The sequence below is a fragment of the Phalacrocorax aristotelis genome, chromosome 22 (assembly GCF_949628215.1).
Source record: "Phalacrocorax aristotelis chromosome 22, bGulAri2.1, whole genome shotgun sequence".
Classification (NCBI taxonomy): Eukaryota; Metazoa; Chordata; class Aves; order Suliformes; family Phalacrocoracidae; genus Phalacrocorax; species Phalacrocorax aristotelis.
Genome location: NC_134297.1, coordinates 971,591 through 1,216,284, shown reverse-complemented (window position 1 = coordinate 1,216,284; position 244,694 = coordinate 971,591). Strand labels below are relative to the sequence as shown.

General features: G+C 57.4%; 14 protein-coding genes across 34 annotated transcripts; 8 read left to right on the top strand and 6 right to left on the bottom strand.

Annotated features, from left to right (window-relative positions):
• Positions 1-4,069: 4,069 nt before the first annotated feature.
• CEP164 (centrosomal protein 164) lies at positions 4,070-51,180 on the bottom strand. Of its 8 annotated transcripts, none has more exons than XM_075116281.1 (32): positions 50,999-51,180; positions 48,609-48,727; positions 48,406-48,517; positions 48,007-48,220; positions 43,163-43,321; positions 42,436-42,561; positions 41,972-42,049; positions 39,223-39,333; positions 34,823-34,906; positions 33,420-33,503; positions 30,037-30,122; positions 28,250-28,399; positions 26,089-26,307; positions 24,681-24,812; positions 23,748-23,964; positions 23,090-23,167; positions 22,703-22,834; positions 22,302-22,424; positions 21,588-21,731; positions 21,365-21,448; positions 20,447-20,515; positions 19,943-20,121; positions 19,281-19,407; positions 18,786-18,853; positions 18,397-18,604; positions 17,589-17,696; positions 16,361-16,475; positions 14,758-15,105; positions 14,228-14,294; positions 13,580-13,702; positions 12,531-12,633; positions 4,070-4,175 (listed from the first exon to the last, which is right to left on the bottom strand). In XM_075116281.1, the coding sequence occupies exons 2-31, from the start codon at positions 48,688-48,690 to the stop codon at positions 12,534-12,536; spliced, it is 3,927 nt and encodes a 1,308-aa protein (XP_074972382.1). In that variant the 5' UTR covers positions 48,691-48,727; positions 50,999-51,180; the 3' UTR covers positions 4,070-4,175; positions 12,531-12,533. The 8 variants fall into 8 exon arrangements, with proteins under 8 accessions (XP_074972382.1, XP_074972381.1, XP_074972380.1 ...); XM_075116280.1 differs by lacking the exon at positions 4,070-4,175 and adding an exon at positions 12,256-12,398; XM_075116279.1 differs by lacking the exon at positions 4,070-4,175 and having other exon boundaries at positions 12,256-12,633.
• Positions 51,181-51,522: 342 nt separating this feature from the next.
• BACE1 (beta-secretase 1) lies at positions 51,523-58,329 on the top strand. The gene is made up of 9 exons (XM_075116299.1): positions 51,523-51,814; positions 55,542-55,630; positions 56,143-56,359; positions 56,654-56,791; positions 56,901-57,035; positions 57,167-57,268; positions 57,409-57,558; positions 57,676-57,847; positions 57,942-58,329. The coding sequence occupies exons 1-9, from the start codon at positions 51,566-51,568 to the stop codon at positions 58,181-58,183; spliced, it is 1,494 nt and encodes a 497-aa protein (XP_074972400.1). The 5' UTR covers positions 51,523-51,565; the 3' UTR covers positions 58,184-58,329.
• A 3,023-nt stretch (positions 58,330-61,352) lies between these two features.
• On the bottom strand, positions 61,353-70,346 carry RNF214 (ring finger protein 214). 3 transcript variants are annotated; one of them, XM_075116295.1, is made up of 15 exons: positions 70,146-70,346; positions 69,802-70,021; positions 69,219-69,278; positions 68,699-68,839; positions 67,832-67,971; positions 66,736-66,804; positions 65,809-65,905; positions 65,435-65,523; positions 64,873-64,975; positions 64,556-64,654; positions 63,846-64,222; positions 63,146-63,281; positions 62,786-62,893; positions 62,305-62,400; positions 61,353-61,608 (listed from the first exon to the last, which is right to left on the bottom strand). In XM_075116295.1, the coding sequence occupies exons 1-15, from the start codon at positions 70,223-70,225 to the stop codon at positions 61,543-61,545; spliced, it is 1,881 nt and encodes a 626-aa protein (XP_074972396.1). In that variant the 5' UTR covers positions 70,226-70,346; the 3' UTR covers positions 61,353-61,542. The 3 variants fall into 3 exon arrangements, with proteins under 3 accessions (XP_074972396.1, XP_074972397.1, XP_074972398.1); XM_075116296.1 differs by having other exon boundaries at positions 64,873-64,963; positions 70,146-70,345; XM_075116297.1 differs by lacking the exon at positions 68,699-68,839.
• A 51-nt stretch (positions 70,347-70,397) lies between these two features.
• PCSK7 (proprotein convertase subtilisin/kexin type 7) lies at positions 70,398-89,997 on the top strand. Its single transcript, XM_075116294.1, has 16 exons — positions 70,398-70,488; positions 70,851-71,330; positions 71,804-71,938; positions 72,313-72,478; positions 74,382-74,472; positions 75,257-75,311; positions 77,109-77,247; positions 77,675-77,775; positions 82,611-82,778; positions 83,802-83,909; positions 84,920-85,022; positions 87,276-87,432; positions 87,589-87,683; positions 87,838-87,931; positions 88,258-88,375; positions 88,555-89,997. The coding sequence occupies exons 2-16, from the start codon at positions 70,863-70,865 to the stop codon at positions 88,969-88,971; spliced, it is 2,415 nt and encodes an 804-aa protein (XP_074972395.1). The 5' UTR covers positions 70,398-70,488; positions 70,851-70,862; the 3' UTR covers positions 88,972-89,997.
• A 310-nt stretch (positions 89,998-90,307) lies between these two features.
• On the bottom strand, positions 90,308-93,637 carry TAGLN (transgelin). Its single transcript, XM_075116300.1, has 5 exons — positions 93,553-93,637; positions 91,754-91,953; positions 91,455-91,632; positions 91,261-91,363; positions 90,308-91,016 (listed from the first exon to the last, which is right to left on the bottom strand). Exons 2-5 carry the CDS (start codon positions 91,931-91,933, stop codon positions 90,875-90,877), a joined length of 603 nt encoding a protein of 200 aa, XP_074972401.1. The 5' UTR covers positions 91,934-91,953; positions 93,553-93,637; the 3' UTR covers positions 90,308-90,874.
• Positions 93,638-94,547: 910 nt separating this feature from the next.
• Positions 94,548-102,002, bottom strand: SIDT2 (SID1 transmembrane family member 2). 6 transcript variants are annotated; one of them, XM_075116291.1, is made up of 28 exons: positions 101,471-102,002; positions 101,140-101,261; positions 100,842-101,003; positions 100,693-100,738; positions 100,470-100,571; positions 100,308-100,391; positions 100,056-100,167; positions 99,851-99,916; positions 99,644-99,737; positions 99,436-99,491; positions 99,139-99,150; positions 98,910-98,981; positions 98,757-98,831; positions 98,412-98,474; positions 97,860-97,981; positions 97,694-97,767; positions 97,534-97,600; positions 97,312-97,385; positions 97,069-97,192; positions 96,861-96,978; positions 96,650-96,786; positions 96,459-96,567; positions 96,293-96,369; positions 96,122-96,168; positions 95,720-95,825; positions 95,486-95,596; positions 95,293-95,406; positions 94,548-95,216 (listed from the first exon to the last, which is right to left on the bottom strand). In XM_075116291.1, exons 1-28 carry the CDS (start codon positions 101,669-101,671, stop codon positions 95,154-95,156), a joined length of 2,610 nt encoding a protein of 869 aa, XP_074972392.1. In that variant the 5' UTR covers positions 101,672-102,002; the 3' UTR covers positions 94,548-95,153. The 6 variants fall into 6 exon arrangements, with proteins under 6 accessions (XP_074972392.1, XP_074972390.1, XP_074972388.1 ...); XM_075116289.1 differs by lacking the exon at positions 98,412-98,474 and having other exon boundaries at positions 101,471-101,821; XM_075116287.1 differs by lacking the exon at positions 99,139-99,150 and having other exon boundaries at positions 101,471-101,821.
• A 2,142-nt stretch (positions 102,003-104,144) lies between these two features.
• PAFAH1B2 (platelet activating factor acetylhydrolase 1b catalytic subunit 2) lies at positions 104,145-111,682 on the bottom strand. 2 transcript variants are annotated; one of them, XM_075116512.1, is made up of 6 exons: positions 111,561-111,682; positions 110,754-110,835; positions 110,202-110,291; positions 109,286-109,402; positions 108,217-108,339; positions 104,145-107,617 (listed from the first exon to the last, which is right to left on the bottom strand). In XM_075116512.1, the coding sequence occupies exons 1-6, from the start codon at positions 111,593-111,595 to the stop codon at positions 107,339-107,341; spliced, it is 726 nt and encodes a 241-aa protein (XP_074972613.1). In that variant the 5' UTR covers positions 111,596-111,682; the 3' UTR covers positions 104,145-107,338. The 2 variants fall into 2 exon arrangements, with proteins under 2 accessions (XP_074972613.1, XP_074972612.1); XM_075116511.1 differs by having other exon boundaries at positions 110,754-110,841; positions 111,561-111,679.
• Positions 111,683-112,243: 561 nt separating this feature from the next.
• SIK3 (SIK family kinase 3) lies at positions 112,244-201,707 on the top strand. 2 transcript variants are annotated; one of them, XM_075116502.1, is made up of 25 exons: positions 112,245-112,470; positions 160,157-160,273; positions 163,616-163,679; positions 170,328-170,489; positions 176,450-176,574; positions 177,474-177,597; positions 178,777-178,895; positions 179,274-179,384; positions 179,543-179,686; positions 180,279-180,356; positions 180,468-180,577; positions 181,406-181,559; positions 182,063-182,218; positions 182,728-182,798; positions 186,496-186,639; positions 189,752-189,902; positions 190,679-190,804; positions 191,115-191,200; positions 191,909-192,018; positions 192,523-192,880; positions 193,216-194,090; positions 197,878-198,041; positions 198,806-198,938; positions 199,313-199,480; positions 199,845-201,707. In XM_075116502.1, the coding sequence occupies exons 1-24, from the start codon at positions 112,264-112,266 to the stop codon at positions 199,468-199,470; spliced, it is 4,047 nt and encodes a 1,348-aa protein (XP_074972603.1). In that variant the 5' UTR covers positions 112,245-112,263; the 3' UTR covers positions 199,471-199,480; positions 199,845-201,707. The 2 variants fall into 2 exon arrangements, with proteins under 2 accessions (XP_074972604.1, XP_074972603.1); XM_075116503.1 differs by lacking the exon at positions 186,496-186,639 and having other exon boundaries at positions 112,244-112,470.
• A 1,071-nt stretch (positions 201,708-202,778) lies between these two features.
• On the top strand, positions 202,779-204,458 carry APOA1 (apolipoprotein A1). Its single transcript, XM_075116510.1, has 4 exons — positions 202,779-202,865; positions 203,048-203,103; positions 203,358-203,511; positions 203,601-204,458. Exons 2-4 carry the CDS (start codon positions 203,061-203,063, stop codon positions 204,196-204,198), a joined length of 795 nt encoding a protein of 264 aa, XP_074972611.1. The 5' UTR covers positions 202,779-202,865; positions 203,048-203,060; the 3' UTR covers positions 204,199-204,458.
• Positions 204,459-204,883: 425 nt separating this feature from the next.
• APOC3 (apolipoprotein C3) lies at positions 204,884-205,685 on the bottom strand. Its single transcript, XM_075116513.1, has 4 exons — positions 205,606-205,685; positions 205,425-205,484; positions 205,180-205,306; positions 204,884-205,076 (listed from the first exon to the last, which is right to left on the bottom strand). The coding sequence occupies exons 2-4, from the start codon at positions 205,480-205,482 to the stop codon at positions 204,980-204,982; spliced, it is 282 nt and encodes a 93-aa protein (XP_074972614.1). The 5' UTR covers positions 205,483-205,484; positions 205,606-205,685; the 3' UTR covers positions 204,884-204,979.
• Positions 205,686-206,878: 1,193 nt separating this feature from the next.
• Positions 206,879-208,504, top strand: APOA4 (apolipoprotein A4). The gene is made up of 4 exons (XM_075116507.1): positions 206,879-206,921; positions 207,028-207,094; positions 207,224-207,350; positions 207,460-208,504. The coding sequence occupies exons 2-4, from the start codon at positions 207,046-207,048 to the stop codon at positions 208,385-208,387; spliced, it is 1,104 nt and encodes a 367-aa protein (XP_074972608.1). The 5' UTR covers positions 206,879-206,921; positions 207,028-207,045; the 3' UTR covers positions 208,388-208,504.
• Positions 208,505-210,162: 1,658 nt separating this feature from the next.
• APOA5 (apolipoprotein A5) lies at positions 210,163-212,352 on the top strand. Of its 2 annotated transcripts, none has more exons than XM_075116509.1 (4): positions 210,163-210,272; positions 210,526-210,601; positions 210,727-210,838; positions 211,089-212,352. In XM_075116509.1, exons 2-4 carry the CDS (start codon positions 210,553-210,555, stop codon positions 212,002-212,004), a joined length of 1,077 nt encoding a protein of 358 aa, XP_074972610.1. In that variant the 5' UTR covers positions 210,163-210,272; positions 210,526-210,552; the 3' UTR covers positions 212,005-212,352. The 2 variants fall into 2 exon arrangements, with proteins under 2 accessions (XP_074972610.1, XP_074972609.1); XM_075116508.1 differs by having other exon boundaries at positions 210,172-210,282.
• Positions 212,353-212,692: 340 nt separating this feature from the next.
• Positions 212,693-218,515, top strand: ZPR1 (ZPR1 zinc finger). Of its 3 annotated transcripts, none has more exons than XM_075116504.1 (14): positions 212,707-213,462; positions 213,820-213,981; positions 214,966-215,056; positions 215,251-215,321; positions 215,496-215,582; positions 215,662-215,784; positions 215,955-216,008; positions 216,120-216,186; positions 216,385-216,455; positions 216,923-217,012; positions 217,110-217,220; positions 217,336-217,422; positions 217,699-217,764; positions 218,166-218,515. In XM_075116504.1, exons 1-14 carry the CDS (start codon positions 213,328-213,330, stop codon positions 218,298-218,300), a joined length of 1,350 nt encoding a protein of 449 aa, XP_074972605.1. In that variant the 5' UTR covers positions 212,707-213,327; the 3' UTR covers positions 218,301-218,515. The 3 variants fall into 3 exon arrangements, with proteins under 3 accessions (XP_074972606.1, XP_074972605.1, XP_074972607.1); XM_075116506.1 differs by having other exon boundaries at positions 213,304-213,462; positions 213,846-213,981; XM_075116505.1 differs by lacking the exon at positions 218,166-218,515 and having other exon boundaries at positions 212,693-213,462; positions 217,644-217,724.
• Positions 218,516-218,781: 266 nt separating this feature from the next.
• Positions 218,782-227,071, top strand: BUD13 (BUD13 spliceosome associated protein). 2 transcript variants are annotated; one of them, XM_075116105.1, is made up of 12 exons: positions 218,782-218,952; positions 219,155-219,245; positions 219,796-219,880; positions 220,050-220,107; positions 220,786-221,512; positions 221,552-222,359; positions 222,808-223,115; positions 223,479-223,587; positions 224,072-224,210; positions 224,454-224,638; positions 225,018-225,099; positions 225,569-227,071. In XM_075116105.1, exons 1-12 carry the CDS (start codon positions 218,822-218,824, stop codon positions 225,660-225,662), a joined length of 2,817 nt encoding a protein of 938 aa, XP_074972206.1. In that variant the 5' UTR covers positions 218,782-218,821; the 3' UTR covers positions 225,663-227,071. The 2 variants fall into 2 exon arrangements, with proteins under 2 accessions (XP_074972206.1, XP_074972205.1); XM_075116104.1 differs by having other exon boundaries at positions 220,786-222,359.
• The last annotated feature ends 17,623 nt before the right edge of the window (positions 227,072-244,694 follow it).

Sequence of the window (244,694 nt, the reverse complement as noted above, 5' to 3'; positions counted from 1 at the left end):
GTGAAGCCGGCACCGTGCTGTGCACCCCGGCATCGCTGCTTCCCATCGGGGTGAATCAAGGACAGTGAAACACCGCACGGCTCCCCACGGACACAGGGTGCCACAGCAAACCACCCGCATTTGCTCCTGTTTTCCCTTGGGTTTTATCACCAGCCGTAGCAATTAGCCAGCGAAGCAGGGCAGGTTATACCTTCCCCTTCCATACCTGGCAGTGGAAACAGGAGCAGCTGTAGCCACGGCAAGGAGCCCAGGGCCAGCAACCTTCCCTAGCTGTTCTGCTACCCCAGGAACACAAAACCAGATAATTGGACCTCAAGTAGCTAAGGTTCTTATTAACAGGTGTTGTAATTATCCAGACTAGAATGTCACCTTCCAGAGGAGATTCTGGTGCTAAGGGCACTTTCATTTCCTTGTTTCCTACAATTTTAGGCTTATGTTTTCATCGCTTCTCTGACCATGCTTAGTACCCACTGGTCCCATCTCTTCTTTCCCTAGAATGTAACAATTATGCATAGATTTTTATCAACTGCCAGTATTCTTCCCCTCTTGAAAGAAGTGCTAAGCTTCCTGTTTCACCTTAAAAATGAGAATGGGTGGTTTATGTAAAGAAAAAAAACCAAACCCAACTAAAAACCGACTAGGAGAGGTAATAAAACCATCTCAAACGATGACATACAAATAATCAATTGCTACAGAGGTAACTTTTTAACACAGCAGTTATAAAGTGATTGGTGTTACTGGTGACATTACCTGAAGTTTCCAGCTGGCAGTTCCCGTACCTGCTTGCATTGGCACACTGCTCAGCAGCTCGGCCTTTGCCATCTGGCTCTAACTTCTTAAATCCAGAGGAGCTCAAGGTGCCCTGGCAATAGCCTGGCAGCTGTTCACTCTCGAGGCTCAGGAAACGAGCTGTTATGGCAATTTCTTGGGCCCAGTTTCCATCAGTTTTGGCTATTACGCTGTCACCACTGCTGAGGAGCACCCCGGGTGGAGAGGAGTACGCTCGCAACCAGGCTGGTGGAAAGGCATCAGGGATCATGCCATCAGCACCTTACTACCCTGTCAGGCTTCCCTTCGGGACGGACAGAATTTGCCTCTGGTGATCCAAACCTTTGCCGGACACCGCGCTTCCCTTGCCTGAGCCGCTTGCTTGAGCTGCTCTGCCTCTGCCAGCAGTTTCAGCGAGAGGAGCTGGGTGACGGCCCTGCACCTGGAGCCTTCGGTTTCGATGTGCTGGAATTCGCATCGAGAGCAATCAGCCAGCCCCCAATCCCATGCACGAAATAGGGTGGGGCTGCCTCTGCAGTACTTTGGGTTGGTTGGTTTGTTTTTATTGTGAATTCCAAGACCTGTTTGGAATAGCGTTTACTTCTACGCATGACTTGTCTTACTCATTCAATATTAACAGGCTTTTTTGGCGACAAAACCACGGCAAGTTTCCAATGGAGCACGCGAGGAGTGCGTGGATTTTGTACGGCACTTGGTCACGGATCGTGAGCAAGGCAACAGAATGCTGACGACCGCACTACGCAGCTCTGACAGGGTCTCTCAGGACCACAATGAGCTTGCATAGCTTACCTTCGCAAGTCATCAAGGGAAAATACTAAGGGGTCACGCAGCAACCGCTCACCAGCGACTCAGCCTTTCGCATCATCCGCAGAGTCCTGGGAGCCTCCCGGCCTCACGCCCCCCCGGACCCTCCGGGGCAGGCTGCTGCAGCGTGGCGATGGGCTGACGACCCTCCCGCCGCTCCCGGGGCCCGCACAGCAGGGGCTGCACCTCACAGCCTGCCGCCACCCACCCCAAAGTCAGGTCTGTCCGATGCTGGTCAGTGTTTGCCTTCAACTGAGGGAAACCACTCCTGCCCCTCTGTCTCTCCCTGCGATCAGTGGAAAGCGTAGACAAGCAAACTAGCATTTCTCAAGCATTTTTCCAAGGATTTCACGAGCAGTTCAGTGCACAGTAGACTTCAATATCTTTACACGGTACAGATTTTCAAGAGAGCCAAGTTCCCACCCTCCCCCCAAAGCAGTGTCACAGCTAGGCAACCATGCAGCACCTCCAAAATGCCAAACCCAGGCTTTAAATAGACAAGACAAGAAAAGGCAAGCGTGTTCTCAGCTGCGAGAGGAAGTGAATTAGCAAGATAAGAGGAAGAAGAGGTTAACATCGATTAATACATCTTTATTGTAATTGCCTAGTACAGATTTCCTTCTACATCTTAGCAAGAAGTCCCCACCCAGCAGTGACCAACCCTGGCTTTGCACGGTTTGTTAAGACAGTCCAAATTTCCAGCACTCAACCATGAGACCCCAGCATCCCAGCAAGGCCACTGCCCTTCACCACGGCAGCGGGCTCTCCCTGCCAGCAGACACAGGAGCACAGCACTTCAAGCCACGCCAGCCAAACTCTGGATTTCTGAGCTTGATGAGTTTTGGTTTTTTTGCCCGTTTCCTGGTGAAGGCAAAGAGCTGGTTTGGTTTCGGGTGTGCTTTAGCAGCCGCCTTGCACAGCACTCCAGCCAAACCCCCGGACACCGCGTTACACACCACACACACCCCTGGTGGCGGCCAGCTCAGGCCCAGGAGACCTGCCCGCGGCGGCTCGCAGCATCGCAGCGCGACAGGCGAAGCCATCTCCAGCCCTGCTCTCCTAATGCCCCTTCAGAGGAGGGCTGCGAGCAGCGCTGGGCGCCCGCCACGGGCAGCAGGCAGTAACCGAGCACAAGCAGAAGCCAGACACCAGCACTTACAAGCTGAAGGTAAGCATGGGCAGCCGGGGCTTGGAGCCCTGTAAGAAGGGCTGAGGGCGTTTGTGGCTGGAGAGGACAGAAAGGGCAGCATGCGAGCAGTCAGGGCTCTACAGGCACAGCTCAGCTGCGCCGCACAGAAAATGCGGCATGAGACCCAGCAGAGAGGCCACGGAGACCACACTGCAGCGGTCAGAGCAGCATCGTTCAGGGCCAGCACCTTCTCCATGCCCTGCTCCTTCCCTCAGAGCACCCACCGGGCCACAGCACCCCCTCACCGCCTTCTCGCCCCCTCCCTGCTCACAGCAAACCTCCTCCTGGTTCTCTGCTGGCCAGAGCTCGGTGCTTTCACACCCCCTCTTTTTCAGCATCTCTGCATCCTCCAACAGCCAGCGCTTGAAAATAGGTGCGAAAACCCACGATACCCTTGGGCTCCTGTCCCTGCCAGACGGGGAGCAGGTCTCCGATCAGCCTTGCTGGACCCACAGACCAGGATGGGGTGGCTGGGTGACAGTGGGCACTAGCCCAGATGCCAGAGGTAGCAGAGGGCTGTGTCAGGAAGGAGCCCGACTCCGCAGAGAGCGGGTTCAGCCTCGGCACGTGTAGCCACGGGAGACAGAGGAGTCCCACCCCATCCCTGCTCTGAAACCAGGGCACCCCAAGCGGTTCTCCCCAAGAAAAGTAAGATCAGCTCACGTTCAGCACGCAGCCCGGCTCCCGCTCCCTTCGCTGCCTGCAGCACACCCCCGGGTGACATCCCGCTCCGGGCCAGCTCCTGCACGCAGTGCTCAGCTCCGTGAGCCAGCTGCCCGGAGCCGGGGACAAAGGCAGTTGTGCCACCCTCAGCTCCAGAGGCAGAATGGAGCTAGAAGCAGAGGGAAGGGCTACTGCTGGGCAAAGCACGCCCCAGCTGGGCAGTGAGCAGCCGGCCACAATTGCTATCAGCTGTGGGAGGCCCCCACTGCTCCCACTGACACGGCCGCTGGGTCTTAACCTCGCTGTGACCAGCCGCCACGCAGCTGTGGGTGCTGCCACCAGGAAAGGCTTGCCAATGCTGCATCACGCCCGGGGTGCCGAGGTCCCAAGCCTGCTGTACCCTGGCCCACGAGGCAATGCCGGCTGGGGAAGGACTGACCAGGAACGCGGTCTCACGCCGAGCAGCGACCGACACCGGGAGCAGAGTACCTACAGCTGCGCATGCACCAGAAGCTACGTACTGGGGAGCAGGGTCACAGTCACAACTCTCTCTGGGGTACAGAACAGACAAAAGGAGGGATGGCGCAGGGCACGGGTGGCAGCTGCGTCTACTGCTTCTCCTGCTTCTGCTGCTGGTATCTCCTGAAGTGGGTCTGGATGGTGACAGCTGCCTTCTCGGAAGGATCGCTGAAGACCTTGCTCTCACCACTGGCGTCAGAGGTCATGTTGCCTGCAACAACAACCGAGCATCACCGTGAGCACAGGCGGTGCCCGTGGCCCTGAGGAGGGTCTGCTGAGCGGGGCAGGGCTCTGGCATCGCCCCCAGCACAGGGTGAGGCTGGCCGCCGCGTACCCCAGGCTCCCCGCAGCACACCCACAGGCAGGAGAGCTTCCCTCCATTGCAGAGGTGAAAGATGCTGGCGAGTCTGCAGCATGAAACCACGACTCCACCGGCTCACGGGGCGCATCGCCATGGCAGAGGGAGCCGGAGCAGCGACCAGGAGGCACAGAGAAGCCCAGCCTCCCTGGCAGCGCTAAGCCCTTTATTTACACAGCTTTACTCCCCAAAGACCCCAGCTTCCCCACATTTAATCACCAAGTATGAAACTCACTTACTTTCATACACACAAATAAGATTAGAAAAAAAGCCTGGCACTGTACAGCAATAAAGCTCTCACGCTGACAAATGGGCGCCCTCCCCCCGCCCCACGCTTAATGTGGCGTTAGGGAAGTATTGTGAAATTCAACAGGAACTGAATCAAAGCCACTCAGCAGTGCTCCTTTAAGCAAGTGCATCACTGCTAAGCACCCCCCGAGCAGCGATCAGAAATCCTGGTGCCAGATGCTGCTGTATAAACTCACTACTGTCACCTGAACCCATTTTTATTCACATCCTAAAAGAAATGGCTAAGTAAAAAGATACATAAAAAGAGGCCACACTGGGAATCGGCTCCCTCCTGCCCTGCTTAACAAGAGACACCAGCCATAAATCCTGCCCGCAGCAAAAATCACACAGCAGAGGCTGGGGAGCTGCCAGGCCAGGTACCCCCAAACTTGAGAGGTGAGCTTCATGAGGTTCACAGGGGCCAACAAGGCCAAAGCCAAGGTCCTGCACATGGGTCGGGGCAATCCCAAGCACAAAGACTGGGCAGGTAATGGGGCAGATAATGGCAGACTTGGGGGTGTTGGTTGAGGAGAACCTCAACATGACCCGGCAATGTGCGCTTGCAGCCCAGAAAGCCAACCGTACCCTGGGCTGCACCAAAAGAAGTGTGACCAGCGGGTCGAGGGAGGTGATGGTCCCCCTCTACTCTGCTCTAGTGGCACCCCGCATGGGGTGCTGCATCCAGCTCTGGAGCCCCCAGCGCAAGAAGGACAGGGACCTGTTGAGGCGGGTCCGGAGGAGGGCCACGAAGATGATCCGAGGGCTGGAGCCCCTCTCCTATGAAGATGGGCTGAGAGAGTTGGGGTTGTTCAGCCTGGAGAAGAGAAGGCTCCAGGCAGACCTTTTAGCAGCCTTCCAGTACCTGAATGGGGCCAACAAGAAAGCCGGAGAGGGGCTTTTTACAAGGACATGTAGCGACAGGACAAGGGGTGATGGCTTTAAACGGGAAGAGGGTAGATTCAGATTAGCTGTAAGGAGGAAGTCCTTCACTGTGAGGGCGGTGTGGCGCTGGCACAGGCTGCCCAGAGAGGCTGTGGCTGCCCCATCCCTGGAAGTGTTCAAGGCCAGGTTGGACGGGGCTTTGAGCAACCCGGCCTAGCGGAAGGTGTCCCTGCCCACGGCAGGGGGTTGGAACTAGATGGTTTTTAAGGCCCCTTCCAACACAGCCCATTCTGTGATGTGATGAAGTGCTGTACATTTGCAGGAACACACTCCTGGCCATGCAGCCTGCCAACAGCTCGGCAAGGAATACTCCTGCTGAAGGCGCTCAGCCCCGGCCGGGCCCATCAGTAACACCCTGCCGCTGCACCGACACAGTGCCGCCGGCAGCCCCGGGGACCTGCACTTACTCACGGGGCGGTGAAACCCCGAATCAGTGACCAGGCTGGCCAGAGATACTGCTCCGAGGAGAAGGAACGTCACAGCTGGCACCCTGCCCGCCCTGCCACGGCGGGCGCGCGGCAGCACCCGGCCCAGCGCCGCGCTGCCGGAGCATCGCTTTACCCGCCTTTATCCGCTTGGCACCCGGCTGCACTGAGAATAGAAGTGCGCAAATCCTCTTTGCTGAGCTCTTGACTGCAGCCAAGGGGGCACAGTCTTAGGGACACGAGCAAAGGGGAGGAAAGGGGGACAAATTCAGGGTCATTTTGCCAGGCCAGGGAGAAGAGGAAGGGGCCCTGTTTAGGGGGGGCAGGGACCCGTATGTCTCACTGGGGCAGGTTTCATGGGAAGAGGGAGGCAGGGATTTGCACACACACACACGCTGCTGGATATTCAGCCGTGCAACACTGGGGCCTTCACGTGCTGATACTACAGGTTTTAATGAGCATCTCACCATCCTATCGCTACTCACGTGCCCTCCCCGGGGTGGCAAGAAGGGCACCTTCCACGGGGAGGGGAATTGACTGAAAATACAGTGCAGCCAGCAAGCCATAGGCTGGGCTGGAGAGAAAGCTTTCCAAGAGGGCCTCCCTCCCACAGAGCTGACTTCCAAAATACATCCTAATGTCAGAGACAGATTTTTTTGGAAGACGAAAGAGGCCAAGAAGGGTCCAGGTACTGCAATCCCTGCTCTTCTGTTGTGTCCCACAGCCACAAGCATGAGTTTTGCCCATGACTCGGGCAGGGCTCCCTGCCTGCTCCACACTCACCTTTCTCTCCAGAAATCGAGTAGATGCTGTTGTGCCGAGAGCTCCTGCCTCTCTAGAAAGGTAGAGAACAAAAATATAAGGGAGTTTGTTACGTCTCAGGCAGAGGCAGCGAGAAGAGTTCCTTTCAGGCCAGCTGGGAAGCTCTGAAGGGACAGGGCTAGCTTCTCCAAGCTTTCTGCTATCCATTCCCTTTGGGGAACTTGAAAATACTTACTGTTGTTCCCTTAAAGAGCACTACAGAGCACTGATTAATTATTTTGCATTTGTGACAAGTCCTCCCAGGAGAAGCGGAAAAGAGCTCTGTATCAAAAATCAGATACGTGAGACGTGCTGGTAGCATCTTAGGACGTACATTGGCACAGGCTAGTGTCACTGGAGCTACATTTCAAATCAGCGTGGAGCGAGACTTGCTGGGTTCATTTCCTCAACTCCAGCCCTTACCGCAGCACTGCAGCACCTGGAACGTCAGTTCTGCTAGGGGATATTTTCATTCCTAAAAATAAGCGTGAATTTTTCCACAAGTACATGTCCTACATTTTTTCAGCTTATCCTGCTTCCTGGCATTGCTTTTTTCCATCTTTCAAGGGAAAAAAGCATCTCTCCCCTGTGCCCAAGCCTTCTGCTCCCAGCAGCCCGGTTGGTTAACAGAGGCGTGCTGCCCCTCCGCACCAGGCACTGCCCTCTCCCCCCCGCCGGTCGCCACGGCTGACCACCCGCAGGGAAAGCAGCCCTCACCTCGCTGTCCCGGCTGGTGCGGCGGCTCTGTGTCACGCACTGGATCTGCCAGGGCAGGGGCTGGTACACGAGGTACGGCAGGGGCTCCTCATGGAACAGGCTGGTCCCGAGCTGGGCGCGGGAAGGATTTGCAGCAGGTAAGAGGGTGGGAGGAGAAACACAAAGAGCAGCTCCTCCATGCGCCACCAGCCAGGCTGGTGCCGCCGCAAACATTTCCAGCCCAGCAAACGTTTCCGCTTTCTTTCTTCTCCCCAACAGAGAGCAGCCCTAGTCAGGAGAGAGTTTTCCTTCCTCCCCAACCCAAAGAGCTCTGAGACTCGACGTGCACGTCTGCAGCAGTCGCTTGCCAGACCGGGAAGCCCAAGCACCTGCGCTTGCTTCCTGCGCACGTGGGCACACCAGGAATCTGCCTTCTGCAAGGCTGCTGGTAACCTGCTAACGCTACGGTGACGGAAACTCGACTGTACTCCCAAGCCAACACCACGGGCGACTTGCTGAGGATGAGCACACCCAGCTCACCACCGCAGGGGTTCACGGCACAGCCAGAGCCGTGCTGGAGCAGGAGCCGGGGGCGTCCCCAGCCCACAGGAATGGCCGAGCCCACATCCCCCACTGCTCACCTCCTCCTCTAATACAATAAGCCACACGCTTCTAGAAGCAAAGAGAAAAACATTAAACCCTGCCTGCTGCCAGGCTGGCTCAGACTCACCTGCCCAAATGCTCTCACCACAAAAAACAGCGCTGTCATCAGGGTCGCCAGCATGGCTGGGGCTCCGAGGGGCTCCCTCCGCTCCGGGAAGTCAAAGCTCCGGGAGCGATGCACAGCGGTCCCCAAATAGCCAGGGACTGAACCGCCCCTTCTCCGGCAGGCAGGCTCCAAGCCCCTTAATGAGCTTACAGCTCGCGTTCGTCTTGGCAGAGTAATCGCACACTGTCCTTTTGCTCTTCTAATCGCTGAGTTTCTCCGACATATACAGCACTGGCATTCCAGGAAAAGCAAATCCCCTTCTCCGTGTACATACGCAGGCCGGTGTGCACGGACACGCACACACCCCACGCCTCAGAGCCACGGGCAGGGCAGACCTCCGCTGCTCGGGACTGCTTCTCAGCAGGGTTACAGCAAAGCCTCCCACACCCAGAAGGCACCGACAGGTCAGACAGGACTTTGGCTTCCTCAGAGCTGCCCTGTGCACAGCGGCTCCTTCACGAGGCGGGCAGGGGACCCATCCCCAAAAACTGCCTACCTGGGCAACGTGTGTTGCCATCAGAGACCTCCTCCAGTAGCTCTTACTGCTGCTCTCCAGCAGGCAAAGACACCCAAGTGCAGATCATGCACAGCAAAGACTGGGGTGATTCAAGGTTTGGTGGTGGTTTGTGTTTTTTTTTTTAAGGACGTGCCTCTATGAGCCTCCATTTCTGCATGACCCGCTGATCCACGTATCGTTCTCCCTGTGCCTCAGCAGTCCTCTGGCTCCAACAGCTTTCCTCCCCCAGCACGTACAGCAGCAATTCACGCTCCTTCCTTTCCAGCCCTCCCTCCTCAGGCAGGGCACGACCGCAGGCAGGAGCATCCCAGCCCGTGTCAGCGTGCCTCACACACCCTCTGACCACATTTGGCTGCCAGAGCTCAGAGCCTATCACGATCCCCCAGCATCCCCACTTCCCCATCCACCTGAGCCTAGGATTTCCAGTGAGCGACGTGCTGCGAAGCATCAGAGCTAGAAATATTAGGGCAGGTGTTGAACCTCCCCTCTCGGCACCGCTCCCGTCACTGGCCGCGTTACACATCTGTGGGCGCTCAGCCCTGCAGCGTCCCCAGCCAGGACACGTGCGGCGAATGCCCCATTTGGACAGAGACACCCTTCGCTGCGGTGCTTGGAGGCACAGGGCAAGCTGAGTCTTTCCTGGGAGACTACCTTAGGGGGAAAAAATCCCTACAGAGCAAACATGCACAGCCTGGAAGGGCTGCTGAGGGTGTCCCAGGGCTGTGGGAAGGAGGAGGGAAGGACCAAGCCATGGGAAGAGAGCAGCCTGCTTTCTGGCGAGAGCACCGTTCAGCGATCCCGCCGGCAGGACTCCAGCGAGCACGCTGCTGCAGCACAGCGCCTGGAACACCCCTTGGGGGAACATTCACGGCTGCTCCGAAGGAAATGGAGAAATCAGTAGCAACGGCCAATCTGCAGAGTTAGCTGCTCTCCCGCAACCAGGGAGGTGTTAAAATTGGCTCTGGAGCGAACGAAGCCCTGCTCCCCGCCAGCGCGCCACAGCTCTCCCCGTTTCCCAGGGAGGGCTCCCCGCCTGCTGCAGCGGAGACCTGAGCATCTTTGCCCGTCCCGCAGGCAGCCGCCTCCCGGGCACCCAGCGGAGCTGGCCTGGGACTGCTCCTGCCCACAGCCCATCCTGCAACCTTGGCATAAAGCCCCAGAGCGAGACAACCATTGTAACGCGACTGGATGACCATTTGATGAAAAGGGCAGGATACGGACCCGTGAAAAGCTGCCCTGCTGGCTGAGCACCCCATGAAGAATTGCTTTTGTAGTTTTGTATTTCAGCTTTTATCTGCCCCTTCATTTGCTACCCTGGCCAGCCACTTAATAGAATAATGATAATAGAGCCACAGTGGGCTGAAGTGGTCTTGGAAACTGCCAGGAGTGACCTTGACAAGACAAAACAGAGACAAGCGAGGGTAAGATGTGAAAGGTAAGCACAAGCTGGATATCTAGGGCCACAACAGAACATCTCACCAAGAAAAAGTAGAGCTACAAAGAGCCCCATCATACAAAACAGGCTCATGTTGATTTAATTTGCGTACAAACGCAGAAACAGCTGCTACCGCAGGTTTTACCAGGAAAAAGGAACATGTTTCACACGAAGTTATTGCTAAGAAAGCTAATACACACTTCTCCGAACGCAGACTGGAGCCAGCGATGCGGCCTTGGGCGCAGCATCTGCCAGGCTGACAGCCTCCCCACGCCGTACAAAGCCAGAACCGGAGGGTCCCTTCTAAAATACCTACCTGGCAGCACTGCCATGTGTCCCACCAACAGCCACGGAAGTAAAAGCAAAATCCCTACAGGCAGGGACTGGTGCAACCCACCAGTAGATGGGAAACCTGCCTTTTGATCCACCCCTTCCTACAGAGGGACTCCTCTGGGCAGCTGCCGTCCCTTGTGGGCATCTGAGGTCTTCCCCTTCAGCCAGAGCTGGTAGGAGCAGCGAGGATTTCCTCAGCAAGGACACCAGTAGTGAGACGGTCTCTACTGGCAGTGCCTGCAGAAGGAGTACGCTGCGCTTCGTTAGCAAGCGGAGGGTGGGAGGACATGGGCCTGACCAGAGGATCAGGCTGCCCCAGGGCAAAGGCTGGCCAAGTAAATAAAAAAATCCTAAGAAAATCCAAAAATAATACGTACAGACATGCCTAAGAGTTGCAGGATGACATTCAGCAAAACCGTATTTCTGTTTGTATGCAAACATTCCCCTGCCACGCTGAGTGTGAGCTGTTGCGGTGCTGTGCCAGTACACAACACCCGGGAAGCGAAGCAGGAGGGGGCTCCGCTTTACTCTGCCGCACATCGTTAGCCACGCCGAGGAACACAAACAGCACGAAAGGGTGCAAAGCAGCAGCTTTACCACCCTCCCTGCATCAGCCATCTCGAGAGAGAAGGGCTTTGAGGATGATTTTTCACAGATGGGATCCCTTGAAACACAGACTTCTTCATCAGGCAAAATGGCAAGTGGTTCAGCATTTTTTTAAAGCATAAAATATTTAAAGTCAGCTTGGAGGAAAGACTGACAAAGACAACCAAATACCACATTCCCCACTCAGCAGTACGAAAACCTCGCCCGGCGTCTCCCCGTTGGGTGGAGCAGTACCATCTGCCCGCTAACCACTCCGTGCATCCCAGCGGGGCGGTGACGTGCTCTGGATACAGCCTCTCCAGAGGAGCAGCGCTGCAGCCACCCGCGGTGCAAGCCACGAGCCCGCCGCTCGCAGCTGAGGCCCGGGACCTGCGCGTCCCGACACCTCAGCCAGGCTCTCCAGCCACGCGGAGCCGCCTCACCGCCTCATGAGTCGCGCTCTCCCGGGAGCCCAGCCAAGCTGCTGCGGGAGCAGCAAGGCCAGGCTCCAGGCTGGGCACCAAGGGCTCGGGTCTGCCTCCCCAGCCCTGCCGCGCAGGAGGAGACCCCAGCTGCTGAGCTCCGGCTCCCTCTCCCCGGGGCACGGGAGGACGCAGGTGGAGCTTCGTCTCGACACCCACACTAGGCTACGTTTCGGCACAGCGCCCGCACCAGCAGACTCCGCCCGCACTCCCCTGCCATCCCTGCTCCGCGTTGCCGCCGGCGCGTCGGTAGCGCGGGAGAAGCGCTCCCGTAGCACAAGCTGTGCCGCGCGGCTCTGGCCGGCGGGGCAGCACGGGGCAGCGGGGAGCGCTTGTCCAGGTCTGCCGTGAAAAGCCCCTCCTGGTTTAGTTCCTCTTGCTTCCACGCCAAAAGAGGAACGTTTCCCGAGAGTCAGACTCTGCCATTCCCCGCGTCGGTCCCCAGGCTCTGCAGCCATTTCGCTGCCCGTTCTCCCCTGCGCGCACACATGCCGGAGGGCCAGATGGCTTGGCCCACCTGCAATTAAGCATTTGCTGGGCATCAGTGTGGGCTCATTTCCTGACACATTTCCTCTAGCAGAGCCTCAGCTGGATTCACATCCTCCCCCTTGACCAGTTTTTCGACGCTCTCCATGATTCACAGCCCCGGCTCACAATCGCTGGAATACTAATGAAAGAAGTGTTGATTTATTGAAGCCCTGATAATTCACCACTGGATTAAACAGTCTATAAATTATATTTGGACACATTACAGGATTAGAAGAATCCCCCTGGGAAGTTCACTTCCTCCTTCCTCCACTCTCCTGTAAAGAGACTTCATTTCAAGGGCACAGCACAAAGACACAGCGGAGATGGCTGGGCATCACCGAAGCCCCGCGTATCCTTAGGGAGACCGCACAGGCCCTAGCCACGGTCTCTCCAGAGCCAAGTCCCACCTTTTAGTAATGGTACACTTTAATTTGTCTGTTTTCATCCAGTCCTAGCTGAAGGAGGCTGGGGCTGCTGGCAGGGGGCTTCTGCGTGCCTGGGAAGAGAGGTCTGGCAGCCGGGTGAAGGAAAAGCCTGGCTTACAGGGGGGCTTAGCACGCGTGAGCACAGCCAGCGGCCAGGACAGGGTAGCGAGGGGCAGGAGCCAGCCTTGCGCACACGTGCTGTACTTAGGCCGCTGCACCCAAGTCAAACGGGATTAGAGGGGGATTAGGGAATTCAAAGGAGCACCGTGCTCAGGACAGCACGTGCTAGCGGAGGCCCGAGGGATTTGCGGCTAATACCAGCGTGCACTGCAGAGGAGCTACTGACAGCCCCGGCACAATGCCGTTACAACGCCAGCCTGGAAACATCCCTGCTAATAGCGCTGAGAGGCGTCACTCATTTGATCCAACTGCATGCTACGACATGCCTCAAAACCGAGCCGGAGGCATGGCTCCGCCGGGGAGCCCCGGCCCTCCCTGCCCAGCCACGCGGCCGCCCCACGTGCCAGGTCCACGGGTCTGCAGGCGCCCTGGCCTCACGGAGAGGCTGCTCCCTCACCCCGGGCTGCTCAGCAGGGACTGCCCGTCGTAGCAAAGGCAGCCGTGCGGCCGGGGCTGTACCAACGGCACCAAAAGCAGGCCTCCGACACCCGGCCCCTGCTGCCTCCTCCGTTCTGCACTCTTCGGTTACCTTTTTCAGGGTCTGACATTGCCAGCTCCAACTGCTGCATACCCCAGCGAGCAGCGGCACTAAAGAGCATCGCAGCACACCTGCGGAAAGGGAAGAGACTTTCCCGGCCAGGTACAGCTCAAGGAAGAGCAAAGAGGTCACAGGTGCTCTAACTGCTAAACATCTTACTCCTTTGCAGAACCGGACACGAAAATGGAGGCTAAGGCTTCAAAACTGCTGTTCAATGCTTTAGTGCTCCCGATTCCCTCACCTCCTGCTGTCTCCTCCTGCCTGCCGCAGGAAGCCGGAATATGATTAGAGGCCAGACCCAGGCAAAGGATACACATGTGAATCCCTCTTGAAGTCTTCTAGCCACTTCTTGTTGGTCTCGATCATTCCTTGAATACTCATCTTGTCTGACTCGCAGCTCTGGAACTGGGAGTGCTGGAACAGCCGTATTTGCTCACTGTTGCGTGAGAGAAAGAGACAGTGTGAGTGGGAAAGATCTCGGCAGAAACAATCCTAGCAGTGACCAAGAAAATGACAGGCCACTACAGAAAGAGCCACAGTAACATAAAGCAACTCCTCTTGGCTCCAAGTCCTCTGCCCGCCCACACCAGAGAGGAAAGCCACAGCGGCCCCCTGCTGTCAGGCTGCTGTCCTCCTTTCTGTCTGGATGGCACCAGAAAGGTTTGGGTGGCAGCCCCCACTCCACCCCCCCCCACCAGCATCGCCCGGCACGGCACGGCCCAGCGCCGGCACCCTTGCACCTCATGGGTTATCAGCACAGCTCCGATGGCAGCTTCACTGTGGAAGCTACAGGGCAGCGCCCAGGACGTGGCAGTGCACAACTCCTACCATCTACCTTGGCTACTTAAGTAGGTAACAAAATCATAAGCTACATATTGTTATATGAAACAGGACCTATAAATCACTGCAGAGAAATAAAAGCGGCGCAATGAAGGAACAACTCAAGGAAAAAGACCCTTACTCTGCAGGTACATATCCCAGCTTGCTGTCCGGAGGCTTGGAACTACCACTGAGTGACGGGAACCCACCTGGAAAACGGACATTACATACAGGCCTCAAAAACATCAATAGCCTTTATATCTAGGTGCATTTGCTGTCCTATACTACGGACACGCTGTCCTTTTACGGGCTGAGCCACCTGCCGAGGACATAGCGGTGCCAAGGAGACCGACATGGTGAACCCTATCTGCAATTCACGTGAGGCTTCCAGGGCAGCAGGGCTGTCTCCGCTTTCGCTCCCATCTTTAATAACTGCTGCTTCTTCGGTGTATATTAAAGGCTGCACTGCTCCAGAGGCAGGATGACAAGATCAGCCATATGCTGCCCTTCCTGGAGCGAGGTTCTCGTTCTTTATCTCATTAGCACCCTTCCTGCCAGCAGCACCAGTGGATCCGGCCTTACCAGCATTGGAAGGTGAGCCGGTTAGAGCCTGCGGAGCTCTGACGTCAAAAGTCACGGGCAAGCAAGCAGATGGGTTAATAGCAGACTTACCTGGGAAATACTTGTGCCATTTCTCTGCCAGGATGCTGTCCACTGACTGCCCAGCTGCGAAAGAGCGACTAGAGCTCAGCCCAGTGCTCCAGGCCCACTGGTCTACCAGAGACACCCCGGCGGAGGGCACCAGGGAGCCACCTGCCTGAAGTCCTGCCAAGGAGGCGTACGTAGAAAGAGGGATGCCGTCGCAGGGCGTCGAGGTGAAGAGCGGAGACTGGCGGTTGTTCAGGGAGCCCAAGATGCCGAGGACTCCGTTCAGTTCACTAGTGATACGCTGCAGAGAGTCTGTCAAGTACTGGATCTTGTCCAGCTGGGGGGCAGGCCGTAAATCGGTTCTCAAATCAACTGGCAGAGGAGAGGGGAAGAAAGGGGTCACTGGGAAGGCAAGGGGGGCGCTGCCTCCCTGGTGGGAGACTCACTTCCCACCCTGCTTTGTGCTCCGAGCTGAGTTTGGTCAGCATGTGCCAAGTGGGATAGAGAGGCAAAACCTGGCTTTGCTTGCAGCCAGAGGAGATACCGACTGCCAAGGAGGATTTGTGCCTTGGAGGCTGCCTGGCCACAAGACAGCAAGGACAAGATCCTCCCGTGCTGCAAGAACGGGGCCTGCAGGACAAGCCTGGATATGCATTAGTGCGTGTGTTTCACCTCCCTGCTCCATCTCTGAGTTCTACCGCACCCTGTGCCACGCAACCACCAGCATAATGGTGGTTCCCTGGCAAATGGCAAACCCTTTCAAGAGCTGCACCTCCCGTGCTGGAACCCCCCACCACTGCACCCCGGCTCTCAGACGAGACCCTGGCACAGGCAATCATGCTTTACTTCGGTGGTCCGACCGCCCGCAACCTGAGCAGGAGGCAGAATGGATCGGTTACACCTCACACGCCCGTGAAAAGCAAAGCGCTCCCGCTAGGACCAACAGGACTGTGCTGATGCAAGGGCGCTCATCTTATGGCGAGAGAAAACCCTTAGGTTTCACGTGTGCCTGCAGATATTTTACTGATCAGGGTCAGAGAGACAACCCCACACTGGACAGATTGTCAGTCTGTTGCCATAGGGAGGTTCTCCTCATTTTCTTTAGGCTTCAGCCTTGCCAGCCCTTCTGCAAGCAGCGCAGCCCTCCTGCCTTCCTGGCTGTTCGTGGGGAGCCTTTCTTCCCACCTGCACAACTCCAGTTACAGGCAGCTGAAGGCAAACAACACAGCACAAGCAGCAGACAGAGGGAACTGCGGCAGCCTCTCATGCCAGGGGTGCGAGGAAGAGGAAGCCCGGACACCTGCAGAAGGGCAATGCAGTTCTGCAAGAGCAGAGGGAAGAGCTGAAGCCAGATTTTATAATCCACTCTAAAAACAAAGGAAGAGACTTAAAAGGCAAGTGCGCACAGATTCCATCCTCTCGTCTGCCACTACTGGCAGGAAATAAGTTTTTCACACACAACGTTATACACAGAGCAGCCCCGGTCGCGGATAGCAGGCCCGCCTTAGACACTAATGAGCACAAGTGAGACAACAGAAGGTGCATCAGAGGGGCCAGAGGGAAAGCCAGAATGAGGCCTACAGCATTACAAGTTGGGCGCAGTGTATCCAGCCAGTCAGGCACTCACATTTAGGCGGATGTAGATTTATGCTGGATGTGCTGTTTGTGTCCTCAGAGTTGCTGAGATCAAAAGTCACCATCTTCTTGCATGCAGCACTCCTCAGCGTATCTTCATCTGAAAGCTGGTTAAAAGAAGGAAAACAATGCCAACAACACCTGCTGTTCTGTCCCTGAAACATAAAAGCCACTGGAATACTGCCTACAGCTAGTCTACATGGGCTGGACTGCGCAGACAGGCATAAGCCAAGCAAAGGCAGCCTCATCTCCAGTCCCCGACAGCAAAATCTGCAAGTCAAGAGACTGCTCGCTCTCTGGAAGAAGCACAGGCCGTCACTGGAGGCCAGATCTAACAGCCACGTGAATGGGCCCTTCTAGGCAGAAGTCAAAGTGGTCTGTGCTTTAATGAAGCCTCAAGGCTCTCGCGTGGGCTGGGTTCTGTCTTTGCACCAAGGACAAGCGCTTGACCATCAACGGTCTTGTGCTCTTGCATCTGCTGCTGCTCTGCCTAAGGCCACGTGGTCCCAGGCAGAGCTGAACAGATTCCAAGGCTCGCCTTGGTCAGGAAAGCAGACTCGATCCTAGCTCACATGAGGTGACCTGCCCTTCTTTTCTCTAAGCTCAATTCACGCAGCTTTTCCAGGCTGCTTTCTGTATCTGCCCTGCAGCCACGCACTTAACAGTGAGTCCAGATGTCATCAGCAGAGGGGAGGCAGAATATTTGCCATCTTGACCAAGACATAGACAGTTAATAAGACATCTAACATTCCGTTGTGATGTTTTAGTTTACGTGGTAGGATACTTCAGCATATCGGCACTGACAGAGAATTTGTTTCCACCCTTGTGAGAAACAAGCTTCCCACGAGCCAGTGCACTCAGCAAGCTGCCACCGCGGAAGGAAGCCTCCATCCCAAACCCCAGCCCACATCTGTCCTGTTGGCTGCAGACGTACTGAATCCCGGGGCTCAGAGTTCAAGTAAGGTTGTCGTTCCCTCCACCCTGGAGACTAGCCTTCTCTCACCTACCGTTCTCAGACAGACCCGCCATTCTGCGCTCAGATTATGTTTCTAAAATGCAGCCCCGCTGGCAAACGCCAGTGTCTGGCCCCAGCTACGCAGCCCTCACAGGGACCCAAAGCCCTGCAGAGGCGCCAGCCTAGGGGAGGAGCCAGGAGCTCTGGGCTGGGTGGGAGCGCAGCTGGGCACGCCCAAGCTGCCCAAGGTGATGCTGGTGGTTACCTCTTCCAGCAGCGAGGACTCCAGCTGGCTTAGTTTCTCTTCTTTCTTCTTCAGCAGCACCTGCCCTTTCTGCATAGCCGACTTCATCTTGTCCAACTGCTTTGCTTCCTGCAGCGGATCAACAGCCAAGCCACGGAGGAAAATTAAACGGGAATGGCCGGAAATCATCTACATTAGTGGTCATGGTGACTTTCATTATCTGCAGGACGCGGGAATCCCTCTTTCCCTACCAAATGCTTTCCCCATTTTCTAGGCCCCAAGAGCTCCAACTAGTGACCAAGCCCCTGGAACCTAGCAAGCTGCTGAGCACCGGCTGCACTGCAGCGCCTGCTCCGTGCAGCGTTCCTAGCCCAACGCACGCACAGCGGAACAGAACCGAAACTGTTCGGCCATGCAACGCTCCGTTAGCTGTGGGCTATGCCTGCGCACCCGCGTGCCCTCGGCCGCTCATCTGATGCACGGTAACATGCGCTTCAAAGCCTAAGCTCGGTTCTCATTAAGCCCGTTCCTCAGGCACTGCACTTGCGCTGTGTTCCTGAACAGCCCTCTTCACCCTCCTGAAAAATCTAAGGCCTGGGAGGGGAAGGACCCTAACCCTTGTGTTATGATGAGGAAGACACAAGCAGGGACAAATGCCGCACATCTGACAGCAAAAGGCACGCGCGATGTGATTTCTGGGCGGACCGAACACCCACAGCTGCCGCCTGTCACTGCACCCGCAGAGCCAGGAACCGATCCCAGGGCTGTGGATTCATTGCTGCGGCCACGATGCCCGACATCTGAGCGCCGGCAGTGTCCAGCGACTCACCTCTTCCAGGTTCTTGCGCACACCCTCCAGGAGCTGGGAGCTGTCAGGATCCTGCACCACCTCCTGTGCTTTCCGCATATCTTGGCGCCACTGCTGCTTCGCAGCCTTCAGTGCCGTGTGCCTCTTCCTCATGGAGCGGGTCTGGCGCACCAGGAACTCCTTGGCATTCCTGATGGAGATCCCTTCTGCAGAGATGTAGCTCCTGACACTACGCGAAAGAGAGAGGCATGCTCCTGGCTTTGCGCTGGCTGTGCCATCCTGCAAGCCTCGCGCAGCACCCTCCCCAGACGCGCACCGGCAGCGCAATGCGCGTAACCCCAGCAAAAACATCAGCTTGGAAAACCAAAGCAAAACCAGCTTCCAGAGGCAGCTGGCATACGGATACTCACTGATCGAACTGGAAGTCGCTGTCCTCGTGGCTTGGAGAGGGTGGGGAAGCCGGCTCTCTGGACGAGTGCTGAGGAGTTCAAACATTTCAACGCCTAAGAAATACGTACGGGGAGCAGAACCCCAGGATCCCACACGCATCCAATCAGGAGCAAAAACCCGGAATGGCACCGCCACGGTGTATTGCCCACATCCAAGACCAGTGCCAGGGATGTTCTTTACGGGAATTTTAAAAAGCAACCAGGACATCTCTCTCCCTGACTCAAGCCCTGCTTTTGCCTCCAAGGGCACTCAGGTATCCAACACTCCTTTCCCCCCCAGCATTAACAGACAGAAGCCAACAAATGCTACCGGACATACTGATGTCCCCTGGCAAAGGAAAATGCGCCGCCGCTTCTCAAACACGTTCACGCAGAAGGAACACAAGCCAGGATTTTCAAGGGAGTTACAGCCTCAGATCTCACAAGGCAAACACCTTTACTGTGGGCTTTACTCACAGCTTGAATAGTTTCTCTCAGGTCTTCAACATGGAGCTCAGCTTTCCTTCTCGGAGACTCCACTCTTTCTTCTGCCTCCAGGTCTTTCAAAGTCTCCTGTTTGCTCCTGACAGCTGCCTCCAACTCACTGCCCCAAGAAAAGGCAACAGTGGCGGCACTTGATTAGACCCGTACTCTATCTGCAGCGGTGTCCAAAGTGACCTCCAGTGTCCAGGAGGGAAAGGGCCACAGGCGTGCAAGACACCACTGGTATCACATCTGCGGTGTGAAGTGTAACACGTGGCTGGGCAGGGAACCACGGCTTCACACCCTTACCCAGAAGCTCAGCTACCTTAGGGAAAATCTTTTCCTTGCATTTCAATGCCCCTCTCAAAGCATCTTGTTAATCTCACATGACAGATGTGGAGAGGACAAACAGATTAGCCTGAGAAGCGGAGGCAAAGGGACAGATTTGCACAGCGAGGTATTAGTAGCTCTGGAAACAGACCCCAGGACCTCCAAGCCCTCGACATGTGGTAAAACCACCATTTGGATTCTGAAGGAATATGGCCCAACACACAGGAGGCTCCGAGGTAAGGGAGAGCTCCAGGTTAGGTTAGAGGGGTTTCTGTTAGGGCATAGGGTGGCTTTTTTGCATTAGAGAAAATTTCTAATGCGCACACCTGATGCGTTTCTGCAGCCTCTGGCTTCGGGTCTGCAACAAGTCCACCTGGGCCTCCAGCTCAGCTTTCTGGTCCTGCAGCTCTTCAAAAGACCCGCGCAGTTGCCGGATGGACTCAAGGAGGCTGGCGTGCTCCTTCCTATGCTCCTCTAGGCGGAGCTGAGAAGCTAAAGCAGCTTCCTAGAAGAAAACCAAAAAATCCTTGCACTAACTTCCCCAAACCAACGTGAAAGGCACACAACATGCAAGAGGCTTGCTACTCGCGCAGTTCACGGGAGGTCCCAGAGCTACAAATGCACTAACGCCACGTGCCAGTCCTGGAAGGGCAGGACTATGTCCTCTCTTTGGGAAACAGCTCAGAGCTATTCACGCTCCCAGCAGGATGGCACTCCAGGCTGAGGCAGGGAGGGACTTTCAAGACTCAAAATTTAGAAGCAACAATCTAGCGCGTTCCCCTCGCCCCCAGAAGACAAGCAGCACCTCACCAGAGCTAAAACATACATACATCTCTTTCTAGCTCAGTCCGCCTGTCTTCATCCAGCAGCTGCTGCCTTTTCTTTCTCAGAGACTCCTCCTATGTACAGATGAGGAAGTAGGTGTCAGAGCGAGGAGGCTGCTGATGCTGAGCGGCGCGTGAAGTACAGAGGCCGGGCCTGAGTCTCCAGACCATTTCAAAACACCTGAGAATGGTCGTCAGTTTTGCTTTATTCCCTGCCTCACGCACGCACTCAGGATCCCCTGGCTTTATTTGATTTCAAGTGAGAAGCTGGAACTATTTCCATTCCTATGGGAAGAACCCCCCTTCCTGCTCAGCGGCAAGAGGATTCAAGGCACATGGCCATTTCTGCAGGATCTTTCTTTTGTGAAGCCTCTCGTTGCCTCCAGCTTCTCTCCACCTTTTTACTTCCTCACTCCAGTGCTGCTTGGAAAGGAAGGGCTGACAGAAGCAAGGTTATCCACAGCCCTTGGCACAGGCCAGGGCTTCGAGATCTGGCAGGCAAGAGCATCAGCCAGTGATTTTTGCCAGCTCCACAGGAGGGTTTGGAACACTTCCCTCTCCCACTCTTCTGCCCAAGATCCAGAAACACTCATTCCTTTTTCGCGGCAGCAGGCAAAAGAGGAGGGAAATCGGAAAGGGACTGACTACAATCCGAAGTTACGCTGAGCAGGACATGCTGCCTTGAAAGGCTTTTATGATGTTACAGCTGCCTCCCAAAGCACTGACTTTCCCTGCAAACATCAACGTGAGCCCATACCACGAGGAAGGCGTAGCCCTGCTCTGCCTTGTGATGGAAGATTTACCTGTAACTTGGACGGCAGCAAAATCCCTGGCTGAGCACTTGTGAAGAGTCCCCAGCGAGGAAGCGGCCAGAGGAGCAGCACAGGCTGGGAAACCTCTGCCAGCCCAACAGGGCAGACTCACCTGGCTAAGGAGCTGCACTGATCTGGCTTGGACATTCTTCATGCGCATTTCAAGCTCATTCTCTGAATCCTGGAGTTTTCTTTCCTGCACAGAGATGCTGAGTTAAAGAGAGAATGGTACAAGACTCACCAGGCGAAGCTCTGCCACCAGCAGGAACAATGAAAACTGGCCATCCCCAAGCAGCCAAGCCACAGCAAACTGCTAGGCAAAGCGTCCTCCTCACCTTCTCCCTATGCCTGTGCTGCAACGCCGTAAGCCGCTCATCCAGCTCTGCCCGCAGAGCTTTCACCTCCGCTTCGTGAAGCTGTCGGAGGCGCACCATCTCACTTCGCAGGCCTTCAAACAGCTCCGCTCTTTGCTTTCTCTCCTGTTTGTTGCAAAACACAAATAAGAACAGCGTCTGAGCGAAGCACAGGGTTCTCCAGCAAGCCAACATGAACACCCAGGACGCGCATCCTCTGGAAAGGCAGCCTTCCACGCAGCAGCTCCTGAGTAAACACCAGGTGCAGCACATCAACACCTCCTGCTTACAGGGACCACATTGTTAAGGGAATGGCTCAGGGAAGAAGAAACAACCCATGAAACCAGGGTTTTGTCACACAATGCTGACTGTAGGGTCTGAAATGGGAGGCAGAAGGCTTCCCAGAACGGGCACCTGCAAAAATGTGAACAACCTTCTCTCGTACAGAGGTCCACGAACACACACAGAAGTTGCCTGCACAGAGGATATTTCGACAGCTTATCCTTATAACCCTAGCCGAAATTCACTTCAGATCACGTCAACAATGCCCAGTTCTCCTAGCAGAAAGGAGATTTCCAATTCTAGGAGTGGCTGAGACAGGCAAGCCTGGCAAGCAGCCGTGCCAGCCCAGGTACAGCCCAGCTGAGCGAGCCACGGCAGTCACCTCCCAGATTCACTGCTCTCCCCCAGCAGTACCTCCTCCTCATACTGATCCCGAAGCCGTGCGAGGACCTCCTGGTGCTCCTCTTTCATCCTCTCCATCTTCCTCTCATGGTCTTTTTCCACTTCATGGCGTTTCTCTCTCATAAGCTCGCTGAGCTGCAGGGAGAACATGGAAAGATATTTCCCCAACCTACAGCGCTGCGCTATGGTGGCCTCCCAAGAGATCAGCCTCTCACATGAGCAGAGGGACTGAAGTTCAGAGTACCTTCTAAGTGGGCTCAGGCCGTGGCCTGGGTGGTACAAAGCACCCTGGCGAGGTGAGGTGCTGCAGGGGTGTCCTTTCCCCTAAGGCAGGGGATGTGGCCTCTCCGACCTCACCACGCATCCAAGGAGAGAGGGTGAAGAACCTTCAGCAACCCAAGATGAGTACTTGCCTCGTGTTCGTATTCCGTTACTTGATACGCTTTTTGCTGTACTTTCCGCTCTGCTCTCTGCAAGTCGTCACGCAGCCGAGCCTCCTCGCTCCTCTGTGCCTCTGCTATCTGGGTTTGCAGGCTGGAAATGACCTGCCATGAAAGCCGCCCACAGAGACTTGTCACCCTTCTGACAAGATCCATTTAGTGCCCTCCTACAGACAGCAAGCACCACGCCGGAGACCGGCGTGTGCAGTCTCACCACCCCCTACTTGGAGCATGTCCAAATGCTGAGCTAGACGAGAACCACGTTTAGGAAGTGGAAAAAAAATGACGCCACCCTCCCTGGCCACCTTTGGTGGCAGTGTGGGAAAAAACCATTTCCGTTCTAGGGCCACCATCTTTTACCTTACGATGCTTCTCTTCTGAGGCAGATTTCAGCTGCTGGAGCTCAGTCGCAAACTGTTTCTCTAGCTCTTCTACTGCCTATGGGAACATGCGCAAGACAGACCGCTGGGAAAGCTCTATTTGCGGGGACGGGCTGCACAAGATGCATTCGCAATTCCCATCCATCCAGAAGCATCGAAAAAGCTCAACGGTAAACCCCTCTCCAACTGGATTACCACAAGGTGCCTTTACTCTCTGTGTGCTTTCCCTCCCTCCTCAACAGATCTCAGGGATGCTGTGCTGGAAGGCCTGCAGACTGCCTCCATTCAAGAACTTCAAACTCTCTGGATGACTACAGCAGCAGCCAAAGGGGTATTCTGATCTATAAAATGGCTCACTTTCGCTTGGCCAAGACACACAGTGGCCTGTCTTTTCTTCAGATGCAACGTGGCCATTTAAATAATACTTTAATCACCGCTGAAATAAGTATTGGGGGAGACCTCCTCCCCACCTCAGCCGTGCCTCTAAGAGCACGCCTAACATCTTTCCTTTACGTTTAAGGCAGGCATTATTAAATCACGTGCAGGCATTATTTCATCTCAACACTTCAGCATTGCAAGGCAAGCCAGGTCAGCATGAACAGCCCGGGTCTGGCCCTAGCTGGCAATAAACATCTCACCTTCTTCTTTTCCCCGTCTAATCTCTCCTTAAGCTCACTCAGGAATTGCTCCTTCTCTTGTTCCAGCCCGATCATCTCTTTCTGCTGAGCTTCCTCTATTTCCAGCTTCATTTCCTCCAAAACAAGCTGCTGCTGCTTCTCCAGGCTCTCCTTCTCCATTACCTTCAGGGATTCCCACTCTTCTCTTAGTTTCTGCAGCGCGACCTCTTGCTCCGCCCTGGTAGGTTTGCAACGAGAGCAGAGACAAAAGCAAGTCAGAATTTGGTACCTGACTGCTGGGCCCCACGTGGGAGCCAGAGCTGACAGCGGACGCTGCTGTAGGAGAGGACACGCAAGCCACAAGAAACTGAGAACCACGGCATGCAGATCCACAAGTGGCTCAAGTAAGGCCTTGGCAATATAGAGCGAAGCAGGCAGGTGGAGACGTACCTGTCAGCTACGTAAAAAAGAAATAGCCAAATGTAAGTTTTCCCGCGTCTGCCTTTTCTGCCTCCCCCGTTGTTTTACCAGGCCTTAAGAGCCGTTACACAGAGGCAGCCACTCAAACCAAGGCACGCCGCCGAGTGCAGCTACCCTTGTACATGTCATTCCTTTCACCTACGTGCCCCTGAGTTGCGCCTGGTCCAACCCTACAGCAACACCCCTCTCGGCACACTTCCGTACTACCTGCTTATTTCCCAAAATCTGATCAGCTCTGAGGCAGCGGAGCTGCTACGTTAGGGTCCGTCGGCTTTACCTTCTACCAACAGACGGCTCCCCAGCACGTAGGGCATCACAGTTAGCGCCTCGTACTTCCTGCCGAGGCAGGGTACCGGCTACGGGAGGCTCAGGCAGGCTAGTACCTCCACTTCGAGCGGCTGCTGGTGGCATGCAAATGCTTTCCTGCCAAACCGCAGAGTTTGTGTCCCCAGGGACGGCAGCAACACTTTTTACCTTAACTTCTCCTTCTCTGCCTCAGTCTCCGAGGTGATTTTGGCTCGCAGCTTTGCAAGTCTCTCGGTCTCTTCTTTTCTGACACGCAACTCTTCCTCCTCAGAAACCTTTGCCAAATTTTCTTTTAGCGTCCTGAGACATGAGCAACCGGGGAAAAAAACAAGAGAAAAAAAGAAAAAAAGGAAAAGTTCAGGAGGCTTTAATACCTTCAAACCACTCCCAAGGCCTATAGATCAGCTGCTGCTCCCACTAGCTGTGCCTGCCCGAGTGATGCATTTCCAGGGCTCCAGGCCATTCATTCTCCTCCACACCTTCAGAACCTGGCTGCTGGCTCCGGAGCCACAGCCCCCGAGCACCCAACTTCTGCGCTCCGTTTTTAAAATGCACTATATCATCACAGGTGGCACTTGGGTGTTTTTTTTCCCTGGTAAATGAAATCAACTCCTATCAAATGAAAGCAGGCTCCCGGCCAAGGTACCTGGATGCATTAGTACACCTGTAAGCTGCAGATTTTTGTGTAACACCCTTTTTACTACTGCTTTATTACTGCATAGACATTTTTCCCTTCAGGTGCAATTTCTGCATCTTCCTTTGCACCCAAGACAGCATTCCTGGGACATGTCGTGTCAAGATACAGTTTCTGGCCGGCTCAGTGTGCTAAGAACATAGGCCACCTGAAATGAAATACAAGCCTTGAGAGACCAATCCCCCCAGGGAGAGGACACAGTTCCCAGCGCTGCGCTGCTCCCTGGATTGCTATTAGGTCCTCGTGCACTGGCCGGGTTTCGCACAGACATCCGTGCCCTATTCCTTAAAGGCTTGTTTGGAAGTCCCTCTGTCAAACGTACAGCACCAGAGTTTCAGTGCGCCTCTGGGGTAACCTCATCTCCTCTAATGCTCCAATTTCCCGTCCTGTTACTACCATTTAGCCCCGGATTTGAGTACCTGCCAGGTGGTAAAGCTCCACGCACTGAACTGGAAGCTTTTCCCAGGTTAGCCATAAGAGGCAGGTTCAGAGCTCGGAAAGCTGCATGTGTATTGAACCAGAGCTCGTCTTGCAAGACATGGGAAGATACTCTCTTGCCTGTATTGGAACGCGCTTTCCTGAGGCTCACTGTGCTCTCCACACATCTGCTTTAAGCACTTACAGCACTGATAGCAGACCACTATTCATTTCCAGATGTGCAGACCCTCACGCACAGGATTGTCCCTGCCAGGCAGAGAGTCCCGTACTCCTCCTCCCCAGAAGCCTTGTTCTGGCCTCCTTTGCCCACAACTCCACAAAGCAGCGCCACTTTCAAGGTGGTGGCCTGTAACAGCACAAGCCCGTGGCCACCAGCAATGAAACTGCAGCTAGGAAAGGCTCACAGGAGGAATAGCAGGAAGATGGAGTAAAAGAGGAATGCACCTGAGGGATTTCTCTTTTTGCTGATGAAGCTTCTGAGCTTCCTCCTCCTCCTGCTGCCTCATCTCCTCCTGGAACTGCTGAATTTTCTCCTTTTTTGCTTGCAATAAATGCATTTTCTCTTGCTCGAGTTCCAGCTCCAGCTCCTTGGCTATTCCCTCCAGGGATTCTTCACTAGGCTCATTCAAGGACTGCTCGTGTTTGATCTCCTTCTCAGGTTGCCTACTAAAAAGAGAAAGCTCCTTTGGCAAAAGGGTGACAGAAAACTGAATAACATGAAAGAACAGCAACACCCCGCCAAACGGTGTGAACTCCAAACCAAAAGCCTCAGAGCCACCTACTCTAGAAGCTTCGCTGTCAGCACAGGGGACGGACGTGCAGAATCCCCATGGGACTGCAGCCACCGCAGCGTAGACGGCTGGGGGGCGCAGAGGCAGAAGACAAGCTTGCTACAGGAAAGCACTCTACAAGGCTGTTGGGGAACACGCAGCACATGCTTAAGCTTTTGAGCAGCACGTTTTCTCAGGTAGCAGCTCGGGGATGCCCCCACGCGCTGCTGGTGGGCCCTCTCGTTGACTCCCAGAGAAACTCTGACGAATTATTAACCGCCGCCCCAGCGGCGTTCGGGTCTGGAACAGCCCGTATTTTGGCCCACTAGAGCTCACCTCGCAGGGGCAACACAGTCTCACTTCACGAAGGGTCTAGCAGCTAGGAAACGCTGGCTAGGGCTGCCAGGCACAAAAGCAGATGCAACCGGTACCTGTTTTCAGCCCAGGGACTGGCAGCGCGCTTCTGATGGACCAGATATTTTTCTGCAATTGCAATCTAAAGTGCGCTGGGAGTTTGCCAGCTCTAGGCAACAGAAAACCCCAAGTGCTCCAAAAATTCAAACCCAATCTGTTTCTAATTAAGTTTTTTTCAGACGGAGCAGCAAAATTGTAAGGTCTGAGAGAGGCTGAAGGGGAAGGAGGGGAAAATGAAGATTAGTCTAGGGAAAGACTTTTTATTCTTTGCTAGTGAAAGCCGGAGCAGCAAGGTCTCATCATGCTCTGAGACTGCTAGCATAAGGCAGAAGGGCTTCTGTTTTGCCAGGAATCTGCGAAATAACAGCCTCAGTAACATAGCCTTGAGTCAAAAGGGGAAAAGTCACCTATGCAGCCATTAGTAAAAAGAACAAGACAGAGGAAAGAGCCGTCGGATTCTGGGAAAATCCCGCTTCACTAGTGCTCCCCCGTAACGGTACATGCTCTAGGCCCAGCTGCAGAGACGCCCACAGAAGGTGTCCTTTACCAGGCTGCTCTGCAAAGCAATTCCGCCACTTCCACCTTTTTAATCACGTACTTCCTTTTGCCCCAGTTCTTGCTTCAAAAGGCATCCAGCCAACACACGCACAGTTACACAACTCCATACAATTCCTAATAGAAAAAGGGAGATGCTGCGCTGGTCTCGGCATCAAAGAGCGCTTCTCGACCACTTTGTCCTGGGAGACACACTGCCTGTTTTTTCCAGTTGCATCTGCTGATCTCTCATTTGACACAGAAAGCAAAGTCAGCACAATCGCTTCTACTGAGATCTTCTCTCGCAGTGGAACTGCGGGTACGTATCTGCAAAGACCACCAATTTAGTACCGCAATAGACCACTGGCTTTTGCAGGGAACCTGAGCTCTGCCATCCTGCGCTCTGGCCTTATTATCTCAAAGCAACCGATGTTCCCAGTGACTGTAGAAGAGGGGTGATTGGCTGGGTTTTGTTGTCGTCCCCCCCGACCCCAGCACCTCTCAGCAGGGGAAATCAGGAGCCTGTGTGAGCGCGTTTATCAAAGGAGGGCGAATGCTTGCAGCCTCGTTAGCGACACTGGTAGAAAGGAGGCTTTTCCAAGTACAAAGCAAGCGGCTCTTTCTCTGTACCACGGAGCCCTGCACCACAGACCCCAAGGGCCGAGCTGCTGTTCTCGCCCTCCGCGGTACAGACTGCTCACTTGGCACTCTTGCCAGCGAAACAGCTGCTTGGCTTTGCATATGGAGACGTTCGAGCTCTGCTGTGCCCGCCAAACCGCGTCTCCTAGTGTGCTGACTTCACACGCTAACTTCAAACACCACCAAGGGGAACAAAAGGACAAAAGCTGCTATGCTTACATCACCGGGGACTTAACTGAAGCCCTTACGCTTTCTGCGGGGCAGCAAGCTCCTCCGGATTGATTAGGCTATCCGGCGATCCCTCCTCCGGCTCCTGGGCCACGGCCGCCTCCTGATCGGGATTTTTTAAAGCAAAACACTTCTCTTCTGACGTTTCGCAAGCACTTTGATCCCTCTCACTTTGCAGCACAAAAAAAAAAGGTAACAGAAGACCGGATTAACAGAGATCAGATTCTCGTGGCTGCTGCAGCTACACAAGACAGAGGAAAGACGGGACACGCAGCTGTTGTAGATGGACACCAAGCCATGCCTGCCAACGGGACCCGTTTGTCCAACGTGGCGCTGCCAAAGGCACGGCCAAGCTCCAAACCGTGGTCGCCACCTCAGGCCCTGCCGGGCTAACAGGCAGCTGAGGAGTTAGTGGGTGTCAGCCTCAAAATACCGAACCCCCTCCCTGGGTTACCCCCCTCTCTTTCCAAGTCCTTGGAGAACTTCCCCAAGATACGTCAGCCCTATCAGCAATACTCTCGCTGTTGTCCAAGTCACTGACGGAAGTATTGGCAGGCATGCTTACATCTACAGCCCTACTTCATCTTGAAGGTACAGAGAAGAGAGACAAGGCAAGCACGAGCTAGCTTTACAGGCAGAGAGGAGGAGAGGATGCACAGCTGGGAAGCAGGTACCAAGTGATAAGGAGACAATTCCTGCAGGCAGAACACATTTTCAGGGACCTTCACATGAACAGCTCCTCTGAAAACAAGGCTGCAAATCCCAAGTGCATGCAGCCAGTCATTAGGATGGACTGCAGCGTCTCCTGTTCACGAGTTTCCCTGGCACAGGCAACAGCTTCTTGGTTCCCAGTGCCCCAGAGTAAATGTAACTCTGTGTGGAGGCTGAGAGTTTTGACACGATTCATCTCTAAGCGCTACGTACTGCAGCTCTCAGAGAGTGAGGAAGGGGCTCGAGAGAGCACGGGGCTCACTGCTCAGCACAGTATTTCAACTGTTTTAAACGAGTTGCCACAAACAGACTGAAAATAGCTTCCCTAGACAGTCTAGTCCTCACAGTAACTAAGGGTTTGGAAACCAGCATTGCTCTTGGGGTAACAACTGGTGCACTCGAGCAAGTTGTCCACATACCAGGACGGAAAATAGCTTCATGCTTACACCTGGTCAAGCAGTGACTTGCTCTAGGCCACCTCTATGGGAGGAAGCGGAAGGGAACCGTTCACATTGCAGCGGGACTCCCCTGCCATCAGTAACAGGCACCGGGCTGGCCGCGGGAGCCTTCAGCTCCAGGCTCTGCCCAGTGAAGGGCTGGCAGCCTGCCGGCCCAGCGCTGACCGAGACTGGAGGCTGCCTCAGAACCAGGAGGAAGGTCTGTCATCGGGCGATGGCCAGTGGCTAAGTGGTTAAACGCCACCGAGCACACCACACAACGTTACCAGGTTCAGACCATCTTGGCAAGAGCGTGACTTTAAGAGCCTTAGAGGAAAGTCAGAGAGCTGTAAGGGAAACAGAAGCCAGCTCCACATCTGGGGCAGACTGAGGGAAAAGAAAGGCAGGCAGTTTTGCTGCCTACCCAGCCAGAAGCTGAACCAAAGCTGACATCTGCCCAGACGGTACTAAGGAGGTGGCAGGAGAAGTGAGAGGATTAGTGGGAACGACCCTGCGAGAAGCTGCAGCACCTTGGGGTGCTCTACAGGGGACGCCTGTAGAGGTTACAGTGACCAGAGCAGAGCAGGGGCGGACAAACAGGAAAGTCATCCGGAGCTAGAGCTGTCTACGCCTCCTTTGTTACTCTGTTTGTACCATACCTCTCAGCAGCTTTTGTTCTTTTGCTCTGCTCTTCCTCTATACTGGCTTTGCTTTGGTCTTTTTCCTCTTCTCCCAGCTCCTGGGCCTGCAGGTAAAAGCAAACAGTGTGGAGTTTGCTGGCTCCTTCACCACCAGAGCCTCCCAGGACCTTACAGTGGTTCTGCTGAAGGGCAGTGCCGCTCTGGTCCAGCACATCAGCGCCGAACAAACAGCACCCACAGGCTGCTCCAGAACGCCCAGCTGAATGTGCCAGCCTCCTCTCGTGCAGGTAGACAAGGGGCTCAAAAGGTCAGAGGAACGCCTTGCGGGAATGGTTCCAGCAGCACAAGGGAGAGGCCTGGGAGCTCAGCCCTCCAGGCTCTGCTAGGTTACGGTCCCGGGGCTGCTTTTTCAACAGGGAGGATGAACTCCCTGCCAGCGCTCAGCACTCTGGGCACGGGTTGCATTTTTTCCTGAAGATCATCTTGGATATTACCCAAGTAACACCAAACTCCCTGAAAAGTGTAGGGCAAACAGAAAAGTTTCCTAAAACAAACAGGAACGTCACACACGTGAACGTGAACTAGTGTGCTGCGGCCATGAAGCAAATCGAGAGGCGTATCGGCTGCGACCGGAACGGCAGCAGGACTTGGTCCTGCCTCGCATCCCGGTCCTCAGGCAGGTCGTGACGAGCAGTATACACGCAGTCGCACCTGCCCAGGGGCTTCTGTCTACGCACGGCAGAACACGTCGGTTTGGGTGCTGCTAAGGAAGCCGGCCCCCTCGGTAACATGCTCTAAGCAACTTCAGTTGGCTTATTTATGACATACTAAATACTTGAAATTTGAACAGCAAATACTTGATTACGAACTAGGCAGCTGCTCCTTCTCCCACCTGCCAGCTCCCAGGCGCCTCTGTCCCCGCAGTAGGCACACACAAACATCCACTGCGCAGTTCACCTGGGGAGGAGGAGACCTTCCCTCTTCAAGCTGTCAGTCCTACCTGACAAAGCAGTAAGGGCCCATCCTCCCTGCGGGGCACTCTGGTCCCCAGAAGAGTAGCTCGTTCATAAATTCTTGGGGACCACAGAACCAGCAGGTGAGCTCAGCCCCCGTCGCGCAGGGGCGTATTGTGGAGCAGGGCCAAAATAACACAGAATTAAGCCAGCAGTAATTTACGCAGGCGTTCAGTGGAGCAAACAACAGAAGGATTCCCTGCAAGTGCTGTCACCTTCCATCACATCAGCCTGGTCAGAGCTCTCCCCGGCAGCTCCCCCTCCCAGCCTCCCTCCTGCCCCAGTGTAAATAATGACTTCAATTCCCGAGAACCGAGGAGCTCAGCAAATGTTTCCTGGCTCAAAACGGGCTCTGTCACTGCTGCCTGTGAAAGGAAGGACGCCAGACAAATGGAAAATGAGATCTTGCTGGGAAGAGGGATAGCCAGTCACAGGGCAATGCTGCTGAGCCCACGCATGGCGCCAGTGCTGCGCTCCTGCCCAACGCGCCTTCCCCTCCCCAGAAATCACGGCCTGCAGGAATCCCTGGACACACCTGAGAAGGTGAGGACAGCACCCGCCTGCAGGGAACAAGGGCTCATTTTCAGCCTTATCTGTGAAATTACCCGAGCCTTGCCTCTCCTGTTGCCTCAGCATCCCCAGCAGTCCCAGGACCGCAAGCGGCTTCGTGTTCTGCCCCACCTAAGCGCCAGGCTGCATCCCGTGGAGGCAATCGCGCACTCACAGCACAAAGCCAGTCTTGTGGCCACAGGAAAGCAGGGCGGCAGGTAATCGGCCATCTCCCCCCTCTGCACAGCACAGTTCCCAGGGGACCTCAGCGGGGGGATCTCCGCGATCTCCAGCACGCGTCAGCTGAGATTGCATGCCTGCTTCCAGCTCCTCACCGCTGCTGCCCGCAGCGCAGCAGCAGTGCCAGCAAAGCAGGACGCCAGCACTTTAAACGCCTGTTAAGCGAAGGGTGAAAGGAGCAGCCTCCCCACTGCCAGCAGAGAAGCCGGGTCTAGCAGGAAGCGGCCCCACGGCCTCTGCAAGCTACTGCGGCTCCTGCCAAAACACGCTAACCAAAACCCTCCAATACTTACACAGCTGACAGAGGCGGCCTTTTTTTAAAACAGACTATTTTGCCAATGTATTCAAAGCAAGGCAAGCTCACTACGTGGAAGTAAGGGCTTTCCCACAAGCTAGAGTCTCATTTCAGACCAGCCTCCGCCTGCTGACGCGAAAGAGCAGCCGCAGTCCTGCAGGGAGCACCATTTCAAAGCCACCTCTCTCCTCAAGACAGGGCTGTAATAAACTCCAAACGTGGCTGCTCCGACAAGACATTTGTATGTGCAATGATTGCGCTGCAGCGAGAGGGAGGGGGGGAGAACACAGCAGGCGTATGTTTTGTTTTCCCTTCAGATCTGATTACGCTCATTACTAGGCACAAGAGGACAGGTGTATTCTCCAGACACAACCTTACAAACTGGATTGCTCATCTCTGCTGGACAGGTGGGGAGTTTGCCACTCGAGCTCTCCTCCGGTGCAGCTGATCTACTCACTTACAATCAGAGCAAGGCTGAGTAACGCCAGCTGGAGCCCGGCCCTCCGCCGCACTGCGCGGCACGCTCTTCCAGCCAACGCACCGACGAGCCGAGCTGGTGCGGGAGAGGGGGAGCTGAGAGGGCTCAACAGGAACGCGGGGCTCAGGGAGCCAACTCGGTAACGTGCTGAGAGGGCAAGGGTAAAACCTCAAGACGCACAGTAATCTCCTTCAGGCAGGATCGCCCGATCTCAGCTACATCCTGGGCTAACATGATACAGTAAGCAGGCACGCGCAGGCTTACAAACGCTCCTTCACGTGCCACAGACTCGCTGAAAGGAGCCTATTTCCCCCCCTACATGTAAGCAGGGCAGACAACCAAATGCTTAAAAATAAACTTCCCTATACCAAAGTCTGTCAGAGGGAGTCAACCTCCTTTTCTTCCCGTTTATGCTATTGTGTTCTGTTAAACAAATCCTTTCCATCTGCTGAAGAGAAAGAAAGGACAAATGTACTCACAAAAGAAAAAAGGAAAATAGACTCTGCTTCCCACCATTCCCCAGGAAAGCCATTTATCTTGTATCGGGGCTGGGAAAGCACACACGTGAGTTCGCACACATGCACCCCTCACGCAGAGCGTGTTCTTTGTGTAGCTACCTGCAAGCCATCTCCGCAGCAAAACCAACGCACGAGTAGCGCTGCTCTAATCCCTGCCCCGCCACAGGCCGGGCACTTCACAGGCCACCTCTGCTTGCCTCTGCAAAGCCTTTACGCCAATACCATCTCCCTGTGCTCAGTGCACCGCAATACGGTGTTTCACCCTGCCTACCCACAGAGCAGTCCCTGATCACGTATATAGCACTCACCTTGCACGTGGGGCTGTCCAAAACAGGAGACAGAACCCCCACATCCAGTACCTGCTCGGAAAGCTCATTCGGGAAACCCAAGTCCTGAAGAAGAAAGCAGAAGAGGATCAGCGTCTGACGAGCGCATGCAGGTTTTACCACAGACCCTGACAGATGAGGCCGCAATCCTAACGCAGCCTGGAATCCACACTCACCACCCCACTGACAGCACGCTTTTTGTAGCGCTAGGTATTTGAACCATTGGAAAGCTTTACAGGACATCGGAAATGGCTACAGGAAGACTCGGGCCCGCACGCAAGCACAGGTCACATCTGTTCTGCAGACAGATGGCTCTGTTAGTGGCTTGAGCCGCAGAGGCTTGGGTGTTCTCTCCTTCCCAAGGTGCAGAGGCACAGGCAGGCGAGGAGCTTCGTGCAGAGCTACCTGCTGGGACGATGGCAGACAGGAGCGCTCAGCAAATCAGGAGCCCCTACGGGCTTGGCCACTGGGAACGCGCCACGCAGCAGCTCTCCTCACCGACGGTCCCCGAGGAAACTCTCCCGGTGAGGCCAGGGGATGGCAATGCTACGGAGGGAGGGCATCGTGGGACTGCGGGGCGGTGATCTGCCACCCTACCAGGGCACCTCCCGTGCCACCGGCGGCAGCAGGCAGGGCTGACGCATGGTATATCCAAAGCAAGCAGCACATCTTCCCCAGCCTCTGCTGCTCCCCTTCCTGACACCGCCGCCAATTTCTGGAGATTTTTTCCTACAGGTCAGCTCCGAGTTGCCCACAAGCTACCCACTCTGCAAGATAGCGCTTGGCTGCGCACCACGGAGCGCGTGTGTCCCTGCGCGCGCATGCCAACAAGCAAGCACTACCAAAGATATTGTCTGAGGCGGCAGCCACTTGCCAACACAGGCTTGTACTAACACCGATATATAATGATATTCTCAGTCATTCGCTGGCCGTGCTGCCTCTGCTCCCACTGGCAGATGGCAATGGCATTTTCCTGTGGAGACGAGGAGATGCTGATGGGCATCTCCCCCCGCCATCTCAGGGCTACCCTCCTGCATCTTCTCCCTCTGGGACCTTCAGGAGCCAGGCCTCCCGGCCATAGCGATTCCCCTTAGAAAAAGCTGCCAAGTCCCTTAAAGCATCATTTTCACACTGCTTATTATTTCTCTTTTTGCAATTATCTGAGTACAGCACCAGCTCTAAGTGACCTACTTTCCCAGGGATATTACCTCACCCACAGCCAGAGCCCGCTACGCGCAGGACGATGTTGCTGGGCTGTGCCACAGCTGTGAGGTCATTGCTTAGCCATTAAGGAATCGGGCAGCTGGACAGCACGAGGTGGGCATAGCATGCCCAGGGGAACATGAAGCCCACACCCGAAGGACGAGGAGCTTTTAGCGACTCACCACAGGCTGAATCAGCTCGTGGTCCGAGCGGTTAGAAGCTTGCGAGTCCTCCCCACAGTCGCTGGCCTCGGATGCCTTTGAAAGCTGAGAGGAGATATGCGTTAGAGCCTGTGCGAGTCTTACCCCTGCAGCTTCACCCAGGCGTTTCCAAAAACATGCCAGCTGATACCGGGAAGACAAATCTGGCCTCTCACGTAGGGCAGAAAGGGTGATTGACTGTCACAGGAAAGACACTAACGATGTGACCCACAAGACAAGCACAAAACACCACGTCACAGAAAGGACTGGGGAAGGAGGGCAGGCCACGGGACTGGGGAGGGCAGAGAAGTGCTCTTCGAATATCCCCAACAAAGGGCACTTGCCTACTGTCCTCTGTTCCTTCCGCAAGGATCTCTGCAGCTCTGAGAACCCCCCAGCCCGCCACACAAATGGGTAAAGCCACACAGACCAGTACCACGGTCTTAAAAGGACTTTAGAAGTGCACCCTGCCACACCCAACTGCAGCGAGGACCTCCGTGCTCCCCGCCATCGTGAAACAACACGTAACTGCTCGACGTGAACACCCACGTGGCCCCGCCGACTTCAGTGGAGCTACGCAGATGCGTAAAGCAAGCAGGTAACCGTCTGTAAGAGCAAAGCTTTCACCTTTAAGCTCTTCAGGACACAGCACGTTTTCCAGGCTCGGTTTTATGGCTTATCATTTCTTAAAGGCATCGCACATCAACGGAACTGGAAAAATCATCAAAATGAGCAGGAAGGAAGCTACATTGGAAAGAGGGAGTTTTTTCAGCTCTCAGATTCTAACATTTCTGGAAGACACTGAACCAGAGCGGTTAGTGCGCGCCTGTCTGGCACCCCAGTCGCAGGGGCCAGGCCATTAACCCATCCGCACCCTGTGACACTCCACGGGTCTCCTGCCAGAGACGAACACGGTCGAAGTTGAGCTGACTGCACTCAGCTGTTGGCCAGGCCTCCCCCTCCCAGAGAGCGCTGGGCAGACTGGAAGGTACTAAGCTTGATGGACTCGAGGCACAGCTCTGGAGCCAGCCCCGAGGCACCATCCTTCCCCGCTCTGACCTCGCACCTCCCTGTCGCGTCCTTCCGCGGAGCTGCAGATATCGCAGCTGGCAGCTCGCTTTACGCTTTTGCCCCATCTCTGCATAAGCTGAGAGAAACAACAGAAGGAGAGAAACAAAGCAGCATGGACAGCTGGGCTTGGTGTGAACTTCATTATGAAGCCTGCTTGCTTAGTACAGATGGCAGCACTGAAAGCTGAGACTTATTTCTCCTCCAAGACTCGAAACATGCGTCACAGTTCAGGGTTTTTGCCTGTCGGTTGCTTTGGGCAGCGCTTTGTGCGCGCACAAAAGGACGATTTCCTAGCTCCACACTGAAGACGCCGGTACGGGAATTCAGAGCACTTGTGCCCCCCCCAGGAACACCCTGCTGACTAGGAAAGCTCTTACGCTGACTTAATGCAAACTGAGTAAGTGCTTGAAGAGCTTTCCTGAATCAGGGCCTCACAAAGCAACGGGAACAGCCACAGCAGCTTCCACACCAAACCCAACCCATGCAGGCGGGTCTCTTACTTTGCCAGCATCCAGCCTGCTGTCTGTTTTCAGATCAGCTGCTGCTTCTTCCCTCATTTCATTCACTATCTTTTCATCAACAGACACGGTGTCGACAGTGGCAGCCAGGCTTGCCAGCTGATCTGCCTCAGCAGCTTCAGCAGCTGGAGATGCGGCTCTGGGTTGCCCAGGACCGCTGGGCATGTCTGTCCCTGCTGCGCTCCCTTCCCCTAGAGACTGTGGCAGCTCATCAGCTGCAGAGATGTCACCTTCCACCTCAGCATCTTTCTCGCCCGGTAGTTCATTCTCAGCGAGCTTCCCATCAGATTCCTCCTTGTTCTGGCCAGACAGGCTACTGTCCGCATCTCCAGGAAGGGCTTGAACTGGAGTCGGGGGGCACGCAGCATCAGAATCCAGGGAAGGATCTCGCCCTTCTTCAACGCGTCTTGATTTTAGAGACTCATTCTAGGCAGCAAGTCAAACACAATTATAGCGATGACATTCTCTACCTCCTCTCCGGGAGGATGCAGGGGTCAGAAATAGCATGGGTTCTGCCACAGCAAGAAGCAAAATCGCAAAGCTTTGGGTGACTTCAGGCCAGTCCCTTTCAAAGACAAGGAACGTCATTAAGATAAAACACACTCATTTATTGTGCTCAGACTTTTTAAAATCTGTTGCTTTTTCATTCACAGGGTCTCAGCGGATGAGATTTAGCAGGGGCTGCTGCAGGAGCCATCGGCCCCTGGGAGCACCCTACGTGCTCTGCTGCATGCCCATTTGTGCTTCCACCTCGGACCCGTTCGGAGATGGAAATTTGCAGGAGACTAATACTGGGCATGTAACTTCTGCCTGAAATTATAACCGGAGGAGAGCATGCAGGATGCAGTCATCCCACCTTCCAGAGGGACAAACCTGAGGGCAGGCACTGATTTAAGCCCCCGCTCTGAGCTCAGAACCAGACTGTGGCTAGCTAACAGACCAGACTGCGAAACGGCAGAACCCACGGGCCTTGGGAAGAACCAATCCCAAATTCTAGTGTAGTCACCCAAAGGTTGGACTGACTCTCCCAGCAGCGGGGAGGCCCGCAGAACTCACATTAAAGAGCGCGATAGCCAGGAGGAAGCAGGAAAAGGTTCCCTCATCAGCATGCAAACAAAACTGCTAGCACGCCCTACTTTCTCGCTGTTTTATTAATGCTGTGGTGTCTTGTCAAACATTAGCTGCATCCTGTGTACAGCATGTACCATACACAGACCGCATATTTTAACGATGTATTTTTATCAAAGTGCAACTGGAACGCTGTCAGCTTTAAACCCGGAGCTGCGGCAAGCCCACCGAACGTCTCCTAGCACATCGTTTGTCTGAGAGGCTCCTCAGGGCTGAGAGCGCCATCCATCAGACAAGAGAGGAGGGCAGAGAAATCAATCCACTGGGTACTCTCCAAAAAACTGCCATCCAGAGCCTCACCTGCAATCCGCTGAGTAATAAGTGAAAGCTTATGGCCCCTTTCCAGTTCGGCGCCTGGTTAGCAGAGGTTCACAAACGCGCCACTGAATCATGAGCCAGCCACACACGGCCCTGCAAAGGCCTTGACATCATCCTTATTCCAGAACCCAGACAAACACAGGCAAGTGGCGTTTCTTTAGCGTTACTCCAGGGGAGCAGTGAGTCCTCATTACGCTTCCTTTTGTCTGGGGGTTAGGGCATCTGGAAAGACCGGTCACTAGTTGTGCTCCCTTTTGGCCAGGCTCGTTTCAGAGATCTCCTGAGCACCTCCCTCCAGGACACCTGAGGGTGCCCAAAAACAGATCCGCCAGACGAGACCGGTCCGGACTCATATGCTTCACAACAGCACGCAGGTATTTCCCTTTGAGGAGCACACACACACAACAGAATATAACAACGTATCCAATAATACTGTGCACACCAAAAGATTTCTCTCCAGGCAAGTTTACCTCAGTTACTAGAATATCCCAGACTAATTTCTTCAGCTGGCAGAATCCTATTTTCAGGACAGACACAGATGAAACTTTGTTAACGTTACACCTTGATGACCACAAGCACAACCCTCCCGAAGAGGGAACTCTGCCAGTCAGACACACAGGCGGAGGAGGAGGGAGGTTCTCATGCAAAAGCAGACCATCGATTATCCTGTGGATTTCAGAGCTAGGACAAGCCAGTCAGGTTATCATTGGCTTTAGCTGATCTTTTCACAAGCTGCAACACATTTTACCTGCGGCTGAGTGACACACATTGATGTGAAATTTCTGCCTATCAAATCAGTACTTCCAGTGACCAGTGTGAGCCTGGAGGAAGGCACATCAATACCAATGGGACCAGCTTTTGGAAAGGCATCTGATCGGAGATGAGCAGTCAGCGTGGACAGCAGCCGCCAAACCGGAATCCTACTGATCCCAGGAAACAGGATGACTATGCCACCTCTTTGGACTTAAACAGGTTGAAAGTGAGATATTACAACAGGAACTTTCACATTCTTTCTACCGTTAAAAGGAAAGAAAAGAGGAAAAAAACCCTAAGGCGTACAGCAAGCCTCTGAAAGGTGACGTGCTCCCCTTTTGCTCACTGATTTCAGGCTGCTCTCGGCCACAGAAATACCAAGACAGGATCAGATTTGCCAGACCTCGTCTGGGTAGCATTTGCCCTTGGTTTTTAAGTTTACACCTCTCTCTGTGCACGTAATACTTGAACCAGCAAAAGAAACAAACGAAGCAACTATCGGATCCACACCACAACACTAGAAGCTCGGCTACTGCATGCAAAGCTTCAGTGACATCATGCAAGCAGGACCGTGATGTCAGAGCCACTCATCACCTCTCTCAGGCTGCCAGCTTCCTCTGCAGGACTCCTTCGGTGCTGGAGATCACCTTCAGCGACATCAGCTAGCTGGCTGCCACAGTCTTCCTCCTCTGCTTTGCTGTGCTCCTAGTGGGTGGGGTAACACATCCACTAGCAACGCTCCTCACACTGCCTTTCCGAGCCGGTCGGGTCACCCGCCTGTGACAGGTCACCACCCTGCCTATCACCCACTGCATGCGCCCCTGGAGCAGAAAGCTCTCCAACCTATGCTCAGGAGCTCACAGGCCCAGACTCCCCCAAAACCAGACTGTTTATGCCCTGCATGCCTTACTGCTGCTGCTTTTCCTGCTGCCAGCTCACTGAACTTGCTCTTCCACCAGGCTCTTCCCAGCCCAGGACTCCGATGAGCCGTGGCTCGCTACAGCAGCTCTCAGCCACGCTCCCCCAGCACAGGAGAGCGCAAGGCTATGAACACAGCAGCCATTCCTCCCCTTCCACTAGTCATCCCTGCGCTGCTATTTTGTGGATGTCTCTGTCTCCTGGGAACCAGCAGCGCTGCTTCTGCACACAGATCTCTGCAGTAACGCACAAGCTGTGTTGCGCACTGTTTGTTTACAGAGACGGCTCCCTTTCACACATCTCCATCTGGGAAAGAAGCCTTGCACGGTAATTTCGCACCACACAAAGGGCGCCCTTGACTCCCAGTGTTTACCCAGAGATTGACCTGTAGAGTACTAAACCTCCCAAGCTGCAAGTGCTGCATCAGGGCACCACTTCTGCTGCCACGGGACCCTCTCCCCAGGCATGCAGAGATGCTTCCAGACCTCTTCCTCCTCTTGCCCCTTCCAGCAGATTCCCAAAGCCCTTTCGTATTTTAGAGCAGAGCCCCAGACATCTGCAGCGACTGTGCCATCACAGGAATTCAGAAGACAAGAAAGCTGGGTTCAGGTGAGAGCTAACCCCACAAGTGGCCAAGCAAATGAAGCTGCCCAGAAGTGGCTCTCTTTCCAAGGGTACGTTCCAATTACTATACATCAGCCTCACGCCTCAAGTTTTCCAGCATCTGACCTGGGTTTCATTTCAGTGCCTTTTCCCCAGTTAACTGACTCCAGGAAAGCCCACTGAGGGGAACACCATTTCTCTCCGTCTCCCCTCCCTCTCCCCCAGACGCTCGTGCCTTCTTTGAAGCAGCCTTCGCTCTCACCCAACATCCTTGAGTCTCAGCAAGTCGCCAAAACCACACGCTTATTTTCTTTGAATACAGGTATTCTCCCCCGATCCACAGGCTACACAAAGCCAGGTATTTTTCATCTCTTCACCCCGGTACTGCTTAGATTTCCCCCCCTCTAGGGCTTGCTACACAAACCCTTTCCTCCTCTCTGTTTTGTAAGGAAGCTGGAGAGCGGCTTGGGCTGCAGGCTGAGGCTCGCTCATAGGAACGCTTTTCTACTGCCACCTCATGGAAATACACGTGAATTATATTTTCCAGTGGGGCACTAATATCTTACCAGGACTAAGATATCACCCATCCAGGCTAACAGAGCCTGGCTGTTGGGCAGCAATTGCCATTTCATAATAGATTCCTGAAGCCCTGCTGCAGCACTGAGGTGCCAAGACAGCTCTTTGTTCCTGGACACATTAACATGTCGGTGACGAACTGGGCCCCGACAGGCTGCTGGTTGTCTGGAGATGAGATAGGCAGGCCTCTCTTTTTTGCATCCACGCTAGCATAAGCGTTTGCACTTTCTGCCCAGCACTGTGAATGGGTTATCCAGCAAAGTACTTTACAGCTTAATTTTCGTATGCTGTGAAAAGGATAAAGGAAATATTGTAAAACACTTTAAAAGAAATTAATTTGCCTTTCAGTTACTGGAAGAGAATTTTCAAAGCAGTGAGAAAGGATTAATGTCACCGCCAACAGTCGGGCCAAATCACCCAAGCTGCTTGCAACGAACTCCTCATTGTGCCCTTGTCGTCTTAAGCCTGATCACTGCTAAGGAAGCACAGGCAGAGAGCCCACACCCGCAGGGAAAGCAAAACGTCTGCGCAAGGCCACGCGTGCACCGAACTCGTTGCTGGCCCTCTGTGTCTGAGCCACGGAATTTATCAGCAGTGCAAGAACAAAGCAGGCCTTGGGCTGCCACAGAGAGGTGGCCACGTGTGGTCCGCGTGGAGGCTTCGAAGGTTCTCGTGGAACTGAGCGACAGTGCAAGGATGGCGCTTCCAGACTACGTTCCCCTCTCCTCTCCCCAGCGCCACCACTGCAACCTCAGCTGAGAATGCGCCTTCACACACTTCTACACGCTCTAAAAGGCGATGAGGAAGCAAGCCGTGCCCCTTCCTCAACGAGCCTTCCTCCCACGGCAAGCACAGCGGCACCTCTCCGATCTGAGACCCTCTCCTTTCTGCTGTCCCTTGGAAGAGCTTGCCCATCTCACCCATGTGCCTCTAGGTTTCTCTCTTTGTTCAGAAGGAAGCAGAGCTCCACACTGTGCAAAGATGCTGCCTCCTCAAATCCCACCTACCAAACCGCAAGCATCCTCCTTCAGACACAAACCTGCCTTCGACCCCCACACCACTGTCCCTGGCAGACCGCATCTGGCTTCTCGCACGCTCCCCCCAGCCCTGCTCCATGTTGTTCCCGCCCAGAAACGACACACAAAACTCGTCCCTCGGGCACCCCGCCTGCGCTCTCACCCCCCGGCGCCGGCTGGGCAGTGCCGCAGCTCCTCTCCTGCCCGTCTCGCGTCACCCGCGTTCCTACCTCAGAGTCAAAGCTGCCTCCCAGGGCGCTGACATCCATGTGCAGGTTTTTGAACAGTCTTGCTGTCCCATGGAGACTCTAAAGGCAACAGAAAAGGAGACGGCCGACACTGAGTTCTGACCTCTGCAGTCCTGCAGGCCGTACAGGAGGATCTGGGGGTTCCTAATCGGCGCGGTAAGGCAGCAGAGCCACAGAGATCTGCCAGGGCAATACGCCTACGGCAGCTCATGTTGGAAATACATCACGGCAGGCGCCGATTTAGAGGGAGTACAAGGAGAGACCAGGATTAGATGCTTGTTGGTGACCAAACACAGAGGAAGTGCAGCACCAGTTAAGGCCCAGAGTCAAATGGAACAGCCATGGCCAATCAGGCAGTCCCTGGGGAGCATCAGTTTTTCACTCCCAGAAGTGCCTCGTGCACCACGGTTACCCACATGTGTTAAGAGCCAAGACACACAAACTACCTCATTCCCGCTTTCTTCCTCGTCGTTCCTCCCTTTATCTAGAGACACTGTGTTCAAGGAACTCTTCTCTTCACAGACCAAGCCCAGCAACTTGGTCTGGCTGGTGAGCTTACCGGTCTCTGCAGGCTGTGAAGTCAAAAAGAGAGGGAAGAGTGAAGACAGCCACAGAGGCAGGGGAGATACAAACCCACTGAGGCACCACCCAGCAGCAGGGAGGTGGTTCTTTTATTTTTATTTATTCTCAGCAAACAGCTGAGTGAAAATATTCTTTATGAGGTGACGTTATCTGTACTGCATGTCACGCTTCGTTTGGACACAAATCAAAGTTCTACTCAAATGAACTTAAGGCACTTTTCCCCCCGCAACAGTAATTGAAACAATTCTTTCTGCTAAACGTAGGAGAAGAAACCTCACCAGAAATCTAGCACCGGGCTCCCTCAAACAGCAAAACAAAAGAGATATAGAATCATAGACTGATTAGGGTTGGAAAAGACCTCTAGGACCATCAGGTCCAACCGTCAGCCCAACACCCCAGGGCCTCCTAAACCATGCCCTGAAGAGACACGGAAGACAGAGTAGGGAAGTTGTTTTTTTAACAGATGACAGTGTTCCAAACCCGACGAGAGACCACGACTACTGTCATTTAAGCTTCTAAGCATCACCGTGCCTGTGACCTTTTGCGGAGCGTGCTTTCCAGGGCACGTTCCCAGAGAAGACGGAGCCTTACCTGCGCTCCCCCTTTGGCCACAAGGCTGGAGTCCACCGAGCTCCCCACGTCCGACTTCGGCGACGCGCGGACGATGCCAGCCGGAGACGCCGCAAGGCCGCGCAGCGGAGCGAGGTTCCCCGGGGGCGCCTGGACGGGTGCTAGCAGGGTGCCTGCGGGCTGGAGCGTGCAGAGGGGACTCGCTGACAGGAGAGCACGGGTGCACCCCTGACACTCCGTATTTCATACAGGGAGAAAGCACTCCCCTGTACGAACACGGGCTGCTGATACTGAACCCCCCACGCGCTTGTGCGAGACCCAGCAATCACCAGCACGTGAGACACGCAATAGCCGTTTGATCTACTCACGCATTTTGTCTTCCAAAGACCCCCCTGCATACGGCGATTTCCTTTACATCAGTGAGGTGATCCAGAAAATCGACGGGCATTACCCCAAAACCGAAGCAAGAACACAACAGCAGCCACCCTAGCTCACACGCCTGCACGCAGCCACGCACAGCACCCTCTAGGAGAGGCTCTTACCCAGCATCACACACCCGAGGCAAACCGGGCAGCCTCACCTCTGTTTGCCCTGCTACTCTGCACAGCGTGTAACGAGTCAAGTAGAAAGCACTCCAACGGCAAGAAGCCTCCTACTCTCCACAAGCTGCAACTACCACCTCTTCTTAGACTGAAATCCAGGCTGCTTCCTCACCTGACACCAGTGGAAAAGCAGCGAAAGCAGCTCCGCTGCAGCGCATCCATAAGAAGCTCCCGAGGACACCTCTCCCTTTCAAAGCACTGCAAGAGCCCTGGGAGCCATCCAACAGCCTCACCTCTGAGCCATGCACGCTTGGCCTCTCAAGTTGTCTTCACCCAAGAACAGGATCATTCTGTTTGACTTTGTGGAGCTCCCCACGCGGGTAGTCTCGCCCCGCAACGCGCTGCACAGGCTAAGCTAGAAGCACACGCGTGCCAGGGTTTTCTCTGTAGCACGCCAGCGCGGGCAAGTGCTGTTGCTTCAGCAGAGCATGTGTGTATTCAGAAATCACAGTTCCGCTACTCTGTGTCTATACAAGATTACAGGCTGAAAACAGAGTTAATTCACTTGCACACTTGAGGGATGGGGAGAGGGAGATTGAACATACACTGATCCTTCTTCCACCAAATCACTGCCACATCAACGGTCACAGAATAAACCATGCGTTCTGGGCTTAACTAGGTATTTTCTACAGAAGGCCGTTACCTACATGTATGGAGCAGAGGATGTTCGCTGCCCTTCAGCAGCCTTCCATCGGGCTAATTAAACTTTCAGGATAATCTGCAGTTTATCCGATATTTATAGTCATAGTTCCTACCAGCTAACTGGGAACTACCACACGCTGGTAATTAGAAACCTGAGCGAGCAATTTGGTGGAGCCACAGCTGGGCGCCAGCAACAGCAGATCAAAGCCATTCATTCATGTTACACACCGCGACCTTTCCGTTCAATTTTTCCCTTCAGAACAGGAGATTTGGTATATTCTTATTAAATTGAGGCAATTACTTATAGGCAAAGACTAAACAACCTGGAACTTTCTTCCCAGTGAAGGACAGGGTCCCGCTACAGGCAACGGAGGGAAAAAGTCTGGGCGAAACGGAGCGAAAAGGTCCAGCTATTCGCCAAGGAAGAAGGAGACAATTACATCTATGGATGGGCCCCGTCGCTCCTGTAAGCCATCTTAGTGTCGTAAGACCACAGCAGCAGCAGCCCAAGGACTAAACTGTGCTCGGACAAGTCAGTACCGCACCCACCTGCAAAACAATGGCCTGTAACCACCAGGAGTACTCCTCCTATCTTTGCGAAAGCCAGTTCAAACTCCTCCCTGTTCTTCTTTCATTTATAGAGGGAACAGAGGCCATTTTTCAAGGTACTGGCCATGGATGCAGGAAAGCTGGCTGCAACTTATGGTTTCTGGTATTACCTTTGCCAACTCAGTCACTCTGGGACTTGAGATTCAGCAAGCAAAATTAAGCTAAAAATACCTCAACAAGCTGTTCCCCCTCAATTTAGATCGTGGGACCTCTGGGGGAAAGGCTGACTTTGTAGTGCGCTCACTACAAAGCGTCTTAGAGCCAAAATTAAGGACGATTTTGTATTTGACATTCCCATCCCACTTGATTTATCACCCATCACCCGTTTGAGTTCTGAAAGCACTTTGCGTCCTTGCAAAACTAAAACAAGGTGAAAGTTGTGCAGTGTTTGCCATGCAAGGAACACCACAAAGGCTTTTCCAAACTACCTCCCAAGCTTTAGGAAAACTGCTAAAACTAACGCCACGTCTGCTGACGTGTCCTCCAAAAGGAGGCTTTTGACCATTTTCTCCTGAAAATTAGCTTAGAAGCAAAATTTCACACTCTGTTCCCTAGAAACCTTTGCAATGGAAGGGCCATCACAAAGGACCAAGTCCTACCTCATTCCCGCCTGCTCCTTCACCAACCTCTGTTTTGCTGTAACTCCCTGCAGCTTCTCTGGTTTGGGTCGCCTCCACTTTCACGTGCTGACAGAGACCCTTGCTCCCCTGGCACTCAACCTGCAAGTCTGCTGCGAGCTTCTCTCCCCACGCTCCAGGAGCTTGATCCATCCTTCTGTTTCCTCTCTTCACTCCAGGACCATCAGGCTCCTGGCCAGCGTATTTTCCACAAAAATCCACCATAAGACTGATGGGCCCAGGTGCTGGGCTGGGGCCTTTCGCACATTGCTGCAGCCTGTGGCATAACTTCATCCCCTCGGAGCTACGCCCCCTCTCTGACTTCTGGGCAGGACTTAGTGTCTGAGCCAGGGATGACCCCAGGAGGGGATGAGGCAGCAGAGGCTCTCCTGCAAAGGAGCGCTCATCCTTCTGTCCCCCAGCCTCGTGGCGTGGAGAGAAGCGACGGCTCACTCCCAGTACCTGGGCTGCATTGTCATCATGAGAACTGGCTGAATCGCTCCTATCAGACTCTGATATCAAACCACTTCCTCCATTATTTCTCCAGCCACCTTTAGCAGATGAAAACACATCTTTTGATGTAGGATCCACTGCAGAATGAAGACCCACATCGATTCCTCTCTTTGCATCTACCCCTCGGAAGCAGGGTAGTGTATCTGCGATCTGCTGAGGGACTGCAGAGCGGCTCTCTAGCATACCATTGCTACTGTTGACTTCTGTATCTGCTCCTACTTCCATCAGCTTTAAACCCTTTCTCTCAGGTCTGCTGATGGTCTCAGTGCTCTTGTAGAGACTGATGGCTTGACCCAAAGGCTCATCCCGAACTTTTCTCTTACTTCTACTCTCAGTCACCTTGCTGTTGGATCTCAGCTCTTCTTCAGCATCTGGAACATCAACAGTCTCCTGCAAACTCCAGTCATCTGCGGGACTGGCATCAAAACGAGTCGTTTCATTGATCCTGCGGTAAAAGCTTGCTTTTTCTCTGCCTTGCAATATGCCTGGACTTCTTTCCACATCCCCATCCAGTCCTGTACATTTCTCTCTGACTGAGAAGCGATGATCAGGCTTATGGACATGCTCACCCATCACATCTTCCATCTTCCACTTTTCTTCCAGCTCTTCATCCTCAAAGAGTAGGATTTCATCTTCAAGGGCCTCTAGCAGAGTTTTGACATTCTTAAAGCCTCGTGAATAGGGTTTCTCTGACACACACAAAGGTTGCGCTGGTGGCCTAACTTCTAAATCATCAGACTGCGAGTCAGAGGAGCCAAGACAAAGCTTTTCTCTCATTTCTAAAGGTGTATCTTGGTCCTGGTGGATGTCTACCTCAAAGCTGCTACAATAGGGGCCCTTTTCTAAAACTTTCTCCACATCAGGTAAGGTCTGGCACAGTCTGCTGAACTTGGAGACAAGCAGGGGACACAGTTTGTTTGGCCACGTGCCTGCAAATAGTCTCCTCGAGTCACTTACGTCTGACGGTCTCCCTTTGCCTTCGTCAAGGCAGCCTTCACCTCTAGTCTGGCTATCTGGCTCAGGACTCTCCTGCCCGGGGGGCAGAATGGCAGAGGGCATTTGACAAAAGGATGTTGAAGGAAGAATCCCTGGCTGCATTTCCTAGGTAGATAAATATTAGCAAGTAACTAAGATGTATCACGTATCACTATATGTACCCTTATCCATCTAAAGTAGACATACATACTCATTTTAACAACAATTTATATGTATATAGGTGTGTAAGTTTTTGAGCACTCAAAATGACATGTATACACATAAAAGAAAATGCTCAAATTGAAGGCCTGAGGCTTTCTGAGTCGAAGAGGTCTGTGCCTTGGCCAACACTACCAGCCACCATTTTTCCCCTTGGAGATTTCTCTCATTACTGGCAAACAGAAGGCAGTGATCATTTGCTGTCGCTGGGACATAAAGGGAATTTGGTTACGCTCGCAGATACCAACAACAAAGCAGACTAACCTCACGCATCTAAAGCTGTGCTCACTGCCTGTATATCATAGCAACTGCATGTACACCGTTTGTTGTCCTCTCCAAGGAAGGAAATCTTTCCAGCACTCCAGATATCTGCTGCTATGAACAGCACCAGCACCCTCGGCTGGTGCCATGCGCCTCTCAGCAGCAGCATCACAGGGCTGCGGCACCCCCCGCTCCAGGCACGGCCTTCCATACCAGAACTTCCCGACTTGCGTGGGTCTGCGACCCCCGCTCCTGTTGGATTTTCGTCAAACTCACGACCCTGCTGGGCAGGATCCCTCATCAGGTGATCGCTGTTCCCATCCCACAGCGGCAACATCACGGGATCACCCTCTAATTCACAGCGACTCGTTCACCCTCCACCTCTCGCCCCTCCCCAGAAGCACTGCAAGCAGCAGAGCCTACTCACGGTGGGTTGCTTCAGTGACTGCTTCTCCTTCTTGTCTTTCTTTTCTTTCTTTTCTTTCTTCTTCTTCTTTTCTTTCTTTTTCGAGCCGCCACGTGCCAGCAGCTTCTCTCGCTCCTGAACAACAAGCTCCCTGTAGTGATCATCACAGGGGTGGTCCCACGTGGACTGGCCGTTAGCGAAGTTGAAGTAGTAGATATCACCAGTGATGTCCTGGCTGCGAGGCAAGAACAGCATGAGAAGTGAGAAGAGTGCTCCCCCGGCCACAGAAGCATGGCAGCTGTGGCATTACCCCCCTCGCCGGCCGGTACCCTGCTCTGCTGCCTACGGGGGCAGCGCCCAGCAGGGGAAGGGCCGGGGAGGCCAGGAACCTGACCAGACAGATGCTGAGAGAGCTCTCACCAGGGCTTCCACTCGGGTGGTAGCGGGGCCACGATGCCTTCCCTGGCCAGCCAGATCAGCTCTGGCTCCTTCTCAGGGTCAATCCCAATCTCCCGTGCAAAATCCTGGATTTCTAAGAAAACAGAAGAGGAACAGTCTACCCCAGGGGCTATGCAATAAAGCCAGCCTTCTCAGCCGCTCCTGGGAGGAGAGGCGGTGGTTACCTTGCTCGCTGGGAATGTACGTCTCATCGTAATCTTCTTCCAGGATGAGCTGGTCACCGATGCGCACCATAGCCCCTGCCATTGCTCCCTCCACCTGGCGGCACCCACCTTGCGCGCACCTGGCACAAGGCAGCAACACAAAATCACAACGTCCGAACGCGCCCAGATGGAAATAAAGCTCCCTCATCACACAGCGCGTGGCAGAGCCCCGCAGAAAACGCAGCACCGGGGCTGTGGAGGGGAACGGGGTGCGCTGGGGCTGCCAAGCGTGGGTGCAGATGGGAAGGGCAAGGAGCGAAGGCAGCCAGAACTGACGGATTCTGGTCAAGGCAGGAGGACACAGCTAATGGCGCCGGGCAGTGAGCTGCAGTTCAGAGTGAATTAACAGCAGAAAGGGAGGGGACGAAATATTACGTTACTTACAAGCATGTTTCCCCACCTCCCCAACAAAAGGTAGAGGCTGCTGGAACTCAGTTTTGCTTTAGGGTTTGTTATTTTGGCACCGAGGAGATTGAGCCATCCTGCGCTACTCAGATACACCATGCAGGGCACAGCCTGGAGCTCTCCACTTCACAGTTCGACACCTGCCCTGCGGCCACGGGGCAAGAAGTTGCCCCGGTCCCAACAGCCACAGCCCAAGCCAGCCCGAAGGAAGGAAAACACGCTACAGGGCAGAGCTCTCCGCCCTGCTTACAGGGCTCTTTCACTGCACACAGCAAAACCAAATCAAAGACACGCTTCACAGGGGTTGTTAAAACAGGGAGCAGAGCTGAAGCGGCAAAGAAGTTATAATCAGCCCCCCCAGGCTTTCAGGGTTCTACAGAGGAGATGGGCACTTGCTTCGGGGACTTTTTAAACAGGCAGAAAATAAGCTGAAATGAGAAGGGGAAAAAAGAGAAAGAGAGAAAACAGTTTCCCCAGAGCACAGCACAGCTTTTTGAGAGCAGTCCCTCGGCTGAATCAGCACCGCCTGGGGACCAGGCAGCCTCTCACCACAGCCGGCTTGCCTTGGCCTCTCTCACCTTCCCAGAGGGCATTTCGGAAGCTATAAAGGCTCCTAATTCAATGCGTCCCACCTCTGAAGGATTGCTTTGCTATTTAACCCAAAGACCATAGGCAGCGATTTTGTCCTGCCACCTGCCCTGTCCAACCTCACAACCCATTCTCCACAGGTTTCAGCAGCTGGACGTTCATTTCCACACCCCAAATGCCCCCAGCCATGGCTCCGCACGGCCGCACTTGGCCAGCGTTAGGCTCGCCCAGCCACGTGGGGAGCCAGGGCAGGCTGAGCAGGCTCCCCACAGCTGCCCCAGCGCCCGCACAGGACAGGGGAGGCTGTGAACCCACGGCAGGAGCGAGGACACGACTGTCCCTTCCGCTCCCACTGCTCAAAGGCACAGCGGAACAAGGTCAGACTAGCTTTTACCCTGAAAACCCCAGAATACTCAACGCATAAAGCACACCTCTGCTTTCCTCACGAGATTCAGGGGGTTCCGGTGCCTGCTGGGCATCCAAGCCATGACAGCAATGGGCTGGGCAGCATCAGTGCACTAACAACGACCACCGGGAGCAGGATCACCACACCGCTGCTTGTAAGCAAGCCTTCGCCACCCTCTTCACCTTCCGCTGTCCTCAGCCCGCTCCGTATTTAACACTCTTATGTAAAGCCAGCCTCAGAAGCAGCAACTAATCCTGGCAGTTTCCACGCAGAGGTATTCTCGGGCCACGCCGCAGCAAAACAGCGGCACAGGACTCGTGCCGCTCCCCCCCCCCAAAACGTACCCGATCCAAGCATTTGGACGCAGGCGACTCACTCCACCACAGCACCATTTCAGCCCCTTCCCTCGCCCCCAGCCTCAGCGCTGGGGGGCGAATCGCACCCTCGCCCTCCAGTTTGAAACGCTGCCCCTGCACGCCTGCACAGGCTTGATGCATGTCAGCAAAGCGCTGATGCGTGACGCATGCTTGATGCGTGTCGTCAACGAAGCATTGATGCATGGCGCATGGGACACGCTTGGTGCATGTCAGTGAAGCGCTGATGCGTGATGCATGTCACCAATAAAGCATCGATGCATGCTTGATGCTATATATCGCAGCATCAGGCATGATATAGCACATATCATGCTTGATGCACATCGATAAAGCGCCGATGCACGACGCGTGCTTGATGCGTGCCGGTGGAGGGGACTTTGCAGGTCAGCAAAGCGTTAGCGCAGCCGGAGGCGCGCCAGCCCGGAGCCACACGAGAAGCAAGGTTTGCAGGGAGGAGAAATAGCTGTGATTAACAGGACATAAAACAAAACCCCGCTTTCCACCCCCACCCCGCTTCGCGGCCCCGGAGCACACGCACAGCCCGGAGCCGGCGGATCCCCGCGCCGCTCCCCGCTCACCCCGCGCCCGGGCCCCGCCGGCTCCCCGCCCCGCTCGCCGGGGCGATCCCCGGGCCGGGCCTGCCCCGGGGGTGCCCCGGGGGGAGCAGCCTCCCTCCCGCCCGCCGCGGCCGCGGCCGCCCACGGGTTGCCCGGTGCCGCGCCGCCGCCGCCGCCGCCGCCGCCGCCACTGCTTCCGGGTTACTGTCCCTTAGCAACGGCACCGCCCACCCCGCCTCCCGGCTAAACCCCATTGGGCGGCGGCGCTCCGCCGGGCGCCGGGATTGGCCGGGCCGCCCGACGGCGGCGGCGCGGCGGCGCCTGCCGGGGGCTGTAGTCCGGGAAGGGCGGGTCCCCGCCGCGCGTTGCCATGGCGACGCGTCGGTCAGGTCCCGCCGCCCGCCCCGGCCTCGCCGTTCCCCTAGCGCCGGGGCCGGGGCCGGGACCGGGGGCAGCCGCGCCAGGGGGGCAGGTGCCGGGGCGCTGCGGGCCCGCCGGCCGCCGTCCCGCCCTCCGGCCCGCGGGGAGGAGGGCTTTCCGGGGCGGGGAGCCACCGGTGCGGCGGAGGGGGCGGGCAGGGCTGCGGCGATGGCGGCCGCCTGGCCCTGGCTGCTGCTGTGCGGGCTGGGGGCGGCCGCCCTGCGCCCCCGCCCGGCCCCGCCGCGCATCCGGCTGCCGCTGCGAGGCGGCGGCGCCCCGCCGCCGGGACCCCGGCCCCGCCGGGCGGCGGAGGAGGCCGAGCGGGGCGGCAGCTTCATGGAGATGATCGACAACCTGCGGGGCAAGTCCGGGCAGGGGTACTACGTGGAGATGACGGTGGGCAGCCCTCCGCAGAAGGTAGGGGTCCCGGCGGCGGGTCCGCTCCTCGCCCGCCGGGCTGGGCCCGCAGCGGCCCCGCGCCGCCCCGGGGTGCCGGGGGCTCCGCCGCGGCCCGGTGCGGCTCCCCCCGCCCAGCCCGGCGAGCTCTTCCCGTCCCCCGCAGCCCCGCCGTGCGCGGGGGATGCTTTTGCCATCGCTTCCGAGGAAACCCCGCCTGCAGGTGCGCGCCGAAAGCGGCCCCCGTCCCGCCCGCGGGGCACCCGGGCTGCCGGGGCGCGGCGGGTGGCGCTACCCGCGCCCCTCCGTGCCCCGCACCCTCAGCGGGCCGCGCCGCCCCGGCCCACCCGAGGGTGCCGGCGCGGGGCGTGGGCGGGAGCGCGGCGCGGCGTCGGCGGGAGCGCCGCCGGAGCGGGCACGTGCGGGCGCGGAGGGAGCGCGTGGCCGCCCGCGCCCGACGCCTCGCTCCCAGCGCGGCCCGCGCGTGCCGCTCCCCATCCCGCGCGGACCCTCCCGCTTCTCTCGGGGTCACCGCGCGGGGGTCGGGCACGGCCGCGCGGGAGGGGGCCCCGCGGGGGCGGGCGGAGCGGGAGCCGGTGCCTCGCCGGCCTCTGCACCCGCTCGGTCTTTCTGTCAGCGTCCCTCGTGGCCCGGAGCTGCGCTGCCGCCTCGCGCCCCTGGCACCGTCTGCCCGTGCGCGGGGACACGGTGGGTGCCGAGGGCCGCGCAGCCCCGCGGACCGGCTCCTCCCGCCTTTGTGGCAGAGATTGCGGAGGTTCCCGCCGCCGAAGCCTTTGGCGCCCGCGCGCTCGTACGCACCGCCGTCGGCAGCCCGTCTGGGCCGAGGGGGCCAGCTCGGCGCTCGAGGGACCACGCTCCTTCCAGCGCAGGGCCGGCTTCCCGCACGCCTGCCGCGTGGGCTCGTGCTGCCAAAACACCCATGTGGACCCCGAAATAAAGGCTGGCTTTTCCCCACGGCATGGCTCCGTCCTGGGTGCCCGGCACGGCTCTGCAGACGTGGCGGGAGAGAGCCAGGCGAGCGAGACGTGAACCGTGGATGGGGAGAGATACCACCCTGCAGAAACCGGGTGTCTCAGAGCGGTTTCGTGTTGCCTCTGTGTGCCTGGGATTCGTCGTCTGCTCTGCCGGGGCACGTTTCGGGAAAAAGGGAGGAGATCATTTCTAAAATCTAGTTTTAGATGTGATTTCATCATCTTTTGCCTGGGACCTGCCACGTGTCGCAGCTGCCAGATCATTTCTGTGCGAGCCACCTGTTTCCAGGCACCGGTGCGTTTCTGAACCAGTCACCCTTTTGGGCAGCATCTTCCAGCCTTGGACTCCTTCCAAACGTGAACGTGGTGCGCGTGCGTGCACTGGAGCAAAATCCCTCCAGGCGCTGTAATGGAATTAAAAGATTCACTTGAAAGAATAGGGCTGTGCATTTGCAGGAAATCGGGGAGCGTGTTTATCGGGGGGACGAGCATCCATCTCAAAGGCACGCCAGCTCTCCCCCACCGGCCCATCTGCCTCCTCACCTTTCCTTTCACCTTCCTGGTGCTGGCAGGGAAGTTTCTTTATTCTGTTGTGCTTTAATTTTGGTCTGAGCCGTGCTGCACTGCGAAGTCACCGGCAGCAGTTCGTTGTTCTCACGCTCCCCGTCCCTTGGCACGTTGGTTACGCTCGCGCCAGGCTCCCCAGGACCGGCCGATACATAGATACATGGGGAAGAGGGCGAGAGCCGAGCATCGGGAGCCAGTGCTGCGGGACAGATGGCGAAGGCTTGGTGCCTCTGCCAGCAGGCTGAGGCTCACCGCCCCGGCAGCGGCACGCAGCACTAGGGCAGGCGCCGCGCAGAGTCACAGCTTCTGCTGCGGTGCCCGGAGGGGCCGTCACTTCCAGGGAGCAGCGGACGGGTTTCAGGCAGCGTCTCTGCCACATGTGTCCTGGCCTCGCCGGCTCACGTGCCGTGTCCTGGCCTGAATCGAGGGCTGGGCCAAGCCTCAAGGATGCGGGTCCTCTCCGTGGGGTCCTCTGCATGACCCCACCAGCAGGACGGAGCTGCTGGGGGGTGGGTCCCCGCCACTGCTCCCGCCATATCTCGAGCACGTAATACCTGCCAGCCTGGCAGGGAATGGCCGGGATTGGGGCTGTCCGGCCACCGAGGGGTTGCGTGCTGGGCCTGGGCAGCGGGGGCTTGCCTCGCCTCCCCGGCACAACCGCTGCTCTTGGATGGGCGAGAGCAAAAACCCTCCCTGCCACCTGCGTCCTCTCCCTGCAGCACCAGCTCAGCAGGTCTTTCTCCAGGGAAACCTGTCTCTCCTGGGTACCCTGCGGCTCAGCAGAAACGAGCTGTGTGGAGCAGCTGGTCCCTAATGACTGATCACAGACCCCCGGGAACGGCCCAGGCGCAGCGGCAGAGGCTGCCGGTGCAGGGTCGCCAGGGGAAGGTCGGGCTGCGCAGCGGGAGCCGAGCTGGCCCGGCAGCTCTTGGCGCTTGCCCGAGGGGGGATATTGGAGGGGCAAATGTGCCACTCGGATCTTATCTCGTGGCCCAAAACATTCCCCTTGGCAAGAAGCCGGTCTGTGGTCGGGGGGGGGAGACTTGTCCCCCAGCGCAGCACGGGGCCGTGGGCAGGGCGGCACACTGGGGCAAGGGATGCCTGGGCCATGCTGCCCGCAGCCAGCCTCTCTGAGCGGGCCGTGGAGGAAACCCTGGCAGCTGTAGCGCAGTGCTTTTGCGATTAGCACAAGTGCATTAGCCTCCTTCTCCCCCTGACTCCGCGGATTAAGGGCCAGAGCCCTGGTGCACTGCTGGGTGGGGCCGTGCCAGCAAAGCACCCCACCCCTGAGGTCAGAGCTCACCCCGAGGGGCTGCGGGCAGGGGTCAGCTGGGGGCAGGACCCAGCTAGCCCACTCCCGGCCCCGCTGGTGGAATGTTTGCCAAACTGTGCCTGTGAGCGGGTAATCCAGGGCACAGGCAGAAATGAATCGGGATCAGAGCTCAGCATATGTACGGCCGATTAGCAGACCCAGCAATCTGGTGGCTTGCGTACCATCGGTCCCTCCAACCAGCTTTGCCAGCAAATTAGGTTTCCTGGCAAGGGGAGCCCAGGCACCCCGACTTGCTGCTGCTCTCTCCGGCCCCACAACATCCTTGTGGCCAGGTGCTTGCCGAATCCTGCCTGCAGATTCAGACTCTGGGTGCTGGGGCCGAGGCTGGGCACCGCTAGGAGGAGCGCTCACGCTCTGTTTGCACCGTGCCAGACAATGTTTGCTTTTCGTGCAGCACCCTGATGTCACTGACTCCTGCTCCACCACTGTGTCCTCTCACGCAGCATCTCTGAGCTGTCCCCGGGCACGGCAAAAGAGGGCCCCTGCTTAAGCTCGGGGCTCTGTGCTGCTGCAAGGCATCCCTCCTGCCTCCTGGGGAGGGCAACAGGCACCAGGGCAGCCTCCCTGCCCTGCCTCTGCCCGTCCCCCTGCTGCTGCCAGGGCGAAGGGCCCTTCGTGCCCACACAGAGGGCCAGTGGGGCTGGCAGAGAGCCCAGCTGCCGGGCAGGGGCAGAGCCAGGCTTGCTGCCCAGATGGGGACCCAGAGCTGTGGCTCCCCGCGGTACAGCAGCCACCGCGTGCCGGGCGTGGGGACGGGGAAAGCATCGCTTGCCTGTGGTGCCAGACAGAGCTGGGCGCGTGGTACGGCAGGGTCCTGCTGCAGTTGTGAGCCTCCCTGTCTCTCTTCCCTCTCCAGCTGAATATCCTGGTGGACACAGGGAGCAGTAACTTCGCTGTGGGAGCTGCACCTCACCCCTTCCTCCGCAGATACTACCAGCGGCAGCTGTGAGTATGCTGGGGGGGACGCAGAGAGCACAGCCACTACCCCTTGTGCCTGTGACACAGCCCCGGCCCACCGAGGCCTGCACTCCCTTCTTGCTGGGGGACCAGCCAGACCCTGCCAGGTGCCGCCAGCCCCTAGGCCGGCTGGGTCCGCATGGCCCCTTCTGGGCCCAGAGAAGGAAGGGCCCTTTGGCCGCCTGGCCACCCTCCCAGAACGTTTAAGCTGCTGGGCTGGTTGTGCACAGCAAACAGCAGCTGGGCTCGTCACCCCCATGCCCCCTGACAGCCTTGGCCCAGGCTGCAGGTAGCCGTCCCGGTGCTTCACCGACCCATGACGGGGCTCCCCAGTGCAGGAAGAACGCGCTGTCCTCGCCCAGCCATGCTGATCTGCAGGGCAGGCGCACCTCTACGCTCACAAATGGTCGGCTATGCATGCGTGCGCTCCCGCCCTCACCTGCCGTGCACCCGCTCCTCCTCCACGCTAATCTTGCTCTGGCTCTTTGATGCCACTGCAGGTCCAGCACCTACCGTGACCTGCGGAAGGGTGTATACGTGCCCTACACCCAGGGCAAGTGGGAAGGGGAACTCGGCACCGACCTCGTCACCATCCCCCATGGCCCCAACGTCACCGTCAGAGCCAACATCGCTGCCATCACGGAGTCGGACAAGTTCTTCATCAACGGCTCCAACTGGGAAGGGATCCTGGGGCTGGCGTACGCCGAGATCGCCCGGGTGAGTCCTGGCTCGCAGCTGCTGGGCCCCAGCTCTGCCTGGCCGCGCCAGCAGACGCGGGCACCCTGTCCCAGCAGGGTTCGACTGCCTCTTTCCTTGGCTCTGCTTGGTCCCCTGGTGCCCAGCTTGCAGCTGAGCTGGTGACCTTGAGTCCTGCTCCAACAGCATGCAGAGCCGGGATCCTGGGGGGCTCAGTGGTCCCAACGAGGGGAGCTCCCCTGGCCATGGAGAGCCCCTGGAGAAGGGATGGCGCTGACACATCCCTGTCCTGCCTCTGCTTTCTCCTCCCACCAGCCTGACGACAGCCTGGAGCCCTTCTTTGACTCCCTGGTGAAGCAGACCCGGGTGCCCAACATCTTCTCCCTCCAGCTTTGCGGGGCAGGCTTCTCACCCAACGAGACGGAGGCCCTGGCATCGGTGGGGGGCAGCATGGTGAGCGCTCTGCAGCCCGCGGGAAGGCCAGCAGGGCTGCCCGCGGAGCCCCGGCCCCGGCCGGAGTTGGCAGCCTATGGTGGCAGCGTCTTTCCTGTCTCTGCTGCAGATCATTGGTGGCATCGACCGCTCGCTCTACGTGGGTGACATCTGGTACACACCCATCCGGAAGGAGTGGTACTATGAGGTCATCATCGTTAAGCTGGAGGTCAACGGGCAGGACCTGAACATGGACTGCAAAGAGGTGAGAACCTGCCCTACGGGGCGCTGCCCAGTCGCTGCCACTGGAGACATCCAACTTCGGTCTAGGGGGGAACGGGAGGGGAGTGGGACTGGGGTCTTGCGCCTGGCTCACTCCTCCTCTTCTGCCCCCAGTACAACTACGACAAGAGTATCGTGGACAGCGGGACCACCAACCTCAGGCTGCCAAAGAAGGTGTTTGAGGCTGCAGTGAAATCCATCAAAACAGCTTCTTCGGTTAGTGAAACCCATCCCTCCCCCCGTGGGCATGTCCCCAGGGCCAGCTCGGGTCTGCAGGCAGTGCGGCTGCCCGTCACCAGCCTGAGCCCCTCTGCTGCCTGTCGCAGCCCCGCTCACCTCCCCTTTCCCTCTGGCAGACGGAGAAGTTCCCAGATGGCTTCTGGCTGGGGGAGCAGCTGGTTTGCTGGCAGGTCGGCACCACCCCCTGGCACATCTTCCCGGTCCTGTCCCTCTACCTGATGGGGGAGGCCACCAACCAGTCCTTCCGGATCACCATCCTGCCCCAGGTAAGCGTCGGCCCGGCCAGCCCACAACGGGGGCCGGAGCTGGCCGGGTGGGCACGGCTGCCCACCCCTGGGAGCTCTGCCCTGTCCCTGTTCCTGATGGCGCCACTCTTCCCGCAGCAATACCTGCGCCCAGTGGAGGACGTGGCCACTTCTCAGGATGACTGCTACAAGTTCGCCATCTCCCAGTCCTCCACAGGCACCGTCATGGGCGCCGTTATCATGGAGGGCTTCTACGTGGTGTTCGACCGTGCCCGCAAGCGCATCGGCTTCGCTGTCAGTGCCTGCCACGGTGAGGGCTGGGCATGCAGGGAGGGAGAGGCGGAGGGGACGTGGACGCCCAGCCATAGCGCGGCAGCCAGAGCCCTGCCTTCTCCTACCCACAGTGCACGACGAGTTTCGGACGGCCGCAGTGGAGGGGCCCTACCTGCACTCCAACATGGAGGACTGCGGCTACAACATCCCGCAGACGGACGAGTCCACCCTGATGACCATCGCCTACGTCATGGCAGCCATCTGCGCCCTCTTCATGCTGCCCCTCTGCCTCATGGTGTTCCAGTGGCGCTGCTTCCACTGCCTGCGGCGGGACCACGACGACTTTGCCGATGACATATCCTTGCTAAAGTGACGGCGGAGCGTGGGGGCGGCCCCGGGGGCTGCCGGTGAGTCAGCAGGGCAGGGAGAGGTAGGTCCTTTCTCCAGGGGCTGGAGTGTGGAGGCAGGGCAGCAGCGTGGGGAGCTCAGACCCTCAGCCCAGGCCCTCCTGGCCCTGGGGGACTCGGCACCCGTTGGGACCAGCGGGCTGGGAGCAGCTGTGGGGGGCCCAGGCCTGGGCTGCCTTCATCTGGGACCTACAGAAAGAGCGTGGCAGCTGGGGAGGGGGATGAAAGCACAGCGACCCCGGTCTAGGGGCTGGTGGCGGCTTCTCTGCTCCGGTACCAGGATCGGCCAGGCTGTCCCAAGCTCTCCTACCCGGCCCTGCCAAGCTTGATGGAGTCACACTGATGAGCCATCCGTCCCCTGCCTGTCCCCGTCTCCCTCCATCCCTCTGCAGCTGCCCTTCCCAGCCCTCTCCGCCGGGAAGCCACCGGCCCAGGCTCTCCATGCAGGGAGCTGTGCATGTGTGCGCGCGCACTGCGGCCGTGCCTTCCCTGTGTGGCTGCCTGCCCAAGCTGGGCTCCAGGGTTCACACCTCTGGAGCCTCCCGTCCCCAGGCCCGGGGTTTTTGGAGGCAGCCACGCAGGGCCAGCCTGGGGCTGCCCGACAGGAGCAGCCGGAGGAGGGGTTCCCTCCTGTCCTCCCGCTGCCCCATACACCGCTCGCTCTAACATTTCCCATGGCATTTCTCCCGCCCTCCCAAACTGTCCTTCCGCTGCCGCCAGCCCCACGGCTCCCCGCGCCCATCCTGCCCTCGCAGCTGCCTCCTGGGACAGGCAGGAGCAGGCACCCATCCTCTCCACACTCTGCTTTTGCTCACTGCATCCCTTTTGGGGTGGGAAACTGCTTCCCCTCCCTTCCAGCATCAGTGGCGCCTGCCACAGAGAAGCGGGAGGCTGCTGCCTTCCTGCCCTGGGGAGCGCAGCCTCCCAGCTTGGGGATGCGGGCACACGCGAAACCGTGTGCCAGGAGCGAGCCCGGCACCCGGCACCGGCCACTCCCCAGCCCACCCGCCCGATCAAAAGCCATAGGGGGGGCCAGCGCCGGGCCGGCCCCCACCCGCAGCCCCTGCCCTGCCTCACCGCCGGCGAGTCCCACAGCACAGGGCACAGCGGCGCCCCTCCGCTCGCTCCCCGAGGCCATGCGGCTGGGCCCGGGCCCTGGCTCCCGCTCCTGCGGCGCGAGCCACCCTCCATGCCTGGGGACAGGCAGCAGCCATGGGGGACTTGCAACATTTATTATTTTTTGAACATATGGTTGTATTTATTTTTTTTTTTTTATAATGCGAGTCACTGGTAGTGCAGCTGTGCAGATCAGAGCGTGTATATAGCAGGTCCCACACCACACACAGGTGTAAAAATAGCGGTCGCTTCTCACCTGTACGATACATACATATATCTATATTTTTAATTCTAGTGCTGAAAGCCACTGTTCCAAACCCAGCGTTAGGGGGTTGGGCCCTGTTTTGGTTTTTTAAAATACTTTTAGCCCGCTGCTCAGTCGCAGGGCCTTGGCCACGACCCAGGGCTGCTCCGCAGCAGCGCGCTCGCGTGGAAGCGCCTGATGGGTCGGAGAGGGGCTGAGTCGGTTTCGGGGGAGGTGGTGACACTGATGGAGGGATGTGGGAGGAGGCAGGGCTGGAGCACGCAGAGCAGTGGTTCGCAAGCCGAAAGGCCACTGAGTGCAGGAGGCACTTTTGTCCTCATCGTGTTGGTACAGCTAAGGGAGGATTTTTCGGGTACGTAAGGACGACCCTCCCCTCCTCCCTGCCCGCTGCTGTGGGCTCACCGTCTCCCTTCCCTGGGGCAGAGGCCCTGGAGCTTGCAGGCAGTTGATGACGCTCTCTTTCCTTGCTTCTCTGCCTCCACCTTGCACAGGAAAGTGTTTTGTTTTAAACACTAGTTAAAAGGCATCGTCCCCCCACAAGCAAGGAGGTGTGCGCGAGAGCCGAGCCGCCGGTTCCGGTGGGGACGGGCTGGAGTGCTGCAGGGCTGCAGCCACCGCAAGCATAACGCTTGCCAACTACGTCCCGCGGTTAAATAGTTCTTTGAAAAAGCAGCGAGGGAGCCAGGAGGGGGAGCAGCAGGCCGTGCGGGAGAGGCGAGCCGGCCCCAGCCCTGGGCACCACCACAGCAGCCCATTACCCGCGTCCCTAAACCGCCCCACGTCCCTGATAGCGCTTGCAGGTAGCATCCAGCTCCCTTGCCTTGCTGCAAAGCTGCAAGCGTCCAGCCGTGCTGCTGCAGGAGGGCCACGGCCTGTGACTGCAGAGCGCGCGCAGCCCTCCCCACCCTCGCGCCTGCCCAGGACCCCACCATGATCCCAGAGACTCCGTTGTGGACCACTGCCTTAAAACACGCTGGCAAGCGTGCGCGTAGAAAGATTCGGGCTGTGGCCGAGTTCGGGCATGCCGCAGCCAGGCAGCGCTGGCCCCGGCCGACCCCGAGGCCCAGGTGCCTCTAGCAGTGCTCGATTTGTGCCGCCGGCCGCCAGTAAAGGGGGGAAAAAAATTCTACAGAGTAAGTGCAAGATTTTAAATGGTGCTGAGCACCCCGTAATCCCACCGAAATCCATGGAGAAAGGGTTGGCACGTCAGCCCGTGCTTTAGGAGAGAGGGGAACTAGGAACTGCGACAGGTTGGTTATCCTGAGCTGCAGCGCAGCCGAATCCGTCGGCTCCTGAGCGCTCCCTCCCCAGGGCCGGAGCTACAGCAGGGAACGCCGGGTGAAGGCGCATGCGGAACTCTGCCCCGCAGGAGGGGGACGGGGACGGCTCCCGCCAGCTGCTGCTGCAGACTCCAGAACTCTGTACCCTATCGTCTATGTAAGAACAATGAATGTTAACACGGTAAATTATTATTACATTAAAAAAAAAAAAGGCCACAAAAAACCCAGCTCTGCGTCTCGAACCTGTTCGTTGCTAAGAGGGGAACTAGTGGGTGACAGAGGCGGCCGGGGACTGGGGCGCGGGGCGGCGAGGCGTCCCGCCATGGGGCAGCGCCGGAGACGGAGCTGGCGGAAGCTAAGTGGGAAGAGGGAGCGAGAGCAGCCGCTAGCACCCCAGCAAGCAGCTTACGCTTCAGCGCTCATTCGAGGGAAGGCAGCAGGGCTGCCGGCTACGAAGTACGGAGCAGCACCAAGTCACTGCATAATATACACACTTTATTTATGAATTTGTATGTATACAGACTTTCTATACACACATTACCTATATAATAAAAATGTACATGTGTATACATGGTCGTATAAATATAGAACTGTAGAAATCTCAGAACTGATCCTGTCTATTCACAGCAACGCCTCCTGCGGGACCGCTTTGTTCAAGTAGCCATCATTTGGGACTTGGACAAAAAGGGCAAGTGTCATTTGTGTTGGTTTGTGCCCAGAATTTGATGCACTGGAAGAGAGAGAATTAGTCAAGAGCCACCGGCACAACTCAGAGGCGCTCTGAACAGTGTGGCGTTACTTTTCCAGAATGGAGCTGGCAAGGGCACTCATTTTAAGGGACGGTCCCTTTTGCTCCTCGAGAGCCTCTGTCAGAAGGTCGCCATGCGGAGGGAGCCCTCTTCAACCTAGCAGGATCATCAGCCCCTCCTCAATACAGGGGGTTCCATTTCCTCGGCAGTTGCTGGGGGCCCCAGAGCCTTTGGGATGAGGGGTTTGCCTACACAGGTGAGCCACCACCAGCACTGCAGCATGAAAAAGTTGCCTCTCTTTCCCAAAAGCTCCTGTCCACAGACCCACTGTGCCCAGACACCTGGGCAGCTCTCTCCATCGCCCTCTATTCCAGATGGTGCCAGGCTGCCCCGCTCCGGGAAGGCAAAAGGCCGGGATCTAACCCTCCTAGCCATAAGCACGGGCTCGGGGGCACAAGTAAGGACAGCCTGCTCCTAAAGCTACTGCCAAATGGCCACCCAGGGTGGCCCAGCTAAGAGCACATAAAGCGGGGGTGACGGGACGCAGAGGTGGGTCGCCGATCACGCCCTTCTCCCAGCAAGATTGCAGGACGACGGACACGTGCCCAGGGCTCCGGGAAGGGAATTGGCACGAGGAACACCGTACGAGGAAGCACGCAGTGGGGAAGCACACTCACCTCCTTGTGCAGCACGTGTGAGCAGGCCATGGGGTGAAGGTCTCCGGGCTGCACGAGCTTCTGGCACATGAGACACAGCTTACAGGCAGCCGGGGTCTGGGGCGGGCAGCGAGGGAACCGAAAGGAGACAGGCACGGCAGTCAGACACCCCAGCTCAGATCATGTATTCCACATTCCCGCTACGTGTCCTGCCAGCTGCAGCCAGGGGCCAGTTTGCCCAATGCCTCCCTCTGCACACAGCCATCGCGCGACGTTAAAGCCTCCGACACCTCTCCTGTGACCGTTTCCCTCTTCCCCGACACGGAGCACAAAGGGTCCATACCCCCAAGCCTTCCCTTCTACCTCAGCAGCCCGAGTAGCTGCATGAGGAGCGAAGTCCCACCTTCACTGGCTCACCCTTTCGGCCACCTCTCTAAAGGGCTCCCTCCCTCCGCTTTCCCTGGGGATGGCAAAGCGCTCCAGGAAGGCCAAGAACTCTTACGTGTGACGCCGTTCCAGGGTAAGCCACCTGGGCTGGGGGCAGGAACATGGGTGTGCTGATCTGAGGCAGCGGAGCAGAGAACATGGGGGCCCTGATCCGACTGAGAGGCTGCAGCAAGGCAAACGAGGCACGTCAGAGAAGCCCAGAAGGAAGAGTCAGCCGAGTTACCCCAAGTCACCTCGGGGAAAACTGCTCCCAGTAGTGCTGCGGTCAGCAGAAAGGGGAACCCAGGGGACCCGCCTGACGCACAGCCCAAGCCCGAGCTCTGCGCGGCTCAGTCTGCAGGGAGCCAGGGAGCGGACACGGCTTCTCGCTGCTACCCAGGCTCCCCTTCCCAGCAGCCCCCCACCGGTCCCCCACCTGAGCCCCGGCCACTGCCCGCTCCTGCTGCTCCGCCAGCTTGGCTGCCACCAGCTGGTTCAGCTCCTCCATGGTGAGACCCGCCATCGTCCTCCGAGCAGTCTTGATCTGCTGCAGTATGTTGGTGAGCTGGGCCCTGCAGGGACGGCAGCCTGCTGAGAGCTCGCGGCCACCGCCAGCAAGCCGAGCGGCCCCCACGGACGGGGACCCTCCGTCCGAGGCCCCGCAACGCCGGCCCAGGCGAGCCAGCCACCCCAGCACTGGGGCAAGCCCGCATCACAGCAAAGGAGCGCCTGCTCTCAACCGTCGCCATCTAAATGAGAGGAATCGCACCCTGAGCGATCTTCTGCCCCCAAAATGTCAGGGGAGGCGCGGGAAACCCCAGCCGGAGCGAGACGATGCCCGCCTGCCATGCGGCCAGGATGCAGCACCGCGGAGGCTGAAGGACTCGCCTGAGGCAGTGCTGCGTGCGGGGTGCTCTCGGCCGCGCTCAGGTATCGCTGCTGTCCTTAAGACAAAGCTCCGAACGTTTCTCGTTCCCAGCGCTACGGCCGACCTGACGGAGAGCACCCAGCCTTTGCTCCCCGCCTTCGGGCTCCCTTCGCTTCCTCCGGACCCCGCGAGCGCCAGGAGCCCCGCTTCCCCCTGCCCCAGCTCACGTCCCTCACGCAAGCCTTCGCTCCCCGCGCGAGACACTTACTTGTTGCACTGTGGAAACCGAGTCAACAACTTCTCCAGCAGCTTTTCCAGCTTATCGGCCGGCTGCAGCCTGTGAAACTCTGGAGTGACGTTAACTCCTCCCAGGCCTGGCGGAGGAGGGATGGAGGCGGCGGGAGTCATGTGAGGGCTGTGCGTGCCAATAAGCGATGCCACTACAGGGCTGTTTCTTCCCTGGGACGCAGGCAGCGGCGGGGAAGGCTGGTTGGGCCTGGAGATGGCAGGGTTCAGGAGGGGAAAGGAGAGTGCCCGAGGATCAGCGCTCGGCATGACCATGGGAACGGGAACTGGTCCAATGGGAAACGGGAGCCTGGGAGTAAGGGATGGGTTGGGCTGGAATGCCGTCAGCATGAAATCTGTCTGAGAAAGAGAAACAGGGGGAGAGGAGAAGGCTGGTTAGAATAAGCCCATCTGAAGCAGAGCCAGCCGGAGGGTGGGCTGAACTGCAGGCACTGGCAGCTACGCCCCTCACGGCGAGGGAGGGAGACCCTTCCCCTCCTCGCCAGGGGCAGCGGGTAAGCCCAGACTGACGGGGACAAGCACAGGCCTCCACAAAACGCAATCCCACACAGCCTCCTCCAACGCGCACAGCACAGGCAGCGCCAGTTACGGGCCCGCGGGCGGGCTGCCCCAGGGTCTCGTGGCAGCTCCGCGCAGTGAAAGCTCGTGTTGTTAGGCTGGAGAGGCACTCACTTCTGAGGGGGGCGGTGGCAGCGTCGGGGTTGGGATCTGTGGGAGGCTGCTCAGCTTCGTTCCGTTCCTCACCATCTGAATGTGGTCGTTGAACTGATCCTAGCAGAGAGGAAAGAACACGGACACATTTAGCAAAGCCTCTGCCTGAGGAAGGTCTGGGCACTGCGTGCCTACAACAGGCAAGTTCCCCTGCCTGGGCAGAGCATTCCCAGCCCCGGAGCGGTTGCAGGCCGTAAAGCGGACACAGTTAGGTTCCACAGGCGTCAATGCAAAGAACCGCGTGCTGTTAGGCTGGAAGCCGTTCAGCAGGAACTTACTCGGACGCTTTCCTTGGTCATTCGTATCCTGTTCAGCCTCATCTCCCACCCTTGCTTTGGCCTCATCGTCTCCAGCGTGGGCGGCGCAGACCTGCAAGCACAACTATACTTTCCCACTTGCAACCGTGCTCTCACTGGCAGCAAGGTGGGAGCGACTACCAGCCCACACCCCGCTGCCTCCCCCCATCAGCGCTCCCCTCCTCTGGCTGGGCAGGAAGAAGGGCTCACCCCCAGGCGAGAAACCCTGCAAGAGGAGAGCGCGCAGTGCTAGCAGGGCGCGGACCGATCTGGCAGACAGACACACAGACACCAGAGTCAACACCGTGCCTACTGCGCTCCATCAAGAGCACGGCAGGCATTCAGCAGATGAATGGCAAGAGGGAGCAAGCACAGCCCCACATAGCCCTGTTTTGCAACGTTACTGCGTCACGCTATTTCAATAAGAAAGCCATGGAACCCTTGAACTACTTCAGTGCGACCTCCAGCGTAAGCAGAGGAAGAGGAGATGGGTATGTAGGGACCCTCGAGCCACCCTGCTGTTTCTGAGACTGCACGGGCTTACTTGAGGTAGGTGAGGTGTAGCTCTGCTTCTTTTTCTGCTTCTTCAAGTTTCAAAACCAGCAGCTCCTTTCGGCTCTCCAGGGACAGGATCTAGCAGAGAGAGGCCCCAGGTGAAGAGCAGTTTTGCACCGCACTGGCAGTTTCTTGCTGCCAGACTGCAACTGTAATCTCTTCACTAAGCACTGCGCTAAGTCAGCTAGACCCAACTAACGCTTACTGCATCGGTATTTGCTAATCCCGTCTCTCGTCCCCCAGAGACGGGGATTATCCTCATCCTCAACTGCTCCTAATGTCACGTAATCATTCACTATGAGCTGGAACCTTAAAAAGGCTCTCTTCAACAACTGCTTCACAGGTAAGAAGTCACCTACTAACCTCTGCTTTCCAGGCCCGTTCGGTCTCCTCAAGAATGTTCCTATTGATTTCGTTGTGCTGGTTCTTCAGCTTATCTAGCTCCATCTCCCATAGCTGCCTGCAGCCAGAAACAGAATGAGTCGGCTTAGGCTTACGCACCGCAACGGCGTGGAACAGGAGAGCTGACAAACTCCCGCGAAACCCATCGATCCTGATAGCGCCGATGGGGCAAAACCGTGGAAGATCGACGCCTTCCAGACCATGACACGGCCCCAGCTCCCAAGGCTGCGTGAGTCACCATTGCGAGGGCGAGCTGTTCCAAAGCACGCAAACCACCAGCGCGCAACGCGCCGGGTGAAATGAGGAGAGGGGAATTCCCCTCGGCAAAATTCGGTCCAACTCCAGGGAAAGGTGCACAGCTCTGAACCAGGAAGCAACCTGAACCAGCACGCAGAACTAAGCCGTTCTGGTCGAGGGGACGTTTAAAGCTGGCCTGTTCCACCTGTGCCACGTGAGCATCTATGCCTGGATCTGGAGCTTCTCTGCCCAGCTTCAGAACACCCGAGTTTAGAGTTTAGTGCCAGAGCTCAGAGCAGTTGGGCAGCTCTGGGGAACAGAAAGAGGTTTGCCCTAATTCTGGGTCACCAGAGGTAGCAGTTACAAGCGGAGTCAATCCACTGAGCATAACCTCTAATCTTACGGGATCTTTATGTCCCAAGTACCTACGAGCCTGCTTGCAGCCCGGATAAAGGGGATTTAATCCAGAGACTGAGGGCACCGGCCTGCTGGAAGAGGCGATAAAACCTTTAGAGCGCGTAACTGGGCAGCACCGTTAGACCGCTCTCTCGAGCCAACCCCACCGCAAGCATCAGATTCACTCCAAGGCAAAGCAACTGGAGGAAAAAGAGTATTCAACAGCGTTACTCTGGCAACAGATGAGAGCCTTACTTTTCATCAGACTGCTCTGCAATCAGAGAAGCAATCTTGTTTTCCTTCTCCTCCTGCTCTTTCAGCAACCTGCACAAGAGAAGAAGGACAGATGGTGTCACCTGCTGCAGAGGCATTATCACCCAGCCGCTCACGCCGCAGGTCCCCAGTTTAAATAAGCTATCGGCGCGGCTGTGTGCCCAGCGTTACAACGCGCTCCGAGGGCTGCACCATCCAATAAGTGTTTGAAAGCAACCACTAACATCCTCTGGGGCAAAAATTTTGCTGTATCATGATACTGCACAAAGGCTGTGGCATCAAACCAGAACCCGCTGCAGGGAGCTGTGCTGCTCTGACACGCGTGCTTTGCAACCTGTCGCTCGGGGTGAAACAGGGGCCGAGTACTTGGAACTGGTGCTAAAGGAGCTTTATCCAAAATCATCACCAAGCCCTCAGAATGAAAAATGTTAAAAATCAGACCTCTGGGACACAACAGAGCAGCTCCGTAAAAGCGCAAATTCATGGCCCGAAGGAACCTTCAGATCTCTACGAACAACTCACATCTTGCTCACGTTGGACCCCCTTCCCCAAATCCAGTCAGAGTCTTTGCACAGAGCACGCGGCCTACCTTACAGCAAAGCCTGGCAGCAGCACTCAATCAGGCCTTCAACCTGTTCCGTAAGGCACGGTCAAGCAGCCTACTGCAGGGGGAAGTTTTGAGGAGCAGAGCTCGGGAAGAGACCCCACCCCTAGCACCCTGACAGAGCCGGCCTGCCTCCTGCGGAAAGGCTCTGCATTCCAAAAGGCGGCGGCACGCAGAGCCCAGCTGCGCGTTACCCCTGCCAAGCGCCGCCCACGCGCCGCCGAACCGGCAGGGCAATACCCTGCTGCCCCAAAATTCATGGTGACATCTTCCGTAGAGACAAGCTGCTCCGTCTGCAGCGGGTCCACCCAAAACTGCACAGGTCTGTCCTAAACCGCTCACCAAAATACTCGCTGCTTGCAAAAAGTTTAACGTGACCCTCTTTGCGTAATCACGTATGCACCGGGTTAAGCCATACCTTTTCTCCTAAAAAAAGAACCCCACCAAACTCTGCTTGCTTTTCCATACTAATACCTTCTGCCTTTCTCACAGAGTTTCTCGATTTCTGCTTTCAGATCCTGCTCTTTCTGTAAGAATTCTTTCTTTTCTTTCTCCATCTTCTTCTTTGTCTCTTCTCGCTTGATCGTAACATCCTGAATCGCTTTCAGGATCTCCTAGAGTGAAACAAGCATCACACAAATAAAGAGCAAAATCCCCCAGCAATGGCTTTGGTGTTAAATCCATCGTTATCTTGGATTAACTGAAGAAAGATGACGAGATAACACGTGTCATCAAAATCTTTCTTTTGAGTAGATCCAGACAAGACCTGTAGAGGTTGTTACGGGGAAACCCAGGAGACAGACAGACAGTCTAAACCACAGGCTCTCCTATCTAGTTAGGACGACTTTAAGGGACAGCGAGTTCTGCTCTCTTTTAGACCCGGCCGAGGGGCCACCGACAGTTCCTTTCATCTGAAGGTGCGCAGGGCCAGTGGCGAATCGCTCATTTAACCTCATGATCCCTCACCAAGGGCCGCAAAGAACTAAATAATCACAGGGAGCCAATTCTCCTCACTTCACACCGCTTTTTGTTTGGAAAAAAATGCCGTGCTCATTGAAGAGACACTGCAAGATTGCTGGCAGGAGCGGACGCGTGCGCAGGATGCTGCGTTAGGAATTTGTTCTGAATGGCTCAGCACCCCAATTTGGGCAGGGGCCAGTCCTTAGTGCTAAAAAATGGCGTCATACACAGGAGAAACTACCAGGCGGCGTGTCACTGGCACCTCTCACAGCCTGCTCTGCTCCCCCCCGTGCCCCTCCGTACGAGGCCAAAGCACGACCTTAATCGTGTAAGCGGCAGTGCTGTCGGGAGGCCGAACGAAAAGGGGACTTAGCCGGGTACCTGGTGGTTCTTCATCTCTTCTTCCCTCCGCTGCTGGAGCTGCTTAAGCTGTACCTGCAGCTGATTCTCCACTTGCCTCTGCTTGTCCAACACCTCCTGGTAGCGCTCCTTTAGCAAAGCCCTCTCGGACATCATTTTGTCCTGCAGCAGAGAGTGGAAACATAGGAAGAACCTTCCCCTTCCCTCACACTAAAGACAGCATGGACAGGGGCAGGAATGCTCAGCAGGGTCTAAGAGCTCAGTAGGACCCAGTGTCAAGAGCTACAACTCAATGGCTTCCACTTTCCAAGCTCAGGCTCTCTAGATTAGAAAGGATGAAGGGAGGCACTGCCTGCAGCGGCAGCTAGCTCCGCATTTCCTCCCTTAAAGAGGGTGCCCTAAGCACTCCAAGGCCACTATGTAAATCAGAAAAAAACCACACTGTGGGAAGACCAGCGCTCCAGCTCCTCTGCCTGGGGAACGGCAGCGTGGGCACGCCAGCAGCAGAGCCCGGACATGATGGCAGCGCTCTGATACCCACCAAGTTCTTCTCGATATCCTGATCTGTGTTGACGTCCGTGTCCGCTGTCTTGAAGTCGGTCTGCAAAGGGAGATGGGTTGCCGTCAGCCCCCCCAACCTCTGCAGCCTCGCTGAGCAGCCAGACCCATGCCGATGACGGCATTACCTGTGCCAGATCCAGGCTGGCCGCGCTCAGCCGGCCCCCGTTTCATTCATAGAGTCGTTAAGGTTGGAAAAGACCTCTAGGATCAAGTCCAACTGCCAGCCCAACACCCCCAAGACTCCTAAACCACGTCCCCAAGTGCCACGTCTACGCAGTTTCTGAACACCTCCAGGGACAGTGACTCCACCACCTCTCAGGACACCCTGTTCCAATGCCAATTTTTACCTAAATTCCAATTTTTACTTAAAAACCGGTAAAAGCACAAGGTCACGCATGGGGCAGCAGCTATGAGGCAGCGGGCAAGGGTGTCCTTTGCCGTCCAGCCTCAAGCCGTTCCGTTCATCGCTGCTGCGCCCTGGCTCCCCCTCCCTGAAAGCAGCGGGGGTCAGAAACGCACTTTTGAGGGGCGTTTGGGGGACGCAAAGGGCCACGGGGACCCACCTGCACGGCGATGTTCTGCGAGGGCCTGGCGTGGGCCGCCTCGGGGTCGGGGTCGGGGTCGGGGTCCTGGACCTCCCCCTCCTCCTGCTCCCGCTCTCGCTCCTGCCCCGCCGCCCCCTCGCCGCCGGCCCCGGGCTCCCCCTCGCCGCCGGGCGCCGCCGGGGCCTGGCCGGCCGCCGCCTCTCCGCCGGGGCTCTCCGGGGCGGAGAGGGCGCTCCCGCTGCAGGACACAGACAGTCGGTCGGTGCGCCCGGTCCCGATCCAGGCCTAAGCTCAGGCCTAGGCCTAGGCTCAGACTCAGGCTCAGGCTCAGGCCCAGGCCCAAGCCCACCGGGCCTACCTACCTGCCGGGCGGCGCGGAGGGGCCGGGCTCGCAGAGGCGCGGCGGGGCCGGGCCGTCGGCCTGGGCCTGCTCCAGTGCCATGGGGGCTGGCTGCGGGGCTGCGGCCGGGGCTAGGCCCGGGGCAGCGCCCGGTACCGAGCGGAGCGGAGCGGCACAGGCCCGCGCCCCCCGCCGCGCCGCCCCGCCCGCTTCCGGCGGCGGCGCAGAGCGCCGACCCACGCCCCGCCCCGCGGGGGACACCGCCCCCTAGCGGAGCGGAGGTCTGCGCCGCCGCCGCCGGATCTGACGTTGCTGTCAGCGGCCGCCGGGCATCCGGAAGCGGCGGCGGCGGCGGCCCGGGCCCGGTGAGCGGCGGGGACGGGGCCGGGGACGGGGCCGGGGCCGGGGACGGCAGCCCCCTCCCTCGGCTGCCGCGGCCGCAGCGCCCCGGGGAGTGCGGGCCCAGCCCCGGGGCGCGGCGGGCGGCCGGGCCTGCCCCGCCGACGGCCGCCTTTCCCGGGGCCGCCCACCTCTCCCGGTGGAGCGGCTCCCCGGGGGCGCGAAGGCGGCGCCGGGCGGCTAGAGCCGGAGCCCGGGGGTTGGCGGCACGTCCAGGCGGGCCGGCGTTGCCCGCCGGGCGCCGTGGGACCTTCGGGCGAGGCCGTGGCCGCCCCGTTCCGGGCCAGAGGGGCTTCCGCTCACCGGTTTTGTTCCCCGCCGTTTGCAGCCCGCCTGTCTGATGCCGCATTGGAAGCGGCGGCCGCCGCTATGGAGCGCGGGGATGGAGGCCACGCTCTGTATCCACACGTGCCTTTGGCTGAGCGCCGCCTGGATCCCCCTCGCGTCGTCGGACGGGCCCGCCGGCGGCGGGGAGCGCGCTGCCGCCACTGAGGCCCGGCACGGCAGGCTGACCTGGGCCGTCAGCTTGGACGTGCCCGAGGAGGAGCTGGAGCAGCGGGCGGAGGAGCTGGCCCGGGCCGCGGGGCTGGTGAACATGGGCCGCGTTGGGGAGCTCAAAGGCCATTACCTCTTCTCCTACCAGCCCGACAGCCACGCCACAGGCGAACCCGAAGCAATAAGGAGGTCGGTGGACACTTTGTTTGCACAGCACGACAGCGTGCGGTGGCACTCGGAGCAGAAGCTTCTGAAACGCTCCAAACGCAGCCTGCACTTTAACGATCCCAAATACCCCCAGCAGTGGCATCTGGTGAGTGATTTTCTGGCTCCCGTTGTGGTAGCAGGCTCAGGCAGTTCGCGTGGCCGCAAGCGAGCTGTTGTGCGGCAGGCAGAACGCTCACTTTCCATCCTCGTGGCAAGGAGGATGCGCCAAAGGCTCGCCCTGCCCGCCGTGGCGACGGGAGGTGGCAGCTCCTGCAGCCGGCCGCGTGCCCGTGGCGCTGGGGTGGGCAGAGGGCTTTTGGCCGGAGCGTGCCGTGCCGTTAGCAGGCTGGAGCGTGATGTTGGCCCTGCAGCGCTCCGCTTCGTGGCTCGAGCAACTGTTGCTCGCAGTCCGCGTCAAACAAACCTCCCATGACCGTCCTGCACCTCTGTCCTGCGCTCCAGCCCAGCCCTGGCCCCGCACGTCAGCCAGCATGCCCGAAAGGTCCGGGAGCCCCTTTCCTCACAGCTGACCCGCTCCTCTGCTTTTCCTCTCCCCTTGCTGTCCTTTCTGGTGCTTAGAACAACCGCAAGAGCCCGGGGAAGGACATCAACGTCACAGGTGTCTGGGAGCGCAATGTGACGGGGCGCGGCGTGACGGTGGTGGTGGTGGACGATGGAGTGGAACACACCATCAAAGACATCCAGCCAAATTACGTGAGTGTCAGCTCTGCGGTGGGAGGGCATTGGGGCGAGCCAGAGGCCGGGGGAGGCAGCACGGCCGGCGTGGGCCTCCGGTGAGCTGGGCAGTGCGGCGTGAGCTCGGCCGCTGGCAAAGCCTCACCCACGCTGTCGCCCTGGGCTCGGCCAGGGTGGGAAATGCCAGTGGCAAACCTCTCCCTGGGAGATTTTGCACCGTAGTTGTGGGTTTACCAGATAGCAGCGTTGAGCTGCGGCCCTGTGTGGAAGCGCCCTCTAAGTTCCCGTGACTTCCAGGCTGTCCTTCAGCCCGTGCAGCATGCTCCTAAGTCCTGCTTTTCCCAAAGAGAGGAGAGCAGAGCCCCGAGTTGTGACTGTGAGTCTGTTTTCAGAGCCCAGAAGGCAGCTACGATTTGAACTCCAACGACCCTGACCCTATGCCTCACCCTGACGAGGAGAACGGCAACCACCACGGGACCCGCTGCGCTGGGGAGATCGCCGCCGTGCCGAACAACAGCTTCTGCACGGTGGGCGTAGCCTACGGGAGCCGCATCGCAGGTATGTGTGCGGCTCGGCACTGTGACGTGCTGTGCTCCTGCCTGGCTCGTCTCGCCTCTGACGCTGCGGGGCCAGGACACGGCTCTGCGGGATGGGGTGGCTTGGCCGAAGCGGCTCCGAGTCAGCCGGTGCCTGCTGAGGCTGGTCAGTCTGTTGGAGGGAGGAACCGGCATCTGCCTGAGCTCCTCTCCAGGGGAGGCAGTTCCTGGAAGAGCAGGATAAGTGTGTGCTGGGGCAGCTTTTCCAGAGCACTCCCAGCACGCCACCTGCCCGGCCACAGAGATTTTGGGAGAGGCACGTCCGTACCGCGCAGCCTAGGCCAGGCAAACGTGTGGCGACATGCCCACTCCAGTGCCTGCGTGCTGCAGGCTGCAGCTGGAGGGACCGGGGGAGCAAATGTTTGCCAGTCCCCTGCACTCCCTTGGTCTCAGGCCTGCCCTGTGTGGATGGACAGGGCGTGAAGGTCCAGCTGCGCATCTCTCCTCTGCAAAGCCTCGGCCGCCTCCGGAGCTTGCGTGTTCCAGAGACCTCTCTGCCGGGCAGGATGCGCCCCTCGCAGAGCAGAGGAGGGTCCTGCTGTGCTGCAGCCGGGGACGTGATTCTCTCCATACCCGGCAGATGGTGCCACGTTCCCTGGCTGCGACGCGGGGCTGGGGAGCGGGTGGGCTCCGGGGTGCCGGCAGCATGCTGGGGGTCAGAGCTCGCTCAAGGGCACCGCAGGCAGCTCTGCACCCCCGCCCTGTGCTCGGCTCCCTCCCAGCCTCGCCCTGGCAGGTTGCTCCCTGAGCAGCCACCCTGGTGGTGGCACGGCAGGGTCCCCAGGCTCCAGCTGGCCTGGGAGGCTGTAGGCAGACGCTGCTAGCAAAGCCCAGCTGGCAGAAAGAAAGATGAGCTCATAATTTAACTGCAGCACGGCGGATAGGGAGGGTTTAACCCTGGTGGCTCAGGCGGGACCTGGCACTTCTTCAGGCTTCGGCTCTCCAGAGGTGCGCCGGGCCTTGCAGGGCGAGCACAGCAGGGCAGCCTTGAGCTCTGCGGCGGGACGGGGAGGCTGCCGGGGCAGCGTGGTAAGCACTGGAGCTGGCGTGGGGAGAGCCAGTGCATCCCTCACTGGGCTGCTCCGCTCCTCCATGGGGGAGGCTCAGATGCGGCAGTGAAAAGCCGTGCGCGTGCTGCATCAGGCGAGAGCTGAGATGGGTGGGCGGTCACGCTGTTTATAAATAGGCTTAATTGAGATGCATGCCTGGTTTCCATTTGTAACGTCCTTTGCCAGCCTAAACCATGATGCAAAACTGTAATTATCAACCATTTGTGTCACTGAAAACTCAGCACTGAGCCTTTGTTGGTTTACTCGGAGAGGTGGCCTCGCCTTCCTGGTCCAAGTGCGCCAGCTGGGGTGTCCGGCGCCCTTCCCTCAGCAGGCAAGTGTGCCGTCCATCCCAAACCGAGCCTGGCTGTTTGGCAGCTCAGAAAGGGAAGCGATTGCTCCCAGCAGGGACTAGCCCTGAAAATCAGCAGGATAACGGAGGGCAGGATGTGAAGAAGCCCCTGGGGAACAGTGTTCTGGGTCAGGGGGCTCAGGGGCGCATAGGAGTGAGCCCAGCTGGCGTTCGGTTGTGCCGTCACCACCTTGGTTCTGGTAGTGGGACTGGAGGGCTTGCTTGGCAGAAAAGCCGTGTCCAGCAGAGGACGTGGAGCTGCGTGTGAGGGTGCACCTATAACCCCTGAGGCGCACCTAGCCATCGGGGACTGATCGGCAGGGTTACAGCTCTGGGAGATCTGGTTCGGTCAGGTTGGGAGAGCAAGCGTCCCCGGTGTGAACCTGCCAAGGGATTTGTTTGCACTGTTTAGACAGCTTGCTTTGATCTGCTTCAGTCGTGTTTCCTTGTCCTTTGTCCTGCAGGCATACGAGTGCTGGATGGGCCCCTCACTGACAGCATGGAGGCTATTGCCTTCAACAAGCACTATCAGATCAACGACATCTACAGCTGCAGGTGAGCCCCAAGGGGACCCTGCACTGGGCCACACCGACAGCCAGCGAAGGGCTGTGGGCTCCGGGGAGGGGTTCGCAGCTCTCAGCTGAATGCTCACACCAGCCCCTCTCCTCCCATGGCTCCAGCTAGCCTTGAGGCACCGAAATTGGTCCCGCTTTTGTGGGTCCTGGGAGCATGCCTGGCAGCCAGGCTGCGAGGTGGCAGGCCCGTCCCACAGAGGGAACGCCCTGCTTGTCCCCCTGGGCTTGGTGCCTGCCTCTGCCCTGCGGTCAGGCCATCTTGGGGGCTCTGCGCAGCTGAACCTCGAGGGGATTTGCAGCCGGGCACATAAGATGGGGCTCTCTGTTACTGCTGTTAAGAGTAACATCAGTATTCCTGTTACTGGAGAGCCGGCCCGGGCCATGCACGGCACCTACGGTTGCAAGGCTGCCTTCTGAGTGCTGCTGCAGCAGCACGTCCCGCCGGCTGGCTGAGCTGGGGGACTCTGTGACCCCCGCTGCGGCTGGGGAGCCGTGTGACAGGGACTGGAATGTGTGAGAAGCTGGTTGTTAAATAAAAGTCAAACGTTTTGTCCGCTGGAATCTGACCCGGGGGCACAGTGCAAACATGACTGCGATATCCCAGCAGCGAGGGGCCAACCTGACGGATGGGAAAGTACAGCACCCTCTAGTCCCGGTCAGGGTGCTAGGAGTAACTGGTGGCTGCTTGTAGCTCGCTGTAACGGGAGGAAGAGTTGCTGTCTGCAACTCCTGGGGCTGTCACTTCATGGTGTCTCTCTTTGCAGCTGGGGTCCAGATGATGATGGGAAAACCGTGGATGGCCCACATCAACTGGGAAAGGTAAAAAGCAGTCCCAGCAGCACGGGCCAGCCCTGGGCTAGCCCTCCGGGGCTTGTGGTTTCTTGCCTGCCTGGGCAGGTGAGGAGGGACGTTGCTGTGGCACAGCACACATTTGTTTGCCTCCATCACTGCCAGAAGAGGTGTTGCACGTTACCACACGGTGGGGAGAGGTGACGTTGCTGCGGGAGGGCAGCGTTCAGGCAGCGTTACATGAGCTTTGCCAGGAGAGGCTGGTTCCAGCAGGAAAACACTCTGTTGCAAAACCCGTGGTGGTATTCTGACAGCTTTTGCAACCCAAGGGATGCTCTCCACTCAGGGCACCGAGCGTTCCTGCTTTAAGGGTGGTTCTCAAGGCAGGGAGCATCCCTCCAAATGCCAGGAGTCAGTAAGTGGCTGGGGCAGTGGCTGCGTTCACTCTCAGTGGGACCACAGCATGGGGAAGTGTCAGAGCTGAAGCCCCTTCCCGGGCCGTTACGGCCTCCTGGCAGCGCCTGTGCTGCAGAGCCGCTGCAAAACACGGCCAGCTGCCTGTGCCTGGCTCCGCTGCCCAGGTGCTGCAGCGAGGGGTCGCCGAGGGGGCCCCAAAGCCGGCGCTGCATCGCTCCCAGGATGTGGTTCCGCTTAATTTCTCTTTTGCTTGGCAGCCTTTTGCTGTACTTTCCTAACCACAAGATAGCAGTTACTGTGCTGTTTGCAGCAACGCTGACAGCTGAGCTATCAGTTCACAATGACAAACGGTTTCCAGTTCTGCAAGTTAATTTATTCTCTTCCTGCATGCAGAGACGGCTGTAACAAGCTCTGGGACACAGAGCACAAGGGAAGCTTGCTTCGCCACAGCAGAGCGTCTGGAGGGCTTTGTGGCCGATGCAGTATGTGCCTTCATCTGCCGAAGGGCGGGCAGAGGAGGAGGGTTGGTTTCCAGCGGGATTGCTTTTTGCTCGTCCATCAGACACATACCCTTTGTCTAGGCGGGAGTGACGTCTGTGCAAGGTGTCAGCCTAGAAACGCGCTTCCCAAGCGGGGCCGGTGTAGTTGTGTTTCTCAGCGAAGGCAACGCCCGAGTGCGTGTGGAAGCTGGGGCCTTGCAGAAGGGCAGCAGCCACGCGTGGTTAGTCTCTGTCAGCGGGAAACCCTTGATGCTCCAGAAGAGCCAGCTGCAGAGCGAGCCTGCTGAAGTTGGGAGGGCTAGGGCTGCTGTGTTTCCTCTGGAGTTCAAATGCTTTGTGCTGCGATTGCCTGGAAGGCTGCTTTTCCTTTTTCGCTTTATTTTTAACGCAGAATCCGCTTTAAAATCATAGCAAGCAATAGAGCAGCCATTCCTCAGCCCAGACGTTGGCCGCAGCACTGCCTTCGTAACGCACGTGCTCTGGAATCTCGGTGTCTGGTCGGGGCTGTAACAGACGTGCCTCCCTGACTCTGCCATCCGGTGAACTACGCCCGGGCGGGTTGTGGCTGGCGCTGCTATCGCCCCGCGTACTTGGCAGGGCCAGTTATTGAAATCTCGGAGCGTGGACTTTGGTTCCCGGACAGAGGTGCCAGGACGGAGCTTTCCAGCACGTCCTGTGCCTGCGGGCAGTCTGCAGGGCGAACGCCTCCCCGGCACAGGCGGCTCGGGGGAGGCACCGGCGTCCGTCCACGCCTGGCTTAGCAGCGAGGTGTGCCGCGAGGTCCGGGAGAACCCTGCTCCCTCACGCTCGCAGCCAGGCGTGCCAGCTGTGGCTGCTGGCACAAACCCTCTGGGGTCATCGGGGAAGGCGCGGGAGCGTGCCCTGACCAGCGACTGTTCCTTCTCCGCAGGCCGCCCTGCAGCACGGCGTGATAGCGGGTCGCAGGGGCTTTGGGAGCATTTTCGTCGTGGCCAGTGGCAACGGTGGGCAGCACAGCGACAACTGCAACTATGATGGTTACGCCAATTCCATCTACACTGTCACGATAGGTGAGCGCCTGCATCTTCCGTCTCGTTTCTTCCCAGCGTGGAAAAATGAGGTCATCCCAAAAGCACAAAAGCTGCCCAGCTGGAAGCTGGCTGATTAGTGGGAACCTGCGGGAGAGCGTCTGTCGTCCGGGAGTGAATGTGGCAGTGTGTAGAGGTGCTGGGCTTCAGCCCTCAAGTCTGCAGGCTTTTTTTGACCTACAGAGAAAGAGGGGGCCAAAGAAATTCCTGCCTACCTTCAGGTCTCCATCGCTGGGGTTGTGACAGACACGCTGCCATGCTGAGGGAGTGACCCAAAATGCAGCGTTCCTATGGTGCAGGTTGGAAAAGAAATGTCTAGTCCGTTTTCTCGAGAGCAGAAGCTACGTGAGGGGTAGATGATCTGCGTAACATTAAGCCCATACAGTCAATGCCTGTCACTTTTTCCCAGGCGCGGTGGATGAGACGGGCTCCATGCCGTTCTATGCCGAGGAATGCGCCTCCATGCTAGCGGTGACCTTCAGCGGCGGGGACAAGATGATGAGGAGCATTGTGAGTACCGTGCAAGGCACACATCTTCCCCTGTGCTCTGCTGGCCGCACCTGGCCGCAGGGCTGGAACGGCAAGCGCGGAGAAGGGACGAAGCTCTGTCCCTTCTGATTGCCACGCATCTGCCTTAGGCTGGTAGTCGGGTTCCTTTGCGAGGCAGGGAATGAACACACTTTGTATCGAGGCCCTGCGTAAACAGTGCTCCGGGAGGGAGGTTCCTGTTTCTAGTTGTTCCCTGTGTTGTCACTGTCTGTCAGGCTGTGACCCGTGGTGCAGTGACCCTCCGCAGGGGTGTTCGTGGGCACACTGAGTTTCCCAGCCCCAGACACAGACCCTGCATGTGTCACGTGCGTCACCTCGAGCACAGGCAGGGTGTCGGGCTGATAGGGACAGGGACTGCGCTCCCTTAGCTCCCTGCTCTGCACTGCTGGGAGCTGCAGGCAGACATCTTCTGGGACGGGGGCCACTTGGGTGATCCCTGAAGAAGTTCCTCTGCGCTGTGTCCCTGGGAGCGTCGTCCAGGCTGCTCCCGCAGCTCAGCCCCAGTGACAGCCGGCAGAAGACAAGCTTTATCCCAGCTGTGTGCGTGCCACCTTTGCACAGCAAGGAGGGAGCCTGGAGCGAGACGCCTGGGCTACTGTGGGCTTTCCTGAAGAGAAAGGGGCAGGGGCGGCTGAGGCTCAGCTCTGGGGGGGCTGTGGCACTCCCTGCCCAGCCAGCCCCCCTCACTTCTGCTCCGAAGGGATGTGGGAGCGCAGAGGGCTGGGAGCAGCATCGGGCTCTTTAAACTACTTGGCCTCAGCTCCCTCTCTGTTCTGGCATGCGTGCCTCTCCCAGCTGAATTTTTCAGAATATTTTTATCGACTCTTCCTTTTTTTGCCAAAAAATGACTTCTTGTCAACAAAATGTCCTTTTTGCCCAAGCCAAGCAGCCAGGCCTGTTTTCCCCAATGCCAGGCCTGACGCAGCGTGTTCCTCCCTTGCTGCTGGTGCACTTGGGGGGCTGTCAGGCTGACCAGCCCGTATGGCTGTGACCCGTTCCCGCCCTGCGGTGCCAGCGGGGACGGCAAGAGCCCAAACCACCCTGGGGCAGCTTCAGGTAAATGTCACTGGCTCCCAGGCCTGACTGGGTTTGGATTGTCCCTGGCTCGGCAGGCACCGGGAGGGTCTTCCATCAGGACAGGCAGTTCTGAGAGGCACTTTCCGGGTAAAGCCAATGAGGCAGCGACACCCCAATGGCAGATCAGCGTTGGCAGCGTGTGCTCGGGAGTCTCCGGGGGCCTGACAGTTGAGGGATGGCACCTAGGGTGCTCCTGCGAGCAGGGACGTGCAGCTGGGGCTCTGTGCCTGCCAGAGAGGAGCTGAATCCAGGCTTGTCAAACAGGCTTCCCTGCGTGCTGGGTAAACTGGGGGAACAGGGAGAACCTGGGCTCCTCAGCCACCTGCCTGGGACTCGGCAAGCTCCTCTTGCAGTTCAGAGCCAGGGCAGGAATCCCTGCCTAACTAGAGCATGGCACAATCTGCCTGGAGCGATGGCTCGACTCATGTGGCAGGGAAAGTAAAACCCAGAATGGTGCTGATTTTTCCTTTCAGAAAAAACTTCAATTGTCCCAAGCTGGTTTGGAAACTACTGACGCTAGGAAAAAAGGAAACAGCAGCCCGGCGAGGGCTCTGCTGCGCTTTCATCGGGAGTTAGGGAGTTCTGGGTTTATGTCCAGCTTCTCCCAAGCCTGCTGCTGGTGAGAGTGCTTTGAAGGTCTCGAACGCCCCTTGATTTCGAACCCTGGCCTTATGGGACAGTAATGCGGGAGCCAGTGCTCCGTCGGGGAGCCAGGATGAGATGCCACGCGCAGCCTAGGCACAGCACATGCCAGAGAGCCGTCCTGTTGCCCTCCGGTCTTGCGATCGCTCCTTTAGTGAGCCCATGCCATGTTAGAACTTGCATGCCCCTTTTTTCTGGAGGATAGTGGGCTCCTAAACGCCCTTTAGCTGTGCTTCAGCGATGTCAGAGTTAACTTCTCAGCAGCCATCTGCTGGGTTTTTTTCTTTTACCAGACTATAAACTTTGTGTGGTTTCCTTAATGGGAAGAATTCAATACGGCTTCTGGCACTAGCTGCATTTCCTACCAAAAGCTTATGCTGCTCAGGGTGCTCTTTGTAGGACGTGCGGTGCCCGAGTGCAAGCTGAAGTTGTTAACAGCTGGCAGAATGTTACGAAGTCAAGTACAGGAGGCAACAGCAGCTCTTGGCAGCGCGGGCTGTCTCCCCACGGGGAGCACAGGGTGATAGATGCATTCAGCTCGCAGGGAGGTGGCATAACTTGGGAACCTCCCAGTGCCTCTTTTGAGGCTGTCTGTGCTCTGCGCAGTCCCTCTGCAGAGGCCCAGTTGTGCTGGAGTGACGTGGTGGTCAGCAGTGAAGATGAGGAAGGTCCCAAACTGTAAATTGCTCAGGTTTCCCCTGAGGTTGCTGAGTTCAGGCCCAGTTCCTCTCTCTCGCCAAAGGAAGCTATCTGCATTCATCGCTCCTCAGCTGGGACGCCTTGTCCATCCGTAAAGGACTCCTTACGGTGAGCCTGAGGTCCCTAGGAGTAGCAGCTGTCTTCAGCAGCAGCAGCAGCTCGTTTGGATTGGTATTTTGGTCCTAAGGCAGCAAGGCTCTCTGCGTGTCTGCGGTACCCTGGAGAACATTGGCAGAGTTCAAGTTTGGGGTGTGTGTGCCTCTCCCCGAACTGGCGCTGGTTTTCATGCGTGGGGAGCAGAGCTAAGGGACATCACCTCCAAAGGCCTCACGGATGTTGGCTGAAATCAGAAGCTTCTCGCAAGGGCTGGTCTGGCCTCGGTAGCCGAGCTGGCTGCGAGCAGGGGCGAGGGGACCAGTGCCTGCCTGGGCCCCTGCTGTGCCTCAGCTCTTGCTCCCACAGGCCAGAGCAACCGTCTGTGGTCCAGAGCAGTGTAAAGCTGCTCTTCCTTACCCTTAGCTAACCACTGTGCAAACAGCGGCTGCAAAGGCGCTTTCATGCCCTTGCCCCACGGAGAAGCTGCCTGAGCCACTCTGCTCAGCCCTGTGCTGAACTGTGTGCATCCCAGTTCCCAGCACAGGGACGTCTCTCTCAACTGGGAGCTATGGTGTTGTCCTTCCTACCTTGTACGGGTTTTTGCTGGGTACCCACGTCCCGGTGAGGAACTGCCTGGGAAATGTTTCCAGGCTTTTCAGCAGCTAATCCCTGACCCTTTCCCTCTGCTGCTGCCCTGCTCTTGTTGTTCTGGTCTTGGCTGAGGGAGGAGGATGGGATCTCTGGCTGCCCCTCCCATCTCCCAGCCTGATCTCAGCAACCACAGAGAGAAAGCAAGCTCATGTGCTGCAAATTCCTCCCTCCTGTCTGGGGGGAAGCTGCCCGTGCAGAAGAGGCGGCTGGGAGATGGACAGATTAGCTGTGGTTCACACAGGCAGAAGGTTTAGGACCACCTCACCATGTCTTTCCTCTGGAGGGGGAATCCTTGGGCACCCAGAGAACTCCCTCATATTGGCTGAAAGCCTTTACAAAGGGGGTCAGGCTTGGGTGCTGGCCTTGGTGTGCTGTGTTCGGGCTGGGTGCTGCCCTGCTGCCCCAGCTTGCCTTTCCCTGTGGTTGCAGGGAGGCAAGAGGTGTCCCTGGGCGAGGGATCACCAGCACTCAGCTGCAGTCCCTCCTTTTCCTTCTGCCGTAGCAAATCTCTTAGGAAGGGGCGTGCAGGTGGTGTCTGTGGTCCCCTTTAAACCCTGTTGCGTGCCCCGGCACGGCGCGGAGAAGCCCGGCTCTTTGGCCCAGCGTTGCGTGCAGCAATGCCTCCCCTGCCTGGGCTGTCACGCTCTGATTGCCGCTCTCTGCCAAACCTCACGCCCCTCTGCCTGCTCAAAGGCTTTCCCATCTGTTCACCTGGGGCAGGCCACGATTAGACAGACACGCCTGGCCGGGCCAGCTGCCTGGCAGAACGGGGAACGGCACCGCCGCCTGCACAGAGCGCCCTTGTAATTGCCGTAGCAGCAGTACAGCGGCGGCTAGGTTAGCTCCTCTCTCCCCCGGGACAGACAGCTCGGCCCGGCCAAAGGCGTCCTGAAGTGGGGAAGGTTTTCACTGTCCTCAGCAAATAATAATCGGGTACCCCTGGGGGCCCTTGGTGCTGGAGGAGAGGGCTGGCCGGGGGCACCCAGACTGCTGGGCAGGAGAGCTGCCCGTCTTTTCTCCCCCCTCACTCCCAGTTTCCCAAGCTTTCTCTTCAGGCGTCCAGCCAGCGGGGGATCTTTTCCTCCTCATCAGGCTTGTGGTAGAGCGATAGAAATTACGTGAGTGTTGCTGACAGAAATGCGCGAGTGGTAAATCAGCACTGCAGGGCTGTCCAGAAAACCCACCAGCTTGTGCGCCGCCCCGCACGCTGCCGGGGTGCTCGTGCGGTAGGTGAGGACCCCGGCCATCATGCAGGGCGCCTGGGCCGCCCTCGCTGGCAAGCTCTCCGCGATCCCCCTTGTTCCCTGCCAGGAGCGCGGCTCTGGCCCTGCGTCTGCCTCTCGTGCTCGGGCATTGCTCATTTCATAGCTGTGTTCGGGGCGGTGGTGGGGGGCCCCAGCACCCCCACCTTTCGTGCCCTTTGCGTAGCGTGGGGGGCAGCTATCCTGTGTCCCCGGGGCTTTTGCCAGCAGTTGTGTCACAGGCTGAACGCAGGCTGCTGGTGGAGCTGGTGTGGCAAGGGCCCGGCTCGGGACAGGGACTGCGGGCTTGGTCGCTCCAGTACCTATCCCGGCCACCCCAGCATGGCAAACGGTGGCCTGACAGGAGGCACCTCTCCTCTTTCTGGGCAGGTGACGACAGACTGGGATTTGCAGAAGGGCACGGGCTGCACAGAGGGCCACACAGGAACGTCGGCTGCCGCTCCTCTTGCGGCCGGGATGATTGCGCTGATGCTGCAGGTGCGGCCGTGTCTCACCTGGCGAGACGTCCAGCACATCATTGTCTTCACCACCACCAAGGTAAAGTGGCCCTCCCTCCCTCCTGCTGCCCTTCAGGGATGCTGCAGGATGGCCGAGGTCCTGCTCTGCACATCTTTGGTCACATCTGCCGCCCCTCGATAAATCTCTCCATTGTCTGGCTCCCAGCAAAGGGATTGTGTTTTCCCCTCACCCCTTGTTCCTCCCAGGAATGCGGCCGAGGCATTTTCTTCTGTCATGATAATAAATGGGGTATTTGCTCCAGGAATGCCTCCGTCTGCCAGCGTACAGGTCTTCCAGGGGCTCAACCGTGCCTCGCCCGAGGACACCAGGAGCCGAAGGGCTGGCACACATCTCTGCAATGCAACCCCACAGTCTGTGCAGTGGGAAAGCGGGGCGCTCTGCCCTGCTCTGGCCTTTCCTCGGGCTCCCCAGAGAGTCGGGCTCTTGGAAATAGACCTAACGGAGAGCTCGGCAGCAAACACAGCCCCTCCTTTTGCTCGGCTCAACTCCAGAACAGCTTCGCTGCAGAGAGCAGGAGCGGGAACGGACTGGAGCTGCCCAATTCGGCTTGGGGACAGGGCTTCTTCGGCACCCCTCTGGGGAGCAGGAGTCCCTGTCCAGCTAATGCTCTACCCGCTTGGCACAGGGCAGTGTTTTCCATAGCTGCAAGCCAGCATTGCCAGAGCACTACAACCTGATAAGTGATGGGACCTAGATCTGCCCTGGCCTAGCTCTTGTTGATTTAAAGGACTTGGTTCCTTCTCTCCAAGACTTCTGCCATCCCACAGCCTGCGGCTTGGGCGGCAGGGAGCAGCTGGGATGTTTCAGAGCAGAGGCATGTGTGCCCTTTCATTCTGCTTGATTTCCTTTCTGAGGAGCTGGGAAGCCTGTTTGTCCTGGGACTTTTTTCATACAAAGATCAACCTGTTTCTTTCTAATAAGGCCATGTGGGTTTGCTTCCCTGCTGCTGCGGGATATTTCTGAGCCTCCTTCCCTTCAGGCCTCGTCCCCTTTGCTCCGGGTTCCCCCAAGGTAACAAGGGTGCCCTGCGTTTCATTTCAGTACGAGGATCGTCACGCAAAGTGGGACGTCAACCAGGCTGGCTTCAGCCATAGCCATCAGCACGGCTTCGGCTTGCTGAACGCCTGGAGGCTGGTTAACGCTGCCAAGGTAATTCCCCTTGTGCGCCCCAGAGGCAGGTAGAGCAGACCCACCCGGGCGACGGCTCCTGTGCCGGCAACACCATGGGGTGACACTGTTGCCGTTCAGGGCCAGCACTTTGGCCATCATCCTGCCAGCCCTCGCTGTAAGGCTGCTTTTGTTATGAAGTAATGAGGCTTTTGGCAATGTCTGAAACCTGCCCCCGAGCTGCTGCGCTCTCAGCACTATATATAGCCATGGGAGAGAGCCTTCACTAGTGGGAGACGACAGCTCTGATTCATGGCTTGGGGAGTTTCGTCAGCAGCCCCAGCACCTTCCTCCCCACGCGGTGGGCTCCAGGGAGGGCGTCATGCTCTGAGGAAATGGGGTGTTCTCAGCTGGCAGCTCTGGGCTCCGCATCCTGGAGGCTGCTGGGGCTGCCGAGGGAGCGGTGTGGCCAGAGCGGGCAGGGCCACCCCCATCTCTTCCTCCCTGTGCCTTCAGTTGTATGGAGACCAGGGCACATCCCTTTGGCACTCGGTCCTCGCTCGTGCGTAGAGCACCGCGCAGCTGTGCCTGGTCGCTGCCGGTTGCCAGCAATGCCCCTTCTTCCACAGGGATTTTCAGGCTGCTCTCTCTTCCTGCAGGGCTTGGGGTTCCGCTATGTTTCCTGCCCTGCTGTGCCTGGGGCTGAAATGGAATGGCTTTAAGTAACTGCTCAAAACCACTCAGGTGGTGGTGGAGACAAACGCAGAGCTGGGAGAGTCCTGAGCCTCAGTCAGCCCCTCTAGCCAACGGGGCATCACTTTCCTTCCGCTCCTAGGCGTGCGGGCGCTCCTCTCCAGCCCTGCAGTGCTCGCCGCAGCCCGTGCATGCTGCTGGGGTTTGCGTGCCCCAGAGCAGCGCTGGGAGAGGCCCCCTGGCCTGAGCCCAAGCTGGGCCCACATCCACGTGTGTGCTACAGAGAGGAGCAGCTTGCGAGACAGATGCACAGGGAGGGCACAACCTCGTGCTAAATCCTCTCACCTTTCCCCTGACAGATCTGGGAGTCCGTCCCGTACCTCGCCTCGTACGTGAGCCCGGTGCTGAAGGAGGGCAGGAGCATCCCGCTACTCCCGCAGGAGCTGGAGGTCACCTGGAACGGTAAGAGCAGGTGTGCCACGAGAGAGCACGTGCCCGTATGCACTGAGGCCAGGGATCCAGCCCATTCCCGCTGGCATGGGGCTCAGCTGGGCATGCTGGCAGCCTGGCAGGGTGAGCCCTGGGCTGTGCGAGGCCACAAAGGGGTTAAGTGTTGGGCTGCCCGGGCTTTTTCCTCTCTCTTTCCACTGCCCTTCCCCAGGGGATCTGTGTCTGTGGTCCCCTCCCTGATAACTCCATCCCTAGATTGATGCCTTTGAGGAGCCAGACAGGCATTAGTGAGCGTGGCCAGGCTGGGCAGCAGCCAGACCTGCTCGTCTGGCTTTGACCATTTTAGGTAATGCTCCAGCTCCTGACTTGGCCAGCCTCTGTCCACATAAACAAGGCACTGCTCCGGCTGCTACCAGTGGGAAGGAGAGCTCGGCCCCAAGCCCTTCCCGACCCCTCAGCAGGGCCTGGCTCTCTGGCTGGGCGCAGCTGCTTATGCTGAGGCTGGGCCGCCGGCCCCCTCGCTGTCCCACCGAAGATGCTGTCGCAGGGGGCCGGTGGCCCTGCACCCCTTGCTGCCCCAGCTGCAGCTCCTGGCAGAGGTGCTGCGGGCTGGCAGCGCCCGGAGGCTGTTCCACAGGATAGAGTTCCCTCTGGAAAGAGTTCAGTGCTCGGCAGGCCAGCACGCCCTTGCAGGTGGCCCTGGCCCTCCCCTCCTTGCCGCCGGCTGAGGAGATGCTGGGCAGGCACTGGGCACGCATTCTCCGCCTCTCCCATCCCTGCCCGGCTGCTGCCTTGGAGGTACCAGCACGGCAGGGCCCCAGCGGGACAGAGGGGTGACACCCTGCTCCTCAGGCTGGCCCCTCTCTGCCACTGAGAGGGTTGGGGGTCAAGCAGCTCCTTCTGCCCTAAAAGGAGTGGTGAGCTGGAAGCTGGGCAGCCAGCAGAGTTTGGGAGAGGCAGAAGAGAGGCACTTTGGAGAAGCACTTGCAGAGGAACGTGCAGCCGGGGCACTACTGTCCCCAGGTACAGGCTGACTCAGGGCTAACCCTTTCCCCATGTGGCCCCAGGGGGTGTCCTGGCCACCTGGCTCTGGGGTGCCCCTGCCTCCCCGCTGAAGAGGTGCTGGGGAGCACCCACCTGCCGCTCGGCTGGGCTGCCAGGAGGAGGCCAAGCCACAGGCTGGAACCCACTCTGAAGCGTTTCCTGTGCTATCATTAGCAGCTCCGGGGCTGTGAGCATCCCTTGAGCTGCGAAGGGCTTGAGATGGGTGCCAGGCTTCTCATCTGGTCCTCTTCCAAACCTGGCTCCTGTGTGACTGTGGGTTCAGAGCAGCCTCCAGGGCTGCCAAAAGCTGGCACAAACCCAGGGCAGGAAGGATTTGATGCAGGACAGGGTATTATTTCACTGGCCAAAGCGCTCTGGGTGGGCTCCCGAACCTGCGAGCTGTGAGTCAGGGCCGAGGGAAGAGCTGGATGTCAGGGAGCCCGTGGGGCAGCGGCACAAGTCGTGTAGGCAGCAGCTGGGCCCCACTTGTGCAATGAGGATTCAGCTGCAGGCAAGAGGCTGCTGATAAATGCAAGGGGAGGGAGGCGTGCCTGGCTCCCTCCTTGTGAGCGGAGGAAAGCGTGGGTTTGTATCATCTTCCTGCCCTGGGACGTGCTGGGAGATGCCCAGGAGTCAGCTTTCCCGCTGCTAATGCTGCTGTTGCCTTTCACCCCTCCTTCCTCACCACCTCCTCCTCACCCCTGTCTCACCATTGTTTCCGCCCTGCCTGGTCCTGGCTGAGCTCAGGGAGGGAACAAAGGGCACAGCTGCGGGCAGAGGACAGCCAGTACCAGGTGCCTCCTGCACCTCTGATCTGGGAGGACCTGACTTCTCCCGGCAAGTGTCAAGCAGCCCAAGCACGACGTGAGGTGCCCGGGAAGAAGCGTGCCAGGGTGCCCTTACCTGTGCTAGCCGGGGAGGTGTGCAGGTGGCCCAGCTCAGGAAGGCGAGGAGTCTCCTTGCAGAGCGTGGACAAGGGCCAGGCCTCCGAGTGCAGCGCGGCTTCACTGCCAGGCGCTTGGCAGAGCCTCCCTGCCTGGGGTGTGGCTGCCCTGGCTCCTGCCTCTTGCTCTTGGGGCACAGGCGCACGGGGGCAGCTGGGAGGAGGCAGAGACAAGCGCGTGTGTCCTGCTAAGTGGCACAGCAGCCCTTGGGGCCAGCTGGAATTGGGGACTCCATCCTGGCCACCAGCCTCAGCAAAACCTGCCTTCCCTTTACCAGTCACCACCGCTGACCTGGAGCTCTCCGGCATGAGAACCCTGGAGCACGTGGCGGTCACCGTCACCATAACCCACCCCCGCCGCGGCAACCTGGAGATCAGGCTCTTCTGCCCCAGCGGCATGATGTCCCTGATAGGGACCACCAGGAGCATGGACTCGTAAGCACTGAAGGGGACGGGGGTGCGGAGGCTCCTGCAGCAGGGCAGGACGCCCAGCCCAGCTGGCCCCAAGCCGGAAGGCCATGGCCCATGTCCAGCCTTGCAGCTTGGGCTTCATTACCCTCTCACGGGTTGTTTCTCCTCACCCTTTGGCAGGGACCCCAATGGCTTTGCTGACTGGACCTTCTCCACGGTCCGGTGCTGGGGCGAGGAAGCGCAGGGCACGTACAGGCTGGTCATCAGGGACATCGGTGAGTCCTGCCTTCCCGGAGCGGCGGCAGCAGCTCCGTGCCGCGTCCTGGGGAGCTGCCAGCTCAGCACCTGGGCGGCCACGGGTTGCCTCCGTGTGGTGCCACCCAGCCGGCTGGGGGAGTTCCCCACTGCTCCAACCTGTTTCTTCCCCAGGAGATGAGAGCCTGAGGCCTGGGACCTTGAGGCAGTGGCAGCTGACCCTGTACGGCTCCTCCTGGTCCCCAGCAGAGATGAAGGAACGGCAGAGGTGGGACACCACAACATGGTCTCGGGGGGAGACAGGAGATGGAGGGCTAAGGGACGTTATCAGAAGCAGGTGCTGCTTGGCTGGAGCAGTGTTGCAGTGAGTGCACGGCAGGGTGAGGCCACAGCCTCGCTGCTGGCCCCTGCCATGGGGCACTGGGGCTGCCCTCGATATGCCGCGCAGGGGAGCTGGGGGCTATTGGCTGGGTCTGACCCGGGAGGGCAACCCTCAGTGGTGGAGGGGGCACTCCAGACCCTTTGTGGGCATTTGGGAGCCTCCCGGCAGCAGTCCTGCCTGCGGGACCCTCACGGGCTGCCTCTCTCCCCTAGGCTGCTGGAGGAAGCCATGAGCGGGCAGTACCTCAGCAGCGACTTCTCCCTGCCCTGCCCTCCAGGGCTGGAGATCCCCGAGGAGCAGCACTACACAATCACAGCCAACACCCTCAAGGTGAGCCTGCCTGCGGGCCAGGGAAGGGGTGGCTGGAGACCCTGTCCTCTGCAGGAGGGACCGGAGGAGCGGGAGCCAGCGTCGCTGATCCTCCGGGGGCTGTGCCCTCGCTGCTGGGCGACAGCAGGGCTCCGCAGTGGTTGAGGGCTTTGTCTCTTAAGGGGTTTCCTCCTCCACAGACCCTCCTGCTGTTGGGATGCTTTGCCGTATTCTGGACTTTCTACTACATGCTGGAGGTTTGCCTGACCAGGAACAACGTGGGGCTTGACCTGACCTGCAACGGCTCAGCCGCCTGCAAATGGTACCAGCAGGGAGGGAAGCACAGAGCCCTGGAGAGCGGCCTGGAGATGGAGTCTGTGCCGCTCTACCGGGAGAAGGACATCGAGGATGGCGAGGTGGAGTGTGAGCACCCAGAGCCTGCCCAGGAGGGGGAGGGGGAGGGGGAGGAGGGGTCCTGGACCCCCACCCACCCGAAACTTCCCAGCAGCGCCAGAGCTGCCAGCTTCCACGAGGCGGCCCCCGCCGGGGCAGGGTACCTGGGCCGGGAAGCAACGGCCGAGCTCCTCTCTGAGGACAGGGAGCACCAGACATGCTAGCTGGGGCAGGGGCTTTGGGCTGGGTCCCTCCCACTCGGTACGTCCTTCCCGAGCACGGGCAGCAGAGGCTTCCTGAGCCACCGGGGACCGTTGCCATGTGTCCTGCGGAAGGTGGTGTTGGAAGTGGCTCAGAAACAAGAAGAGAGTGCTGGCAGCGGAAGGGGAGCTTCCCTTTCCCTCGCTCTGGAAAACAAACCAAGCCTTAAACTCATTCCTAAGGGAGCCTGCCCTGCAGCGGCGCTCAGGGCTTCCCTTTGTGCGTGGAGCAAGGCCCCACGCCGACGCCTCCTGTGCGCGGGGTGGCTCTGGTGCAGGTTTGCACGGAGCCCCCTGCACGCCACAGCTCCTGCGGCCTTGCGGTGCGGGGAGGAAGCGTTGCTTTGGCCCCAGGTTCTGCAGAGGGAGCCCGGAAAATGTGGCAGGGCCCCCGGCAGCTGCCTCTGCAGGCAGGGACCCCACAGCGCTGTCATTCCCTGCCCTGCTGGGCTACGAGCTGGCCAGTACCCACCAGTCACACCCAGCTTAGAAGCGGAGAGTCGCTTTGCCCATCTCCAAGCAGCATTTGCTCCCTGTCCCCTGTGCTCTGACCCTGCCACCTCCTCCTCGTGTCCCGCAGGCACGCGAGCAGCCCTGCGCTTGGGGAGGCAGGAGGCAGCGGGGCTTTCTCGGCCGTCCTGCTGAGGGGCAGGATGGGGCTCTCCCGGCCACGGTGGGCACAGCAGCACCTCCGGCCGCGGGTGTCGTGGCAGTGCGAGCTCGCTGCGGCCACTTCCCCCAGTTGCCTCCCCAACGCTTGCTGGGGCATCAGCTTACGTGCGGCACCCGGGAGGGGTGAGGTGGGGGGCGATGCCTGCTTTGGGCGGGGAAGGGGAGGGTGAACTGCTCTGGCAGCGGCTCATCTGCGAGCAGGGTTGGCTTGTTCATGCGCCTTTGGGTTCGGTGGTTTATTTTTTTAAAGCTGGGGTTTGTTTTTTAATCAGCAGAGCCCTTTTGTGTAGCTTTCCAAATAAAGTCTTAAAAACCCTCCTTTCCCCCATCTGTCGCTGCTCTGCCTTCCCAGCCCTTTCCTGCTGTGGAAAGATGAGTCACCAGCACCTCCAGGCCCAGGGCCTGCGGGGAGGCTGGGCCAGGTGCCGGCGCTGCTTCCCGGGAACCGAGAGAGCTGGGCAGGGAAAGCCCCAGTCCCAGCTCTGGTTCTCCCAGGTTCAGAGCTGGAAGAAGTTGCGGATGTGGCCCAGGCGACCTGAGCAGCTTCTACAGAGGGTGGCTTCGGCTTTTTGGGCACCGCTGGCCGGGGGCGATGGGGCGGGCGGGAGGAAACCTCGTCAGGCCACGCTAGATGAATAACCTTTTAATTTTGACAAAAACGAAGTACAAAACCAAGGCCAATTTCCTTTCCTCCCCGTACGCGAGGCGCTCTGCGGCAGTGGCGCGGGGCTCGTGCAGGGCTGCGGGCAGGCGGGGCGGCTCCGGGGGCTGGGGCGCGCGCCCTTCCCACCCGCTGTCCCAGGGAGGGCGGCGGGGCACCCGCGGGTGCCAGCAAGCGCAGCGCGGCGGGGCCGGGGCCGGCTGGCAGCGGGGCTCGCGGGGGTGCGGCGGGAGCGTGCGAGGCCGGAGGGGAGAGGCCGCCCGGGGCACGGCGCGAGCGTGGCGGGGCTGCCCCGGCGTCCCCAAGGCTGGGTGCGTCGCCGCGCAAGGGGCGCGTGCTGCCGTTGGTCGCGCTGAAGGGTCGTTTGGGCTGGCTGGCGTTTTCTTTTCAATAAATACCAATTGGTGAGGGGCGGTGGTGGCCGCCGGCGCTCGGGCGGCCGCGGCGCGCTGGGCCAGGGGAAGCGAAGACGGAGGTCCCGGCTGGGGCTGCTCTCCCAGCAGCGGGAGGGCTGGGGGCGGCGAGGGGGGCTGCCTAGCTGATGATCTGCCGAGGCCGGCCGTAGCTCATGCCTGCCTGTGATGCCCCCTTGTTGCTCCCCATCTGTAAGCCGATGACGTTCTTGCCCTCCTTCAGCTGACTCTCGGTGAACTCCCGCTTGTGCTCCTGTGCTTTCCTGCAGGGTGGAGGGAGAGTCCATGCGGCATCCGCATCCCCCCAGGCGGCCGGACCCTCGTCCCAACCCCAGGGCGCCTGGCAGCCCCCATTCCCCGAGGGGCTCCCCAGCCACCATCGCTTCCCAGCCAGAAGTGCGGCATCCCCTGTGCTCCAGGGCGCTGCCGGGCAGTGGGAGGAGCCCGCTCCGGGCAGCCGCGGGGCAGGGGGAGTCCCCACGCCCAGGGCCGTGCTCGCCCACTTACTTCATGAACCAGTTGGGGTCCCCGTGGTAGTTGCCGTCATTCTTGGTGACCGCCAGGCTACCCAGGGCCATCAGCGTCCTCTGCACCGCCGCCATGTCCTTGGCTGCCGAGGGATGGAGAGGCGTGAGGACGGGCGCGGTGCGGCAGCCCCGGCCCCCCCCAGCCCCGGCTGCCCCCCACCCGCCCGCCCACACCTTCAAAGAGGTCGACAGTCTGGAACACGTCCGTCTTGACCACGCCGTAGTCCTCAGCCGCCTTGAGGAACTGGGCGATCTGCTCCATCTGCTTGAAGACCATGGTGGGAGGGGTGTCGGGGATCTTGACGGGCTTGGAGCCATCAGGGTAGAGGCTGTTCACCAGCCTGCTGAGGACCTGTAGCAGAGGAGAGGCTGGGCTTGCCGCGCATGCTGCCGGCTGCGGAGCTCCCCGCCGGCTGCCCACCCAGCCCTGGGGCCGGCGGGCAGCGTGGGCGCCTGGCCTCCCCACCACTTACGATGCCGTTCTTCAGCCAGACCTGGAAGCCCAGGCGGCCCCGCTCGGGGCGACCCACCGCGGCCCCGCACTGCGCCACGATCCACTCCACCAGCCGGTCCTCCAGCTCGTCGTCGTACTTCTTCTCAATCTTGGACTGGACGTCCCTGCTCATGCCGTACGCCGGGCCCTTGTTCGCCATGTCTGCAGCGGGTGGGAGACCTGGCGGTGGGACAGGGACCGTCAGGCTGTGGAGATGCTGTCCCCCTGCCCGGGGACCCGCGGCCACCCCAGCACCCTGCGGCATCTACCTCCCACCCTGGTGTGGTGGGGACGCGTCCTCCTGGCTCTTCCCTTGACACGCAACAGCCCTTCGGCTCCGTCCAGGCACATTTGGAGGTGAGTGCATGGCCATGAGCCACAGACACCTCCCGTCCCAGCAGGGGTGCCTCGTTCCCACTCCCCGGCTCAGGCTGCGCAGGAGAGCAGCCTCATCCTGCTCCCCCGCCTGCTCAGCTGCCTGCCAGCTCTTGGCACGCGTGAACGCCCCTGGCGTGGCCGTGCCCTCGGGCAGCAGCAGCGGGGCTGCTGAGCAGAGGGGGCCAGGTGGCAGAGGGTGACCAGGGCAGTGCTGGGTGGCCGTGGCACGGCATGGTGGCCGTGGCATGGAGGGGTGGCCATGCTGTGCCAGGGCAGGGTGGCCGTGGTGCCGTGGGGTGGCCTCAGCACAGCAGGTCCCCGTGCCGGGGAGGAGGGCAGGCGAGGCAGGGTGGCGGTGGGAGCCGTGCCCGTGCCCTTGTAAGGGCATGCTGCGGGCAGAGATGGCAGGTAGCTGCTGCGGGCAGGGCCGGAGGGTGCCAGGGAGGGGGGAGAGGCACTGGGAGCCGGCAGCCAAGCCCTCAGCGGAGCTGGCCTCGCTCCTTCCCGCACAGCCCCCTGCTTGGCATTGAGCCACCGAGCGCCGGGGCCGTGCCCTCGCGGGGCCCTGCGCTCGGCCCCCACATCCACGCCCTGCCCCGGGCGGGCTTGCCCCGACCACTGGCTCCTGCAGGGTGGGCTCTGAGACCGGGCACAGCTCGGTGCAGCGGAGGATGCCGACCCCGCTTGCAGCCGGAGATGCAGGGGCAGCCTGCGCCCGGAGCCGGAGCGCCGCCAGGCACGTCCCGTGGCGCCGCAGCCAGCTCCGCTCTGTGCCCTGACGCCGGGTGCCCCGAGCCCTGGCCCGAGCTGCCACAGGGGGATCGCATGCAGACCCCAGATCTACCGGTCACGGCTCCCTCGGCCACACGGCAGTGCCCACCGGCCGCCAGCCGCCCCCGCACCCACCAGCGCCCTGCCCGTCACCCATCCCCGCCGAGGTGCCACGCAGCAATGGGCAAGCGGAGGCTGGAACCCCCTTCGCGCTCCCCTGAGCCCCGCACCGAGCCCCGCACGGCCCCGACAAGCCGCCGCGGCGCTGAGCCCGGCCGACCCGCAGCCACGCAGCCCCGGCGGCAACGCGGTCCTGAGGAGCAGGAGCGGCACAGAACCCCAGCGGTGTCCCCAGCCCGAGCGGCAGCTTCCATTCCTGGGAGCCTGACCCTCATGCGGGGAGCAGCGCTGCAATCCAAGCAGCGGCACCCCCGTCCCGGGGAGCAGCACCCCTGTCCCAGTCGGAGGAGTACAATCCCCACCCAGGTAGCAGGATCGCAGTCCCGAGAGCAGCGTCACCATCCCGGGCTCAGGGTGCCCGTCCCAGGGAGCAGCACCCCCACGCCAGGGGTCGGTGTCCCCACCCTGGGGACCCTCCCCGCTGCCCCCCCCCCCCGCAGCAGGACTTACAAGCGGCTGCTCACAGAGGCGAGGGGTGATGCTCTGCGCAGGAGCCAGCACACTGCACAGTTAGGAGGCCGACCCTGTGCTAAAAGGCCGGCGCCGGGACAGTGATGTCAGTGCAGCCCAGGGGCCAGCCCCCCCCCAGCCCTCCCTCCCGCAGCGCGCCAGCCCCGCAGCGCACCATGACTCTGGCCCAGGCACCATATTTGGGGAAAGACTCCGAAAATCAGCGACTAAGGCCCGTGCCCAAGCATTCCCCGCATGCTTTCTCCCCAGCGGGCTCGGGGGCAGGGAGGAAGCGGGGCCGGGGGCTGATGGAGTAAGTCCTTTTATAGCCAAGCGCTCGGCCAGGCGTAGGAGCCGCCGAGGGTTTCTGCCCTGACTTCATGGCTGGTTTCCCCGTGCGCTCACTGCCGGCGAGCTGGGGCGGCTGAGCGGGGCTTGCTGCGGGGCTGCTGCGGAGGCACGGCCGCCCGGGCGGCCCCACAGCCCTCGGCGTGCCCTGCTCGGGGCTGGCCGGGGCAGAGCAGCGAGGCTGCGGGCATCCTGCGGGCATCACGCCTGGGCACCCCACAGCCTCCCCCGGGCTTCACCCTGCCCCAGCCGGGCACCAGGGCCAGGGTGCAGCGAGGCAGGCAGCAGCGCTGGCAGCAGCCTGTGGTGCCAAGGGGAGCCCCAGCCTCCCAGCACCCTCACAGCCCCGTGAAGTGGGACCCCCTGGGCATCCCTAACCCCCTTGGGGCTGCCAGCACCCCCACCCCCCCAGACCTGCCTCCTGCAGCCCCTGTGCCACACAGGCGGGCTCCAGGGCAGGAGGCCAGCAGCAGTGCTGCCTCTTATCCCAAAGTCCCAGTGGGAAGGAGGAGCTGGCACCACAGCAGAGTGCAGCTGACATCTGGTAGCAGCCCAGCAGGGCATAGCCCGCCACCCCCGCTGCACCCTCGGGGACCCCTGGGGACCCCCAGGCTCCTGCTGCCCAGGGAGGAGGCAACAGGCACAGGCAAAGTGCAGACACTTTAATGCAAGTCCCTTCCCAGCAGACCCACGTACAGAGAGCACGCGACAGCCTTTGTCGGGAGCCGCGACGGGGGCCACAAGCGTCCGACACCCTCCTGGGACGCGGAAGGGAAGGAGACGCGAGTGGGGTCTCTCCGGCCACCGCGCCGGGCACACGCACCCCACCTCCCACCCACACGACTCAGGCACTGAAGAGAGACCCGCACCCGCATGCTCGGGGGGCCACGGGGCTGCTGGCACGGCGCTCGCCCCGGCCCCCGCACCGCGGGACAACGGACACAGAGCAGCAGCAGCAGCACCTTTTCCAGTGTCTCTTGCCACCAAGGATGGGTGCCTCAGCGGCCCCCCAGCCCCGTTCTTGGCTACCATGAGCCCCAGGAATGGGCACGCAGGGCCAGGGAGGGACCTGGCCGCAGGGGAGAGGCACACCAGGACCCCCGGGCTGCATGGGGAGGGGGACGGAGTGGCTGGTGGGACCCGCAGCACGGGCATCCCTCCCCAGGGGCACAGCCGCACCGGCACGTGCCCCCTCCCAGGGGCTGCGGCTGGGTGTTTGGCACAGTCCCAAGGCAGCGGGCGGCTGCGGGCCCCTAGAAGACGTAGATCTTGTCCCGCTGGACGCAGTCCAGGTCATCGTCGAGCGTCAGCAGCACCTGCGGACCAAGGGCTGCGGTGAGCCAGGGCAGCCAGGGGCAGCCGGCAGCCCTGCCGGCGGCGGCCACCACCTACCAGGAAGGAACCGAACATGGCAATGGAGGAGAGGAAGTGCCAAATGTCGTGGTCATCAAAGAAGTCGAGCAGGATGCAGTCACGGTTGTGCTCCCGGGACTCGGCCGGCGTTTTCTGTTGGGGACAGGGCCAGCCGTCACCGCACCGGCCGGTGCCCCCCCCGCCTGCCCCACCGCGCCGCACCCCCACTCACCTGCCAGGTGCTGAGTCCCTGGAAGAAGAAGAAGAGGGCAAAGCCCCAGACCACGGAGGTGCTGATGATGCAGAGCAAGGGGATGAGCTTGATGCGCTCGCCGCTGCGGAGCTGTGGGAAAGGCCAGTGTCAACGCGCGGGCGGGCGCTGGCAGGGGTGCCCGTCCCTGCCCTGCCCTCCCACCGGGCACGCAGCGCCCGCACAGCCACGCCAGGGCCAGGGCTTGCCTCCCACCTTCATGATGATGTAGAAGGCGAAGTAGAGGAGGAGGTTGCAGATGCCGATGGCCAGCAGGTAGGAAGCGAAGTCATTGGGGCGGACAATGAGGCCGTAGGCAGCGCTGGGAAGGCAAGGACAGGCAGCGGGGTCAGCGCAGCCTGGGGTGTCCCCCCGCCCACTGTACCCCTGCACCCCGCTTTCCCCTAGACACCCCGGCAGCCCCCAGGAGATCGGGCGGCACGTGGGGACGCCGGGGCTGCTGCAGCTATGGTGGGAACCTGCCATGCTCAGCTCACAGCTGTCACGAGCTGGCGGTCCTCAGCCCAGCCCCAGTGGAGGGGGCTGCAGCTGGGAGGGTGTCGGGCCAGGCTGGGAGAAGCAGTGCAGGGTCTGGACCGTGCCCGGCTCCGCACTTACAGCGACCAGTTGACGATGTTTCCCATGACCAAGAGCACCATTCGATCCTGCAAAGGGCGAGAGGGGGCTGTGAGGGGCAGGCAGCCGGCCGCTTCGGGGAGGGAGGGCCCCCCGCGGGGTCTCCGTGGAGCCGGGGAGCCCAGTGCTGCGAGCCGCAGTGCCAACACTCACCACGTACATGGGCCCGCTGCACTGCCGGACACAGTCCGTGTACAGCACGTGCAGGATCCTGCGCAGGATGCCCGAGTCTGTGGGAGAGGAGAGGTTGTGCCGGGGGGCACCTCCACGCTGTCCCCAACCCCACCCGCCCCGCTCGCAGCGGTGCCCCCTGCCTCACCCAGCTTCCAGCGCCCCATGTAGTAGAGTTGGGTGCTCAGCAGCAGGGTGGCCACGATGTGGATGATGGAGAAGACGATCCAAAAGGCCGTGTTCCCCTTGCCGAAGACCTGCAGGGCGAGGGGGCGGCGGGCAGCAGGCTGTGGGGGCGACCGGCCGCCCCCCGCCCCCACCGGCACCCGCCGTACTCACCACACCGATGACGGAGAAGAAGATGACGAGGGCCAGGCAGGCGTAGGCGCTGTAGGCGCTGGCGTTGATGTCTGGGTGGCGCTTCTGGTAGAGCTTCAGCATGCAGAGCCCGGCGATCATGTACATGAAGGAGGTGTCTGCGGGGGGGTGCAGTGGTAAGCGGGGGGGGGGTGGCCCCGGCGCGGGCGGCGGCGGGCAGGGGGGCACTCACCGAACTGGAAGTTGGTGTAGTTGGGGCAGACATGGTAGCAGGCGCTGAGCAGCCCCTCCATCATGAGTGCAGTGCCCATGGCGTAGAAAAGTCCAAAGTGCTTGGGGATGCCGCACTCCTGGGGGTGGGAGGGGAGGGAGGGGAAGCGGGGGTCCTGGGCGGCTGAGACCCCCCCGGGCACGCAGCCCGACGGCCGCCCGTCCCTTACCAGGGCGTGGGCGTCGTTGCGCATGAGCGCCCGGTTGTAGTTGATCTCCCGCTGCAGGATGATGAGCAGGAAGAGCAAGCCCAGCAGGACATAGCCCAGGTTGCTGAGGATGTTGTTGAAGGCGCTGCGAGGGGAGCAGTCCGGACGTGGGTGCTGCAGACCCCTCTCCCTCCCCAGGGCCCCACCGCAGGCCTGCCTCACGTGTGGGGGACCCCCACCCGCCCACCATCCCCCTGAACCCACCTGAGGTTCCCCAGCGGGTGAGCGCACAGAAAGTTGTAGTAGCAGATGTCCTGGTTGCCGGTGACGTTCACCACCTGCGCGTGCAGGCACGGTGAGAGCAGGCGGCGGCGGGACGTGGGCACACGGGGGACGCCCAGGGACGTCCCCATCGTGGCTGGGGAGCACACTAGGGGACCACAGCCCCCACAGCTCCCCATTTGCTGCTGCTGTGGCCCCACTTACCGTCTGGTAGGTGATGACGAGCTGGACGACGGGGAGGGCGTAGAAGACAGCGATGGTGGCAATGTTCCTGGGAGAGGCAGGGGGGCGTCAGGGGGTCCTGCTACCCACCCTGGGTTGGGACACTGCTCTGTGCCCCCTGTCCCCACTGCCCCCCACTCACCAGAAGTAGATCTGGTACTTCTTCCGCAGCACCCGCTTGTCCTTGCGGGCCAGGTCGGCCACGCAGAGGTATTGCTGGAAGGAGAGGCAGGTGGAGGGGCTCGCCCCGGCTGGTGGGCAGCAGCCAGCGGGGGCCGGGGGACCGGGGGGCACGCGGCGGGACGCACCTTGGTGCGGATGACGTTCTTGTCGTAGTCAATGTCGGCCAGCGTGTCGTAGTCGTCCTCCTCGACGGAGCTGAGCGAGTCCACGCGCGGTCGGCCAGCCACATTCTCCAGCGACCGCTCCCCTGCAGCCGAGCCGGGGCCATTAGCAGAGCCCCGAGCCCGAGCCCACCTCGGTGCCCATCCCACGGGACCCCAATCACCCCCAATTAACCGCTCAGCTGCCAACTCATGCCGGGGACAGGCTCCAGCTCTGCGCAGACCCCCGCACGGCCCATGCCCCAGGGACACACGCTGGCTGGGCTGGCACGGGCGAGCATCACCCCGTGCCCGGTCCCCCGGGGCCCTGCTGGGCTGGGGTCAGCTGGGGGCCGGGAGGGCGCTGTCCTCCCCCTGCCCCGCAGCCTCTAGGGCCATGGCAGGGGCTGCCGGGTGGCTGCCATTGCTCTGAGGGAGAGGAGGAGGGAGCAGAGGTGCTCAGCACCCTGGGCGCAAGCTTGGGGCAGGGCAGATTTTGGTTTGATTGGCCCGTCCCTGCCCGGTTCCAGCATCTACCCATGGCAATGCTCAGCGGCCTCATCGGGGCGGAGGGCGTGCGCCGCTTGAACTGCTCCTGCCCTTCAAAGGAAAGCCAGAGTTATCGGAGCAGGAACGGGGCCGAGCCCCCGGGGGGTTCCCCGGCGCGTGCCCGCCCCGCTGGCTAGCGGCGCCGATGGAGACCCCGCTGCGGGCTTGCACGGAGGGGCTGGCACCCAGGAACCCCTCCTGGGAGATGGAGGGGGCAGAGCCGGGACGCTGCCAGCAGCACAGCACTGTTGGGGCAGCCCGGTGTTGCCCAGGCACGCTGGCTCTGCAGGGCTGCAGCCGTGCCAGCCGCCGCACCACTGCCCCGGGACTCACCCACGTAGCTGTAGGGGACTTCTGCCGAGCCCATGCTGTCCATGGTGCCCTCAGCGCTGCTGGAGGAGCCGTTACCTGCAAGGACGGCCAGACAAGGTGGGCACGGCTGCCTGCCGACAGGCAGGGAGGTGAGGGACGGCACGTGGCACTCACCGAAGGAGCCGTAACCGTAGCTTTTGTAGGTGGCATGGCCCAGGAAGGAAGTGGGGATGCTGCGGGCATGCCCTGCAAGGCAGGAGGGTCCCCGTCAGCTGCCGGCAGCCTCCCGTGGCACCCCCGGCCTGGGGCCACGTGGCCGTTCGGCACGGAGCAGCGCCCCGTGCCCCCGCCCTGGCACGGGAGCGAGCTCGCAGCCAAGGACAGAGCAGATGCTGGCACCTACCCAGTAGAGAAGCTGGGCGTCCCCGGAAAGCCGTGGAAAGAAAGAGACAGACTTGGTGAGACACCCAAGACCCAGCACAGCCCTGCCAGCCCCACAGCAGTGACCCCCGAGCCCCAGAACGTCCCTGTCCCCCTGACATTGGGATTTGTCCCCAGGAAGCCGGGGACAAGCTCAGGGGGAAAGTGGGGAACTCCAGCATAACTGAGGGCTTCGCCACGGGCTCAAGAGGGCAAAATAACCGGGAATCCCCCGGGCAGGCAGACCCGCCACGTGCCGCCGCTGCCTCCAGCCCCTCACCCGTGTCCAGGCTGGGCGAGTCCATGGCTGCCAGGAGCCCCTTCCTCTTCTGCTGCCTGCCGAGGGAAGTGGCCGTGAGCAGCGCCGTGCTGGCAGCCAGTGGCGAGGGGGCTCAGCACGCCCGAGGGCCCCCACCGCGCCGGGACCGTGCGCCAGGAGCGGGCCGGCAAGGCACCCACGGGTTCAGCAGCGACGCCCGGGAACTCACCGGCAGCTCTCCCAGCAGCTGATGAGCAGCGTGAGGATGTAGAAGGAGAGGAAGATGGCCAGGCAGAAGAGCATGCTCCTCACATAGGCCTCCGCTGTCCAGAGCCAGGACAAGCCCTCAGGGGGAGCGGCAGCCCTGGGGACCTGCCACGGGGCCCCCTGCGGAGCCCAGCACCCCCACCCCCAAAACAGCCACTCCCCAGCTTACAGGTTATGGTGGGCGACACCATCACCTCCAGCATCTTCTGCCGGTTGTGCTGATCCACGGGTTCATCTGGGAGAAGGCACGGGCCAGGGGCTCAGCCCTCTGCGGACGCTGCCCCTCACCCTGTCCCCAGCATGTCTCCAGCACACGACCTGCGGTGTCAGGGACGCACTCACAGGTGGGCGCTTCCCCCAGCCCCCCGGCATACCTGGTGAGGCATCTCTGGAGAGGGGGTAATAGGGCAGAGGCCCCCCGCACGCCTCATCCTCCGTCTTCACCACCACCACCACGTAGAAGCTGTTGCTGGGGAAATCCTTCTTCTGCGGTGGCCCTCCCGGGGGGGTGGGAGACAGGGGTCAGCAGAGCCCAGCCGGGGGACCCTGGGGGCGCGGGGCCACCCCAGCACAGTAACCTCTGCAAGCTCTGCTAACCGGCGCTACCTGCCCAGCCCCGCGCCCACCTGCACCGTGATGGCCGCCTTCTTCGTCATGGTCTGGTACATCCCGATGAAGGCCACGTTGTTGTCCAAGTCGTAGACGGGGCACTGCAGGGGCAGAGGGGCCATCAGCCCTGCCGGGTGTCACGGGTCGCCCCGACAGGAGGCCCCACCACCCAAACCTACCAGGATGTCCTGGATGGAGATGACAGAGCAGGGGAAGGCCATGGCCGAGGTCACCTTCACGATCACCGAGTCCACTCCCTTGGGAAACTCGTACTTGAAATACTAGGGGAGGGGGGAAAGGACCCGTCACTGCTCTGGCGGCTGTGCTCTCCTCCCTGGGCTGGCCTGGGCACAGACCCTTTCCCACAGCATGCCGCGCCATGCCACGCCGGCCCCTCCTCACCTGCGGCTGGGCTGCCGTGGCGTTGAAGCTGAACCTTTCGTTTGTCCTGCAAAGAGCATGGGAAGGGATGATGGCCAGCGAGGGAGCCCGCAGCCCCGGCAGGCAGCGGCCGTGCAGGGCTGGGGGCCGGGGCGCGGGGCTCCCCTCACCGCAGCACGAAGTTCTCCACGTGGGTGACCCGCAGCTGGTAGGAGGCGTTGAGGGACAACGTGGAGACGTCCACGTAGAAGTGCTGGGTCTCCACCTCCGCCTTGGTGCGGGGCTGGCAGAGCGTGCGGCTCACCTCCTGGTACGCGTACTTCCGCTGGTACCTGGGCAGGCAGAGCGCCCGCCGAGCTGTGCTGTGCCCGCTGCCCCCGAGCCCTGCCCGCCGGGACCCCCGCCCGCCTGCCCGTCTTCACGGCTCGGCCGGGCAGGGGGGCAGCGTCCACCCCCGCCGATACTCACAGACCCCGGAGGATGAGAGGCACCTGGAAGGAGACGACGGCTTCCTTCTGTCTCACCACGAAGAGGACGGGCAAGTCCTTGTGGTCCGAGAGGACGTTCACCGACACCCGCACGCCCTCCGTCTGCGGGGAGAGCGGGAAGGCAAGGCGTCGGCCGGGCAGCGCCGGCCACAGCAGGCTCGTCCCGGACTTTGCTCGGCCCTCGTGGCAGGGGATGCCTCCCCGTCGCGGGGACCGCCGGCCGCCCTCCGCGCCCCAAAGCCGCGTCTCCGGGGCCCCGGGGGAAGGGGAATGCGCGGCGGGAGCGGGCAGCGGCCACCCTGCCGGCTCACCCTGTTCCTCTGGACGCTGTGGTTGAAGGCGTAGATGTTGAGCAGGCTGGCGTCCACCCAGTCGGTGTAGGTGGTGTTGAAGCGGGCCTCCTTCGCCTTCACCGTCGGGGAGCCGCGGGGCTGGGGCAGGGCTGGCGGCAGGGCCAGCAGCGCCCAGGCCAGCAGTGCCCGGGCCAGCGCGGCCGCCCCGGGACCCGCCATCCCGCCAGCATCCCCGGCCGGCCAAGGTCCGCCGGGCGGGCCGGGTGCCGGGCCGGGCGGCGGGGAGGTCAGCCGGGGCGCGCCCGGGCACCCCGCCCCATGGCGCTGCCGCTGCCGGGCGCCCCGGGCCGGGCGGGCGCTGCGGGGGAGCCCCGGGCCGGCGCCGGGGTCGGGGTCGGGGCCCGCCGGCGGTGCCCGGGTCTGCTGCCGGTGCCCGGTGTCGGATCCCGGCGGCGCTGCCGGTGCCGGTGCCGGTGCCGGTACTTGTGCCTCCCCGGTCCGCAGGCGGCTGTAAACACGGTGGCCGGCGGTGACGTCAGGTACCGTCACACGTTAAAGGGCCAGGCTGGGGAAGTGACGCGGCGGCGGGCGGCGCCGGCGTCCCCTGCCCGGGGGGACCGGTCCCCTCGGCAGCCCTCGTCCCGCCGGGGAACCCCGCTCCGTGGGGCTCCCCTGCCCCGGGGGAGCTTCTAGGGAGAGCCCCGGCTCCGTAGGGGAGCCCCGCCCCATAGGGGACCCACAGGGGAGCCCCTGCCCCATATAGGACTCCTCAGGGGATGCCAGTCTCATATAGGACCCCACAGGCGAAGCCTCATCCCACAGGGGAGACCCTGCCCCTTATGGGAACCCACAGGGGAAGCCCTGTCCTGTAAAGGATCCCCATCCTGTAGGGGAGCCCCTGCACCATATGGGACCCCATAGGTGAAGCCCCGTCCCGTATGGGATCCCCTGCCCCATACAGGACCCTGCACGGGAGCCCCAGCTGCACGGGGCAGTGCCCAGCCCCAGGGGCCGGGCAGGGACAGCCCCCCCCGCCCCAGGCAACCGCCCCGGGTCACGCAGATGCTGCCCGTGCCCCTCTGATGGGAACGGGACCTGTCCCTCCGTCGAGCCCCCAGCCTGGGGGGGGGGCCGGGGACTGAGCGAGGCCGCCCCAGCCTCCGCGTCCGCCCCGGCAGCATCCGGAGGTGTTCATGGCTGCCGGCGGCCTCGCTCACGGGGCCGTCACGCTCCGACACGTGGCAGGGACTACCTGCCACCAGCTGTCCCCGCCAGCGACCTGACCCGGCCCGGCCCGGCCCGGCCCCGACGGGCGCCGCAGGGACGCCGCCAAGCCCTCCCGCTCCCAGCTCCGATGAGTCGGTGCGGCCGCCTGGTCCGGACGGGCGAGCTGCCGCGGTAATCGCGGGGTGTGCCACGCAGGGGCCGTGACCAGCCCTGGTCTGCCGCGGGAGGAAATCCCGCTCCCGGTCCCTCCTGGGCGCGGGGACTCCTCCCTTGGCCAGGGCGCCGCGGGCGGCAGCGCCCCTGCGGCCAGCGCCGGTGAGGTCAGACGGCACCTCTGGCCGCCCGCCCGAGCCTCTCGCCCAGCCTGCCCGCCTCCGGACTCCTCGCGTGTCAGGGCACGGAAGTCTTCCCTCTCCGGACTTCTGCGCCGGGGCTCCCCTTCGTCACCGGTGGTTGAAGTAACGTGAAGTTTTTCCACGGCGCCGTTCATCGGGGGAGCGATGTCATGCAGCATTTTAGCGTGCATCGCCCTCCAACAGCCCGTCCCTGCGACCGACACACTTCCCCCTTACGCTCCTGTAAGGGCTCTGTGGCCAGGATGCCGCATTTTTGTGTCTGCGACTGGGGTTTTTTTTTGGTTGTAGAGCCCCTGACAAAAGCTCAGCCCCACACAATCTCGCAGCAAGCCATTCTCTAGGCTTGAGCTGACATCCAAGACCCGTGCTGCAGGTTTCCCTCTGTTCTCTGCGGGACAAACGTAAAGAGACAAGAGCGCTGCTGCTATTGTGCACTTTTATTTCTATAGGTCCTCTCACCGAGGATCCCAAAGCACTTTTCAGACAGTCTGCACATTGTTTCCAGGCTACGGGTGGTGACGCTGTCAGCAGATGGAACGACTTGCTCGGGGACAGATGGACGCCCATGCAGGAGCTAGAAGCAGAACTCTGACCGACTCCTAAACTCAAGTGTCGCCTCCGCAGGGGCAACTGCAGGTCAGGTTGCGTGGCCAAGCGCGCTCCCTGTTCACTTCAGGGTCATTGAAAAGAAATCACCGAGTGATCAACTGCACGCTGACATCCTGCCGAGGGCCGGAATACCGGTCACCTTCGCCTGCAGAGCCCTGCTCACAGCTTCGGGTACGGGACCTAAGCTCTGCACGGCCAAAGGAGAGGAAAAACCCCAAAATGCCCCCAGCAGGGCAGGGGAAAGAACAGGTATTAAGTGAGGAGGGAGGGTCCAGTTGAGCACGACCCCGAAGCTCCCCGGGAGGGAACGCTGCAGGTGCCTGTGGCAGGAGTCCACCTGGCAGCGCCGTGTGGGGCAGTGCCGTGTGGGGCAGCGCCGTGTGGGGCAGCGCCGCCCCGGCTGCATCCCCGAGCCCCGCAGAGACAAAAGGGAACACAGAGAGGGAAGGAAAGACGCGGGCGCCTAGGCGCGCACACACACACATAGAGGCTGCAACAGGGTGGGGTGAAACATTGACATTTATATCGAAATATGCACTAACAGAGTGAGCTCTACCAGCCGATGCATTTTTGCCAAAGCAGAATCGCAATTTTTTGCGTCCCGGGGAAGGTTCAGGGCGGTGAGCGGTGCGAGGGCAGCGTGCCCAGGGAGGGCAGCGTGGGGGGAGGCTGTGGCCCAGGTTTGGGCTCTCCTCCTCGCAGGTCCCCAGGCATGCCACAAGACACTCTCCCAGTCACATCTTTTGCTTCGTTTTCCTCTCTGCTGCAATAGACGTGAAACTGACGACGCGAAACTGACAACACTCACAGGAGCAGAGAGCAGGAGGAGAGGGCGGGCTCCCGCTCCAAACACAACTGCGGTGGTTACGGGGGGGGAGAAGCCTGGCTCTTTACGGCCAACCCTTCCCGCTGGCCAGGCAGGGGGAGCCCAGCCCCGACCCCAAGGGATGTCGGCCACCCAGGGCTGGAACCGAAGCTTGTCATCACATCTTGCGACCAGGCGCTTGGTTTCAGTCCCAGGCCAGCGAGGAGGGAGGACCCCTCCTTGCCCTCCCACGAAACCTCGCGGCTGCGAGCAGGACGGCGACGAGTGGAGCTCCAGTCTGAGTGGAGGGGGAGCCGCCCTCACTTTTTTTGTGTGGTGCCAGCACTATCAGAGATGGTTTCGGGAGCTGAGGAGGGCCGCGAGCAACGAACCAGGCATGGAGCACGGCACCTTAGCAAGCCAAGCCTCAGTGGAGCCCGCAGAGCCGTCCTCAGTCACGCTGCAGAAGGCCCAGGAGCCTGCCAGACCCCCCAGTCCGCTCAGCGCCCTGCCGAGTGTGGCTGACTCACAACCGAACACAGCCTTGGCTCCATGGTGCCAAGTTGAGAAGCCAGAGCCTTTTACTGGGAGATTACGCTCCTGGTTAGCATCGCTTTTGCCATGTGCGGCAGCAGCAGGGAGGGAAGCAGGGCTGCACAGATCAAACTAGCATGCTGCCTTTTCACATGAGCCTGGAAACCTGAAAAGCTCAAGGGGAGCAAAGCGTGTTTTATCCCACCCCCTAAGGGGTGCGTGGGGGTGGGATAAGTCCTTTCCCCAGGAATCCTCCACTGCAGCCTATTTTTAACATCTGATTTTCCAGCCTCCCTTGGCCCAGCTTCTCCAGCGAGCATCTCGGCGGAAGCGTGAGCCACGTTCCCTCAAAGCCTGTCCCGCAAGGCAGCGGAGCTCCGGAGCAAGAGGCCGTGCGAGCCCCGGGGAGTGGCACGTCCCTGGCCTAGGCTGCGGCAGGGGGACGGTCCGTAACCCCTCCCCTACCGCAGCACTCCAAAACTTCCTACTTCTGATCCTGGCAAGTGGAACGCTTCATCTTTCCTTCATCTGTGTGTAGATCACATACACTGGAAACGAAACACACACTATGCATGCAATCCAGGCAGAAATCCTGCTATGATCAAATCTACAGGAAGAGGGGGACGGAGCGGGGACATTAAAGCATTTCTCAGTGCTAGGTTATAGACGGCATTAAACACCAGCGCCCTTCCTTACAACAAAGGGCAGACAGACTATATACAGTACCTCTGTACTTCACTGCAGCAGGGGCACAGCAAGCAACCCGGACACCTAAACACCCCTCACTCGGAACACGGCGTGAAGTGCCCGCTAAAAAGCCATCCGTTCCTCCGCGGCTTATCCGCCAGGAGCAGCACGCGCGGCGGCGGCTCTCGGCTGGCTGCCGCAGTGCGAGCCGCGGCGGGGTCCGTGTGGCACCGCCAAGCTCCGGCAGGTAAGCCGAGGAGGGACAGAGCGCGTTTGAAAGTGTTTTATTGGCAAGTATAGTTATCTGTTCATCTAGGGCTCTGCCTTTCTGGTCCAAACAAGCTTCTTTCTGAAAAAAGAGAGCACGTTTTGCTTTTCAGTGAAAGGCTGTTCCCATAAGATCATCAGTAGAGCACAACCAGCCCTTGCAACAACAACGACAGAAAAACCAAAGCAGAATCCCGCCCAGCCGCAGGCCCCCCAGGAGGGCTCCTGCGCCTCTGCCTCCCTGACCCAGAGGCAAGGAGCAGCGCCCGGGGCAGGAAAAGCTACACCTTGGCTGCGCTTTTTCCTGTAAAAGGCTGCAACTGCTCCAATAAAATGTTTATACAGGTAAAACAGAAGCGACAAAGAAATATACACCTTGTAAAGCTTCAGACTGATTTAGGCCTTGCAGACGGGGGCTATTCATACGGGTTTCCTTTAGAAAAAAAAGGGTGCAACAGGCGTACGTTAAAAAAAAGAAGAGAAAAAAGAACAACGAACAGCATGGCAAAGAGCCCCGTGGCCCGGGCACCTCGGAGTAGCGGAAGGTTGGTTCTAGAGCAGCGAGGAAGCGACTGCCTTGCGCGGCGGTTACTGGACAACTAAAATCCTAAACCGAGCAACTGTTAAAAGCGAGCGACAGCACGCGCAGACGGGAGCAGAGACGAGGCCAGCCAGCAGCACCGGAATGAGCCTACCCCAGGGAGAGCTACGCGGGAGGAGAGGGGCCCCCCGGCTAGCGGGCACCGTGAAAGGAGCGCAGGAACAAACGCCTGGGAGCATCACACAAGTTCGGGTAACCATTTGCTTCTTCGCTTTTCGGAACTCCAGTTTCACGCTGCTTCAGAAAGGAGGAGTGAGAAAGCAACACGCGTCACTTAAAACCCCCCAGGAAAAACCAAGAAACCAAAACCTAAACAAACAAACAAAAAAAAACTTTAAAGGTGGGACCGAGTTTGGAAAAATGCATCTGTTCTGGCTTTTGCAAGTGGAATGTGATTCTTGTTCACAGGCTAATACACAGAGCACAATCCCCCCTGCCGGGACCGGTGAGCCAGGAGCTGCGCGCAGGCTGTCGGACAGGCTACAAGGGTTCTAGGACAACCACAGAGCAACAAGACATGAGAGGGGCACAGAGCGACAGCCCTGTTCTCGGTTTAAACGAGGAATGGTTTAACAGTAAAACTCTTCTTCAGCTAATTTCCTCCTGCAATAAAACCAAGCAAGCTGGCCCTCCTACGTACGAGACCAGTTAAACGTTAGCCTTCCCCCTCAAAACACTAGGTACGAACATCCGGTAACATTCTACAATGGAAAGTGCTTTAAGAAAGAAGGATTCTGTAGTGCCAGTGAGAGAACTGATCGGGTGGGCTGGATGACGCTGCTAATGCCGACGTCAGCTACTCAGGCCAGGGCGGCTCGTTTCTCCTCGGGGGTCTCCTCCAGCAGCTGCATGATCAGTTCGTGGAGGGGTTTGCAGATCTTTGCGTAGCCCCCTCCCGTCAGGTGCAGGAAATCAAACATGTCGTGGTAGGAGATGGTGCCATCTGAGTGCACGAAGCCGACGTCCACATCCAGAAGCTGGACATTGGGCAGTTTGGGGAGCGAGGCTTTTAGCAGGTGATTCACCTTGGCGTTCTTCTGCCGCAGCGGGTTTGGCTTCTCTCCGCGAGGTAGCAGGCCCTGGCACAAGGAGGAGACAAAAAAGAGCTTCATACGACTCTGATGGTGTAGCAATGCCTGCCTTCCCTTCCAGCTCCGGCCACCTTCCAAGATTTAAGGTGGCTGTGCCGAGGAACTCATCCCTTGCGTCAGGCCTTGCCCATTCAGACCTGATTTGAAATGCAACTGAAGGAGCCGTACGAGCTACAAGCGCAACTGGCACAGCACCTGCCTGCTGTCTTCCCCCTCCCCACCAACAACACATCAGTTGTGCTCTCTGCGCAAGCTCTCAGCAGCGTGCTGGATGCCATCACCCAGCTCCTCGACCGGAGGGGCACCGGCTACCCTGCTGGGACAAGGAAGCCCGGCCCTGGGCAGCTTTTCTCCCCCTGACGGGCCTTCTCCAACACCGCTTCTACGCGGGACAGCGATACCGCTAACAGGCACGGTTACGTAGGGGCTGGAAGGACGACTTCTGTGAGGCCAAGTGAACGAGGGGAGGCTCACCAAAGCGGAAAACAAAGCAACCACCCTCCCCAGTAACGACCAGTAACTGTCAGTACCGCAGGGGCGCGGTACAGAGGACGCAGCCCGTTTTCGCGGTGCTCCAAGAGACGTACCAGCACAATGACTTTGGCCTGTGGCTGCTGGGTGTTTATCAGGCGCACGATAGCCTCGATTCCACCCGCTACTTCCTCTGCTGTGTTTTCATGGTTGTTTGTTCCGACCCAAACAACAATGACCTGCAGGGAGAAAATAAAATGTTTGTGACGCTTTCAGGATGAGTTGCAACAGGTTTGGTAACCCTAAAACCCTGTGTAGGCATCATCTGCAACCAACGAGCTACGTGAAGAGTCAGGCTTAAGGCTAAACCCAGACTGCAGGAAGCCTTTGGCTGTCAGCTATGCCGATTTCCGAACGGCGCCTTTACAAGCTTCTCTTCTGGCCCTCAGTATGGATGAAGAACTGGTGCTACTGAAGCTTTTCCGGACAGCCTGAGAGATGTCTGAGCCCACCCCATTTCCAAGCCTCCTAGGTAACATACTTGCAGGAGCCCACATCGGTCAAAAAAAGAGGGTAACGTGTAGTTATACGGCACAGCGCAAGCTCCTTAGGGGCAGGCTCCACTCAGCACTTCAAGAGCGCAGGCTCCAACACGAGCAGCACAGCCTCCCCACCTGGGGTATGCGCCGCGTAGCAGCACCCTGACCATCCACCGCGTTCAGTAAAGATGCCCAGAACAGGGTGGTGGCTGTAGGTGCAGACCAGGAAGCTGATCTTCACCATGCACCCTGAACACCTCTGCTAACTCTTTATCCCTTTCTAGAGGCCGAGAGCGCGTCTCAGGCCTGAGAGACATGCTGCAACTCCAAACTACGCCTAGCTACAGCGAGTCATCAGCCTGAGCGACACTTTTGCTAGGACTGGGAGGCCACCTCTGTTTATTGATGACACCTTCCAACTGGCATATTCAGCAGCGTAAACCCTGCGTACGAGAGGCGCAGCCCTCCTCCCAGACGCTTCTGGTTTAGCCAAACACATTCAGTACCTGACGTGCGCTCGGTGCCAATGGCTGCTGAAAGAAAAGGTTCTGTTACGAGTAACAGCTCACTCGGTTCTGCGCCGCCCAAGCGCTAAAGTCTCTTCCAAGCCAGCACAGGGCTGCGTGGTTTGCTTTTCTGCTTATACCTTCGGTTTAATGTTCTCCAGTTCCCCGTTCTTCAGCCTCCATAGAACATGTCCTGTGGTGTCTCCACCAATCCCAAAATTCAACGCGTGAAGCGGTGAGAAGAGCTCTCGCCATATCTGCAATCAGAAACCGATTTGCTATTTCAGAGCAGTGTCCCGATAGTGCGAGATGCTACACAGACACGCGACACCTTCGCGGACACTGGAAGCAGCCACGAGGCTCCCTCCGAAAACCTGCTTCTAGAAAGGTCATTTAAACACAGGGCGAGGCTTTACTCGGAGGTTGGAGGAGACGGGGCTGCTGCCGGTCCAGCTCTCCGTCCTGGCACAACAGATGGGGAAGCACTCTCCAGCAGCTATCTGCCCACCCCATCAGAGACGCAGCGAGCGCCGGATGTGCAGCAGGCCACTGTGTCCCTCCCTCCCCTAAGTACAGGGCTCTGAGGAGGGCATCTGTGGCCTCTAGAAATCCTTTTCATCACCAGGTAACTAGAAAAAAGGGGAGCAGCTCTTGCAAGACAAAGCTGCTCAGCTGCCGCCACGGCGGAGTGGCAGAACTCCTCTTTGCCCCAAGAGAGCTTTAGAGAAAAGCTGACGTGCTGACACCTACAGCACCCCAAGTGCTAGAGGGTTCAACGTGTTCTGGCGATACGAGATACACCTACAGAGATTTCAGTGGTGTGCCCTCTGGAGTTTGGAATCTGAGATTCGAGGAACCTGTGAGGGGTTGCGCAGGTGTGCCAAAACAGAGGCAGCCAGCGCCGGCTGCGGGGGAGGACTGCAAGTGGCTTACAGAATGGGTAAACCAGCAGGATTTGCACAAGCACTGGGAAGAGAATGAAGCGGGGCAGCATAAACCAGGAGGGGCGGCAGTAAAATTGGGTAACCCCACTGTCCCCTGCCTTGCAAACAATACCTCGTACTGCTGTAGCAACTGCACCATGGAGTCACCCACGAAGAGCACGTCCGGCTCCTTATCTTTGCAGTCCAGGACAAACCTATTATGCTGTTAAAAGAAAGCAGCAAGGTAAGACAGTTTCTCATCTCGTCAGCATCTCTGCTGCAGGACAGAAAGGGACAGTTGCCCAACCAGTTTCCCCCAGCAGCGCTATTCCTCCTCTGCGTTAACCCATCAGCGGCCGGACGCTCCTCCCGACGACACAGAACCCAGCAGTGGCCTCGGTTCCGGCAAGAGCAGCGCCTACGCGCTGCCACGCACGGGTAAGCCGTGAGCCTGCCAGGCACCCATTACTGCCACCGGCTACAGCACAGAGAAATTAACAGTTAGGCACTGCAGCGAGCGTCCTCTGGCAATCTCTCCCCGTCCGGGAGGAGGAAGCACAGCAGCAAGGGAGGGGCGGTCCAGACACTTTGCCTCTGCCATTTCCAGCTTTGTCACACAGCAGCCCACGGCCCTCCCAGCAAAGGGGACTCAACCTGGTACCACCACCGCCCCTCCCAGCCTCACCTGTGACATCCACCTGTCATCTCCCTGAACATCTTCAGCGGCGTGGGGAACTGCGGCCGGGTTCGAGTCTCCCTGGCTCATTCTGTTCCTGAGGAAAGAACGCGTTAGACGAGCTCCTTCCAGTGGAGATTCAGGCCTACGTGACTTCTGGCTGACAACTAAGCATGTTTTGTTCCACGCGCGGCTGCTGGATAGGCCCTGCAGGTGGCCCTCCCCACGCCATCTCCCGGCTGGATGGGTAAGCTAGAGCAGGTTGTAAAAAAAACCAAGGAAAAGGGCCGTTTTGGGGAATGCCCTGCAGAAGTGTGCCTCGGCTGTGCAAGGCTTTGATAACATAGCGATAAGCACTAACACGCCAGGGATTAGCCCCGGTTAGTATCGAGATGCACAGCTTATAGCAGCTGAGCTCTGTGGTTGAGCGGGATGATCTGGCTTCAGGGGGTTGATCCCGAAGGAACTGAGCCGGGAGGAGGGCGCGGGCCGGCGGGACAACGCTCCCAGCCAACACCCGGCCCAAGGGGAAAGCCGGGCCCAAGGCCAAAGCTCGGCCCAAGGGAAAAGCCGGGCCCAAGGCCAAAGCCCGGCCCAAGGGGAAAGCCGGGCCCAATGCCAAAGCCCGGCCCAAGGCCAAAGCCCGGCCCCTCCCCCGGAGCTCGGTGCCGGCGGCGGGCGGCGGCCCCAGGGAGGCCGCGGGGGAGGCGGGGAGAGGCCGCGGCCTGGCTGCGCCTCCGCGGGGCCGCGCCGGGGGTGACAACGCCCCGCCCCGCCCCGCGCTCCCCCGGCCCCGGCCCCCGCCCCGGGACTCACGGCGGCTGCGGCTGCGGCTCCCCCCGCGACTCCATGGCGCTCTCGGGCGGGCGGGCGGCGCCTCCCTCCTCCCTCCCCTCGCCCCGGAGCCTCCCACCGCGCCTGCGCCGCCCCGCGCTTCCGCTTCCGCCCGCCGAACACTCCCGGCCCAACCGCCGCCCGGCCCGGCTGCCCCGCTTCCGCCCGCGCCGCCGGAAGTCCCGCCTACGGCGCTCCCGGCCGCCTAGACCCCTAGGCGGTGCTCGCCCTTGCGATGACGTCACCCTCTCGGGCGTGACGTCCGCCGCGTTATTCTCCCGCCGGCTGCCCTGCGGGGTCGTCCCGTCCCCCGCAAACCTCCTGTGGGGGTTGGGGGGCCGGAGGGCGCCGGTGGGTGGCGCCCGGCCGGCGCGGAAAGCCGTCACTGGTGATGCGTGACGTCACCGCGCCGCGGTCTGGGAGCGGGGTGCGTCGGGGGTGGGAGGGGTGCTTTCCCGGCGGTTTTATCCCCCTCCCTCCGCGCGGGGGCGCCCTCCCCGGTCGCGCCCCGCCTCTGACGCGGTGACGCGCGTGGGGGGGCCGACGCGTCACGGCGGCGCCGGCGTCAGCGCGCCCGCCCCGCCCCTCCCCCGGGGTTGCCATGACGACACCCCCTCCCCGCCCCCCCCGATGAGCTCACGCGGTGCCGCAGCCCCGAGGGGGGGGTTCTGCTCCTCGCAACAAGATGGCGGCGGCGGCGGCGGCTGCAGCGGCGGCGGCAGCGGCGGGAGGCGCAGGGGGGCCCCCCCCGGCCCCGCGGCTGCCCCCGGCCCCGCCGCCCCCGCGGCCCCCCGGGCCCGCCCGCATCGGCTACTACGAGATCGAGCGGACCATCGGCAAGGGCAACTTCGCCGTGGTGAAGCTGGCCACGCACCTGGTGACCCGCGCCAAGGTGAGGGGGCCCGGGGGCCCGCAGTCCCTCGCCCCGCGGCGGGGCGCGGGGGAGCGGCGGGGCCGAGCTGTCACCCGGTCGCGGCCCCGGCCCCGGCCCCGGCGGGGCGGCACCCCCCGCACGCCGCCCCCGCGCCGCGCTGGGCCCCGCCGCGGCCCCGGCCGGCCCCGGCTCCCGCCGCCCGGCTGCACCGCGGAGGTGGAAGGAGCGGGGCTCTGCGGCGCGGGGATGCCGCCTGACGTCAGGGCCGGCCGTGACGGAGGGCTTCGAGGTGTTACGTCGCTCGGGTCTTCCAGGGCCGAACGCAAGGCGCGACGCGGGAGAGGGGCTGGCGGCGGGAGCGGGTCTGTCCGCAGGTGTCCCGGGACGGGCTTCGGGCCCGGGCCCGGGCCCGCGGGGCCGGCCGAGACCCGCCGGGAGCGAGCGTGTCGCGGCCGCGGGCCCGCCGCCTCTCGGCCGGCTCTCCCGCCGCGTACGCCGGTGGCAGCGCCGGAGCCTCCTCCAGGAGCTCTCGCGGGCTGAAAACTGCGGTAGGAGCGGGACCCGGGGACGCGAAGGCAGCGGGGAGCGACAGGCCGCGAGGAAATCCCGCTCCCGGCTGCCGGAGCGGCACCTCGGGAGGCCGCGGCGGAGGCTCTGCCTTGCCTGCGCTCGCCTCGTCCTCCCGCGAGCCTCAGGAGCTGCCTCACGTTGAAACGTTGGTGCAGATCCAGAGCTGCTTTCGCTTGTTGGAACTCCGGCTTTTTGCCTAGGTAACGAGGTAAAGTTAATTTCAGGGGCTACTTAAAAATCGGTCGATTCACGCCACCCGGACGGTTCTTTTCAGAACCGGGTTGTGTTTGCTGGTCTGGTGCGAACCGACGGCTGCTTTTCCCCCTTTGAGTGCTAGGTGCTACGACCAAACCCGCGCTTCAGCCGCCGCTGTCTGGTGCGGGGCTGCGCCGGTGTTTTCCCCGCTATAAAGCTGAACGTGGCCGGCAGAAGCGGTAGGGGTGATCAGTCGGGATGCCTTGAGTGCAGGCGAGCGCTCATCTTGAGCACAGATCGCTGCCGTGGCTACGAGGTGCGTTCCTGTTTTCAGCCTCCCTTGTTGAGTCAAGGTTTCTTTCGAGCGGTGCCAGCTCTGAAGTTTGTGAAATGCCGAAGCGGTGACAGTCTTCTGCGTGGGAATAGCTGGTCTTTTCCAAAGAACGGCAAAACGCACGCGAGTTTTGTCTGGAAGTGCCCTTCGACATCGGCAGGGCCGAGGCTGGACTTTAGGCGCTGTTTATGGGTGATGGGAGAGGACGCGAGGCTTGATGCGCTCGGGCTTTGCTAGACAGCCAGCTTATGCGCGCTCCTGCTGCTGTGGAGCGGCCGAGGGTAGTTGGCTGGCCTCAGGAAGCTTGTTCCTGGTGGGATGGCAGGTCCTGCGGTCGCCTCCGCCGCTGAGCCAGCGGAGCGTGTGTGTTGCTGCAGCAGCAGGTTCGGTGCGCTCGCACGTTTCCCTGTGCTGCGAGGAGGAGATGCGATCCCTCTGAACTCCGAGTGCTCTCTGAGACTGGGGAAAAAATACCTGTGCTGGAACAACTGCCATCTGTTCGGCAGTGCCGGTGCCTGGAAGGCTGCGCTGGAATAGCTCGGAGCTGAAACTTGACCTGGAAGCTTTCTCAACTCTGAGGTCGGGTTTCCTTTCAGATTGCAGCCCGTAAAGAGAGTGCGAGCACAGGGATTGCCTTTGGCCTGCAAACCCTCAGCATGCTCGTTTGAGCATTTCTTTTTTATCTTTGCTGGCGGGGCTGTCGCTCCTGAGGCTGGGAGGGAAGGAGAGAGGAGCTGCTTGTTCTCAGGCTCCGGGACTCGTGGGGTCTGAGGGGAGGTATCAGCGTCAAATGCGTTGGAAAGGGCAAATCTGTGCGGGAATGCTTTCTTGAACGGCAGTGGGAACACAAAACGATGCTACCGAGAGCCGCTTTTCATGGCGGTCGTACCATCCATGGCTTGACCTAACTGCAGCTGCTTCGGAGAAAGTCAAGCCTTGGCAAAGTGGTCCTGGTCAGCGATCTGAAAGAATTCTTTGATGGCAAAACGCAAACGTAGCCCACTCGCCCAGCATGCTGGCAGCCCCTTCCTGAGGTGATCTCTCCCAGTAGTCGCTGCGGAGGAGAATCAGGCAGCGTTCAAATATAGCCACCAAATCGCTGCGCAAACTTGACCCCATGTCACATTCTCTTAGAGAAAAGCTGGTTTGCTCGTCACGGCCCCTCCTTGGGAACCGCGCTTGCCTGACGTCTCGAAAGGAATTCCAGCGCGAACGCCTGTGCGAGCTTAAAAATCTATTGTACCCCGTCTTTCTAGACCTTTTCAAGGGGGAGAGATTAGGAACTGGTGAAGGCTTGTGTTTGTTGCTGCTCCCAAGTTTGAAGGTGGTCTATCGATGAGGTGCTGGAGCCTGTTTTCCTCTCCTGTGGACATTTACCAGGTCAAGCGGACTTTGACGTGCATCAGAAGATAACAGCCTGAGCGTGCCTGGCTCGCCTCCCCTTTTCCCTAAAAAAGAAGAGCGGAGAGAATAGCTTGGTGCCTGTTCTCGTATGAAAGGACCGGGGTTTTTCTAACCGTTTTGAAACCGAGGGCTGCGTTTATTTACAGAGGGGAGGAGAGCGTGTGCTGTGCGTGCCTGGCTCTGACGGTCTGGCGCTTATTGCTGACACAGAACGTTGCCGTTTACTTATAACCGAATTTCACAAGTCGAATGTGGGTCAGCAGTGTTGGGGACACTAACGAAAGGGAATGTTAACCATCCTAAAGGGTAGGAGGCCTGTATTCATAATTGTCTCTGCTGGAGCCGATGAAACAGAAGGGAACAGACGACAATTTATGTATTAACCAAGCCGGCAATTAACATTCAGTCCCTGGTTATGCAAAGTTGGAATCTTGTGCTCTGTAAGGGAGAGCTATTCTGACAGCTGGGCGGGAACCGGGGTTGCTTCTCTGACGAGGATTAATCGGGCACCTGCAGGATATCGTGCTGCTTCTCTCCTTTGCTGCTGCCTGCCTTCTGTCCTCCTTCCCTCTGTCTCCTCTCTCATCTTGCACGAGAAACCCTTTCTTGTCTCTGTTCTAAAAATCTCCCGAGTGACCTACTGAATGAATTGTTCTCCACACAGTTTCCATTTAGAAATTGTCCGGGTGACTTCATTAGAATTCTAGCTCTCTTCAGACACCAGAGTTGTTTTTACCGTGGCGTTTTTTCATCGGGATTGATCAGTGTATGTTAACATAGGGGACTTCGTGCACGCTCTGTGCAGCACGTACCTTCTGTTCCCGTGCTCTTCGGATGTTGTGTCTTGGGCTTCAGGAGCTGTTGGGGATGAGGAGGGAGGAGAGGGACTGCCGTGGCGGCTGAGCCGCGCTGAAAGCTCTCTCTGCCATTGCCGTTCCTTCCCTTCTGCCAGCTGCAGCATGACCAGAGGCCCAGGCGGGCTGTGGAGCGTACCTGCCACGGCTGAACCACCCCTCCGATGCTGTCGCAAGCAGCAGGTTACTGTAAACGTTAAGCCTTCCCTTATTCTGTGAGTTTGACCTGTTGCAGCCGTGCATGTGGAGCGTTTCATCAGGTGATGAGTATTAATTTTCACCTCCCCTTTTTTTTTTTTTTGAAGCGGAGAGAAGGGTTCACAGTCTCGGGAGAACGCGGCTACCTCCTAAGCCCAGTGACCTTCCTGCTGTGCTGTCTTCGCTTCTTCCAGGCTGGTTCTCCACTTATTTTTGAGTCCCTGAGTGTTTTAAATTACAGCAGCTAGGCAATGGGCAAAGCTAGGAACAAGTCTGACTAGTTGTGCGTAAGAGCATCCCGTTTAAGGGGCTACCCGGAGTCGCTCTATTGCCTAGTAACCCAAACACGCGATGCTTTCGTCCCGCGCAGAACATAGCCCTTCTTCTACCGTAACAAGCACAACTGGAGAAAGGCTAAGGAGCCGGGCCTTTTCTGGAGAGTGGGACGCATCTCGACTTTTACTTGGAGGGGGTATTCCCAACCCTGAGAGAAGCAGCTGAGTTCCTCCAGCTTGCCTTTGAGGGAGTTGGAGTCAGCAGCAGAACACAGCTTGCACTGAAATTCTTGGAGGTGGGCTCTATGGCACTTAAAACTGGGGTGAAGGTCCAGCTGGTAGACTTTACTGATAATTAGGCTTTGCTGCTCTGGAAGGAATCGGGCTCAGTTTGGCAGGCTTTGGGTGCTGAACGCAGGAGGCTCAAGAGGCCGTGCCGACTCGTCTGGGTTTCTCTCTCCTCAAACTGAAGCGCGCTCAGCCTGGTGGGCAGAAGAGTCTTGGCAGCTGCTCTGTCCTGCCCTTCCCTACCTCCGACGTGCAGCAACGAGGCACATGGCTACAGGATGACCACAGGTCGCTTCCTCCCGTCAGGGCGCCCGGTGCGATGTTCTCCGAGCGGGCTGCCTGCTGGCGTGTCGTGATTCATTGTCATCATGTCAAATGGAAGCTCTTTGATACTGGTGCTGCTTGTTTCATAATGAGCCATGTGAGGGCCTCCCACAGTCACCTTTTCTTAATCATTTTCCCTTTGTTTTTCAGTGTTTGTTGGTGCTTCACCTGTCCTGCTTATTTCTCTTGGCCAGAAGAAAGGCTGATGGTTGCAGGTCGCTAATTCCGTGGGCATCTGTGGTACTGCTGCTCACGTGGCCTGCGTTCTCATCACTTGTGTGCTGCGGAAGAGTTGTAGTTTAGCGCTCCTTTGGTACGGAGGTTTAGTAAAAGCTTAAAAGCTAGAAATGGACTTTGGCTAGGCATAGTTGCCCAGTGGGGGTAAGAGGGAATCTTTCTTAAGCCTCACAGAGGCCTTAACTGTATTGGCTGCAGGCTGAAGCAGTGACGTGGTATGTTTCGTTCCAACATTTTTCTTTCTGTAGCAAATAACATACGATTACCAAGAGATGAATGCAAGAGCACGATTGAATTTGAGACCAGGCTTCTTGATGAGTCCCAACAGCACAAATATGCAGAAACGGGGCCAGGAGAGCCAGCTGGCAGCAATGATGTTCCTGCAGGGGCAGGGTGAATGAATGGGCCCGTGGCGCCTGCCCTGCATTGAGCCTTGTCAGGCAGGGGGAGTAGCCTAAAAGAGCCAAGGTACTCAGTACCGGCTTCTCAGCAGTATCGCTGTTAGCTTAATCGGGGAGTGAGGTGGGCATGTATTTTCTATCACCTCATCCTGGCCGCCTCCTGCTTCCTGTCCAGTGTCCCTTCCTCCGGAACACTTGCTGTGCTGGAGCTTTGGGGCTGCCACAGCAGGAGCCAGGATGAAGCCGTGGGAGCCAAACAAACGCCAGTCAACGGGGTGGTGGCAACTTTGGGCAGGTACAGAAATTGCTCCTGGGAGGAGAATTGGTTGCCGCTGACCGGGGCGGGAAGAGGAATATCCCTGACACAGAAAGGAATCGGTGTCCCTTTTCTTGGCCCGTGTCTCGCAAAGGTTTGGTGAACGCTGTGGAGGCCGATTTAGGGTTTCTGGAGCCTGTGTTCTCGTTTGTGTTTGAAGGAGGAATCACATTAGGAGGAAATAAGGAAACAGCAGTACGTTGCTGGGAGACTGGGCTCCTCGGGTATTAGATGTTTTCACAGGGAAGCAGCAGCTAAGCTCCTTTTTTCCCCGCGTACCCTCCCTGGGTCGCATATCGGCCTTGTGCAATTCCGACAGATATCGGCTAGCCCAAGCAGCTCGCCCCTTCTCGCTCTCGGGACGGTTGTGTAACGACTGTATGTTTTCCCCATGAAAGTAAAGCTTTAGGAATTTGCTCCAGTGCTGCCAGCAGAGTAGAAGTTACAGTTTGTAGTGAGGTTCTCGTGTGAGTTCTGACTTCCCCTGCGAGCGTGATGGGTGCTGTCGTCCGTCAGTCCCGCTGCCGTCTGCGCGGTGTGAGCGAGGTGCTGCCTTCGGCTGAACGTACAAGAGCAAGGCTTAAACTAGCTCAAGGGTCTCTCTTTGGTGCTTGTACGGGTTTAAGCAGAGCACTTTGGAAATTCTCTAGTTAGCGAGTTGTACTCATTTATTGGAGACAGGGCCTTTCTGCTGATCCCAGTCCAGAGGTTTAACATGCTGCATTAACACTTAAATGAAGAAACCACTGAAGGCTGATTCATTGTTAGTCATTATGTGTCTTTTTCTAGTAACTCTGACCCCAAGTCTCTACAGCTGAGCCTAAACCTCACCCTCTCTGTTAAATGGCCATCAAAGGGGTTCCATAAAAAGGGAATTATGTGGCTTCAGCCAAGTTTCAAAGTAGTCGAATCACGCTAGCCCACACAAACAAACTCCCACACCCAGTGGAACTGACACGCTGTGCTCAAAAATAGCACAGCGTTTGCCTGAGTGTGTGGGGGGAGAGGAGCCGAGCTTTGCTGGGCTCTGTTCTGCGTCACCGTCTTCAGAGGATGGGCAAGAGCTCCTGGGGCAGCCCGAGCGTCCACCACCGGGGCGGATCTCGCTGGGAGCCCGCTGGCTTTCCTGCCACGTTCGCCACCGTACCTTGCTGGACGTTACCTCGAAGCGTTTAATTCCTGTGGAGCACGTCTCCTGCTTACGCCGAAACGTTGCTGTTGCTTCTGGTTATCGCGGCGGCCTCTGCGTCCGGTGTCGGGGACGATTACCAGCCCGGGCAGCCCCGTGCCTGAATAATGTTGAAGAGCTGTAGAAAAGACTCGGTCCTTGCATAGCGCGGGCGCGTTCGGGGTGGCTCCAGCATCCCTCTGCGTGAGCTGCAGACCGTTAACTACAGGGAAGTGGGCTTAAGTGTGTAGCTTGTGGCCATGGCAGCTCTGATGATTGATGTAACTTGGCTACCGTAGGCAGGTGGAGGGAGTGTGGAGCCGCTGAGTGCAGTGGCCTGTTTCTTTGTAGTGATTGGGGTGGGAGCCTGGCGTGAGCAACTCCCCAAGGCGGGGCAGCTGAATCCTGCCTCGACCATCTAAACAGAGCCTGCTCACAGAAGCAGCCTGTGCATTGAGTTATTGTCTCGATTTGCAGATGGATGAAGCGACTGGCCTAAATCTTGGTGTTGTGCAATGCAGAAGATGACTGTGTTACTGACGGTTGGATTTAGCGTGTTCGTTGTCGTTCGGTATCTCCTCGACGTTTGCTACTTTTGGGTGCGGTTTGGCAATTGGAAGCTCTGCCTTCAACTTCTTAAAGTATCTGATGCAGTTCTAGTATGTTAATTATCGAGTTTTGAAGACCATTTAGAAGAAAAGGAGTCTCTGTAGGGTATCAGCATGCGACTGTGGGCCGGGAGCTGGAGGCTAGAGTGGTTTGACAGAGAGCCAGGCACAGGACGACTGTCAGAGCTCCATTAGGAGAGCGCACGCCTTGGTGCTACTGGGAATAAAAGAGAATGTGGGGCTGCGGCAGCAGATTAAAGTATTTCAATTAAAGCCTGGATTTGGAGGCTGTGTACGTCTGCTGCCTTTCAGCAAACAGATGGATGTTTCATGTCTCCTTCCAATAACTTTTAAAATATGGTTAGTCCGATTGAAAGTAGTTTTGAACGAGACGGACCCGGTGAAGTATTTTCAAGGCTGAGAAAGTGCACGTGGGTTTCTGCAACAGAAGGGAAGATGACTTTTTTTAAGGTTTTCCCTTACCTAAATAAGTCTCTCTCAGCTTGCGCTCACTCTTTGGCTGACCCGGGCTGCCCTGGAGAGCCTCTCCCGTGCATAGAACGTTCTGTGCAGAAATATGTGCAAAAATGGTGCGTGAAAGGACGACGTCCACCGCACTGCGAGCACAGAGGGGTGTTTCTGAGGCTCAGGGACTTAGTGTCATTTAGCCTGAAGCCTTTCTGAATTTTTTTGCCTGCGTTTGGGCTCGTCAGGTGGTTCCAGGTGTGTTTGCGGTCCCTCTCAGGGGACAGTGTCTTTCAAGCCTGAAGGCTTCTTGCTGATGGGCGAAGGCAGCTGAATCGAGGCTGATGGGGCTTCCCCAGAAAACTAACTGTGGCGTTTCACAACATGTAAGTCTTTTTAATGGAAGGCATAAGTTGACAAGCTGTATGCAGTTGTGTGTGAAGCCTGATCAGATAACAGGCCGAATTGCAGCAGCGATCCTAACTCGAAGCCGGTTCCTGCCTGTGGGGAGGAAGGGCGCGCTCTGTTGGGGTGTCGTGCTCGCTGAGGCTCGCAGGACCCTGGAGTGGCGCTGATGGGCAGGATGCCCTCGCTAGGGCAGCCCGTGCGCGTGCCTCTGAGGGGAGGTGAGTGAAGCTGCTTAGATCTTCTGGAACATGGGCTGCGTTCCGATAAAAGCAAAGAAACTGGGTGAAAAACCACCTCTCATCACCTGTGTGTCTAAATTCTTACCATGGTGTCGGTCCGTGCTTTCCTTTAGCTAGCAATGCCCCTTTTCATTGCCTGTTTGTTTGCTTCTCCTCTTTGCTGTCCCTTCGGGAAAGGTTTTATCCTTACCTTTGCCTTAAGGCCTGGGATTGCTGCCGCCTTGTAGGGAAAACAGGCCAGCTAAACCACAGAGCTGCGTTACCAGCCAGTCTGTCGGCTGTCTAAAGCATGAAATGTCCGCTCTGTGAGTTCGTGCGCTGCTGTGACAGAAAGAGGCGCTGATCTCCGACCTCGTCCGTAGCTACCTTTGCACTGAAGTAATTAGCGCTGTGGAAAAATGCGTGCCTTTTGGCCAGTCACCGTAACAGCATGACTGCGTTTCTGTGCTTCCGAAATTTGAGTTTAAGCTCAGTGGCACTGGCAGTAACTGAAGTTGAAAAGTATTAGCCGTTGCACTTAGTCTTTCCTCTCTAGATGTGCCTGTAGGAAACCCGTGGGCTGTAATCTTTCAAGTGGCTCTGTCAAGGTTATCGGCTAGACTGGAGTGCCGCTGACGGACGGGGCTCCTGGCAGTATGTGCGGCACCTCCCGGCCGAGGCCGCCCCTGGCTTTGGCCGACGCAAGCGCTGCCTCCTTCCACTGGCCGTGCAGCTCGCCGGAGCCCCTGGGGCTGCCGCAGGGAACTGCTCTGACCTCTCCCCTGCCTAGGAACATGGAAAGGATAGTGTGCCACTTGCTTCGTGGCAGGTTCTCTCGCTACCAGGTGGCCAGAAGACAATAGTGCCCTTTTGCGGGAAGCTTCTGTAGTATCTGGTGTCTTCTGCATCCCCGAGGCTGGTAACAGCTGTAGCGGCTTCTGCAGTTTTTGAGGTCGTAGGGCTTCTCCCCTGCTCCCCCCGGTAAGACCGATTGTTATATAGATTAGCTTGTACTACTATTTTATTTTTTTTGCACGTGTAAATGTACTGTGAAACAAATAGAATCGTTACCCAGCAGCCATTCGCGAATACGTTCTCAGCCGTACAAAGCCCATCTCTGTCCTTGCGTCTTGAGCATTTTGACACCACGAGACGGCTGTCGGTTATACAGCAACTGCTTGTTTTCAAGCACAATCTCACTGGAAACCAATAAAACTCATTCTGATTCATTCTGTATGCAAGGATTTTAATATTTGGCTTCCGTGGTGGTTGTTTTTCACCTGAGCCGCTCTGGGAAGCGTAAGATTAAAAAAAAAAAAACAAGCCCAAAGACTTTTCCATTCTGCTGGTGAGTTCAGCTGTTTTATATTATTAGAAACAAAATACAGAGTTGCTGGAGGAGAAGGAGATCACGGTAGCTACCCCCGCGGTGAGCTGGTGCGTGGGCGTTGCGTGCCCACTGCCCGGGCGTTGCTGCAGTTCCCACGGCAGCCGAGGTATGCGGGGAAACCTATGCTTAGTCAGAACAAAATATCAATATTTTTTCATCCAAGTTGAGACTCCCATTACAGAGTAAGAAGACGAGCGAAGACTGACTATAGGTATTTTCCCACTCAGTAGGCGCTTCTGCAGTTTGAGTCATTTGCCAGACATGTGGGCCCTAATCTCTGCTCTCCGTTGTTTGTGTCTGGGGTGCGTGCTGTTGGTCCTGGTTTGGTACCCCCAGCAGCACTGGGTCCTTGTTTTCACTTACCACGGACTGCTGAGGCAGCTGTGTGTGAAGTTAGTTCCTTCACGTGAGCTCAAAGGAAAAGAGGGTGGCTCAGGAATTGCAGAGTGGGATCTGAGACTGTACCACCTCTTTTTAAGGCAAGGGTGGGATGCAGCCTCTAACAGTGAGGGTCATTAAATTGCCTAGTTCCTTTGGATGAATTTTCAAAGACCTGGAAAACCTGCGTGCTGCCACATAAGGTGAGTTTCCTGGAGAAACACAGCCTTTAGCCCATCTTTTTTGCTGGCAGCGGTCACTCTTGCGCGCTCCGCTCCCAGTGCAACAACGGCAAGACAAGGAGTTCTGAAAAGCTGTTGCAGAAGATGTGCTGGTGGAGCTCATGGGACAGTGTCTGGTTCGTACCAAGTATTGTCATGGGGAAAACTTCAGCTGAGAATCTTGGAGCTGCTTGAGAACGGGAGAAACTAATTGTCCTTCGTGTGCAGATACAGCTTGTTTTTTCTCGGGATGTCAGGTTAGTGGGTGAATCTTGCGAGAGACACTGGAAACATGAGGGACTAACTGCCTGTGCTGCAGTGTCTCCAGGAGGGTAGGGAAGCTGCTGTTAGTATGTCTTTCTAAAACACGTGGGAAGTGGCAGACCTAAAGCTCACGTTTGGTTTGAGGATGTCAGTGTGCTTGGCTCTGTGAGCAGAATTGCATATTCCGCGTCACAGATCGAGGTTTACAAAAATCCTGCGTTGTTTCAGCAATCGGAGCTCTTGCGCCTTGCCAGTCGGTGCAGGAGTGGAAGCGGATGTGAGAGCACGTGTGGCAGCAGGGGCTGGGCTGTCAGGTTGTCCCGAGACTGGGATTATCAGTTGGTGCCGTCAAAATCGGGACGGGCATGCATATTTTACTTCTAGAGCAGCATTTTTGGATAATCAAATTTCAGGAACTTTTGTAAGGCTTAACTTAAAGGCAGATGCGTTTAGGGGGCAAGGTAAACCCTTCAAGGGTATAATAACATCTTGCGTGTCCTGAGAAAACACGAATGGAGTACTGCAGCCATCCTGATGTAGATGCGGCAAGAGATTTTATTTAACAGAGGTGTAACTCAAGTTGCCTTGAAAAATGCTGTTGGCAGAGTGACCGGGCAAGGCCAGCAGCACGTGGCCAGATCCCTTCCTCGTTTGTGTGGGTGGTGGGGGGTTCCTCGTCACCCTGCTGATAAGCAGCAAGGAGCAAAGCAGCAGTAGTTTGTGGTGCAGCAGGAAATTAGTGGGAAAACGAAATGTGTCAGAGCTTTCACCATGGCAACAAAGCCCAGCTCATAGCATGGCGAGACAAAAGCGGGTCAGCTCTGTGCGGAGCGAGGTGGGAGCCTTCTCGAGGCCTCTCCAGAACCTGCCCCTTAATTTCTGGGCAAGAAAAGCTGCCGAACGTGTAAAGGGCTGGTATGGCAGTGGCGAACTTCAGGGTCTGGCGTTGGGGATTGGAAGTGAGTTCTGCTGATCTCATTCTTGCTTCAGCAAAACATCTGATTTGATTTTTAAAGGCTGCAGTGGATGGGAATGTTTTCTACACTCCAAACAGTCATTCAGATTGTTTACCTTTCCTTGATAATTGTTTGTAAATAACAGAGAGTGGTTGTAAGACTACTTTAAGACAGCGCCCAACTGAGTTGCTTAATTCTTAGGCTCTTTCTCTTGGATTTGTAAACAGTCCACGAGTTGCACTAGCACCAAATCACGTTCTGATGGCACGCCACCCGTTTCTTCCTCTGTCTTCTCGTTCTGTGCATTCCAGCATTTTGGGCTCTTCTGTGAGGTTAGCGAGAAAAGGCTTGAGCAGCACTGATGCCATTGCTGATGTGTCGAAGAGCTGTCTCTGCTTCTGTCCCCCCCAGTACTGTCTCTCGACACAACTTCTCCCCGCGTGGTTTGGCCATCCCCAGCCAGGCCCCGGGCTGCAGCGCAGTAAGTGGCGGCGGGCTCCGAATGATGCTGCTGCTCAGAAGTTGTTTTCCTCATAATCGAGCGGGATATTAAAAGGTTTATGGTTTATAGTTACAGGCATTGCTCCGTCCAGAGGAGCGTCGAAATTGATACGGCAGTTACTGCCGGGCTCGTCACGGGTTGTGCCTCTCACATGCTTGGTGGGACAGAAGTGGAGGTTGCTGGAGGAGTGCCACCAGCGAGGCGAGCGGGGCGGAGGTGGGCCGGCATCGGAGCGGGCGCTGCTGTGGCTCCGGGGGAGCAGGGGACAGGGTGCTGGGTGGGCAGTCCCGCGCCCGCCTGTCGCGAGCCCTTCAGAGGTCAAACAAGAAGCAGCAGCGGGCCGTCGGTTTTGCAGAGCACAAATACTAAAAGGAGAAAAAAGCAACTTCAGCAGTGCTAAAAGAGCAAGAATATTTTGTAAAATTTGCTTATTCCTGTCGCCTTCTCTTTGAATTTGTCCTCCAGGCAAGAACTGCATCTGAAGTAGGGTTCTTCTCCTCACAGCGCTGCATTTTACCAGTCTGCTTTACTGTTACTTTCTTTTTAATTGACGTGCTGCTTTTCTGCTTTTTAGGCTCATAGCGTTGGAACTGACTTAGCTGTTTCACCGTAGATACCCATCTTTCCCCAAACATTGCTTGCCGTCACATTTAATAACTATATCTGTGCATACTCGATCGAGGGCATCTCTTTCAGCAGCGGCTCGGAGCTGCACAAGGAGCGCTGGTTCACACCGTGCCCGGAGCCGCCTGGCAGCGATGGCACGTCCTGTTGCGACATGCAGCAGTGACCAGGTCTGGGCGTCTCGGCCCTCGGCAGGGAAACGCTGCTTCCTGGCGGATTTGCATCCCAAGCCCGAAGTCAGCAGTTTGGGGTTTTGTGCGGTAGGGTGCCCTGGCTTGTTCGGGTGAGTCATCATTCAAATAGTCACCAGAGCAAACGTGCTTGTCCAAACAAGAGGAGCTCTGCAGAGGCACCCAAGCAGGCTATCTTAAAGCAAGTTACGTGTCTCTGAGGTAAGCAGCAAAACACTTTTTGTTTTACCACACGTAGGTCACCAAACTCGAAAACCTTATGCATTAGTCCATGTGATAAGACCGCCTTTCTTGCTGCCTGAAACAAAGCTTCACTTCCTGTCCTCCCAATTCAGATCCTATCAACTGGGAGGGAAAAGCGATTTGGGCTGAGGGGATGTGTTTTCCTTGCTGGGTCCCAGAACAAAGCCTGCTCTGAAAAAAGCCTCCCGTGGTGCCGCCTCCTTCTCACGGGTGGAAACCTCAGCTGTGCATCTGAGTTGCCAGTGGTGAAATTCAGTGCTGGGGATGCTCCAGTTGCATCATAGACTAGGAAGATCAACTCTCAGTTAAGACTCCTTCCCTGTGTGGGTGCCAGAGCAGGGGCACAGGCTGCCCAGAGAGGCTGTGGGGTCCCTACCCTGGAGACATTCACCCCCCGCCTGGACGCAGTCCTGTGCCCCTGCTCTGGGTGTGCCTGCTCAAGCGAGGTGTTCTCCAGAGGTCCCTCCCAACCCCTGCCATTCTGGGATTCTGTGATTGCTTTTTATTGTTTGCTAGGCTTTTTTTCTTCTGTTAAATGCGTTCCAAGATCTCAAACGCAATTCCAGTCTCCTGTTTGCTGTGATCCTTTGGTTTCAGTTGGCTCTGCACAGAAAAGGGTGCAGGCTGCTCTGCAGGAACGGCACATGTTGTTAGGAGGCTTGTTTGTACTGAGCTGAGTCTTCAGTTTGGAGTTTTCGACCTCTCCTGTGCTACTAATTCGTGGCTTGAGCAAGAACAGTTTGAGGCGTGACTTCAGCGAGTCTCCTGACGCGAAGTCGGAGGCAGCCGTGTCAGCCTCCAGGCCCTCCAGCCCCCCGTGCAAAGCAGCGCGCAGTGCACCTGCCTGGGGTTATCCCGAGCCAGGGTGCTCTGCAAGCGCCCGGCTGTGGCTCTGGGCTGTCAGCAGTATCTGCCTCCTGCCCCGTCATCTTTTATGGGACTCCTCCCCAAAATGCTCTCCCGGGCTGCAGAGAAGCTGTCCGACTGACGGCTGCTGCTTTTTTTGCTTCTCTTGCTGTTGTTTCTGTGTTGAGTCAGTAAGTGTTAACAAGCCGCCTGTCCTCTGGCTCCGCCGGCGAGTAGAAAGTGCTGTAGTGACACTGTTTCGGCTCTGGATAATGTTTTCCTTTGCAAGGGGCTCCTCTGTCCTTGGGCTTTGTGTGTTCGTGCCTCCGGCTATCGGAGCGTTCACCTTGGCAGTCAGAGGGCAGACGCGGCACTGGGGCAGGTGCAGCCCAAGCATGGGGCTGCCTAGAGCCGCCTCGAAAACTCAAGGTCAGATGGGCTGCAGCTGCATCGCTGGTCACACACCGCTGGCACAGTGACGTGTGGGTGCTGGCGCTGCCTCGGGGTCCCAGGCTGTTGGGGATAGGTGGTTACATGGCCGATGGAAGGTTGTGCAGCTGGTGAGCGGCCGGCAAGAGAATTCTGCCCCACTGTTACGCAGAGGTGCAAATAAACTCGTGCTGCTCTGGCCCTGGCAGCCGAGCCCGGGTGCTGGTGGTCCAGGTGCTCGCAGCTCGCTCTGCCTCTGGCCGAGAAGCGCGCCGCCTGGGAGTCGGAGCAAGAGCGTCTGGAGGTGGGCTGGGCGCCGCGGTAAACGCTACCCCTCCGCAATGCAGCGGCTCTTCCAGGTGACGCTCCCCTTCGAATCTGTGGTGTGACCTCTCCGCTTCCAGCTCTGAGCTCGCGTTACGGGAATCCTTCCGTGGGGTTAATTTCTCCGTTGCTGGCAGATTGGGAGCCAAACGCGTATGCAGTTTAGTGCAACAGCTTCCTATTGACACAGCTTTCAGAGTAGCGGTTGTTTATAAAGCGAGGGATTTCTGGCTTTGTTTTTCCTCTCTCTGCAGCGCAGAGTAAACTCTTGGAACTGAATTTCTCATTTTCTGACTGCCTGATAATAGTTGTTGGATTCTGCTGCCGTTGGTTCAAACCCACGGGCCGAAGGGAGTGCCGAGCTCTCTGTATTTTAAGTGTTTTTAAACTGATGTGAGGTGTGACTCCCCTGAGGATGGATGGAACGTGGGTGACAAAAGGTGAGTGAATGGGAAACGCTGAGACCTCAAGCTGAATGCTTACAGCTTGGCTCTGTGTGTCATACTGGCGATACTGGGAAGGTCTTGACATGGACGGGCTCCGCTTGTATTCTAACTGGAGGAGAAATTTAGGTGATGTGGGAAGAAGAGGAATAAAGGAACGAAAAGAAGCACGCCCTTGCTGTTTAGTCTGCGCGTGTTGTCATGCAGACCGTGTGGCATGAACGGCGTCGGCAATGCCGTACCGCTGTCCTGCGGACTCAGACTCCTGTCTCCGTTTCTTAATTCAGGTGCTGCGAGAGTGTTGCGAAAAGGTTTTTGGGGAGCGAGGGACTTTGGGATCCATTTAGCTCCTATCGAGCTGATGCGTACAAAGTACCTTTTCATAGCATTGCCAAGCCAGTCCTGTCTGGGTGAATGACGGCGAGGGCCCCTCTTTGCACGGTTGGGCTTCATTCCAAAGTATTCCAGTCTCATGCACGCGTTTGTGAATGTCTTAAAAAAATAAATCCCTAAGCCTCTTCTGGTGATATTGCTGTCACTGCTCCGCTAGTAGTTTTCAGAAGTTACAGTTTAAGTAGTTCCCTAATTCCGTCCTCTCCTGCGATGTGTCTGAAAACTCCCCTGGAATTAACGCCAGACGCAGTGGTTGGAAGTCAGGTTGACTGACGCCTCTGGCAACCAGCTCAGGATCGGCAGGGGTAGATACAAGATACTTGGTTGCTGTTCGAGCTGATAGTGCCGGAGAAATATTTAGCACATAGGTGACACTTTTAATCTTTAAAGCACTTCATAAACATTGGCTAATCCCACGGTGCCGTTCTCGGTCAGCAACCTAGCTGTCTTCTCTGGAGAGAACAAATGGCTGAAGGACTATGTGAAGTTGCAGCTCAAGGCTGTGGTCGGGCTTGAATTTCAATTTGCCTTTTTTAAAGTATAATTTGAGCTACTAGATCCGCTGCTTCTGTAACCTGAAGCAGGTGAGCTGTACGCACTTCACTTGTACCTGGAGCGGGGCATCCCCGCTCACGGGCTGCTGGACTGAGCTGCGCAGCCGGGCGAGGGAGGGTCAGGAGAGGCGTCTCTAATTCTGTGGGCACGCTTGCCCTCCACTCTCTGCCAGCTCTTTCTCTGCCTTTCCTGAGGGCCCCGATGTGGTTCTGGGGCCTTGCCAGCTGCCAGGGTGGCGTTTGTTTCCCTGCTGCTCTCGACAGCACGCCTTTCCCCTCCGGCGTACCCCGGGGCATGACTGGGCAGATGCGGGTGCGGTGCTGTGTGTGTACGGGCCATGCAGAAGAGTCACGAGCCGTGGGAGTCCTGAAAGGAAAACTAGCTATGGTGAGCAAAACCTGCTGCCTCCCCAAGAGCGTAGAAGGCTCCCCCATCTGTGTGCCAGGGTCACTTTTGTTTCCTCTCCACTTACAGTTTTCTTAGTGGGCCGCAGAGGGCTCAGGGGATCGTCCCCAGTATTCTCTGGCATGGCTGAGCTTGCGGGAAGGTATGTACTTTGGTCCCTTCATGGGCTGAAGGCCTGTCAGCCCAGGCTTCTGATTGATGCAGCACAAACAACACAGGCGGAAGGGTTTGCTAATAGAGACCACAGCAATAAATGCGTGGGAATAGTGGAAGTGACCTAGGAATTGCAAGGTCAGCCTATCTTTTCCAGTTTTCTTTCCCAGAGTTTCGGAGTTGAGTGAGGGTGAAGAAAAGTACTCTGCTGGAGATGGCTCAGCTGGAGAGACGGTAGCTATACACGTGAGTCTTCAGCTGTGCGGTCGCTACCAGCTGACGGAGTGGAAGAAATTCAGGGCAGTGCAGAACGTCGTAGGCTCTTGTGATGTTAGCGTGAGTACGAGCAACCAACAAGATAACTTCAGACGTCAGCAGTTTGTTTTCTAGGAGGCGGTTAGCTGCCAGCTTTTGAGTAACTCCTTAGAAGTAGGTGCCTGATGTAAGAGTGAACTTGTTTGTTTGCATGGACACAAGTCAGCCTTTGATTCACTGACTCCACGGCAGATGCTTTCTAGGGCCTTTGCAGTCAGGCTGCCCGCGTGCCCCTTCCTTCTCAGCCTTGGAGGGTTTCTGGTTCTCCGGGGCTGCATGTGTGACCACAGGACGCCTTGAGAGCCTCAGCCTGAGACTTCCTTTTAGTAGGAGTTGTAGCCCAAGTTCCTGCAAGCTCTTGCGCACTCTGCAGCTAGAATATATCTGCTTATAAATTCACGTAGGTAGGTTGGAATTCCGTCTTTCGGCAGGCAGCCGTATGCACCTGCGATGCGCTTTAGATCCGCGTTTCATAAAAAGCAAATTGGAATTCTGTCAGAAGTCTAATTAGAAGTCGTTGGGGAAATATTCTGAAACCACTGATGTAGTTTTGGAAAACTTGTCCTTCATTTCGCGTGTCTGTGGAACATATTTTTCTCCAGTGAATTGTTTCTGTAACACAGGATGGGTCAGTGGCTGAGATCACAGGAAACTTCTTACGCAGGTGGCGTCTACGAGCTGGGCTCGGCCATGGCAGCGTGTTCGGCTGTAGCTCTTGGACCAGGCGTAGAGGATTGCTGGTCTGGGGGTACTTCAGACCTCTGCAGCAATTTTTGATTGTCTCTATCTTCATATTGCCAACCAGCGAGGTCCAATAATCACATAGAAGTGCTGCGTTATTATTCCTTTAAGAGTAACTTAATTTAGAAAATATGGACTACCTTTTTGATCACCTTTCTTCCCTTCCCTCCGTTTGGTAGCAAGGTATGGTAGTGAAAACGCTAAAACGCAAATTAATTCCAAACCTCCAAAACGTAGGTGTTTCGGGGCTTTAAAGCTGGCCTATCCTTTCAGAACTGCTTCATTTTCCTTTTCCTTCGAAAGAGTCAAGATTGCTTGCGTGGTGTCAAACTTGCTTCTGTTTTGAAGAACTCGAACGACGAAGTTAGGTTTTGCAGCGATTTGGTGTCAGGAATGTGTGTTGTCAGGGGAAGCAATTTCGAGTGTGTAGCTTCTAAGCATGCTTGGAGTGAGATGAGTTCAGTGGAACAGTTTGACTTCTGTCTAAAGTTTGTGAATGGTTTTCATACGGATAGGACATGTAGGTAAGGAGAGCTCTAGGCAGCGTTGTCAAAGGTGGTTAGTGTTCAGGCCTAGGAACCCATGTTAATTTATCTTCGGTAAATGACATTTCTGAAGCTCCTAGTTGAAACTGAGGATTTCCAGCAAGAGGCAACCTTGCGTGTACTGGAGCGTCTCCCCGTACGCCTGCTTCGCGTGACCTGCGCTGCTCCCATGAAGGTGTTCGCAGGTGACATGCTGGTGATCCCTATAAGGTGGCAACGCTACATCGGATATCGGGCCGCGTGGTGGCCACGAGGGAGCGGGTTCAACAGGATGGCTCAGAAGATGCTTATTGTGGCGATAAATATTTTATAAAGGCAGCGGGCCATCGCGGTATGTGTCCAACCTGATGAGCCTTGTGCTTGATTCTTCCAGAGAGCCTTGGATTATCCCGAGAACCTACTGTTGCTTGGGAAATGATGTGCTTGTATAGCCGCTGCGCCTGAGGAGCCCAGCTGTCACAGCTGGCCAGCAAAAATGGTTCAGTTAGTGAGGTGGCTCCTTTCTGACTTAATGCTTTGGACGGCAGTGTTGTCCTGGCAGCGGGAGTAGGGGGGTGGAAAGGACCCCGCGCAGAGACGGTCTGTGTGCCTGCCGTTTTCCCTCTGATCCCACCAGAATACGAGGGCATGTGGAGTCACTGTTGATTTGCCATTTGTCTTTGTGGCTGGGTCATGACTTATTTTGAGTTAGGCTTCTTCGGTCTCATGAAATTTTCTGTAGGTAGTGGAGCCGCAGGCTTGAAAACTTGGAGAGGGAAAACAACCTATCGTTCAGTAAGCTCCTAAATCCCCGAGCTTTTGTTGTATTTATCTTGCCAATTTCATGTTACCTTCATTTCTTCCCTTTTAAACTATCCTGAAGGAAATGTGCTGAAGAAATACCTCATCCTGATAGAACAAATAAATCTGGTGGCTAGCTCGGCAGGTAATTTCATTACGGTAGTAGCCACAGGGAGATTTGCTTAGTGGTAGCTTTGAGTGCTGACAGCACGTTGCACCGTGAACTCTAAGATCGGTGGCTTTCTCCAAAGTAAATGGAGACCTGAGTAGTTCCAAATTTTGTCAGCCACTGAAATGGTCTCCTGTAGCTTGTAAAGCGGCCGTGTCATTACCTCGCTTTCGGGCAGTCACCGGTGAGACGCTCTGAAAACGCCAGTCACTGCCTGGGCTGAAGCTGTGCAGGCAGCACCTCTGGGTTCATTGTGCCTGCGCTGAAAAAGTGCCTGGCGAAAGGTTCTGCCGTGCTTTTGGCACTGGGGCAAGCAGCAAAGCAGCAGTGTAGGATCCCGAAGCATAGGAGTGCTGTTAACTGCAAGGGTGGAAAAGGTAAAGGATTTCTTTGACTTCCAGATTTTTAGAGGGCAGAGCCAGTATTTCCGAAGTTGTCTGAAACGCTGAAGATTACAGTTCTAAAACTGGAGAACAGCTGACTTTCTGCCAAGTGATTGAGCTGCGGGACGTGGGGAAGAAGTCGGCATTCAACAGCAGAAACTTGAGCAATACCTGTGTGCTTGTTGGACACAGAGCTCTGGTTCATCTTGCGATGCTTGCGTTGGAGAGAGATTTAACCGGTGGCGGTAGGCGGATGGAGTTTCATCTTGCTCCAAATATTTTGGCTTAACTCTGAAAAGTTAAGACAGCACTTCTCAATGTGCCTGTCTTTTCTCGTTTGTTTATTTAAAAGCTGGCTTTTAAGGGTGGTTTCTCCTTTCTCAAGTCTCCTTAAGCAAAATGCTGTTGCGTGGCTTGGATTTGCTACGAGGGGAAAAGCTAAATTACTTCTGCTCTTAAACAGCTTGGCCCTTTTTCTTCAGCATCCTGCTCTCGTGGGAAGAGCAAACCTGCGCAGGGCAGATGCGTGCGCTTGTGGAGCGCCTTCCAGCTGGGAGCTCGCGCGTGGTTCGCCTGCTGCACCTCAGATCGGCCGTCGTGGGTGAGCACTGGTACCCCGTAGGTGAGTGAAGGGGAGGTGGGAAATCGCATTTGCTGCGATACCAGAGATGAGGCACCTCCTCGAGCCTTGGGGCAACCATGACTCCGGCTTCTGAGGGTGCCCTAATCACTAGGCTACAGGGAGGGGATGCTCTGCCTCTCATGTTGAAACTGGGGTACTGTGTAGGAAGGAACGTAAGATTTGTATCATCAAAGACTTGAAAGCAAGAGGGAACATGATTTTGTAGCCTAGTGATGAGGGAACTCCCCTGGGAGGGGATAGGCATCAGTTGCCATCTGTGCTCCAGGGACTGTTTATGTATTTTTGTGTTGAGAATTGCTGGATAAAGCACATCCAGAGCTGCAGTCTCACTAAGAAGCCAGCGAGTTTCTGAGGAATAATTGGAGGGCGTGCTGGGATGGCTAACTGTGTTTCACCTCCATCGTGGCTTGCTGCACTTGCCTTGTCTCTTTGACTGTCGTCTTTAGGACAGGGACCTTGGTTATTTACAGGTGACTGTCAGTTAACCAACCGCAGGAGCACTACCAGTCTTCTGCAAGGAAAGTACAGCACACTTGTTTGACCTCCTTCAGACAACCGAAGGTGTAAAGATAACATGATGTGTTCGCTTTTACCAGAAGATGAGGTAGTTATCAGGAGCTACAAGCTGACGAAGGACCAGTTCTGTTTAGATCTCATGATTAAGAACTTTCCTTTCACTTCTGACTTACTACTTAAGTATCTAAATTGCTTCATGAGAGAGAATAATATGAAAAACTAGCAAGGTAGGAAGCATGGTTTCCAGTAAAGCTTAAACCACAAGGAGGTTATCAGAATTTGAGGGGGGAGATCCTGCAATGTGTTTATTAGCAAAGGAACCAAAAAGGGGGGAGGCACAGCTCAGAAAGCAGAATATATTTCAGTTTTTTCAGGTGCTTTTTAGTAAAGGGTGGAAAAAGGTGAGCCAGCTGATCACTCGGCGAGGTGCACAGAGCTAACTGCTCGCTGGCTATCAGGAGCAGGAGCTAGGAGGGCGTTGTTCCATAAAACAAGCCTAGTCCTGTAACATTTTGTTTAGATAAAAGATATAAAGAACACGCAGCAGTAACCTGCAGTTACTTAAAAGTGCTCGGTAACTTAATGAACCTTTTCTCTTTGGCTGCGCGGTCGGCCAGCTCACTCGGTGAGGTAGGCGAAGGCAAAGGATGATGCGTTACCCTGATGGCAGTAGGATGCATCATGGGAAAGGGGCGCATGGTGTGCGCGCGTTTACGGTACACGAGCTTTGCTTCTGAAGCGTTGCTTTGGCTCACTTCGAGACGTAGGCGCTGCATGGAAGCGAGGGTGCGACAGGCGCTCTTGCGCGGAGCCGTCGGTCCCTGGTGCCGGCTGCTTGCCAGGCTCGTTGGTCCTTGCTCTTCGCAGCAAGGCCTCTTCTGACGGAGACCGATCTTTGGCAGACATTCTGTAATGGGGCATTAGCTGGCAGCGCCAGCTTTGGCTAGACCGCCAGCAGGCTGTTGGACACGGAAGTTGTTTTGATCGGATGCATCGTCTTCGTCTGCGGAGGGATGAATGTTTTCCCAGCAAACACCAGTCGCCCATCGAGAAGACTACCAGCTCGTGTGAAAAAGGAAGGGTCTGAGCTTTATATAACCAGATCTGTTGGCTCAAAGACTTCTCAGAAACAAATTTCGCGACTAAGCTAGAGGCTAATTACAGCAATATGTCTGCTGGCATTCAGCAGTGAATCAGAGTATCTTTGGATCTATCCATATGCTCTCTTCTTTGCATTGCTTTTCAACAGACCTGAATGCAATTGAGGAGGGGTTTTAAGAGGGTGTGTGGCATGGGAGAGATTCCAGCTTACCTCCTGTCGGGGTGGATTTGCTGCCTGTCTTCCAGACCCCCTGCAGAAGGGCAATGCAGAGAGCTGGGTCTGCCTTAGGAGGGTGTCTGCTTGTGTGCTGTTCTGTTTTAGACCATAAAATGCGGCAGGATTGTGAAGTCAAGTTGGAATGGGCAACTCAGAAACTCATTCTGTAACCCCTAGGAAAGAATGGGCCATATGTAGGATTGCTTTGGTGCTTAATCTGTGTAAATTAATTTCCTTAAACAGCCACCGGAAGGCTCTGATCTGTAACAGCGTATCTGCACTTCTTAGCTGGAGCTTTAGAAGCCTAGGAGAGCACACGGGTAATGCAGAGTTTGTGCTGTTTTCAACGAAGACTTGTGTTGTTGTCTTTTTTCCCCTCAGGTGAACAGCTACAGCACTTCAACAAACCCCATCAGCTCTTTGGGACAGGGAGTTTCTTGTAATGCTTGTGGAGGCATGCAAGTCTCCCACCACAGTATGCACGTCTTTGGATGCAGTAAGGGTGGGATAGAGCTGAAAACCTGCCTCAGATACACTGCAAGACTAGGTGACTAGGAGGTGGCCCGACTGCAGAAAGACTTTATGCGTTTGGGGTGGTTTAGGCCTCGCTTTATCCTTTTTATGACTCTTACCTGCTTGTTTTGTACCGCAGCTGGTGAGTTACTGATGCTGCTCGTCCTCCTTTCTCCACACCTCTGCAGTGGTGTGCAGCTGAAGCAGGGATGAGTAATGCTTTATAAAGAAGTGTTACTCTAACCTTTTATGCTGGATGCGTAGATTGAACATTTTAATCTCTAGATTTTCCATTGCATTGGGATGACTGTACATTCCTATCAAATGATTCATTTGATTATCATAACTTTTCTGTGAACCAAAATATCTCTTCAGAACCTCAGAGCAAAAGGGCGCTAAAGCGCAAGCCCAGATGCGTCGTCGAACGCCCTGTTTGTGTCTTCCACGGCTGGGTGCTGTGTACAAACAGGCTGGCATGTGAGGCTGTCCCTTCTCCCCCTACCAAGCGCGCTCAGTTCCCGCACATTCCATTTCGGTGACGTCGGCAAGCTTTTCTCTTTCTTTTCCCCCAGAGGGCCGAAGCAGAGCTGTTTACCCTCAGCTAGCCGGCTTCCCCTCGGACAGAGGAAAGCAAGTGTTCTCAAGTACAGGGAGGCAAAGGGGACGGAGGGAGGAGAGGAGAGCGTGACCAGAGACACTGGGTGGATGCTGTGATGTTTGAGCCTCGTCTTACGAAGCGCTGTGCTGCCGCTCATTTTGCTTCGACAGCTGTTCTGTGAGCCCTCTGTCAGGGTTTCCACGGGCTAAGCACACAGGCCGGGTTTGCATTTAGCTTCGTGTGCTTCAGAGTCCCTGTAACAGCTTGTGTGGGTTTGTGATCGAGTGCCGTTATTGCAGCTTGGTTTTGTCCCTCGATAGCTGTTCCTCGGAGAGTTTTGCAGCTTGCAAAACGTGCTACGCAGAAACGAGGCGTGTTCCATACTAGCAGGCGCAGCTCAGTCTTACAGCTGCCGGCGTCGGAGCCTGTGCTGCAGCGGTAGGATTGTGAGAGATTATTGTATCCTGGAAGGGTTGCTGGAAGAGAATTCCAGGCTGTTCCTCAAGTCTTGGTAATGCGGGCTTGTTTTCTTGGTTGTTGTAGAACCCCCCTCAATGTACAGCGTATCCTCTTAGGGTCACTTGCCTGCCTTGGTGTCAGCGGCTGCGCGTTCCTACTCACGGAGCGCTGCGCTAGCTCAGCGTCTGGTTGCAGTTGTTTGTACGTGCACCCATTGCCTCTCGCCGTCGTGATCTGCGCGCTGGTAAGCTGTGGTCCGTGGGCTAGTTGTCCCTGAACGGTAAGCTGGAAAATGATGTCAGCTTGGCAGCGGTTAAATATTCTGTGTCCATCGGTAGCTTTGAACTTCCCAGCCTGTAGCGGGTGTTGTGATACGCCGTGACGAGCGTGGCTCGTATTCTGCTCTTCTGATGACATTTAATACCGTTCTCTCCCCCGGCTCCGGCCACTGCTGTGGCTGCTGCGGCCGAACGCTCTTTGGCTGTACCCCTCCTGACAACTGCCCCTACAGCTACGTTCACCTGCGTTAGGATGAGAAGCTGTATCGTTTAGACTTGAGCTCCTCTTAATGTGATTCCCGATTTTAAGTGTTTCCAAGTCATTAATCATTCTGGAACGATAAGTCTGTCTTTTGCAGCTCCCTGGGCCACACAGGCTGTTTGTGTGATATGATGGTGCAGCTAATTGCTTTATAGTCAGGTTTTATGGCTTGACCTCTGAGCCTGACGGCCGTGGCTGAGTGTGGGAAGAGGAATGTGACACACGACGAGTGGAAGCTGTAGCTTGTGAGGAACATGTCTTTGTAGAGCCTTGTTGGTGGGAGTGACTTGCCCCCTAGCAGGCTTGTGGCTTCTTTAGAAGGTGCGCGTAGCCCATTACAGTTATCTCAGATGTCACTGCTGTTTATTCTCTGAGACTACCACATTCCATAACCAGGGAAAAGTTCTTGTTTCCCCTGAGGCAGCTGTTGCATTTAAGGAATTTTCGGTACGTCCTAGAGTAGAAACTCATTTTCATTTTGTACCTGGATCACAGAAAGTCAAGCTAATGCGACTGAAGCTCGCTTCTGGAGAGACCAGACAGAAAATTCTGCGCAAGCCTCTGTGGCAGTGCCAGCTCCGCTCGACTCTTTCTTCTCTTCACTACCCCAGCTCTAGCAAAATCGTAGCCAGCCAACAGGGAAAGCCCCCTGGTGCAAGGTGCGACTCCGTGAGGCTTGGCCCTCTCCTCGGCGGTTGCAGCAGGGATGTCTGAGGCTTTCTGCCCGCTCGCAGGAAGTGCTGTGAGGTGCCCTTCACCAGGACAGCAGCATAGGTGCTTGTCCCGCCCTATTTGAAAGTGGTTAGCTGGTGCTAATGGCTCTGGTTTTTGCCCTCCAAATGAGAAGCTAAGTGGATGGCTAGCTGCGTGCTGCCTGGCCGCGCGTGGATCCCGTACCACTAGGGTGGGGTAACTTCGCTTGGGAAGAGGCTTCTCGGGTTTGTCAGAGCTGCTCCTGAGTCCCATTGGCCTTGGTGGAGGCGGAGGGACTTTTGGTAAGGAACGTAGATGTCACTTTTCATATCTTAGCCCTTTTAGGAGTGCGAGTAGCCCCTTGAAATTCATGTTTTAAACCATAGGCCTCTGAAAGCAAGCCAGGCGTGGTTGACTCGGTGAGGGAGGAGAAGCTGTATTTCTGCTGAATATCACTGTTTGAAACACCCTTCAGCTGTGTGTGTTCTTCCATCCACGAGGCAGACGCTCCGGAAGAATGACTGTGTTGAAAGAGAGAGATTTTCCTGGAAAGGTGATGGCACATGCTGTGGTTGCAGCACCCGCTCACCCGCGCTTGGCCCGAGCAGAAGCAAGGCTCTGCGCCTCTGATGCAAGCGTGCACGAATGAGCTGCTGGGAGCGGGTCGGCTTCCTGGCCTGTGTGTCCCGGTCGCGTACCCCAAAACAGGGAGAAAAGTAATATTTAGGCACGTATGGTGTTCTCCTCTTTGTTCCAGTGGCTGACATCTTCCTGCATCCTGCTGCTGGGCTGAGTGCTGCTGGGGTTGAGCTGAAATAAGCCCAAGATCTATTTTAGCACTGTCTTTTGACCTTAGCCGGGTAGGATTTTGATGTGTGGTTTTAAACGTACTCGGCCGTGTCTAGAGGAGAAGAGATTAACTGGTCTGTGTGGAAATGAATTTGTTGGGATTTGTGGAGGTAGGGGGCAGAGGGGGACGACTTGGAGGCTTCTTCACTAGCCGGGATGTTTCGCAGGATGTTCTGTCTCTCCGCAAGAAGAGCCACTTCAGCTGAAATGCAAGCTGCCTGCGTTATCTGGTTTCTAGCTTTGAGGGTGGCGATGGTTGTTAGTGTTAGCGGTCTTGCAGTTGGTAAATAAGCTGCTTCTCATCCGCATTTCTAGAGAGGAAAAAAACAATTGGCCTTGCGAGACGGTGCCTTTATTTTCTGGCCGCTATATTTTAAGTTAATAGAAATCTCATTTATCTGCTTCTGGTAATATATGTCCCTGGAGAGCAAGGTCATCACAAAAGATACAAATGAATGAATAAGGGAGATGGGAAATGTGATCTGAAATTCCTGCAGGCTCGCTCATCTCGCACCCTCTGTGTGTCAAGGGAGACTGTATTTACGTCATTGGGCCTTACATAAGGATCTATAATGTGATAGCTCCTGAGGTTGTGTGGGTCTTATGAGGCTCCTGTGTAATTGGTTCAGTATGTGCTCAGCAGAGAGCTACATAGCACTTATGTACGACTCTGCAGCCGCACGGAAAGATTTTGTGTTACGGTATTATAGAACCCTTATGCAGCTCTAGGTTTCTTCTTTTTCTTTTTTCTTCTTTTTTCCCTTAACATCACCATTTTCTCCAGCGTTGCAGCTGTTTCGGGCATCTTGGACTTTGCGCGCGTGCTAGGTTAAAAACGCTCAAGAGCAGGAGAAGGCAGTTAACTTGTAAATGAGCTGCCTCTAAGGCCAAGTAGTCAATATTTGAGTAAATCGTTGATATCAAGTGTGAATAAGCAAGATACCATGTTTGGATTGCTACACTTCCTCCATGCTTTCTTGTATGGCTGCCATAAATACCTTGCCCAATACTGGTAAATTGCGTGTTAAATCCACTTCCTACCTGTTCTGGTCACGTGCTTTGGAAGCAGTGACACTTTTTGGAAATGGCTTGGCCAACATCCCTATCGCCAAATAAGCAGAATTACAAATCCAAGAGATTCAATGCAGAAGAATGTTGCTTAGCTGTGGAATATGGCCTTGTAAATAAGAACAAAACTAACCCGAACTGTGTGAAGTCAAACGTTTCTAAAAACCAGACCCGCCGTTTGCTCACGTTTTTTTTTGGTGGAGCTAAAGCTTTCCCGGTCGGTCAGAGCGCTGGAAAGAGAAAATTTCAGAAATCCTTGTCAGAAGGAGGTGCCTCGCAGTGATCCTGACTGCTGCTCAGACCAGGTAGTGCTGGCAGTCCGTGCTTAACTATTTGCAGGCCTTGGGGCACATACCGCGTTTAGGTTACCTGAGCTTGGTCTTAAATAAGCAGGATACTGTGCATGCTCTGCTGCAACTGCAGTTGTTTGGTGATCGTGTCCTAATGGTAGCCAGCAAGCAACAAGTGAGCTTGCGGCTGTTCAGTGGGCGCTGCTGTTCTTGACATTTATGTAGTGGTCTTGTGATATTCCAGGTTTAGAAGGCAAGCAGCTTGTTTTACTGGACGTGTCATCCGATATCCATACAGTATGAGCTCCTCACTAAAATCCCCTCTGACTGTACGGCACAAGGGGGACGAGTACTTTAAAGCGTTATAGCTCAAGGGCTAGGTGAAGTGTAAAACACACTGCTAGCGTGCTGGTGTTGTTTCTGGTAGGGAGGGAGCTTGCTCCAGGGCGGAGATCTTGCCCTCGAGCTGGGACTCTGGTAGTCCTTACGATAAGGAAGAATTGCTTCGAAGCTGGCGTCTGTATGCCTAATTTTGTTGTGTTTTACGGATGTGCAGGAATATGAAAAAACTGCTTTCTAAGTGTAGTGATGAGGGAAGGGCTCGGGTGGAGCTGGCTGATATGGGAGAAGTTGCACCAGTACTTAAAGGGCAGCTACGAAGAAGATGGAGACTCCCTTTTTACAAGGAGCCCCATGGAGAGGACAAGGGGGGATGGACAGAAGTTGCTCTTGGGGAGATTCCGACTGGACACCAGAGGGAAATTTTTCACAGTGAGGACAGTCACCACTGGCATAATCTCCCCAGGGAAGGGGTTGACTCGGCCATGTTGGACACTTTCAAGATTTGGCTGGACAGAGTGCTGGGCCATCGTGTCTAGGCTGGGCTCTTCCCAGAAAGGTTGGGCTAGATGATCTCTGAGGTCCCTTCCAACCTGGCATTCTGTGCAGTTTCCTTCCCTGGACGACAGCTCACTCTGCTGTAGCCACACAGGCGTGCCCAAATCTTCGGTAACATTCCCAGCGGTGAGAGACGCGTGTCCTGCAGTTTACATTGCTCGCACCCAAGTTTTTGGGCGTGATGCTGAGTGTTTGTCCTTTCTGGATCCCTCGATATGTGTGCGGAGCAGAAGGTAATTGCTCCTTACTGTGGGAGTACTTTTACCCAGTCCCATCGCTGTCTCGGAACCCCTGTGGCTGACTTCCAGTCTCAATCGATAGCATCGTACATGCAGGAGAGAGGCTGTGTGCCCAAAAGCCCCTCTGGTGCGCTTAGCGTCGACAGTTGCTGCACTTCTAAAACGGATCAGTGCGAGCTAATCTCTAATCTGCTCTCTGCGTTAGCTCTTTAGTAGGTGAAGTCCAGTGCAAAAGGTGGGAGCTGCTGTGGTCCTTAGACCAAGGCTTCGCTTCCCTCGGCGAGCTGGGCTTTTTGAGATTACCCCCAAGACAGACTGTACCTACTTGACGTCATCTGCCTTCCTGGCTTCGCTGCCTCTTTTCCACTGCAGCACTGAAAAATGACCACGGAAAGGTTAGACCCCTTTCCTGGGAGCTGGCACGTACGAGGGCTGCGCAGGCTCGGCTGCTTCCCAGATTAAATGCAAAAGCTTTTTTTTTTTTCCCTTGTTTTCCCCTCTCTTGCCCTCAGAATAAAGCCGCTGTGGGCATGATGCATAAAATGTGAAACTGGATTCCTAAAACCGCTCTTTCTGCAGGCTGGTGAGGGAGAGACTTGATTTTTCTCTTGGATTCCAGGGTGACGTGGGCTATGCAAGTACATTGTGAGAGGGACAAACAGGGCGTCCTCTGTTCGGTGGTCCTCGCTTGCGGAAGGCAGCAGGAGAGACTGGGACCTTTATTTGAACGAGGCAGGGGTGAGGGTGATCTCTTCCATGTATAGTACCTTTCTGTGCTGCCATTCTCAGTTAAGAGTTCTTTTAAAAAAAAAAAAAAAAAAGCCTTGTAAGGAAAATCAAATCCTGACTTGGCAGCCTATCTGTCTAATCTTTGGTAAGTGCAGATGTGCATCTTGGAACAATTTACTCCTGGTTGCGTTTAGGGCTACCAGAGTGACTGTTTATTCCCACATATGGAGCATGGTTTCAGAAGGTAATTTAAACAAATGGAGTGCCACTTCCAATTTTTCAGGCTTCTTGTTTAGGAGCCAAAACTGTTCTCCTGGCTCCAGCTTGCCCACCCTGGCTGTATCGGTTCCCACACGGTCTGCCAAGTCCACAGAGAACCTTCTGCGGTCCCCTTCCCCTCCTGAGGAGGCAAAAATCCCATGGCCGAGAGCGGCTTGAACTTTGGGCCGTGGGGCGAGCGCAGGGGCGCGCAGGCATCGCGCCCCCGGGCAGCCCGGGGCAGCCAGCGTGCGAGCTGGTCGGGAAAGCCCTGTCTGGGCGGATGTGCGGAACCAGCCCGCTTTGTCTGCGTTTCTGAAGTTGCAGAGATTGTGCGAGCCTCCAGCTGCGCCTTCCGCTTTTGTCACGGCTCGTTGAGTTTGTTTTGAAATAGTAGTTTGGCTGTGTAAGGGTGTTAGCAATGCCATTATGTGCTAGGATGTGTTCTGCAGGGGGAAGCTGGGCGCTTCTGGTTAGCGCTGGATACTGTCAAGCAGAGCGCTGTTTCCTGGTGGTGCGCTTCAGGAAGGGTAGTTTGGTAACAGAAAATGCCTGTTGTCTGTGCGCTGTACGGCCGGCAAGAATTTGCAGAAAATACACACGCCTCTGCTTCGTGGCTGTTGGAACCGGAGAGTTACCTTAGCGTATAGTTCTTCTGCTTTTACTTGTGCGTCTTCCTGTGCTGTAAGATCTGGGAGAAGAGAAATAGTTTGACGCTGCGTCAGTTTGTTCCTGTGAAAGTCAATGTTTTCAGTCTACTGAAAGAAAAATCAAAGTGTGTCGTCAGCTTCCTGGTGCAATGACCACTGGCCCGTTTGCTGTAAGAGATAGGAAATACGGCGAAATCGGAAAACCACTGTATATTCAGGTCGTTAAACTTAACGCGGGGAAGGGAGCAGTACTTACTGTACCGAGTCTCCTCCCCAGAGGTGCACGGTAGTTTCCGAGACCCTTGCAATGCTCGCCGACCCCCTTCTCTTCTGCATTGCTGTTCTGCTTGCCGACTCCTCGAGTCGTAAGTACCTGCTGTCTGACCGTTGAGCTTTATCCATAAGAAAAAGCTCAAATGCTGAAAATTCAGACACGCGGAGTTGTGTATTGCAGACTTGGTTTAATACCCCCAAAGGGATCTGTAGATTGCCTTTATTTGTTTGGTTTTTGTTCTCTTACAGTTTCTGCACGTATGAAAGAGGCTTTGTCCTCTATCGGGCCCTGAATTTCACACGTACAAGGAGAGGCATTGAGCGAATTCCAGGCTGCGGCTTTGCCTCCACGTGCCCCTGCTGCATTTACCTGTATTTAGTGCATGTCTCTGACTCAGTGTTTACTCTTCAGTATTTAAACATTCCCTAGAAATTAAATCTTTTAAGAACATTATTCTTCACACCAAGTGCTTGTAGAAGCCCAGTTGTGCAGTGCCTACGCTCGTGTATTGGCTGCTGTCTTACTCCCTCGGAACAGGATTTACGGTGGCAAAGCAAAGCAGCAGCCACAATTAGAATTTCAGTACTAGAGTGCTGAAGTCTGCTTTCAAAATAGCACCGTCTCCGTGCTCCAAAAATACTCCATTGTCCCTAGCTTTAAGGTTTTGAGAGCTGGGCTGCAGCGATGGTTAGCTGTCACGCGTGTGAGGACTGCGTTGGTGCGGAGGGCGGAAAGCACCCTCAGAACTCTCCGGACCCCCGAGCCCTTGGCCGCTGCCCGGCTCCCGCTTTGCCAGCCGAAGCCACTAGCATGTTGGAATGGAGTAACGCGCCTGGTTTGCATCGACGGAGCGGCAGTGGCAGACCGGGACACCCGTTGCTGCTCCTGATGTTTTTGGCCCTTTGCCACACACGCTGTCGCCAACCTGCGGTTGACGGCCATGGGTGATAGGTGGAAAGCGGTGGGTTGCTTGGGTGTTCGGTGTGAAGCTCTGGAATCCTTGCCTGAATTAACTCCTCTGAGGGGCTGCGTTACGCTTCAGCTTGCGCAGAAGGAGGGCGAATGACGGACGCAGGACCCGACTTCCCGGTTGCTGTGACGGCTTGGTGCTCTGCTGGAGAGTACAGGTGTTGATGATGTCCGTGCTTCGCCAGTAAAGCTGGAAATAAAATCTCCCCTCTGTCCCTTACGATAACCCTTGATCAGGCCTCTTTCCTCTTTGCAGATGAATGCTTACCTCCTTTGCTTGTTGACCTTTTGGGAAGACTCCTCAGCTTACCCATCTCTGGAAGGGGAAAACAGGCATCTTAAGGGCTCTCGCTTGCTGTGGGAGCGGTGAGGAGAGGTATCGCGTGTTGTAGGACTGTGGGGCCCTTGAGGACGGGAGGTCTGCAGTGGTGCCCTTCGTCTCCAAGGCTCGTTCTGCTGGGCGGAGGTAGCAGTGAACGCCTGGCACGGGGGAGGCCCGCCAACCACATGCGAGCAGTTCCCCCGCACGGCTTCGGCAGTCTTTCCTGTGGCACCGCAGTTGTCCGTCCGGGTGCCGCTTTGCTCGGACCGTGCTCTACTGTGCTTCCCTGAGAGGCCGTTGCTGTGTCAGGCTTTGGCTTTGAAGTAGGTTTCCAACACGCAAGTGCGTTATCTGTGGGCTTAAGTAATTTCTGCTGATAAGGGAAATGAGATATTATTGTTGGAAGTGGCTCGTGGGCTTCTCCAGTGTTTTATTTCAGCTCTGTACCAAAGTGAAAGGTGATTCTTTAAAAAGTTGGCCCATGCAGTTGCTGCTGTGGAAGGATCTTCTGTCAAGCTTGCTTTGTTATGAAGCAAACTTAAATTTTAAGCTAATCTTTTTGTTTGTGGTTTTCTGGGCGGAGAAGCGAGCTTCCTAAAGCTCCGAGGGGCAGGTGCTCTGTTCTGATGTCACTGGTGACTCTACGTGGAAGTAACTGCACGGGTGTGTTTGTCCTCAGCAAGCTGCGAGCTTCTCGCTTGTTAAGAGTGAGGAAACTTACGATTTTACTTAGGTATTCCCCCAGTCTTCCGCTGCAGAACGCCGGTTAATTTTAAGCCAAATCTTATGATTGAACTGTGTGTCTTCCTTTGTGCTTTAGTAAACTCTGCTGGAAGCAGGAGGGTGGGGGCAGCCAGTGGTTCTCCCACCTAATGGGGGCTTGGGGGAGTCCGGGGAAAATCAGCAGGCTGCAAGTGTCAGGCGAGTTGAGCTTTGACTTTGCCCTTCGAGGTTCTCGTTTTCAGCAGCGCCCCCGAGAAGGTCCCTCGCAAGGCAGGGTGACTGACGGGAGCGGTGGGGTGAGATCCCAGCCCTGGGGCGCTGGTTTATGGACAGCTGTATCACCGGGGCCGCCTGTGCGCCTTCCAGCAGAGAAGCTGCTGTGACCGGGCGCAGGTTTTGAGCTCACTTCTTTTCATACATCCAGTAAATGTTTTTCTGAGTCGGTGCAAATAACGAGAAATAGATGGGGTGGGGGCACGGGGGAGGCAGCTTTCCTGAAATCTGTGGTTCTAATGCCGGCACGATTTGGTTTGCTTCTGCCGTAAAGCGCGTGCAAGATTCGGGCGAGGAAGGGGCTGTCCGCTGCTTGGATTTCCTTTTTTTTCTTGGTTGTTGAGGGTTAATGTGTTGAAGGCTGCATTCCTTACAGTTTCACTTTTGGCTTCTCTTCCTAAAAATTTCCACTTCGTTTCATAACGGTTTTGGAGTGGGGGGTGGTGATACTCTGGAACCTTTGCTGAGTCTGAAAATGTTCTTTTGTGTAATCAGGGGGATGGAGGCAGCCACGGTTGTTTTCAGGCCCAGGGGAACATGGAGCAGATCTTCCTGACAATAACGTTAACCCTGCCTAAATCAGCCAAGTGAGGGATCTTTAGTTAACTGAAGGAGTGCAGAAAGTAAGTAGAGGCAATGGTTTCGAGGAGGAAATTGCGCTCTCCTGCATTCTCGCAACTGCAATGAAAATTCTGATGTTTTAGGGCTAAAAGTCTGTGTTGCATTGGTTTGATCATTTCTGTTCTTTTCTTGAGCCAAACGCAGTTGAAGGTTACTAGGTTTTGCAGGCACGTAGTAAACACACTGCTGATGGAGATGCCTTTGAGAGGTAAACCTCAGCCTTTCAAGAACTGTTCCGAGCCGGCGGTAGCTGAACTGAGTAATAAGTGAATGCCTGTGGGTGTTTGGGGGTATTTTCTTGGGGGGAAGGGTGTGAGTGGTCCGGGGAAAAAAGAGATCTAATATCTAGCATAGAAGGTGAGAAACACTTAGCCTTCACGGTGCTTTTTATCTCCAAACTGCTGTACCTTTCCCAGAGGCGAGCATCTTCTCTTGGCTGGTCTGTGCCGGTTCGGCTGCGGCACTAGCGCTCCACCACTGCCTGCGTTTCTCACAAAGGAAAGGACCACTCGCGGAATGGATGTCGGTACGGGCAGGAGAAGGTGCCCAAATTAAAGCAGGCGTCGAGTGGGTTGGCTGCCACTGAGAAGACATTAATCCTGACAGCTAGTCCAGTCTTGTAAAGCAGTGGATAGTCATCATAAATCACACGTACGCTGCCTTCCGCATTTAAGAAGTGATCATGCCAAGGAGCCTGGGAGCCTCCATCTCGAGGTGCGCCGAGCGGATGGTGCGTTTCGTGCTAAGCCGTAAGAAAGTGCCATTTACAAGACATCTTGTGACGGGGCCGCTGCTTATTTGTTCCCATAGAAACTGCCATCTAATCATGGCAAACGTATAAAGGCTGTTGCTGCAAAGCCAGTGTCTAAAAATTTCTGAATACATCATCTAGATCTGGCATTTTGCTTTATCCTTGGCTTTCCTGTCAAAGTCTTGGTCCTTCCCGCTCGCTGTACTCCAGATCCCGTGGCCTTTGTGCATTTGGCACCTTTAAAAACAATTGCAGAAATAAACACGATACTGTCACCTCCTAATCGTGATCTTAAACGCACTGGCTGAGGGAGCAGCGTTTCCTTACGTACCGGAACGGAATGGGGAGCGAGCTCGCCCCCCGGCAGTTCCCTCCACCGTGCCCGCACCCCGTTAGAGTACCGACGGATGCGTTCGGCGTCGGTCCGCTCCGTAGCCGGGCAGTCCTGTGCCGTGTGGCCAGGCTGGAGGGCCCCGCTCTGGCCTTCAGTCGCGGCCGTGTTGCGGGCACAGTCCCTGCTAACGGCGGGCTGTTGATGCACACGTGAACGTTTTATGCGTCTGAAGCCTTTAACTTCTCTGGATCGTATGCAAAACCTCGACGGGCTGATAGGACTTTGCCTATCGGTTGAGGCTTTCATGGCTTTTCATAGCTCTGATTTCATTGTCTTCCTGGTTATTTAGCAGCCTTTGTAAACGGTGATGTGCAGGGATTTGTGGGGAAAGTTGACAACTGCTGAGTATCGGTTGCTCAGTGCGGAGCGCTCGGCGTCCTCGCTGGCTTCATGGGGTCAGAGCTGACTGTGGGCCTTCCGAGAAGTGCTTGTGGTTCACTGGGGGTACCCTGGGTACAGGTTTTTGCTCTTTGGCAGTCCTGGAGTTGTAGCGGTGTCACAGGGTAACTCCCTTCTCTGCACGTTGCAGAGTTAGCTGTTGCTTTTGGTTTATTTTGAATACCCGGGTAGATTTGTTTGAGTATAGAAAAGACCTAATGCTTACAGGCTTAGGAAAATATCCATGTAAGTTTGGATCTCGGAGCCCAGAATACCATATTCCCAAGTGGACTTGATGGCATGCGGAGTGGAAGAGCGATTTGTTCCATCTTATGTGTCGCTTTAGATTTTCTCTGATACCGTTGCGACCCCAATGTGATATTTAATGTTCTTACAGCCTTCTTTTTTTAACCAGGAGCTATTATGCTTCTGAAGATAACTGCACATAATATAACTCCATATTAAAAGTACTGCGATTGCTGGCGTTGCTGCAGAACCCAGCCTCCTCCCCGGAATGTGGGCATAATTTGGTGTAATAGCTCAGCACAGAGCCACTGCTGCCTGGGCTGTGGCAAGGCAAAGGGCCGCTGAGGTTGAGTGAAAGGGATTGTTATACGGGATGACAGATTCCTCTGGAGGTTGTTGCTGTTTGCAGAGGGGAAGCCAAGGCATCAGTGCTTAATATCTTCCAGAAGCCCTCTGCTTTAACCCTTAAGGAGCCTCAGGAAATAAATGGAAATCCGGTGCAAAGGCTCCCTGTGGCTCTGCTGCGCATCCTGGTGCGACGCCAGTCGTTTTTCCTGATCGTGACGCGGGGCTTGCACTGGCGACGGGATTTCTTGTTGTGTGAAAGACTGGGGAGCCAAGCCAGAGCTGCTCTTGCTGCGTGTGTGTCGCTCTTGTTAAAAAATAGCCAGTCTTTACTTGTTGAGAGACCTGTTGCTGTGCTCCCGTGCTGGCGGCTCGGTGGTGCTTCTGACACGAGCAGGGTTAAGGTATTCCCTCTCTCATCGGAGACCTCTCCGTGCAAGGAGTTCTCTGTGCGTTGTAAGTGTTGCTTAAAAATATTCCAAACCGAAAGTACATCACGTTTCTTAACGTTTCACTTCATGCACGCCATCTACTAACTCGCTTTACTGCTGAGCTTTTCCTTCTAGTAATTCAGTCCACTTGTGTCCCAATCTGAGTCTAATTTTAAGCTGCCTACCTGAAACGTTCTATTTTCCCTTGTCACTTGCATTTTTAGGCCATGACTGAATTAGAGCAAAATGACAATCCAGGGGAACTTTCAATAACGCTTAAAACCTGCTTGCTCCAATATCCAGGGAGCTCAGTGAAGACTTCCTACTGATAGTTGAGATGAGTCTTTCCCTAAAATACTGGAAGGTAGGCTACGTGGCTCATGCCTCATCCGGTCTCGAGCGAGGTCTCTGCGTTGCAGCAGGTACGGCTTAGTTTCGCAGCAGGCAGGCCCGTGGCCGCTGCCGTACGGCATTCTTGATGCATAGCCTGCTGTGACAGATTTCTTCCTGCATGCGACTACATTTCCAAAACTCTGCTGCTAAGCAACTCGGTCCAAGAGTCTAGTGTTGCTCTAACGCAGCGCCAGTGAGTAACAGACTCGTATGACTGCCTCCGGCTCTGCCGGCTGCAGGCGAGAGCGTTAGCCGCGTGCAAAACGGGCTCGCCGGGGTACAGGTGGTCTTGCAAGCGGGCCTCGACCCTGGCTGCTGAAACGAGCTTGGATATCTCAGTTGGTGTGCACGCTGCTTCAGCTGTCGCTTGGTTCTGCGCAAAGCAACAGTAAATCAGCTGCAACTGAAGAGTTTGCACTTGGGCTTTTGCGAGATGCCCTTGCTTCGGGGGCATGTGCGTTAATGAAGCTTCGCTGATTGCACGCTGACGGGCTTTTTAGTTGTAGCAGTACTGGCTCTTTGACAGCCACTTCAGACCTTAAAATGGCGATCTCAAGAGATGTTAGGAGTCAGATTCCTGAAGGGTGGTAAGTTACAATAACATCTCCTGGCATAATATTGACAAATGGGTATTAAAAGTGTTGGTAAACTGAAGCCTGCTCTTGTTGAAGTCTTAGGCTGCAGCGCAGCCTTGAAGCTGTGCCGGGCGCTGTGCTCCATCCTCATCCGCAGGAGCAGGAGGTGTGGAGGAAGTGACCGTGAGAGGTGTTCACACGTGGAAGAGTCTGAAAGAAAAAGAGGATAGCTTTAGTCATAGGTGATCCAACACACTCCTCAGTGGATCTTATTTTCTTATCCCTTACTGGGCTTTTCAGAGGGACTGTGAGGTAGGGCAAATTAAACAACTCCGCGCTTGATAAAGGACTGCACCAGTGTTGAGCGGAAGCGTGGAAGTCATGCCTTTAACCCCATGCCAGTCGGCATCATTCTGGGTGTGATTCCTGCAAGTCAGGGAGACCCCAGAGCTCAAGAACAGCAAGCTTTTCTCAGATGTGGCCTAGTGTTCCTGGTATTGTTATGGCCTGCTGCATTATGTTGGATATCGCTGCGGGTGCCCGACACGTGTGTCAGGCTGGTACGATACTGGAAATGAATTCACTGTAGTCTCCTCCCCTCTCCTGCCTTTGCAAACAAAAGAGCTACGGTAGATGCCCTCTGAGGCCAAGGGCACCTTTTTGGTCTCACCTGGTGACAGTCAGGCCTGCTGCAGTGTTCCGGGGGGCTCCGCCGTGCCCTGAGCTGCAATGCAGCACCAGGATTTTTTTAAGTTTTTGGAAGGTGTGAAATATGGGGTGGGTGGGGATCGAATGTACGTTTGAGTTTGCTAAAAACTGTGCCTTGAATACAAGCAACGCCGTGAAGCACTCTGGCAGGGTCACAAATGCAGTTTTCAGCAGAAACCTGGAACAACCGCAGCTGCTTTGGATGCCGACGTCCCTTCCCGTTAAACTCCCCTCGGCGACCGTGTGCCGCACATGGGATTGAGCTCTGCTTGCGAAAGGCATTTCGACTTTCTTCTCGGCAACGGCTTTTCCTCCTCTTCTTGCCGGCTCTGTCTCCAGGCAACCCGGCCTCCCGCAGGATCCTGCCCCGTGACGTCCTTGTGGCTCTCCCCCTCCTCTCCCTCTCCCCCTCAGATGCTCAGCTCTTTCCATCGCCACCGAGGTGCGGAGCGGAGCACGCGCGAGCTGCTTTGTGCTTCCCCTCCTACGTGCAGTGCGATGTGCACTGCTCTACGTGTGCGGGCAACGCGGCAGATAAAGGCAAGAACATCCTGTGTTGTCATCTCGTTTTCCCAGGCCTTTCTTCCGTTCCCCTTGAGGTCGGTGCCACGTCCTGATGGCCGGCGTAGCGCAGGGCTGGCCCGACCCTGCTGCTTCTGTGCTTTCGGGCAAAAGTTCAGCTGCTTCATTACCTCACGGGTGGAGAGCGATTAAGAAGGCAGTTTGAACGTGGTGCCCCGAGTCGGAGGGTAACATGTATTGAAAGGGGACCACGGTGGGCAGGTGTCCTCCCAGATTTTGATTCACCTGTGTGGAGGTGGCTGGGAGGCTGAGCCGAGCGCAGGCAGGAGTCCGGTCAGGCCGAAGCAGAAATGCTGCGTTCGCACCTGTGGCCCAGAGCGACTGGATCCCGGCCCCCTCTACAGAACAGGCAAGCTTATGTGACCTGGATCTGCTTTTTCACGTTGCATTCAACTAGTTAACTGGTTTGCATCAATTTAAACGTACCTCCATAAGGTTCTGTGCTAGTTTAAGCTCCTTCAAAAACCGGTTTTAATTAGCAAGTGCAGTCTTTGTGTAGTAAGTGCCAAGATTGCTTTTAATTTGCATAGAGCCCACAGAGGTAGCGCTGCAGACTGTCAGCAGATCGTACGGCTGAACCACAGCAGCATTCACTGCTGAATTTTCATTCCTTTCGCTCCAGCAAACCCACACAGTCCTTGCATTGCCTCAGTAGATCCTCCTATAATTTCTGTAGGGTCACTGCTAATGCTGCAAGCAAAAGCTGCTTTCCCATTAAATGGCTGTATGATGTGTTTTACACTTGCAGCTCGGGTTAGATTTGACCAGATAGCGGCCTAATTTGCAGCATGAGTTCTGCGAACCGATTACAGTGTGCACTGGTTTGGGAGATCTCGATCTCTGCCATAAAAAGACTCTTGCTAGATCAAAGGTCCAGAGGCGGAAACAAGATGTAAAGTCAGGAAGAGCTGTGCTGGGGGGGGGGTCCAACAGTGGTGGGGAGGGGGCCTTGGCTTGGCTTTTACCTAGGCTTTTTTCCCTTCAGCTTGAGCTCACTTTTAATACCGGTTCTTAGATATTCTGCATTCAGTGAACTCCTTCATACCCTGACATAGGAGTTCAATTAAATCACCTCACCAGGCATTCAGTTTTTCGTGTCTGCTCTCTCTGGATGGACACGTGGGCATATTTAAGCGTGGTAGTACAGGCTGCTGCTGGAGGCTGGCATTTGTGGGTGTGGTTTGTTTTTTTTCCTCCACTAGGATAAATAAATAATTTTCCATACCACCCCTAATTCATGGTTCTGACTCCCGTGAAGCTCTTTGACTTGCATCTGTTAAGCATTACAGTAATTTTATAAGGCTTCCGAACTGAAAACAAATTGCTGGCACAAACGTCAGCTGAAGCTGTGGAGCTGGAGGGTGGTTCTCCTCCTGTAACAGGGCGCTAAATGAAAGGATGGAGAGGTCAGCTGCAATGCAAACTCAGTATAATGTAAACCTGGTGGACTTCAGAGAGACGGGAGTTGTGCGAATGTACCATACTTGGGTTTGAATTGCTTAGGCGTGGCTAGCGCCGGTCTGGTTTGCTAAGACTCGCTCTGCCTTCAGCTCAACCCCGTGCGGCCTCTTGCTGTAGCTGAGGAAGGGCGGGCAGCAGTGGCTGGGACCAGGAGAAGTCAGTGCCTGACCAGGACTTATAAAGGATTCTGGAAATCCCGCCCTTAAGAAGGATAAAGGCGGGAGGTAGATGTGGCACAGCTTAAGGGATTCGTGAGCTTAAACTGCGGATGGCTGACCTCCTCGGTCGCAGTGTGGTCCTCTGAAGTCCTGGTCAGCCTGAAGCCCAGGTAACTCGCTGAGCAGCGTCGGGTTTTGTAGTCTCGCCTAGTAACGCCGTACAACCTCGGCAGGCTCCTGACAGCAAACCAGCGGCAGCTGCCTGGCGCGGTTCTGCGCGGGGTACCGCAGCCCGTCCCTCCGCGCTGTCTCTTCCCAAGTCTTGTGTTTGTGATCTGAGGTGATGCTTCACGGCGTGTCCCTGCTGCACGCCGAGCAACTTGCACTTGCAGCGCCTCCGACTTGCAGAAGGAGGCTCTTTGTGCACTGGAACGGTTTGTTTATCTAACTGGTGTCTCCAGTTAAGCTTCCCTTGTCTTTCCCTGCGATATCAACGCCCTTAACGCCGTTCAGCAAGCCCGCGATGTAGTTTGTTAGCGTGTTCGGCAGCCGGTGAAGGCAACTTAGAATCTCTCTGTTTCCTGCTGTTACCCCAGGTGATGAAATAATTAGGAGAAGCTCCACAGAAGCGCTCCGTTGCTGACCTGTGATGCAAGGTAACTGACAAGCGGAGGAGAACACAGTTCCTGGAAGCCGGGTTTAACAGCATGATCAAGCTTGCTCGTTGCTTGCAGACCATTTTTTCTCACTTGCTGTGGCTGAGCGTGCAAGAGCATACCTGTCATCCCTTGCATCTTTCGGAACAGGAAGAGAAGGAATTTGCATTTGGCCTTGAGTCACCATTTGACGCTGAAGCTCGTGCTGTGAAGCAGTGTTTCAGGCGGAGGGCATTCACCTCTTGTACATGTTTGGTAGTTTCTTTATGAAAAGAGAAGCTGCAGCTGCTGGTGTAGCGTTAACTCGAGGCTGGAAAATGAGGAATTGGTGTGCTGGTCACCAGCACGGGCCAAGGCTGGGCTCCATGGGGGGGTTGTAGGTGAGTCTCCTCTGGCTGCGACAGTTCCAGCCATGTTCGTAGGCTGTTGTATGTGCACTGAAATGATGAGATTTTCCTTAACTGGGTTGAGCTGGTATGTGGGCTTTGCGCTTCTGTCACTGAAATCCCAGCTCTGTTCCCCTGGGGACAAGGAAAGGTCATAGCGGAGGACAGCACTCACGAGCAGGGCATTAACGCTGCAGCAGGCCAAGAGGATTTGGATGTATTGACTTTTCTCAAAACGCCATCAGTATTTTCTTCACCTTGTGCAAGACACAAGTCGGTGCATTGATTCTGAAGAGGGATGTGGACAAGGTGATAACTTCCTTCCTGAGCAAATGCAGCTCTTCTGTGCACATCTTGGTCCACGGTTTCCTGCCTTCAGTTGCTGCCAATAGTTGCGTTTGTGCCACCTCCAAAAGCCACTGGTTTTGCTGTAGAACGGCCTAGTTTTATCTGCTACATCACTGTTAGTTAGGTGGATTCTGCTCGTTAGTGAATTCTGAGGAGGAGATGCCTCTATTTCGCCCATGAGCTTGTCAAGAGAAGCCTCGCCGGTTCGGTAACAAGTTATTGTCTGGGCATCTGGGATGTCAGCTAGAGCGCGTCTTTTCTGTCGAGTGTTTTCTTATGACTGAAAATTGTACAAATTGCTCCAGAGAGATCGCTTCTAGTGCCCCTGAATGCATGAGCAGACTTGTGATGACAGCTTGCCGGAAAAACACGTGCCTCTCTGCCTTCCGACTGTCCATACGGAAATGCGGCGTTGCTGTGGAGTGATGTCTGTCAAAGCCAGCTCCCGGAAAGGGGCACGGCCTGCAGCAGCCTAGAGTTCAAGTTTTGTTTTTATCACAGCAGTGCGTCCATATGCCGGTGAAGTGCCTCTACATGCAGCTAATATGCATATCGTCCGCATATACTTGCTTATCTGGTCGGCAGAGCTCTTCTCACTAGGCAGCTCCAGCGTGGGGGAAAAAGGCGGAGCCGGACCTAGGGCACGGATGCGTGCTGGCGCGGGAGCCCGTAGCGTGGCGCGGGCCGGCCCCTCGGTAGGCGCGTTGCACACCATGCTCACCGCCCCGTGCGCAGCTACGGAGGGTGCTGCGCTGAACATCTAGGCGCCACCGTACCCTAGAGGCTTCCTGAGGTGCGCCGTGCTCTCCGTGCCGGGCTGGGACTCCCGTGCTTTGCGGTTTGCATCCGCTGCAGATGTCAGGTTCTTCTTTCGATTTTTTTTTTTCCTTTTTCTTTTCCCGTCTGGCTTAATTCTGGCCTCTGCTACTGGAGTTCTTCTGAAGGTCCTGTGCAGCTTCGCATCTGCTTACTGGAGTGATTTTTACCCCTGCAGCAGGTGATTCATGCAAACAGGCCATGTTCCCGAGCTTCCCAAGCGTTTGTGGCAGGCAGGAGCTGCTGGAAAGAGAACTACTTCTCTGTCCATCCCTCTGCCAGCTCGTGTTGTCAGCCTAGTAAGACTCTTGCTCAGGTGGATGGAAAGGAGGGGGCTGCTTAGCTGACGTAACTTGCAAATGTGGAAGGAATTCAGGTGCCTGCCTTTGCATTTAGATGGCCCTTCTCTGGGCTCATCCATTTATTAGTCCAAAGGCCTGCACTGGTGGCAGCTTCTGACGCGGTTGTGCTCTGCCACGTGCCCTCACCGAGCAGGACGTGAACCAGCCTGCATGGATGTGTTCGTCCACTGCAGAATGCGTCCAGGGCATCTTTACGGAGGGTTTTCCATGAGGAATTTGGAGCAGGAGGACTCCTCGGAACAGTTCTAGGAAACGGGTCTCTCCTAAATAAACATGTTGATTTTTTTCAATGCAGTCGATTCGTCGGTGCCATCTGTTTGCTCTTGTTGGATCTCCTCAATGCGTTGCTGACTTACAGGAACGCTTGCTGGCATAATCATACTTCTATAACTATTGCTGATCAGGCTCATCACATGGCCACCTTCCAAAAGAAGTGGCTTTTTTCCTGATTTTAACTTAGGCCGCTATAGAAACAACTGAACTGAAATGGAAAAGGTGGTTTCTTTACGGAATGATATCCAGACAGGAAATCTGACTATAGTTTAATTTTATAGTTATAATTAGATCTAAGCAAATGTGTGGCATGAAGTAATAGATGTTAGCCCAGGACAGGGTCTGTAGCTTTTTCCTTTGTTCGCCCCGCAGAGGAGAAGGGGAACGTTCGCTGTTTCATGGCTCCTTTCTGCTCAAAACAGACCGTTTGCTCCTACTTTTCCCCTCTCATCCACTTTCCAAGAAGCTGGAGCGTTGAAGAGCCCGGTGGCTGTCCTTTCCCTGCCCCCGTGCTGGCTCCGTCGTCCTCCTGCTGTCCGCCCGGGCACCCAGCAGTTCATTTCCCTTCTTGTTGGCAGGGCAGTATCGATTCAAGGAAGTCTGTGTGAATATTAGCCACGCTTAGCAGATAAACAGGATGTCTATATAAATTTTAATTCCTGCAAGTACGTGTTCTCTCCTGTACCAAGACTTATGCCTCATTTACGAGGCTCTCGCCTTCGGCACGATCGTCTGCCTCTGGTGGCTACCAGATTTTAAAATCTGATCTCCGAGTGCAAAACGTGAACTTACCATTTTGTTGATACTTTGAGAGTCTCAGGAGAAGCAGATGTTATTGACAGCTGGGAAACGGAGAGGTTCCGTATGCAGAGGGGGATGCAGAAGGCGGTCGGCGCTCGGGGCCGGCGGGGCAGCCCGTGCTGCTGGGGACGCCTGGGGGCTCGCGTCCGTGAGCCTCGTGGGGAGCAGCGAGAGCAACCTGCTGTTCTGGCCTGAACTGTAGTTTCTGTCCCTCTTGGTTTCCTGTGTGGTGCAGGGGGACGTGTTGATGTCGGTGATAACTGCTTGTGCCCTTTTGGCCTTCCAGAGTTTCGGTACCTCTCCTTTAGTTCCTCAACTCCCCTTTTTGCTGTCGTGCTAGTCTCTGGCTGACACTTCCACTACTCCTCACAAGGCTTTTCCCTGGCATGCACACATACTCAGCAAGGCTTTAGAGTCCAAAAAACCCAAACCAGAGCAGTGTTCAGCTGTAGTGCACCAGGAGAAGAAAAATTGGGAAATAAAATGGACAAGCCGCCCGGCTCCGGAGAGCGAGGCTTCCGCAGTGACTCGGGCATCAGTGTGAACACCTCAGCCTCTTCTTGCCACCTGTTGCTTTTAGCAACTTAACGTTTCTTCCAAACAGCAGTTTGTTCCTCAAATTACTAGTCTTAAGTTTTGCTCAGGTCCAAGAAGGGAAAAAATGAAATGTTTAGAAGTGGAGGGAACATTTTGTTAATTGGTGGCAGTGTGTATGCTCCACGCTTGGCACATATCCGACTGCCGGCAAGCTTCATTAGCTTCTGATAAAAGCACAGTTAATTTTTCAGACTCCCTTTTCATAGTATTTCATTGTTTAAAAGGTTAGATCGTGGTTTTCTTCCACTGCTAATTGTAGCTGAATTTGTGCTTTATTTAATGCCGTTCAGCCTTGCTCTCTCCCCTCTGTATTTTGTATGGTATTGGTAAGTGTGAGGGAATGCACTTGGTTTGGGGGCTTTGGGGTTTTTTCTGGTCTTTCATGAGACTACCTGAAAATCCTACTTTTTGCATAAGGAATGTTACAGAGCTCTAGTTCTAGTGGCGCCATAAACACTAGCGTTCCCTTCCGCTGGAGCGAGAAACCGATTTGCCTGTACTCGATGCTTTCTTCTGGGGCAAGGGGCTTTTGTGATGGCAGCAGAGGAAAAAAGGCCACTGGCGGCTCGGAGGATGGAGCGAGGAGGAGGAGGAGGGCGCGCAGTTGCACGGGCTCTTTCCTGGTCGGGAGGCTTAGGCAGGGCAGGCTTTCCCAAAGGAAGGAAAGCGTGCGCTTAGTAGGGCTGAATCCATTGTGGCTGTTTCCCTGTGACCGAGTTTTAGATGAAGTCAGCCTGGCTGATGTGACGGGAGGACTTCGGCCAGTCGTTTTTCTGTTGAAATCCTGAATCATCTTTCAGGGGAAGGGGGAATATCAGCCAGCTGGGAAACGCAGGAATGGAGAAACCAACTTGGTCTGTTTTGGAAAGCCTTTAAACCACTCCTTCCTGAAAAAAAAACAGTCCCCTGAAACCAGCCGAATAGAGTCCCTGCACAAAGCCCCAGGTGAAACGCAAGCCCCCGCCCCTGAAATTCCCTGCGCTCTCCCTTCTGCGGCGGGCGCGGAGGGGATTTCCTATTGCCACCCTCGCACGTTCAGAGCTTCCTCATGAATTTCCTGAAACGGGAGCATGAGGCGGTTTCCCCAGGCTTCTTCAGGAGACTTTTTAGCTTTTATATTACATCAGTCGCCGGAGGCATTTGAATGGAATGAAAAGATTTTGAAGAAACCTCTTCAGACGTGCCCAGTCTCTCCTCCCCATAGCTTTTGAGGATGGGTTTAGGTTTGCTCAAGGGCCGCCCGTTTGGCCGAACTCACAAGAAGGTCCTTCACAAGCAGACATCTTCTGGCTGCCGTTTGTGTTCCCTCACTACCGATTCAGGTAGTGTGCGTCTGGTGGGCGCGGAGTTTTGGGCACTGCACGTAAAGCACACAGCGCAGCAAGGTGATGAGCCTGGGGCGGGCAGGCAGGTGAGATGGCAGCCCGGTTCTCCCTGGCCCCTGGTGTCGGGGGAAAACAGAGGGATTCCCTTCTTCCATTTGGCCAGGCCCTCCTGAGCAAGCTATACTTGACCAAACGCTCTGCGTACCTTGACCTTGGCCAAGAGGGTCAGCTCAAGCCGTATAATTAAGCTGGGAAATGAGATTTCCTTGGAGCAAACGCAGAGTTGGGAAATGAGTAAGGAGCTTAGGAATACTCCAGATCTGTGGATTTTCATTTACGTATTTGTGCCTGAAAATGACTCACGTCTCTTGGTAGACATCTTGGCTTCGCTCTTTGAGGAAGCTTCTCTTGGTTTTTTTTTTTTATATTATATTGCTTTAAGCTTTACAAAAGCTCGTTCTTGCAGGGAAGCTCCTTGGTGAAAAGCATGTAGTGAGTGCTCTCCAAGCCCCCTCTGGCGCTCTCAACTTCCCCAGTCCACTCCTCAGCGTTGTCCTTGAAACCACACGGTGCAGATCTGCCAGAACCACGGCTAATGAAACGTGCGCCTCTCTCCCCTCTGCTCCCCCGCGGAGGGCGAGCTGCAGCCCCGAATGCTGCCAGCCTAGGGCAGGACAGCAGCGCCTCGTCGTCCTGTTAATCGCTGCCGGTTAGCGCTTGGCAGCGTCACGGAGCGGCCTCCGGTTCTGCCGTTTCACCTTGTGTCTCGGCTCTAACGCCGTCCTTGCCAGCAGCTTCTAGCGCTGGGTGCCAGACCTGGCTGCCTTTCAGCTTCTGTCCTTGCTGTAGGAAGCATGCTCAGTGACTTAGAAGTCTGGAATCATTCCTGCACTCTGAATTAAGGGTTTCAGATGAAAGAAACGGCTTATTGTGCTTGGTGCCTTCTTGGGATTCTGCTGTGTTCTGCTTACACGCAGGGCAGTTATTCCCCTGGCAAGGATTTTATCATAAAATACGAAGCTTAATTTTCATGTGCTTCAGATTGTTCCCTTAAAGATCCTTTATTTTTTTTCCTTTCCCTCCAAACAGGGCCGTGCCTGTTAGAGCATCGTTTAACATTGCGCTTGGGGTTTGGTGCTAGAGGAGAAATACATGTGTTTCGGATCGAGCGCCGCTGTGGTTTTCTGGCCGCGGACATGGCGCGCCTCTGCGTGCGGAGCACTTGTCCTCGTCCCTCGCGAATGCTGGAGTCTGCTACCAGCTAAGCATTTATGTAATTGGGCTTTGGGCTCCTGGGTCAAATCTTTCTGGTTGTGCATCATCAGCGTTTTTTACCACAGCGCTGCTTTGCATGCCCTTCCCCGCGCCTTTGCATGATTCTGCAGTCTTCCTTGACAGAAGCTTTCTAAATTATGCTTCAGCAAAGCAAGCAGCAGAGGATTTGTAAAAGCGGCTCTTTTCCCAGGGAGAGTGCCATCGCGAAGCGAGAAAACTTGCTGGCGGATGTTAATTCAGCCCACAAAGCTCGAATTAGGCTGGCGTACTATAGCCGCTCACTCGCACTGATATTTCTTGGTGGGGAGGAAGGTACTTATTAACTCAGGACTGAAATCTGATTTAGAAGGAGCAGTGCAAATGGTCCTCTGCCAGCAAGAGAAGCCTTTTCTCGCAGCTGTTTGCTCCAGCAACAAATCACGCCGGCTGAGAGATTTGCCCCGTCTCCCCTGCTAAATCAGGCCTTCCAGAAAAGATTCCTTTCCTTATTATCTGTGCATGCTGGATGAAACAACAGTGGACTTCCTTACAGTGGGCTTGAGCGAAGGGACTTCTAAGCACAGGAGCGTCCCCCTGTTTGGAGTCAGGTGGCTTTGCTGGCCGTGCCCAGAGGAGCTGGGAGCTGCCAGCACCGGGGAAGGATGCTTGGGGAAAGTGGAGGGAGGAGGAGGAGGGAGGGAGTCTTCAAGGCTGGAGAGCAGCTGACGCTGGAAGCACTTAGACTTGTTTAAACTATGCTAGCGTACCGTTATAGAGCACTTCTGTTTTAAAATAGATAAATAAATATGTCGATTGTTAGAAGCCTGAACCACCCACTTCCATCCCTGCTTGTGTTTATCAGCCCTGGTACAGTGAGACCGTCCGTGGGTAATGCGATAGAGCCCGTTCCACTTGCGTCCGGATTTCAGTCCCCGAAAGCTGTTCCCCCTCCGCATGGCTAGCTGGCAACGTCTCCGCCTGCCTTGCTGCCTTTACCCGAAGCACTGCGGCTCTCAGGCTGGCGTTTGGGCACATCCTCTAGCGTTAGCTTTAGCATGATGGTGGCAAGGCCGAAGAGCAAAGCGGGGCGGTGGGATCTAGGAAACTGGTTCCTCTGAGCCCAAATGTTTGGGCTCGCTTGAAATGTACGCAGGAGTTCAGAAATAACTTGCTTTTCAGCACAGTTTGGGTGCCTCCGAACGTGCTGGACTCTGTGGTAATGGGCAACAGCCTAAAAATCCCGCTGCCTTCCGCTGCGCTGCTCTCTTAACGAGGTACCCTCTGTAGGGAAAATACGCTGTGGGCTGGGAAGCAACGCTTCCTGCCCAACTCACGGCAAGCCGGCTGCGTCCGGGAGGCTGCTCAGAGACCCCAGGCTCTCTGGGGCAGGGATGACGTGTTCTGGTTTTGTACAGCCCAGCAGGGTGTTACACACCGTATTTGTTTTTAAAACTGTTTTTCCTAATACGCAATTGGGTTGGTAACCTCTTTTGTTTCCCTTTCTGCTAGGTTGCCATAAAGATAATTGATAAGACGCAGCTGGATGAAGAGAACCTGAAGAAGATATTTAGAGAAGTTCAGATCATGAAGATGCTTTGCCACCCACATATCATCAGGTTATACCAGGTAGGAGCGCTCTGTGGTGGGTTTTCCATCCCCCTGCACTATAGCTTCACACTGTATAGCAGTGCTTTCTCTAGGGTATCACTGCCTTTCTCCTAGGTGAAATACCGGGCAAGTCCTTTATGTTTTCAAGGTCTCGCAGTACTTTGATTAGAGGGGCGGGGTGGGGGGGAAAGTGTGGCTAATCCTTCTCTTTTCTGGGAGATCATGCTTCCGCTGTGGGCTGGCCTCTTGCCATTTGTTTATGGCTCTTGTGCGCTTTTCAGTTTCCCAGTTGAAACCGGATGCGGGCTCCCCTTCTCAATTTAAGCGAGGGAGTAAGTCTCACCCGCTAGCAGGACTTAAAGCGTGTGGCTCCCCAGCTCTCCTCCCCCTGCCCGGCTGCCCTGTGGCCCCGAGGACTCAGTAACCTGCTCTGCGCTTTCCTGGAAGGTGATCAATAGCAGCGGCAGACCTGCTTTTGAATACTGTTTGCCGGCTTTTTCTCCAGCTTGCTTGGTGTTTTTAGCCTGCAAACAAAACCACCGGAGACAGAATCCGCGTGTGGTGCCTTTTACGCAGGTCTTTGGTGCTGCCCCTCTGACTGCACAAACAAATACAACAGCAAGGGAGCCGCAGACAAGCACGACAGCAGAGAGATGGGAGCAGAGGAATAAAGGAGGCCACCACCCTGAGAAATGTTAAACACTGTTTTGGAAGCTGTTGGACAGATGAAAGACTCCCTCCCAGGGCCTTTCTGATACAAGGGCTCAAGCAGTGACTTAGACCCGAGAGTGCTAAAAAGCTCTGTACAAACTCCGCTCTGCTGCTCGCAGTCCCAGTTCTGGGGAGCTGTGGGGCGGGGGCTCCGTCCCGGGCCGCTGCCAGAGCTGACTGCTGGCTGCCGGGTCCTCACAGAACCCCCTGCCCCTCTGCTGCAGCAGGACACTTGCCGGAGGCCTCGCAGTCACAGGCCGTTTTGGGAACGGAGGGGACTTCCATCCAAGCTGCGGGTGGAAAGTTAGCCCTCCTCGGGCTGGCGGGCAAAGCAGAGAAAGGGCTGTCCTGGGGAAGTGGTCAGGTGCAAGACACCACTTGAGACGGTTGATCTGCTGTTGGCAGTCATCGGAATGCTAAAAAGTTGAAATCCTGGGGGGAATATATATGCTGGGCTTGTTTCCTTTTGCGATGTAATGTTTGTGTGTGCGTTTCAAGGGAGAAGTTGTGGTAACCCTCAATAGAAGTTGCCGTTCCCTAGAGCCAACTCTTGTCTGTCCGAGCCCAGCCTGCTTCTCATCTGTGCCTGACAGACAGGAGTATTTATTTGGACTCCAAAGAGTTAAAACGGAGCAGAAGTGGCAGAGGTTAATGTTTAGCTGTTTTGGCCAAACCGCCAAGTGTGAGATGCTGACAGCAGGCGCTGCAGAGCTGCAGCGTTTTAAAGGTACTTAGGGAATGCTTCGTTGCAAACCGACTCCTTAAAGTGTTTTTGCTTTGGGGTTTTTTTGGTGGGTTTTTTGTTTGGTTGGTTGGGTTGGGTTTTTTTTTAGCCAAAACCCCCCTTTTTCAAGGTGGTTTATTCCACCTAAAGTTTTTGATATCGTACTGAACAGGTGACACTTGTGGCTTGGCTTTGCTGAAGTGAGAAAAAGAGTACCCGCTGTGGAGCGTGTTTCATCTGGCCGTTCTTCCTCGGTACTTTCTGTGGCATTTATTTTTAGATAAAAACTACTAAAAGCTGGAGTCACGAAGCCAGAGCCTGTCACAGTTTTTATCGGGAATCTGAGTTTAAAAATCACCTTTCCTTGAGTTTATAAAACTCAAGAGGTGTAAGTGAAAAGGAGAAGGCAGCCTATAATAAAGAGATTCTGTCTGCAAACAGAAATGCGCTTAAAAATACCTGCCTAAGGGTTTTCTGGGCACGTAGTATTGCTGTGAAGCAGGAGCCCTGTGACACCTGAGCAGAACAGAGGTTGATCTTTACTCCTGTTTTAACATTCAGAATAACAGCAATCCACCTGCTGAAGCAGCTGCCCTGGTCAGTTGTGTTTTTAAAATATGAAGTCTCCATGTTTGAGTCCTAATTCTCAGTAAGAACAAGCAGTGTTGGGCTCCAACTACCTAGCTTCTCTGTTGGGGCAATAGTCCAAAGCCAAAACAAGATCAAATTGTTTCCAGGCCTTTTCTAAAGACCTAGGAGTATCAAAACTGGCCTGCGGTGCCTGGCACCGGAGGGTCGGCGCTGCGGTCCCGCAGGTGAAACGCGCTGCGTTCCTTATGCTGACAAAGCTGTGAAGCCCCTTAAATAAAGAGCGTCAAATTTTGGAAAGCACCCCAAGCGTGGACTTGCCCAAGGGCGAGTCATAAGCCATAACGCGGTGACAGGACAGCCCTTGGAGCCACCTTTACCAAATGCGCAGGCAGGAAGGCACTGTTTGCTGCTTTTTGTGTGCTCGGTGCAGCTGTACATCGCCCGCTGCCTCTCAAGCGTTCAAAGGGTAGTTGAGGCCTGTCTCTAGCACATAGTGCCCTGCCCTGTGCTTTTCTCCCCTTCTGCACCCTGATAGGGGCTTTCCTAGAAGCTGTTGAGGACTCTGAGGTCATTTTGGAGTGTGGGCTTCACTAAGGGTGGCAGGACCCTGCTCAGGAATGAGTTGTGCGCTCTCGAGGGTCCAGTGCTGCAGCCCCACTGCTGTGCTGAGCATGGCACAAGGGCTCCTTTGTCGGCACAGGGCCTGCTCCTTTAAAGAAATCCCATCTGATGAATTGCTGGCCTTGGTGTGTTGGACTGCTCCGGCCCCCAGATCCTAATACTGTCTTCAAAATGTGGGTTAAAACCTCTTAAAAATGGGGCGTTACCTGGCTGAATGGTGTGGGCTCCCAAAGCAAAGCAGAGCTGTGGTTTATTTCTGACAGGTCTTGAGTCGTTTGAAAGTCACTGAGCGACTCAGCGAATATTGCCCCCTCTGGCAAAATCGCGTTGGTTATTTTAGTGCCTGCAGCGGACTGATTAGTTCGAAGGGTGATCTACTTTGGTTGCAGCAGCCCTGAGAAGTCTCCCAGGCTGCTGAAACAAAACAAGACGGGGGAGCAAGCGGTAGAGGGGAGGGGAAATAGAAGAGGAGGAAAGCGCAGGTGAAGTGTTGTGTTTAGTTACAGATTTAGCATTTAAAACTTGCTGCTTGATTCTTTCCCCGGTTCCTGTCCGTCCTTTTGCATAGCGCTGTGAAGCACTGGGAAGTCGTAGTCTTGGTTTGATGAAAGCGGTTGCACATGCCCCAGGAGGAATACAAGTTTGCCATTAGCCGAACTTCTTTGCGCACACGGCAGTCTCCTCATGTGTCGCTTTTCTGTCCTTGCATCCAGGTTATGGAGACGGAGAGGATGATTTATCTAGTGACGGAGTACGCTAGTGGAGGGGAAATATTTGGTAAGTACATTTATTGCATTCTTTAATCAGATAATGCGCTTGGTCAACTACAGTAAACTGAAAATAGCTGCCGCGCTCTCCTGTTTCAGCTGAGATGCCCTTCGGCCTGAAAACTTTCCATTGACAAGACGGGTAAAGAAATAAATGATACCAACTCGATGGAAAAATAACTTCCATAACCTCTGCCTCTTCTTTGGGTTTCATTGACAGGTGGTGCTGCTCCGCTTCTGCGCTGATTTTGGGATTGAAGGTGTTGGAAATAGTCACCCGGGTGGATTTTAGTGTGGTGCTGAACACTCTGCTTCCCAGCCAGTTATATGAAACTTGTTAACTATAGCAGAAATGTTGGCGCTTGTTAGTAGCTTTCAAAGAAACGGGCCATGCTGCAGTTCTGTAGTATTTTGTTCTCAAACCCCTGTGTTTTCTTATCGTTTTGATATCTGATGCTATCTTTGCTTGTATTAGTTACATCCACTTGACCCTCCGCCGTCTGCTAACAAGGTTTTGGCGGAGCTTTCCTGACCACAGAAGCTGTTCTTTAAAGGAAAAAAAAGTATCTGTGCCGCAGAATTGCAAGAACTGTGGACCGATGTATTAATTTGTTTTATTGCCGTGGCCGATGAGGAACTTGTAGAAATAGAGATTTACTTACACGCTGGAATTTTGTGCCAGGTGACAGAGTCAGAATTTTGCAAGGTCGGTCTTCGCTAGCTTAGCCAGCGTGAGCCTCCAAAGAGGGGGAAAATTCTTCGTGCTTGAAGCGAGGTGGCTTACATCTGCTTCCAGGCAATGTCCTTGTGAGGACGGTCACATACGGCCTGTCAGCTACATGGAAATGCTCTCCTTTTTGTCCTGATAAGTCATTGCAGTGGGTTCGCTTTTGGTGTCAGAGCATCTCGCTCTGCTGGAACTGAGGCTGGGTTGTAATAAAAGACGAAGCTCTTAGCGAAGCAAGAGAAGCCCCAAATTAAGGAAAAGACGACAACTTGAGCTGAAAAACGCTGGTTTCCAGTGAATGTAGTCTCATACTAGTTCCTCAGTACCTATGTGGATGGTCGTCACGCCTCCTTCTCAACACTGTGCGTGTCCTTCGGGTTCCTTCTCTGAGAAGGTGACAGCTCAAGGAAGTGGCAAGTTTGGAGAGTGTGGATCGCCGGGCGAGAAACCTGACTTCGTCCAGCCGAGCCTTCCACTCGTCTCCTTAGACGTGACTCCTGATGCTAGACACCCGAGCGTTCTGGGGGCTTGTGAAATTCATCCCGCCTTGTGCAGCAAGCCATAATTGCAGCAAAATCACTCGAACGCCTATTGGAGCTCGCTCGTGCGTGGATCTCCGCAGAAAAGTATAAATCACTTTTCACTTTTTCTCCCTCTTGTGCTGAATTTGGCAGAGATGGGCTCATCCTTTTTTAAATCCAGAACTATGTGCAAGCTCGTATACTAACTTGGAATGAATTCTCTTGGTTACAAAAATAGCCTTCTACATGAGTCGAAGTGAAAATCTAATCGCTCTCTGAAATACTTCATGCTGTAGTAAGTGCGGCTCGTTAGCATGGCTAATTGCCATTACAGTGCCCAGCGTTCGAGCCTCGTTGGCAGCTGGGAGCAGCCGGCTCTAACGGCCCTGACGCTCTTCCCCGCCGAAGCCAGGAGGCTGTGCCCCGCTAGCCTGTTGGGAGCACTTTCAGGCGCCGTGCGAGGCCCCGCGCGCCCTCAGCGTTCGGGCAGAGCGGGGGAAACTGAAGTCTCAGCTTTTTGTAATCAGAGTTTCCTGAGGAGCCATTAGGACTTTGTTCTAACAGCGGAAGCAATTTACGGGAAGGAAACGGCAACCCATTTTGGAAAGGCTCCTTTGCAGTCGTTAGCATCTCCAGTACTGAAGAATCTCACGTCCTCGTGCTGTTGGGGGAAAGTATCTTGGCGCAGGCTGGCTTCGCACCCACACTGGCTCTTCCGTGCAGCGGGTGGAGGCTGGGGCTTACCTGTAACCGAGGGTAAAACTTCGCCTGCGTGTTGCTTCAACGCAGTGCCCGTCCCTTTCCCGGTGGGCTCGTTAGGAGTCGCTGGGGCGGGCGCGTGTGGGCAGCGCAGTCGCTGTCACGGCGGCTGTCGTGGGCCCTGGGGAATCCTCTGCGTTAAACGTGCCTGCACTGAGTCTTTCATCTCTTTCTCCTGGTTGTCTCAACCTCTGCACGACCTAGGTTTTAACGTGGAAGCGTAGCTGTAGCTGAGCTGCAGAAGGGGAGCGGGGGCTGCCGCCCGTGGTGTCCTGGGCGCTAAGCGCTCGGTGAGAGGCTGAGTGCCTTGTATGATGTGAAACACAGCGTCGCCCTCCTGTGAACAGCAAGCTTTTGTCAGAAGTAAATCTCAGTTGTTTCCCTTGATGCTTTAAAAAGACTTCCAGAGGTTTAAACTGTCCCGTGCGACTGCAAATATTACACAGGCAGTAATACAGGGTGGATTTTTAGCTGGAAGAATAGTAGCTTCTCTCAGCGGCCCCAGTTTAAGTCTGTCAGTCGGTGTTGGATGCTTGCTTTTCTCATGCCCTGTTGCGTGAGCTCTGCAGGCTCTCCTGGGTTAGCACCTCGGAGAACTTTACAACCTATTTATCTGAATTTCCAGTAAAAGGGCTCATAGCTCCTTCGGTGGCCAAGCTGGCCCGTAAGTGTCTTTGATTCATCTGTTACTGGAAACGTTTTGATAATTCCCTTTGTTTGCGTAATGGTGCACCGGGATCAGGGAGAAGGCTCGCTTTTGCTGTGGGCTTAAGCAGCAAAATGTAAATTGTTATTTTTGTCCCTATGCATGGTTTGCGTGTGGTCGGGCTGCTGGTTTGGCGTTAAGAACAAATGAACGTCTCCCCTTAAACATAGGGTGCTCTTTGTTCCAGGTCCCCCGAGTGTCCTTTTCGGAGGTCAAAGAGAATAGTCTAAAAGCCTGCTTTGGTTTCAGCTGTTTGCTGTGAATACTGTAAATAACCTGCAGCCCTCATTGACGAGAACACGGGTACTCGGCCGGTTCACGAAACTTCTCAGAAAACTTGACAAAATTACCGTCCGGATAGCGTGGCTGGCATGCCTGCTGCCTCTGCCCCCTCTCTCCACCTCCTCCTGCTCGTCCGAAGCTTTCTGAGTGTGAGCTGGACAGGCCTGTTAAACAGCACGGTACCGGTCTCTAGAAGGTCAGGCCGCTTCTGAATCACAAAGTCACCAAATACGCTGGAAATTGAACTTAATCCACCATGCGGAGGAGATGTGAAGCTTAAGCAGCGTTTGCTTTCCGGGCGGAAAGCAACTTGAAAGCGCGAGGAGCCTGTCTGGAGGCGAAAAGCGGAAGCTTGTCTATCGGTCCTGTCTCTTAACCAGATGATGTTCTTTCTTCAGTTTGGATTTCACCGCTTTTTAATGCAGAGAGCAGCGTCAGGCCCTTCGTTCAAGCACCGAGAACAGCAACTGATGGTTTTAAGCGTTGTGAAATGAAGTCGTGCATTCCTTCCTCTCTGGAAGACGCTCAAAGGAGCAACAGGGTTACGCCTCTTCAGCGCCCGAAGAGCGCCCGGTCGTGTGCATGACCCCGCGGCGCCTGCACTTCTGGGCTTGGTGCGATCAGTGTGCTGGCTCCCAGCTGAACATTCAGGTCATCTCTGCAACCTCCGTTGCACGAGAGGTTCATGTAGACTAAACTTGCAATGGTTAATTTTGGCGTACAGTTGCCCTTGGTGGTATGTGAAGTATTCTGTAGCTTCATTGTTTCTGTCCTTCCTCTGGAGCTCGTGCAGAAATGTCAGCGGTCTCCAAGTGCTGCGCCTACGTGCAGAGATTGGGGACCGGCCTCCACCCGCTTTTCTTCATGAAAAGTGAAATTTCACGCCTAACCTAAAAAGATTTTTTCCACAGCCTAAGCAGGGCTGGCTAATAAAAGGGGCGGCAGCGCTCTCTGCGTGCGCGGGCGTCTGGCGGGGCAGCAGCCCTGAGAGCAAGGCTCTGCGAAGGGCATGGGACAGAGCGGCACGTGTCACCGTCTGCGCGGGGGGACGGGCGAATCTGGTTTGGGCACAGATGCGCTTCGGAGAGCCTTGTGGAAGCGCTGCTGCAGTAGCTGGGTTTGATTTCTTGCCTGCTGGAGAATCCCTGAAGCATTTTCAAAACACGGAGAGATTGGAGCCCTGCGCTTTGTTTTAACAGCGCTTGCGGTATCAGCAGGCTGTGCCCCCAGATTCCAGCGGAGCAAAGGGTGTGAATGACCTTGACTCGTTTAGAAGCTGAGCTACTGTTTGCTGATCAGTGGTAACGCTTAAATTGGAGCAGGCCCTTGTTTAACTCTGCTCATCAGTGTCCCGGTTCTGTAGAGTAAAAAGGCTTATGACCGTGCAAATGACTTCATGAAACACAACGGAGCTATTTGAGATAGTGCATTTTGCTTTTCCTAGCCAGTGACCGGAGGGTCATAACGGCACCGGCGATGGATTTCCTTCCCCAGTCCCGGTGCACGTTTGCTTATGGAGTAGGTTTACGTGATGAATACAACTTAATTGACAAGTTCTCTGAAAAACGCCTCCCCTGTGTTGCACAACATGTAGAGAAGTAGGATGCTGTGCAGTCAGAAGCCAGCAGACCTGCTTTGATGGATCTTGGTAATTAGTATTTACTATGAGTCAATTATGTCGCAGGTATTTTAATTAATGGGTGACTGGGAAAAAAAACAACCGCCTGATGAGAAACCTTCCGAAGTGATTTATTTGTATTATTTTCAAGAACAGATATCTCTGTCAAGCTCTCCAGTTTAATGGCGCTCATGGAGCGAAATGAACCGCTTCGGCCTGCTTTTGGCCAGAAGTCTTTTGAGGTCGACTCAGCGGCCCAGCTGAGAAGTAGTGGCCTCTTGAAATGGGCAAGGAGATAATGAGCCCCCGGGGTCTGGCCTCTGCTACTCTGCTCGGTGGCCCACACCGGAGGGGAGAGGGCTTGTGCAAACCCCTGCGAAGCCTTTCCCTCGCGCTGGGAAAACCCTGGAAGGCGCCCGCTCCCGCGTGTGGTTCCTGGGGGCTCTCCAGGACACTTCTCGGGTTTCTTCCGGGGTTTTTTGTAGCACTGTCCTCAACTCCGTAATCTGGCAAACTGCTGGTCCTGCCGTGTCTCCTGCCGTGCTACATTAGCTTGAGCTAGATTTGCTTCTAGGGCAGAGAGATATTAGGAAAGGGTAATAATTGCACTTCTTAATTCAACTGCCGCTTACTTTGACGTCCGCGCCTTTCCTGGCAGAGTTCGGCTGCCTGTCCTGCTGATGCTTTAGGGAGGGGGCGGCTTTTTCTCCTCCTTTCCCTGCCGTTTCTACTGCCTGTCTCGGGCCTGTCCATCCCCGCTCGCAGGATAGCGTGATGAGCGGCTGCGCGAAGCCTGGAGCTTTCAGGGTTGGAGTGGATTGGTTTACGTTGGGCTGCTGCTGTATGCCCGCCTTTGCGATCTCTCGGAGAGCCTTTTCCTGTCCATGTGTGCAATGCTAGCTTCCAAGGAAAGCCTAGCTGGCAACAAATGCTACCTTGGAGTGAGAGTACGGATTTTCAGCAACACATTTTAGAGTACTCAGATTTCCGTAGTAGGGGCAAGCTCTGTTTTTGTCACGAAATGCACTGTTGAATACGGCAAGTATGTGTTTGCACCAAAACAGTAGCAAGTACCCGGAGACCGCTTGGGAGCGTCGGGAACCCCCGCACGTGTTTCGAAGCGTGTGCGATGACTTTCTTCTCTTGCATTGCAGAAGTAAAACCGCTCCTGAAGCTGTGCTCCTGCACAGAGTGGCAGCATTTGCGAGGGGAGCGTGCGTGCTTCAGGAGTATTTAGACTGGCTCTCAGCCAAGGCGTACCTTGCAGAGTGCCCTGCGTGCACCAGAAGCAAGGAGAGCGTGGGTCCGAGGCACATGTACGGGCTGCTGGAGCGGAGCTGGCGTAAACTGTGGAGCACGGCGGGGTTTCGCTCCGATCGGGTGGCGAGTAGCTTTCCCTCTCGAAGAGGGATGATGCGAAATACTTTCTGCAGCTGATAGGTTTTTAGCTGGCTAGCTTCAGCTTTAGAAAGCTGAAGTAAGCTGAGGTTGAGGAGCTGGCCGTCTCTGTAGCTAGCCGGGACGTCCCTGGTTTTGGCAAGAGTTCTCTTTGGTGAGGCTTGTTAGGCCAAAGACAAATTTCCTGTGAAAAACCAGAGGGAAGGAGGGATGGCATGCGGCCAGGAGCCCACCCCCCTTGCTGTTGAGGTAACGTGGTACAAGGCTTGGTGTTTGACTGAAGGAAAAGGTTGGAAAAGCTTTACTTTTATTTTCAGGTAGGAAAAGATTTTAAAACCTCTACACTTATCACAGAACAGGCCTGGTTTTCCAGCCAGCCCTGCCAGCCGTCCTCTGAATGGAGGAAGGTTTCTCATTTTAAAGCCTTCCGCTCGGAGACAGCCCCGCCGCGGGCTGGCGTGGCAGCGGTGTGCCACGGTCCCTTTCGGGCAGCTTCAGCGGTGACCCCGTCTGGTGTCGGAACCCGGGAGGCACGCCGGTGCCTGCGCCGTCCCCTGAGCCGCCCGCCGCGAGCGCGCGGGAAGCCCCTGCCTGGGTTAAGCTCCCTCTGCGAATAACCACTTTGTTCTTCTCTTCGCCCCTTGCAGATCACTTGGTGGCCCACGGACGTATGGCCGAGAAGGAAGCCCGGAGAAAGTTCAAGCAAATAGTGGCTGCTGTCAACTTTTGTCACTGCCGTAATATAGTCCACAGAGATCTGAAGGCAGAAAACCTACTTCTGGATGCTAACCTTAACATCAAAATAGCAGGTGAGCTAAGACTAGCAGTGTGGGAGGAAGGCAGCTGCTTTCAGAAGTTAATAAATGTCGGCATTGGCTGCTTCCAGGTATTCAGAAAGAAGGAAGCACAGCGCGGCTAAAGGAAGCTTTGGATTTCTGTGTGGCCCGCTGCCCAGAGCTGAAACTGCCAGGTTGTAGCCAGGAGATTTATATCTCCCTTCAAGTAGTGCAAAATAAAAGAAGCAGGGGGAGTGGAAAAAAGCTGCTTTGGCTTCCTAGGCAGATATGCGCTACAGATACCGCAGTGTTCCAGCACGCTGGATGCTGGGCGAGACTCATAATGAAAAATTGACCTTGTTTCGAGTCCTGCTGCTGGCTGAGGACTTCTCTGAAGCGGGTCAGACTAGGTGAGAGAGAAAGAATGGAAAGTGGGGGTGACAACGTTTACGGTCGAGCAGCGAAGGGGAAGCAGCGCTCTTGGAATCACTTCACTATGCCGTCGGGCAGCGCACGAGAATTAACCGCAGCGCTTCGGGTATTTCATTCGTTGCAGGGTGAGAAGCTGGAGTGACTAAACGAAGAGGCCCTTACCGGTCTGTCCCCAGCGTTTTGCTGAGCGGTGGGGTTTTCTGCTAACAGCTGCCCTTCCAGAGAGCTTGCACCATGGGCACTTCCCAGAGTGACCTAACACGGGCCCGCGTGTCCGTGATCCTCTTGTACGTGAGATTGAGCCTTGGCTGCTGAGCTCTGTGATGCACTGACTAGACGCGACTTTATTTAGCTTTGTGGGATTATGTAGCAACCGATTGAAACAAGAGGATTTAATGCCACCCTGGTCATCTCATTGCAGGGGCTTTTGAATTGGAAGAGCTCATACTTACCGTTTAATTCTACTAGAGCCTAATGCATAGCAGAGCATTTTTGGAAAGCACTTTGCCCCCTCTCTTAACAGACTGCCTTGGAGAGCTTGGCGGCTTTTACCAGGGTTTGTAACTTGATTATTTTTTAAAAAAAAAAAAAAAAGCTCTCAGGGCTACAAAACTTTTCAGTCTGTGAGCGTTTTGATACTGGGACTTGGGGAATATTCTCCTAGCTGGATACCGTCTTGGAGAGAGGAAGACAGTTGGTCGTCGTGCTACTGTTCTCTTATGTACCATCCGTAGGGGTTAGATTAGAGTTTAATATTTGATTTGTGCTCAAATGATGAGTACTTTATTAGGTTTTTCTCATCCTCTCTTTGTGAGGAGGGAATGGGGAAGGAATAGAAAGGAGTGAAGGATTTCATGAAACTCTCTTTGGACGCTTAATAGTAGGAGCCGTGTCCTCCTCGGCACGAGGATGATAACCTGCTCTTTGCTGTTCTGGGAGCAGCAGATGAGTAGGAGACACGTGGCTGATGAAGTATGAGGGGTTCGTAGCGTTTCCTGTGGCTTGGGTGACTCTGTGCTGCCTTGCGCTGTACGCCCTTGTGCTAGGGTGCCTAGCAAATAAAAAGAAAGGTAAAAACTAACCCAGGCAGAAGCTGGACTATGGCTGGATTTCCTAAAGAAAGGTCCACATGAGCATGCTGACAAGCTCTGTGAATGCCTGAAAATTGTGGAAACTTTTTTTTTTATCTGAGGCAGTTGGAAACTATTTTCCTTCCAAATCTCTGCTCCCAGAATGGACGCTAGCAGATAGTTCCCACCCTGGTGGTGGCAGTGTTTTACTTGGCAGGAAGGTGTAGTTGTGATTTGAAGAGTAGCCTGGAAAAGCTGATTTATGGTATAGGATTTTCCAAGTGTTAAGTTTTGTCCCTATAACTCATCAATTAAAACTTGACACCGGTTCTTCCGTGGTTTCAAAAGCAGAAAAAGAAGCGATAGCGGCGGATCTCTTTCACACCAGACCTCCCAGAATAGAGACTACAGAAATGCACAAAGCCCTGTTACACAGGGTGGAAGATCAGCTAAACCTTCGCTGCTAAACCTTTGCTGCCAAACCCGTCAACCATGTCTAACTCAAACCTCTTTGGTAACGCATTAGATGTTCAGCTCATGGAAGCTAGAGATGTATCTCGAGTGCCTTCTAAAGGCTCCCCTTCCTAGGTCTGGTCCCTCTTTATCTGCCAAGTAGCAGAAGGATGCAGTGAGCTGGCGTGTCATCTCAGACTCCCAGAGCTGAGACTGGGACGTCAGCTTGATGCCGCTTCTGCTACCCGTCCGCGCAGCCTGCAGCAGCGTGCAGAATTACCGCAGCTTTTGGAGCTGCGCAGACTCTCACCGGTGCGGGCTTTCTAGCACGCGGCTGCTGCCCTCCATTTGCAGCTTTGCATCCCTCACTCGGCGTCGGTTAAGTAACCGACGCCTGGCAAGGTAGCGCAGCAGTCCCGAAGCGGGTTAATGCTGCCGTTCTCACTCGATGGTGGCTACCAGCGTGCTTTCTGGGGTCGGGGTTGGGTTTTCTTTGATTGCAACTATACTATTTTTCCATAAACAGTAAGATACAAACACTGTTACCCTCGCTCTCATTTTTCCCATGGATGCTTTTTCTCCAGTGTACCTTCTCAGAGTCTGAGTCAGTAGCTTCTGGCACTATGTGCGCTTGTGCTCCCAGTCAGAGAGTTCAGCCAGGAGCTGAGATTATTGCTAAATACCCAGGCCTTCCTTGGGTACAGTTTCAGAGAGGAATCTGATCTGTGCGTTGCTTTACGTTCGCTTGCAGGAGTGTGCTTGCTCTTTCGCCTTCTGAGGGTAAAAGTCCCTGTCGTGCAGATACTCAAACCAGCTCCCAAAGCTCTGCTCTGAGCCAGCGCGAGGGACTGGGCCCGCTTTTTGTAGCACAGAGATGTTTCTTTTAAATATTTTCCGTATATCACGTCATTGTGACTTTTGTCTTGCTCTTTAAAAACGCCCTTTTCCCTCTGCATCTGCTTGTGGAACGAGCCCTGGTTGCTCCCTGGGGCTTTGGCTTTATACAGATCCTTGGATGAGGGTGACTTGTAGTTTTTAAGACAGTTGAAGTTGTAGGTTCGTGGTTTGGGGGTTTTCCTTGTTGTTGGTTTTGTTTTTGTGGTGGTGTTTGTTGCTTTGGGGTTTTCAAACCACCACCACCCCCCCTTTTACTTTTCTGGGGGCTGTTAAAAAGCCTGCTGATTTCACCAGCCTTGGCCTCCGTTCGTGCAGCACAGGTGGGTTCTGGAAGCTGTTTCCAGCCTCTGAGCAGTCCTTCGTGTAAGACGGAGCCGTCTGGCTCCAGCTCCCCGCAGAGATGAGCAGTGTGACTCACCCGGAGCCCGGAAAGTGCCGGGTAGAGCAGCAGCTCTCCACAGGGAGAGGTTTTCATCCTGAAATCCGGGGCAGCCATGGGGTGACTGCAGGAGCTCCAGGACCTGCTGGCTGAACACCGACACGCTTGTGGCGCCTCTGCCCTCCTAAGCCCGGCTCTCCAAGGAGAGGCTCCGCGGGGTCGCGCGCTCTGCCCACCACCTCTCCGCTGTCAAAAAGGCCTGTGAACACGTGGGCTAATTTCAACCCCATGTGGAAGAGGGGTAAAGTTTCAAAGACAGCCAATCTCCCGCAGATCTAGCGAAGCAGGGAAGGTTGCAGGAGGCAGCTGTTGCGTGTCTGTTTGGCGGCAGCCGCCAGCTGGCGTGGCACAGCTCGCTCCGCTCCCGCTGCGGAACGCGCCGCCGCTCGCTTGCCATGCCGCTGCCGAGCGGGGCTCTTAGCGGCGTGATGCGGTTAGCGGGCCAGTGCAGCAGCCGGGGAGCTCCTCGTTCCTCCGTCCTGTGCGGAGCTGGAGCTGGTGCTGGGCTGCACGGGGAGATATTCACTGCTGGGAAAGTACACTTGGTTCCCAAAGTGCTGCAAAGCCCACTCAAGCACATACAAGGATAAATAAAAGTAACTAAACCAGAATAAATTTGCTCAAAATATGCAAAGTAGTAAAATTGCAGCGTGCTCTTGCACAGTCAGAAAGAGTTGACGTCTAAACTTGACTACAAATGCTTTGTTATTAGGAGATGGAAATACGCTTAGGCTGTAGTCTTTATTGCTTGCCCTGGTAGCTGTAATTCAGGCACTTGTTACACACCCTACTTTAAACGCGAGGCGGAACAGCTCAAAAGCTTGCAGAGGTGGAAAAGACGATTGTGCAGCTGTGTACCGTTTCCCTAGAATAGTCCCCCAAAGGCTGACGGCTCTCATGTTTTGGAAGTTTAGATGACTTCGTTTCCAACAGTGAAAACCCAAAGGGTGTTTAACTGCCTTGTTTTGATACTGTGAGGCTTTTAAAGAACATTTACCATCTCTCTGCTCTGTTTTGAGGTAGGGCTTGAGCAGCGTTGCCTGTACTCCAGGTCTTTCTGCAGGAACACGCCGCGCTAGGTATTCTTCACAAGCGTAAACCGTCTCCGCCTGGAGAATTTTGCCCCCCCGTGAAGGGATGGGAAGAAGGAAAGCTGGCCGCACCCTGCTGGGGTCGAGCTAGCAGGAGCTGTGCCGACTGCGCCTGCTGGGCTGAGCTGTGCTAGGTGGTCTGCGGAGTCTGCAGAAGCTCTTGGAAGGAGGGGAGGAGAGTCACCTGAAATGAGGTCATGGAAAATCCTGTAAGGAAAGCGGCGATTGCAAGCAGAAGCATGGTCTCGCCAGCCGGCGCGTTGTCTGCGGAGCACCGGTGGGCTTTTCTGTGCCCCCTGTGCAGAGGCGCTGCCCCTCACCGGCCTCACTGTACTATGTATTTTTGCCATGATGTCTTTTGATTTAATCAGTTAGAATTTGCAGGCTGAGTATTTCTGGCCCTCCCTGTTTTCCCCAGCATTTCCTGCACAAGCCTGCTGTGAGGTTCTGCTGCCGGCGCAAAGGCCGTGCAAAACGTCCGTGTTGCTACGGGTCCCCGTCCGTGTGCGTCACTGTCGCCCGGCCTCCTGCTAGCACGCTTCCAGCAGAAACACAGGCAAAGCGGTCTGCAGATGACCTTCGGCATGGCTCCTTCTGACGGAGCTGGCTTCTAAGGACACCCGGTTCGCGGGACGTGGAGCCGCCTCGCTGTGACCGTGTATTTGCTTCTTTTCAGTTGAGGTGAAAAGGAAAGACATTGTTAATGAGGATTCCTTCTTTTTATGAGAAAAAGCTCACTTTTCTTGAATCCAGACTTTGCTTTCTTCACTCTCTTGCCAATGCAAGTCCCAGCTGTGCGCCAGGGGTGGCAGGTTAATTAGCAGAGAATGCCATTAGCGCCCACATAAGCTGATGGTTGACTGCCCACAAGGTTGAGACCTTTCTTTTAATTTCTCTCTCGGGATTTATTATTTGCTCTTGGAAGGATTTGACTTGGTTTGTAGAGCTGCCCACCATAACTGAAGTTTCCAGCTCATGTAGTGCTTTCTGGAAAATCACTATTTCCCATTCTTTTTGGCTGCTCTGGCCCTAATGAGGTTCTGAAACTTGACATTGGGGAAGCCAAAGGTTGGAAATTAACACACAAGACTTATGTGGGGTTTCTTGAATATAGGGCGGAAGCCCCGCTCCAAACCCTCCACCTGACTTGCAAGCAGCCCTAGGTGATCTGTTTGCTGGTGTGTTGACTCCAGCGTGGAAATCACGCAACTGAAAAGTGAAGAGCAAGCTTGTGGAAAGAAACTCTGCTCTGCTAAGCAAAAGCAGTACGGCTGTAGCCTGCGAAGCAGGCCGAAGTCTTGGTATTTTGCGGCAGGTTGTTTAAATGGGATGTGTTTTGCGCTGTATGAAGCGGATGTGGCGCTGGTAGTACTCGGCCTTTTGGCCCGGTACGGAGAGTAGTGGCACACTGTCCAGCGCTGATTTCAGCGTCGCTCTTGCTGCCCTTGCCTCTCTTGCCCCCTCGGTCCTGATGTCTGCGTATCAGTTACCCATTGCCCGTTACGGGAGCGTGCGTGACTTCGCGGGACTCAGCAAATGACTTAAATGCCAGTTGTTTAAGACAGTTGGAGCAGATCGTGGTCCTCTAATCCGGTCTCTTTGTTCTTTCAGATTTTGGGTTCAGTAACATCTTCACACCTGGTCAGCTGCTTAAAACCTGGTGTGGGAGTCCTCCCTATGCTGCTCCAGAGCTCTTTGAAGGAAAGGAATACGATGGGCCAAAGGTTGACATTTGGGTATGCGATGAACCTCTTCCTCCCTGTGCTTTGATCTCACTTTCACTCTGTTTGGTTGGCTTTGCTTCCCGAACACTTAGTACGTGTCTCGGAGAAAAGCCCATTATGGCAAAAAATGGTTTTCAAAGAAATGCTTTTAGAATTTTATTCTGGTTACTATGTCGCAGGTCGTCTTCATCGGGAGGCATGCTGCCAAAAATATCAGTTGCCCAGAAAGGCATTTTAATTTAGTTTCCCAAAAATACGTTTCGCTTCGTTGCTGTTGAATGGCCGAGTGCTTATTGTGGCAGGGCTTGACCTGGCAGAGCTGAGAGGCAACTTCGAGTTTTGCCCCGCGAGGCTTTGGCAGAGAGCACTCCAGCGCAGAGGCTTGGGCGCGTCTCTTCCGGGGCACTAGCTGTGCAACGCAAAGCCTGCTTCGCCCCGCAGCCCTGCCATTCGACACCGGCCGCGTGGCCCGCTGCCGTGGCCCTGCTCCTCGCGGGGCTCTCCGAGCTCTGCTAGCCTGGCAGATGAGTCGGAGGGAAGGGTGGCATGGCTGGGTTTGAAATGGCCGCGCCGTCATAGCGGCGGTCGGTCGGCTGAGGCCGTGTTTGCCCCGGGCGTGCAGGTCGCCCGGAGCTTCCTGCTGCGGTGGCATGGGGCTGCCTCGGCCAGGACGTAGGCTTCTTTAACCGGTGGCTTCTGAGGCTTGTAAGAAAGCCTGAAAAATTAGGCTCGAAGTTTGATGGAGGAATTAGGCCGGCCTGGGACTGAAACATCAACAAGGTCCTTTCCAATGGGATTTGCTTTTTCTTTATCATTATTTTATCCTATTTAAATGACATTGACCACCATTAACTGCAGCCTCCCGATCTCTCCCTCTAACGTTGCTGACGCGACCTTTGTTTTGGACGCAGAGTCTCGGCGTGGTGCTGTACGTGCTGGTCTGCGGCGCTCTGCCCTTCGACGGGAGCACGCTGCAGAACCTGCGGGCGAGGGTGCTCAGCGGGAAGTTTCGCATTCCGTTTTTCATGTCCACAGGTAAGGGACGCGCGCACCGCGGTGTGCCTGCAGCGCCGAGCCGACGCTGGTCGCGCCTCTGCTCACAGAGTCTTTGGAGCACTTAAAGTGTAGCATACCAGCTGATTTGTATGCCAGCGAAGCGGTGTGCCTGGAAGCTTATCCGCTGGGCGGTGGTTTGTAATGCAAACTAAACCGAGTTCTGCATCTCGAGTTTAGAAACCGGAATACTCTTATTTCAAATCTCAGCTTTCACGTATATAACTATGCAAACTGTGGCAAAATGTTAGCAAAGGCATGCTCTTTCTAAGTTTTGGGAGATGTGAAAGCTGAAAGTGGAATAGTGATTTAGGAATATAGAGGCTTTCGCTATAGCTGTTTTAGACAAGAAGCATTTATCAGCGTTACGGCACATGAATTGCTGGCGATAGCCCCATCAGAGATGAGCATCTGTGTCCTGTTCCTGCAAAACTGCTTCTGAATGCTTCAGTAATAAATGTGGCTTTTTAAAAGTGTGACGAATTCTCAGATAAAACTAACTTTGCTTCAGGCCGAGTCATACGTATGTTCTCGGTTGCCTGCTCTCAGATTAAGGAACAGTTTTGCATGGGCTGCTTGTGGAGTTTCCCAGCTGCGAAAGCTTCCTTTTGCCTGCCACCTTACTTGGGGAAGAGGTTCTCTTCATGCAGAAAACACTTGGTAAAACATGTGGTGCTTTTAAAGCAAGCTTAGCTTCCACCCCAATCGGGGGAGGCCTCAGCAGTCCCCCCCGGTGACAGCACACCATAGTACAGCGGGGAAATCACTCACAGTGAGCCGTTCCTGAGTGGGGAACGTTCAGAGGGTGCTTTGCCCTTCACCCCCCAAAAGGCAGTCGTGTTCCCTGGCCGGCACTGGCAAGGCGGGGAGGGCCAGGGTGACAGCGTGCCACCTAGGGGCTCCGGCACACAGCACAGGGCCCGGCGGCCTGCCCGGCTCCCTCCCCAGCGTGGGGAAATCAAACGTCCGCAGCGAAGCGCCGGAGACTGAACGGGTGCGAAGTGCAGGAGGAGGAGCAATGCTTTTGCTGCGTATGGCTTCCCACAGAGAAGCGCGTTGCTCTGGAAGGAAAAAGAGTGTTTGCCCGTGCAGCGCGAGGCTGCCTCCCGCAGAGGTCGTGTCCCTCCCTGCGGGTTACCCAGCCGCTCTCTTCCCTTGCAGAATGTGAGCATCTGATCCGCCACATGCTGGTCCTGGACCCGAGCAAGCGGCTCTCCATGGAGCAGATCTGCAAACACAAGTGGATGAAGCTTGGGGAGGCTGATGCGGAGTTCGACAGGGTGAGAAGCAGAAGCGAGCTGGTGCGTGAGCGGGATCTGCTCAGTGCCTGCCGGGCTGCAAACGGGCTCCGGGCGCAGAGTGCTGTGACGTTCGCTTTGGCTGCCTGAGAACCCTCGTTCTCAGTACAGTGTGCTGCCTTTCTGCGTCTCCCGGTCTTGCCTGCCGTGGCACTCCTCTTCGATGCGTATTTTTGTGTCTTCCCCCGTGGTGTCGAGGGCCTGAGGCGCTAGATTTTTGAATTGGTGTGCCATCAGCCTTCCGAGCTCGTGCCAGCTTGCAGCCGGACGCTGGCGCGTTGGTTCTTTGGAGCGCTGTGACCTGCTCTGGGAGTTCCTCTGGGAATGTCAGTACTGAAGCCTGTGCCTGTGCCCTTACAGCTGATAGCAGAGTGCCAGCACCTGAAGACTGAGAGGCAGCTGGAGCCGCTGAATGAGGATGTGTTGCTGGCCATGGTGGACATGGGGCTGGACAAGGAGCGCACGGTTCAGGTAGGGCGCTGCAGCTGACAGTCGTGTCCTGCCTGTTCCTGTTGGAGAACGAACGGCCGTGTTTGTTGCTTACCTCCTCGAGCAACCGCAGCGCAGTACAGAGCGTATTTTATTGCTTGACAAAAAGAACTGACCACTTTTTCGTTTTCCTCTTTCAGTCATTAAGAGCCGACGCTTATGATCACTACAGTGCAATCTACAGCCTGCTCTGCGACCGTCTCAAGAGACACAAGAATCTGCGCATTGCGGCATCTCCAAGTATTCCACGGACCATGACCTTCCCCACCTCTGCTAACATCCAGGTAGATCCTGCTTGCGTAGTGCTCTTCCAGCCCTGGAAGGCCTGCCAGTCCCTGACCCGTTAAACTCGGGCTCACTTGCGGGTGTCCTCCCCTGGCAGGAGTGTCAAAACGTTCCTTCTCTGAGAACTTCCTGTGTGTTTAGGGTGCCATAATCCTGCGATTAGGAACAGCTTGTTCACTGGCTGTGGCTTAGCAAATACCCTTCAGACAAAGTCTTGCGGTAGCTTAGTGACAGAGGAGGAGGCAGTGCAAGGGTTCCTGGCTGGGAGCTAGAGTTCGCAGCCCGGGACTGCTGTGCAGTGCTGCTTCCTCAATTTGTGCTGCTGCCCGGCAAAGGGATGTTTGCTTTGAGAGAGGCCAGGTCATAAGCGAGGCAGAAGAGATGCCGACCCTGCCTGAGCAGAAGCGAGGGAGGGGAAACGAGGCAACCTCTTGAGAAATAAGAATAAACGGATCTTCCCTGGCGCCAGGGTAACCTCCCTATTCCCAGGTGGTTAGGTCTGTGCACTGGTGGTAATCGGCAGTGTTTGCGGAGGGGTTCTAAGAGATGCTAGCCTCGTGCCTTCTGATTCTTGATCTCTCTGCTGAGCAGGCCGAACAGACAGGCAACACCGTGAGCATCAACGTGCCACAAGTCCAGCTCATCAACCCTGAAAACCAAATTGTAGAGGTGAGGTACTCCCCTTGATGACCCCTGCAAGCTCCTTCCCGGGCTTGCATGGAAGCCTTTTGCTTGGTCCCCACGTTGCATTTCAACGTCTCCAACGTTTTGCCTGCCCAGACTGATGGAACAATGAACTTGGACAGTGATGAAGGGGAAGAGCCGTCACCTGAAGCTCTGGTCCGTTACCTTTCGATGAGAAGGCACACAGTTGGAGTAGCTGACCCACGGTTAGTATTGGCCTCTTAACTCCCTGGTGGAGGATTAAGGGGACTTGAAGATTTAGTCCTAGCACGTGACTTTGGTCCTTCCGAGATACCGCAGGTTTATTCACGTGCTGCTTTGGCAGATGAGAGGCGAAGGTCGTAAGGGGACTTCTGGGCTCGGTGGCATATAAGAGCTGATGCCTCTTGCACCGGCAATGGTGTCCAGCCTCTGGGCTGGGAAATCTGCTTTGTAGCATGCCCCTCAGTCCCAGGCCTCTGCTTCACTCTAGCCAGACCGGGCTGTGATGAGTGCACGCATCTGATCATGGCTGGTACCACCCCTTGGGTTTCCCGCTCCTGCTGTTGAGTGGCTTGCAGTTATTCCTGCAGACTTGGTTTCTGCCAGGTAGAGGAAGATATTCAAGGCCCCTCTTTAGCAAAAGCGTTCTTTTAAACATCCTAGTCCCATTGCACAACTTGGTTGATGCTTCAGCTGAGGATGAGGATGGGATTCTTTACTTCTCTTCTTCCTGATTAGCTCTGCGTAAGCTGTAGCGGTGTTGACTGGCGTGCAAGCCAAGCCCTCACCTAAGCTGCGCCACTGTCGTGCCCTAGCTGAAGGTTTTTGTGATAAATGTGATCAAGGTTAATGCAAAGAGCTCGTTCTGGCAAATCTCAACATGGAGGGGAAAAAGGGGCGAACGAAAACCAGAGAGTGGCTTGGCTACTCTCTGTGACCGTTTTCCAGAGCAGTAAGAAGCCTTTTATGAAGGGAAGCCAAGTGCGCTGGGCCCGTGGGTGGTTCTCGCCACGTCATTGCTAATTGACCTGTCTGTAAATGTGATTGCGCAGGACGGAAGTCATGGAGGACCTGCAGAAGCTCCTGCCTGGCTTCCCCCGTGTCACCCCGCAGGCCCCGTTCCTGCAGGTGACCCCGAATGTGAACTTCATGCACAACGTGCTGCCGAGGCAGAACCTGCAGCCCACGGGTCAGCTGGAGTACAAGGTACAGACTGACGCGTGCGCTCCCTGCTGCGCTCCGAGCCCCACCGGCACACGGCAGGGTGTTTGCGATCGCGCTTGCTCTCTCCGTTTCCCAGTTCCTTGGGCCCCGTAAGCTTCAAGATTTACCCTCTTGCTGTCTCTTTAAGCACGATTCTAGTTGGTTACTGAAAAGGCTGAAGAAGGAAAGAGCAGTGCAGTATGAAATGAAGTACCAGGCTGGGGAGCAATAGGGCGGCGCTGCCGGGCTTCGGAGCTACAGATTGCAGCCTGCCCAGCAACTAGAGCAGAGCGCAGGGCAACGGAGAGTTAAGCGCTATTTTTCCACTGACACTGCCTCTCTCTGCCCCACTTGAGCTCTGAGGTGTTGGTGATTAATCCCGCATCTCCCCTGACGCCCAGAACGATTGTCATCTTTTGTGCCGGTGTCTGGGTTTGTGACTGTAGTGCTCAGGTACCGGAAGGATCCGCAACAGGGTTAGTAACTGCACTGTCTGTGCTTCCCAGGAGCAGTCCCTGCTGCAGCCCCCCACGCTGCAGCTGCTGAACGGCATGGGCCCTCTGGGGCGGAGGGCGTCAGATGGCGGAGCTAACATCCAGTTACACGCACAGCAACTGCTGAAGCGTCCTCGAGGTCCATCTCCGCTCGTCACTATGACGCCAGTAAGTAGCAAAGGGAAGGAGGGGACTTGTGCTGTGCGTATAAATATCTTCTCCCCCAGGCAGAGGTGGCTGCCTCGGGGTCACAGCAGTCAGAGTAGCAGCCTGGAAGCGCTGCAGGGAGTGCGCCTGCTTGCTTCCAAAGGCTCACCCCCCCCGAGCGGCAGGGTGCTCTGTCCCCATGTGGGAGAGCTGCCGTGCTCTCCAGTAGCTAGCAGCCGAGGTGGCTTTCCTCTTTGGAATAGACAAAGCGGCTGTGAATCTTTTTGTATGGTTTCTTTTCTTCTCCTTTGTTGATCTAATAGAGAAAACTAAAACGTCCGTCTTGGGCGTTCGCGTTCATTCTTCCTTGAGGCATTTGTATCACTGAATTTCCCTGGAAGGACAAAAAGAAGCAGCAGCCTTGTACGGGCAGTTCCTGGGAAAGCCTGTTTGAGAAGGTCGGGCGTCCGCTGTGCGGCTGGGACCACGCTGGCTGCCTGTGGAACCCATGGCTTCTCTTCTCCCTGCAGGCTGTCCCAGCTGTCACCCCTGTGGATGAGGAGAGCTCCGATGGGGAGCCGGACCAGGAAGCTGTGCAGAGGTAACCCCCAGTCTGTTAACGTTTGCCCTCATTACCCTCAAAGAGGCTCGCCCTGTGGTGTTCCACAGCTGAATTAAAACACGAGCACCCTCATCACAGGCAACAGTGTTGATTACAGCGAAGGCTCAATGTTTCTCTTGTTCTCCTGGGTGTTGATTACCGTAGGCGATTACTCCTCTGACAGTACGAGGTGCTTACAGAGTCAGATTCCCCCTGAAATGGTTAGCTATTTGAGCAGTAGGTTCTCCAGAAACTCTGAAACCGCTAAGTTCCTTTGCTTAGTGTGCACCAGCATGCAATCCACACTAACCTGCAAAATGAGTGCTAAGTGATTCACCCCTCCCTGCTGAGCGACGGAGGTAGGAAGATCTCATCTGTGGCCTTGGGTGTCAATGCAGCTTTTGTATCAAGACGTGCAGTAAACATCCAACTCTGATGCCTTAAAGTGAGCCTGCTGGAAATACGGGTACCTCTAGCTTCTAGTTCTAGCGGTAGGCCTTAAAATAGTCTGCTCCAGTAAGGAAAGGATTAATAGATATCAGACTGGAAGCTTCTGTTCTCTTTGTCTGCTCCAAACACGTACTGGGAAGCGGGTAGAATATGCTTGTACCTTCTCAGTCTGTGAAACACTAACCCTGTCCTTGCTAACATTTTCTTAGTAGCTTTCACATAGTTTCTTCTCTGCTAACCAGCTGGTGCACTACATGTGGTGGGTGTGGTTACGGAGTGCTCCTACTGCCTACCTCAGCCTCGAAAAGTTCCCTGGATCCCCCCTCAGCCCCAGTTTTACAGGCCACCACCTTGGGTAAGGTAGCGTTTCCTCTGGGGATGCCCTGGGGGAAGGATTCCCGCTGGGGGTCGGCTGCAGGCAGAGAAGCACCGGGGCAGGTGGAGGTCGTGCTCCAGAGCCTTTGCCAGCTCTCCTTTCAGTGCTCCAGAGCGAAGGGGGGATTTGAACGGTGGGTGTGCTCAGTGACGGATTGTGCAGAGTGTGTGCTCAACTCCTCTGGCCTACCTGAGCTTGGAAGAAAGTCAAAGCCGGTACATGTGAAAGAACTGGCTTCCAGCCCCACCTTAGCTGACGCAGCCCTTCAGCAGAGCACAGCTGGTGTTTGCTGCGTAGCCTTATGCTCTAGTTCTTCACCACCCTCATGTTTGCTCTCCCATAGTATTTTCCAGCATCACAGGCTGCTGCTCATCCGCCGAGCTGCAGTACTGGGAAGGTCCATGCTCGTGACCCACCCCAGCTGCAGGGGAGCACGATGAGAGGAATGAGGCTAAGCCGTAGTACTGAGCAGGTGAAGAGCGTGTGCCTCCAGGCACCGCAGGCTGCGATCAGCCCCTGTCCAGCCGCTGCAGCCTAGCTGCGTGCTGCCCTCCCTGCGGGGCTCAGGAGCGCGGGCTCTACGCGCAGCTCCGCTGCCTGGATGGCTATTAAAAGCTGTCATTTAGGGCCCGTAACGGCCCTGACGACGCCTCAGGTGGTGGACAGTCTTTCCAACTGTGCAGATCGGGTAGATCTGACTCTTGGCAAGGGGGTGCCTGGACTTCCTACCTAGGCAGATTTTCACCTCTCCTCTTCTAAAAGCTAAGATTTCAGCTGGGTCTTTAAGTTCTAAAGCATGAGCTCAGCTGGAAACATTTGGAAACCCGCATGCAGTATTTTGTAGGTTGCAAGGCACCGAAATGTTCAGATCCTACTGAAAGACAGGTCTCCTCGGAGCCACGGGTCACTTTGCTGCTCTTGACAGTCCTGCCCTTAGTCCTTTCATACCACATGTTCTTCTTCCACCAGATGGCCCAGGAAAAGCCCCGTCCAGGTTGTGTGCTAACCTGCTCTCCACCCCCTTATGTTGCAACATGTCAGTAGTCACCAGAGAAGGGTAAATAGTGTTAACATTAGGGACAGATGCAAATATTTAGCTTCGCAAAACGCTGCTCCGAACACCGTGATGCAGCCACCAGCGGGCAGTTTTTGCCCTTCTTAATCTGACCTCAAAACAGAGCATAGTCTTCTCTCTGTTGCGGGGAACAGTCACATCTCCTTTGAGCTTTGGGGAACTTTCTTCCACCCGAAATGCTGTTATAGCTCATGATTGGATTGTTCCCTGGAGGTCTGAAATAAAATGGTCTTCGCAAACCACAGCTGTAAAGCTCTTTGGGAAACTTTCCCCGTCTGCATCAAATGATTCTTAAACAGCTAATGGCACAGGCTCTGGCAAGTTACCACAACGCTAAGCACTCTTCATTCTGTTAACTTGCCGTCTTCTGCTTAAATGGCTTCAGTAGCTAGTGCAGAGAGGCTGGGTTTGGAGAAGGCGACAACTTTATTGCTTGCTGCTCTTCTGTGCTTCGCCAGTTGAAGCTGCAGGGAGCCTTAGCAGGGGAAAAAGAGTGAAGGTGAGAATTCCCCATTAGTATCGCTGGCGTCGCTGGCCGAGCGGTCTGTTGCAGTTACCACAGCTGCCTCGTTGCGGCTGCTTCACGAGAGTAGAAATTGTTGAGTTCATAAGTGGGCATTCATCCCACCTAGCCTCGAGTGGGTCAAGCACTAGCCCCCCTGCTTGCCACAAGCCAGGGCATCCCGGGTAGGTGCTTTGTTCGTCATCTCTTCTGGCCCTGTGCCCCCCACTGGTCCCAGCATCGCTGCAGCCAGTGACCAGTGTTCAGGGCAGCAGCTCTTGGAGCTGCGTGGCCCTTCGTCACATCCTTGCCGAAGCAGAGGCTCCTAGTTTTGCCCTGCGTGCTCCCCCAGTCTTCAGAGGGTTTGCAAAAGCACTGAAGTCGCTTCGTCTCAGTGCACAGGGTGCTTTAGTTGCAGCTGCTGCCCCCAGGTGCTGGTGTAGGAGGCAAGCCCAGCCTTGGTGCTGGGAGCTGTGGCCCCAGAGCAAGGGAAGCTCTTGCTGCTCAGTTTCCCTCGCTGGCTTTGCACTGCTCGTCGCTGGGCGATTTCCAGCTCCACAGAGAGTGGAGCGGGGACTAGATGGCGCACTCGGACCGGGCTGGGCACCAACCCTTCCTCGGCCGAGCGCCCTTCCTCCTGCTCCTCGCGCAGCAGGAGGCTCTACCCACCCATCACCTCTGGTGGGGTGGCCCTTGGGCACCCTTCCCCTGCTGTGACAAGCCGGCTGCTGCTCACGGCTAGGCCCGGGGCGTCCCAGGGTGGGTCTGAAGTGCAAAGGCCATCCTGCAAGGGTGGAGCCGAGCAGCAGCTCCGCTCTGCGCACATCCTCCGGCCAGCTCTTGCTAGGATTACCTGTGACTCGTCTCTTGGCTCCGTGCATGCAGCAGACTTCCCGGTGGCTCAGCAGGGCCTCGGGAGAGGGAGACAGACCTGCTGTAGCGGACTGAACCCACGTTGAGGGCAGGTAGTCAGCTGGGTATTCCCAAGGGGACATACCAGCATTCCCCTTGAGATGAAACGTGGCTCCCCTGCTGGGAAGAGCAAACGGCTACTCTTTCCTTCTGAGGCTGGCAGTAGCACACACAAGCAGCTGAAACTACACTTGTCCCCTAAGCACTGAAGACCCGGGGACGTGATGGGCATGGGCAGCGTGTCCATGGTGCGCCTGTCCCCGTTGGTTCTGAGCACTGCAGCGAGCATTCTTCCTTCCCGTTTACTCTGGATTATCTAACGCTCCCTGTTTTTGGAGTACTCCCATCAGTCTCTTATAAAATGTGCTCCTGCTTGTTGCAGATACTTGGCAAATAGGTCAAAAAGGCACACTCTGGCAATGACCAACCCTACAGCTGAAATCCCTCCAGACTTGCAGAGGCAGCTAGGACAGCAGTCCTTCCGACCCCGGGCTTGGGCTCCACACCTGGTACCCGATCAGCACCGGTGAGTAATGGCACCGGCCGTTCGGGCAGCTTTGCGCCAGGAAACCTGCTCAGATGTCGCCTGGAATGGAGCACTGAGGACATCCCGCTTGGCAGGGAGGGCTGAGGAGGAGGAACAGGTACAAAGAGCAGACCCACAGAGCACAGGGTGTCCGGCCACGCTGGGGACGCTGGAGTTCCGCGCTGGCACGGGCTCCGTGCCTGCAGATGCAAGCGCCGCAGGGGCAGCAATCAGCGGGCTCTTCCCCGCCAGTCCCGTTTTGTGGCTGGAGGAGATCTGCCAGGTTGGCTGCCGTCACATGAGGGTTGGGAATAAGCTACTCATTTTAGAGGAGAGCTTTTCTCTGTTGTAATGGTAGGTGCCAAGCTAGGAGTAGAGAGCAGATTTTCTACAGGACATTTGTGGAGGCAGATGCAGCCAAAAGATAGCACCGAGAGTCACCTACACCAGAGTTTAAAAACCTCACTGTTCTGCACCAGAGTTGTGTGTTTTGACTGCAAAGTCTCTTTGCAAAGCTCCTCAAGAGTCATTTTATTTCTGAGCTGAACCCCTGGCGGGAATGATGTGGGGAAAGGAAGCTGGGGTGGGAAGTCAAAATTGCAACGTCTGGGAGAGAGGGAGCCTCTGCAAATTGCACCTAAATGCGCTCAAAACATGTGGGTGGGGCACTCCTGAGGGAGAGGGGTCTTTACTTGGCACAGAGGCCTTGCCGCAGCAGCAAACCGGAGATGCTAATGCCACAGAGGGAGCTTAAAACCCGGCGCTCTGAGCCTCTCAGTGCCGAGGGTGCAAAGCAGCTGCAAGCTGCAGAGCTTGCCGCCTGCTGGTCTTGACTGTCGAGAAAGCAGTCGCCTACCAGGCCTGATTGGTGCTCGTGTTCCTCCTTCCAGCCAGCTTGCACTGGCAAGCTTGATGCAGCGCTTTTTATTGTAGCCAGATACCTGCTGAGCTGAGCACTGATGTAATCAGCAGAGACAGGTGAACTCTGAGCAGACTGAGACAGCGCTAGTGCCACGCTGGAGCTCCCGAAAGCCAAGATAAGCACCTCTATACCCTGACGTTACTCCCTCACTGAGGTGCTTGGGGGATGGGAAGAGCAGGAGGGGCAAGATTTCTAGGGTCACAGCTTGATAGGAAGAGGAGTGCAGCTTGCAAAACAACCAGAATGTGCTGTGTCCTGCTTTAAGGATTGCTTCAAATCGTAAAGGTAAGCTGGGTCCCTCACGCTCTGCAGGAACTGATTTTTTTTTTTTTTTTTTTTTTAACCGGACTGTTAAAACACACTTGCCCTGTAAATACTCCTCCACCTCTTGGCTTTGGAGCCCTGAGGCTGTTGCATCACGAACAGGGTGGTATCTGCTCATTCCACCCTCGTGTTGTAACGCCCTGTGAGCCTGCCTCATGTTTTACCTGCAAAATCACGGAAACTTCCCCCGACCGTGGCCTAAACAGATTGCCCCGTGCTGTGTCCGAGCCACACGTGGCACAGAAACCGTTAGCAGTCCTGTGTCATCACATAAATAAAGCTCAGTTATCGAACGGCAGGTGGGTTTTATTTTAGCATGTAACGTATTTTAAGCTTAGTACCTGGTTTTGCTCACGAGAACTTAGTATCTGAAAGCAGAATTAAAGTACAACTGCCCGAGGCAGTACAGTTGTCTTGGACACATGGGTCTGGAGCCTCAGCGTAGTTTCATCTGTAGCTTCCGCTTTCCATCAATACAACTGGAGTTCAAACAGATCGGGATAATGGATGGGACGGCGTGGAAAGGCAGGGGCGCAGCTCTCTCCGTGGAAGAAAGCTGCGTGTCATCTATAGAAACCGAAGTACATCCTGCTAAGGCAGACCGAGTGACAGGAGCTGAACCCAGCGTGCTGGAAGCGGTCCAGCGTCGGTCACCTGATAAGGGGGAGCCTCGCCAGGAGAAACGGTTTCACTTCTTGGAAGAGGCTTCAGCAAAGAGCTGCCTTCGGAGTAGCCACGGCAGTGACGTGCCTGCAGCAATGCAGTTCAGGCCCACACCAGTGAGCAGCCGTGTGGGCTCCTGCCGGGTTTAGTGCCAGGGTGATGGAGGTGCTGTGAACACCGCATCTCTGTGACCGCCTCGCAGAGAAAGGCCACGGCTGGATCCTGCACCATGAAGGACTGTTCGCTGGCCTCTATAGATTGCACTTGCAGAGAAACCATCGGGGCAGGCAGAGGAACCTGGTTCTGTTTGTTACAAGGCACGCTCTGGGGTGTGTGCGGAAAGTTAGCTTTGCAAATGATAGTGTGGGTTGCACCTAATGGCGGGGCAGGAGCTTTCGTGCTTGCCTTTGATAATGGGGAGCCCTGACTCTGGGAGAAAACAGCTCCTGTAAAAAAATCTGGCTCCCTCTGATGGTGAAGAAGAAGCCTCATTGTGAAGGGAAAGTGCTTGTCGTTCCTTGGGCACAGTTGCCTCGACACTGGCTATGTCTGCTTTTCCAGTGTACCCGTTCTGGTTGCCCAGTGCCAAGCATCCAGGCAACTGGGAGACTCTGGACGCGAAGTGACAGCTCGGTTAACGCGTGAGAAAGGTTTCCCTGCTGCGCAGAGTTACACTCCTGCCCTCTTTTTAATTCAGTGCATCTCTAAGCACAGGTGCCAGCCCCCCGCCTCCCCAGAGGCTGCAGAACGCCTCGGGCTCCTTTCTCCACGTGCCCGTCCTGTTCTCTGCAGGCACCAGATGTAGGCAGGGGCCCTGGGGAGCTAGAAGGCTCAGGAAGTGGCTGCTGAGGAGGTGAATTTACATTTTTAGGGTGCTGAATGGTTTCTGTAAACATTTTCCATCTGAGGGATAGATGCATCTGTGTGGATGGACAATGAGCTCCTGCCCATCTGGAGTCTGGTTTGTGGCTGAGTTGTCTCCAGCCTTTAAACACATTTATCTGCCCAGGCATTGAGGATACTTGGTAGTCCTGTTTCTTGTTCACGGGGATGCTGGCACTTCGTTTCTTGATCTAAAACCTGATTTATTCTGGGTGAGTGGGCAGGCAGGTAGAACTTGCCACGGCTGGTGTAAATTCAATGTCTCTGTACCCGAGTCCGGTTGTTAGCCGGCATCGCTAACCCGCTTCCCCATGTGTTCAGTTCTATTTACAAGGACTCAAATACTCTGCACCTTCCCACCGAACGCTTCTCCCCGGTTCGGCGCTTCTCTGATGGTGCTGCCAGCATCCAGGCTTTCAAAGCCCACCTGGAGAAGATGGGCAATAACAGTAGCATCAAACAGCTTCAGCAGGTAAAGGAGGGGGGAGGGGAGCCGCGAAAAAGCCTCTGCAAGGGCTTTTTATTGTCTTGGCCTTGCTGCTTCAGGAAGCAAAAGGTGGAATCTTTGCTGCTGGTGGCTGTGGATGTGCTTTCCAGCCGAGGAGCTGTTCCTCTCTGTGTGTCTGCAGCAGCCCTGCTGAGTGTCCTCTAACTGTATGTTCCGTTCACCTGCAAGCTGGGAACACCGGGGGCTTCTGCCCCCGTCTTTCGGGGAGAGCAGACCTCGGGCTGTGCCCACACATGGGCTGTTCTGCCTGCCCTCGTGGGTCCCGCTGGCACTGGCAGACTGCAGCTGCTGCTTTCCTGTGTCCCGGGAGGCAGCGACGTTTTGGGGCTGTTCCTACCGCCCGAGTTTGGAGCGTATCGTGTGCCATCCCCTACGCAGCCAGCGCACGTCTGATCAGTGCCTTGAGTGGGATTTGGGCCCAGGACAGGACTTTCACCTGGCAACACAGCAGAAATATGAGATGCTCTTTTCACCTTGAAGTTACCATTACTAGAGCTTCCTGCTTTCATTTTTTAAGGGAATGCAAGGGTACCAGCTTGGCGTCATGCGCATCTGTTACTTCCCTGTTGCCTAAGGCTTGAGCTAGCCATGTTATTACACAGCTGATTCTGCTGAATTCGACGGATTAGGCTTTCTTTGCTGGCTTTTTCAGATGGGTAGGCTGCAGAGAGTGCCTTTTTGCACAGCAAGCGTGCAGTGCATGAAAAGGTCACTCAGAGGGCGTGTTGGATTCATTGCAGGAGTGCGAGCAGCTTCAGAAGATGTACGGTGGGCACATGGACGAGAGGACGCTGGAGAAGACACAGCAGCAGCACATGTTGTACCAGCAGGAGCAGCACCATCAGATTCTTCATCAGCAGATCCAGGTACTGGAGCCTGAGCCAGACCTGCGGAAGTCAGCTGTGTTTTCCTGCGTTGCTGCGGATACGGCTTCTGAGCGGGTCCTGGTGGGATTGAGGGGGGGCAGATTGCTCGGCTTGCTGTAAAGATAAGCAGGCCTGAAGGGCTTCAGCAGTGATGTTTGCACAGCTGCTGCGGTAGCCAGAGCTGTGGTCGGGGGTTGAGTATTCGGTAAATCTGGATGTGTCCTACTTCGCCAGTCAGTGTTTTCCCAATTTACTAGTTGAGGCGTTATTGATTGCAAACACTCTTGTTTTCTTCTGGTGCCTGGTTCAGGACTGTATCCGGCCGCCGCAGCCATCTCCACCCTTGCAAGCTCCATGTGAAAACCAGCCAGCTCTGCTCACTCACCAGCTTCAGAGGTAAAGAAACTGCTTTAGAAAAGCTCGGGGGAACGGTTTTTCCTGTTACTCAAGCCCAGGGATGAGCTAAGGCACTTAAGAGAGTCTGGGGCCGAGCTGGAAGTGTATCAAGTTAGAACGGCATAGCTGGTTCCCAGCCGGATGTGCCCGGTCCTTTTAGCTGGGCTCTGTCCGAAGGACTTTCAGAAGCAGAGAAACGTGATTCAAAGGCACAAATCCGCTTTGAACAGATGACTGACAGCTCTGCCGTTTGACCAGCTTGACAGTGCATTGCCTTTGGTAGCCGGCTTCTCTCACCCTTTCTACTCAGAGCCGCGGCTGGATGTCTCACACCTTTTCTGGCTTTTGGTTAGGTAACGGTCCTTGGCTTCAGCACCCTGACTTGTAGATGAGGCAGGCTGAATTCTGGGAGGGGAGAAAGGAAGGTTTCTCTCCGGCTGCAGTGAGTCAGGAGGCGCGCCTGCGGTGTCCTTGTCCCCGGGTTGCTGCTGTAGCCACTGGCTCGTGCTCACTACCTGCATGACTTGGGCAAGTCAGGCAGCTCTCAGAAGAGAAGCCAAGCTGTAAAGAGCTTGGGATCCCAAACGAGGGCTTTATGGTGTTTATGTAAAACAAGAGAAACCCAGCATTTGGCGTCAGCACTCTCAATTGGAAAGGCATTTTAATGAGGAGCAGGCATGATGAAGAGGTGCTTTTTTCCCTGTGTAGGTTACGGATTCAGCCATCCAGCCCGCCCCCGAACCACCCTAATAACCATCTCTTCAGGCAGCCAAACAGCAGCCCCCCTCCTGTGAGCAGCAGCGTGCTCCAGCCCCACGGTAAGAGCCGACTGCGCTCCTCTGGGCGGGCCGCTGGGCAGAACCACGTGGTCCTGTCAAACCTCTGGGGGAAACAGCATCAGGGGGTGCCGGGGGCTTCGCTTCCCCCCTGCGGCCTGGTCCTTACACGGTTTGCTGATGATGCAAAAGATTCTCCATCTGGCAGCAAGGGCCGGTGTTATCGAGAGCTTGTGAGGAGCTGCCAGCTGGAATGTGCTGTTGGGTTTCTTGTCATAAGATCCTTACTTATCTCTCCCGGGGGTGGGGAGGAAGGGCTGATACTCTCGGGTTTATGCAAATCACAGTCAGCTCCGCTTTGTTTCCCTTTCTGTGCGAGGGGCTCTAGCTGTGACCTTTGCCCTCTGGCGCAGTGTGGCAAGCAGCGCGCCTCGCCACCCTCAGACACATACTGGGACTCCAAGTGTGGCACAGGAGGGCAGCAGGTCTCGCTCCCGAGCCTTGCCGCAGGTTGGCGTGAGTGATAAAAGTCTTTGTTCCTTGTAGGTGCTGCTTCCCAGTCCCAGTTCCAAGGGATGCCGTCCCACAACACAATCTTCCCGCAGTCTGGTAACTGTTCCCCTCCCCCAAACATGGGGCTGACGTGCCTGGGCCTGCAGCAGCAGTCGCAGCCTCAGCAGGTCACTATCCAAGTGCAGGAGCCTGGCGACATGGTCAGCAACAACCTCCTGCAAGGGGCCTCCGTGGCCGGGCAGGGCATGCCCTCCCACGCGCGGGGCATGCCCATCAGCCCCAGCGCCAACCAGATCCAGATGCAGCACCGCGCTAACCTGATGGCCTCCCTCACCTATGGCCACAGGCAGCTGTCCAAGCAGCTCAGCGCCGACAGCGCCGAGTCGCACAGGTAAGGCCGCTGCCTGCCCTGCACCGCTTCCCCGAGCTGGGAGTAGGGAGGAAGAAGTGGGGACAGGCATCTCGGGCAGGGAGGTGGTTTCCTTGCCAGCCTGGGGCTGTGCTGCACTGGTTTCGGGCAGCAAGCTGCCTCCCTGCCCCCGGGCAGCGGTGCCTGAGCAGGGTCCGGGCTTGGGGAGTCTCAGGGCTGCTGTATTGGGTGGCCTGGGGAGCAGCTCCTGCCCAGAAGTGCCTCTGTCAGCCCCCTGACCAGAGAAGGCAGCCCAGCCGGCTTCACCAAGCCAGAGCTGCTGCGGTGCGGTGACTTTCCTTTTCTCTTCTTTGCAGTCTGAACGTGAGCAGGTATCCCCCCGCCAACTACGACCAGGTGCACTTACACCCCCACCTGTTCCCAGAGCAGCCTCGCGTTTCCCCCAGCAACTACAGCCCCTCGGGAGGAGTTGGGTTTCCTCCAGCTCAGCAAGCTCTGAAAGTCCCGCAGCTTGACCAGTATCCCAGTTTCCCTCAAAATGCACATCAGCAACAGCAGCACTACACTGCATCGGCACTACAGCAAGCACTGTTGTCCCCGACGCCTCCCGACTACAGCCGACACCAGCAGGTACCGCACATCCTCCAGGGACTGCTTTCTCCCCGGCACTCGCTCACGGGGCACACGGACATGCGGCTGCCCCAGGCAGAATTTGCACAGCTCATCAAACGGCGGCAGCAACAGCAGCAGCAGCAAGAATTTCAAGAGTTGTTCAGGCATATGAGTCAAGGGGATGCTGGGAATATGGGCACCAGCGTGGGACAGAACCTCTCGGAGCGCCAGTCGTTGTCTTTGCCTTACCAGAGTGCCGACACGTACCACCCGCAGAACAGCCCCCAGCACCTCTTAAAAATCAGGGCGCAAGAATGTATCCAGCAGGTACCCGGGTCAGTGCCGCCGCACGGATACGTACACCAGCCAGCCCTGTTCCATTCGGAGAGCATGGAGGAGGACTGCGCGTGCGAGGGCGCCAGGGACAGCTTTCCAGACAGTAAGAGTTCAAACACATTGACCAAAGGTTGCCACGAGACCCCTCTGCTTGTAAACGCAGGAGGGCACGGGGACCCAGAATCTTTGCTAGGAACTGCTAATCACGTGCAGGAGCTGGGGACGCATCAATACAGACATCAGCCCGCTGCTGGATTCAGTAGGAATAAGGTGCCCAGCAGAGGTAAGGCTTCCTGCCGCTCGCGTAGGTGAGGTGCTCTTCCGCGCTGGCCGTGTGCCGTCCTGCCGGAGGACGCCGTCTCTACGCCAGCACGGCGAGGGTTTCGTGACATACTTTGCATAGCACGGAATTACCTAGATTCTTTTCGGCTTTTGTGGCCTTAAGTAAATTGCAGGCATAGGCTCGCTAATAAACAGTGTTAAATAGACAGGAACCCGACCAGCGGATTCTCTCTGGAATTTGACCTACTTCTGCAGGCAGGCAAAGAAAAGACCAGGTCCCAGAACACTGCCATATTCTCGGGGATGCTGCGCGCGCTTGTCCTATTTATTCTCCTTGGTGACGTTCCCCATCCTGGGTAAACAACGGGCTAGAAGCAGTTAAGTGACTAGCATACCCCCATCTGCAGCGGTGCCTTCCTTCTCTTAAAGCAGACCCTTGAGTCAGGGCATTGCTAAAGCCTCCGCAAACGGGCACGGTAAGAGCGGCGGCAAATGCCTTGCGGCTGAGGCCGCCTTGCACAGCTCCTCTGGCGCTTGGGGAAGCAGCAGCCAGACTCCAGCCCTGCTCGAACTAGACAGGGTTGATTCGGAAGGCAGTGAGTCTAAGCTTGCCATTAGCATCCGAAGACCTTTCCTGCTAGTTGGAAGAAGTTGCGCCTTTGCTCCTTGGCGGCTGCGTTGGCAGCGGTGTGCTGCATGAGAAATTCCTGCCTGGGCTGTAATTACAGGCCTTCTCTGTATGAAAAACACCATCCCAGCCCCTTGCGAAGAGGGCTCTGAAGAGACGCTTTCCAGGCTGAGCTGGGTGGATCAGCATTCGCTGCAGGACCAAGCTGTGCTGGTCTGAAGCCATCAGCTTGCCCTTGGCACGGAGGGCCCCGTTGCAGCGTCCAGGGCACAGGAGGCGCGGCTTTGTTTGGGGACACAGCACGGGTTTGTTGGGAAAGTACCGGGCTGGGAGAGACTGGCTTGGAGGGCAGAGCAGGCCTGCCAAGCCTGGCCCCGCAGCGCGCGGGCGGGGGTAGGGACGAGGCACGGCTTTTCTGAAGTTGTCTCAAATTTTGGATTACCGCGGTGTTTTGCTCTTAGACCTCAATGTCCCTGCCGTGCTTGAAGCACGAAAGGGGAGAGCCACCCTGGGTTAAGCGGAGGTTGGAAGCTCTGGAGGTGGGTTTTGTCCCGAATCAGGAGTTTGCATCCCAAAACCGTAGACCGTTAGATGAACAACAAGGTTTAACGAAGCCGGCAGCTGAATTTCTGCCCCCTTACTGATGGTGCTGGAACCGGTTACACAAGGAGAAAGGACTTTAGACTGCAAGACTTTGTAAATGAGTAAAAGCAAGTAAATGTTTACAAATAGTGTTGTGTAAGCCCTTCTGACAGGGCTGTTTGGAAGGCACACGTAGTAAACTATGTCCCGGGATGCAACCGCTCACGCTGCTTTCCTTCTGGCTTCAATAACCCACTTGGAATCAGGCCTGTGCTGCTTCAGCTCCAGGCGAGTCGGCCCCTAAGCTGCCCAGGTACCCTTACCTGCGGTTAGGCCCTACAGAACCTCAGCGTACGTGCCGCTGGCGCTCCGCTCGCTCGTGTGCAGTGCGGCTCCAGCGTTCCCAGGCGCGCTGCACGCAGGCACCAAGGGGTGACCCGGGAGGCGCGCCCCGACCGAGCATGGCTCCCGTCCCTGGGCGCTGGTGCTGGCGGCTGGGCTTTGTCAGCCACGTCCCTGGGTTTTCCAGTTATTTTCCCTATGCTGCTCTACGAGGCCACAGCTTCTCTTGAGATGGGGCCTATCTTCTCTTCTCCCCCAGCTCACCGGTTGTGTTTTCCCTAGAAGGGGGGGTGTAACTTTGCAGTGGCTCAGGAGCATCTGTGCCTTCCAAAGGAGCGTGTTGACCCTGACCAAAAAGCCCTGGCTTGTCTGTTGAGCATCTGCCGGAGACGGCAGCCAGACCTTGAGAGGGTCGACCAAATCTGTGTTTAGGATGTGACTAAACCGCCTTTGAGGGCTATGCTCCAGTTTGCTCCAACCTAGTCATCTCAGGGCTGGGAATGCTGCCCATGGGAAACCTGCCTCGCCTCGGCACTGAAGGAGCTGAGCTGGCGGCGGCAGCCCTGCCCGCGGTGCCAGCGTCACATGCCGCGCCAACACAAAGCCCGCCTGGCGTGGGAGCCCCATCCCCTGTGGGTGCGGGGATGAAAGGCTCTCCTGCTGCTGGGGCAGGGTTGGGGCGAGGAAAGGAGCGTGCATTGAGGCCGTCCTGCTCCTGCGGCCTGAGCTGCATTCCCAGTGGTGCTGTGCTGGCAACGGGAAGTGTGGGCTTGTCTTTTGGGTCAGGGCTGTTCCAGGCCGGGGGGCCTTGTCCCGCCGTGCCTCGCCACCCGCGGTGCAGGGGCTGGTGCTGGGGGCTCGCTGCTGGGCCTGGCCGCGGGAGCGCTTCTGGGCCGGGGCTGTTTGTGGAGCTGGAGAAGCAGGCTGCGGGCCCAAACAACTGTTCCACAGTTGGAATGGCGTCCTGAGCAGTGCGTGGGTGGCACTGCTCCGCCAACATCTGTTACCTCATGTTTTCCTTCTTGTTTTTCCGGGAAAGCTGACTGTTAACCGCACATAACCCCATGGTTGTGCAAAAGAAGGGGGTGGCCGGCTGCATCTCTCACTGCCCCGGGACAGGGTTCCTGCAGGACTGCCATGTTTCTGAGGGAGGAAGGGCACTGGGAGCCGTGTGCTAGCTGTGCTTGCGTGCCCGGGAGCGGCGTTGAGAGCTCAGGTGGCAGACCGTGCCCGGGATGGGGTCTCGTTCGGATCCAGGTAACTTCACAGACAGGTCTCTTTGGGGAGCATCTTTCTGGCCTCTCACAGCTGCAGTCCCAGCCGAGAGGTGTGGTGTGTCCCAGCGCAGCAGGAGATTGCTTCCTGTGGGCCAAAGCCCCGTGAAAGCTGATAGCTCTGGCTGGGGGATCTACCTGCAGCTGTGTCATCTCAGGGCAGCTTCCTGATGCTCCTGGCCACGTCCACATGTTTGTGCTCTGCAGGGCTACTCGCCGGGAGCGAGCTGTTTACGTGTGTCGGACCCAATGATAGGCTTCTGCATACCTCAGGACTTTATTCAAAACATCGTGTACTTGATGACAAGAGGTTTTGCTTGATAGGAATGTAGCCTTTACCCTCGGTCATAAGAGCTTGCACTGCAGATGGACTTTGCCAGGCAGAACACTCATGCACTCCTACAGCGGGATTGTAGGAGGGCAGGGAGAAGTCATCTGATAAAAGCGAACATCCTGGCCAACTCTTCCAGCAAGATTATGTTGCAAAGGGGCCCTGCCAGAACATCCCGTGTTGGAGGCTGGGGAGATGCTTCTCCCTCCGCTCTTGTGTAATGGCGTGGGCAATGGAGGGAGGAGGGCGAGCTTGGCTTGAGGGGAAGGCGGCAGTGCCGGGAGGCAGGCGGAAGGGGTCTGGTTCCTGGGCTGTGGGCCTCCTGCCCCTGTCCCTCCAGTTTTAGGCTGCCTTTAGAGGCCTGATTGGAGGCAGCTAGAGATCCCAAATGGTCTTGGTGCTGGAGGGCGAAGGCTGCCCGCACGCTGTCTCGGGGGGCCCTGGTGCCGCACCGCTTGGAGAGCAGCCGGGGACCCTTCCCATCCGGCCAGCAGCACGCTCGGTCTGCCAGCAATGAGCACTTGTCCGTGCGTCACGTCTCAGACCCGCAGTTTTGCGGCAGGGCGCGGCGCCGAGAGCTGCGCGTTTCTCCTACTAATCTGTCATTTTTCTGTCTTGTCTGATTTTCAAGAGTCCATCGTAGGGAACTGTATGGACAGGAGTTCCCCCGGCCAAGCGATGCAGGTGCCTGACCACAATGGACTGGGCTACCCTGTGCGACCTGCCTCCAGCGAGCACCCGCGGCCCAGGACCCTGCAGAGACATCACACCATTCAGAACAGTGATGATGCCTACGTAGGTTTGAAGAAGCCTGTGCCCAGCAGGGCTTAAGGCAGCACAGAGTTTCCTTGATGCGCGTGGGTTACGTACGAGGTGTCACACAGGAAAGGCAGTGCCCTGCTCTGCGGGGCTGCTGGGAATGAAAAGCCATGGGGACACTTCAGTTAGTGCGTCCTGTTTGCTTAACACTGAAAACATTTTAGCAGAGACTGACACGGAAGCGCTCCTTCTGCGCTCACGGTTTGCCCCAGGGCCAGATGCTGCAGCCGTGGCATCTCTTCTTTTTCCCCCAAGGTCCTTCTGGTGAAGCAGCCGGGGCTGCCCCAGGCCTGGCTCCTGCTGCGGAGGGCTTTGCAGACACACCGAGCCCAGCTTTCAGTTCTGCGGTGCCGCTAAAGGAGCTGGCCGTGGCAGCCCAGGCCTGGACCGAGGGCAGAGAGCGGCTGCTCCGCTCCCCCTGTGTGCTGGGCCGCCAGCAACCATCCTGCCCAAATCTTGATGTGTTCTTTGCTACGGCTCCCTTCCGCTCTACATGAGAAGGGCTCTTCACTGGTTAGTTCAGCGTAGGTCTGGAAGGGACTCGGTCTGTCCAGCCCAGGCTAGTGTTAAGGGGCCATCGGCTGCACCAAAGCTGTACCTGACGTCCAGTTTTTACTTGTAGTTATAAACCCTTGCTGAAGGCTTGCAGAGGCGCCCTGGGCAGCCTGTCAGAGAGCTGGGGGAGCAGCGGGGTGCCTCCTCCTGAGCCCCCTTTGACTCATGTCGTGCTGTCTCCGCAGGTGCAGTTAGATAACTTGCCTGGCATGAGTTTAATGGCAGGAAAAGCACTAAGCTCTGCTCGGATGTCCGATGCTGTCCTCAGCCAGTCATCGCTGATGGCCAGTCAGCAGCTGCGCGACCGGGAGAGCGAGGGTAAGGACCTGGCCTGAGCCCGGAGCTCAGGAGCTGCAGAGACGTGGCACAGGGGGTGTGGGCTGCTGTCTGGGGCCTGGGGCAGGAACCGAGAGGAGCGGCTCGCAGCCTGCGTTGCAAAGCCACCTCTCCTCCAGGTGAGCGGTGCCTGCAGGGAGGTGGGGGCTGACCGGGGGGCAGCTTCTCGGGTGCTGCTGCCGGGCGGAGCCCGGGCTGTGGGGGCAGTGGTCTGGGCTTCCCAGAGAAACGCAGGGCAGCTCTGCCTGCGATGCGACCCTTTAGGCCACGGCAGGAGGGCTGGCCCGATCCCGGTGCTGGAGCTGTAACTCCCCAGAGCTCCTTGTGCAAACCGATGTCATTCTTGGACCTTACAGAATGCGGGGAGAGTTTGGAAGGTCAAGAGCATCCCAGCCTCGGTGATGGCAACCAGCATCTAAACACCTCCTGCTACCCATCGACGTGTATTACGGACGTCCTGCTGAGCTACAAGCACCCGGAGGTGCCCTTCGGGATGGAGCAGGCGGGGGTGTAACCAGGAGGGAGTGAGTATTCAGGTGTCCCTCTCTTTCCAGCGGCACGCCTGGGGTCAGTCCCAAAGGCCTGTCGGCCTGACTTCCGTGCGTGTCCCCTTGCTTGTCCCCTTGCTCCGAGGGGCGAGCCTGGGGGAGAGCGCGTCGGCTCTGGGCTCCCGCGCTGGTGGCTGTCTGCCGCCCCCCTGTTCGTTCAGGGGCAGCACCCCTCCTTCCAGGCCCTTGCAGCTCTTCCAGAGCCCCGGTGCATTGGGAGGGTCTCCCTCCCAGGGCGTAGCTTTGCGGGTCTGGGCCGGGAATGCGGCAGAGGGCTGCGGAAGCGGGAGTGCCAGGCTCGGGCGTCTCCTAACGTCTCTGCTTCCTCTCCCTCTTGCAGGTTTTGCGTACAGCTTTGAAACGAAAAGGTCCATTTTAAACCAACAGTATCTAGCAGCGTTGCGCCAAATTGCCGTAGTATTTCTGACTAACTGGAATACCATGGCCCCTTTCCTCATAATCAGTTCATCCAGTGTGTTGTTCCTTTGGTTTCTTTAATTTTTGCCATATTTGCCTGTAACTCCAGCTATCACAGAAATAACCAGAGAACCTGAGTCCTACACGTCGGCAGAGGATTCACGGAGCCTGAGCACTGAGTCTGGTTTGGAGGGCTTTTACTGACCGGGGCCTCCGCTCCCGGCAGCGTGAGCGGACGGACTGACGCCTCCCTGGAACCTGCCCTGGCGGGGAGCGGAGCGGGCGGGTGCGTGGAGCAGGGCCCCGGCGGACGGGATCCGGAGCCGCTCCGCGGAGGCCGTGCTGTCCTTCTGCTCCCTGACCCTCTGCGCCGGGGAAGGGCCGCCGTACCCGAGCCTGGCGGCGCTGGCCGGGGGCGAGGACGCTGCCAGCCCGGCCCCGGCGGCAGCAGGTCGCGCGTCCCAGCGCGGGGCTCGGCCGGCCGGCCGGCGGGGAGCACCCACCCCTGGTGCAATACGCTTCTTGTCTCATCTTTGTCTGCTTTAGTTCCTTCTCTCCGTCTGTCAGTGTGCTGAAAGGATCGCCTCTTCCCCGCCCGCCCCAACCTGTTCTTTTCAAATCCGCGTACGACTTGGGGTTGTTTTGTTGTTTTTCCTTTCTTTTTCCTGGCTTAATGTAGGGAAGACGGATTTTTCTTTGTTTTCTTGGCTTCTCCTCCTGATCATGTAGGAATTGTTTTTTGGTAAATGTTGTTTTATTATTATTGTTATTAATAAAAGGCAAAAGGAATTTCTGTTTGAGAGAAATTTTTAACTAGATTCTGTTCTATATGAATTGTGACTTGCACCTTTTGTTCAAAGTATTTTATTTCTTTTAATGACATTGTACTTGTGACTGGTTTTTCTCTCTCGTGCCAGTGGCGACAGTGGTATTCTCCTTTATACAGTTCCAATGTGCGTAGATCTCTTCTTTGTCCTTCTTTCCATCCTTTCCTCGACGGATAGAGTGCGAAGCCCCCCCCAGCCGGGGCTCGGGAGCACTTGGTGTCATCATCGCCTTTGGGACTTTACAAGCTACAGCTCAGATTCTTCTTATTGACACTTTTCTGGAATATTTTTTTAAAAAAGGAAAAAAATCGACCCAGCCCTCCTGAATTTGCACAGAAGGAAGTGTGAAACCAGCACGGCAGAGGTGACTTTGCTATCCTTACCCACGCCCCCTCCCGGCCTCCCCCCTCCCCGGCCCGGGGCAAGGAACGCTAACCGGCTCTGCCATCCCGAAAACCAGAGGGGAGAGAAACTGCGGCCGCCGAGCGGCATCGCCCCAGCCGGTGCTTCCGCGGGGGGACGCGGGGAGCCAGGCGGGGCCCGCCGGGCCGAGCGGGAAACACTGAAAGCCTTTCGCTCTGTACCTTTGGTTCGTTTTCCTTTTGTTTACATGACACTGTATTTTCTGGGAGAGTCGACGGCCACCCTACAGCAAGCATCCGAAACAGCAGGGACTCGCTTAACCGTGCCATTTCGCAGTATCACACTTTTTTTTTTTTTTAATCATTGCTTTGTATTGTAGTAATCAATACGCGCAGTATATGTTGAATGTATATTAATATACTTTGCTATTATTTCTGTTTTTTGGAAATGTCAGAAGTATTTTTTTTCTTCCTCATTTATGTTGGACTAAAAAAAAGTTTGGGTAAATCTTCAGTCCATTTTTTGTGGGTCACTTGCAACTCGTCAATTAGTTGGACAGTGGGATCATGACAAATAAAACCGTGATTATGATCTTCCCTCGTCTCCCGGTCGCCTTGTTGCCCAACGCCCGCCGCGGAGGCGGAACAGCCTCGGGGCTTGGGGCGGCCGGGGGCGAAAGCCCGCTCCGGAGCCGCCGTGTCCCCGATCTGGCCCCGGAGCTCTCGCCTCCTCTGCCGCCGCCCGCAGCCCCCTGCCACGGGGGTTCCCCACGCCCCCGCTGCTCTGCCCAGCCCGAGCACCGAGCGTCTCCTCGCCTGCTGCAAGGCTGGGATCGCCGTCCGGCCTTCCCTGCCCGCTTCCTTGCCTCTGAGGCCCTGGGAGCCCGCCCGGGCATGCTGCGGAGCTGCCCGCCCGCCCCGCTCTACCCCTGCAGGGGGGCGCAGCGCCGAACCCGCGGCGTCCCCCCCGGTCCCCCCGGTCCGGGAGGCGAGGCGTTGCGCGCCCAACGCCCGTCGCGGAGCGTGCCCGCCCGAAGCGCCCTTCCCAGGAGCGGGGCAGCTCTGGCGGGGAGGCGCGGGAGGGCAGCTGTGCCGCCGGCGGGCTGCGGCGCCGCCGCCGCTCCGCGCCCCCTCGGAGCCCCCTCGCCGGGCGCCTTCCCCCCGGCTGCTCGCTGCCCGCGCCTTTGGCCGCACGGCGGCGGAGCGGGGCTTCGGCGTGGCCGTGCCGGGGTGCTGCCCGCGCCCCGACGGAGGGCTGGCGCGGGGGCGCAGCTCCCGCGGCCTCTGCGTCGGGCGCGCACCGGGGAAGGGGGGGTGGTGTGAGCCGCGTGGGTCTCTCCGGCCCTCGGGGAAGGCCGGGGCGGGGGGCCGCGGCGGCGGGGGTACGGCAGGCCAGGTCCCCGCGGGTATAAGCCTTGCGCCCGGGCTGCCGGCCAATCCCCGGGGGCCGCCGCGGAGAGCGGGGAATCTGGGTCACCGGGAGCGTAAACAGGCTCGTTGGCCGGCGAGCCGCGTCCGCGGGGAGCCCCTGTTCGCTCGCCGCCCCTGCCAAGGCGGCGCTGCCCGGCGCCGGCCCCCGCGCGCGATCCTTGAACCCTGCGCGCCACATCGCCGTGCCGGGGAGCGGTTTCTCGGGCTGCGGCGCCGGCTTATCTCCGGTGGGAACTGCCCCCTCCTGCATAAATAGCGGCGCGGGGAAGCGGCCGGCTCAGACGGGACGGCCGGCAGCGCGGCGGCGGCGGCAGGAGAGAGCTGGTAAGAGCTGGCGCTGCTCGAGGGGCTCCCGAGCCCCGCAGCGCCGCGGGGCCAGAGCCGGGCCGCGGCAGAGCCCCTCCCGCCGCCGGCGACCCCTCGTGCCGGGGCGGGGGGCTCGCTTCGCGCCGCGGCCGCCCTCGCCCCGGCGCTCCCCGCGCCCGACTCGCTCGCTCTGCCCGCAGGTTCAGCGCGAAGATGAGAGCCGTGGTGGTGGCCCTCGCCCTGCTCTGCCTGACGGGTAGGTCCAAACGGGGCCGGGGCTGGGCTGGCGGCACCCGCAAGCCCCGCGGGACGGCGCAGCCCAGCCCGACGCGAGCCCTGCTGGAAGCACCTGCCTTGCGAAGCGCTTTGCAAGTCAGGCTGCGGCCAAGCGGCTCCCCGCTCCCCTCCGGAGCCCGGCGGGTCCCGGGGCAGCGCCGGCCGGGGCTGGAACCGTCCCCGCCGCGGTCCCGCCGGGCAGCCCGTCCTGAGCGCGCCGCGCTCTCCCCGCAGGCACCCAGGCCCGCTCCTTCTGGCAGCATGATGAACCCCAGGCGCCCCTGCAGCGTCTCAAGGACCTGATGGAAGTGTACCTCGAGACGGTGAAGACCGGCGGCAAGGATGCCATCGCCCAGCTGGAGTCCTCCGCCGTGGGCAAACAGCTGGAGTAAGGGCGGGGGCGTGTGGCGGGGGGCCGGTGGGGGGTCCCCGGGGGGTCTCCGGGCGCCGTGCGTGACCTCCCTCCGCTCCCCACAGCCTGAAGCTGACCGACAACCTGGACAAGCTGAGCGCAGCCGCCGCCAAGCTGCGGGAGGACTTGGCCCCCTACTACAAGGAGGTGCGGGAGATGTGGCTGAAGGACACGGAGGCCCTGCGCCAGGAGCTGACCAAGGACCTGGAGGAGGTGAAGGACAAGATCCGGCCCTTCCTGGACCAGTTCTCTGCCAAGTGGACGGAGGAGCTGGAGCAGTACCGCCAGCGCCTGGAACCCGTGGCCCAGGACCTGAAGGAGCTCACCAAGCAGAAGGTGGCGTTGATGCAGGAGAAGCTGGCGCCGGTGGCTGAGGAGGCGCGGGACCGCCTGCGCGGGCACGTGGAGGAGCTGCGCAAGAACGTAGCGCCCTACAGCGACGAGCTGCGGCAGAAGCTGAGCCAGAAGCTGGAGGAGATCCGGGAGAAGGGCATCCCCCAGGCCGCCGAGTACCAGGCCAAGGTGGTGGAGCACCTCAGCAACCTGCGCGAGAAGGTGACGCCCTTGATGGAGGAATTCAAGGAGCGTCTCACCCCCTACGCCGAGAGCCTCAAGACCCGCATCATAACCCTCCTGGATGACCTCCAGAAGAGCCTGGCCTAAGCTGCTGGCCGGCGCAGCCAGGGACTGACCCCGGTCCCTCTCCCACAGCCACCCCAGGGCCGCTCCCTGCCCTGCCCGGGGTGCTTCCCCCTGGGGCAGGGCTCTGGGGACAGGCTGCGGGAGCCCCGGGCCAGGCCAGCCCTGGGGCATCCTCCCTGGGGAACCCCCTCCTCCCATCCCACCGCCTCCCCGCCCCGAAACCAGTGCCAATCTCAGCTTTGCCTTCCTTTTGTCGAATAAACCTGACCTAAGTTATTGGAGCTGGCTCAGTCTTTGCAGTGGATGCTGGAGGGGGGCAGCCCATGCGCAGTGCTGGGGGCGTGGGGTGCTGCGGGCAGGGGTGCTGGGGGCAGCCGGTGGGAGTGGGGGGGGACGGGGAGCTGGTGGGTGGGTGCCCTGGGCTACCCCTGCCACGGAGCCCGGCTCTGCCCAGGGTGCAGCCAGGCTCGGCCCCGCCACGCCTCCCCCTGCACAAAGGGCTCTGCCAGCACGGTGGAGCAGGGCAGGCGCTGGTTAGCAGACGCTGGATCCTCACGGCTGGGGGGAGCAGCACCCCTGAGCACGCGTACGTGGGGTGGCGGCACCTCCCCAGTGATGCCGTGGCACGCAGGCGTCTGCCCCAGCCCTTCCTTGCCCTGCAGTGCACGCTCCTCCTCACCACCCCCCAGTGATGCCGCCACAGCCGTCTGCTTCAGCGCCGCTTTATTGCAAGAACTGCGACAGCGGGTGGGGAGCTGGGGGGTCCCCAGCCCAGATGGCCCCCGGCCAGCCCCTGGCAGGGCTACTTGGCTGGCGTCGGCTTCCAGAGCTCCACCAGCTGCTCCTTCAGCCTGGCCAGGCGCTCCTTCATGAGGTTGGCGTTGTCCGACAGCCATTGCCTGTAAGGGGAGGGGGCTCAGAGCGGGGCACTGTCTGGGGTCCCCCGCAGGCAGCGGGGCGGCAGGGTCGGGTGCTCGGGCTGGAGGCGGGGCGTGGGGGCACCTGGCCTGCTGAGCCACCTCCGACTCCTGCACCGTGGTGAAGGCGCTCTTGGCCATGGCCACGGCTTTCTGGGCGTACTCCTGCACCTTCTTCACCAGCGCCTCCGGCTCCTTGGGCGTGTCGGTCCCTGCAGGCACAGGAGCGGAGCGATGGGGCCATGGGGCTGTGCCCCCCCGCCGTGCACGCACCCTAGCACCCCGAGCCCCATCCCCCTCCTCCTGCCACAGCCCTCGCCCACCCCTTACTTGTTCCCGCCGCCAGGACAGCCGCGCAGACGAGCACGAGCAGGAGCGACGCCTTCATGGCTGGGGAGAGAGCAGAGCACATCGTGCGGGTGGCAGCCAAGGGCCCGCACGCCCGCGAGGGCCTCGACCCCGTCCCCATCCCCCTCCTGGCATGACCCTCGCCGGGGGCTTCCCCACTCACCTGCGCCGGGCTGTGCTCCGCGGGGGCGGCCCCGGGCTCCCACTTTATACCCTCCTCACAGCCGCCTCCGGGGGTGTTTGTGCAAAGGTCAGGGGCGGCGGGGCTGGCCAGGGAGGGGGCGCGTCTGCAGAGACCGCTCTGCTGCCAGCTTTGCTGCAGAGGGGCCTGCCTCCCGGCCAGGAGTTGGGAAATGCCTCGGGGACCAAGGCTGCGGGGGCCTGGCTAGGGGCTCTGCATGCGCCTGCATGCGCGCGCATGCGTGTGCATGCGTGTGCATGTGCTCGCCGGCGTGTGCGCAGCCGGCCTGGTGCGCGCTGCGGGGCGCACCACGGCGAGGGCAGTCGCGGGGACAGGCCTGGGGCTGGCGTGGGCGCGCACAGCACAAGGGTGACATCCAGCGGCACTGGCCCCGGGCGCGATGCCACCGGGCCGGCTGTGCCGGGGCACCGTGCGGCTGCCTCGGCTGGGGCGGATGCCGCCCGGGAAGGCGCAGGCGGGTGATGTGTGCCTGTGCGACACCACGACAGCTCTTTGGACCTTGGCATTGGTGACGCCTGGCTGATCCCTGGCTGTGCCCTTCGCCCCACATCACCCCAGTCTCCAGCCTGGAGCTGGTCCACTGGGGAGCGGGTGGGCTGAGAACCCGAGGCATATGCCGAGAGCCTGAAGCCCATGGCCAGGGTCACATGTGGGTCCCATCTCTGGTCAAGGGCACACTGGCACCGCCTGGACGTCACGTCCCACAGCTGGGGGGTCTTGGCCGTTCCCTGCGGCGGGGCTTGCCCTAGGTGCTATCCTGCATGCGCGCGGTGTCCTGTGCCCCTGCTTATCCATCACAGCACCCTCCCTGAGCCCGTGTCCTGCCCCACCGCGCACCCCCGGCACAGCACAGCCGGGCCGAGAGGTCCCCGCAGCATACCCCAGCCCCTGTGCCCTGCCACACCTGGGTACTGCACAGCCAGCACCGGCGGGGCCATTGCTGCATCCCACGGAGGCGCGGAGCCGGGGGGCTGCCCCCCACGGCACGCCGTCCCCTCTCCCCCGGGGCCCCTCTCCCCAGGAGCCGCTCAGCCCTGGGGTGCCTGTGCGTACCCCCACCCCTCTCTGCCCTGACACCCTGCCGGGAGCTGGCAGGGCTGCGGGTGATGTCAGGGCTGCGTGCACGTCAGGCGCTTCCACGTCGCGACCTTGCTAAAGTCCAAGCCTGGGGCCTGTGTCACAGGCCTGCGTGGAAGGCGCCAAGGGCGCTCGGGCTGCATAAATAGCAGCCAGGCACTCCCCGGCGCAGCAGGTACCCGCACCCAGCAGCAGCGCAGGTGAGCGGCTGCAGTGGGGAGGTGGGGAGAGCTGGTGGTGGCGGCACGGGGCTGGGGGGCTGCTGGTCCCCGGGGCTCCCCTCATCTCTACCCTGCGCTCCTGCAGGCGTCCCCAGCGCTCAGGATGTCTCCGAAGGCGGCCGCCCTTGTCCTGGTGCTCCTTGCAGTTGCAGGTGAGGTGGCGTGCGGGTGCCCGATGCCGGGAGGGTGATGCTGCCCTGGGCCAGGGATGGGGACCGGATGACCCCGGGGGAGCTGCTGAGCAGGGCCATGCCAGTGCTGACCTCAGCATCCGCTTGCAGGGGCACGGGCTGACGTCAGCCCGGACGAGGTGGCCAGCGTGCTCTGGAAGTACTTCACCGAGCTGGGCAGCAATGCCAAGGAGACGGTGGACCAGCTGCAGCAAGCCGAGATCACCAAGCAGCTCAAGTGAGTGGAGCCGTGGGCTGACGGGGAGGTCACTGCGGCAGCCGGGAGGTGCCGGGCACGGGAGGGGGCCGTGGGTGCACCGGGGTGCTGACGTCCCCCCTCTCCCCAGCACCCTGCTGAAGAGCAACCTGCAGAGCATCAACTCGTACGCCGAGGACCTGCAGCAACGGCTGGTGCCCTTCGCCACGGAGCTGCAGGCGCGGCTGGCGCAGGACTCGCAGCGGCTGAAGGAGCAGATCCGTAAGGAGCTGGCGGAGCTGCAGGCCAAGCTGGCGCCCTATGCCGACGAGGTGCACCAGCAGATCGGCACCAACATCCGCCAGCTGCAAGCCAAGATGAGCCCCTACGCCGAGGAGCTGCGCTCCCAGGTGGACCGCGGGGCCGTGGAGCTGCGGCAGGCGCTGGAGCCCTACGCCGCCGAGCTGCGGGAGAAGCTGCAGGGCAACACCGAGAGCATCAAGGCCTCCCTCAGCCCCTACGCTGACCGGCTGCAGCAGCAGATCGACGGCGGGGTGGAGAGCCTGAAGGAGCGGCTGTCTCCCCTGGCCGACGACCTGAAGGTGCAGGTGGGGAAGAGCGTGGAGGAGCTGCGGAAGGGGCTCAGCCCCTACACCCAGGAGGTGCAGGAAAGCCTCAACCGGCAGCTGGAGAGCCTGACGGGGCAGATGGAGCGGGTGGCGGAGGAGCTGCGCACCCGCCTGGCCGCCAGCTCGGAGGAGCTGCGTGCCCAGCTCAGCCCGCTGGCCCAGGAGCTGCGGCAGGTGGCGGGCAGCGACGCCGAGAGCCTGCGGCAGCGGCTGGCACCCTTGGCCCAGCAGCTGGACGAGCGCGTGGGGCAGACGCTGGAGGCTTTCCGGCGGCAGGCAGCCCCCTTCGGCGAGGCCTTCGGGCAGCAGCTGGTGACGCGGCTGGAGGAGATGCGAGGGAAGCTGGACTCGGGCGCTGCCGGGGTGGAGGACCACCTGGAGCTGCTGGAGAAGGAGGTGCGGGAGAAGGTGGCTGCCTTCCTCAGCACTGCCCAGCCGGCGGAGAACTGAGACCCCCCCACCCCGACTGCCACGGGGAGGGGGCGTGGGGTGGCCATCCGTACCCCCTCACCGCGAGCGTTCACAGCCGCTGCCCATGGCAGAAATAAACTGACCCCTTGTGATGCATGTACCGGTCTGTGTCTGTCCGCCTCATCCACACCCCGCTGCCCTGCCCCAGGACGGGCAACCAGGGGCACGAGGTCCAGCTGCTCCAAGGGGAGAGCATCACACCCGCACTCAGGTCCTGGTGCACCTGGGAGAGGGAACAGAGGTGGGCCAAGCGGGCGGGGGTCTCGGTCCCGGCACAGGCATGCGGGCACTGTGGGGGGACTGGGGGCAGCGAGGTGAGCCCACAGCTCTGGTGGGCCCAGAGCCCCGGTGTACAGCCGAGCATCCTCACTGCAGCGGGGCCATCCACCACCGCCGTGGGGGACAGGTCTTTGCAGGCTGTTCTGGGTGGGTGACGGTCACCACATCCCCCCACCCCATGGCCCTGCGGGGACTGTGCCCTGATGCCAGACTGGCGGGAGAGAGCCCTTCTCCCCAGGAGCTTCCCAGCTCAGGGAGAAGAGGAGGACTGGCGCTATGGCCACAGCAAGCGCCCACGACGCTCTGCTGGTGGATGCCCCCCGAGGACCGCTCCCACGGCAGAGGGACTCCCCATGTGGGCTGCAGCGGCAGAAGCCTTGGGATGGGAGCGTGGCCGGGGCTGCTCAGGGCAACCCCGCGTGTCCGCAGGGCTGAGGGAGCAGGGTTGGACTTTGGTGGCGGAGGAGTGTTGGCGACTGCTCGGAGTCTCACCCGTGCGGTGTGGCGGACTTTGCCCTCCACCATAGGGTGCCCTGCGCCCCGAACACGCAACCCAGCCCCACCGGGGAGCCGTTGGTCCCAGCGGGGCCCTGTTTGCTGGGTTGCTTCAGCGCAAACATTGCAGCGCTCTCCTGATTTAAAAGCCTGACGTCAGCAGCCGGCACTCTTCACGCAGAAGAGAGCCGAGCTGAAAAATTTACCATTTTTTTTCCCGGGGAGAAAAGCAACTTGCAAAGGACATACACCAAAACCGCCGGGTTTGGTACCCCGGTGGGAAGTGGGGCCACGCAGCTGGCAGTTTGCAAGCAGGCAGCCCACATGGGAGGTGTGCTGTCTTGCCCGGGCTGCAGGCAAGGCCACTGCGCTCGTTTCACCCTTCCCTGGCACGGCCGGAGCCAGGCTCATCCTCCCGCACCCACCCTGGCCCCATCCTGGGGCTCCAGGCTCCCTTTCCTCGCCTTTTGGGCTGCGAGCCCCTGCGACAGGAGCTGCCAGCCAGCGAGCTGCAGCTGGTGTCCCCATCCCAGCCTCCCTCTTGCTGCTCTGCACCCCCTCGCCACCCCAGCAGCTCCCATCCACTGTTTGCTCTGCGATGCAAAGGTCGGCTGCGAGGGCAGGGTCAGCCTCATCCCGAGAATCCTGCAGAGCAAGCATCAGATATCCCTTATCACAGGGAAAACAAGGGCTGATCCAGCAGGATGGCGCCCGGCCGGCGTTGGAGCAGCTCCGGTGGGAGATCTCTGCCCGGGAGATGCTCAGGGAGGAGCAGGGCAGCGCAGCCTCGCAGGCCCGAGGGGGTTAAGGCTGCCTGCGGCCGCAGCGAGGTCAGGCCAGCCGGCCGGTGGGACAGCAGCGGTGCGGGGCAGGCGAAGGGGCAGGGGGCGGTCAGGTGACCGGCCCCCACGTCACCTCTCCGGAACGTCTGCAGACCTCCACGTTGTGTTTACATGGAGTGAGGTCCAAAAAGCCTACCCCTGCAGGTGGGCCTTATCGCCCGCGCTCCTCTGCCGCCCACCGGGCGTATATAAGGGGAGCCGCAGGCCGGCTCCCGGAAGGAGGGACACGGGAGGCAACCAGGAGCTGGGTGAGGACTGGTGGGTAGCCCTGCAGGGGCTAAACTGACCTCGTTGCCTGGTTTAACTTTGTCCGGCCGGAGGAGCCGGGCGCTGCTTCACATGGGTGCCGATTGTGCTAGGGGGGACCCCAGGAGCGAGGTCCTTGTGGAAAGCAGCGAGGGGGAGGCGCAAAGCGCAGGGATCACTGACCCGTGAGCCCTCAGAGAGGAGACCTGCACCGTGGCGTGAGCTAACGCGTTCCTCTCCTCCCTCTCCCTGCAGCACAGCGGCACGCCGGCCTGGCAGACCATGCCTCTGAAGGCTGCGCTTCTCCTCGCCCTCCTGGCAACCTTCCTGGGTGGGTGCCAAGTGTCGGAGCTCGCTTGGGGATGGATGGCGGGCGGCGGCAGGCCGGGGCAGAGCCAGGACGCAGGCAGGGCAGCTCCCCGGCCACCCTGCTGACCGCTGCCCTCCTGCCCACAGTGTCGCCAGCCGAGCTGGCAAGGAGCGGCTTCTGGGAGTACCTCAGCCAGCTGACGAGTGACAAGGACAGCCCGGAGCAGGCGCAGAGCAGCAAGCTGGGCAGGGATACTGCGTGAGTACGCTGCTCCAGGGGCTTGCCTCGCAGCGCCCATCCTGGGTAACTGCCTGTGGTCCCTCCGCAAGCTCCCCCCGGGCCCCACCGACACGGGTCGGCCCCCGTTTCTCTTTCCCCAGGAACAGAAAAGCTCACGGGAACGGCACTTGTGGCTCTCAACAGTTTTTATGAAGGGTGTGTGAGGGCAGGGCAGAGATGCCGCGGTAAGTCAGGGGTGCTCAGTAACTCTGAGTGCTGTCTCATGCAGAAACCTGAAGGAAAGCACTCAGGATGGGGTCGGCTACATGGAAAACTTCCTGGAGAAGCTGGCGCCCCTCAACAGAGGCCTCCAGCCCCGGCTCTACCACGACTCGGACAGCCTGCGGAAGCTCATCAGGAAAGAGCTGGAGAGCCTGAGGGTGAAACTGTCCCCGTACGTGGACGAAGCCCACCACAAGGTCGGCAAGCACCTGGAAGATCTTCGCTACCGGCTGCAGCCGTTCACGGAGGAGCTGCTGGACCAGGTGTCCCTGAAAGCCCGGGAGCTCCGGCGGCGCCTCATGCCCAGTCGGGAGGTGACGGCTCAGCTCCTCGAGGGCGCGGACGAGGTCCAGAAGTTCGTGGCTCATTACGCCGACAAGATCGCGTTCCACACCGACCAGGTGAAGGACATTTTCCGCCCCTACGCGGACAGGCTGGTGACCGAGATCCACCGCAACGTGGAGGAGCTGCACAGGAACGTCGTCCCTCACACCCAGGCCAGCCCGGAGAAGCTCAACCAGTACATCCAGGAGCTCTCCGTGAAGCTGACCCAGAATGCGAGGGACCTCCACCAGAAGATCCAGGGGAATCTGGAGCAGCTCAAGGCGAAGCTGAGCCTCTACCCCGGCAGCCTCCGGCAGCCACCGACCCCCACAGACCGCTACACAGAGGACCTGGCCCGGGAGGTGCAGCGGCAGGTGGAGGAGTTCCGGAGGGAGACATACCTCCAGATCCAGGACTTCACCCGGGCCCTCGACCAGGAGACGGAGGAGATGAGACTGAAGCTCTCCTCCTCCCGGCCTCCCTACCCGGGGGACCTGCAGGACAGCCCCCAGCCCATGGAGGACCTCCATGCCCGTCTCGACGCCCTCTGGAGAGACCTGGCCCACAGCCTGGGCGAGCGGGGCGGCGAGGCCCGCTGACGGCCCGGGGGAACCGTGGCACTGGGGTGGGTGGGGGGGCAGAGGGCTGGTGCAGTGAGGGCAGCAGTGGGAGGGGGACAGTGGGCTTTGCCTGGGGGGAGCGCAGGGGCAGCGGGTGGTGGGGGTGGGACCGGCTCAGTCATAGAATCTTGGAACCAATAAGGTTGGAAAAGACGTCTAGGATCAAGTCCAACCCCCAACCCAACACCCCCAGGGCCTCCTAAACCATGTCCCCAAGTGCCACGGCTACACCTTTTTTTTGAACACCCCACCTCTCTGGGCAGCCTGTGCCAGTGCCTGACCATCTTTCAGTAAAGAATTTTTTTCCTAATATCCAGTTTAAACCTCCCCTGACGCAGCTTGAGGCCGTTTCATCTCGTTCTATCACTGGTGACTTGGGAGCAGAGACCGACCCCCCCCTCACTCCAGCCCCTCTCAGGCAGCTGCAGAGAGCGAGAAGGGCTCCCCTCAGCCTCCCCTTCTCCAGGCTAAACCCCCCCAGCCGCCCCCCAGCACACTTGTGCTCCAGACCCTGCCCCAGCCCCGCTGCCCTTCTCTGGACACGCTCCAGCCCCTCAAGGCCCTGCTTGTCCCGAGGGGCCCAACCCTGAGCCCAGCATTCGAGGTGGGGCCTCCCCAGGGCCGAGCACAGGGGCCCCATCCCTGCCCAGCTCCTGCTAGCCACCCCAGTGCTGGCACAAGCCCGGGGGCTGGTGGCCTCCTTGGCCACCTGGGCACTGCTGGCTCATGCCCAGCCGGCTGTCAGCCAGCACCCCCGGGGCCTTCTCCGCCAGGCACTTCCCAGCCCCTCTGCCCCAGGCCTGGGGCCTTGCCTGGGGTTGGTGTGACCCAAGGGCAGGACCCGGCACTTGGCCTTGTTAAACCTCACACAACTGGCCTCGGCCCATTGATCCAGCCTGTCCAGGTCCCTCTGTAGAGCCCTCCTACCCTCGAGCAGATCGACACCCCTGCCCAGTTTGGTGTCACCTGCAAGCTTACTGAGGGCGCACTGAATCTCCTCATCCAGATCACTGATACTAAACAAGACCGGCCCCAGCACTGAGCTCTGGGGAACCCCGCTCGTGACCGGCCGCCAAGCGGGTTTAGCTCCGTTCGCCGCAGCTCTCTGAGCTCCGCCACCTAGCCAGTTTTTACCCAGCAAAGAGCACGCCTGCCTAAGCCGCGAGGCCAAGATGAACCGCAATAAAAGCCGCCGCCAGGGCGGGCCTCGCCGGGCCGGCCCTGGCTGCCGCCATCTTGGCCGCCGCCATAGTCGCCGCCTCACGTGACCGCCCGCCCCGCCGCGCTTCCGGCGGCGGCAAGATGTCGGCGCTGGGAGCGGTGGAGGCGGCGGGAGCCGGGACGGGCGGGGGGTCTCTGTTCCGGCCCCTCAACGCCGAGGACGGCGAGCAGCGGCCGGCGGAGATCGAGTCGCTGTGCATGAACTGCTTCCGCAACGTGAGGGAGGCGGCGGGGCGGGCGCGGGCCTCGGGGGCCGGGGGGCCGGGGCCGGGCCTGGGCCTGGGCCTGCAGCCGCCTCCGGGCGTCGGGGGCCGCCTTTGGGGGTCGGGGAAAGGAGCTGGCGGGGGCCAGGGCTCGTCCCGGAGCGGGGAGCGGCGGAATGAGGAGGGCTGGGGTGCGGGGAGCGATGGAGGAGGCGGGGGGGATGTGCGTGGGGGCGGTGGGGGGGGGAAGGAGGACCTGCTGGGGGGTGGGAGGAGGTTGGGAGCTTGGGGAGCGGGGTGGCAGAGCTGCGGGACTGGGGAGGCGTCGCCCCGAGGATACGGGTTCCCACGAGGCCCCTCGCTGCCGCAGGGGGTGACGCGGCTCCTGCTCACCAGGATCCCCTTCTTCAAAGAGATCATCGTCAGCTCCTTTGCCTGCGACAGCTGCTCCTGGTCCAACACGGAGATCCAGTCGGCGGGCAGGATCCAGGAGCAGGGCGTACGCTACACCCTGGCCGTCACCTCCCGTCAGGTGAGCCGGGGCTCTCCGTCCCCAGCAGTGGGGCTGGTGCTGCCCGTCGGTTATCCCGAAAAGCGGCTTCCTTCGCCCAGGGTGCAAAACGCCAAACTACACAGAGCGGGAGTATTTTATTCGTTTCATTTTTGCACAAAGATGGGTGCTAGGTGGTAACCCACAAAGCTAGCACCCCGCACCGAGAAACGACAAGGCGTTTATACAGTGCAACGTGCCAGCCACAGCTAATATTCATCCCCCCAGCTAATAACTGGTTAATTTCTTTCTCATTTCAACTTAAAGGTACAGCTCCCTTTCAGTTTACCACACACGCTCAGAGAGTGAGGGGCTTATTTGAGTGGGGGCAGTTCCTGGCCTATGGGCCTGATTTTTAGTATTATAATGAGGATAATTCAGCTAAAGGACACTTTTTTTAGTTCTTATCAACGTCCCTGTTAGTTGTTCTCCTTGACTATACATTTTTTCACCCCATTCTTGGCGTCTTCAGAGGCGGGATGTTCCGTTTGATCAGTGTCTCAGCTCTCCTCAAGGATGTAGTTGTAAAACAAGTGCTTCTCTATCTCTCAGCTTCCTTCTCTGGCCCTCGGATTCTGTTTTGCCAGGCTCATGTTCTTCATTGTTGTTACTTAGAAGAAAATTCTATTTTCTTTGGGATATCACGTCTGCCAGGGCAGTGGGGAGCCGCCGTGCCGATGCCTTGCATGCATATTTGTCCCTTGCAGCCTGGTCTGGCTTGAGCGATAAAGTGTTTGTCTTCTGTGCTGTTTGAGAAATAGCGCTGTTTGTTCGGGAGGAACCATTTACGGCCCAAAACACGCGTGTTCCCAGTGTGCTCCTGCACGAATGGAGAGGCTGCTAAAGCTGGCCTGGAGCTAACGCTGCCGCTTTGGTGGGCGCTGCGTGCCCGGCGTGGGCGCTTAGCTTGCGGGAGCCCCGGTCCCACTGGGGATCCTAACGCTGTTCTTCCACTGTCGCGTGCAGGACATGAACAGGGAGGTGGTGAAGACCGACTGCGCCACGGCTCGAATTCCAGAGCTGGACTTTGAGATCCCTGCTTTCACCCAGAAGGGAGGTGGGTAGCAGCCTGCGCCCCTCGGCGTGCCGGCGAGTCTGCTGTAGGCACTGGTTAAGGACCTGGCCTCCTGTTTGTTGGGTCAAATAAGCTTGAGAGGGCCAATGTGCGGAGGCTGCCGGGGTCAGTACGAGCCGGTGGGGCGGGTAGCACCACTGTGGTTACTTAATGGTGCCGTTTCTTTCCTTCTCAAGTTCTCACCACCATCGAAGGCATAATTGACCGAGCCGTGGCGGGCCTGGAGCAGGACCAGCCCGTTCGCAGGGTAAGGTGCTGCGAAAAGGGCAGCTCCTCAGGGGCGCCCGCTTGGCAAATGCCTATTTTGTTCATCCTCTGCCTATTGGCATTGCGCAGGGCGCTCTGGTTTGCCCTGGTGTCGGCATTGTCTCCCGCTCCAGGCTGCCCCCGGCATCAGGCTCAAACGTGTCCTCTTTTGCAGGCGACGGACGAAGAGGTGGCAAGTAAAATAGATGAGTTCATTGGTAAACTAAAGCAGCTGAAAGAAGTACATTCCTCCTTCACTTTTGTGAGTACACGCATGAGTGCGGCCCCTTTCCGCGTGGTGGGAGCGCGGGATGGCTTCCTAAAGCTTTGCTGTCCCGTAGATCATAGACGATCCTTCAGGGAACAGCTTTGTGGAGAACCCTCGCGCACCGCAGAAGGATGATGCGCTGGTGGTCACTCACTACCGGAGGACTCCCCAGCAGGCTGCCATGCTGGGACTGGAGGTAACGGGGAGCTGCCGCTGCTGCGTCATCAGCCTGCCGCACGGACAAGGCTCGCGGGCCCGTACGTGCTTTCAGCCTAGGGGATCAGGGCTGATCTGTCCCGTGGCTCTCTGGGAGACCCTGAATTAAGGAACAGAAGCTAAAGCTGCTTCTGGTGTCCCCTCTTGCAGGGAGAGGAGTTGGATGAGAAGCCAGCTGACTCTGCGGAGGATCTGAGGAATGAGGTGGGTGACTTCGCGGTGCAGTGGTGGCCGTGCATGGGTGACTGGCACCCGGGCCAGGCTTTCTGGGCTGGCCGGGACTTTCTGATCCTCCTTTCTGTTCCTGTGACCCAGGTCCTGCAGTTCAACACCAACTGCCCCGAGTGCAACGCTCCGGCTAACACAAATATGAAGTTAGTGCGTATCCTTTGAGTGGGGGCGTGGGTGCAGGTCCGTGCCCTTGGCGGAGTCTGTCGGGGTGCAAATCTGTCTCTGTGCCGCTCGCAACTTGCCAGCAAGCTCCTGCCATACCTCGGGAAGGACTGAGGCTGTGAAGAGGGCCTCGACTGCTTCTTCGAGGCTTTCCTTTCGTGGAGTTTTCCTTGACCGCCTGCTCCAGAAATCCCACACTTCAAGGAAGTGATTATCATGGCCACAAACTGCGACTCCTGTGGGCACAGGACAAACGAGGTGAGCTGCAAAACTGCTGACCTGTTTTTGGGGGGCGGTGGGGAGGGGGAATGTGGTCTCTGCGTTCGTGGGTAGGTGTTTCTCAGAGAGTCCCTGGCCTCCGCTTCACAGTGCGGCTGTTGGGGAAGCCAGCCTGGGAAGGAGGCTGGATTTACGGGCAGCGTCACGGGGTGCATTGTGCTGGGTAGAGCTGCCTGCCTTGCTTCTGGGTGGGGGCCAGACTGCGAGCTGTGCAGTGGTTGGCACATGCGGCTGGTCTCGCTTGCCTTCCTGAACAAGTGAAGGGGGAAATTTGGTCTTGAAGAACTCCATTTGGGGCAAATCAGCCATCTCTGCACCTGCTGAGGTCCCCTGGCATTGTCCCCATGCTTGGAGCGGCTTCTGAGCAGCCAGGGTAGACCCTCTGAAAGCGCCGTGGCCTGACTTAAGTATAAAACTCCGTGAGGCTGACTGCTGGGTGTTCCCAGGTGAAGTCCGGAGGAGCCATCGAACCGCAAGGCACCCGGATCACCCTTCGGATTACGGACCCTTCCGACATGACGAGGGATATCCTAAAGGTACAGTGCCTTCGGCTGCCTGTCCTGTCCTCCCGCGGTGGGTGCGTGGGGCCTAGCCCTCCGCCCGCGGGGACTCATGGTGTGCTCGCCCTTGCAGTCGGAGACATGCAGTGTGGAGATCCCGGAGCTGGAGTTCGAGCTGGGCATGGGAGCGCTGGGGGGGAAATTCACCACGCTGGAAGGGCTGCTGAAGGACATCAGGGATCTGGTGAGTGGTCCTGCGCTGCGGCCCGGTGGAGCTCAGACCCTTGGCGTTAACGTTTGGCCTGGCTGTGGGACTGGGTGCCGCCCAGCTGGCTGAATGAACGGGCCTGCTCTTCCAGGTTGAGAGAAACCCCTTCACGCTGGGCGACAGCTCTACGCCCAGCAAAACAGAAAAGCTGCAAGAGTTCATTGGGAAGCTGCAGGAGGTGAGCGCGCTCTTAATTCACCATGCTCTGCAATGTGGTGCTCGCAGCTGCAGCTGCGAAGTACGTTTAGCTGAACTTCTCGGCAAGTGTTGCTGTACCTTTTATAGCTGTTCCACGCTTGCCCCGCCGTGTCCTCGTTCATTTTATCAAGCTGTTACTGTTTTTTAACTGAGGAAAGCGTTGTAACTGTCTAATGTGGGCTGCAAACGTCTTGTTGTCAGAAGCACTGAAGGATCAGAAAGAGCCTTAATGCCTGGATGTGCTCTCTTTCTGCAGATCATAGAGGGAAAGACAAAGGCTCACTTCATCATGGATGACCCTGCAGGCAACAGCTATCTTCAGGTACGGCGTTGTGCCCTCACGAGATGAACTCCTTGGAGCCGGCTGAGGGGTTTGAGTGGATTTTTCTTCTCTATTTCCCTGATGCCTGTTGGTGGGCAGGGTTCCCTTTGGGGCTCTGGTAGTCAGTGGGTGGCTCCAGGCTCTCTCCAGGGAAAGGAAACTGCTGGTGGTGGGAAGGAAGACGGGAGCAGTGTCGGCTCACCGGGATCCAGGGCTGGGAAGGGGGTGGTCTGGTCTGGCCCGGGTCGTGCTCCCCGTGGGGTGACGGACAATTGTTGCTCGTGGTGGGGGCCTGATCCTGTCCGAAGCCCCTTGCCCATCGCTGGCGTGCTGCTGAAGAGCGCCAGTACCCAAAACTTTGTGAAGAGGGGTACGAAGGAAGCCTCCGTCTCGCCCCGCAGAACGTGTACGCCCCGGAGGAGGACCCGGAGCTGAAAGTGGAACGTTACGAGCGTACGTTCGAGCAGAACGAAGACCTGGGCCTGAACGACATGAAGACGGAGGGCTATGAGTCGGGGGGTGCCTCGGGCCGGTAGCAGGGGGCCGTTGGACCCCTTCCTCCCTTCCATGACTCTGGGGACCAGGACTGGGTTGGGGCCGGGCCCTTTGCCCTGGAGCTGGGCTCCCTTGCGCTGGAGCCAGGGCAGCCCCAAGACGTGGGGGGGCTCCGCCGGGGGCGTGCTGCTGACGTCCCGCGCCGGGGCCCGAGTTCTTGGGGCTGCGACCCCCAAATAAAATGTGTTCAATTAGAGGTCGGTCGGTCTGTCTGTCTGCTCCCGCCCGCCGCCCGCCGCGGCCCCGCCCGCCGCCCGCCGCGGCCCCGCCCGCCGCCCGCCGCGGCCCCGCCCGCCGCCCGCCGCGGCCCCGCCCGCCGCCCGCCGCGGCCCCGCCCGCCGCCCGCCGCGGCCCCGCCCGCCGCCCGCCGCGGCCCCGCCCGCCGCCCGCCGCGGCCCCGCCCGCCGCCCGCCGCGGCCCCGCCCGCCGCCCGCCGCGGCCCCGCCCGCCGCGGCGTGTCCCTCCGCGCTCGCCGTCGCTTCCGGCCGCGCGGGCGGGCGCCATGATGGCGGCGGCGGGGCTCTCCAAGGCCGAGTACCTGCGGCGGTACCTGAGCGGGCCGCCCGCCGCCGAGCCCGCCCAGCCCCGCCGCCGCCGCAGGAAGAAGCCGCCGGGCGGCCCTGGCAGAAGCGGGTGAGTTGCGGGGAGAGGGTAGGCCGGCGGCCCGCGCCTGCCGCCGCCTTCGCCGGCAGGCCCGGCCCTCCGAGGGGCTCGGCCCAGGCTCCCGGGCTCCCGCGTCGGCTCCCGGGCTCCCTGGCTTCCGCGTCCCCTCCCGGGATCCCGCCGGCAGCGGCTGGCCCGTTCCCTCCCTCCCCTGACTCTCCCTCGCTCTCAGGATGCGGATCGTGGACGACGATGTCAGCTGGAACAGCATCGCCGCCGTCCAGGAGAAGGAAGAGGAAGAGGACGAAGGGGACCTGCCTGTGGTGAGCGGGGAATTATGCCAAAATGCGGTTCCACGATCCAAATCCCTTCCCTTTATGGCCTGCCTCGTGCCTCCCTTTGGGAAGCGCTCACCAAACCCATCCTTGTTGACTGCTTTTGGTAGGGTCTGCAGCAGAGATGGGCAAATCTTCCGGGTCTGAGCACAAAGGGGTCAAATTCTCTCCCTGTGGATTAAAAACCAGCCCATTCTTTACACCTTTGTGTTTTCACAAGGGTCGAAAGCATGTGGTAGGGCTGGTACGGTGGTTCTCACGGCTTTAAAACAGCTGCTCGAGGTGATGCAGAAGGTAACCGTGCGATTGCTGGAGCCTGCTGACTGCTGCAGCATGTGCTAGAAACCTTGGCAGCAAAGAGATAAATGTTGAAGGCCAAGGCTTTGGGAAGTTGTCCGAAGATCTGCCTGTAGGAAGGCAGCTAAATGACAGTCAGTTGCCCATCAGTGCGATTAAGCATAATTATTTGCTTTAGAGGGTAGAAAGCCTTTCTTTTTCTTTAAAGCCATGTTGTTTACTCTGGTGTTTTTATGTTCAGGTGGCAGAATTTATTGATGAGCGTCCAGATGAAGTGAAGCTCATGGAGGAATTCCGAACAAATACTAAATGGAAACTTTTAGGAGGTGAGGCCGGACGTTTCCACCCTCTCTCCCATAATATTTACTGCTCTGAACAATGACTTTGCAAGTTAAAAATAATACTAGCTAAAAAAAATAAATCCTTGAAATGCCAAAGAGGTGACAAACTGTGGGGAGCCCTAATGATGGTGCCTTTCTGATTGTTTTTCTTTAGACCAGAATGAAGACTCACAGAGTTCAGATATTTCAGTACCTGCCAAATCTACCACAAGGTACGGGGCTCCAGCTAGAAGTTCTTCTGTCGGTTAACTCTTCCGGTATCATCTGTCTTTTTGTGCAGTTCCTAGGTGCTTTGCTGTGAAATGTGAGAAGGGATTCTTCTTCCACTGTTGGGTTACCTCTGCGTGGGGTGGGGGGAACTGGCAGACGGCGTGCTCTCTGTTTCCGCATGATACGCCAGCGGCTGTCCTGCGATCCTCTGACAGCGTCAGGGAGATCTGGGCGGCGACTCGCTGTAGGTCAGGAATGCAGCAAGGACGGCGGTGTTAGAACATGCTTCTTTCCTGAAAGCATCTGTGGGATGTTGCGTGGTTGCACAGCGTCCAGGCGTTCTCACAGAGCGTGGCGGGTGCTTCCTTGTGAGAAGATGATTATACAAAGGCACAAAATGGGTTTTGTAGTATAAGTGTTGCAAGGGTCCCCAGAGACTTTAAAATTACAGCTTTCCTGTGATGGGGGTTGCCTCGGAGGGTTTCTGGGATCTACTTTGGGAAGCAATGCGGGTCACTACGGGGAGGTGTAGAATCAAGTATGACTTTGCATTCAGAAAGTTGTTTTCATCCTTGATCCCTACTGCTAGCTTTGCAGCCCCACTTGGCTTGTGTTTCCAGCCTGGAGACAGCAGAACAGACAAAAATCAAACTCATTTTCGCCTTCTCCTCCCCTCCCAGGCGACAGCGCCATGACTCCCCGGACACCTCACCACCAAGGAGACTGCGGCATGACTCCCCAGACAAATCACCTCCAGGGCAACAGCGCCATGACTCCCCGGATCTGTCCCCTCCCAGGCGAGAGAGAAACAATTCCCCCAACCTCTTGCCTCCCAGGCAACAGCGCCACGACCCCCCAGACCTCTCGCCACCAAGAAGAAAGCGCCAGGACTCTCCGGACCTCTCGCCACCGAGAAGGAAGCGCCAGGACTCTCCGGACCTCTCGCCACCAAGAAGGAAGCGCCAGGACTCTGCGGACCTCTCGCCACCAAGAAGGAAGCGCCAGGACTCTGCGGACCTCTCGCCACCAAGAAGGAAGCGCCACGACTCCCCGGAACTCTCGCCACCAAGAAGGAAGCGCCACGACTCCCCGGAACTCTCGCCACCAAGAAGGAAGCGCCACGACTCCCCGGAACTCTCGCCACCAAGAAGGAAGCGCCACGACTCCCCGGAACTCTCGCCACCAAGAAGGAAGCGCCAGGACTCTGCGGACCTCTCGCCACCAAGAAGGAAGCGCCACGACTCCCCGGAACTCTCGCCACCAAGAAGGAAGCGCCACGACTCCCCGGAACTCTCGCCACCAAGAAGGAAGCGCCACGACTCCCCGGAACTCTCGCCACCAAGAAGGAAGCGCCACGACTCCCCGGAACTCTCGCCACCAAGAAGGAAGCGCCACGACTCCCCGGAACTCTCGCCACCAAGAAGGAAGCGCCAGGACTCTGCGGACCTCTCGCCACCAAGAAGGAAGCGCCACGACTCCCCGGAACTCTCGCCACCAAGAAGGAAGCGCCACGACTCCCCGGAACTCTCGCCACCAAGAAGGAAGCGCCACGACTCCCCGGAACTCTCGCCACCAAGAAGGAAGCGCCACGACTCTGCGGACCTCTCGCCACCAAGAAGGAAGCGCCACGACTCTGCGGACCTCTCGCCACCAAGAAGGAAGCGCCAGGACTCCGCGGACCTCTCGCCACCAAGAAGGAAGCGCCACGACTCCCCGGAACTCTCGCCACCAAGAAGGAAGCGCCACGACTCCCCGGAACTCTCGCCACCAAGAAGGAAGCGCCAGGACTCTGCGGACCTCTCGCCACCAAGAAGGAAGCGCCACGACTCCCCGGAACTCTCGCCACCAAGAAGGAAGCGCCACGACTCCCCGGAACTCTCGCCACCAAGAAGGAAGCGCCACGACTCCCCGGAACTCTCGCCACCAAGAAGGAAGCGCCACGACTCCCCGGAACTCTCGCCACCAAGAAGGAAGCGCCACGACTCCCCGGAACTCTCTCCAAAGAGAGACAGTTCAGCTGTGGGGAAAAAAAGCTGCAAAATCCCAGACAAGTCACAGTCAGGAGGAGTCCAAGGAGAGCAGTCTCAGCTCAGGCATGGCCTCTCTGACAAGTCCTTGTCACGTCAGAAGCGTCAGGCTACTCCGGATCTGTCCCCTCCACGGAAGAGGAGGTACGATTCTGACCCAGATTCATCACCGCCATGGAGAAAGAGGACTGAGTCGCCTACTCTGAAAAAGCAGAGCAGAACAAAAGGTGAGTGTGCGTAAGAGTTCGTTCTGTCTGTCCTGTGCTTTGCTGGCTGCCCACTCTGTGATCACCTTTGCACGCTCCTGAGAGGTGAGAGGTGTGGAATCAGTAGTCTGCGGTCACGGAGCGGTAGTGGGTCCTTTCTGTTGGTACGACTAGTTCTTGTAATCTTATTTTTTCATCAGCTGGACTACAATTAACCTAAGAGTTCGGTGGCTAAGGCTTAAACACGCCCGAAAGGAAAATGGCCTTTAAACCCTGTCTCCAGGCAGTTCAAATTCAGAAGGAGGAGAATTCAGACTCTTGTCACATACTTGTCTTTCCCTGCAGCTTCAGCTTCTTAAGGTCTTGATTTTTCTAGGAGCTACCCTCACGTGCCACCTTATCTAGTTCTTTTGTGAGATAAATTCTGTTGAATTCGGTGATTTTTAGTTATTGTATGTCTTTGCTGCAGATGCTTCTCCAGCTACGAAAACCCTGAGGCAGGTGCCCTCGCCTCAGAGGTGCCCGAGGCGCGACTTGGACCCCCCATCTCCACGGAGGGGCACGCGGAACACCTCTGACGCAGAGCGCAGGCTAGGCCGCGTGCGCAGCGATTCCCCAAAGCGTGGTCCTCTCAGACAGAATCAGAGCAAGTCGTCAGACTCTGATTTATCGCCTCCACGACGGACTCTACCGGCCGGAAAGGATCAGCACAGTCCAAGGAGTCCCCCTGACCTCTCCCCTCATCGCCACCGTGATGTGAAGGGATCTCCCAAGAAGGTAAATGTTTCATCTCTCCAGGGAAGTTGTAGATTGCTTCCTGGTGGTAGAAAACTGTAAAAGTCCAACGATTTACAAATCGTGGAGTAGAAATTTCATGTATTTCACGCATGCAGCCGTGCCAGGCCCTCTGCTTGCAGTAAGAGGCGTGAGGCGGGGGCGTGAGAGAGGAGCTCTGCCTCAGTCCGCTCTGTTTGTGGAGGTCTGGGGAAGGTGGTTGCGAGGATGCTGGCCGAGGGGCTTTGTAACGGGGCTGTCTGCTGACGCGTCTCTCCAGATGCAGGCTGCCCCTTCGTTACGCCTCTGGATTGCCGGCAGCTCTCAGCTAGCAGTAAACGTGATGGTTTTTTGTTTGCTTTGCAGGCAAATACGATGTTTTCTGGGGTCAAAGCTGGCTTGGTGTCAGCGGACGTGCTGCGGAGGGAACAGCAGGAGCTCAGGAAGCATGAGAGAAATAACAAGCACTTGGAAGGTAGGGGTGTAAAAATGCAGCACAAGCACCAGCTTGCTTTCTCTTCCACTGCTTTCAGCTGCTCCCTGATGCCGTATCAGGCCCTGGCATTCGGGCACTGACGGAGAGCGTCCCTGTGGAGCAGCCTCTAGACACACTGATGGGTTCCTTGGGTAGGGTCGCTAAGCCTCGGAAAGAGAAGCTTTATAAGTGGTGATTTCAAAGCAGCACTGGTGAAATCATAGGGAGGGTGAGAGGCTTTTCCTCTGCCCCATCTGCAAGCCTGATGAAGCAGACTGATACTCAAAGAGCTCAGGGTACGAGCGTGGCTATGTGGAGCAGCAGCTAAAAGCAAGAGCTGCGGCCCTGCCTGGTTTGGGACGATGAGCTCTTTTAAAGGCTAGAAAAGGGGAAAATGTTGAAACGAGTCGCGGTTAGTAATCAAATTGTCCGGAGAGGGTGGAATGTTCCCAAAGGCGTGACTTGAGGCATCTGCCCCCTCCAGAGGAGTCTCGTCACTCTGAGACCGTCTTCCGAGACAAGTCAGGCCGCAAGAGGGACCTTGCGCAGGAGCGGCTGGAGCAGAGGCAGAAAGCTGAAGCGAAGTCGGAGAGAGATGAGCAATACGCCAAGTGGGGTAAAGGGTAAGGTTCTCCCGAGCTCCCTAGCCTGGGCTTTGGGCCTCGCGTTACGGCTCAGGACTCTGCGCTCCCTGCTCTTTCGCCGGGTTCTGATACCGCTCCCGGTGGTGGCGGCGGCGGCAGTGTGTCACTTTGTTCTGAGGTTGAGCCTGGCCACAGTTCAGGACTGAGACTGGTCCTGCAAATTGAGCGCGTCTCGGTACATGACTGTGTGCTTTTGCAGTGAAACTCCGTGTTCGTTTTCAGGCTGGCGCAGGGGAGGCAGCAGCAGCAGAACGTGGAGGACGCAATAAGAGAAATGCAGAAGCCGTTGGCCCGTTACATTGATGACCAGGATCTGGATCGAATGCTGAGAGAAAAGGAGAGAGAAGGAGACCCCATGGCTGACTTCATCAAAAAAAGGAAGGCCAAAGAGAGCAAAGAAAAGAAAGGTTTGGATGTTGAGTTACACCAGCGTTTGGCTGAAGGTCCCAGCAGCGTGGAAATGCGGCTGCTGTCAGATAGCCTAAGGCTGCCAGAGTAGCCGAGGCCTAAAGGGCCGCTTCTCTGGAGTCCGTGCAGTAGCAGTATCTGCTGTTATTTGCTTGCTGCCAGTGACGGTTACTGTTACTTGCTGGCTCAGAGAGCGGGAACCGGTGCCTTAAAAATCAAGAGACCCCAGTTTGATCAAGTGGATCTTTGGAAGTTTGCTCTGCGAGCCATAGCCGGCTGTTAAACGGCCTGTGCGCTGCGCCGTCTTGGGTTGATGGCAATGTGACCGCATGATTGCACCGAAGTTGTAAACAGCTGTATCGCTCCTTCCCTTTCTAGAAAAACCCAGGTACAATGGACCAGCACCTCCGCTCAACAGATTTAATATATGGCCCGGGCATCGCTGGGATGGCGTGGACAGGTACATGTTCCTGATACAGCCAGGTGGCAGGATAATTGTAAAAATGAACGAGCTTTTGCCTCAAAGAGCTCACAGTGTGAGGATTCCCCGTGATCGGGTGAACGAGGTCGTTGGCAATAGCGAGGTGGAGCGCGTTAGGTCACGCACAGGTGATGAATGTGTGCATGTCCGGGAGGGAAGGGAGTGAGGCTGGTGCTGTCGGCGGGGTTGCGAATAGCTCCCGCGGAGCCAACGCCCGGCCGCCAGCTGGGGGAGACCCCCTCGTCCTCAGGGTGTAGGTGATGGATCTCGCTTCAGAGCCACTAACTTGTTAACCACAGGTTGAGGTGGAACCTGAGCCTGAGTAAAAGTAGTGGAAAACGTGGAATGCCCCTAGAAAGCTTCTTTGCTTCAGAAAAGCTTTTATTGCATCCTTCTGTGGTCTTCTCCTTAGTATTCACCTCATCACTCCCATGGTATCCCTTTGTAGGTCCAACGGGTTTGAGCAGCAGCGCTTTGCGAGGATAGCCAACAAGAAGGCAGTTCAGGAGCTCGCGTACAAGTGGAGCGTTGAGGACATGTAGGTGAGGTGAAGAGCCACGCGAAGCAGCGCCCCTGAGTTGATGGTTCACCTGCTGCCGCTGCCAGAGCCGTGAGGGATGGCTCGCTCTGCCTGGACCGAGCCCTGTCCTCAGCGTTCAGCGCCCCAGCGGGCCGTCCTCCCAGAGGCAAGGCTCAGTTTAGCAGAGAGCTGCCGAAAGAGGATTTTCCTGTCAGCCGGAGAGGATGAGTGCCGAGGACTGCAGCAGAGCTGCCCGGAGCAGCGCAGCGGCCGAGCGCGGGGAGGAGGTGCGGTGCTGCTGCCTGCAGGAGTCCCTCAGCTCTCGGGTGCTCCACCGTAAGGTGCTGCAGACGTTGGTTTCTGATCTGTTTATTTGTCTTCTAACAAACTGTAGAAACCATATGCTTAATTGTCTTATGCCAAATGCTTCTTCTCTGAGGGCGGTTCACAAGTCTTCAGGTGTCCTAAATCTCAGGTTTTTCCTCATGGTAAAAGTACGCTGAACACATGGTCGCTGGAGAACGAACCTCACCCAGGAGGTCAGTCTGTTCCAGAGCTCAGTTGCAGTTCAGTTGTGTTTGAGTTCTTCCAGAGAGCAGCGATGCCCGAAACGGACTCAGTCCTGTGAGCTGATCTGCCTGCGGGCTGAGGTCAGCTCCTCCCTGCGACCTTCCTGGCGCACCCGAAGGGCTGCTGTTAAGTTTGTGCAGTTATTGTGCCCTCTGGTTCCTGGGAGTCGCTGGCGTGCAGTGGAGCTGAAGCTCGGCTCCTCGCCCTGCCAAGGAGGCCGCTTGCTGCGTATCGCTCCAGCCCCCTCCTACAAGGGGTTGAGAGACCAACCTGTGGTGCTGTATTCGACAGCAAAATCTTCAGGAGCCTACGCAACTCTTTGGGGGTCAGTTTCTTGTGGAAAGAAACATATGGTGGGGTGTTTAAATTGCCTCCCCTGCCTGTTAGTTTGAGTAGGTAGCGATGGGGGTTGGATCCCTGCTCCTCTGTGGGCAGCGGCGCCAATAGCTTGAGGGCTCGCTCCAGCGCGAAGCGTTAACCCCTCGCTTGCGATCAGATTTGTCGGCCTTGCAGCTGGAGGCCGGGCAGAGCGCTTCCCTTAATCCCTGCTTGCGAGAAGGCACTTGTGGAGATACAGTTGTTCTCCTTGACATCCCAGGGAGCATGTATGAAACGCAGCTGGCGGTTTCCATGGAGATGCCTCGTCTTCAGCAGTGGTCAGGCGCCCGCCGTCAGAATTGCTCTTGCGGCAACTCTCGAGCGCTAGGAGGGCTGTCAGCGGGAAGTGTAACGACAGTGTCTTCTCTGGAGTGGGAGAGCCTTGGGACTCCCTTCCCCCTTTTATATTCACTGTGTTGTGTTTCTAGCGGTCCCGGAATCTGTGTGTACACTTGTAAATAACAGCTTTCTTTTTCTACTTGATTTTGTGTGGTGGTGTGGTTTTTCTTCCACAGCAGGGGCAAGGAGGGTAAGTAACCACCAGCCCGCCGGTAAAAGGATCGGATACAGCGCTGCCGCGGCCGTCGCCGTCTGCGGTTACCTCCGCCAAACACATTGCGCTTTGCCGACGTCTTTTACGGAGCCCGGTGGGGACTCTCCAGGCTGCAGGTGGGAACTTAGAGGACCCCAGCCGCACTGACGGTCCCACCTGTATTTTTGGGGTGGTCAGTTAAGCTTCACCGCATGCTTTGGGGACCGATACTCGTCTGTCGCTGCCTGTGAGCACGTAAACCGTGGACTGCTGCTCACAGGTGGTGACAGAGGCCGGGAGAGGAACGGAGAACCGGCCACCGTTTGTAGCTCTTGTGGGAGCGAGCTGTGGTTTTCTCCTTCAATAGCCAAACCGCAGGAAACCACCCTGAGCAGGTCTCGGTTCTTCTGCGGGGAGAAGGGCAGCATTGGGAGCGCTTTGCTCACGCGGGCCCTGTTGCAGCCCGTCAGGCAGCAAAATGGTTTGGGAGCGTGAGGCAGCAGCGAGAGCTCAGAGCTGCTTGCCGCAGCGCATTGAAAGCCCGCTCCTCAGTCATGCCTGTTTTCCAGGTGTGCTTTCCCCTTCTGTCACCAAGGCCCTGTTTCTCTTTTTTCCCTGCAATGTGAGGCAGCCGCAGCCCGGGAGAGCGGAGTTACGTCTGACATGTACCCATTTCTGCTCTCGCTTACCTCGGTTCTTCTGGAGGTGTGGGAAAAATGCTGTGGAATTACTAAATTCTCCTCACCGTGGAGAGTGGTTGTCCTGGTTAGATGCTTGTACCTTCCCGTCCACCCTGCTTGGGTGAGGGTTGCATCTCTTACAGAGCGGCAGAAGACGGGAATGTAAGCTCTACTTAGGACGGCAAAGCCGTTTTAGTGCTGGTACTAAGCACAACGTTGCTTTAGTACCTGAAAACGGCGTCAGCTTCTGCTCTTGCAACTTACTCTTACTCAGTTTGAAGGTTTTAGGTAGAGGTACGTGTTTATTACTGCCAGAGGGACCTCGTGTCGATGTTCAGTACAACACTGAATGTATGCAATGCATCTATTATTCGTTTATTACTGGGTATTTTCTCGGTAAAACCTGTCTCTGCAAAATAATAGAGTATGGGAGAGCTCAGGTGATGCAGTTACAACATTTTAATATGCACCCTCTGCGTTGTTGCCTCGGTGCGAATCCACACGTTAGGATGGCCCATCTGGATGCAGTTGGACTAATAAAACACGGGGTCCGAACTGGCACTTAAGTGTCAGAGGGGATGGGAGAGCTGCCTCTTCCCCTCTGCCGATGGACGAAGCCTGGCCGCCGAGGTGCGGGGCGACGCCGAGTGAGGCGCTCCCAGGGCGTCCCCTGGGCGCCGCCAAGGTCGAGCCGAGCCCGAGGTCTGAGCGAGCCCCTGCGCCTCGCACGCCTCCCTCCCCGATCCCGTCCCCGGGTGCTGGCCGGGACGGCAGGAGGCCGCCTTGCCCTGGCGCCCTTGGCCCGCATCCTGCCTTGCTGCTGCCTCCGAGCGGTCCTGGCAGCCGAGGAACTGGGAAATGCTGCGGGATCCTCTGGGATAAGAGGGGTGATGGAGACAGGGTGAGTGATGCCAGGAAGCCCATCTCTTCATTAGTGTTTCTGGAAGGGCAGCCGCCCCGCTCTTGGCATCGAGCGGCACTTTGATTAGCTTTAACCAAAAAACCTGAATATTAAAATCTTAATTTAATTTAAAACACTGCCATTCGCCGTCATGGCAAACACGGAGCAGAGTAATTATTATGCAAATGAGGCAGATAGAAAAATGATTAATAATTGTGCAAATTAAAAATTATTGTAAACATCCTGCGACTAGTGATAAGTCTGGGAGGAGTGCGTGCGCAGGAGGCGGCGTTGCCCACCCACCTCCCGCATCCCGACTTTCTCATTAGCGGGGCTTAATTAGAAACGACGCGAAGGAGGCGAGGGTCCGCGCGGGCGGCCGCCTGGCTGACGGCGGGAGGGGACGGGGGCCGCCCGGGTGCTCCGGCCGCCGCCACCGGGCTTCCGAGTCCGCCCTTAAACTCTGTGACTTTGCAGAGAAGCTGCTTTCGGAGCCGGTTTTGCTTCCTCCTCTTTGGAGGAGCCGTGCTGCCGGGGCGGCCGTGCGCCCCTGCCTCCGTCTGTCTGTCTGTCCCTCCTGGCCACGCTGGCACTGGTGGGCTTCACCCCTGACCAGCCCCCAGTGGGCACTCGCTGGTGTGCGGCGGAGCTTGCTCCCTCGAACAATTAATGAGCTTATTTGTCTGGCGTTTTGCTGCTAATTGCTCAACATTATTTTTCCCCCTGTTCGACTGTTTTACTTTTATACTTTTGACAGTGAGCATGATAATAATAATAATAATAGGCTTACACTGGCTAATAGGCTTACGTGGTGCATTATTCATGTCAAGGACAAGCAATTAAGCTTGGCCTCACACATAATAATTAGATTTTTGCCGATGAGCTCATCGGTAAGGTGTTTAGTTGCGATTAAGAGCTTAATTCCTGGTGCATGACACCACCTGCCCCCCAGCACCCCTGCCCGCTGGCGGGGGGCTTTGCCCAGGGCGGCGGGTGCTCGCAGGGCTGGCGGAGAGGCAGTCTGTCCTGCCACGCCTGTCCTGCCGAGGATGCACGTGGCTTCTCCCGGCTCTTGGCTGGCTTTTTTTAACAGCTCCAGCAAAGAGGGTTTTGGCAGGTGACGTGTCGTTGCACCAGGTTCCCTCCGAGATCTCCTATTATTCTCCTATTATTTTTTAATTAAAAAGAACCCGAGATTTGTGATTTTCATTCTGCTCTAACTGCCAGCGGCTCTGGGTCGAAGGCGCTCAGCAGAGCCCAACGGCTGCGTAAATGGTCCTGGGCTCTCAGCGGGGAGCGCCAGGGTCCCCCGGGCGTGGGCGGCCCCGTTTTGGCTCGGGGAGAAGCGCTTTCCCCGGCGGCTCCATCCCGCGATGGGGCGGGAACGAAAATCCCCGAGACCGGCAGGTTAGTGATTGTATATGCGTATGTGCACTTTCCCTAATTATGGAATAATTAGGAACATGCAGAGATAAAAATTACTAATAATATTTACTCTAGACTCTATTTTTTTAAATAACCTCTCTCGCTCGTTTGCCGAGTCTTGGTGGAAATAACTTTGCAGATCCCGGTTAATGAATATTTGTAAATGCAAGAGCGTTCGGCGCCGGAATATCCAGAGGGCATCCTCTTGCTGCCTTGTAATTTTTTTTCACGAGATATTTAATATTTATGGTTCCACAGCCTTGTGAATAAAGAGCCACCCGTAAACCCCCAGGAGCTCAGGGGCTGGGGATATTTATGGCGCTTCCTCTTTTTCTTTTCAATTACAAAGACACCTCACATAATTAAGTGCTAATAACCTTGTTAATCTAAAATTGATACTCTTTCTCCTGGCCATCTCTTAATAGAATTAAGAACAGATTAATAATCAAGGGTGGGAGACAGTGCACGCAATTAAGGGAGAGGGGCCGCGCTCCGGCCGTGGCCGTGCTCACCGGGGAGAACATGGGAGCCGGGCTGGGCTGGCGTGGGCGATGCAGGGCTGGGGCTCCCCGGCCGCTCTCCCTCGTGCTCTCTACACCGCTTACATTTTGAAGACAAACAGCCGTGTAACACCGTCTCCTAATGAAACTGTTTTATGTTAATTAATTATGTATCAAGGCTCATTTTCATGCGCGGCCCAGCTCCGCTTCCCCTCCGCCGAGCCTTTGATCTGTCAAAGGCTAAACGGGAGATAAATAATCAAATTAAAAAGCAGCCGGGATGCAAATAAACACATTTTAGATGTGTTATCTGGCGGTTAGAGCAAGGCGCCGGGTAATGGCTGCGCAGGCGGGGCGTGGGAAGCTTCCCGTGCCTTGGTTTCCCCACAGTGCCCCAAGCCCTGCCGCCACCCCTGGGGCCAGCGCCTTGTCCCCGGGCACGGAGAGGGGTCCTGGGGACAGCCCGGTGGCCCCTGCCTCCGGGAACGGCCGCTCGTCCTCTGCAGGCGGAGGCGGCCAGGGAGGACGTCATCTGCACGGTGCTGATGGAGAAGTTAAAAGTTTGCAGCCTTTTTTCCTTCCAGGAGGTGAAAGCTCCCCCGGCAGCTGTGGGCCGCAGCCAGCCTGTGCCCAGGGCAGTCAGGGTGCCAGCAGTGGACGCAGTTTCAGGGTAATTTAACACAATCTCTAACAATTTGTTACACCTCAGCAGAGGCAGATGTGCATCCATATTCATTTTGGAGGAACTTCAGAAATTACAACTCCATCAGCAAAGCCAGCCCGATGCCGCAGCTCTCCAGCCTGGGCTCCCATTCAAGCACAAGAGGTGAGGATGGCAGCGAGGGCTTGTCCTCTGTGGCTGCCTGGAGCCTGGTCCCCTCGGCGGTGGGGCTGAGGCTTTGGGGCTGGTGATTGCGGGACCGAAGGAGCGCGGCTGACCTTCGAGTGTCGCCTGCGGGGAGCGAGAGCCGGCCCAGCCCCTGCCCCAGCTCCACCACCTCCCCGCCGCCTGCGCGCTCGCACGTGTGCGGGTGGGACCCCCGCCTTGGCTCCCGGGCTGTGGTCCCAGGGCGGTGCGAAGCCCGCCGCCACATCCCCGGCACCCTCGGCTGCTCGGGGGGTGCTGTCGGTGGTGGCCGAGAGCAGCGCGCAGGCAGAGCCCTCTGCCTGCCTGGCACCTCCGCCCCGGGGGCTGGGCTGGTGCTGTGCCGTAAATCAGGTGTTGCTCAAACAGTAAACACCCTACAGCAGAAACTGCAGATTATAATTGTGGAGTGCTTTATAGCCGTAATAAAATTGCGGTGTTCTAGCCTGCATGTAATTACTGGCTAATAGATTTCTTCTTAAAGGGCTTAATGCAGAGAGGGACCCCGGCTGGTGAGTGCTGCGGGCAGCCGTGGCGCTGCCCGCCACAACTCTGTGGTGCCAGCGCTCTGGGTGGCAGGTGCAGGGGCTCCCACCTGCTGCGCTCCCTGCCGCGGCCCCGAGGGACCCCCTTCCGATGAGGACATTGACTAGGGCCTGCGAGAACCCCTGGGAGCAGATGCTGGCAGAAGGGACCCCCGCTGCAGGGGGGGATCGGAGGCTTTTGGCCGCTGCTCACAGTGCAACCTTCCTCGTCCTGCTCGGCGTAAACGGAGCGGAGCTCTTGCCCCTGGCCGTGCTCCTTGTGTGCCCGTTGAGATGCCAACCGGCGTTATGCCTGGAGGCTATTCAGCGAGCAGATTAGGAGGGAGTTTATTATATTGTGCTGGCTCCTCTTCGGGGTGTTTTGATTGTTGTTTTCTTTCCAGGTGCGCTCGAGTGTGCTGCAGCCTGCGCTCCCCTGCGAGCAGAGCCGGGCCAGCGCTGTGCAGAGCGAGCAAGCGTGCTGTGCCGGGACACGGGCCAAATCCAGCCCTGCTCAAGCGCCATGAGGTTTCCAGCCCAGAGGAGAGCCCCGTCCTGGGCAGAGGACATGGGGACGCTGCATCCCTTTCTCAGTGCTGCAGGTGAGCACCCGCGACCTCCCCCAGTGCCGCGGTCATGGGGACGCTGCATCCCTTTCTCAGTGCTGCAGGTGAGCACCCGCGACCTCCCCCAGTGCCGCGGTCAGGCAGCGAGGAGGAAGGAGCTGGCGCGAGCGTGGAAGCAGCATTGGGTGGCTCCAGCCTGGGCTCCTGCAGCACCCCAAGTCCTGCCTCTCGCTAGGACATCAGTGTTTGCCTGGGCTGGCGTGCCAGGGTGCCTTCTCAGAGCCAGCCCCAGGGATGGCGCCCAGCGGGACCAGCCAGGGCTCTCGGCGAGGCCACGGCACGTGCGGAAGGCAGCCAGCCCTGGGCAACCTGACATTCTGTGCCACCACCCTGCGGAGCTGCGGCTCCCGGCCCCGCGCCGCCGGCTCGCCCCGCTGCCGGGAGGCGAAGCTGAGCACGGAGCAATCAAAGGCAGCGCGCAGAGAGCGTCATCCCCTCCAGTCTTGCCCCAGGCCCTGCCTTTGGGCTTGTGAAGGCTTTATTCCAGCGGTGTCAATTCTCATTAATCCACACATCAAAGCTGGAGCTGCCAAACATCCTGGAGAGATCACGCTGGCTTCCTAAGCGGCGTTGCCGGCAGGCAGGCGGGGGGGCGGAGGGGCGAGCTGTGCGGGGAGGCTCGGAGCCGACTCAGGGCTGCTTGGGGCAGAGCATCTGCCGCCATCGGCAGCGCCAGCGTGGTCCCCCGGGGTGGGCGGGAGGGCGTCCGGCCCTTCGGCCCTTGCATGCGAGGCCCCGAGCAGAGCTGGGAAGGGAAGGCGCGAGATGTCTCCTGGACGAGGGGCGCCCTTCTGGAGCAAGTACGTGCAAGCAAGAAAAAGATTGTGCAAGAAAACACTAAAAAAGAAGAGAACGCTGGAGAGCTTTGTTTGCCCCGCTCAGGTCCCCTCTGCTGTGCTGTCACTGCGTGGACGAGTTTCCCTGCTCTGCTCCACCGTGGCTCAGCATCCCTCCGGCGAGCTAATCGGGTCAATGCATTTTTAACATGGCATAGGAAATCTTTATATTTTTTGTCAGACTCATTCTTCTCCCCCGTCTCTCTGTAGGGGGCTGAATTATTTAATGCTGAATATCAAGCAGAGATGTTTTCCCTTTGCTGGGCTGCTGACTGTGCACTTTAGGGCTGGAGAGATTGGCAGGTGGCTGCTCTCCGAGGTGGGTGGAGGGGGAGCCCGTCGTACCGAGCAAATTACCCACTTACCGCCAGATTTACGGAACAACTCCGATCCCACTCCCAGGCATCCAAATAAACAGGGCAGACTTGCGGAAGCAGCGAGCGCCCAGCGGCTCTGCCGAGCTGCCACTGGGACCGAGCGCTCGCAAACCGCGCCGTCCCCCGTCTCTGTGCGCCGCGAGAAAATCTGCTGAGGTCTGAGCGTTTATTTCCGTCCCGGGAAAGGGCTGGAAGAGCAGAGCAAGAGCGTCCGGGGGAGCTGGCAGCCTCGCCCCCGCCGCTCCCTGGCTTGTGCCGCGGGTCTGCCGGGCCGGGGGTGCCCACTGCGGCGGTGCCGGGCGAGCAGCGGCCGGGGCGGCCTGTAACTGGGTGATGGCGAGCTTATGTTGGCGGGGCGCGGGTCGTGTGTGGCGATCCTCACACGCCAGGTGACTAAACACAAAGGGCTGGTTTGTGTATCGGGGTTTATCTTTTCCATTAATGGTTTTCTAAATTGGCGGCAGTGGAGCAAAAAAACCCAATTTGAACTCGGAGCATGCATGATTACTATTGTAATAACCTTGGCTAATAAGAATATGATGTGGTGTTAGGCTGGGAAGGAAAACACATTTCTCATTAGCTTTTTGATTAATTACTCCACATAATTTCCTAGGGGGACACGCCTGGGCCTGATTGCCTTTGCTTTTGACGCGTGGAAGTGGTTTACCTTAACTTAATAATTTTCTCGGTGACATTTTAATGGCACTCCTCAATTACTCTCCAGTCGGCTCGAGGCAGCGCTACCTTGTCCGGGCAGGGGGCAGGCCCATGCCCTCCCCTCCCTCTTCTGGGGGCTCCAGCACACCACCTTTGCCTACCCCTCTGCGGAGCAGGGGAGCAAAGGCGGCCGCTCCGTCGGCAGCGGCACGGGCACGGGGCTGGAGCATCTGTGTCGCGCAGTGCCGGAGCCGCTGGTCCTCCCCTTCCCTGCCCTTCCCCGGTGAGGCTCTGCCGCCAGGTGTCCTAAATACCGGGGAGTGCGACAGCCACGCAGCCGCTTCCTTGCCTGGCGAGCGCTGCCAGCGCTCCAGCTGTTAGAAGGCATATGTTTACACGGCTTGGAAGCGACCGATTTCCTTCCTTGCATTATAATATAATTATTTTACAGGAGCTAAAACATTCAAAGATCGCTTGATGTTGCCACATGGAGCGGTATCAAATGAGTGTGGGAAGGAGGGGAAGAAATGAGAGGGGAGCAAGCAGAGATTCATCTTTTCCCTTGCTGAAAATTGAATTATGCTGCATATTTCTGCATCATAAAATTACCCAGAACATTGATCTCTGCTTATTGTTTCAGGAGCAGGTGCTTGGCTCGTGCCACCGCAGCACCGCACAGGACCGTGTGCCGTGTGGCTGTGCGCGGTGGTACCGTGTGAGGGGATGGTCCTGCTCCTGCTCCTGCTCCTGGGGGCATGTCCTGCACCTGGGGCGTGCATCCTACATCCCAGGTGCATCCATTTGCTGATGGAGTCTCTACCCGAGTGGTGCAAACAAAAGCCCCCAGCGCTCTCCTGCCGAGCCCACGCTGTTAGACCAGAATTAAAACATTGGCAGGTCCATCCGCATTTCCCCTAAATGAAATGTCAGCATAATTCCACATCTCGCCCTGCTGGCCTGACATTTCTGGGGGTATTGTCTGAGTGGTGATCGCCTGCTGCTGGAAGCTGTTTGCCACAGCCCTCCTCTGCCTCCGCTCTTGCCTCGGTGCTGCCCAGGACCTTCATCTCGCTGCTCACCCCTGCCTGCTCCTGGGGGCTTGCAACAAATAAAGCCAGGGCCTGGCTCTTGCTAGTGCTCCTCGCAGGAGGCTTTCTAGTGCGATGGCTGCAGCCAGAGCCAGATGTTTTCCCAGCAAAAGGGCAGGGGTGTGGAGAAGGACCTGCAAGTGGAACATCACCTGGGGCTGGCGGCCCCGCTGTCCTTGGGCTGCTGCGGCGCAGGCAGCGGAGGGAGGGGAGATCCCGGAGGATGCAGACACGTTTTAAAGGCAATGCTTAGCGGGGGTGCAGTGGTGGGGACCAGGAGCAGCGCCCAGCTCAGTGGCCCCATGGCAGAGCCAACCTCCCCCATCGCAGGCAGCCCTTCCCGGGGCTTTTCCCAGGGCTGCATTGGTGATGCTCAGCCGGTGCTCGTGCTGTGGGGCAGCTGCCTGCTCTGCCTGGGCTGCGGCTGCAGGACAGAGGGACCGAAGCAGGTCCCCAGGAGCAGAGGTAAGCCTCCATCGTGTGTGCTCACTGCCCCGCTTGACAGCTCAATGTGAGCAGGATTTGCTCTGGCAGCTGGGCTAAGAGGCGTGAAGCCCGGCGGTGGGGAGGCTGACGCAGTCGGCCGAGCGTGCAGGGAGGACAGAGGGGATTACTGCCCAAATCCCGTTCCTTCTCATGCTCTGTGGCGGTGGCTGCCGCCTCCTGTGAGAACGCAACACTGCAGTCAAATTAGCTGGGCGAGGAGCAGCCCAAAAGGGGCTGCCAAAGGAGAGCGGGTGGCAAACGGTCCCTGCAGAACCCCGGTGGGGTTTGCGTGGCGGGGCAGGCTCAGCAGCACCCCTCGACGGTGCTAGGAGGATAAACACTGGCTATATTTATGTTTCCATCCAAATGCGTGGATCAAAGCCGACACTTCAATCTGTTCAACAACATCTTAAGGATTAAAAAGTTGCAGTCAAATCACAGTCCTAAACTAGTAATATATTTTTGCTTGTCAGTTGATGAATCACTTTACAAACCCTGTCTGCAGCTTCCTGCGGTCCCTGGCTTTGCCGGTTAGGGACGTGCCAGCTTTCAGTCCCCGTGCCTCGGTGGCTTGTGCCACGCGCCTCCTCGGAGCTTTATTGCGCTCGCTTGGTGCTGGCTCGGAGCAGGGTGAGGCAGCGGGGTGCCGGGGCTGCAAGCAGTGGTCAGATCAACTGGCGAGGGCCATGCGGTTTGCAAGAGTGGGTTTGGGGCTGTGGGGCTGGGGTGGGCATTGCAGGGGGGGACGGCGGCTTGGCGGGAGCTCTCTTTTCCTCTCCCACCAGAGGGAATGCCGCTTTGCTCTGCTGGAGCATTTCAGCTGGATTTAGGGCTTGGTACAGCAAAGCCGCGGTTATCTCGGGCAGCCTGTTTGGATAAACACGGCAGCTTGCTGCTAAAGGCTCTGCCTGCTCAGCAGCCCTGCCGCTGCAGCAAACGCTGCTCCGCACGGCTGTGCCCAATGCTCCCACGCCTGTACCCCTGCTGGGGCTGCCCTCGCAGCCGGCAAAGGGAGGGCCCACCCTGTGCCGGCTGCAGCCCCAAATCCAGCGGAGCAGGTGCGGGTCCCTGCCAGGCCTGGCTCGGAGAGGAGGAATCCAGTGGGGAGGCGGCACTCAGTGCCAAGGCAGTTTTCTGCACTGGCTTCTTCTTATTGTGCTTCTTTTTCTCTTCTTTCTCTCTCTTCTTTCCCTTTTCTGGACAGTGCCAGGTGAGTTGATGAATTATCCCAACATATATTCTGTCTGGAAAGAAAACACATATCATATATATCTTTGACAAGTTATTATTCTTCCTTATCAGAATACGTGTGCATCCAGGCACGCCATAACTCACCCTTCGCATCGCCCGTGTAACCAGACAGGAGAAGCACGGTGGCTTCGTACAACTCCTTCGGCCCCGGCTGGGGGTGACGCTGCGGCGGGGCTGTGGTGACGGGCAGCAACCAGGCGGAGGGGCGGCGTGCCTCCGCCCCCTGCCACCTGGGGAGGGGTCTGGGGGGAGGCGAGAGCATCACGTCAAGCTAATTCGGCGCCTGCCTCACTTCCAGCTGATTGTTGCAAATTAAATTTCACGCCAACGTGCTGGAGGAGTCGGCGTGCGACGCAGCGAGGGGGGAAGAGGGCCGGATGGCGGAGGCGATCCGCGGTGAGCTGGGTGGGCACACAGGGTACCCGGCCGTGCCTGCGTGCTCCCTGGCGCCCTGAGCCGGGTTCGGTCCAGGCATGCTGGTCCTGAGCTCCTCTGCAGCAGGGCACCGGCGCCCCACGTCCCCGTCCTGCCTCGTGCCGGGGGTGCGCTGCGAGGTTGGCTGAAAATCAGTGCACGGATGAATGAGCAAACACTTCGCTGGTCTTCTCTCCCCGTATCGGCTGCCCCAGGCTCTGAAATGAAGCCCAGCGGGGGACCGGCTCTGCCTGGGCTTGGGGAGCGAGGAGAGACGTGCGCCGCGCATGGAGCCAGCCCCAGGGATGCTCGGGGCATGGGGGAGCTCCCCAAAGGCGGGAGGTGCAGGCGTCCTCGCCACACGTGCGTGCGTGCACGCGAGCAGCGGGAGCGCTCCCCGTCTCCGCCGTAGTGCCTTTAATGTTTAACTTATTAAGATAATAGCTGTTCCATCTCCGTCGGTTTGAAACACGATCTAATAGGAATCTTATAACAAAAGTTGCTAAGCAGCTATGACATGATTTACTAATAGACTCTGAATGTGCTGTAACTGAGACGGAAATTAATTTAGTGATGAGGAGATTAATATATGGAGTAGAGCATATCCTTGCCTTTAAAGGCCGGGAGGAACTGTTGGGATGAGGAGCTCCGGTGATGCCTTCATGGATGGCGCTGAACCTCGACGCCTCCTTCCAGCCTTCAGGGCGAGGCTGCGGAGAGGGACTGCTGCCTCATTTTCTACTAAATACTGTATCCTTCCTGATGCATTTGTTAGTATTGTTTTGTTTCCGCAGACACCCGAGCCTGGTATTTGGGGAGAAAAATCCCAATCTGCTCCCCCGCCTCCAACCCGCCTGAATCTGGGACAGAGGCAGCGCTGGGACCGCGTACTGGGAGGGAAGCGTGCCGGGCTCGCAGCCTGCCCCTTTTTATTTTTGTTGATTCTTCTGAGCAGCAGCTGGGCATCCATATTTATTGAGGGGAAGAGAAGAAGCACCGACGGTAATCCCAGGAAAGCGGAACATCTTGTAATTATCCGGGTAGCTCGGCTGGCGCGGGCGCGCGCAGGCTCCCGAGAGCGCGGCTGACCGGGAGCGCTGCTCTCATTTCCCAGCTCCGGGTCACTGGGGAGGGCGAGCGGGAGAGTTCGGATGTTAAACATGCTCTGAACATTGCAGGGAGGGAAGGAGCTGGCGGACAATCGTCTCTCCCGTTGAAAGGAGCGGGCGGGGAGCCGATCGTCTCCTGCTCGGTGGCTCCGCAGCCGGGATGGGCCGAGAGCTGCCTGCTTCCCGCGGTGCCCGGGCGAGCGGTCCCCACCCCTGCCCGCTCCACCTTTGCAGAGCCGGGGAGCAAAGCGCACCCCACAGCCGTGCTGGGAAGGCGCAGGCGAGCGCAGGGCCTCGTGCGTCCCCAGGTGTGCAGCGGCAGCAGCGTGCAGCGCTTGCCACGGCCACACAAACTGGCGTGGGGATGGCGGGCAGGAGCGCGGTCCCCCCGCGAGCCGCCGGAACGGTGCCCCGCGCCCTGCTGTGGGACCTGCCGCTGGCGTGGCCTCCCTCCCCGCAACGCGGCGGGGCAAAGGCCAGGCTGGGAGACGGGGAGCGGAAGAGAACGGAGCAGCAGGGAGGAGCAGGCGAGGCAGGTGGCGCTTCCAGACGGCAAAACCTGATCTCTTGAAGATGCTGATGAGGTTTCTGCCAGGGCAGGAGTGCGAGATGAAGGGTCTGTGTGTGTGTGTTTCTTCTCCCCTCTTTTTTTTTCCCCTCCCCTAGCTATCTCCGGCGCAGCCTTGCAAGAAGAAAAGCTTGTGGGCATCTGTGCTTCGCTGCTGCCTTCCCCAGGGGGCCATCAGTATGCAGGGCCCGTTACCTGGGTAAAGGCCCTTCGCTGCCTCTGTACTGTCAAGGTTACAGCACGACCTCTTTCTGCAGAGGACGGCCGTCAAGCGGAGCAGGCGGTGGCAGGGAGGCTCGGGCGGGATGTGCTGCCCTGGAGGAGGAGGAAGATGGGTTCCCCTTTGGCTAGGGCCGATGCCGGTGGCATTACAGGGCGCAGCTGGGCTCCAGGAGCCACTCCTGAATCCAGGCTGTGATTTTTCCCAGGAGGAAATCCACCATCCTGGCCTCCAGGGGCGCAGGGGGTGTGAGTGAAGGGAGGCGGGCAGGCAGCCCTGCTGGTGCCGCTGTACGTCCCCGCTCCCCGCCACACCTGCTCCCGGCGCCGGGATGAAGGCAAATATTTGAAGAATGGCAGAGCCCAGCTTGCATGGCGTTTCAGTCGGAGTCGGCAGCCTTTCGGAGGCTGGGATTAATTTGAAGGAATTTACTGGCGGAGTTTGTGGCAGATAAAACAGTTTGCTTATTTCACACTTGTATGGCCACCTGCTACGAACTGTTTGTTCAGTTTCAAATTCTTTAATTAAAATGAACATAAAACAGATTGAAAACATCCCAAGAAGGGGATGCTTGATTTGCTGGAGGATATTGCAGAAGACGAGCCAAAGCGCTTAAAAAGATGCTTCATCACCGGGAAGCGCCTACGGGCGGGCGCTCGGCGCTGCAGGTCGGCGTGTGCCCTGGCCGCTGGCCCGGCGCCGAGGGCAGGGGGCCCCGGGGCCCCTCAGCCCCTCGCCCTGCATCGCCAAGGCGGTGTTTCTCTGCGCCTTTGCTGCTTTATTTGGCTGCCCTTCCCAGCGCGGCCGGCACGGCATGGCCACGGAGCCCGGCGCTGCCCGGCGCGGGGGTGCAGGCGCGGGGCTGATTAGAGGCCTCCTCCAACAAACATCAAAGCTTCAATTAACAGGGGCCGCTTGCAACCCTCTTGCAGAGCCCAGATAAGAATGGAAATTTCCCTTGGAAAATGGATTTGTGTTTAGCTGCGTGTGCCGGGCGGTAAATGACCTGCTCTGTACGGTGCCAGAGAGGGGCCGGGGACAATTAGGGTGCTCATTGGGAACCGGTTATCTGAGGGAAACAGGCGCGCTGCTATTTAGCTGTCTAATATCCCAGTGGGAGGGGAAGCAGAATTAAAAACCGTCTCTTTTCAGAGCCATCGGAATCTGAAGGAGGATTCTTCCTTTGTGCGGAGGCTTTTCATCTGAAGGGGCTTCCTCCTCTCTCCGAGTCCCTTATTTGCGTGTGGCCGCTGTAAGCGAGAAGGACGGAGCGGGGACAGAGGGCTGGCGGGTGAGGCGGGAAGGCTGGCCGCGTCCGCGCCGCCGCCACACGCGGCCGTCCCGACCCCGCTGAGGGCGCGGGGATGCGCAGAGAAAGCCAGCCAGCCTCTCGCATGCCCATCACAGCGCTGGCGTCTCCCACCCCGAAACAATAACAGCCGCGCTGTGCAGAGAGTTAATACGTAGCCAGACGAGCGTTTTAATAACTGGAAAGGTTAAAAAAAACCCCCTCTCAGCCTGCGTGGGCTCCTGCCAGCTCGCGCTCCTGCGAGCCTGGGAGACCCAGAGTACCATGACTGTATTGATTCAATTATTCTCTACAATGTAATACTCTGCATTTGTGTGATAGCAACAAACAGAGTTGAAAGACATACAAAAATAAATGATCTGAAAGTTAATATGGCTGAATGAGCAGCTCTGAATAAGAGGAGAGCGCGCTTTGGTTTTACATTGTAAAATCAATAGCGTGCAGAACAATGTCCTAACTTTCTCCAGGGACCCGGAGAGGACCCGCCTGAATCGATCACTATGCAAATTAATTGAATTCATGAAACCCGCATTGCTGGGTAATTGATGCTTCTTATAATTACCTCCGAGTTATGAGCTTTTAGGGGATTTCATTGATTCCTGCTCAGGGAGAGGGCGAGGGCGGGTTCCTGCGAGCGCTGGCGCGGTGTGGGAGGCGATGGCTGCAGCACGCGGGGCTCCCCGCGCCCCTCGGCTGCGTGGTGGCCACTGCCAGCAGCTGGTGGTATTTTCCCAGCCGTGACGCTGCCTTGCAAAAGGCCAGGGAGGCGCCGGGGGGTCTCAGCGCTGCCCAGGTGGCCCCTATAAAGGCAGAGCGAGGGGTCCCCGGCCAGCCCGCGCCTGGCGTGCTCCCGCCGCAGCCCCTCGGCCCCTGGGGAAAGCACCTTCCGCCGCCCCGGGGCCGTCGGGGCAACAGCGGCGGGCGCCGCGGGTGCACGTGGCGGGGCTGGCCGTGCCGGGCACCCGGCGCTGCGCCCGGCCGACGCATCGTGGAAGCAAACAGGTTTCATCAAAAGGGATAACAGGCTTACATAGCACATTATTTAAGAAAAAGGGACAGGCAATTGAGCTCTGCAGACTAATTAGATTAAGTTGATGAGCTCATCAGTAATGTGTGTAATTAAGATCGAGAGCTAATTGCAGCCTGTTTGGTGCCCTGCATTAACCGAGTTGTCCCTGGCAGAGCATACCATGGGTGGGCTGGTGGGGAAGGGGCTGGGCTCCCCAGGCTCACGCTCCCTCCAGAGCGGAGGGGACACGTGGCTGTCCCCAAAGCTGCTCCTGGAGCCAGTTCCCGGCGCTGTCACCTGCCCATGACATGGTGCCCTCTCCCCGCTCTGCCTCGCTGTTGCTGCTTGGGAAGGTAGAAATAGCTCTGCCTCAGTACCTTAATTAGCCCAGACCAGCAAGGCCACTGTTTGCACCCAGGATGCTCCAGATCTCATGCGTTTTGTTTTGTTTCAAATGTTCTTTTTTAAAAATCTCTACCCGCAACGAGTGCAGAGGAACACGGACCTCTCCCAGAAGCGATGGATGTATCTGACCAGGCGTGTGCTGTTTGCTACCCCTCCATCCTCAACCTCGCTCCGGAGGTGACTGGGGAGCAGCGTGCCTCAGAAGCTGGGGTACCGCGGCTGGGGCCCTGGGAGTTTCTCTGTGAGGGGCTCCTTTGCTGAGTTTGTGGCCAGGCAGGAGAAAATGCGGAGGTTTGTGCGAAGGGGTTTGTGCCAAACAGGAAGACCAAAGAGGGAGCGGGGTGGGGTGCATGGAAAGCAAGAGAAGAAAAAGTCAGCCCGAGATCTGAGGGAACTGCAGACATTGCTTGCTCTGGAGAAATGGCGTGCGATGATGGTTAGGATTTATCAAAACAGATATAGCACTTAACAAGACAGGTAATTCTGGCTGTGTCATGGCAGCTGGAGCGCTGGTGCAGCCTCTTTACAGCTTTTGTCCTTGCTGTCTCGTATTTCATATCCGATCTTTTTTCTTTTCTCCTGCATCAACGTCTCTTCTCCGCTTCGCTCCCTTTATTCTCCCACGTCACTTCTTTCTTCCTCCGCTGCCTCATCTGCCTAACCCTCCTGCTCCCTCTCCACTAAACAGGTTCTCTGCAGAACCTCTTCGTGCTCCTCCAGACCCTCTGTGCGCTCCGTTCCTTGGCCCCCTGTCTGGCTTTCCCTTGTCGAGGGGCGGCTTTGGGCAGGGGCTCGCAGCCCTCCCCACTGACCCCTCTGCGGTGCGGCCCATCCCCGGTTCTCTGGCACTGGGCTCCTGCCGCTCCGGGCTCCTTTCCTCCGTCTCCAAGGTTACACAGCCTGCTTCCCTCTCCTCTCCTGAGCTCCCGGAGGGATTTCCCAACACTGTTCACTTTTGGTTTTTGTTACCTTTCCCGGTTCTCCCACACCTTGCAGGCGGAGGGCTGCCCGCTGCATCCTCCCCTTGGGGAGCATCTCTCGCGCCTGGTTAAAGCCAAGGCAGGGCTTTGCACCGGCCTCTCTCCAGACGAACGCCCCCGTAACACACGGTTGAGCAGCCAGGACCACCCTGGGGTGTCCTGGCCGGGCTGGCAGTTCTCGGGGAGACGCTGGGCTGCCCCCCCCGAGGTGGCGTGGGCTCCCCTGGGGAGCCGCTCTCGAAGGGCTGCCTTTGGGAAGGCAAAGTGAGGAGCTGGAGGGAAATTAGGGGCAGCAGGAGGGCACACATGAACATGCAGTATTTATTGTTTGCTGGCAGCTGCGAGGGCGACGAGCAGCGCACAACCCCCCGGCAGCCTGCGTGGCCCTGACAAGAGCCGGCTCCCCACGCCACTGCGATGCTTCCCTGGGCTGGAAAGGGGCTTCGGAGACCTGCCAACCTCCCTGCTGTGTACCCCTTCCAGGTGAGGATTTCAGACGTGACCTGGAAGTAACGACAGGGAGATTTAACGCTCTGCTCCTTTCCGTGGGGCCTTTCAGTTGGTACAACCTGAAAGCGATTGGGGAGGAGAAAAAACCAAACCCAATACAAACCCGAAAACCCTTTGCAGATGTACGAGAAGCCTGAAATATCTTTGGCTTCTCTCTCTGCAATAACTGGAGGGCAACATGAGCAGATGTTTATAGGTCACACTCTGCTTTTTTTTTCCCCTTACTTTTTGATGAAGAGTTTATTTTTCTCTAGTTTATTTTGCTAATTGTGAGCTGTGTTGTGGTTTCCCCCTTTCCGTGCCAGGTGAGAGCAGCAGCTTCCCACGCAAACCCTTGCTGGCGCCAGGGCGCCGGCAGCCCCCTGTGCTGGAGGGGTCCCACATGGGGGCCGGACCCCCGGGATGCCCCTGGGGCGAGGGGCAGCATAAACACGGTAGCAGCAAACGCCAGGCAGGCGGGAGCTGGCGGTGCAGGGATGCAGAGCCCTGGCGGGGACCCCCTCACAAAGGGGGGCTGGTGGGGCTGGCCATGGGCTGCGTGGGTGGCTGAGCCCCGGGCTGTCCCTGCGGCGGCGTGGACGGGAGATGGCAGTGCTGCACCGGCGCTGGGCCCTGCGTCCCCAGCTGCAGCCGCTCGCCCTGCGCCAGCGGTGGTGCCGAGCTCGCAGGTCGCTGCAATTCTTAATTGTTTCTGATAAGAACCCCTGGGCTACTTGATCCCCGCGGTCGCAGAGGGCGCCCGGGATCGCACCCTGGCTCCCGCCGGGTCGGGACCGACAGCATCTCCGCACCCAGCCGGTGGCACGGCTGCAGCTGCGGGGCGAGATGCGGGTC

Coding starts and splice junctions, on each gene's coding strand:
- PCSK7 (XM_075116294.1), top strand. CDS start 70,863: ATGCCGCATTGGAAGCGGCGGCCGCCGCTATGGAGCGCGGGGATGGAG. Junction 74,473..75,256: donor AACGACATCTACAGCTGCAG/GTGAGCCCCAAG, acceptor CTCTCTTTGCAG/CTGGGGTCCAGATGATGATG. Junction 85,023..87,275: donor GCTGGAGGTCACCTGGAACG/GTAAGAGCAGGT, acceptor TCCCTTTACCAG/TCACCACCGCTGACCTGGAG.
- TAGLN (XM_075116300.1), bottom strand. CDS start 91,933: ATGGCGAACAAGGGCCCGGCGTACGGCATGAGCAGGGACGTCCAGTCC. Junction 91,364..91,454: donor GACTGTCGACCTCTTTGAAG/GTGTGGGCGGGC, acceptor ATCCCTCGGCAG/CCAAGGACATGGCGGCGGTG. Junction 91,017..91,260: donor GACCCCAACTGGTTCATGAA/GTAAGTGGGCGA, acceptor TCCACCCTGCAG/GAAAGCACAGGAGCACAAGC.
- APOA5 (XM_075116509.1), top strand. CDS start 210,553: ATGCCTCTGAAGGCTGCGCTTCTCCTCGCCCTCCTGGCAACCTTCCTG. Junction 210,602..210,726: donor CCTCCTGGCAACCTTCCTGG/GTGGGTGCCAAG, acceptor TCCTGCCCACAG/TGTCGCCAGCCGAGCTGGCA. Junction 210,839..211,088: donor AAGCTGGGCAGGGATACTGC/GTGAGTACGCTG, acceptor TGTCTCATGCAG/AAACCTGAAGGAAAGCACTC.
- ZPR1 (XM_075116504.1), top strand. CDS start 213,328: ATGTCGGCGCTGGGAGCGGTGGAGGCGGCGGGAGCCGGGACGGGCGGG. Junction 215,583..215,661: donor TACATTCCTCCTTCACTTTT/GTGAGTACACGC, acceptor GCTGTCCCGTAG/ATCATAGACGATCCTTCAGG. Junction 216,456..216,922: donor GTGGGCACAGGACAAACGAG/GTGAGCTGCAAA, acceptor GGGTGTTCCCAG/GTGAAGTCCGGAGGAGCCAT.
- RNF214 (XM_075116295.1), bottom strand. CDS start 70,225: ATGGCACTGGAGCAGGCCCAGGCCGACGGCCCGGCCCCGCCGCGCCTC. Junction 64,655..64,872: donor TGACCAAGGAAAGCGTCCGA/GTAAGTTCCTGC, acceptor CCTCTCTGCTAG/GATCAGTTCAACGACCACAT. Junction 62,894..63,145: donor GGGCAGTGGCCGGGGCTCAG/GTGGGGGACCGG, acceptor GCCTTGCTGCAG/CCTCTCAGTCGGATCAGGGC.
- APOC3 (XM_075116513.1), bottom strand. CDS start 205,482: ATGAAGGCGTCGCTCCTGCTCGTGCTCGTCTGCGCGGCTGTCCTGGCG. Junction 205,307..205,424: donor TGTCCTGGCGGCGGGAACAA/GTAAGGGGTGGG, acceptor CTGTGCCTGCAG/GGACCGACACGCCCAAGGAG. Junction 205,077..205,179: donor GAGGTGGCTCAGCAGGCCAG/GTGCCCCCACGC, acceptor CTCCCCTTACAG/GCAATGGCTGTCGGACAACG.
- APOA1 (XM_075116510.1), top strand. CDS start 203,061: ATGAGAGCCGTGGTGGTGGCCCTCGCCCTGCTCTGCCTGACGG. Junction 203,104..203,357: donor CGCCCTGCTCTGCCTGACGG/GTAGGTCCAAAC, acceptor CTCTCCCCGCAG/GCACCCAGGCCCGCTCCTTC. Junction 203,512..203,600: donor GCCGTGGGCAAACAGCTGGA/GTAAGGGCGGGG, acceptor CGCTCCCCACAG/CCTGAAGCTGACCGACAACC.
- SIDT2 (XM_075116291.1), bottom strand. CDS start 101,671: ATGGCGGGTCCCGGGGCGGCCGCGCTGGCCCGGGCACTGCTGGCCTGG. Junction 101,262..101,470: donor ACAGCGTCCAGAGGAACAGG/GTGAGCCGGCAG, acceptor CTCTCCCCGCAG/ACGGAGGGCGTGCGGGTGTC. Junction 95,217..95,292: donor CCATGTTCGGTTCCTTCCTG/GTAGGTGGTGGC, acceptor CTTGGTCCGCAG/GTGCTGCTGACGCTCGACGA.
- PAFAH1B2 (XM_075116511.1), bottom strand. CDS start 111,595: ATGGAGTCGCGGGGGGAGCCGCAGCCGCAGCCGCC. Junction 110,842..111,560: donor GAGCCGCAGCCGCAGCCGCC/GTGAGTCCCGGG, acceptor TTCTTTCCTCAG/GAACAGAATGAGCCAGGGAG. Junction 108,340..109,285: donor TGGAGAACATTAAACCGAAG/GTATAAGCAGAA, acceptor TTCTCCCTGCAG/GTCATTGTTGTTTGGGTCGG.
- BACE1 (XM_075116299.1), top strand. CDS start 51,566: ATGGCGGCCGCCTGGCCCTGGCTGCTGCTGTGCGGGCTGGGGGCGGCC. Junction 51,815..55,541: donor TGGGCAGCCCTCCGCAGAAG/GTAGGGGTCCCG, acceptor TTCCCTCTCCAG/CTGAATATCCTGGTGGACAC. Junction 57,269..57,408: donor CCATCAAAACAGCTTCTTCG/GTTAGTGAAACC, acceptor TCCCTCTGGCAG/ACGGAGAAGTTCCCAGATGG.
- BUD13 (XM_075116104.1), top strand. CDS start 218,822: ATGATGGCGGCGGCGGGGCTCTCCAAGGCCGAGTACCTGCGGCGGTAC. Junction 218,953..219,154: donor GGCGGCCCTGGCAGAAGCGG/GTGAGTTGCGGG, acceptor CCTCGCTCTCAG/GATGCGGATCGTGGACGACG. Junction 222,360..222,807: donor AAAGCAGAGCAGAACAAAAG/GTGAGTGTGCGT, acceptor TCTTTGCTGCAG/ATGCTTCTCCAGCTACGAAA.
- APOA4 (XM_075116507.1), top strand. CDS start 207,046: ATGTCTCCGAAGGCGGCCGCCCTTGTCCTGGTGCTCCTTGCAGTTGCA. Junction 207,095..207,223: donor GGTGCTCCTTGCAGTTGCAG/GTGAGGTGGCGT, acceptor ATCCGCTTGCAG/GGGCACGGGCTGACGTCAGC. Junction 207,351..207,459: donor GAGATCACCAAGCAGCTCAA/GTGAGTGGAGCC, acceptor CCCTCTCCCCAG/CACCCTGCTGAAGAGCAACC.
- SIK3 (XM_075116502.1), top strand. CDS start 112,264: ATGGCGGCGGCGGCGGCGGCTGCAGCGGCGGCGGCAGCGGCGGGAGGC. Junction 182,799..186,495: donor GACCAGGAAGCTGTGCAGAG/GTAACCCCCAGT, acceptor TGCTTGTTGCAG/ATACTTGGCAAATAGGTCAA. Junction 191,201..191,908: donor CTCACTCACCAGCTTCAGAG/GTAAAGAAACTG, acceptor TTCCCTGTGTAG/GTTACGGATTCAGCCATCCA.
- CEP164 (XM_075116281.1), bottom strand. CDS start 48,690: ATGGCAGGGGCTATGGTGCGCATCGGTGACCAGCTCATCCTGGAAGAA. Junction 42,050..42,435: donor AGGAAGAAAGCGGGAATGAG/GTAGTTTGTGTG, acceptor TGTTGCCTTTAG/AGTCTCCATGGGACAGCAAG. Junction 26,308..28,249: donor CTTGCTGCCCCGCAGAAAGC/GTAAGGGCTTCA, acceptor TCTTTTTAGTAG/GCAACCTGAGAAGGAGATCA.